The sequence below is a fragment of the Cyprinus carpio genome, chromosome B9 (genome assembly GCF_018340385.1).
Source record: "Cyprinus carpio isolate SPL01 chromosome B9, ASM1834038v1, whole genome shotgun sequence".
NCBI lineage: Eukaryota > Metazoa > Chordata > Actinopteri > Cypriniformes > Cyprinidae > Cyprinus > Cyprinus carpio.
The window spans coordinates 8,098,368-8,386,725 of record NC_056605.1 but is presented as its reverse complement, the minus strand read 5'-3'; the positions used below and the strand labels follow the sequence as shown (position 1 = coordinate 8,386,725).

General features: G+C 36.7%; 13 protein-coding genes and 1 long non-coding RNA gene across 26 annotated transcripts in view; 5 read left to right on the top strand and 9 right to left on the bottom strand.

Moving 5' to 3' along the window:
* The window catches only part of LOC109054986, a 3,289-nt gene extending 1,568 nt beyond the window's left edge, over positions 1-1,721 (top strand). Inside the window, exon 4 of the long non-coding RNA XR_006155566.1 lies at positions 350-1,721. This is a non-coding gene — a long non-coding RNA (uncharacterized LOC109054986). The remainder of the gene's footprint in view (positions 1-349) is intronic.
* Positions 1,722-12,741: 11,020 nt separating this feature from the next.
* Positions 12,742-32,052, bottom strand: cbsb (cystathionine beta-synthase b). Its single transcript, XM_042730871.1, is given in 16 exon segments — positions 12,742-13,752; positions 13,755-13,826; positions 14,596-14,680; positions 14,983-15,091; positions 16,245-16,379; positions 16,635-16,712; positions 19,754-19,859; positions 19,946-20,030; positions 20,701-20,826; positions 21,116-21,207; positions 21,661-21,865; positions 21,977-22,056; positions 22,365-22,499; positions 24,839-24,945; positions 29,547-29,876; positions 31,902-32,052. Coding segments are annotated over 15 exon segments (1,800 nt in total). The 5' UTR covers positions 29,870-29,876; positions 31,902-32,052; the 3' UTR covers positions 12,742-13,690.
* A 981-nt stretch (positions 32,053-33,033) lies between these two features.
* Positions 33,034-37,488, bottom strand: u2af1 (U2 small nuclear RNA auxiliary factor 1). Of its 2 annotated transcripts, none has more exons than XM_019115801.2 (8): positions 37,335-37,488; positions 36,718-36,805; positions 36,570-36,633; positions 36,424-36,473; positions 35,404-35,502; positions 35,049-35,182; positions 34,071-34,163; positions 33,034-33,316 (listed from the first exon to the last, which is right to left on the bottom strand). In XM_019115801.2, exons 1-8 carry the CDS (start codon positions 37,376-37,378, stop codon positions 33,196-33,198), a joined length of 693 nt encoding a protein of 230 aa, XP_018971346.1. In that variant the 5' UTR covers positions 37,379-37,488; the 3' UTR covers positions 33,034-33,195. The 2 variants fall into 2 exon arrangements, with proteins under 2 accessions (XP_018971346.1, XP_018971345.1); XM_019115800.2 differs by having other exon boundaries at positions 33,034-33,319; positions 37,335-37,487.
* A 20,334-nt stretch (positions 37,489-57,822) lies between these two features.
* On the bottom strand, positions 57,823-64,109 carry LOC109102843 (nectin-3-like protein). Of its 3 annotated transcripts, XR_006155565.1 has the most exons (6): positions 63,866-64,109; positions 61,464-61,775; positions 60,351-60,479; positions 59,387-59,495; positions 58,829-58,977; positions 57,823-58,727 (listed from the first exon to the last, which is right to left on the bottom strand). XR_006155565.1 is itself a non-coding variant. In XM_042730870.1 (5 exons), the coding sequence occupies exons 1-5, from the start codon at positions 63,924-63,926 to the stop codon at positions 58,627-58,629; spliced, it is 546 nt and encodes a 181-aa protein (XP_042586804.1). In that variant the 5' UTR covers positions 63,927-64,104; the 3' UTR covers positions 57,823-58,626. The 3 variants fall into 3 exon arrangements, 2 of the variants coding, with proteins under 2 accessions (XP_042586804.1, XP_042586803.1); XM_042730870.1 differs by lacking the exon at positions 60,351-60,479 and having other exon boundaries at positions 61,650-61,775; positions 63,866-64,104; XM_042730869.1 differs by lacking the exon at positions 60,351-60,479 and having other exon boundaries at positions 63,866-64,103.
* A 725-nt stretch (positions 64,110-64,834) lies between these two features.
* LOC122138443 (B- and T-lymphocyte attenuator-like) lies at positions 64,835-69,719 on the top strand. Its single transcript, XM_042730868.1, has 6 exons — positions 64,835-65,099; positions 65,617-65,952; positions 66,066-66,086; positions 66,263-66,397; positions 66,484-66,521; positions 68,283-69,719. Exons 2-6 carry the CDS (start codon positions 65,793-65,795, stop codon positions 68,595-68,597), a joined length of 669 nt encoding a protein of 222 aa, XP_042586802.1. The 5' UTR covers positions 64,835-65,099; positions 65,617-65,792; the 3' UTR covers positions 68,598-69,719.
* A 16,828-nt stretch (positions 69,720-86,547) lies between these two features.
* Positions 86,548-97,189, bottom strand: zgc:113337 (uncharacterized protein LOC503741 homolog). 2 transcript variants are annotated; one of them, XM_042730866.1, is made up of 9 exons: positions 97,023-97,189; positions 96,133-96,245; positions 95,977-96,052; positions 95,580-95,900; positions 93,962-94,291; positions 90,993-91,277; positions 88,467-88,568; positions 87,801-87,861; positions 86,548-87,611 (listed from the first exon to the last, which is right to left on the bottom strand). In XM_042730866.1, exons 3-8 carry the CDS (start codon positions 96,044-96,046, stop codon positions 87,803-87,805), a joined length of 1,167 nt encoding a protein of 388 aa, XP_042586800.1. In that variant the 5' UTR covers positions 96,047-96,052; positions 96,133-96,245; positions 97,023-97,189; the 3' UTR covers positions 86,548-87,611; positions 87,801-87,802. The 2 variants fall into 2 exon arrangements, with proteins under 2 accessions (XP_042586800.1, XP_042586801.1); XM_042730867.1 differs by having other exon boundaries at positions 86,548-87,861.
* Positions 97,190-102,478: 5,289 nt separating this feature from the next.
* Positions 102,479-106,059, top strand: si:ch211-214p13.7. Its single transcript, XM_042730864.1, has 4 exons — positions 102,479-102,837; positions 103,094-103,116; positions 103,385-103,422; positions 105,209-106,059. The coding sequence occupies exons 1-4, from the start codon at positions 102,809-102,811 to the stop codon at positions 105,389-105,391; spliced, it is 273 nt and encodes a 90-aa protein (XP_042586798.1). The 5' UTR covers positions 102,479-102,808; the 3' UTR covers positions 105,392-106,059.
* Positions 106,060-106,842: 783 nt separating this feature from the next.
* On the bottom strand, positions 106,843-114,095 carry si:ch211-214p13.9 (cell surface glycoprotein CD200 receptor 1). 3 transcript variants are annotated; one of them, XM_042730861.1, is made up of 7 exons: positions 113,214-114,095; positions 112,219-112,275; positions 111,003-111,302; positions 110,229-110,501; positions 109,174-109,312; positions 108,988-109,051; positions 106,843-108,857 (listed from the first exon to the last, which is right to left on the bottom strand). In XM_042730861.1, the coding sequence occupies exons 1-7, from the start codon at positions 113,281-113,283 to the stop codon at positions 108,690-108,692; spliced, it is 1,071 nt and encodes a 356-aa protein (XP_042586795.1). In that variant the 5' UTR covers positions 113,284-114,095; the 3' UTR covers positions 106,843-108,689. The 3 variants fall into 3 exon arrangements, with proteins under 3 accessions (XP_042586795.1, XP_042586796.1, XP_042586797.1); XM_042730863.1 differs by having other exon boundaries at positions 106,844-108,837; positions 113,214-114,091; XM_042730862.1 differs by lacking the exon at positions 112,219-112,275.
* Positions 114,096-121,736: 7,641 nt separating this feature from the next.
* On the top strand, positions 121,737-137,050 carry cfap91 (cilia and flagella associated protein 91). The gene is made up of 17 exons (XM_019110218.2): positions 121,737-121,916; positions 122,051-122,127; positions 123,923-124,080; positions 127,159-127,230; positions 127,351-127,407; positions 127,536-127,720; positions 127,872-128,049; positions 128,617-128,774; positions 129,527-129,709; positions 130,435-130,568; positions 130,640-130,753; positions 131,119-131,190; positions 131,275-131,421; positions 132,644-132,865; positions 133,578-133,726; positions 134,648-134,739; positions 136,619-137,050. The coding sequence occupies exons 1-17, from the start codon at positions 121,757-121,759 to the stop codon at positions 136,870-136,872; spliced, it is 2,412 nt and encodes an 803-aa protein (XP_018965763.2). The 5' UTR covers positions 121,737-121,756; the 3' UTR covers positions 136,873-137,050.
* A 1,100-nt stretch (positions 137,051-138,150) lies between these two features.
* On the top strand, positions 138,151-158,299 carry LOC109054821 (nuclear receptor subfamily 1 group I member 2-like). 3 transcript variants are annotated; one of them, XM_042730856.1, is made up of 9 exons: positions 138,151-138,463; positions 146,510-146,700; positions 149,179-149,309; positions 150,463-150,632; positions 150,726-151,009; positions 151,094-151,239; positions 155,927-156,043; positions 156,152-156,257; positions 156,342-158,299. In XM_042730856.1, the coding sequence occupies exons 1-9, from the start codon at positions 138,461-138,463 to the stop codon at positions 156,481-156,483; spliced, it is 1,290 nt and encodes a 429-aa protein (XP_042586790.1). In that variant the 5' UTR covers positions 138,151-138,460; the 3' UTR covers positions 156,484-158,299. The 3 variants fall into 3 exon arrangements, with proteins under 3 accessions (XP_042586790.1, XP_042586792.1, XP_042586791.1); XM_042730858.1 differs by having other exon boundaries at positions 138,153-138,312; XM_042730857.1 differs by lacking the exon at positions 138,151-138,463 and adding an exon at positions 146,041-146,303.
* Positions 158,300-158,946: 647 nt separating this feature from the next.
* Positions 158,947-213,814, bottom strand: gsk3ba (glycogen synthase kinase 3 beta, genome duplicate a). Of its 2 annotated transcripts, none has more exons than XM_042730859.1 (11): positions 212,942-213,814; positions 187,904-188,097; positions 182,392-182,475; positions 173,449-173,559; positions 171,477-171,607; positions 170,721-170,827; positions 169,637-169,734; positions 165,596-165,703; positions 163,019-163,205; positions 162,827-162,925; positions 158,947-161,497 (listed from the first exon to the last, which is right to left on the bottom strand). In XM_042730859.1, the coding sequence occupies exons 1-11, from the start codon at positions 213,027-213,029 to the stop codon at positions 161,427-161,429; spliced, it is 1,278 nt and encodes a 425-aa protein (XP_042586793.1). In that variant the 5' UTR covers positions 213,030-213,814; the 3' UTR covers positions 158,947-161,426. The 2 variants fall into 2 exon arrangements, with proteins under 2 accessions (XP_042586793.1, XP_042586794.1); XM_042730860.1 differs by having other exon boundaries at positions 165,608-165,703; positions 212,942-213,811.
* A 990-nt stretch (positions 213,815-214,804) lies between these two features.
* On the bottom strand, positions 214,805-228,888 carry gpr156 (G protein-coupled receptor 156). Of its 3 annotated transcripts, none has more exons than XM_042730853.1 (10): positions 228,743-228,888; positions 223,338-223,491; positions 222,871-222,998; positions 222,618-222,753; positions 221,902-222,024; positions 221,682-221,807; positions 221,378-221,473; positions 221,060-221,296; positions 220,412-220,573; positions 214,805-219,088 (listed from the first exon to the last, which is right to left on the bottom strand). In XM_042730853.1, exons 2-10 carry the CDS (start codon positions 223,452-223,454, stop codon positions 217,802-217,804), a joined length of 2,412 nt encoding a protein of 803 aa, XP_042586787.1. In that variant the 5' UTR covers positions 223,455-223,491; positions 228,743-228,888; the 3' UTR covers positions 214,805-217,801. The 3 variants fall into 3 exon arrangements, with proteins under 3 accessions (XP_042586787.1, XP_042586789.1, XP_042586788.1); XM_042730855.1 differs by having other exon boundaries at positions 221,902-222,012; XM_042730854.1 differs by having other exon boundaries at positions 222,871-222,995.
* Positions 228,889-237,249: 8,361 nt separating this feature from the next.
* Positions 237,250-245,178, bottom strand: lrrc58b (leucine rich repeat containing 58b). The gene is made up of 4 exons (XM_019110191.2): positions 244,480-245,178; positions 239,730-239,858; positions 239,020-239,297; positions 237,250-238,783 (listed from the first exon to the last, which is right to left on the bottom strand). The coding sequence occupies exons 1-4, from the start codon at positions 244,932-244,934 to the stop codon at positions 238,590-238,592; spliced, it is 1,056 nt and encodes a 351-aa protein (XP_018965736.1). The 5' UTR covers positions 244,935-245,178; the 3' UTR covers positions 237,250-238,589.
* A 2,472-nt stretch (positions 245,179-247,650) lies between these two features.
* Positions 247,651-286,400, bottom strand: fstl1b (follistatin-like 1b). 2 transcript variants are annotated; one of them, XM_042730851.1, is made up of 11 exons: positions 286,241-286,400; positions 286,046-286,102; positions 259,442-259,546; positions 257,863-257,992; positions 256,489-256,521; positions 255,233-255,363; positions 252,910-253,028; positions 252,085-252,197; positions 250,881-250,991; positions 250,604-250,692; positions 247,651-249,227 (listed from the first exon to the last, which is right to left on the bottom strand). In XM_042730851.1, exons 1-11 carry the CDS (start codon positions 286,241-286,243, stop codon positions 249,186-249,188), a joined length of 933 nt encoding a protein of 310 aa, XP_042586785.1. In that variant the 5' UTR covers positions 286,244-286,400; the 3' UTR covers positions 247,651-249,185. The 2 variants fall into 2 exon arrangements, with proteins under 2 accessions (XP_042586785.1, XP_042586786.1); XM_042730852.1 differs by having other exon boundaries at positions 259,442-259,543.
* Between the last annotated feature and the right edge of the window lie 1,958 nt (positions 286,401-288,358).

Here is a 288,358-nt window from a genome sequence, read left to right as displayed (position 1 = left end):
ATGAGCTTTTATTGCATTTTAGTCCTTCACGTATGCTGCGTTCTCAAAACTCTGGAAATTTGATAATACCTAGAATATCAAAACCAACTGTGGGCGGCAGATCCTTTTCCCGTTTAGCGCACAAACTCTGGAATAACCTACCTAACATTGTTCTAGAGGCAGACACACTCTGTCAGTTTAAATCTAGATTAATGACCCACCTATTTAACTTGGCTTACACATAACACACTAACACATTCCTAAAGGTTAAAGGATTGTTAGGCTGCATTAATTAGGACAACCAGAACCGAAAACACTTCCCATAACACAGATGTATCAAGCTCTTACTAGGTATACTTGAAACTTCCAGGCAGGTGTGTTGAGGCAAGTTGGAGCTAAACTCTGCAGGACACCGGCCCTCGAGGATCAAGTTTGATGAACCCTGGTCACTGCAGTCACCCAGATCCAATATGTATCCTGCCCAGATTGTGGATCAGCACCTAGAGATGACCTCTACAGCCCTGAATGTCAGCAGAGATCAGGACAACTAGATGAGCCCCAGAGACAACCTGCTGGTTCGTCTGGCCAGAGGAGAACTAGCCCCCCAACTGAGTCTGGTTTCTCCCAAGGTTTTTCTCCATTCTGTCATCAATGGAGTTTTGGTTCCTTGCCGCTGTCGTCTCTGGCTTGCTTAAGTTGGGGACGCTTAATTTCCAGCGATATCATCAACTTGATTGCACAGATACTATTTAAACTAAACTGGGCTTGCTGATGACATCACTGAATTCTATAAGCTGCCTTTAACTGAATATGTTGTGTTTACTATTGTCCTTTTGCATTATTGACACTATTTTCCTATTTAATACTGTAAAGCTGCTTTAACGCAATCTGTATTGTTAAAAGCACTATGTAAATAAAGGTGACTTGACATGACTTGTTGTATTTGCTATGATTACAAGATTCCAACCTGGAAAAAGCATTCATGTCCTTGTAGAACTCATAATTACCATCTGTAATCTGGGAATTTTCTGAGAGCTTCTACTTGTACTAGGTGACCACTGTTGCAGATTAATTTAGGCGTTGATGGTGTTGCCATAGAAATGCACAGTTCCTGATCCAAGGACCTGAACAGCTCTAAGTAGAACATAGTGTGAACGCAGCATATGAACTTGAATTTTTGACAACAGCATTATCTAACTGACTTGATAATGTCTTTGTCGATCTGTTTCTTCCTCTGTTAGGATGCAGCTAACAAGAAAGACTCCAGTAAGAATCCTCAGCATTGATCAAGAAAGTCCACAGCTAAACCCATCTAGAGTGGGAATCATCTTGGAAGAAAATTTTGTAATGGATGAACTGACCGATCTCAGGCCTTCTATTTTTTTATTTTTTATTTTTTTCAGACTGATTTATGCCCTGCACCTGGACTAGGTGTATGAAAAGCTCTTTATATTTTATTCAGTAGGTAATGCTCAACCTCGGAAAAAGTGAGTTTGCACCTATAATTCAGTACTGCCAATATTGTAAACTCAAGAGTGGAATAAAACCATATAGTTCTGATGCTGTTTGTTGTAATTCTGAGATAGACTGTTTTATGTTAGTTTGTTAAACATTTTTTTTTTCATGTTTTATGGGGAAATGTTTTCAGATGAAAAATGCATTTTTTGTTATGTTTATAAATTAACATTTTTTAATTGAATTAAAATAAAACAGAAAATTGCATAAATGTTCCTTTATTTGTTTGCTTTTTTCCTTAATTTTCTAGTTTAACAAATTGGAAAAATAAAACAACTGATATAGATTTAACTTGGAAATTAGTACATTGAACTTAAATATAGGTGTAACAACTGCAAATTACATGATATTTTAAGTTAAATTAACTGATATATTCATAAACAATAAAGTTTATGAATATATGTATGTAAACCCATGTTATCTCATGAAAAACAAATCAATTAGTTCAGTATTTCAATAAAGCTAGTACACGTAAACATGTAGTAGAGTTTTTGCCTTCATTGCTTTACATATTTTTCATTATGTATCAATCTATAGCCATGCATGTTCCATATTGCAGTATACTGAAAAAAAAAAAAGATATATGCACTAGTTTCCCATATATGGAAGTGTGTGTGTGTGTGTGTGTGTGTGTGTGTGTGCGTGTGTTTTAATATATCTCATTATATTTTAGTATCTTCCAATATATTTTTGTTTCATAAAGGAACAGAATCCAAAACGTCCAAAAAATGATACAAGATAATGCCAATATTTTTGTACATTTGACTGTGAAGTGTCTTGTAAATTTATGGCCTCCTTCTGAGAAACTCTGCCATGGGACACTGGATTTGTAATCGTGCTTCACTGAATGTGTCAAATGGCTTCCTCAGCGGAAAAAAGGAACAGGCCGAAGACACGTCACGTCACGCTCATCTAACTTTGGCAGTGTGTCAAATGTATAGTCCAGATTTTTTACATGAGAGATAAACAACTGTGTAGCCAGTAGAAGGGAAATGACCTCATTGCCTCCAATGATTTTGGGTCAGACAGACATGATAGCACGCGCTGTCTGTTGCTGAGCCCTGGATTTTTATTCTGCCTCGTTTGCACTGGCTGTCACCTCTGTTTGTGCCGCCTGCAGCAAAGCACTGTGGGGACCTGTGATGTCATCCATGTGTGAGTGCATTTAAGGCCTTCCCACACTGAGCTATTAAAATTCAAACGGCTGCGCGAGACAGTGTCATATCTCAGAGGAATGAACTCCTGTCTGTCCATGAGAAACCACAACTTTGATAAACACAACTTGATGAACAGTATCCTGTTACACAGACTGCCTACTGACAATAAACTGCATTTGTTTATGTAATCGAGAAACCCACCGATGACGCAGACAGAAAACCGTTTATTTTCATACTTGTAGATGTTTCCCTTTTTTTAATCAAACTATAAAAACTGACTAAGAGTTCAGAATCAACAAGATGGATTGTTACCGGGTGACTGAATAGAAACGGAAATACACAAAACAGCTTCACTCCAATGAAAAATGTCTGCGATAAAGACTTTTGAATGGCTTTAAAATCTTTTTTAGACAGTTCTAACTACATGGGCATTATCCTGCATCAATTTTCCATATTTAGTCCATATTTTAACTTAAATAATTATGCTGCTGATATAGCTAAGTTATAATGGAAAAAAATTAAATTAGAATTTAACATATTTTAATTAAGTATTCTGTTCTGTTTATTTTCATATTCCTAAACAACTGACATGAGGGTGGTGTTGTACTGATTTATACACCACCGTTTAAAAGTTTAGGGTCGGTGAGATTTCCTAATGTTGTTGAAAGAAGTCTTTTATGGTCAAGATTGCATTTATTTGATCAAAAATACAGTAAACCAGCAACATCGTGAAATCGTTGCAAAGTTGAATTTTCTGCATCATGCTTCAGTGTCACATGATCATCCAGAAATCATTTTAATATGCTGATTGGCTGCTCAAGAAAAAATTATTATTATTGACAATGGTGATCTTTTATTTATTATTATTATTATTATTATTATTTATTATTATTATTATTATTATTATTAAGACTCTTATTAGATTAACAAAAATGTCACAACCACCATCAGTAGGCCTATTTCAGTCTCCAAGTCGATAACAAATAGGTACACAACAGCATACAATTAATTCCAATGGAATAGAGGAATAGAACAGAACATAATGTTGACACTGGCTAGAAAATTAACTTCATGAGTGCTAAACATTACATAAGATGTGTAATTTAGAGAGAGAAACAATTAGGTCCATAAACTGTAGATTTTCAAGTAAACGTTTGAGTTAGGCCTACCCTAATCTCACACGTGACATTGAAAGATTCATGTATCTCTGAGTCATTCCCTATTCTGAACTGCTGTATAGCACTAAAATCCGTCTGCCTCTAACTATAGTCTTGTGTGAAAAAGTTCTGATCTCTGGAGACAGAAAAAAATCCCCAGGGTGTAAAGACATCGAGGCTGTTTTGCCTGAATAACGCCCATCTAATGCAGTTAGCCTCTCCCCGCTGAGAAGAAAAACTCCTAATAATCCATTTGCGTCAGCAACTTCGGAAAAGCGCTTTTGTGTTGATTCATACACATTTCAGTAATGATGAAAGATAGGCCCGCCACTGAATGGAAGGCGCATTGTTAGCCGCTATCGCAATCTGCTTAATTATAAATAATCACCGCAATGAAGGATTCATTAGAAGCCCATTTATCAGCTGCTTTGGCACCTTTTCTCAGCCAGATATCCAGAAGATAATGATGCTTTTAGGCAATGCACCCTCGTGAAATTTACAAATGGTATGTGCTTAAGGAGATTTCAGTGTAGTTATGCATTATTACAAAAATTATGCTTAAAATATGGCGACGTTGACGTATTTTTGAAGTGTTCGCATGAGTCCAAGGTTAAGTGCTTCAGACCTCATGCCAATTCAAGGGCGCCCTCCTCTGGTCCAGACCTCTCTCACACATCTGAGGTCATGTAAAACACAATGATATTAAGAAATACAGATATTTAGTGACATGATTGTTATTAATAGTTCAAGCAAGTAATGCTACAATTGTAAATCTCATTATGATTATGATCTGTTCGTTTATACAATGAAATCAAGTGTGAGGGTCAACAAAGCCAGCTAAGACATTAGCCTTCAGGGGGGCTGATTCACAAATGAGCTCAAACGTTTGTAATACAATAACAGTACGCGTTGGAAGTGCAAGGTTATTAACCGCCTCCCCAGAATGCTCTCTCTTCTCACAGTCACAGGGTCAATTACTCACTCGAATGAGCCACAAACGCTGCTCTGCAGACCTTCAGATCATAGAATAGAGTCAGACTGCTGCTGCTGCTGAAACTTTAAAGAAAACAATGTGCATCCAAATACACTATAGGGAAATGTACCATTACTGACACATGATTCAACCCTTTAGTGTGGATCCTAAAGTTCTTGTGCTCATATAAGTTACTGTAGCTCAACTATAGAGCATAGCATTAGTGATGCCAAGATCACGGGAATGATGAAATACAGATTATTTTTATATGCAGGGTCCAATATTAAAGTGTAGAATCAGTTTTGACATTACCTATAGGGTCATTATTCTACAAGAATAAACACATAATCTGCATTATGAATGTTACGTCTAGGCCTGCTGCTATAATAATTATCAAAATCATCATCACAGTGCATGTTTTATTACAATAAAAATGATTGTTTTTGTAGTATTTATAGTTATTTTTCTTCTTACATATGCCATTATATTTTTACAAAGTTGTTTTGCAATCTAGATTTATTCATTATTCATCTTAAAGGGATACTCCACCCCAAAATGAAAATTTTGTCATTAATCACTTACCCTCATGTCGTTCCAAACCCGTAAAAGCTCCGTTTGTCTTTGGAACACTATTTAAGATATTTTGGATGAAAACCGGGAGGCCTCTGACTGTCCCATAGACTGCCAAATAAATAACAGTGTCAAGGTCCAGAAAAAAGTCGTCAACAGAATACTCCATCTGCCATCAGACATGCAATGAAGCGATGGGGACACTTTTTGTAAGCGAAAAAAACAAAAATAACGACTTTATTCAACAAATCCTTTGTCAACAGTCTCCTCTGTGTCTCTCCATATCACCGTATGCTGTGTATGCTCTTCTGTATCACAAGGATGTGCTGTTTTCTTTCAAATCAAAGCTAAATACACATAAAAAACAGAGCATCCTTGTGGCGTGGATGATACAGAAGAGCATACACAGTATACAGTGATATGGAGAGACACAGAGGAGACTGTTATTTATTTGGCAGTCTATGGGACAGTCACAGGCCTCCCGGTTTTCATCCAAAATGTCTTAAATTGTGTTCCGAAGATGAACAGAGCTTTTACGGGTTTGGAACGACATGGGGGTAAGTGATTAATGAAAAAAAAAAACATTTTTGGGTGGAATATCCCTTTAAATTCATTTTTATTTATAGTTTTTCTCATAGCAAAATCATATTTTATCTCATAGTTTTGGCTTATGGACAAGATATGCATTTCTTTTGAGATGTATCACTATTGATTGAAATGGTGGTGTACACATTGTTGGTTTTTATTTTTATATTAAAACAGGAGTAATTATGCAAACAATATATTTTCAAAGAGGCACATTTTGGTATGCCTTACCGATTTCCAGAGCCAAGCAGCTGACTAACCCAACAGTCCTAGCTTCAGAAAACAGAGGACATAATGCTGCAGCTAAAAACACAGCACTTATAAACACAAAAACAGGCACTTTTAGAATCTAAAAGTGAAAAGGTGAAAAGCCAAACACATGTTTCTCCTCTCTGCCTCAAGCTGTGCTCTGAGCACTGGCTGTGACGTCAGTTCATCATCAAATGCACACAGCTACTCCTCTTCCCTTCTTTTCACTCTGCCATCCAGTTACCCTTACTGTCTAGTTCTCTGACTCTTTCAACAGCCTCTTTTATTCTTCAGTCCTCTGATAACCTTTTCATTTAGACTCTCAGAGCCACTTCTTTCTGCTTTTATAATGCTTTCTTCTCTCTCTTTCTCACTGCACAGTGATATTTCATACCTCGCCATAAGAAGAAGCAGCTGAAGGCTGAGTGGAGGCCGGGGAGGGCGGAAGCCAGGAGTGGGCTAATGGGATGTCATTTCCATGATTTATTATGGCATTCAGTGGAATGACGCAAAAGACTCAAATTGAAACCAAAGCTGTTTTTGCTTACGTCATGTCTACCCAACCATCAACCTTCCCAGCAACTTCCCCATTACGATTTCAAGCACAAGCACAATCACCACTTTCTCCTGCTGTACAGAATCAAATAGCTCCTCTCAATGCCTCGTATTATGTGGCGTTCTGGCCAGAGCGCTCTCTGGAGGGGCCGAGTATGTCTAAAACACATCAGCCTTTATTAAACATTGACTTTGCCAGCTGGAGAATGTGGATGCATTTGTGTTTCTCTGCTAATAAATGTAGGTATGTCTGCGTATTGGACTTGCTTGTTTGTGTACATGTGCATATGTATTTAGGGGCAGACGGACAAACTTGTTTCTCTCCAGTCTCCACGGGTTTGACAGGACCAATATGCTTCTTGTCTGAACAGCTTTGGAATGTCAAAACTTCTGAAGGAAACAGTGTCCAGTGCTTAAAGTAGTTGTGTGTGATTTATTCAAAGTGCCAGTGAAGGGTTGACAGATATCACATATAAAAATAATGAAATAAAAAGGTCTAATAAATAGAGTGACTCCAGTTATTATACTTTGGGTAGGAGGTTGTATTCTCAAAACAAGGCTATTAAAAAATCCAACATAATAAACAGACCACAAGAATTATAAAAGATAAATTATTACCAATATCCTACAAAATTAAAAAGGCAGTTAATGTTAATTTGTCATGAATAAACATTTATAACAATAAAGTGCCACTGAATTATAATGAATCAACATTTTTGTTGTAATTTACTTTTTATTAAAGGGTTAAGCTTTATGTTTAAGTAGTCCTACATCTATAGGTTGTATCTAATATCAATTTGACATTATAAATAACTGTGGGGTCAGGTATTTTCAAGGACAAAAGGTTGGAACCGCTGTCAAATTGTGCCTAGCTATTAGGATTTTTTCTTTACAAATTTAAAGCAAAAAATAAATAAAATAAATGAAGAAAAAAAAAGGACATTAAAATTGACATTGATTAGTTGACTGCATATTGAAGAAGAACTGAAAACCAGCAAGTTTCTGTCCAACATCAGTAATGTTTAAAAACATCGTGCACTTCATGAAGTTGGCTGGATGAATGTCCAGTGTAAGATCTTTCAAATAAAGGAGTTTTGATTTGTTCACAATTTTCTAGTCGCCAAATAATTTCCATAGTTTTAATGACTTTACAATTACAATTAGTATTTACAATTACTTAATTATTCTTAAATGTGTAAATTAGCAATAACAGAGTAATTGTGTCCAAAATGATAATATGTAAAATTCTCTCTCTCTCTCTCTCTCTCTCTCTCTCTCTCTCTCTCTCTCACTCACTCTCCAGTTGTGCTCATAAGTTTACATACCCCTTGCAGAATGTGCATAATATTAATAATTGAAACAAAAGAGGGATCATGAAAATTGCATGTTGCTTTTTATTTAGTACTGTCCTGAATAAGTTTTATTTCACATAACAGAGTTTACATATACTCCACAAGACAAAATAACTAAATTTATAAAAATGACCCCATTCAAAAGTTGAAACTTAATACTTTGTGTCATTTCCTGGATGATCCACAATGTTTTTATATTTTGTAGTTGTTAATGTGTCCCTTGTTTGTCCTGAACAGTTCAACTGCCTGCTGTTCTTCAGAAAAATCCTCCAGCTCCTGCACAAACCTTTTCAAAAGTGACAGGATGATTTTGAGATCCATATTTTCACGCTGAGGACTCCTGAAGGACTCATATACAGATATTACAAAAGGTGAAAACATTTACTAACGCTCAAGAAGGCAACACAATGCATTAAGAGCCGGGGAGTGTAAGTATTTGACTTGCTTTTTTTGTCTTAATAGACTACAAATGTAAAAGTGCATTTCACTTGTTCTCTCCGACCATAAATGAACTGAGATTAGACTGAAAACCCCAATCCCGCACACAGTGTCACAGCCGTCATCATTGGAAATGAGAAGAACAGAAACCAGTAGATTGAAGGATGTTGGCAGGGATGTTTTTGCAATAAAGTTTTGTTGTGCTCTTGGAGGTTGTCCAGCATTCTGGGTTTAAAGAGACTTTTGAACACACACACACACACACACACACACACACACACACACACACATTCCTTAACGCTCTTGTCTGAAGAGCTTGAAAACATAATGATGAGTTTGACTGACCACGGCCTGAGGCTGAAAAACCACTGCATGTTCTTGGCAGTGTAAATCTTGTTATACAAGTGTGTCTTTACAACACCCCAACATACAAATCATGCTGACAGACAAAGCCAAAGCAATGTTTCAATTTCAGGGAGTTGTGTGGCTGAACACTGCAGCCGCAGCAGTGACTGATGGATTGCATGCCGCCAATCACAGTAAACATTTGCATTTGAGTACTGACTCCTTTTAACACATTGTTGGCTCCTTTTTATTCTAGACTAGACTTTAATGTTTTTTGTTGTTGTGTTTAAAGGGATACTCCACCCAAAAATTAAAATTTTGTCATTAATCACTTACCCCCATGTTGTTCCAAATCCTTAAAAGCTCCGTTCATCTTCAGAACACAATTAAAGATATTTTGGATGAAAACCGGGACGATGTCTTTCATTCTTTCCTGGACCTTGACACTGTTATTTATTTGGCAGTCTATGGGACAGTCACAAGCCCCCCGGTTTTCATCGAAAATATCTTCAATTGTGTTCTGAAGACAAACTAAGCTTTTACAGGTTTGGATCGACATGGGGGTAAGTGATTAATGACAAAATTCACAGTAAAAATTTTAATTTTGAGGTGGTGTGTAGACTTTAATGTTTTTGTTGTTGTGTTTTAAAGGGATACTCCACCCTTTAACAAATCCAAATCCGTTAGGGACATCACTCGAAAATATACCTTTATACAAAAAATGTGGTTTTGTCCATTTGGCAGTCTATATAAAAGGGCCATGACAAAAAATTCCACAGAGTTTTTAAGGGCCAAAATCCATTAATGACAAAATTTTAATTTTGAGGTGGTGTGTTCATTTGATATTTATGAATTTATTAAAATCTGACTTTATAAAATCTTCCAAATCTGATTAAAGCAGCATTTCGTTCACTACTCTGATGGGCAATTCTATATCCATTGCTGTAAAATTTTACTAAACAGGTGGAGTAAATGTTTATCTACATTTAAAGGCTCCTTAAAAACTTCACCACCAACAAGTGCACATAAACCCTAACCAAATTTAGCATTTTGTGAATTATGTGCAAAAAAAACACGTGGTTTTGCGTACACTGGCCTAAACCTTCATCAAGCAATACTGTTTGTTTCAATACTGAATACATGGCGCTCACATCAATTGCTGAACTCTCTGTTGACGTTGTTTGAGAGCTAATATAATGAAACATGTTGGGACCTAACATAATGAAATGCAAATGACGAGTTGTTTGTCGCCACCTACTGGAGCAACCATGTAATCAACAGAAAGAGCAGCCTGACTGGAGCGCTTCACTTCAGAGAAGGCTGAAAAGCAGTCATTCGTGAAAGGAGAGTGTTATCTTGGCTCTGGATAATAATCTCAATATGAATGTTCTGATGAATTTCCTCTTGGTGGCGGTGACGGAGAATGACGCAAAAGCCCTCGTGAGTCACTCACAGGAGATACAGGGCTGTGTGAGTGAGCGGAGATCTGCGCAGCACATGTAATGAGGGGAAATGATGCTGTTAAACAGACAGGAGCGCTGGTAATGTTTTTGTTGGAGCAGGGCTTCATTCGCCTCGCAGCTTTCCAGGCACGTCTCCCGCCAGAGCTGTCGGCTCTCTCTGCCTTATTAAGCTGCGCTGCGGTGTGATTGTGTGCTGAGAGGAGAGACTCTGTGTAGGGCTCTTACCAACACTGTGGCAGTGAAATTAATCATTATAAAACTGCAATGAAATGCTGTTCGGTAATGGAAGCCTGAACAAAAACTAATCATCTATGAGGGTAATGCTTAATTTAATTTAATGTGATTTGATTTATTCAGCAATAAACATCTGTAGATAATTTAATAATAATAATAATAATAATAATAATAAACATGATTTAATAATAATTTAATTGTAATATTTTATAATTGTATTTTATGTAGGCTATACATAAGGTACTAATACACACTATATATATGTGTATGTGTGTGTGTGTGTGTGTGTGTGTGTGTGTGTGCTAACTTGCAAATGTTGGTAAGTTTTTTTTTTTTTTAAATAATTTTTTTAAATAAGTCTCTTACGCTCACGGAGTCTTTATTTTTTTTTTAAAAAAAAAAAAAAAAAAAAAAAAACACTGTAGGCTAATATCATGAAATATTATATTTTAAATTAAATGTTAATGAATTAAAAACTGTAACTTATTCCTGTGATGCAAAACTGAATTTCCAGCATCATTATTCCAGTCTTCAGTTCTTCAGGAACCATTCTAATATGTGATATATTTGTGTGGAAACAACTCACATTTTCAGGATTCTTTGATGAATAGAGAGTTAAAAAGAACAGCATTTATTAAAAAAAAAAATCTCCTGTAACAATGTAGAAGACTTTACTGTCATTTTTTAATCAATTTATTACATCCATGCTAAAAAAAAGTATTTTTCACTGTAATTTAACCTTTATTTTCTTCTTTTCCCTTGAAAACCTGTATTGATTCATCTTTTTTCTATTATAGAAATTTGGATATTTTGGAAGCCTGTTTTTATTAAAGGAACCATGCCAACCTTACTGAAACAATCTAATCCAAATCACCTGCAGCTATAACTCACCACAGAGACACAGCTCTGAACCAGCTCTTCCAGCTTGTCCACAATTCATAGCCAGCATCAGTTAATTCAACAGAGCAGCACAAATCAGAATGTGCAAACACAATCCTGTTAAACCACCAACAATTGTTTTTATTTTAGAAACATTTCCTGTCACAGTAAGTTGAAAAAGTGATTTGTTCATCAGAAAATTGAAGTTCAGCTCTAAATGAGCAGTGATGTGCGTTTGTATTATTGACTGAGTGGGGAAGGGTCCTGTACGACAAAAAAGGCAGATTTCCCAAAACAAGCAGAGGCCCAGTGCCAGGAAGCTTCGAAGGAAAAACGAATGACGTTACTGTCAGTAGAGATGGAATGGACACTTGACCAGACGATGAAAAGTTTCCAAAACAACCTCCATGCACTCATGCAGGCCTGTGCAAGTTCACGCAGAGCACATTTCTTTGCCAAGTCTCATGTTAAACTTACTGCTTTCTTGTTCACGCAGACTAATATGTGAGCACATGAGAAGCTTTGCAGTTCATTTTGACAGGACAGTGAGAAATTTAGTTACTAGGAAGGAGGTCAGAGATCCATAAAGAGAAATTAGGATACGTTTTTATTTGTGAGCTAAATATGGGCAAAAAGTGTAAAATACTGCTACTACTGCTATTATTAAGCATCAGTACTTTTCTCTAAAACTGTGTGATTGCTGATTTATTGGGCTGCTAATATCACAAGGCTCTTGAAGATGCAATGCTGCGTAACAGCATATTTATAATTTCATACATTTTAATACCATACTAAATATTCCACTGATAAAAATCGCTGGCAATGAACAGCCAAGACAAATACTGAGTTCTCACACAGTCCAGCAGTCTGAGACCACATTATTACATCTAGATATTACGTGTTAATCTTCATAACCCCAGCAGGCGGCGCTATTGGTCAGGTTTAAATAGTTAACAGAGGCTGTATGGAGACTTTTGTAGTTTCTTTACATAATAAATGTGTACGTGTTGTTAACATATCAGTGCCTTTTATGAAACATGCTGATTTCTTTAAATATGTTCAAATGACTATTTGACTAGTTTTCAACATGCATCCTAAATTAATAATGCCACAACTTTCAACATAAACTAAACTCAAATGTGTAGCAGACATAAATCTGATGTAAAAAAAACTGAGGCAGATACCAGTCATTGTGCTGTAACCTGTACCTGTAATTCACATCAGTCTAAATAAAATGTTCTGTTACGATCTATTGACCTGAGAGACACAACATAATCATTACAACCAGTATTCCTTCTGGAAATAAATCCTTTATTTTTAACTAGTACTTATTACAGCAATAAGATTCAAGAAAAAGCAAATCAAATGACAGAATAAAGACATTCTGAGCCAGAGACTCCAGAAATCATGATCAGGAGTGCAAACTGATGCACCCTCATGCACATTCATTTACTTAACATTAACTCCTGTTCAGTCTTTATTAGTTACAGTTTTGATTTACAAGAGGTCAGACGAAAAGAACACAGAAAAATGAAACAATCACATTTGCTTAACACAGAGTGGTGTGTTTAAAGCAAGTCCAAACTACCATTCTTTATTTACACTCAATATCAGGTCTTGCTTGTATCAACACAAGAAAAATGCCAAGTCACCCCATCTGGGTGCAGTTTGGTTTTGCATACACGATCTGTATTTGCTTTGCCAATTATTCTCAATCAACCTGCAGAACTCTTCACACACTCCAGAGATAACTGTGCCAAGAAGCAGAGCACGACTGATGAAGGTCAAGGTCTCCATGCCTGTCGTAAACCATTGCAGTCACTAGGTGGAGATGTAGTTGTAGCTTAGACAAGAGAGCACCTGAATCCCGCACTTAAACGAAACAAAATCGAACTGCAAGCAGAGCTATTAAAAGAATAAAATACATTCATTTAAATATATACACCATAAAATCAAATCTGCAAAGTAAGCAAATCTACAAATGGTGGTTGACTGATCTGTGATATTACTTCACTATGCTGACTGGCTAACAAAGCAGCTCTCTCTTCTTTAGAGATAAAAGCAGAGCACGCTGTAAACGGAGAAAAAAAAAAATGTACATGTAAATCTATATTGACTGGCTCTTATAAAAGCATAATTCTTCTTTAACATGGAGCATACCACTTGCAGAGAAATAAAAACTTAAAAACTGAAAAAGGAAAAGGACACTCCAGCCTGGTGATTTCACACTCTTGGTTGTTCACTGATCTTCTGACAGCGAGCACTCGGACAGCGAGCGTTCCCTCCTCTCACGAGTGGCCAGTAGTTCAGCAGGTCGATGGCTGTCACCACCCCAAACACCATCTGCCTCATCTTGGGGGATCCATCGCTCATGTCTGTAAGACAGGAACTGCCATTCAGACTGCAGAGTGGACCATCCAATGGCCTGCATTTACTGTACTTCATCTGACTGGGGTCCAGGGTTATTATCATTAACTAAAATTAATAATAATAGTGAATAGCAATAGTGATATTAAAGTCACTATTACTATTCACCGCCAAAGAAGCCAGTAATGTACAAAGAGCAGTGATCCGGAGTTTAGGAAAACACGTGTCCTATATCAGGAATTGGTGCCGTATTGCATTTAGTTCCATGAATAAGACTGTTGTTCCTGAATAGTGCTGCATTTTGTGTGGTAAGACTTTTGTACACTTTGTACAATACCTTTTAATTCGGTCACATGAAGCAGAGGCTTTAAGAATCCTTTATATTCCTTAAACCAATAGTTTTGCTGTAAGTCCCACCCTTTAAATTGTACATCAGGTGTCAACATAAATGCATTACTAAATGTAATCTGTATTAATTGCAGTCTGGGTCAACTTTAGGGCATGTTGGCATCTTTCTAATTTGAAAGCTTCTACCAAGTGGATATAAACTTCAAAAGAACAGCATTTATTTCAAATGGACATCTCTTGTAACAATTTAACTGTTTTCACTAATACTTGACCAATTTAATGCATCAAAAATGAAAAAATGATAAATACATACATACTAACCCCAAACTTGTAATTCATTTATGTATATAGTGTATATAACTAAAATTAAGAAAATGGAGAGCAGCAGATTGCTTAGGAAAAGGTATAACAGAGTCTCAAATGACTTACACTGAATCTGTTCGTGCACAACAAGGGCGAAATGGTCCGTCTCAAGGATACGTGAGAGCTTGCCCAGGTTATCAGTTAGGCGCACCTACAAGCAGAGAAACAAGATGACTATTGAGCGATCACATTACATCTGTCAGTGCAGCTTAAGTATGAGATTGTCTTTGACTTGTACAATTAACATGTTATTATTCAGCTATTATTTGCTTCTCCACCCAAGCCTCACAAATCCAAGCAGCAGGAGTCTTTGTTACAGACCACAACAACATGCACTGGATTATGATGCCTCAAGGTTTATTTGAACATGTCGTGTGCATACTTTTTCTCAGTGCTTCTGCTGAACGTACAGTATGACAGAAAGGGGGTGTGTGTCTGTGTTTGCATGCCCACCTGTTTAAACTGTTTGTAGAGAACTTTGTTTATGGGATCGGATGGTCTGACTCTGCCAGCCAGAACGGACGAGAGCATGTTCCCCAATGTGACCATGCCCAGAATCTGCCTACAGGGAGAAAACCAGACACCAGACTGAGCCACACCTCACACCACTTACCATCTGTTTTATCATTTAGGTATTTTTAGGTTAATGACATGACATTTAATGAGTTGTGCTGTTTCAATACGCTTTTGGCTCATAAACATAATATCGAACATTTATCGAACTCTTCATATCGTTTTATCAAGAAAAATTATAATCACGATAATTATCGTTATCGAATTATCGCCCAGCCCTACGTAGGTGTAGGGAGGGCTTTTTTGTCCCAATAAGGTGGCATCCATTTAATAATTTGAATAAAATTTATAATTTACACTCAACACATTTTTATTGCGTACTGTTTTATATTGTACTACAATACTGAAGTGCAAATAATTGCTACTATTAGCAATAAGTAGTATAAATAGCAGAAAATCTTGCCGTTTTAAAAGTGTAAATAAAATCTATCGCTATTTGCACTTAGTGTAAATAGCATCCATCGCTAAGAAAATATGCTATTTGCACAGTGTAAATATCATCTAATTGCCATTTACACTTAGTGTAAATACCATTTAGGCTATTGCTATTTGCACTTAATGTAAATAGTATCTATCGCTAAGAAAATACGATATTTGCACTTTGTGTAAATATAATCTAATTGTTACTTACACTGTGTAAATAGCATCTATCGCTATTTATATAGCCGCTGCCTAAATAAAATCCAAGTAGTTCAGCATTAGGTTTATATTTTGACTTTACATATTTGTTTTACTATTGTGTGACAATATCAATAATGAACCTAAATTTCAATTATTTCAATCTACAATATATTTTAATGTTTTCTTTAAATATGTACATAAAAAGAAAAATTACCTAGCATATCATTCAGTGTTTTTCAATATATTAAGAACAACTTTTTTTTACACACAACTGCACACACAATTTTTTTAAGACATATTTAAAGGATTTTTCCTCATCATTGTCTGACATCCTTATCAGTGTAGTCCGTAATGTTTCAACTGAACCTATTTTTACATAGCACTGAATATGCAGTAATTGTGACACTGCATTGACTTAAGTGATTAGCACTGATCTCCTCGAGGACATGGGACTAAAATCTTCAGAGGCTTGAGAAAATGGTCAAGTTCTAGTTAAACAGGTTTCTGGATGAATGACCTACCCGGTCTCGTCCACCACTGGGGCTTGGTCAAAAGCCTTCTCTTTCAGGATCTGAATGGTCTTCTTAATGGACACTAAAGGCAGCACAGTGAGTGGGGCGGAGAGCCGGAGCTCCTGTAGAGTCAGATTCCACCACCTACAGAGAGACGAGCGGGCACAGGAGACGGGTGGAGGGGGAGGAGAATAAAAACGCACAGTAAGACGACACACAGACAGAGTCATTCGGGAGAGTGATCACCTCTCTACATTTAGAAGCTGAACTGTAGCTGTAATGCAGACTAGTGTAGTAGTGGATGCATAGAGTGTCTATATTTGCACAGGATATCAGTGTGTAAATAACAAGGGTGCTTTCAAAGAAGGCGTGCGTATGTGGGTATGTATTTACGCTCACCACGGCTTGTTGACAACAAGATCCTCCTCACTCAGGAAGCCCTTTTCACACATCCACTTGTCACTAAGAAATTTAGACCTGAGGGTGAGGAGAACAAAGAATTTGTTTTAAAGGCACATTAACATAAAGCTTAATACATACAATTTTAATATTATTTCATATAGTAAGGAAGGATAGATGTTTGAAATGCATGCTACACTGCCACATGTTTACATTACCAAGTGGCTTTTCAGTGCACTGCGTCCTGGAAAATGGAATTTGCATACCATGTACACATACTCCATTCATTGAGGAATTAGTGTTGGGGTAATCAACTAAAACAAATTTTTTTTTTTTATCTTATACATGTTTAATTTCATTAATTAATTAACTTTTCTTTATATTTTATAGTTCAACGTAAGATGTTAGCTTAACATTTAATATGTTTTATGATAGAAAAGATGACTTTACTGTCAAATGTTGCCATTTTGATTTTTAATTTATGTGATTCCGATTCATTCGTTTAAATGTGATGAGACAAGAAACATTAATGGACTGATTTTTGGCATATAAGGCATATGATTTAGATTGAATGCTTGCCTGTTTTTAACATAAACATTATTTGCAAATAGTTCAGAAGCATTACAATAAATTCTAGTTATTTTACTATCATTATTCTCTAAAATCCCTTTTAAATCCAGGGCCTCTGCTTCCCCCAGCTGCCACTGATCGCAGTGTGAGTATAAATAGGCAGCAGGTGCAAAGCATACTCGGATTTTCCCTTCGGAGCCAAGCGACGTCATCATTCTGCTCCTGCAAAGCTTCAAGTTTTGAATGACGAGTTCAGCGTGTTCAAAGGGAGTTTCTTGTGTTGGCTGACGGCACTAGAGCGGTGGTTGTTCCTGTACCGAGTGGACTGCACACATCAGGCTGCACTACCCCATTTGTGTTGCAGGTGGCCATCTCCCCTGTGCGCTTTAGCACCTAAAAGAGCATTTCCCTAAAAGAGCTTACACGGGTGCATCTTTGTAAAGACAATGGTGCATCTTTCTAAAGATGCTGTTCCAACCGTGTGTTTCTGGATTTCAATCGCTGCACTAGAGGGTGAGCTGGAGCACTCTGGAGATGAAGATTTGGCTTTGCTGTTGCCCTCCAGGACAGTGGCAATGCTTCCCCTGGCCACTGAGATGGTAGGTCTCGAGTGGAAACCTCCACCATGGCCCAAGCCCTTGAGGTTGGATGACTGGTTTCTCGGGGGGCACATGCTGGTTCTTAGCACCCCACCCTGGTGCCATTCTTCCGGGAGGCACATGAGGAGCTGACCCGTGTCCCAGTCAGGCCTCTTTGGCGACGAAGTCCATATGGACAACACTGAGACCATCGCGTACATCAACTGGCAAGGTGGTCTGCACTCCCGTCACATGTCACAACTCCCTCACCACCTCCTCATTTGGAGTCAGAAGTTCCTGAGGTTGCTTCAGGTCATTCACATTCTGGGTCTGCTCAACCGTGCAGCTGACGAGCTGTCAATAGCTGCGCTCCCGGGAGAATGGAGACTCCATCCCCAGATAGTCCAGCTGATTGGGAGACATTTCAGAGCGACTCAGGTAGACCTATTTGCCTCTCTAGAAATGTTGTAATGCCAGCTGTTCTATGCGTTCCCCCCAGTGAGCCTTCTTACACAGACACTGTGCAAAGTCAGAGAATGGACAAGGAGCAGGACTTGCTCGCTGCACCCTACTGACCCAACCGAACCAGGTTCCCAGAATTGATGCTCCTCCTCAAGATTTCTCTGAAGAATGATCTACTGACTCAGAAACGGTGCACCCTGTGGCACCTGCGTCCGGACCTCTGGAATCAACATGTCTGGTCCCTGGATGGGATGCGGAGGTTCTAGGTGACCAACCCCAAGAGGTAGCGGACACCATCAATTCGGCGCAAGCACCGTCTACGAAACACACCTACGCCTTGAAGTGGAACCTGTTCGTCGAGTGGTGTTCTTCTCACCGAGGAGAACCCAAGAGATGCCCAATCAGAGTTGTGCTTTGCTTTCTGCAGCAAGGGCTGGAGTGAAGACTGTTTCCCTCCACCCTTAAAGTCTATGTCACTGCTATTATATGTATAGATATTTATGGTTTTGGTTTGTTTTATGTTGAAAGTGTAAAAAAAAAATTGTATCTCGATATTTTCTGGGATTTTATCAATAACGATAACTAGACGATATTTTGCTGAGTATGTTATTGTGCTGGTACCTTAAGGACTGCTGTGGACAGCTGACTCCTGAAGTTTTTAATATTCTTCGTATTCTGTGTGGTGGTCAGTTCACACTGAGGGAAATTAGTTTTAAACTTATTTTTACAATTTATGGCCAATTTTACCTTTATGAAGCCATTTTTTTCTAAAAGTGTCCATTAACTTTTGAGTGAAATTCTTACATTTAATCAGTGAATTGGAATAATAAGACATCTGGGCTGTTACCAAGCAAATGAAAACAACACAGAAGCTGCATCTGAAGTGGCATTTAGATGTATTTACACACGGTTTAATGCAGGAAATGAATGAATTTAACCTGCAATTACAAATGCATAAATATTGTTTTGATATATTAAACATTAAACGTTGAATACTGATATGTAAAAAATATTTAAATAATAAAAGATACTTTGAATGTGAAATTAAAACCACCCGCAGGTGACCGCAAGTTCATTCAGGAACAAAACACCGTCATGTTGCTCAGAGACGCAAAACAGCGTCTCTAGCAAGATTCCCAATTTCCTCGATCATCGACGTGACGTCTCCGTTACGTAACGGATACTTTATTTTTTGTGCACATTTATCGGTTTAATCTTATTTAACATCAGCGTTAGGCATGATTTTCATTTTTGTATTGAACGTGTATACAACTTCAGTTGTATGATTACCTTAGTTTAGCTACATTTAATATATTGAGAAGCTACACATACAAAAGAGCGTCTCACCACTGGTAGTACGGAAGCATGCAATTCCTAACATACTGGCAGTCTAGTTTAAAGTCTAAAACATCACATAAGTATTGTTGTTGCTTAATCTACCAGGCAACACAAAACACACATTCACAGCACAGCTAAGCACACTACAATGCTGGGAACACAGAAACCTACATGTAGTTGCGGATGGAGTCTGGGAGAATCACCACACAGCGCTGGCCTTCCTCCAGCTCTTTGGCTACATGCAGTGCAGCAGCCATGGCCGTGCCTGAACTACCGCCTACAAAGAGTGACAGACCACACAGTTTAGATGCACACTTAATTTGACACATATGAATTATTAGTGATGTGCTGTGAGTAACATACCACACAGAAGTCCCTCCTCTCTGATGAGCATACGAGACATGGCAAAGGACTCTTCATCACTGGACTTGTACCAACTATCCACCACCTAAGACAGTAAATGTGGTAAAGATTGAACTGATATTGTCTTACGCTGGCTGGAATGAAGTGTGTGACACCTTAAACCATCTATTATTTGCCATTTTTCTTAAAAGAAATTGGTTACGCAGTATCATGATTAAATATAGTGCAGACAGCAAACAAAAACTGGGAAACACTCATGAAAGTCAGTCTAGCAATTACAGCTGATAACATGATGATGCAAATAAACAGAAAACAACAAACATTTATAACCATCTCCCAACAACGGCTCAAACAACAGTTTTTAAGCACTAAAATTATAATAGCATACCAGTGATCATAAAACATCACTGTTCTCAATGCATCTAAAACATTTTCTTTCTCACTGTGGCTCTTTTATTTTTATTAAGGGTGATGCACTTCAAGATCTAAATATCTGGAAAAGACAAGACATGCATCCTCTCTAGGCAGCTTGTGTCACTATAAATGGCATATTTATGAATGATTCTGCTTTAAAACTATGCATACTGGCCTATTTTTAATATGATGATAGAACCAGTACGCTACCATTACAAAAATATGTCAATTACAGGACGTAAAATTTAAGACAGGTCATGGCGATAGGGTCAACTGCCATTAGTAAACATAAAACACTCATTTTAACTGCATAAAAGCCTACTGCGCAAATGCAAACTTACAGATCTGTCCATAACAGTGGGGATGAAGTCATATCCGATGCCTTCAACCTCATACTGAGTCTTATCAGTCTTATTCAGCTCCTCTGGCTCAGCAAGGATAGAGCCCTCGGGATCCACTCCAACTATCTGATGTGGGAACAATGACATAAAAAAAAAAAAAAATGGTGCAGTGTAAAAATGTTTAAAAAAATTAATTCAATGTCTCCAACATAGTAATTATTCAGAATTCAAAATGAACAACAACAACTAAAACACTTTCAAGATTTAAAGTTGTTACTCATAAGAAATAGTCATTAAAAAAAATAATGCCAAACCACTTAAATAATTAGCAAACAAATAGACAGACAGATAGAAAGAAAACAAGTCAACTGACTGGTTTATTAGATTTTATGTACTGATCACAGAGGCTCATCACCTTGATATTAGGGCATTTCTCCTTCAGCTTGCGAGCGACGCCTGTGATGGTGCCACCAGTGCCAGCTCCAGCTACCAGCATGTCTATTTTACCTACAGAGGAAAAAAATAAAAATGGCACCAACATTATTAAGAAGCAGTTATTCTTGACCTTTTGGTCAATATTTAAATGCCTGTTCAACCTGCCCGTTAAAAAAAAAAAAAAAAAACACAACAACAACAACAACAACAACAACAACAACAACAACAACAACAACAACAACAACAACATCACACAACAACAACAACAACAACAACAACAACAACAACAACAACAACAACAACAACAACATTCTAACAAAAAAACAACAACAACAACAACAACAACAACAACAACAACAACAACAAAAACAACAACAACAACAACAACAACATGATAGCAGTTTAATGTTGGACATTTTTGTTTTGCTGGAAGCAACTGATGAGCTTTCACAAAAAGCATCCAAGTAACTGAAAAGAGAGAGTTGAATGTTTAATTTTGACAAAACCACAAAGGTTTTAACTTACCGTCACACTGCTCCAGAATCTCTTCTGCAGTGGTGTCATAGTGGGCAAGGGGGTTGCTGGGATTGCGGTACTGGTCCAGAATATGAGCGTTAGGAATCTCGTTCTTCAAACGCCAAGCCACTCCCACATGAGACTCAGGAGAGTCAAACCGGGCTGAGGTAGGGGTACGAACAATCTCTGCACCAAGAGCACGGAGCACGTCCACCTGGGAGCATGTGAGGACACAAAACACGTGACTATTTAAATGCACATTCATACGCACCACAAATATCAGGTGGAATACACACCCACACCATATTTATCTTTATTATCTCACCTTTTCCATGCTCATCTTCTCAGGCATGACAATGATGCAGCGATAACCTTTGACTGCTGCTGCCAAAGCAAGACCGATCCCTGAAAACACACATGACAGTCACACGGTCGGTACCACTTTCTAATATCAATAATCAACACTTCACTGATCAGTAAATGTTAGATGTTGAATAACACTTAGGTGACTGTATTTGCACAGTCATTCTTTGATTTTGGTGCAAGAATAGTTGGCACATGACAACTGGTCCTCCAGCATTCCAGTGCCTGAATTAAACTAAATGGAGCAAAGGTTCTTCCTCAACACGGCACAGAAACATTCAGTGCTTGCTTTCAAAGGAAATACTAAAATGAGAATAAACATTATAATGGCTAATGGTGCAGACACACACCTGTGTTTCCTGACGTGGGCTCAATGATGGTGTCTCCAGGTTTCAGGATGCCGTCTCTCTCCGCATCCTCTACCATTCGCAGACTGATTCTGTCCTTCACGCTGCCACCGGCGTTGAAGAACTCACATTTAGCCACTAGACAGATAGAAAGACAAAAAAAAAATAAACAAAAGAAAAAACCTTAGAAAACCACCTTTTCCATTTGCGCATGTTGTCAATTACAAAACATCTGGTCAGAAAAAAAAAAAAAAAAACTGTTGAATGAAGTCATTATTTTTGTTTTCTTTGTGCACAAAAAGTATTCTCATAGCTTCGTAACATTACGGTTAAACCACTGATGTCCAGTGTTGGGAAGGTTACTTTGGAAATGTAATAGTTTACAGATTACAAGACACCATATATAAAATATAAAAAGTAGTGTAACGATTTCAATTAAAGTAATGTAACATTATATTTGATTACTTTTCTAAATTTCTAACAAAATGATTTCAACTGTTAATCATTTTCAAACATTTAAACCAGGTACGGTTAATCTTACAGTAGTACTCAATCTAATTAAAAATTAGAATCAAGATTATAATAATGTAATTTTAAACCATAGCAACACAAAGTTAAATACAGATTTAAAATCATAACAAGAAATAGCAAATTCATAAAATAAGTTTTCAGATCTAACCCCTCTAACATTTTCATAAGTAACTAATTTAATTACACTTAATTTACACTTTAATTTCTCAGTAACTGTAACAGATTACAGTTACATTTATTTTGGGTAACACTTTATTATAAGGTGTCCATGTTACTGTTGTAATAACAATAAATTATGTATAAATACATGCAAGAAACCCTAAACCTAATACTAACCCTAACCATATAGTAAGTACATGTAGTTAATTAATAGTACTCGCTATTTAAAATGTATAATTACACCAACAAAAACACCTTAAAATAAAGTGTAACCTTTTACAAGTAACTAATTACTCCCCAACACTGCTGATGTCAAATGGTCTATTTTGTCGATGTCCTTACTACATTTCTTGGCCTTGAAAGTCGTAGTTCCATTGCGGTCTATGCAGGGTCAGAAAACTCTCGGATTTCATCAAAAATATCTTAATTTGTGTTCTAAACATGAACAAAGGTCTTACGGGTTTGGAACGACATTAGGGTGAGTAATTAATTTTTTGGTGAATTATCCCTTTAAATCCATGGAAGCCATATACTGTACAACCAGCCACCCAACTTCATCATAATGGCACAGCCACACATGCAAATATGTGAAATGTACACCTTATCAGATGCAACTAGTCAGCTAATTCCACGTCTGTAATGCCAAAGCTGACCGGCTGAACGGGTCGAAGGGTAATCTTGTTCACATGAAATCGCTAGACGTATTGAATCCCCATTATAAAGCTCATTAATGCATTTCGACTCAAAAGGCTTTGACTTCCACACAATAACACTTTCAAACAATGCTTGTTAAAAGAAAGAGGGGCTTAACTACAGTCCTGCTACACTTTTGACCCATGTGGCTAAACTCGTTCACCTTTGACAAAATGAAAGACTGCAGCCATTTTGTGAGCATGGTTTTGTTGTCGTTTCAGTTTTGGTCTTTGAGTACACCCTGACACAAAAACATAATGCAGCCCAGTAGGTAGCGATATAAATCACCAATAAAACAAAAGCAGCATGTCACGGTTCCTACACAACATGACTTTTAGACAGATTTGCAGGATGAATCTATGAATCAAAATTCCTTCTGCAGATTTTGGCCAGTTGGAGTTGACAAATTTTACAGAAAATGGCATAGTGCATGAGCAAAGTGTGGTTTCATATTTTGATTCTTTCCAGTTGGATATGAAACATTTGATATTTTGAGCTAATTTCAGTAAACATATTGCTTTCATTTGACACGCATCTAGCAATGAGGAGCTTCTGTGAGTCTGTTGTGTTTAGAGCAACTTGAAAGTCTGCTAGTGGTGATCTTTGTTGATGTCTAGTTTATGATGCCCAGTATTTCTCTGTAACCATTCAGTCAGCAAGTACTGTGAATTCAGACATGCTACTCTTTTACAGTTTTTCATCTACTATGTAGTAGGGAAGTAGGCATATTTGGATGCAGCTTATATCTTAAAAATAAAATGGTGCCAACTAAGAAAGTACATGTGAATAAATAAATAAATAAATAAATCACTCAAAATGCCTGAATGAAGTGCGTCTCTGTATGGTCAGTCTGGAGACGCTCAATCCTTCACATCCTCACTCAGCAGAGGAGGAAACCTAACACCTGCATTGCTCATTCCAGAACACAGCCCCTTACTTCCCAACACAGACACACATGCCGACACATGCACTTCACGGGCTGTCCTTAAATGATCATGTGATTTTCATGTCCTCATAGAAAAAAAAAACCTTGGTTCTGCATGAAACCAGGTGTGAAGACACATCCCCCACTCCTATATGGTACATATACTCACAAAGCTCACACTTGAGGCCAAACATTTTAGGAATCTTGTTCATGCGGACCAATGGGGTCTCTCCAATCCTGCTTAAAATGTTGGGAAGGATTCTGGGTGTCTTTGTTCTGTGAGAAAAAGGAGCACATTAAGTGGTTACACACACACACATTCATATATATATATATATATATATATATTAAAGATATATATATATATATATATATATTAGGGTCATATGATGTTGCTATATATATATAGATATGATCATATATTAAAGGGATATATATATATATATTAAAGGGGTCATATGATGTTGAAATGTGTTTATGCGGTTTCAAAAAAAACAACAACATTATTTTCCATATACTTTACTATATTGTTTATTATTGTTTCTCCTCTATGCCCCGCCTTCTGAAATGTGTAGTTTTTTACAAAGCTCATGGTTATGAAAAGCGAGATGTGCTCTGATTGGCCAGTTATCCAGTGCGTTGTGATTGGCCGAAATCCTCAAGTGTGTGACGGAAATGTTACGCCCCTTAACATACTGTGATTTGAGACAAAACCAATAAAACCCATTACAAACCAGGCATTTGTTGCATCCAGTGGGGTCATAATTACTGATTATAATGACTTATACTGTGTTTTTACGCGTTGCATCGCGCTGCGCCACGTAAACATAAAACCATGTCTCCATTTGTGATCAGAGAAATGACAAACAACAAGCGCTACTCTACACTCCTCAAAACTTGCGTTTGAATCATCAGTGGTAAATTCTTTACATATAAAAAAAACGTACTTACAGTCCTCCATAAAATGCGTTGCACACATCTAAATATGTGGGTTAAACTGTTCTGGAACAGTGTTGTAAATACAACTTGACCACTGATTTCTAGTAGTGTCCTCTTTTGGAAGGCCAAACAAAGTATTTTCGCTTTCACAATGAAACACACAGCATCTCCACAACAGCGGCAATAGAGAGAATAAAAGTTACGCCTTCTTTCTTTGCGTGAACATTTGGGCGGCGTTATGCAAATCTTCCCACATAGTGACATAGAGATGTGGGGGCGTGTTAGAATGAGCCGTTTTAGGGGGTTTTGTAGAGATGTGGGGGCGTGTCTAAACTAAGCATTTACATTTGAGACTTTAGTCTTTGCAACTGTACAGATTTTCTTTATGCACAAAGAGCTTGTAACACTCCAAAGAGAAACCACAACGGAACTGAATGAGCTGAATCACAGTGACTCTGCAGACTGTGGCATTGCTTAAAGGGATAGTTCACCCAAAAATCAAAATTATGTCATTAATGACTCACCCTCATGTCGTTCCAAACCCGTGAGACCTCCGTTCATCTTCGGAACAAAGTGTAAGATATTTTAGATTTAGTCCGAGAGCTTTCTGTCCCTCCATTGAGAATGTATGTACGGTATACTGTCCACGTCCAGAAAGGTAATAAAAACATCTTCAAAGTAGTCCATGTGACATCAGAGGGTCCGTTAGAATTTTTTGAAGCATCGAAAATACATTTTGGTCCAAAAATATCAAAAACTACGACTTTATTCAGCATTGACTTCTCTCCCGGGTCTGTTATGAGCCGTTCACAGCACATTCGGTTCGTGAACGAATCACTCGATGTAACCGGATCTTCTTGAACCGGTTGCATCGGTTTTCGGATCACCGGTAGTAATGGGAAGTTCTGTTCTTCTCCGCGAACCGGTTCTTTCGGACAGTTTGATTCAATAAACCGGTTGCCGAAAACGGTTCACCAGTTCTTTTGCGCTCGACGTAATGACTTCATTGGCGATGATTGCCCTTGATTCAAGCCTTCGGTTTACCCGCGCTCATAACATTAGCACAGAATCAGTTCAGAATCAATCACCAAAAGAACCAGTTCGGTTCAGACGCTGAATCACGCATGCGCAGTATCATCAGCTCCTCGGTTCTCGAACCGGACGCGTCCGACAGAAACGGTTCTTGACTCGAGAACGAGTCAATGTTTCGTTCGTTATCTGGCTCGGTTCAGTCAGTGTACTGTTTGAGTAAATGAATTACTCCGGGATATTGATTTATTTGAACTCAGAGGGAGTGTCACCCATTTTAAAAAAGTTAACAGCTTAAGTCATTTGTGGATTAATGCTTATTGTTGACGCGAACCATTTCGAACGATTCAGTTCGATTTGGTGAACTGGTTCAAGAAGATCCGGTTACATCGAGTGATTCGTTCGTGAACCGGATGTGCTGTGAACGGCTCATAACAGACCCGGGAGAGAAGTCAATGCTGAATAAAGTCGTAGTTTTTGATATTTTTGGACCAAAATGTATTTTCGATGCTTCAAAAAATTCTAACGGACCGTCTGATGTCACATGGACTACTTTGAAGATGTTTTTATTACCTTTCTGGACGTGGACAGTATACCGTACATACATTCTCAATGGAGGGACAGAAAGCTCTCGGACTAAATCTAAAATATCTTATAATGTGTTCTGTAGATGAACGGAGGTCTCACGGGTTTGGAACGACATGAGGGTGAGTCATTAATGACATAATTTTGATTTTTGGGTGAACTATCCCTTTAAGTTAAGATAAGGGTGTGGTAACTTTTTCCATTTCTAGAAGAGTCATTATTTCTCAAAGGACACTGTTGTTAAACAGGAGTTACTTGCAAGGTCAGGAAAGTTCCTTTCAAAAAAATAAAAAATAAATTCTGACATTATAATATCAGGAACATAGATTTAAAGGGGTCATATGATGCGATTTCAATTTTTCCTTTCCTTTCTTTTGAGCAGTGTAGAGTAGTGCTTGTTGTTTTTCGTTTCTCCGATCATGCGGACATGGTTTTGTTTCCGCGGCGCGATATGCAACACAACACGTAAAAAGACAGTATGGGTGTATTCACACCAGGAAAGTCCGCTAGTTCACTTGCTTTGGTCCGGACCAAATACAATTACGTTGATTTTTTTTTTTTTTTTTGGTGCGGTTCGCTTTCACACTGCCCTTTTTGCAAGTGAATCAAAAATTGTAAACAAAACCACATGTGTGCCAAGGTCATCCATTCATTGGACAGAAATTCTAAAGCAGGGAAAATCAGGAAGTTCGAAAACAGGCTAATCATGGAGATTTTTCATGGTGCAATTATTATTACTTTACTGATTTTCTGTTATTAGCTACAAACGCAATAGGAAGACACATCAGATGAGACAATGTCATCTTTACGATGTTGTAACAAGGATTTTGCAAAGATGAAGAAGTGCTGCAAGATAGTTCCGGCTGAGAGAGCATGCTCTTATGTGCGCCTACCATAGCATACTGACCATGGCACTGCGCAGAAGACGGATTAGGTATATAAAAAATAAAATAAATAAACAGCGCGCATAGGAAAGCGATGGCAGGCTTTGGCAAGTGGGGCCATTCTAAAACACTTAATGTAGCTTAACATACCTAAACACTGACCAGGGAAAACCAAATTTCTATCAAACCTTATTTGTAATAAACACTAACTACCATCAAAAGAACGAGCCTTTATTCCACAGATAAAGTGAATAATATCACGTTAAGCGTTTTCTCCCCCATAGAAGTCCATTATAAGGAAACAGCTTAATGTGGTGCAAAATGGTGTTTATTATAAGTAAAATCTGACAGAAGTTTGGTTTTCCCCGGTCGTTGTTAATGTACGTTAAACCCCTTTATGTTTCCTTATAAAGTACTAATAAGGGGAAGAAACCGCTCAACGTGATTTGTGGGAGACCGCTCAAATCCTCTCTCCTTTATCCTTTCGCTGAACTTGCTGAGCACATCCACATTTTTATGCGTCTTCTCCAGACTCCAGACTGACTCAAAAGGTGCAGTGCTTTCTGCAGTTGGGTCGGATCGAGGTCGGATCATATTCACACCTTAAACGAACTGTACCAGAGTTCGTTTGAAACCGAACTGAGACCACCTCTTCAGCTGGGACTCGGTTCGGTTGTTTGGTCCACACCAGAGTGCGATTGCTGTATTCACACGTGCCAAAAAGATCCGCACCAAAGGGGGAAACAAACCAGAGTTTGTTTCAATCGAACCAAACAAGACAGGTGTGAATACACCCCATAAGTCATTATAATCAGTAATTATGTCCCCACTGGATGCAACAAATGCTTGGCTTGTAATGGGTTTTATTAGTTTTGTCTGGTCAAGCCGGGAGACGGCATCACAGTATGTTAAGGGGCGTAACATTTCCATCACACGCTTGAGTTATTATCAGCCAATCACAACCAACGCACTGGATAGCTGGCCAATCAGAGCACACCTAGCTTTTCAGAACGATGAGCTTTGTAAAAACCGATGTGTTTCAGAAGGCGGGGCATAGAGGAGCAACAATAATGTACAGCATGTGGAAAATAATGTGTTTTTTGAACCTTAAACCACATAAACACATTGCATTACACCAAATACACAAAATATTGTTCTTTTTAACAACGTCATATGACCCCTTTAAATAATACAGATGGTAAGAAGTGTGTAACAGAGTTAGAGCTTGTTGAATAATATCTACCAATATTTCAAACAAAAGAAAACGGCAATGTAACATATTGCGTTGTTTCTGTCATGGTTTCCTTGTAAATGAATCCATTGTATTTCCTTTTCTGAATTAAAATCATGCTGTCTAGCATAATCAAAGATTTAGACTTTTCACTGACACCCTTTTCATTGACAAATATGAATTCTGAGGAAAGTGTGTCGATATCTTACCTTTGGAAGTGCTGGTGGGGCGACTCTGCATTTGGGTCACCAAGTTTCCAGGTGCATCTGCTGGGCAAATCCGGTCGAATCCACTTCCTCTCCATGCTGCCTTCTGATCCGTTCTCAATGTGCTCTACATTCACACTCTGCACACGGTGACCGTTTGTTTCGCTCACATGGTCTGAGCCATTCACACTTAACTTGTGTGCAGCCTTTCCGTTCAAAACAGCATCTCCATTGATGCCAGGTTCTCCATTTGCAGCATTTGTGAGGACTTTGGCAGCGTGTGGGCAGATGGGGCCAGTCCCAACTGACTCTGAACTAGATGGCATGGTTTACCTGTGAAAAAAAAAAAAAAAAAAATTTTAAGTGTCACTCACCAGGTTTTTCTTTGTATAGTACTGCGATCACCCAGTAAACGGTTATAAACATTGCCAGGAAGAATTACGCAACCCATCCATCATAAATGTGGGCGTATCGCTCTAGATGTTTATTCTGATTTCCAATCTATTATGTTTAAATACTGTTCTCATGTTCTTATGCAACACTGACGGATCACAACATGCCTTAGAGGAAGCCAAACTACCATTTAAAGTACCATGGAAGTCTCAAACGCCACCTAAAAGATAATGTTCCTAGTGCATTCCTTTTTTAAAAAAGGTCAACAACATTTTTGCCAAACAAGGACGTCAAAATACAGTCTTAATGTACGATAACACTGTTTTGTGTGCATTGTCAAAGATAGTGAGAGGAAGAAAACAAAACCGAATCATTCAGAATGTGTGCAAAACCATCCACTTCTCGAAAACAACATTAGATAGGAACTATTAGATTAGACCCATGAAGCTCTCCAATCTCAAACACAAAGATCAAACACGCGCTCTTATCATTAACCCCACTTCATTCAGGTGAAAGCATGAAGAAGCAAAAGTTGATCCCTAATAATAACAAAAAAATAATTTCAAAAACTACTGTCGAAATCTGGGTGGAGGAGATCCATTGGGATCCAGGTGAACTGAAACAGCCAATGACTTTTTTTGTTTCAAATCTAGCAGGAAATGTTTTAGGAGATGGTGTAGGTCTTGCTCAGAACAGAAGGGTTGTACTTGTTCATGTTCATACCTCACACGCTTGTGAATTTGCCAGGAAGTGACTCTAATGCAATGAACAGCAAACTGAAACACAACACCAACAAAGCCTTTCGGCCAGAAGTAAACTTTAGGTTGGAGCATTTTCGAAGAGGAATAAAAACTTTTTAAAAAAATCCAAGCATTTTGCTTCATTTCACTGGCATCTGGGATGTTCTGACTGTAGCTTTTAACACTAACTACATGTTAAACATGAAGAAAAAAGTGCCTAGATTAGCAAAACATCCCTTCTGCTCTCATCTGACAGCATCATTAGTAACATAATAACAGCAGAGTCATCCATACATCGGAAAAAAACAAATGAAAAACCCTTTAGCAATACCAGACAAAGTGGAATAAGACACTTCTGCTTTTTGGTCGCTAGTGACTTTCCAGACAACTGAGATTATGCAAAAATTGTTAGTCTGTACAGAGGAATTCACTCTTTCAAACCCTGTTCAGTCATGATACTGTACACAACAACACTGAAACAGTGTCCCAGAAGCGTACAGCTTCACAAAATATCCTCAAACTGAGGAAAATGTATGACTAAAAATTCTAAAAAAAAAAAAAAAAAAAAAAAAAAAAAAAAATGCTGGTTATAGGTTGCCTCGAGAAATCTCTGCGACTAAAGTCATACCGAGCATTCTAAACGTGTTCTTAATTATTATTGTTTATTACATTTTTGCCTACATTTATATGTTACTCTTCAACAGCCGGCGACGTTTATAATGCCAGACATTTCAGAAAAAGCAAGGACAGCCAGGCATCCGGCCTTTAATAGAGGAGAAATGATAATGATTAATAAATAAATAAATAAATAAATAAATAAATGACTCCACAGCGGGTGTGTGTAGCATGTACGCATGTTAATACTGTATGAGATGTAAGAGCGTCATGTTAACGACGGAACCGAAGTAAGGTAAGATGACGCAATCGCGTGGCTATTGCCTTCATTGTGCTCGCGCTGATCGTGATGCTGTGACGCAGGGGTCGGTTTCATCATGCTCGCGCCGCATTCCCATCACTTAGGAACGACGTAAAAAAATATATAATAAAATATATGTATAAAACTCTCTGACGAAAACCAAGCGATTAGGATGTGTTCCTCATCTAACGTTACCCACATCAGTGTGTATTAGCTGATGCTCGCCTCTCACCGTGTCTTTGTTGTTATTAATAAAAGGGTTTTCTTAAGGGTTTCGCGGTTAAAATACGAAGGACAGTTTTTACTTACCTGACTATGAGATACAGAGGAACTAAGGAGCTGGTGAGGTCCAATTACTCAGATGACCTATCCGTATGTGAGGAGAAGTCGGCTTGCCAGCTGCTCACATGCGTTAAAGAGTCCCGCTGGCGTCCAATCAGGTGTCAGCATACCTTGTTGGGCTTGAGCGCTGATTGGCTGCTGCGGGGGCGTCTGTTCTGTTCTCTGAACTAATAGAACGTCGGCGTTTAGTCGTGCCCTCGTCCACAGCGAGGCCACGCTACGAGCGCGAGGAAGCAGATATCACTCAGGTGCACTAGACCGCTTATGAATATGGTGAACATAGCTTCGGAGCACAGTATTAATTTTATGGTGAGCATAAAACCTAATAAATGTATTATTGTGACCTAATGTTTTAAATGTAATATTGTGACCTAATGTTCCTGTTTAAACGGTGTCTTTTTCTTTCAGAAACTTAAAGTCAATCTACAAATAAGATAATTTCAACAATACCGGTAATATATAAATAGCTTTAATTAAAAGTTTTTCCTTATTGCAAGGCAATAGATAAAATATACGCGTATTTCAGATACATTTTAGTTGTACGTATTTCTACAAGTTCAGTTTAACAATATTCTAATGTTCGCTGACCAAATTAGAAATAATCGTTTTGATTAGTGAGATTTGTAATAAAATAGGTGTTTTGTTACACCTCCTGAGAAAGATGTACTTTAAAAAGCCTAGTACTTAACAAAAATAGTCCTTACATGAGCTTAACACATTTATTTATTTGTAGGACTAAGTTACCAAATAACTGACACCTTAGTTATTGAGTATAATCAACAAAACACAGTTCTGTTACAAACAGTCCTGAATTAACCAGGACATTTGTTGTGGGACCTGATATGTTAGGTGGATACTGCCCTTCCCTGCCGTTAAAATAGCTTTCGCAAAATGCTTAGTCACCTATAGGGATTACATCGAATTTGAGAACAGTACGATCGTTTCTGCAAAATGAAAAACATTTAATCACTAGGTCAGAAAATCCAGAAACTTGATTATTACACGCTGCTTTCATTGTTAGAAGATACATGTGGAAACCATGTAAAAGAACAGCATATAATAGAATATGATGATAATGTAACTACTGAAAGGCAATAAATTGATTAAGGAATCTTTATTGAAAAGCAAACAAATCTGGCATAAAAAGGTCAGAGGACAAAGAAGTCAGGGAGGAAATAAATTCAACATTTATCACATTTCATCAGGAGAGACTAGGGCAGGACTTGGGGTTTGAATGTTGGTTTGAAGAAAGAAGGACATTTTAAAAGCGTCCAGAGCGTTCTCTATCTCTCGACCTCCGTCTCTCTCGGTCTCTTCCACCTCCTCTGTTGCGCTCTCTAGAGCGAGAGCGGCGTTCACGGGAGCGCGAACGCGAGCGATGCCTGCTTTAGAGAGGGAATACATTCACTAACGAGTCCAAAACCAGTCCATCATACAGTACCTTTAAAAAGTTTAAAGTCAGTAAGCTTAGTTTTTGTTTGTTTTTTTTAAGAAAAGAAAAAATCATCAAGTATACAATAAATTGCCCTAAAGCAACAAGGACATTTATGTTTCAAATAAATACAGTTCATCTGCACTGCACTTTCTATTCATCAAAGAATCCACAAAACATTCTCGAGCTGCACATCAACATATTTGAATGATTTCTGAAGGATCAGGATCCTTTATAAAGGATGTGACACTGAAGACTAGAGTAACGATGCTGAAAATTCAGCTTTGCATCATAGGAATAAATAACATTTTAAAATATAGCCAAATAGAAAACAGATCATTATAATATTTCACATTTACTTAATTTAATTGTACTTTTTATTTTATTTCAAATGCAGGCTTGGTGAGCAGAAGATATTTGAGCATAAACCATTTACAATAAACCTTACCAAGCCCAAACCTTTGATGGGTAGTGTATATAAACAATGCTGTCACTTGTTTCACAAAAGAAAGTGCAAAAATTTGTGTAAGATTAAAAATGATCACAAATTTAGTATGCTATTATAATAAGAATCTCTCACCATTATAACAGATATTAATCAAGAACTTATAGAGGCCTCGTGACAGTGATGTGAGAATGACAAGATCTGCTCCAGTGTTCTGTAACAATCTTTACTCTTTTGAGGAGTTTTAAATCAGACAGACCTCTTCCTCCTGCGGCCATACAGTTCTCTTCGGAGTTCCCTTGAGATTGGCTTCAGGTGCATGAAGTTGCAGAAGCCTCCTCGAGTGCACTCTCTGCAGGAACATACAAGTACTGCAGTCAGTCACAGTGAAGCCAGTGGAAGCAGTTTAAAGGAACACGCCTCCGTTTTCCATATTCCACTATGTTCTTCCCTCAACTTAGACGAGTTGATACGTACCTCTCCTGTCTCAGTGCGTGCACTCAATCGCTGTAGCGCGCGGCGCCACTATACTAGAGTTTAGCTTAGCACCATTCATTCTTTAGGATCCAAACAGGGTGAATTTAGAAGCCACCAAACCCTTCCATGTTTTCCCTGTTTAAAGAGTAGTTACACGAGCAAGTATGGTGACAAAATAAACAGTGGCGATTTCCTAAGCGGATAAAAAATGTTAACTATAATGTATGGCGGAAGAGCACTTGGATGCAGTAATTTCATCGCTCTTGAGAGTGGGAGTTTTCAGGAGTGATGATATTACTGCGCCGAGGTTTGTGTCACCATACGTACTCATGTAACTACTCATGTGACCGTCTTTAAACAGGGAAAACATGGAAGTGTTTGGTGGCTTCTAAATTCATCACTGTTTGGATCCTAAGGAATGAATGGTCCTAAGCTAAATGCTTTCATAGTGGCGCCGCGCGATAGCGATTGAGTGCACGCACTGAGACGGGAGAGGTACATATCAATTCGTCTAAGTTGAGGGAAGAACATAGTGGAATATGGAAAAACGATGGCGGTTTCCTTTAAGAAAACACCTTCACCTGAATCAACAAATCATGTGCAATGGGACAGTTGAAGGTTTAGATGCAGGTATCAGTAAACACAGTTTGAAGAGGGGAGGGATGTAAACATTTATCTTTGGGAATGCAGCATTAGAGTGAGCTGTGCGTTCCTGTAGAAGAGAAGATGTGCAGCACTCTCTGATTATTCAGTCCCTTACCCCATTTCATACTGTCGACAACAGGCCTCTCTGAAATCAGTGACAGGTGAGAGCTCAGCATGGATGGGCTGGCCATTAAACCAGCGGTTGTTCAAGTTAATCACCGCTTTCTCTGCATCTTCCTCACGGAGGAACTACACACACAAAAGCAAGAATACAAATCAGTCTTCATGATAATAAAAATATCATCTGGGTATCACTAGCAATAAGAAAACCGCAAGCAAAACAGTAAGAATTAAGAGATACGTTGAACTGTTCACTTCTGAGTTTGAAATTCTAACTTTATTACAAGTTCAACAATGACGGTAAATTAAAATAAATTACTTCAACATAAACGCATCGCAAATTCTCTCACCTTCACATAGACGTTTCCCACCAAGTGATCTCCTAAATTATCACACACATTCATCTCCTCGACCTCTCCATATTTCTCTTCCATTTCAGTGAAGACTTCCTGTAAACAGAATTTAAACCATAAAATCTGCAATCTTTTTTTTTTTTTGCTAAACACAAGTGATGCAACAAACAGGGCCAAACTGTAAGATACAGATCTGCAACATCATTCTGAAATCAACTGTGTCATAAGACATGCAAAAGTTCGGCGTTAGTAAGCGATTTCAATGTTTTTGAAGGAAGGCTCACAAAGGCTGCATTTCATTTGTTAAAAAAATACTGTTAAGTGTTACAATTTAAAAAACACTTGAATATATTTCAAATGCAACTGAATTTTGAATCTGATTTTTCAGCAATCACATTTTCAGTGTCACATGATCCTTCAGAAATCATTCGAATATGAAGATTTGCTGCTCAGGAAACATTTCTTATAGCTATTATCATTGTTGAAATCAGTAGTGCTGCTTCATATCATTGTGGAAGAAACCATGATGCATTTATACATGACAAAGTTTAACAGAACAGCGTTCATTTGAAATAGAAATCTTTTGTAAAAAAAAAAGTAAAAAAAAAAAAAAAAAAAAACATTTAAAATGGAAAAAAAATAAAATACATTTTCAGAGCAATAATTTTTGAGGCCTTCACCAGATTAAAAAAATTCTGAGAAAAATGGTTTGCTTACAAATCAGACATTACAACTGTAAGAAAGAAAATGTATTTCATATAACAGCAATATCTAGGCTATGAAGTAATGTAGAATAGAGCACTAAAGTGAATATTCATAATAGAAATGTCCTTGACTTCGGTTTGAACTTTGAACTCAAGCTTGGAAAAGACTATTTTGAAAACCCTTATTCGTGCCATCGTTTCTGTGATTGTGGGAGCTCTGTACTGGCTGCAATCATAATTAAACTGAGGTTGTTTAAGACGTGACCCGTCATCCTCACCATCTCCCCACAACTTCTGAAAACAGTCCACGTACCTCAAAGAACTCATCATAGTGTTCCTGCATCTCCACATCACTGACAGCATCTGATACAAGAGAGAGGACACACACACACACACGCAGTTACAGTAACTCCTGGACGTTTCTGTGAATGTCAGGCTGTGCATACGAGCGAGACTTACTGATGCCATCCGCAGACTGCGCTGTGTTCTGTGGGTTCCGGTAAATGTTCAACAGAGCAATGGTCTGAAACACAAATCCAAAGCGAATTACACTTCATATCTAATAGAAAGATTACGCATTTGGTAGATTAGAGGATAACTGGTGTACCTGACTGAAGGTGGGCTTGTTATGGAGTCTCGAGCATCGGTCACCATGGCGACACGCTCCAATTTTAAAGTAGAAAGAGCAGTTAACCCTGTGTTGAAGACAAGAGAGGTTCAAAACACACACACACACGCGCACGCACGTGCTAGTTTGTTTGGATTTCTGTTCACACGAATTTTTCTTTCCACGATATTAAAACACAAAATAACGAGACATCAAACGTAGATTATAAAAAAATCAAATAAATAAATAACTTAAATATAAAAACGATGAGCTTTTGTAGTGAACCTTATAAATACAATCGATCAACAAGCAACACAATGAATGAAACTCAACGGAGCCACGGGTGAAGCTGAGGCTAACGATACAAAATAAAAACAAGCATATAATAAGTATTCGGTATATGATAGCTCTGCGGTGTCATGCAAATATTTCGCAGCGTTATTATTGTTTTATTAGTCGCGCGGGTGGCACACAGGTCAGTGTGACCACGCGAGGCGTGAGATACAAACAACTAATACTCTTAAATTCTACCCGTTATCACCGGTTTGTAAAAATGCATACGATTGCTGAGAATAATCGTATGCACACAACATTTCGAGGATATTTCAATTACTTACTTGTCTTTTTCTGTGCCGAAAATCGACGCCAAGTATTCGGCCATTTTGAAAAAAGAAAGACGGAGGGAGGTTTTTCTTCTACTGGAGAATCAAGAGCTGAGAGGAACGCGCAGGGAGCGCGTGTCGCCGCCTAGTGTAGTGACGCGCGAACTCGAGCCTGCAGCTGAAGCCGTGTGTTGTAGTGATGGGAAGTTCGGCTCTTTTCAGAGAGCCGGCTCTTTTGGCTCAGCTCCCAAAGAAGAGCCGGCTCTTTCGACTCCTGAATGGCTCTTAATTTAGGATTTTTTTTGTAGGCCTTTATTTTACCATAACTTTGCAAAAATTAATGGTTTGTGTGTTGAAAACCCTTTCATGTGGTGCAGTGTTTTTTTATGAGAATCCTTATAACTGCCTAATTTTGAGCATTTATTTTGTTACAAAACCATTCTTTTGTTTGTTTTGTTTAATATTTTAATCAAACATTTTATTGCACAAATTAACAACAAAACAAGCAAATAAATCCACAGAACAGAACTAGAACCAAACTCAAGCAAACAGTATTAATGTCCTCAGTGAAGATTGGCATTCAAAAAAAAAAAAAGACAGATGCCTCAACTTTGATTGACTGATCCTATTTCTTCTTTCTGTGATTATCTGCCCTGTTTCACCCCCCCTCTCTGTTTTTTACATAATGGTATGATCCCATATCCTCACATCTGATTGGCCGCGATGCGATTGCTGACCAATCAAAACAAAGTTTCTGCCTTGAGGTAAGCAGCGAAAGGAAAAAAACAATGGGAGCCGGCTCTCACTCGATGCGAGCCGGCTCTTCTGATTCACTACAAAGCATCGGCTCTCAGAGCCGCATCTTTTGCGCATGACACATCACTAGTGTGTTGATGGCAAGAAAATCGCAACGACGCACAAGTTATTACACGTGTCTCAGATATGTGAGAACGTGGAATACAGCCGATGGCATTTAGTTTGTGTGTCTTATACAGTCAAACCAAAATTTAATTCAGACACCTTCAGCTTTTCTCACATTATTTTATTCGCTATGGTTTAGAAAATGGTAATAAAATATGACAAGAGCTCAGAGGTGAACTGTGTCAGAACAAATTCATCTTGATAATGTCAGATAACTTTGATAGAAAGGTAGCCTAAAAATCAACCATAAATTATTCAGCTGTTAAATTTAAGTAGGATACACAATTAGATAATACCAGGTATGTCAAGCAATGCTTAATTTTGTTCAGTCTGTGGTGTAAAAAGGGTGCATTAGCAATTAAAGAAAAAAACACTTAGCCTATTAATCAAAACATGGTCAGGTCAGAGCGTCTAAATAATTTTTGGCTCCAAATTGTATTTCAGTTTACAGGTAGTCCACTGTATGAAGAATTTTTGGGTATAATATGTGACAGTTTTCTTTATCCTCACTTACATAAATGAACTACAGTGTCCTGCACCCAAAAATATATATTAAAAATTGTATCTGGTGTCTGAATAATTTTTGGTTTGACTCTATGTCTATAGGCTATTGAGCAAACTTTTTTGATACTAAATTGTGTTTACTTTTTTTAACATGATTGTTTCTTAAACGGGTACTTTTCAAATTATTGTTCATTTTTAGAAAAAATATATTTACACACATCCACCCTCACCCTCAGGCCATTCAAGATGCAGATGAGTTTGTTTCTTCATCTGAACATATTTTAAAATTTAGTATTATATCACTTGCTCACCCGTGGATCCTCTGCAGTGAATGGGTGCCTTCAGAATGAGAGTTGATAAGAAGCTGATAAAAACATCACAATAATCCACAAGTAATCCACATTACTCCAGTCCATCGATTAACATCTTGTGAAGTGAAAATCTGCATGTTTGTAAACAAAACAAATTTTTAAGATATTTTACATTTTCAAACCATTGCTTCCAGCTAAAATATGAGTCTATGAATCATATTGAAAAAAAAAACCTATTCTCATCTGAATCAGGAATATGCAGAAATCAAACCGTTTACAAGTGAAATCAATACAAAACAGTTCCAAACCAAATATGACGGTGGATTTTGATGTGAGGATAGAATGTCAGGCGATTTCTGACAAAAAAATAAAGAAAAGCACTGAAAATATTTGACAGTGATGCAGAACCCATGTTTTGTATAATTTTATTATTAATATTTTTAAAGAAAACAACCCAAATAAAAGATTGTGAGTAGATTGTGAGTATTATCAATACTGCAGTGTGGATGTGCCCATACCTCAGTGAAACAAGAAGTCTTACTACAAGCTCCGTAACTTGTGTAAACTTAAAAACACACAATATAAATGGGAACATACTTCAGTTACAGTACATTGTACGTTTTGCTCTTTAGGCAAAAACAAAGCAATTAAATGGCATGTTCTAACAAACATAAAGTTTCTGCTTAAGGAGTACCATGGTTTTGGACATGAACCAGAGTACTCTAATATCATGGTCCATGAATTCCAACATCAAACCATCTGATACTGTACTATGGTACTGTGTGGTACCAGCCTTAACATGATGGCTTATCAAATTGTACCTGTGTTGGCCGGGATTCCACCAACTCATATTCTGGAAGCGGAGAGCTGTCAGTAATCTCTTCAATAAATGCATACTTATTAAATAACTTCCTGCTTCTTCTCATGACATGGTGTCAGGAGTGTATTCACAACCAAATTTACCCTTGAAAGTAATCAGTTCAACCTACTAGAGGCCTTTGATTTCTAGTTGAAGTACACAAGGAGCAAAATGATTAGCTTAACTCTAATATTCTCACATTGGCCTCCTTTAAAGTTTAGAAGAAACCGCTCTTACCTAAAGACTGGTGTTCTCACATTTAAGAGACTGCAACAACTTTACTAAGTGTGCACCAATTTAAATGTTTTCAAAATGAACTCAAACATGCCTTCATCAGATTGGTCGTGGCGGCAGTGTTGCAACAATAGTGATATTCTCAATGTTACTCAAAAAACAGGATACAGGTTTAACTCATTCGAAATACTTCTGCTTAATGTTACACTGTCAGATAAACAAAAGAAATCTCTCCTATCTCTTGCTCTGGCTACCGTGTATAGACCGGCAGGGCCATTCTATCAGGGCCAAATATTCCCTCACAGTTTAGTAGTAATGAATTTCTTCACTGATAAAATAGATAGCATCAGAAATACAATAACAAATGTAGAATCGTAGAATTGCTTGTAATTCAGCTTTGCACCTAAAGAAAAACTGCACTGCTTTACAACCATAGGACAGGGAGATCTAAATAAACTTATCACCACTTCTCAATATTATTAACTCGTCATTATCTCTAGTTCACGTCCCAAAACCATTCAAGCTGGCGGTTATTAAGCCTCTTATTAAAAAAAAAACCACAAATAGATCCTGGTGAACTGGCAAATCTTAAGTTTATGTCTAAAATTTTAGAAAAAAAATTGTGCAAAAAAACTGTGTCTGCTCAATTGTGCTGCTTCATGCAAAAAACAAAAAAACAAAAAAAAAGCTCTATGAAGAATTTCAGTCAGGTTTCAGGCCCCATCATAGCACAGAAACTGCACTTGTTAAAATTACAAATGACTTGCTTCTTGTGTCAGAGCAAGGCTGCATCTCATTGATAGTTTTACTTGACCTTCATGCTGCGTTCGACACCATAGATCATGACATACTCATAGATCGATTACAAACTATACAGGTATTCAAGGACGAGCTTTAAGATGGTTTAGATCCTACCTTTCCAATCGCTATCACTTTGTCCATTTAAACTGGGAATCATCTCAATTAAATCCAGTAAAGTATGGAGTGCCACAAGGATCTGTCCTAGGCTCTCTAGTATTTTCAATATACATGTTGCCCCTTGGTAATACTATTAAAAAATACGGGATTAGTTTAAACTGTTATGCTGATGATACTCTACTATATATTTCAACAAGACCAGATGAAACATCTTAATTATCTAAGCTAACAGACTGTGTTGAAAATGACTGGATGACCAATATATTTCTCCTATTAAATTCAGATAAGACAGAGATATTACTTATTGGACCAAAAAAACAGTACACAGAATCTTGTAGATTACAATTTGCAACTAGACAGAGGTACTGTTACTTCATCTACAGTCAAAAATTTGTGTTATATTAGACAGCAACTCATATTTCCCATGTTACAAAAACAGCATTCTTCCATCTTAGAAACATTGCCAAGCTACGAAACATGTTACCTGTTCCTGATGCAGAAAACCTAGTTCATGCATTCATGACCTCTAGACTGGACTATTGTAAGGACTGCTAGGTGGTTTTCCTGCATCTTCAATAAACTACAGGTAGTTCAAAATGCAGCTGCTTAAGTCCTTACCAGGTCAAGAAAATATGATAATATTACCCCAATTTTACGGTCTCTGCATTGGCTACCTGTTAAGTTCTGTATCATTTAGTAAATTTTTTTATTTTTTTTTTGGGGAATAGATGGTTTTGTTTTTGCGTACCTAACTAGTCTTCTAGTCTTCTAGTCACAAAACTCTGGACTCTTGGTAGTTCCTAGGAGAGGAAAGTCCACTAAAGGAGGTAGAGCTTTTTCACATTTGGCTCCCAAACTCTGGAATAGATTTCCTGATAACGTTCGGGGTTCAGACACACTCTGTCTGTGTAAATCTAGATTAAAGACACATCTCTTTAGCCAAGCATTCACATAATGTATCTCAAAACCTTGTACTTCAGTTACATCTGATCAAATGCACATTAACATTCTTTTGCTTCGGTTGAACATATTTTTTGCTTAGTTTGAGCAGCAGCTATGCTAATTTTTCTCTATTTCCTTCTCTGTTTCTGCCACGCGATTGGCATCCCATGGTAACTAGGAATTACACAAGCTTCAGTCTGGATCCATTCCTTACAAAGACCTGAGATGACCGAACACCTGAGAAGAGATAAGACCTCAGATGATGCCAACCCTCAGACAACATACAAAACTACCAAATTTTGCTATAAGTTTGATCGCAACATATAATCATTGCTGTTAATAATGTTCACCGTACACTTCTGCCATGGACATCAACTTGAGATAGTCAGCACTGATGAGCTATTACTAAATATAATGTGAAACTTAAATTTTCTGTAAAGCTGCTTTGCAAAGATTTGCATTGTGAAAAGTGCTATACAAATAAACTTGAACTGAATTGAATTGATAATAATCCACATTCATGTCTTTTCAATCATTAGGAATAACGTAAAAATATCCCTGTTATGCCCACCCAAAAAGATGTGTCTTCAAACGAGATTTGAATATAGGAAGAGAGTCGCCATACAAATGTCTGGTGGAATAATTTTCACAAAGAGCAGCGTAGCTAAAAGCTTGAGAGCCCATTGAAACCAAACGCATACGAGAAAGAACTAAAGATAATGTATGCAATGATCTAAGAGTTCGATAGGTAGTATATGTTAAAACAAGCTCATATAAGAAGGAGCCAGGTTATGTAATGCCTTATAAACAAGAAGCAAAATTTTGAATTTGACACGCTGTTTAACAGGAAGCCAAGTGCAGATGTTGAAGAACAGGAGATGTGTGTTCCATAGGAGTTCTAGTAATTATTCATGCTGCTGAGCTCTGCACTAACTGTAGCCTGTGTAAAAGTTTAACAGGAAGACCATAAAAAGAAAAAAAAATTACATAGTCTATATGTTAAGCGCATGGACCATAATAGCAGTGCTCCTCGTTGAGAGGGCTAGGCAAAGGCTTATCAAGGTCAACACCCACGCTCTTAACCTGCATTGAGGAAGATATCCCTGCTGAAAAATCCAGCATTGCTGGTCACCAGCATAAGGTATGTTTTGCATGCTGGGACCAGCATAGGATGCTGGTTGCTGGTTTGCTGGTCCCCAGCACGGTAAGCAAGTGTGCTGGTGGACCAGCATAAGGTATGTTTTACATTCTAGGACTAGCTTGGGATGCTTGTGTGCTGGTGGAGCAGCATATGTCGTTTTTTAAATGCTGGTATGATCCCAGCAAGACCAAAACAAAACCTGTGTTTATGTTACATGTTTCTTAGTGTGTGTTAGTAGTTAAAGAACAAGACAATATTCCAAATAAAATTTTAATAAATTATTTAATAAAGAAAAACACATGTTGCTGGTCACATGTTTACACAGTAAAATCCCCTAGTGTTAAACAAACACTGCTTAGATTTAATATGGTCCTGATCTATAGAAAGTACACATAACACAGAGACAGTGTATTAATTTAAATAAAGTAGCTTCACTCTACAAGTGATGACTGAGCATTAGTGATGACACCTGCAGTTAACAAGCAGAATCACTGATGATAAGAGGAAGAGCAAGAACAGAAAAAAGTGAAGAGGTGAGCAGAAACTACAACTGACTTACAGCCACACAGAAATCTCACCAGAGGATTATTAAACAACTCCAAAAACAGAATTACCATATTCACTTACTATAAACCAGTTTGACTTTATTTCTTTCATATGGTACATGTACAAATGTTGCTGAAGGCTGTTACCATTATGGTGATTAGTGTTCCAGTTAGTTGGGCACTTGGCCATTGACTTCTCTTCTGTTTCAGCAATTGTTGAAAGTGCACACTATCACTATTTTCAATAATATTTCATAGTCCTGACTGCACAAAGTAAAATCATCCTCTTTATACGTGCCCTTTTTGAAATCAGTGACTGAGAGCAGGGATTTGGACATGCAATATGTGACTTCCCAAATAAGTATGAAAGTGTTTTAAACCAACCACTTTCAGTTTTGAAATTATTGTAAGTTGTAAGTTGTTATTAACTGTCCCTTTGAAAAAGCTCTTCTCAAAACACCTGTTATTGAACAAACTTTTTGTTTTGAAATGTACATTTTTAACTCTTTTTAACTGATTTCAACAGATGTGTACAGATCTTATAAAGCAGGAGACAGTTTCTTTGAAGCTTTTTTGAAACATTTGACCAGTTTACCAGTGACATCGATTAATAATGTCATCATAACTAAAGCAATTAAAATTTTTCAGTTCTACTGTCAGCAGAGGGAGCAAAATAAATTACAAAGTAATCATATAATTCAGTAAATCATGTTTTAACCTTATACCTTATATAGTTTTTTTTTACATCATTAATGTGTAAAACAGAGAAATATGCAAACAAAAACTATGTTTGTCCTCAAAATACTGCTTGCATACAGACAGCTGGCCTACTGACACTTACCCTGTAAGACAATGCTGGTGAACCAGCATCACCGGCTCCATTTTGCTTAAGAACAGCATGCTGGTCCACCAGCTAGACCAGCACTATACCACCATAAACCAGCCTGGAGCAACACTAACTAGCATAAACCAGCCCGGACCATCTTATAATCCATGCTGGATTATGCTGGATTTTTCAACAGGGATTATAGAACTAGATACACATAGACAAACCACTGGTCTATGACAGATATTTTATTTATTTATTTATACCAACAAGAAGTATTACAACTTATATAATGATATCATCCATTCCCATCACCCTTTGCCTGGACTTTAACGCAAGCGTCACCCCCTCACTCGGACTATCCCGCCCGCTCATCAGTGCTGCGCTGGCGCCGGCTCTACTTTAACGTTTGATTGCTTTCACCTGTTTGTAATTTACCCATTTAGCTCTCCCTATATACTGTATATACACATCATGCTCTCATTGCTTTGTGGCTGGGAGACTGCTGTAGTGGCGGGGTGGCTGAGTGTGGGTGCTGATTTTCGAGGCGGGATTGACAACGGCTGAACTGTGACTGGAGGGTGTATGGTAGGAAGTGGCATAGAGTCCGGAAGTGATCCGGAAATGGAGGGTGAAATTTTTGACGCGGATGAAGGCGAAATGGAAATAATGAATGGAGTATAGTAGAAAATCGGTAAAGAAAGAAAAGATGGAGTAATGCATCAGAAACTGACAGTGAAAATGTAACTCATCTGACAAAAAAAAGGAAGGAAGAGTATAAGGTAGTGATGAAACTTGAAACTGGATCCTTCAGTGTCATTAATCGCTGAAGTTATCTAAAACTATTAAGGAAGTGATAGGACTGATTGAAAGTGTTAAGAAGTTGAGGGATGGTAGATTGCTAATATATTGTAAGGAAAGTAGGCAACAAAAAAAGGCTCTAGGAGTTAAATCGATCATGGGACAAAATGTGATGTGTTCAGTACAAGACAAGAAATGGGTGAAAGGAGTAATAACAGGGATCCCCACAGATGTAACAGTTGAAAAGATTAAGAGAGGTATTATGGGGGCCACAGTGATTGATGTGAAAAGACTAAAATGCAATAGGAATAATGAAAGGGGAGCCTCTCTGTGATGATTCATTTTGATGAGGATAAGATGCCTAGTAAAGTCTTTTTGGGATTTATAAGCTTCCCGGTAAGGCCCTATGTACCCCCTCCTCTAAGATGTTACAAATGCCAAAAGTCTGGGCATGTAGCGGCTGTATGCAGAGGCAAACAGAGGTGCACAAGATGCGGCGGAGATCACGAGTATGGCAAGTGCGGGCAAGGAGTTAATCCCAAGTGTTGTAATTGTGGAGGAGATCACAGTGCAGGATATGGAGGATGCATGGTGCGGCTCAAGTTCAAAATGTTAGAACACAGGAAGCATTGTCATACTCTGAAGCTCTAAAAATGGTAGGAAAGAATTTGGAATCAGGAGACAAAAGTAAAGAAATCCTTCCACAAAAGAATGAAATGGCATTAAATTAAGAACAATGTTGCATTTGTTACTTTTATGGCTGAAGTAGTGAACTGTTCAGCGCAAACTGAAAGCAGGACAGAAAGATTCAGAATTATAATCAAAGCAGCGGAAAAGAGATTGAGGGTATTTCGGTGGATATGTTTAATGAGAAGTTAAAGATGCAAACTACATACTCACATCCAGGATGTGGTGGTACATAATGGTGCTTTTAATGTTTCAGTGGAATGCGAGAAGCTTAATAGCTAATGGGCAAGAATTAAAAAAAAAAACATTTCTGATTTAGAAAATATACCTGATATAATATGTGTTCAAGAATCATGGCTCAAACCTCAGTTGAATTTTGTTTTACAAGGAAATGTGGTTATTCAGAAAGACAGAAAACAAGGTAATGGAGGTGGGGAAGCTACATTTATAAAATATAGGAATGTTGAAGTGAGTGTGGACCAAGAGGTGATAGTGACGGAAGTCTGGCAAGGGATTCATAGTATCAAAGTAATTATTTTTTACAATCCATGTGAAAAGCTAACTAAGGAAGTATTGGAAAATATAAGAGGTAGTACAAATCAGAAAGTAATATGGTGTGGTGATTTCAATGCCTATAATACATTATGGGGGAGTAGTAAAACTGAGTTTTAGATATTACACTGGTGTCAGAAAACTTAGCTAGAAAATGTGAATGGAATGTAAGTAAACAAAGTACAATGGGAAGTGATCATCACTATCCAATATGGTGTAAAATTGGTGTGGACATCATCCAAGCTTTGGTGGGGAGAATTCCTAGATGGAAATTTAATGCAGCTAACTGGGAGCTTTTTAAAGAATTGTCATAACAATATGTGTGAAATGGTAGATGATATTAAAGGCATGGAAGAGTTAAGTAAGAAAATAAGTGAAGTGTTAAGAAATACAGCAGAGGAAGTAATTGGCATAAAGAAAACTATAAATAGTAAAAAAGCAGTCCTGTGGTGGAATAAGTGTAGTAAGGCAGTTAGGGAAAGAAATAAAGCGATGAAGAAAGCCAAAAAATCTGTATTGTTCAGTGAGTTCATTAACTATAAGAGAGCACAGGCAGCAGTCAGGAGAGAAGTAAAAAAAACAAAACAAAAAAATTACTGGAGGGAATTCTGTAATAGAATTGGGGAAGAAATTGAAATTAATGAAGTTTGGAATATGATTAGGAAGATGGGAGGGATTCAGAGAAATAACAATATCCCAGTTCTAGTAAATAATGGAAAAATAGCAATAAAAGACAGTGATAAAGCAAAGATGTTAGTGGAAGCATTCGTAAAGGTGCACAGTAATGATAATATTTCAGAAAATGAGGAAATATAGAGAACAGAAAGTTAGGGAGAATGCTCACATATTTGTAAAGAAGAATCCATCAGGAAGTATGCTAGACTCAGAATTTACTTTGTATCAGTTAAAGAGAGCGCTTGCTGTAGTCAAACATATTCTCCGGGCAAGGATGACATATATGAGATGATGAAGCACTTATCAGATTTATCATTTAAGTATGATTTTAAGACTTTTTAACAAAATATGGGAGACAGGGGATTTGCCAGCAGATTGGAAGCATGGGGTCATAATGCCAATAGCTAAACCAGGAAAAGACCACTCTCAGCCAATTAATGCCAGACCTATTGCGCTGACATCAAATTTATGCAAACTTATGGAACGGATGGTTATGAACAGGTTGACTTATGTGATTGAAAGTAGAGGCATTTTTTCATCTTATCAAAGTGGATTTAGAAAAGGGAGGAATCCGATGGATTCAATCTTGTGTTTGGAATCTGAAATTCGAAAAGCTCAAATTAATAAAGAGGTGCTTGTGGGAGTCTTTTCTGATGTAGAAAAAGCTTACGATATATTGTGAAAAGAGGGGCTTTTAATAAAATTGGAAAGCTTGAGATTGGAAAAATGTATAACTGAATTCTGAGTTTCTTGTTTGGAAGAATGATTCAAGTAAGAGTAGGGGCTGCTTTTTCTCAGATTCTCCCAATTGAGAATGGAACTCCCCAGGGAAGTGTAAGCTGTCCTATTCTTTTGAATTTAATGATAAATGACATCTTTCATAATGTTGATACTGGAATAGGAAGATCATTGTATGCGGATGATGGAGCACTATGGAAAGGGGGGCACAATGTTTTATTTGTTGAAAATAAAATGCAAAAAGCAGTGAATGAGGTGGAGAAATGGGCGAATAGTTGGGGTTTTCTGTGGCAAAAACACAAGTAATATGTTTTTCGAAAAAGAAAAATAATCCAAGCTTGAATGTTAAAATGTATGCTTGTCAGCTAGAACAAGTTAATGTAGTAATATTTTTGGGATGGACTCTAAATTAAATTTTAGAACTCATATTTAGAAATTGATAGAAAAATGCAAAAAAGGAATAAATGTCTAAAGGTGCTTGTCAGGAGCTGAGTGGGGGGGGGGGGCTGTCAGTCACTGAAAAGACTGAATGTTTTGTGCTGTGATTAGGTCAAACATAGATTATGGTTGTGTAGTTTACAGTTCTGTGAACAAAACCTTACTTAAAAGGATAGAAGTAATTCAAAATCATGCCACTAATAGATTTACAAATTCACAAAGTAATAAAAAAAAAAACGGAGATGAACTTGCCAACTGAAGTAGTAGTTCAACAATATATAATTCAAGAGTATTATTCTGTGTTACAGGTATTTACAGATGGGTCTAAGGAGCCAGAGTCTGAAAGAGCAGCAGCAGCAGTATATATTCCTACTTTTAAAATAAAATGGCAAAAAGATTATCAGATTATGTGTCAGTTTTTACTACTGAATTATTAGCTATCATCCTAGTGCTACAGTGGATAGAAGAAGTTTAGCCAGAAAGTACTGTGATATGTACTGACTAAATGGGTGCACTAGTCTACTAAGTGGTAAATCTGAAGCTCGGCAAGACTTGGTATTAGGAGTGCTACAAAATTTGTTTAGAATAAGGCAGTTAAGGATTGAGGTAACATTCCTCTGGGTGCCTGCACATGTGGGTGTGAATGGAAATGAGGAAGAAGACTTGCTAGTGTAGCGTGAGGAAGGACGTAATGGTCACCTATTGATTACGTATAGGGGGCCAAATCAGGAAGAGGATATTTAAATGAACGGCTCTTGCTGCGTAATGCGATTGGTTGTAATACCCGCCCTGTTGTTGGCATTTTGTGGGCTCAACGTGCTGCAGGTCAGAGGTATGTCCAAATGATTGTGTTTTATCTGTTGAATGTGTTTGGATTATAAGTATTTGTTATACTGGTACAGACTGGAGGTAACACGCTAACTATTGGACTACTTCAAAACCGAATAGATAGGGATTGGCCTGTAATTCATTTAGGTGAGCGGCGTTCACATTGACTGACTCGTGCTGGGTGTGCGTGTGTTTTATAATGTGTATGGTTTCAGCGATCGGACGCGTTGGCCGCTTAGTGGTGTCGGTGTGAGAGTGTGTGTGTGTGTGTGTGTGTGTGTGTGTTTGTGTGTTCGGCCAGGCAGGACGTGCCGGGATTTCTAAACGAGCTGGGATATTGTGCACCAGGGTGAACCGTGTGTTTAGCGGTCCAGGCGGCTCTGTTGCTTTGGTTCATTTTTTTTTTGTTTTATTTAGTTTTTTTTGGCAGTTATTTTGTTTGTTTTTTGTTGATCTTCAATTAATTTTTAATAATTGTGATTTTGAATTTGTTATTTGTTTATATTGTCTTCCCTTCTTTGTTTGGCTGAGCCCTATTTGGGTTTGGTGCATGTGTGTGTGACTAAGGGAGATTTTTTTTCCCGTGTTGCATTCAGTGAGTTCTTTTGTGTGTGTATTTTTCTTTGGAAGTGTTATGTATGAGACAATGGGAGTCTGTTTCTCCTGTTCTTGAATACTGCTCCTCTGCATTAAATTTTTTGGGGATTCCTGGTCATTTTAGCCAGTAATTCCCCTTCGTTTATTTAGTTTTCTCCTTTTTTTTGTGGATTATTTGGAGTGGGTGTGTGGTAATTGTAATAACCTCTTGTGTGTTGTATTTTCATGCAGGAGCTGAGGGCCATTCACATGGGTGTCCTGGTGCTGTGGTAGTGGGTCTTTGTTCACCTGAGAGTGCTGTGTTTCACTTGTGTTGTGTGGTGGGGTGTAAGTATGGAGTGATTTGGTGCTTTTCCTTTAGGCCACTCTCAGCAGGGGTGTCCGAGGTGGATGTCCTTCAGCCCTGCATGGTTATGTATTTGTTTTTTTGTGTGTATTTGAATGGTGTGACTTATTGATACATTCAACCTTTTTATTGTGAGGTCAATAACCTGTGCTGAACCAAGCATTAAATTCTCTGCTCTATTAAAAGGGTTTTTTTTATGGGCAAATTTTGAAGTTTTATTGAATTAATAAAAGTAATTTTATGGGGAACTCAAGTCTCAGACCATTTCTTTTTATCGATGACGAACCTGTGTGCCTTGAGTTGGTATGGCTTATAGGGAGTTCCTGGGGTGAAAGTCCCTAGGTGGCGTAGTCGACACTGAAAAAAATTCCATTCTTTTTGAAAATAAGCTGACTTTAGAATTGCCGGCAACCGCTTCGCCATACTAGCAAAGAAAGCATTAAATCATCCACAAATAGAAATTAAGTTAGCTTTAAAGGGTTAGTTCAGCCAAAAATGAAAATTATGTCATTAATGACTCACCCTCATGTCGTTCCAAACCCGTAAGACCTCCGTTCATCTTCGGAACACAGTTTAAGATATTTTAAATTTAATCCGAGAGCTTTCTGACCGTCCATTGAAAATGTATGTACGGTATACTGTCCACGTCCAGAAAGGTAATAAAAACATCATCAAAGTAGTCCAATATACATCAGAGGGTCCATTAGAATTTATTGAAGCATTGAAAATACATTTTGCTCCAAAAATAACAAAAATTACGACTTTATTCAGCATTTTCTTCTCTTCCGGCTCTGTTGTGAGCGCGTTCACAACACTGCAGTGACGCTGCTGACGTGTTTTCTTTGTTATTGGGCGCACCAGAGAACACGTCAGCAGCGTCGTACGTCAACAGTCACAGCAGTCGCGTTCACAACAGACCCGGAAGAGAAGAAAATGATGAATAAAGTCGTAATTTTTGTTATTTTTGGAGCAAAATTTATTTTCGATGCTTCAGTAAATTCTAACGGACCCTCTGATGTCACATGGACTACTTTAATGATGTTTTTATTACCTTTCTGGACATGGACAATATACCGTACATACATTTTCAATGGAGGGACAGAAAGCTCTCGGACTAAATCTAAAATATCTTAAACTGTGTTCCAAAGATGAACGGAGGTCTTATGGGTTTGGAACGACATGAGGGTGAGTCATTAATGACATTATTTTCATTTTTGGCTGAACTAACCCTTTAAGTAAAGCTGAATTTAAGAGAGTGATTTCATTTGAAGAAATGGCAAAAGTTATGGAATAGCGAGTTTAAAGGAAGACATCTATTCCAGATTCAGGAGAGAGTTGGAAAGGAGAGGAAAAGATATGGAAATAGGAAGAAAGATGTCATCCTTTCAAGACTGAGAATTGGACAAACAGCATTGAATTATAGTCTGTATAAGATATGTAAGCATGAATCAGGAAAGTGTGACAAATGTGGAGAGTTAGAAACAGTAAAGCATATTCTTTTTGAATGTTCTGCATATGAAAGAGAGAGATTTCAATTAATTCAAGAATTAGGATGGCTGGGAGTTGATAATATTTCTTTAAAACTATTGTTAGGAAATGGTTCAAGGCAATCAACAGTGCATGAAATTTTGTTTAAATACCAGAAAAACACAGGAACAATAGGTAGAATCTAGGGTAAAAAAAAAAAACTTTTTTTTGTTATTTATTTTGGGTTGTTTCTGTCTTCCAAATCTATGCACACTCCTCACTCCAGATCAGTAGGTGGCGGTAATGCACCTTTTCGCTGGTTTCCCAAACCGCCTTAAAACACTAGAAGAAGAAGAAGCAGAAGAAGTATTGTTCCTCTTCAGGAACTCGAGCTGCGTCGGAGATGCTTTGGGGAACGCCTCCAGCGTGACGTCTCTGAATCATGTGTGTAATCAGTCCAATGGATGGGCGAGACGTCATAGGCGGGTGACGTCAGAGACCAGGAAGCATAAAAGCATGAGTGGCGAAGCCGGTATCCAGCCTTCTGTCTTCAGCAAGCGCTCTGTGTGTGTGTACTGTTCAACATTTACGTTTGTGAGTCTTATTTAGTGTTGTTTGTCATCCCCAAAAAAGTATGCCAAAAGCACCCTCCAAGACCAAACACAAAACAGGCAAAGGCAAGCAGCGTTTCAGACTGTGTGTACCTCCCTGTCCTCGCTACATCTCAGGCGACGATACACACAGTTTGTGCGTTTTTTGCCTGGGAGCTGAGCATCCAGAGTCAGCTCTCGAGGGTGCCGACTGCCCGCGTTGCGAGCGGCTTGCCCTGCATGTTCTCTGCTCCCGGAAGGCTCTTCATGGAGGGAGTCTTCGCTAGCGTTCCTCGCGGCGATGTTCCCGCTTCCGCCGAGGCGGAGTGGCGATCTCGCTCATGGGGTTCGCAGTTGGATTTGGCAGAGGGAATGGAGACGGGAGAGTCCCTATCTTCTTCCTCACCTGCCAGATCCAGCGCCCGCTCTCAGGGATCGGAAGCGTGCTCCGGCGCTACTTCTCTCCGGGGAGCGGGCTCGGCGCTTTATCTATCTTCCTCCGAGGAGGTTGATGTGGTTAACATCACTGAGGATTCGCCCCCTCAATCACCCCTGTATGAGGAGTTTTAGAGGTGGTTACTCGTGCCGTGGCCAAGTTAAACATCGATTGGCCCGCCGAGAAAAAGGCTGAACTGCAGAAAAGCAAACTGGATGAGCGTTTTCTGCGAACTAAGCCGCCACCTCCGGGCATAAGCACTCCCGAGATGGGCATGGCACCACGGTACACATCGTGTCACCATCGCACCAATGTGTCACCGCCTATTCAGCCCCTGGTCGGACCTTGCTGAAACGCTTTCAGAGGCTCCTGGGGTATATGGCATCCGCAGCTGCAGTCACGCCGCTCGGGTTGCTTCATATTAGGCCACTTCAGCACTGGTTGCACTCCCGAGTCCCGAGATGGGCATGGCACCACGGTACACATCGTGTCACCATCGCACCGATGTGTCACCGCCTATTACTGGCCCACCCGGACCTGGTTTTTGGAACTCATGCTCCTCGTGACAGCCCCTCCCTGCGCATCCCCCTGAGGAGGGACCTCCTCTCTCAGGGGCTTGGCACCATTTGGCACCCGCGTCCAGATCTTTGGAACCTCCACGTGTGGCTTCTGGACGGGACACGGCAGACCTAAGTGGTCTGCCACTGGCGGTGGTAGACACTATCACTAAGGCTAGAGCCCCCTCTACGAGGCAGGCCTGTGCTCTGAAGTGGAGTCTGTTCACGAATTGGTGTTCTTCTCACCAAGAAGACCCCTGGAGATGCTCGGTCAGAGTCGTGCTTTCTTTCCTGCAAGAAGGTTGGAGCATAGGCTGTCACCCTCCGCCTTGAAAGTGTATGTGGCTGCTATTGCAGCCCATCACGATGCAGTGGACGGCCGGTCCCTGGGGAGGCATGACCTGAACGTTAGGTTCCTGAGGGGTGCCAGAAGGTTAAATCCTCCTAGGACACCCCTGATTCCCTCCTGGGACCTCTCTATTGTTCTGGCTGGACTTCAGAGGGGTCCCTTTGAGCCACTGGATTCAGTCGAGCTTAAGTTCCTGTCTCTCAAGACAGCGCTCCTGGTCGCGCTCACTTCCATCAAGAGGGTCGGGGACCTCCAAGCATTTTCGGTAAGTGAAGAGTGCCTTATTTTCGGGCCCGCCTACTCTCACGTTGTCCTGAGACCCCGGCCTGGATACGTGCCCAAGGTTCCACCACTCCCTTCCGAGACCAGGTGGTGAACCTGCAAGTGCTGCCCCTGGAGGAGGCAGATCCGGCCTTGGCGTTGCTGTGTCCCGTAAGAGCGCTTTGCATATACGTGGACCGTACCCAGAGCTTCAGAATCTCTGAGCAGCTCCTGGTCTGCTTTGGAGGTCAGCAGAAGGGGAAGGCTGTCTCCAAGCAGAGGTTGGCCCACTGGATAGTGGGTGCCATCGCCTTGGCGTACCATTCCCAAGGCGAGCCGTGCCCCCTGGGGGTGAGGGCCCACTCCACACGGAGTGTGGCCTCCTCCTATGCGCTGGCGCACGGCGCCTCTCTGGCAGATATCTCTCGAGCTGTGGGCTGGGTGACACCTAATACCTTTGTGAGGTTTTACAACCTTTGTGTAGAGCCAGTTTCTTCCCGTGTGTTGGGTAACAGGTAATTGGCGGGAAGGGCTGGCTGGGTGTCATGCTTGCTGCGCCATTCCCCCAATACAGGGATGCGAGCGCCTTTCTTCTCCCAGTAGACTTCCCCGGTTGGCATACCCTGGTCGAGCATCCTCCAGCACCCTCGGAGGTCAGACTTGGTGGAGCAGTCTGCCGCCAGGCCCAGCACTGGTGTTAGCATGCCCGGAGTTCCGGTCAGCCCCTGTACTGGGCTAGGTGTCCATATGGCTTGATTCCCTATGGGTAATCCCATATGTGTATTATTCCACGGTAAGGTTTCCCTCTTGGCAAACCCGTGTCTTCCCTTGACAGACCCGCTCTGTCAGTCTCTTCTGGCAGCTGTTCCATCCCTACTCTAAGATAGGACCTGCCTCAGAGACCATTCCATATGTAGTACTGCCCCCTGGGTCAGTCCATATCAGTATCTCCACATGTCACCTCCCTACTGGTAGGATGTGGTCTCCGTAGCGACCTTTTCCTAAGGCTCGCTTTCCCATTGTCTTGCCAAGCTGTAAGAACAAATAGGGAAGATTTGAAGCAATCTTTCTCCGAAGGTTGAAATCCCTTCCATTAACTTTGTGTGGGCGGATCAGCAGCGTGGCCTTCTCCAGCAGCGATGTACTCACCCTTTGGCCCCTACGGTACCAAGGTCAGTGAATTTGCGCTGGGGCTTTGGGAAGGTTACGACCTTAAGCGTAGCTTATGTGACACGCCACGGCTTGTCGACAATTGCAGTGCCACAGCGTTGTGACGGTGTTCAGGTTGTGGCGTTTTCCATAGGAAAATGTCGTTCTACATAACTCGTAGTGACCGACAGATAGGAAACGTCTCGGTTACGTACGTAACCCTCGTTCCCTGATGGAGGGAACGGAGACATTATGTCCCCATGCCACAACCTTGAACCATTCGCTGTTGCCAGGACACGTTCTCGGCTCCTCAGCGTAAAACCTAGTGATCGGATGCACCTGCCGCCTATTTATACCCGTGTGCACGGGGAGTGGCTCAGGTATGTAAAATCCACTAGCCAATTTTCATTGGCGTTTTTTCTTAAACTCAGAGATGATTGGCCTCCCAAGTGAGACCCCATATGTCATTCGACATAATGTCTCCGTTCCCTCCATGAGGGAACGAGGGTTACATACGTAACCAAGACGTTCCTCGAAGGAACGAGATGCTGCGTCGCAGTGCCACACTTCCGGCATCTCTGGCCGGCGCTTGCTTCATCCTTTGAGGCTGGATACCGGCTTCGCCGCTCGTGCTTTTATGCTTCCTGGTTTCTGACATCACCCGCCTATGACGTCTCGCCCATCCATTGGACTGATTACACACATGATTCAGAGATGTCACGCTGGAGGCGTTACCCAAAGCGTCTCCGATGCAGCGTCTCGTTCCTTTGAGGAACCAGGGTTACATACGTAACCTTAGACTTTTTTGTCACACAGTTCTTTTGTCTTTTTGCTGGAGTCTACTTTCTGGATTACCTTGTGTTTGTGTCTTGTTTTTCCCTGTTTTGGATCTTTGGCTTGGATTTTAAACTGCATTTGAATCTTCATTGTTTTTTCCAAGTCATTCCGTGACATTAAGTCAGTGATATTACTTTGAGATGCAGTATTTTTAACACCATCAGCCATCAGAATGGAAAAAAGTAAAAGGCAATCACTGATATGCCAAGCCCATAAATGTGACCAAGCTTAGGCAAACAGTAGGAATTAATAATTATTTAGGCAAATATGTGCCAAATGTAACAAGTTAAAGCTCTGCTGAAGAAGGATGCATTTTGGATTTGAATGGAGGTCCATGAGCAGGCACTGAGCAAAGGGCACAGCTCTTGCATATTACAGTCCTGAGAAACCCACTATGGTTAGTGCAGACACAAGCAGTTTTGGGTTAGGAGCTGCTTTGCTTCAAGTCCATGGGGATGCAGCCATATTCTGCTCCAGAACTTTGACTGAAACAGAGTGCAGTTACTCCAAAATGTAAAAAAAGGTTTGTGTGGCAGACACACTTCCGCAGAAAAAACATGTACAGTATGTGGATACAATTGTTATTCAATGTCAATGAGAGGGAATGTTTTAAGCCAAATTCATAAAGGGCATCTGGGTCTTCCCAAGGTAGTCAGAGGGCAAAGACGTCAGTTTGGTAGTTGGCACTAGTGTCCTTTGCCTGCTGGTCCCTGGTGCAAAATTGCAGTGGATTTATGTGAGTTGGATAGTGAAACTTACTTGCGTGAGATTGAAATAGTTCATCCTAAAGCACCATACAGCTTCCAAGTTTTCATCAGCCTGAAGTGCCTGTTGTATTATCATTGCAACTGACCTATCGGTAAGCCCCGCCCCCCTTAGTTACTGTTGCGAACTCGGACAAACTGAGTTGATAACTGTCTTACGATGACAGCTGTTCACTGTGAAAACCTTGTCACAATATGTTTTTGATACATTTTGGACACAGAAGGACCACCATCCAAGTGGAACTTAAATATGCCATAGAGGGATATATAAAAGATTTTAAAATAAATATTGTGGGTGTTAATTTGGAAGCAAGCGTTTACAGATCATGATTGCAGATGAAAAATCCCGGACCAACACTGTTCACAAGGTAAGTTTAAATGAATGTACATTTAACTAATATGAAGAGACAGTGAAATACAGACATTCATTTATGTGTTTTTGACCTACACTGTACATGACATGAGAACAGTTTGCTATTTAGCTTTATACGTTAGCATTGACTCACCAACTTTAACATTAGCTAGTTTAGCCAGAGATACCTTGCTGAAACACAAAATGACATTTACGTTCTGCTTGAGCAGATGAAAATTGTAACTTAATGAGAGTATGACAACCAGAAAATGAACGTTTTTCTCTTCATTGGGATTGGGATTAAAAGCTTACAGACATTTTGCTTTGTTTTGTTTGGGTTTAGGAAATGTAATTAAATTAATTCTATTGCCTATCCTCTCAGGATAGCTGGAATCAGTAGATGCGTTTACATGGAGCATTGTAATCGGTTTAAAAGTCCAATCCTTAAAAAATGCTCCATATAAACACCATGACCTGAGTGGAAAGCAGATCTGAAATGAAGCACAATTTACTGCTTTTCAGCTTAGAAACAACACGATGATAGCGAATAGCTTAATGGAAATAAACAACTTGACCAAAATTTGCCTTCAACGTCATTTGTATTTATTATTTATTACAGATTCATAATAAAAAACACATTTGGAAATGTCATGTTATATGTGATAGCTCGTTGCGAGCACTCTCCGTGTTCATAAAGCAATGCTCCTTTGAAGTGAGTGAGTGACGTGACATACAGCCAAGTATGGTGACCCATACTCAGAATTCATGCTCTGCATTTAACCCATCCAAAGTGCACACACACAGCAGTGAACACACACACACAGTGAACACACACCCGGAGCAGTGGGCAGCCATTTACGATGCGGTGCCCGCGGAGCAGTTGGGGGTTCGGTGCCTACCTCAAGGGCACCTTAGTCGTGGTATTGAAGGCCCGAGGCTCGAACTCACAACCCTAGGGTTAGGAGTCAAACTCTCTAACCATTAGGCCATGACTTCCCCTAAAAGTCTTCCCCTAAAAGACTTCCCCTTTGATTCATTGTTCAGCAACACTTTGTGAGAAATTGTGTATTTGTTCTATTTAAGTACAGTAAAACTTTTTAGTATCAGAATACAAATTATTTCAAAGCAGCATTACAAAGGGTCGTAGGCTACAGTTAATTCCCTTAATGCTTTAATATTAAGAAATTAGGGTGATATGATGATATAATTATCAGCTGGCTGAGACCTATATTGGTTCTGTGTGTGGTATGACAGAAGACGGACATAATGATATCTGAGTGTGTATGTGATCGTGTTGTGGCCACATGACTGAGTGCTCAAATAAACACTAGAAACGTTTAGTCTAAGCAAGCGCAAGCAGTTATCAAAAATATTAACGCAAATACGGGTGTTTATCCTCTGGTGATTTGTATTTGACGTCACTGTAGGCTACTTAGCATGTCCCAAAATCCTAAGCACCAGCACATGTAAACAGTCCACCGAATCTTTCAACTGGAATGATTTGAATTGGAATGACAAAAAAAAGTGTACATGTAAATGTGGCTAGAGTTACAAGTACCCCAGCGAAGGATACATCTATGTTGCCTTCAAAAATTTCAAACTGAACTTTTTTGCATCTAAATTCTTCATACAGATTTTAGTGTGATTTTAATTTAAGAAGCATAATATAATTTTTGCCAGCTTTAATTCCTGAGTTTCCCTAAAGGGACTTTGATGAAACTGAGAAAATATGAAATTACATCAGGCATAAAGAACTCAGAATGGTCGTCTTCTGTCTTTTCTCCTAGAAAACAGATAACACGTGGTAAATACTGTAGTCTAAACAAACCGCTGTGTCTTCCTTCATCAAAACATGCACACTCAAAAAAAAAAAACCCCTTTCACCTTTTTTCCAGTAGAGTGAGCCGATTCCTGTTCCGTACTCATTTGAAGCCTCACAGGTATACAGGCCATTGAGGTCAGAGGTCAGTTTCAAGAAGTAGAGTTTATTTCCTTGTGTTTTTATGGCATCATTAGGGATAGTCTGGTGCGTGCTACTCCACAAATAAGAGAAAAGAATACAAGCTCAGACTGGCAAAAGACTGACATACTAGGCCCTAAATTAGAAAACAAAACCCAATATGTTTCGCAAACTTTTTCAAGATGCTCTGTACATAAATGTTAATGTCACAACAGTCATTTATTTATTTTGCAGATGCATTCTTCACAAGCTGACTTACATAATGCACATATTCTTTCAGTTTGTGAAGAATGCATCTGCAAATCAAATACATGCAAATGAACCTCAGTGCACTGTTGATAGGTCACTCTCAGCACTGTTTTGAGGAAACAAATTATGCCTAGATAGTAGATGTGCTGCTTTCCATTAGGATGAGAATAATAGTAGCATTTCTTTTCTTATTTATTTATTTATTTGTTTATTGATTGATTGACGTTTCGTACCTGTGCCAGCTGAAGTGTGTAGCTGCAGGATTGGCATCTGCCTCACACTGATACACCTCAGCATTACAGTGATTCTTGAAAGCTTTCACAAAGACCAGCTTAGGTGGATCTTTAAAACACAAAATTACAAACATATGACTGCAAATATATCACTTACATGCAAATCACAATCCATATAAACAAATTCAGATGGCTTACCAAGTCTCCACTAACTGCCAAAAGTAAAATTTGCCACTATACATTAGATCAACTGATCAGTCAATAATCAATTAATAAATCAAATACATGTGTCAACTTGTCTATAGATGGATAAATCAAGACCTATAATAAATATAATAATAATAATTGGTAATACAATACTTGTGAAAAAAAATAAGTGTGCTAACCTGTGTTGAATGTGCACTTGTAATGTAAAAAAAAAAACCTGTACCTGCTTTAAAGTACACTTAATGGGATGGTTTACACAAAAATGAAAATGACCCCATTATTTACTCCATCCTAGGTGTATATGATTTTTTTCTTTCAGACGAATAAAGTTAGTTATATTAAAAAATGTCCTGGCTCTTCCAAGCTTTATAATGGCAGTGAAGATTTGTGAGATTTTGAAGCCCAAAAATGTGCATCCAACCATCATAAAAAAGTGCTCCACACAACTTTGGAGGGTTAGTAAAGGCCTCCTGAAGTAAAGCGATGCTTTTGTATAAAAAAAACATCCATATTTACAACTTTATAAACTGTAATCTCTAGTTGTGCTGTCATACGTGTGTTCATGAAAGAGTGACATTCAGTGGATAACAGATGTAAGTGTTCTCAAGATAGCTAACGCATTTACCAAGCTCTTCATCACAAAAGTTAAATAAGCTAGCCCAATTTGGTTAAAAACTTGCAATTCTTGATCTGCCATCTTCTGTGATCTTTATATCACCTTGTAATGACTGAGAGGAAATTAAATAAAAATTGAAACCCATCATCTAACAAGGACATCCCTACTGACAATGATTACAGTTAGTGTAGTACTGAAGGGGAAGATCTGTAAATGTTGATACTGGATGAGAAGGAATTTCCAGCATTACCAGTGACCCGAGTGAATCACCTGTGGTGAGAAAGAAAACAAGTCCATTAAGACTGCGTATCGTTGCTCTTTTGTTGATTTTGATTGCTTTCATTGTCCTCATTTGTTAGTCGCTTTAGATAAAAGCATATGCCTTCATAAAGCTTGCAAGAACCAGGACATTTTTTAATATAACTCTGATTGTATTCGTCTGAAAGAATAAAGTAATATACACCTAGGATGGCTTTATGGTGAGTAAACCTTGTGGTAATTTTCATTTTTGGGTAAACTATCCCTTTAATTTGATGTGTTGACTAACATACTAAAGCACATATAAAGTATACCTGATTATAATTGTAATTACATTTAAAGTTAATATATTTAAGTGCCCTAATCTGCAAATTCATTTATACAAATGTATTATTACAAATATATTTAAATACATGACCTATAAGTCTAAACAGAAATTATATTAAAATATATTTTAAATTACCGTAAATGCTTACATTTGGCAGTACACTTTAACCATATTTTAAAGACACTAGAATTATTATATTACCTATAAAGATGTAAGTATAATACATTTTATTTAATTGTAAATAAGATGATCTGTCTGCAAATAGTACATTGTTCACACTTTTAAATTATGTTATTTCTGTAATAAGAACTCTTTAACAGTATGCTAAAGTGCACTTCTTTTTTGCAAGGAACTATTAAATGACTAAATAACTGACAATCTTTTGTCACATAAAAAAGTAAGAATTTTTTATTCAATTTAGTTGTCATTTTTATCCAAAGTGCTTCTGTTTGTGGTTATGGATCAGTGGAAAAGGAGTATTGTAATTTTTCTAGCACTTCCCTTTTAATTACCAATTACTGTCAACAAGCTGCAGGAAGTAGCTTTTAAATGACAGAAAACCTGCTGAAACACGATGTCTACCCACACTGTTTAATAACAAGCGTACATGAGAACTCGGTAAGGGTGTGAAATGTTTGGGTTTTCTTATAAAAGCTCTTGCCACTTACAGTGCACAATTATCTTGTGATCAACTTCCAGTTGCTCTTTCATCGCACTATGTCTGATCACACATTGGACAAGTTGTTGATTCATCTGTACAGTTGGAGTGGCAATCAGACTGCTTGTGACTGTGAACGTCCTGTCTAGATGTTTCACAGTGTTGGTTGACACCTTCACAGAATCAGACAAAGTACCCAAATTCCATGACACCTCGGCAGCAGGCTTCGTTCTGTAAGTTGTGCAAGTTGCCAAGATAACCTCGGGACGTCCAGCAACAGGGACGGCATCCACATTCACGCTCACATTCACGGGGCTTGTGGCTGGTGGACATAAATCATCACATCATTTAGAGCATTTTAATTGAAAAAGATTAATACATTAATACAGTTTTAAAAACGATGGGTGTTATGCGGGTCTTATAAGAAGTGATAACCAATTGCAAATGAAAGAGTTTGCTTATATAGAATATTTCTTGAGTGTTTCCTGTCAGATGTTAAATAGACATTTAGAAAATGTTTTTAAGATGTTTATGACTTATGTTTAACTGCTTTTTGAAAAATGTTTGGCATGTTATGTTTCGCAACAATTCTTGGAAGACATAGGCCTACCTGTGTACATATTCCATGATGACAATGCAAGATTCATAATTGTGGAATAGTGGTTCAGTGTAGTGGGGGGCATTTATGTACATATTAATTCCATTTGAACAATTACTAAAGTAAAATTATATATAGCATAGTTATAAAAAATAAAGTACTTTGCTTGTTCTTGAACTTGAACTGTTTACGCTTCACATAATGAGCCTGTTTGGTGGCACTTGGGCTTCATTTAACCAACAATGATAGTTTTATCAAATGCTAAACGATATATCAACATGCATTACGTAAACACTACTGACAATTAATGCAGCATCTTCTACTTTAGCCATTTCAGGTTTATTTAAAAAAAAATAAACATAAAACAGACACTGGCTATTTATAGTTTTCAACTGATTTGTGAATAAGACCGGGAAGATAGCGCACAATCTGTAGTAACGCAATGGCAACAACGTCTCAGACTGACAGATGTGAGTAAAAACAAACAGGTATTTTCAAAGTTTTGAGCCATTCATTACTGTTTTGTACACATTGTCATATTATATTTCAAATGCATTGCGTTTAATTGACCACAATCGTTTTGTTGATAATTGTAGAGTGAGGGGCACATTTGGATAATAATAATAATAATAATTAAAAAAAACAAAAACATATACCTGTCAAAACTAGCGGTGGTCTAACTAAATATTAGCGTGTGCGACTTCTTTGGACAGGCAGAGTAAAAGTCAACTCTCAAAGACTTTCAATGGGGTTAAGATCAGGACTCTGTGGTGGCCAATCTCTCACAAACTGAGCCTGATGAATCTTGGCATCGTCATCTCTAAAGCGTGTAAATAGAAGTGAAAAGCTATCAGTTAGGGTTAAAAGGACTGCTGCCAACATACAGCATGCCAGAAACATGTTAATCTGCAATTTGAATTTTCATGGAAATTTTAGACCATTAGGAAACCTTTGGAATACTGTTTAGAGTGGATAGTATGCAAATTGTGACACAGCAGCTGTTTCTTTTCCTGCTATGCAGAAGGCTATGACAACCACTTACTTTGTGATTTTATGTGTGTACATATGCTTTAATGATGTGCCATTGTATAGGCTAACTGTGAGGGTAAGCAATCATGCAGTCCACTAAAAACTAAAAGCCCTGTTGGTGCAGATCTGATAAGGCAACATAAAGCCTTCAAAAAACTTTCCAACATGTTACTAATGTCCCATTCGTGATGTACCACACTTAAAAAACATGAACAGCTGGGCAAGGATAAATGCAGATACAACAAAGTTTCCTTAAGGAAAATGTAGCCTCTGTTTGCTTGCTTATCTAACCTGAATCTGTCATTAGCTTACTTTTCCCTTTATTTACCTATGGCGTGTTATAAATAAAAGTTTATGCATTTCTACCAATGTTTATCAGTTATAAACCACACTATTAATGCAAATAATTAAATTATCAGATATGCTCTAGAGAGGTCAGCCGTTTACCTTCTGTTCCACTGCTGAGAAGAAAATAAGTTTAGATAATAAAGTGACGAAGAAAACATGTCATAACACATGCCATAACAGGCACCTCATCCACTGTAACTGAGTAAAGGAACTCCGTACAGTAAAAGTCAATCAATCAGTCACCGCATAGAAAGATAACACACACAGCTGAGAATGAACTAAACTAGGACCATGCCTTGTTATGAATAATGTTTAATGAATAATGAATAATGTTAGGAAGAATTTCCTGCATTTCTACCAGTGTTTACCAGTTTTAAACCACAATGGCAAATGAATAGATCATCAAACATGTTAAAGAAGTAGCCTAAATCGCTTACCTTCCGTCCCGCTGCTGAGAAGAAAAGAAACAGTTATCGTGATGAAGTGACGGAAAACCATGTCTATATTAGCTACAGGAAACTCATTCGCGGTCAGAGAGTGTAGAAACTACTGTCATCTTCAAAAGTTAGCTAGTCCAGTAAAGTGCCACTGATTTGAGAAACGGATGCGTGAACGCCCAAAAGACTGGAGGGTCTCGACACGCGCCGCGCGCAGAGTGTGAGAAAGAGAGAGAGAGAGAGAGAGAGAGAGAGAGAAAGAGAGAGAGAGAGAGAGCGAGAGAGAGAGAGAGAGAGAGAGAGAGAGAGAGAAAGAGAGAGAGAGAGAGAGCTCTGAATCAAGTAAACTGAAACCTCCTTCACGTTTCCTCTCAATCACAGCCGGTCAAACTAGTTAAGTAGGCCAACACTGTTTTAAATTCAGCTTTAAACAGAATGTCTTTCAGTATAAACAAACAGAAATTATTATTTTATAGAAGGCTTAATCTGATGATAAACTACTGGGACTTTAGATATTAGGATAGCCTACTCATCTGTTGTTTCCATTTCCCAGAAGTTACATTTATTCCCTTGTTTCAATGGCCCCTGTCAGAAGGTGGGATATATTGGGCAGCAAGTGAACAGTCAGTTATTCAATATCATGTGTTGAATGCAGGAAACATGGACAGGCAAAATGATCTGAGTCACTCTGACAAGAGTCAAATAGCAATACATGGCTGGGTCAGAGCATCTCCAAAAAGGCAATTGTGAGGTTTCCCTGGTATGCAGTGGTTAGTACATACAACATACAAGAAGTGATGCATGGAACGACAACTGAGGGGGGTTTTGGCCCTTGGAAAAGTTTTGACAAGCCTTGACATTTGTGTTTTTTTTTTCTTTTCGTTTTTTTTTCAGATGCTTATAGTATGACTATAGTGTAATTGCATTGCATTCAATAGCACACAGAGCAGGATGAGTGCATGCTGCGTAGGTAAAGGAAATCGAAAACCACAAGTATAAGAATAAACATGATTGAAGACCACAAAGAGAGAGGGACAAATATAAGTGTTCAGTCGAGTGATTTGGATGGCGACTGTAAGGATTAGACTGAATGAATTTATATTTTGAGACTACCTGTGACATACCTGGCTTGTATTTAAGATGGATTCAGCAAACCTGAGAAAGACAGCTTTGATCCTTTACATGTTGGTAGTTTTCATCCTGCATGTGAGCACTGATACACAAGGTGTAAAAGGTGAGTTCATAGCATGTATGATGCCCAAGACAAAATCAACTACTGATTTTGTGATTTGCACGGACTAGTTTTGGTGTAAACAACATTCAATTGAATTTTTTTGTTAGTAAAAGTTAAACAAAATGTGGGGATGTGGAAGGTATTATTGAGTTAAAAGGTGCAAGTGGAACTGCAAACATAATAAATTCAATTATATTTTACGGAACAAAAGGGCATTTTAGGTGACATAACAATGGTTTGTTTTAAACCACATTTTAGTTTAGATTTCCAGTTAAATTTAATTTGCAGACATCACTGCAAAAATGTATTTTATTTGTATCTTTCACTGCAGTGTAAAAATATTTTTAAAGCAAATTCTTTACAGTTGAGCTATTTCAACCTCTGCATGCAGAAAAAAGCTACAGTGAGAACTATTTGCATCCCAACTAGAAAGAAATTATCAGTTCCCTAGCATTTTAATGATGATGTAACTGTTTTTCATTGTGTTCATATATTGCTGCAATGTTATATATTTTAGGTCATGCCCCCAAATGTCCTCTCTTGAAAGTTCCTAGAGGTACTGTCCATAAAGCCTTCATAAACAAGCCTTTCAAGATCTCCTGCAATCTGACACATTGTGATGAACAGACAATCAATGTGACATGGACCAAAGAAAACACGAAATGATGGACTCCAATATCTGGAGCAGATCACATGTCAACATCACAGAACTATTCATCATCTGATCCAAATATGTTGACTTCATATTTAACTTTCACAAATATATCAAAGCATCATGAAGGCTCTTACAGATGTGAACTAATGTTACCACAGTTCTCTATGTATAGCCATCACATAAATGTTTCTGTCTCAGGTAAAAAAAAAAAAAATTATTTCCATGTTAACAAAAAAAGATTATGTAAGGCTGAAGCCGTACCTTTAAAGTTATTTTTAAACCATTTTAACACAATTGTTGAACTTTTACAGATTACATCGTGGAATATGAATGTAAGAGCAGATTCAGTCTAATCAAACACTGACATGCATGTTCTTCTTAAAGATTTCATACTGTATTAAAAAATAACAACAACAAAAAAACCCTACCATATATACATATATTTGGTTGCTGTTCCAGCTTAAAACTGCTTCTCCTTTTTGCAAATTAAACAATTTTTGTTTCTTAGTGACGGTAGAAATAGAAAACACTGACAGCAGCTCTGGTTCATGGTGGCTGCCGTATCTCTTCATCTGTTTGGGTGTGCTGATTCTGATTCTCACAGTAATGCTTATCTCAGTCTTGTGTATTAATGGATTTAAAAGTAAGTCATTGTTTCATTTTATATTATTTTGAGATATTTACATTTCACTATGACCCTAACTTTGTCCTTTAATTGATTATTGTCAGGTTCGAGAAGAAAGAATGCACAGAGATCACAAGTTCAGGTATGTTTTATAAATGACTGACTAGTGTAAAATATATGTACTGTACATTTTTTATTCTTACACTACCTTACACTACACTACTAATGTGACACTCAGAACTGAGTGCCTTTTAAATTATACTTCAGTTTTTGAATTTGAGAGTATTCGAGCTTGATTTATGATTTATGAATGTATGGCATTAAAATTATTTTGAAAGAAGTTTGATTAACTTTAACTTTTGTATAAATTACCCATAACATTTTAACACATTAAAATTGATATACAAATGACAGAAATAATTAGTGTTTGACAGTGGCAGCTGGTGGAAAATTTTCTATTTAGGGCGCCACGTCCAAAAACATCCCAGTATGATTTATTCCAGTATAACAAAGGAAAATAATAAGACTTAAAACATTTGAAATTAAGATCATAGTTTTACCAAGTTAAGATTAAGTTTGGGGATGATTCTAACAAAACCATATTTTCTAAAAACTTTTTCAAGATAAATTGCTTAACATGCTTTAATTTTCATTATTCACACTTTATGTATACAGTGAAACAGCAAAAACTGTTAGGAAAAAATAAATGTCACATTCATTTTCTGTAATTACAAGTCAAGCTGCAATACCAAACAGGTTACCATAGAGTTGCCTGACTGCATATAAATACATACGAATCCATTCAGAATGATTAAACAGAACAAAACACAAATTAAAAAAGCCATATGTTTAAACAGCACTATTGCAAACTGCTATAAAAACAAGCTTCTTCACTTGCCAGACATGCAACCTTACTGAAATCTACATAATATAATTATGTAACAATTATAATTATAATATAGTTATTCTAGACATAATAATTCATAACTGCCATAAGTAGTAACTTACATAAGTAGTCTTTAAAGACCAGTGCACATTCTGCACTACATTCCAAGTCTTCTGTGTAAAAATTATTCTAAATTATTTACTATTGGTCATGTACACCAGGAAAGACAAATTATAATGTAAAGAAGTATGCCAGTCATTCATTAATGTTAATGATATAAGAATAAAAAATAAAAAAATGCCATTTTTATTTCTGTATTGTGTTATATGTTATATGTAGTGGGCTACTCTGTGCCAGAAAGTCCAGGGCCACTTTTAAGCCCCAGTTCGCCCCTGGCGATGACACGAATCATGCGATCAAATTTCCATGTTATGATTTAACCTACTGTAATGTTGCATCTACACATGCGAGCGATGCAATCATGCAATGCGACAAAAGACAATAGAACCCATTAAGAACCTTGTACATTAACGTCACGCCGGATCCCAGTGTGTGTAAAATGCTCTCCTACTTGTCGCTTTGGATGACCCTCACACACACTTTTAAAATGGCTGCTACGACCTTGGTAACTATCCCTCCCTTTCACACTTTTGTGGTGTGATGCCCTACTGCCCTAATGAAGAAACCGCCCATGCTGTTTGTAGATTTTTTACATTTTTTAATTATTTACTAAATTAACTATCATCATCTTGGTCCAAGAGCACATCATTTCCCAGAATGCTCTAATTTACCCAAATAAGAATTAAGCAAGACCATCTAAGGTACCTTAAATAAAACAGCTAAGAAGTTTTCTGTTATATTTTGATGTCTGACTGTTTAATTTCTTCGAATTGAGGTTAGGCACGTTCTGCTTCTCATTCCAATTCTTAAATTGTAAAAAAGCAAAATCTTAAATTCTGGATTTTGCATACCCAAATGTACAGTACTATATTAATGATTATTCTGTTATGTCTGCAGTATACAGCAACATCTGTCTTGTCGTCATCAAGCCCCATTGTTCTGAAGCGTGATGAATTTGTCTGTGTCCAGAACTCAGAAGGACTACAGCAGCACTCTCATAACAGCAAAACATGCAATTTAACATTACAACCCGGACAGTCTACTTCACACGTGTCAGATTGTAGTGATGATCCTTTGTCTAACAGGAAAGATAGCACATCATTTCAGGTTGTATATGCATCTCTGCATCACCTCGCACCAACACCGTCATCTACCAGATCTCATCAGACACAGGAGGAGTTTTCAGAGTATGCATCTATCCGGGTCTCCTGATTTTCTGTCTGCATAACCAGACACAGTTAAACAACATTTTCAAGTCTCCAGACTTAAATAGTGATGCAGTTTTGTGCAACTGTACAATACTGTTAATCTATTCTTTCTAACAGGAAGCAGGATATGTATGCTTGTTTTTCACACTGCTCTGTACAAATCATCACTTGGTTTACTTTCCTCATTACATCACGGAAAATCATTGCTGTGAGTTAAGTGAGGTTTCTATAAGTGAAACTCACACCACTTGTCACATGATGCAACACATCCATATCCTGGAGACTAGTCTAAGTGTTATGCACTAAAACTTAAAAATGAATATTTCCAAGTCTGGAGATAGATTTTTACAGTACAGTTGATGTTACGGTCAAAATAGTTATTGCTAGTAAAGAAGCTGAGAAGATTAACTCATACAAGTATCTTGGTACAGTAATAGATGATAAGTTAAATTGGGTGAAAAATGCAAATCTTGTTTCTCAAACCACACAAGTGATTATATTTACTTATATATTAAGTATTTTTGATGTGGACAAATCTATACTGATAATGTTTTATAGATATTTTATTAAATCTGTTTTAACTTTTTTTTGGTTTTATGGATTAAATGTCAGTTAATAAAGTTAATCACTGGTGCAGGGAGTTAACACAGGGCCAAATATCATAGGCTTTGTACAGTTAAGGTTGTCTACTCTGTGTGAGAAAAAAATGTTCTTAAGAATTTGTTGACCATTTTAGATGCTACTGTACATCTCACATTTTGTACGCAGAGTTTGAAGTTCTTTCTAGATACAGAGCCCCAAGTGGAGGACTGTAAGAGCTTGTAGATCTTTTGTTTAAAATTCAGTTTTGATCATAAACACTTATTTGAAGCACAACCATATGGGTTAATTTAACATTTTTACATCTTAAACACATGAGGAATGGTATTGCTTATGCCTGGGTTTGTGGATGTGTATGTTGTGATGTTTTATATTAAATGTCGGTTTGTTTTGATTCTACAGAAATTGCCCTGTGAAAAAGTTCATAGTTACAATAGTAACAGCTATGTTCATTATACAACGATTATTATACAACCTTACTGATTTTCAGTTTAGGACCTTTTTAGCCATGCATAATTTTTTTAGAGCAGTCAGTGCAATTTGGGAAAGAAATCAATTAAGCTTATTTTAAAATAAATGTTTGTGTGTGTGTGTGTGTGTGTGTGTGTGTGTGTGTGTGTGTGTGTGTGTGTGTGTGTGTGTGTGTGTGTGTGTGTGTGTGTGTGTGTGTGTGTGTGTGTGTGAATGAGAGAGAGAGAGAAAATATTCAGATGTAACTGTCAGACTCTGTTCCGTGTTTTGGTTGTTTTGTTCGACACGTGCTCTATGACCCAGTTTCTGTCTCTCATGCTTTAATTTCATTCCAGGTGTTCCTCGTTTGTTTTGATTGAAACCAGGTGTGTCTAGTCGAGCCATTGTAACATTTAATCTATAAACTGCACTAGTATCTAATTTAACGTTACTAGTACTTATTTTTTAGATACTAGTATCTTTTCCATTAAGTACTAGTACTTATTCATTAACTACTAGTGCTTAATTTTTAGGTACTAGTGCTTATTCTTTAGCTACTAGTGCTTAATTTTTAGGCACTAGTGCTTATTCTTTAGCTACTAGTGTCTTTTGTAAAGTTATTAGTACATTTACATTAATCATTTTGTTATTTTGATGACGCTTTTATCCAAAGCGACTTACAAATGAGGAACAATAGAAGCAATCAGATCAACAAGAGAACAACAACGGTATACAAGTCTCAGTTAGTCTAGTACAGAACACCTAGCCAGGTTTTTTTTTTTTTTTTTTTTTTTTAAAGAATATGATAGACAAGAAAAGAAAAGGTAAGTACTAGTATTAGTTGGTTATGTGCTGGTGAAAAAGATGAGTCTTTAGATGTTTTTTGCGAATTGAATGAGTAATTCCACTCAGCTGTTCCGAATGAGAGTGATTTTTGATCGGGATGGCACCCCCAAGGCGTCGTTCACTTTGCAGAGTGTGCCAGCTGGAGGGCACATAAGATTGCAATAGTTCCAGTTGGTCGTCTTGTGCAAGCAGACCTTGAACAAGCCAGCTTGGAGGAAGAAGTTGGGTGGCTGCTGCTCTGACATGTTGTTATACGGCAAAGTCCAGTCTGGAGAGAACAAGAGCTTGGACAAGAAGTTGGGTGGCTTGCTCTGACATGTTGTTATACGGCAAATCTGCAGGACCGGGTCGTTGTAGCAATATGGTCTGTGAAGCTTAACTGATGATCCATCACAACTCCTAGGTTTCTGGCTGTCCTGGAAGGAGTTATGGTTGACGAACCCAGCTGTATAGAGAAGTTGTGATGAAACGATGGGTTAGCTGGAACCACCAGCAGTTCTGTCTTAGTAAGGTTGAGCTGAAGGTGATGGTCATTCATCCAGCTAGAAATGTCACTCAGACAGGCTGAAATGCGAGCAACTACCGTCGGGTCATCTGGTTGGAATGAGAAGTAGAGTTGAGTGTCATCAGCGTAGCAGTGATAGGAAAAGTCATGCTTCTAAATGACAGATCCTAATGACGTCATGTAGATGGAGAAGAGAAGCGGTCCAAGTACTGAGCCTTGAGGAACCCCAGTAGCAAGTTGTTGTGACTTAGAAACTTCACCCCTCCAAGACACCCTGAAGGATCTATCAGAAAGGTAGGACTTAAACCAATGGAGTGCGGTTCTAGAGATGCCCATCTTTCTGAGGGTGGACAGGAGAATCTGGTAATTAATGGTGTCAAAAGCAGCAGACAGGTCCAGCAAAATGAGTACTGAGGATTTTGAAGCTGCTCTTGCCAGTCGCAGGGCTTCAGTAACCGAGAGCAGGGCAGTCTCAGTTGAGTGGCCGCTTTTGAAGCCAGATTGGGTGCTGTCCAGGAGGTTGTTCTGTACAAGAAACATAGAGAGCTGGTTGAACACAGCTCGTTCAAGTGTCTTTGCAATGAATGGAAGGGATTCCGGTCTGTATTTTTCTAGAAGTGCTGGATTTAGAGATGGTTTCTTCAGCAGTGGGCTTACCCGAGCCTGCTTAAATGCTGAGGGAAATGTTCCAAAGTGAAGAGAGGAGTTGATAATGTGAGTAAGTTAAGGTATGACTGAAGAAGAAATCCCTTGAAGGAGGTGAGTGGGGATCGGATCAAGTGGACAAGTAGTAGGATGACTGGACAGGATAAGTTTGGAAACGTCCGTCTCTTAGAGTGGAGAGAAGGAGGAGAGAGAGTGTGCATTAGTCGTTTTGAAGTTATCCTCAGTCTGCGCTGTGGAGAATTGGTCACTGATGGTTCTTGTCTTATTTGTGAAGAAAACTGCAAAATCGTCGGCTGTTAGAGTTGATGTGCAACCTTTAAAGTGCGAGACTAATGAGGTGATGAGAGACAGGTGATTGCAATTGATGAGGAGTCCTGGCAAAGGATTATGGGAAATGGAGTCCAGGGTGAAGTGGCAAGAGTCTGGAATGGAGTGCCCTCTAATGAAGCTCACGGGCACTCCAGCTAGAGATCTTGACACTAGTACTTATTTATTAGGTACTAGTACTTATTCATTAGATACTAGTACTTATTGATTAGATACAAATACACATTTATTAGATACTAGTACTTATTTATTAGATACTAGTACTTAATTCAATAGTGACTAGTAACTTTTATATTGTTACAAGTAACAAATTTAACATTTTTGCTATTGACTTCTATGGGGATCCGTCATTGAGATATCAACTATTCAGTTTTGACTGATATGTATTCCACTAGTGACTAGTACTTTATTTTTATGTACTAATAGTTATTCATTGGGTACTAGTATTATTAGATACTAGTACTTGTCCATTAGATACTAGTACTTATTTATTAGATACTAGTACTTATTCATTAGGTACTAGTGCTTATTTATTAAAAACTAGTACCTATTAAATAGATACTAGTACTTATTTAATAGATACTAGTACACATTTATTAGATACTAGTACTTATTCGAAATGTTACTAGTATGATTTTTTATTTTACTAGTAAAAAATTTTTAAACTCTACTGTAGCCATTTGGACTAGTCAACATAAGACGAGTAAAAAAGCAGATCTGACTAGTAAGATAAGAATAGTTACTAGTAGAAATTACAAAAGGTACTAGTGTCTAATAAATAAGAACTAGTACCTAATGAATAACTACTAGTATCTATTAAATAAGCACTAGTATCTAAAGAATAAGTACTAGTATCTAATGAATGCTTACTAGTAATATTTAAATAGATATTAGTTACTATTGCAATTATTACTAGTCAGAAATGAAAAGATGATATCAAAAACAGAATAACTAACCTAATAAAGAACTAGTGAGAATGTATTTGGAGATATCGTCATTTAAACAGATCATTACATAAACATGAGTACCTCTCCACCGTCCAATCAGAGTCCACATGGTAATACAATACGCAGAATGAATTTGATTGTTAAGTAAGGCTTACTGGATTTGTATGTTAGCCACATATATATATATATATATATATATATATATATATATATAATATATATATATATATATATATATATATATATATATATGACAGTATAATGATATGTTTAAGCCCAAATTCATTGCATTTTAAACTTTATTCTTATAAAAATACGCGAGATGGCTTGAAGAGCAGAGATAAAACCATATATTGTCGCAGTCATTGTTTATTTTCATCATGTTTCATCAGTAAAACGTCTATCTGCATGTTATTCAGCTACTACATCTACAGCGAAATCTGAATTTCCTGAACGTCATCAGTGAGTCTCACTTGTGGAGTTTCTGCGCGAGGGCTCCCTCTGGCGACGAATATGAATGAAAAATAAATTGAGTACTCACTATTGCTCACAAAACCCTAATTTGAGTAAAAATAGATAAAAAAATTACGAACTTTGAGGTAAACATTTGCAATTCCTTACGTTCTTCTCCAGGTTAAAGAAGTGTGCATTTTTTATTTATTTTTTTATTGCAGCTATATTTATTATTATATTTATTCTTAAATACTCAGTTTTGTATATTATAGTGAAATAGTGTTATTACAAAAGTAATAATCCTTATTTTGATTAATGTTTTTATTTAGAAATGATAACCATAATCATTATTAGTTTTATTGATATATAAAAAACAAAATTGTTGGCCAAATTGTGCAGCCCTGCCCTGTACAGAGCATTAATGTAAGTCTCTGCAACACCAGCGTGTCATGTTCAGGACATTAATGTGTTTGCAGCACCAGTGTGCCCTGTACAGGACATTAATGTGTTTGCAGCACCAGTGTGCCTTTTACAGGACATTAATGTGTTTGCAGCACCAGTGTGCCCTTTACAGGACATTAATGTGTTTGCAGCACCAGTGTGCCCTTTACAGGACATTAATGTGTTTGCAGCAGTGTGCCTTTTACCAGTGTGCAGCACTCCTACAGGACATTAATGTGTTTGCAGCACCAGTGTGCCCTTTACAGGACATTAATGTGTTTGCAGCATCAGTGTGCCCTTTACAGGACATTAATGTGTTTGCAGCACCAGTGTGCCCTTTACAGGACATTAATGTGTTTGCAGCACCAGTGTGCCCTGTACAGGACATTAATGTGTTTGCAGCACCAGTGTGCCCTGTACAGGACATTAATGTGTTTGCAGAACCAGTGTGTCCTGTACAGGACATTAATGTGTTTGCAGCACCAGTGTGCCCTGTACAGGACATTAATTGTGTCTGCAGCACCAGTGTGCCCTGTACAGGACATTAATGTGTTTGCAGGATCAGTGTGCCTTGTACAGGACATTAATGTGTTTTGCAGCACCAGTGTGCCCTGTACAGGACATTAAATGTGTTTGCAGCAGCACCAGTGTGCCCTTTTACAGGACATTAATGTGTTTGCAGCACCAGTGTGCCTACAGGACATTAATGTGTTTGCAGCACCAGTGTGCCTTTTACAGGACATGTGTGCAGCACCAGTGTGCCCTGTACAGGACATTAATGTGTTTGCAGCCCCTTTACAGGACATTAATGTGTTTGCAGCACCAGTGTCCTGTACAGGACATTAATGTGTTTGCAGCACCAGTGTGCCCTTTATAGGACATTAATGTTTTTGAGGAAATTGTGAGTGTCCTGTACAGGACATTAATGTGTCTGCAGCACCAGTGTGCCCTGTACAGGACATTAATGTGTTTGCAGCACCAGTGTGCCCTTTACAGGACATTAATGTGTTTGCAGCACCAGTGTGCCCTTTACAGGACATTAATGTGTTTGCAGCATCAGTGTGTCCTGTACAGGACATTAATGTGTTTGCAGCACCAGTGTGCCCTGTACAGGACATTAATGTGTTTGCAGCACCAGTGTGCCCTGTACAGGATTAATTAAGTGTGTTTGCAGCACCAGTGGCCCCCGTTGTACAGGACATTAATGTGTGTCTGCAGCACCAGTGTGCCCTGTACAGGACATTAATGTGTTTGCAGGATCAGTGTGCCTTTTACAGGACATTAATGTGTTTGCAGCACCAGTGTCCTGTACAGGACATTATGTGTCTGCAGCACCAGTGTCCTGTACAGGACATTAATGTGTCTGCAGCACCAGTGTGCCTTTTATAGGACATTAATGTGTTTGCAGCACCAGTGTGCCCTTTTACAGGACATTAATGTGTTTTGCAGAACCAGTGTGCCCTGTACAGGACATTAATGTGTTTGCAGCACCAGTGTGCCCTTTACAGGACATTCATGTGTTTTGCAGCACCAGTGTGCCCTGTACAGGACATCAATGTGTTTGCAGAACCAGTGTGCCCTGTACAGGACATTAATGTGTTTGCAGCACCATGTGCCTGTACAGGACATTAATGTTTGCAGCACCAGTGTGGCCTGTACAGACATTAATGTGTTTGCAGCACCAGTGTGCCCTTTACAGGACATTAATGTGTTTGCAGCACCAGTGTGCCCTTTACAGGACATCAATGTGTCTGCAGCACCTGTGTGCCCTTTACAGGACATTAATGTGTTTGCAGCACCAGTGTGCCCTTTATAGGACATTAATGTGTTGCAGCAACAGTGTGCCCTGTACAGGACATTAATGTGTTTGCAGCACCAGTGTGCCCTGTACCGGACAGGACATTACAGGACATTAATGTGTGTGTGCTGCAGCACCAGTGTGCCCTGTACAGGACATTAATGTGTTTGCAGAACCAGTGTGCCCTGTACATGGACATTAATGTGTTTGCAGCACCAGTGTGTCCCTTTACAGGACAGTAATGTGTGTCTGCAGCACCAGTGTGTGCCCTGTACAGGACATTAATGTGTTTGCAGCACCAGTGTGCCGTTCAGGACATTAATGTGTTTGCAGCACCAGTGTGCCTTGTACAGGACATTAATGTGTTTGCAGCACCAGTGTGCCCTTTACAGGACATTAATGTGTTTGCAGCACCAGTGTGCCCTTTATAGGACATTAATGTAAAAAAATTCAGTGTCTGCAGCACCAGTGTGCCCTGTACAGGACATTAATGTGTTTGCAGCACCAGTGTGCCCTGTTCAGGACATTAATGTGTCTGCAGCAACAGTGTGCCCTGTACAGGACATTAATGTGTTTGCAGAACCAGTGTGCCCTGTACAGGACATTAATGTGTTTGCAGCACCAGTGTGCCCTTTACAGGACATTAATGTGTCTGCAGCACCAGTGTGCCCTGTACAGGACATTAAATGTGTTTGCAGAACCAGTGTGTCCTGTACAGGACATTAATGTGTCTGCAGCACCAGTGTGCCCTTTACAGGACATTAATGTGTTTGCAGCACCAGTGTCCTGTACAGGACATTAATGTGTTTGCAGCACCTGTGTGCCCTGTACAGGACATTAATGTGTCCTGAGATTTGTCAGTGTGCACTGCATGTGTGCCCTGTTCAGGACATTAATGTGTCTGCAGCAACAGTGTGCCCTGTACAGTGTATTGGTGTTTAATGTGTCTGCAGCACCAGCCTGTACAGGACATTAATGTGTTTGCAGCATCAGTGTGCCTTTTACAGGACATTAATGTGTGTTTGCAGGATCAGTGTGCCTTGTACAGGACATTAATGTGTCTGCAGCACCAGTGTCCTGTACAGGACATTAATGTGTTCTGCAGCACCAGTGTGCCCTGTACAGGACATTAATGTGTCTGCAGCACCAGTGTGTGTACCCTGTACAGGACATTAATGTGTCTGCAGCACCAGTGTGCCCTGTACAGGGACATTAATGTGTCTGCAGCAACACCAGTGTGCCCTGTACAGGACATTAATGTGTTTTGCAGCACCAGTGTGTGCCCTTTACAGGACATTAATGTGTTTAATGTGTTTGCAGCACCAGTGTGCCCTGTACAGGACATTAATTAAAAAAATTGTGTCCTTGCAGCACCAGTGTGCCCTTGTTGCCTGTACAGGACATTAATGTGTTTGCAGCACCAGTGTGCCCTGTACAGGACATTAATGTGTTTGCAGCACCAGTGTGCCCTGTACAGGACATTAATGTGTCTGCAGCACCAGTGTGCCCTGTACAGGACATTAATGTGTTTGCAGCACCAGTGTGCCAGTGTACAGGACATTAATGTGTGCCTGCAGCACCAGTGTGCCCTGTACAGGACATTAATGTGTCTGCAGCACCAGTGTGCCCTGTACAGGACATGAATGTGTCTGCAGCACCAGTGTCCTGTACAGGACATTAATGTGTCTGCAGCACCAGTGTGCCCTGTACAGGACATTAATGTGTCTGCAGCACCAGTGTGCCCTGTACAGGACATTAATGTGTTTGCAGCACCAGTGTGCCCTGTACAGGACATTAATGTGTCTGCAGCACCAGTGTCCTGTACAGGACATTAATGTGTCTGCAGCACCAGTGTGCCCTGTACAGGACATTAATGTGTCTGCAGCACCAGTGTGCCCTGTACAGGGGACATTAATGTCTGCAGCACCAGTGTGCCTTGTGCACAAGGTGTGCTGCAGCACAGTGTGCCTGTACAGGACATTAAATGTGTCCTGCAGCACCAGTGTGATTAATGTGTTTGCAGCACCAGTGTGCCTTTTACAGGACATTAATGTGTTTGCAGCATCAGTGTGTCCTGTACAGGACATTAATGTGTTTGCAGCACCAGTGTGTCCTGTACAGGACATTAATGTGTTTGCAGCATCAGTGTGCCTTGTACAGGACATTGATGTCCAGCCCCATTCAGTGTGCAACAAACAGTGCTGTCCTGCAGCACCAAAAAAAAAAAAAAAAAAAATTTAGTATACAGCCCTGGTATGATACTTATTGTTTTTACTAGAGGAAAAATAGGAAAATAACATATAATAAAATTGGTATCTTATCTTCATCCTGCCACCAGAGGTCACTCGATGACCAACAAACACTTTAGGCTACTATGTTTACGAAAATACAGAGTTTACAAAACTGACAAAATATGTTTTCTATGTGCTTGTGTACAAATAATTGTTTCTTTTCTAATTTTTTTTTTTTTAAATATGTACATCCATCTCCTTGTTTTAGTTTCCTGTCTAATCTCTCTCTTATATGTTGCTGGCTCATTAATATTCAACAAACGATTACCATACTGGGCAGAAATGCAAATTTAAAAAGTGCTAGTATCTATTAAGTTCAGGATATCTCTGGTCTAAAAAGTTACTAGTAACTAAAAAATAAGTACGAGTTCTATTTTTTCTTAACAAGAAGAGAATAATTAAATACTAGTCACTATTGGAATAAGTACTAGTATCTAATGAATAAGTACTAGTATCTAATGATTAAGTACTAGTAACTTTACAAAAGACCAACATCATACCTAAGCTCATTAGTTCAATCTTATGTGCCCTCCAGAAGTTTGCACTCTGCAAGTGAACGACGCCTTGTGGTGCCATCCCAAAGAGGTTCAAAATCACTCTCACGGACCTTTTCCTGGACCGCGCCCAGCTGGTGGAATGACCTCCCGATCTCAATTCGAACAGCTGAGTCTTTACTCATTTTCAAAAAACGTCTAAAGAATCATCTTTTTCGCCAGCACTTAACCAACTAAGTACTTACCGTTTCTTTTTCTTATCTATCATATTCTTTAAAAAAAAAAAAAAACCTGGCTAGGTGTTCTGTACTAGACTAACTGAGACTTGTATACCGTTGTTGTTCTCTTGTTGATCTGATTGCTTCTATTGTTCTCATTTGTAAGTCGCTTTGGATAAAAGCGTCTGCTAAATGATTAAATGATTAATGTAAATGTACTAATAACTTTACAAAAGACACTAGTAGCTAAAGAATAAGCACTAGTGCCTAAAAATTAAGCACTAGTAGCTAAAGAATAAGCACTAGTACCTAAAAATTAAGCACTAGTAGCTAAAGAATAAGCACTAGTAGCTAAAGAAAAAGTACTAGTACTTAATGGAAAAGATACTAGTATCTAAAAAATAAGTACTAGTACTAGATTGAATGTTACAATGGCTTTCCATACATTCCATACAAACTTAAAGTAAGCAGCCCACTTTCTCCTCGGTTTTTGTTTCCGGTTTTGAAAGGTGTGTTATGTGTTTGTTTCCTCTTTTTTTCTTTTCTTTTTTTCTTTTCTTTTTTCCCACTCGTTTCTCCCGGTCTCCAAATGGAGGAATGAGCAATGTTCATCACAATGGCTCAGGCAAGCCCAGACCCAATCATCTTCGCGAGGGTGTTTGTGCCGCTCGCCCTCGCCAGCTCCCTTGAGGGGGAAACCCTTGCGGCTGTTCCAGATTGGGATGACATACCATCAGACCGCAGAGCTCCCAGACACACCGACCATGACTGGAAGGAAACAGTCGTCCGGTGTCTGGAGAGTCCCCGATCTGGAACCCCTCAGCCAGCCGTTCCTGAGTCAAGTTCACTGTCAGATCATGTGGCAAGCCCGTGTCAGCTCTAGCCCCAGAGCTCACTCCAGTGCCAGCTCCTCGTAAGCATGTCCCTGATTCTCCCGTCCAGCCCAGGGAGGACTCCTGTTCCCCCGCTAAGCCCTGTAAGTTCCCCCAAGTGTTTATTTTTTTTTTAATTTAAATATTTTTTTTTTTTTTTTTAGATTTTAAAATTGTGGTTTTGCTCCAGCCATAGAGGCTGGGGCCACGGCCTTGGAGGCTGCTCTGCTATGGCCTCCTGAACTACCTGCTCTGTCATGGCCTCCTGAGTCTCCTGATCCACTAATGCGCCCCGAATGGGTACTGCTCTGGAGGCTCACTGTCCTGTGTCTGTGCTGAGGGACCTCCAGAGCACCCTCTCCCCGTTGGATGTTATGTGGCGTGTGGACATGGCTTCCAGACATGGCTTCCAGAGGGGGGTGTGTTTTGGTTGTTTTGTTCCCCATGTGCTCTGTGACCCAGTTTGTTTCCTGTGCTTTGATTTCATTCCAGGTGTGCCTAGTCGGTAGTCTCTATTGTCTGTGTATTTAGAGGGTGTTCAGTTCAAAGTTTCTTTGTCCGGTATCATTGATGTCTACTTCCTGTGCTACGTGTGATTCTCTGAAAGATAATTAAACTCCTTGGTTTTTGTACTTCTGGTCTTCTTGTTACTCGCTCCGTGCTCCTGCACCGTAGTAGCCCATGACAGTAGCCCCTTTTGTGATTGGTAGCCTTTTTTTTCCTCCTCAGTAACTACCGATTGCAGTTACATTTATTTTGTAATGTCATTACATATAGCTACTCCACAACACTGAGGGATTATGGACCATGGCAAGGGGAGTCAAGGTAGTGACAAGCCACAGTGAAGCCGATAAGTCAAAGATGCAAGGTGGAGCTATGGGCTTTGAAGACCGCTGTGGAGCTTCAAACACTGATGCTGGGGTGGAACTCTATGTTTATAGGAGTTCCTCTGTGGGCCCAGGTTATGGCTTTGTTTTTGGAGGGGCTCATGCTCGTGTGTATGGCATTGATTATGCTCCTCCACCTCACCCACAGTGAAACAGAAACCACTCTGTGGGAGCAATAGCTTAGCAAAATCCCAAAACCTCCCTCCAGCACCATCAACAGGAAACAAGTTGTTTTAAATATTCTTCAAATCCAACCCCAAAATAAATCAAATGCAATTGATCGTGTAACTTATTTGTCCCATTTAACTGGATGCCCCACTTTTGTTGAGCCCTAAAAACAATCTAACAATTTCAGCACATCCCTTGATCGAAAAAACCCCCCACCTAAAACCATTGACACATAAACTACTTAGACTACTTTTTAAAGTTAATCTAATTTTCTACTTTTAGACTTTTTTTATTTTTTGTTTTAATGTCAGTTACATAATGTATATTGCTCTTAATTAATTTCGTCTAATTGGCTAACTGTTTTAATATAATGGCTGTGTTTATGCAGCTGGCCCCAGGAGATGGAGCTATTGCTCTAAATATTGCTTCAGTCTACTAAGAGTAACCAGTTTGAAGTCCTTCACAACATATTGACATGATACTGAAGGTTTACAGAATACTTTCATTGTTTAACAAAACTGTTCATATATGACTAAAATGTTCACAGAGGTTGACTGTATCTTTGAATAAATAACATTCTATTTGCACTATGTGAAATTATTGAAAATCAGTCTTACATATAATATCAGGCCTGCTTACAGCTATGCATACTCTTAGAAATAAAGGTGTTGCTGATGCAGTACCTTTTCTTTTAGGTACTATTATGCACTTTTAAGTTATCAATATCCACCCTTTAGGTACAAGGATGTATCTTTTGAAAAGGTTAAATGTCTACTAAATTCATATAAATGCAAATATAGAAATAAATGTGAAATGCTTTACTTGTGTACCTCCTTGAAAGGACACCTTAAAATATAGCTAATAAATAAATCATGACCAAACAGCAAATAAGTCAGTTTAATAAATACAGTACGTAATGTAGCCTATAATGAAAAAGGCTGCAATAGCTAGACCACTGGCCCTTTACAGCAGCGTGGAAAAGGCCTTGGTTATGCTGGTTATGAAAAAAAAAGTCAGGACAGAAAATGTGCATGTCAAGTTAGAATTATCAGAGTTATTAATGTTTTAAGAATTTAGACATTCATGCAATGGGGGAAAAAAAGTGAGATCTGAGATGGCTGGGCCAGACATGGCAGGTATACAGTGTTAGATTTAGGGGTGGACAAATGTCTCATTAGAAATCACCAGCACATTAAATACTTACATATTCTTGTTTTGCTTTGTGTATTCCTCAAATGTAATATAATTGCATGAAGTACACATACCAGTCCCTATTTTGAACAGTAATAATTGTAATGTTTTTTGAAGAATTCTCTTCTGCTCACCAAGCTTGCATTTATTTGATTCAAAATACAGTAATATTGTGAAATTCTTTTATTATTTAAAATAACTGCTTTCTATTTGAATATATTTTAAAATGTAATTTGTTCCAAAAAATGAAAAAAGAAGACAATCATGTCCAAAATCACCTGAAGCTCACTACATGTGCAAAAGCAGACACTGGTGCATGTTGCGAACATAAAGGAAATAGAAACCACAACTATAAGACTGAAGAGCACATTGTTCAGTCAAGTGATTTGGATGGTGACTGTAAGGATTAGACTGGATTCATTTATATTTTGAGAACATCTGTTGTGTCCCTGGCTTGTATTTAAGATGAACTGGCTATATTTGAGGAAGACGACTTTGTTCCTGGCTTTCATCCTGCATGTGAGCACTGATGCACAAGGTGAGTTCATAGCATGTACGATGTCTAAGACAAAATCAACTACTGATGTTGTGATTTTCATTCACTTGTTCTGGCATGATCAACTGAATTTGACTTTATATATTTTATTTTATTTTAGTTAAAGTTTATACTGAACCAAAATGGTTCAGTTCCATAGCATTGTCTCATTTAAACATAATAATTATTTATTATTTAAAAAAATATTACTGTTTACCATTATTGTTGTGTTCATACATTTGTTGCAATGTTATATATTTTAGGTCATGCCCCCAAATGTCCTCTCTTGAAAGTTCCTAGAGGTACTGTCCATAAAGCCTTCATAAACAAGCCTTTCAAGATCTCCTGCAATCTGACATATTGTGATGAACAGACAATCAATGTGACATGGACCAAAGAAAACACGAAAAGATGGATTCCAATATCTGGAGCAGATCACATGTCAACATCACAGAACTATTCATCATCTGATCCAAATATGTTGACTTCATATTTAACTTTCACAAATATATCAAAGCATCATGAAGGCTCTTACAGATGTGAACTAATGTTTCCACGCTTCTCTGTGTATAGCCATCACATAAATGTTTCTGTCTCAGGTAAAAAAAAAAATTTCTTTCCATGTTAACAAAAAAGACTTGTTTTATTTAAATTGATAATTGATCATTTAAATACAAATGTTTAAAATAATTTTTGAACACTTCTAAATGTTTTTTTTTATGTATTTTTTTCTCACAGATGACAGCAGAGAAGATGAAACGTCTTTGACCGATAGTAAGAGCTGGTTTAATCTAATCACTTGCATGTCAATCAATGATTTAATATTTAATTGAAAATTTACAACATGTAATTGTATTGTGTGAACTGGTTGATTCTCCTTCTATATCAAAATACAAAATAAAATAATGTGGATGACACTTTTCCTTTTCTTAGTGATGGCAGAAAGAGAAAACACTGACAGCAGCTCTGGTTCATGGTGGCTGCCGTATCTCTTCATCTGTTTTGGTGCGCTGATTCTGATTCTCACAGTAATCCTCATCTCAATTCTGTGTATTAATGAATTTAAAAGTAAGTCATTGTGTCATTTTCCATTGAGATGTTTACATTTTGGCATGATCCTGACTTGTATTTAATTATCATTGTTAGATTCAAGAAGAACGCACGCACAGAGATCACAGGTTCAGGTATGTTTTTATCCCTTACACTCTTCCATTCCCAACTGAACTGAATGCCTTGTCAGCAATGTCAGTAAACACAGTACATTAAAATCATATTAAAATGTTAATAATAAATTAATGAATAATTCATTTAAAAAAGTGAATGAAAATGGAATGAAATTGAAATGTTACAAGGTCCAAGGTTATGTAGAGATGTTAAAAAAAATATTATATAAATATATGAGTGTGTAACCCTCCAGAAGCAATGGGGAAAGAAGGGCAGCAACCACAGTGTGTTTCCTCGCAAGTACAACAAAATTTATTGAACACAAATTGTAATAAGAAGTTGCAAAGAAACAAAAGGAACAAAACAAACCAAGTTTAACCCACTACAGACCCGAGGGTTCACCCAATCATATACGATGGCAATTCCACTGCAAAAAAACAAATAACACTACAAGTGTAAAAAACCAACACTCGCTTGACTCAAACCACTACAATTATTTTTTTTCTCCATATATTGTTATATTAACTTTGATTAAACTATCACAGATATCAGTTCTGCCTCATCTTCTAACAGCTTCAGTTTAAAGGCCATCTCATTCACAAACCTATGAATGACAGAATAAAAATATTCTATAGTGCTAAGAGTGTTGTAAGGGCTGTAAGAGTAGTTATTACTAACATACACACATTATAAGAAATGTTAATACAATCAAAATCAGTAACTTATTATATTGACTATACAATACAGATCTGAAGGGTGATGAATGTCTGTGCGCAGTACTACTGTGTTTCATGACCACACATCCAGCTTTAAATTAGCACCTGAACAGTCTGCGCTGCATGTGTCAGATGATGATCTTTATCCTGCATGAGACATGACTGCTTAAGCCAGGTTGTATATGCTAGACTGTAGCCAATATTTCATTAAGATTTTCAATATCATAGATCAAAAATGACTCAAAGATTAGACAAGATCAAACTAATCTTATGCGGATTTAAACTCGCATTAGTAAAGATACTAAAAACCATGGCAGTGACAGCCAGTCTTACCAGAGTTTTTTTTTGTTGTTGTTGTTTATAGCATACAGATCTTCTGAAGCGTGATGAATATGTCTGTGTGCAGTACTCTGTGGCCCTATCTTGACCACACATCCGGCTGAACATTAGCACCTGAACAGTCTGCAATGCATGTGTTAGGTGGGGGTGATGATCGAATGATACTTTATCCTGCACGAGAGATGACTGCTTTAGCTGTGTTGTATATGCATCTCTGCATTGCTTCACACCAACACCAATGTCCCCATTGACCTGAAGCTTTATGTAATTTTGCAACAATATATACTTTTCTTGTAGTTGATCATCCATTGATGTTTTAAAGAAATGTACAATAAAAGTTTTTCAAAGGCTTATATTTAAGAGGGACTCATTTTCCATATGCTTGGAGCTTGATCACATCTATTATGAGTTCAGACAAACGAAAACACATAAAAACAATGTGTGTAATGACTGTTGCATTTGATATTCTCCAGATATGCTATATACCAGGATAATTAATTATGAAATGCAATGACATTCCGCATAATGATGTTTCACTTTGCCTTGATTCACCCTAATTATAACCTAACACTTGATAAAAACCACTAGATGGAGCCATGCCTCTAAATGCTGATCGTCTACCAAGAATGACCACTTGACTAGAATTTGAATATAAATGCATTGTAACTTTGAATAAATAGAGTTATATTTAGTTTTTGTCCATGTTTCTGAGCACTTTATAAGATAAGCCTTAGGGGAACATAGGGAAGTGACTTTTTGTGTGAATGTACTTTTATGGTTACAATTGTATCACCACATCCTTTTGTATTGATTGCAAAATTCTAGCCAATGTTTTATTAAGACTTTGAATATCATGACTCAAAAATTACTCACAGATTAGATCTAATTAAATTAATTCTTATGCACATTATGACTTACATTAATAAAAATACTTCTATATAATAGTAACAGCCAGTTATTATTTGATTAATTCTTATGCACATTATGACTTACATTAATAAAAATTTTTTTTTTTTTTTTTTTTTTTTTTTTTTTTTTTTTTTTTTTTTTTTTTTTTTTTTTTTTTTTTTTTTTTTTTTTTTTTTTATAGAAATACTTCTATATAATAGTAACAGCCAGCCTTATCAAGCTTTTCTAAATTTATCTGCTCATGGTTTAGATATGAAAGTCAAAAACTAGAAGATAGAACTTCATTTCCTAACAATGAGGCATATTTTTCTGTGAGTTTGTTGATTTCGGAAGTCTCAGTCATTTAGTGTCGCCCAGTTTCTCTGAAACCCTTTACAAATGCTGGTAAGTGTATGATGCATAGTGTTTAAAGATCTGTTCAGGTTTTAAAAATTGTGCAGTGTTTTTTGACCTTAAACCTGGCATTTGTCACACTGGAGGAGGCCGGCAGAGTCACAAGGACAAAACAAATGCATATCAAATAAGTGTCAAATGAAGCTAAACAGAATATAGGCTGTTAGTCACAGCCACACGCAATCTTAGCCTCTCTCTGTTATCACATGAACAAACTGCTGACTGTTTTCACGACGGAACAAAGCAGTTGTATCAGCCATCTGACAGGAGAACAGGTTTAGATCTATTAATCTGGAATTCTTCAGTGCAAAATGAGTTCGATTTGGCAAGTGCTGAAACACATTTTTCCTGGAACACAGATACAAAAATGTTCTTGTCAATGTTCTTCTCAGAATGTATGAAGCACTGTGAGGAACCGAAATAATGTGTTCATTAAACTGACATCATATTTACACTTACGCATTCAGAGACTTTTATGTGAAGCAAGGACATAAAAGAAAAATAAGTTTCCCTGTCAGTAAATTTAATTAATCCCTCATGTATCAAGAAAGTGGAAAAAAGAATATTCCACAAATAAAACCAAATTTGCATCACATTAAATGGGTTCTGCATGTGACGAAATGCTCGTTTTGTAAAATATTAAAAAAATGAATACCATGACATCTATTCTTTTTTCTTTGCCCTTAACATTTCAGTAAAAAAGCAGCAATAAACCATTGGAATAAACTTCTACATGACAAAGTGCATGTTGTACAAACCATGCCATGTCATTTAATTGAACAGAATGTGATATGTTTTATAATAGATTCAATAATGAAAAAAAAAAAATTAGAAATGCATTTCTATAGTGCAGAAATGCACTATATACTTGTATACAAGTCAACATCATTTACAATTTCCAGCTTGAAGCACAGCAAAACAAAACAACTTTATTTCATACTTTACTGAATAGAAAGAACAAATTCATTCAAGTGTGGCCTATGCTCTCACATCCTCATATGACGAATCATTTAACATGCATAGGACAAAAAATCTTTGACTTATCAGTTGTTATCATTACACTGGACTGCACATGTGCATCAATACAAAAATCAAAGCAACATGATTTCCCAGTGATGAAAGCAGCTGATATACAGTATCTATCAGCATTTAATTCCACACCAGACTGCATATAATGCATTTCCACTGATATAGTGAACGCTTTGACAAGCTGCTCTTTTCCCACCATTGCTCTGGGACTGAAGAACTTAAACTAAAATGTTCTAGTTAGTCTCTACAACTCTAGTTCAGTCTGCTTAATTCTAGTCTAGAGTGAAAAACAACTGTGTAGTGCTCAGTCTACCTCAATGGACACCTTAAAAATGAAGGGAGAGAGCAAGATCAAGATTATAAATTATAAAGGAATATATTTGATCACAATATAAGTATCAGAAATCCAAAAACATATGATAGAATGTTTTTTCTTCAATAGATTTAATTTTTCACAATGATTATTAAATAGTGACGTTTTCCTATACTTTCTTTGAGTGAACAGCTACTTTTTTTTTTAGATAGAATTCAAGAAATTAAGAAATTTTGAGATGTTTTATTGTCCTTTTACATTTAGGGCTTCAAATGGGTATTAAAACATACAAAGACTATGTTTAATCTCCCCTCTGTACCGAGATAAAATGCCTTTTGCAACCTTCATATTAGTGATGGATTTACAAATTCTTCCAAATGTAGCATCTTTCTTCATGTAAAGAAGACGTGTCACTGGTTTCTTTGGCTGGAAAAGCAGGGACAGGAGATTTTCATCTTCAGCATATCTGTATTGTAAAGAGAACTGAAGCTTGTCATCTGCCTCAGTCAAAAGGATTGAGACCGAGCACAGACGTAACTTTAACATCAAGTATTTAAACACACAACAAATAAAAACTTGAATGATTTCTAATATCAGTAGGTCAGATCTGAAGAATAAGTAGAAATAGGTCACAGGAAGAGGCTTAGATGCCTACATTTAACTGTCTGTCTCTCTCTCTGCTCGGCCTCTTCTCTGTACCTGATGCTCTTCAGGCTCTGCTCATGTAGAACAACACAAACATACACAAAATATCATGATTCATTTACTGCAGATCATGCATACATATATGATACAAAGACACTTTTTCTGCAATGATGTATTGAGTGGTTTTAAGTAAAGCTGAAAAAACATTGTTTTCTTCTAAATTAGCAGTTTTGTTTTAAAATTACAACATGAAAGAGGTAATTTTGTTGCAGTCCATTACGAAAGTCATAGAAAAGGAAAATATATCACAGAAAAAACCTCTAGTCTCTCATGAATGTATGTCAGGGTCAATTTGACCATTTTAGGACATCACTAAAGAATTATAATTTTTTTAAATAGGCCACTTAAGAACAGTATAGCTGCTTATTTCCTTTCAGCTATTCTCACGGTCTATGAGAACAAGTTAATTATTATGCTTATCGAAACTGTACCTCTTTTTTAGAGCACAAGTTGGGAAATTAAATGAACTGTGTGAATGTTTCATGACAGCTGCCTGAGAGAGCTAAGATGTCAAACTTTGCATGGTGAGGCTCAAATATTATATTATTACTTTGTGTGATCTTGGCTGTTCTGGATTGTTCTTGTTAATCTTTTGGATTGCTTTCTAAATACTCACCATCTTTACGGAGGACACACTTCCACAAACAGAAACAGAGGCAGAGGACTAGAAGAAATGCTACAGTAGTCACAGAGATCAGGATAGCGAGTGCAGTGCCAACTGGTGAGAGAAACAGAGAAAACCATTAATCGGAACAATAATTTAAGGGCATTTGTTACCTTTTCACTTTGGAATGTCTTCCGAATTTTTTATCATTGGATTTTTATTCAACTTTGGTCACAGATGACATGATTTTTTATATTTTTTTTTTATTCTTCATGTTATTTGGAGGTGTTGGGGTCATATAAATAATTGAATCATATTTGTAGCATGCTTGCATCATTTATTCTTTGAAAACCATATAATTTTTATTCATTTTGATTTCAGTTTTGTTATTTTAGTCAAGTTAAACTAAATTAAAATGAGAAATGGGAATTTTACTTTATTTATGTCAGGACTGTCTGTGTTGTGTTTTTACTCCCCATGTGCTCTGTGATCTACTGTAGTTTCCCTAGTGTGTTTAATTGTTCGTTGTTTCCAGGTATGATTCATTATTAATTTATACTCCTCACCTGTCTGCCCCTCGTTATCCTGTGTTCATAAGCCCCAGTCTGTTCTGTTTGTCGGGTCTACCAGTGATGTATGAGTCAACCTCCTGTTCCCTGTGTTGGATTTACCCTCTGTGTTGGAAACTATTAAAATTGATTTCAATTACCCACGGCCCCATGTTCCTTCCGGCAGCATAATGTGATGATTAAAGTAACTTTAAACTTTTTTTTTTTTTTTTTTTTTTTGGGTTTAGATTTAGTTTTAGGTAACTATAATAACCATGGTCCCAAACTCAACCAATTTTAAAATATGTAAATATGAAGACTTTTACTACATTATAAAAATAAAATAAAAAATATTAACATAATTCTAAAAAAGAAAATACACTATATTGTGCATAGTTTCCAATCAATTTTGTCAAACTGTAAAAGTATTAAAATATTTACTAGTTTTGTGTATTTAAGGTGTAGTGCATGCTAACTATGATATTAGCCTAAGCAAGACAAAGTCTGCCAGTTTATTCAAAAAACAGTGATTTTGAGATAGTGGAAAATGACTCCATTCTCCATGATTCATGCTTGTCAAATAAACTAGCCTGTGAAGAAAGTGTAAAAAGTTCACCCTACAACTGGGTTTATTTTCTAAGATTCCACTGGGCCAAAGTGCCCCATAGTTGAAGAAACACTGTTACTGCTATGACAATTTCTCTAGATTCAAATAGAGATAAGGACAAATTAAACAGGGAACATACAGTATGTGCAAGTGACTATACATACAGAGACAAATAAAAACCAAGGAATGCATTTAATGCATTTAAACACTGCTTTGTAATATCAGGCCGCAAAGCTCTTTGTGATCACAATCTCTCTGCTCCCTTTGCATTCTTTACAAAAACTATATTTGGCTTTAAAGATTAGTTTTCCTGAGCATCAGTCTGCTTTCTGTTAGAGAATGTAGAGATGAACATGGAGCGAGGGCCAGGAAAAACACTGAATGATGAGCCCAAAATCCTGACATACCAGAGCTGCCCTGCATGTAACGCTGTAAACCACAGTTCATACATAACACTGAAATTACAACCATACAAGTATTAGACATGCAATGTGAGAAGTATGAGATGCGGTGCCAGGATTTATCCAAATTTCATATTTCACTGTAACTTGGTTTGGGTTTACCAAGCATTGCAATGATAATTACTGTATGACATATAATATCACACCTAGGACAAGAAGATCACATTTCATACATTTTGTAAATCATTATAATTTTCTCCCTTTGGTCCACTTGTAATGTTAGTAAAGGGCTTCCTGAAACACAAAAATTTTTCAATCTCTCTGATAATTCAGATGAAACATGTTTCTTGCTGTGCCTTTAAGACTCTCTATAATTGACCTTATCATTTCTCATTCTGGTGTCAGAAAAATAAAAATTAGTTTAAAATTAGTGTTGAGGAAAGTTACTTCTAAAAGTAATACAATGAAATTGTGTGTTACTCCATCTAATTGTGTTACTTACTAAATCTTTATGGAAAGTAATGCATTACGTTGCTTTAGCGTTACTTTTTATCACATGGGCTTGGCTTGCTTAATTGTTTTTTTTAATAACAAAAAGCCAAAAGTTATTTACCTCTGCCCCTTACTACAAATTTCTCTCAACATGGGGACAGTAGAGGTTTCATTGAAGAAATGGGTAAGTAACTGATATTTCATTGTAAAGTTAAAAGTAATGTGTTACTTTACTAGTTACTTGGAAAAAGTAATCTGATTACATAACCAGCATTAGTTATAACGTGTTACCCCCAACACTGTTTAAATTTGTATTACCTACTTTAGAACAAGCCATTGGTTTCACAGGATGGTATTTTTTTAAGCTACAGTAGGTTTTCACAATGCACAGTGAACCTATTTACCTCAAACCCATCAAGGAAAAATTACATTATTTTATTCAATATAAACCTTCGTAATCAAAGTGCATAATAAAAAAGTTCAAACTTACTTTTAGTGTTCATGGAAACAGCAATGGCGGTCTCCAGTCCTTTATGATGAACAAGACATTTGACAGAGACATCCTTCAGGAGTCCAGCCTGGATGGTCAAGGTGCTGATGACCAGAGTCGTCCCGTCACTCTGCTGGACAGAGGTGGTCACAGGTGGACCAATGGTCCGGTTATTCCCTTCCACGTTCCACACTATTTCAGCCTGTGGCCGGGCCACGGCAGTACAGTTAGCCTCGATCACTCCCGGAGACGTGGTCTTGTAGCTTACTTGAGGTTTGGGCAGGACTGTAAATGATACAGTATTTAGGTTGTTTGGGTGTGGAACATTTTATTTAGTCAGAAAACACAGCTATATGTGAATGTCCATCAGTGGAGGCATATTGATTTGGCCAGAGTGTCAGGGTCATAGCTAACAAAGACAATAATTAGAAATGTAGAAAAGTTGTTCCCCCAGTATATGCTATTCTAGTGCTGCTTTGTTTGTTATAGAATGACAAAAAGTTTTAAACCTTACATTTTTATGCTTGTCTGCCTCAGCAGCCTAAAAGTGATCATTAACGTCAAAATGATTGAGACCAATCAAAAATGTGGGATTTACTGTTTACAGAAGTCAAGCATGAATTCTTGTGCTGCACTTCAGTTGAAAGGATTGAATAAGTGTGAGATAAGATTTAAGAGTCTAAACATTTAATATTCGACAACCGTTTTATAATAGAAATGTTAAAAGACCAACAGTAATATTCAGTCATACTCAACTTCATTGTCAAATTTGGCTGTTTTGAATTGTATGATTCATGTAATTTATAACTGAATGTGATGAGAGCAGAAACATTTTGCCGTTTCATGTTTTTGATGAAAAAGAGTGAATGTGTGCATGTTTTAAAATAAAAATGTTATTTGCAAAGTGATTACTTCTTATGGTCCTCTTCATTACATTAAATCCATTATTATTTAATTCCTTTAGATACAAGTTATAACTCCCCTCCCTGTCCTTCAAAAAAAAAAAACTGTCCCCCTCAGCCCCTGATGTTAAAAACATGGCCCTGACAGCTTTTACCAGCAAGGGCCATTGATTGGAGCCATGCTAACCAGCCAAACTTTGACCTCTTGATCCCAACACATAATCATGCATTGACTCTACTGAATGATATTGTGTTGGCTTGAAAAGCAAGAGTTGGCTTTGTAAATGCCATGCCATCTCTGAGTGTTTGCAGCCCACATATTTTCATCAGTAGTTCAAAGCTACAGAGATGCCCATTCAAACCACAGCACTGGCCCAAAAAAGAGGTATACACTTGGCATTCCAACAGAGGACAAGCATTTCACATTCTTACAAAACCATGACCCCTACAGAACAATTCAAGATTGCTATGAATAACAGATGAGTGAATATGATTAAACAAAATGCAGACCTAAAAACTGTCTTTTTTGGACCCCACTGATTTCCTTGTATAAACAAATCATTCAAAATATAGTGATACAGGTCTGGAATGACATAATGACAGAATTTTTGAGCTATATTATCCCTTTAGGTATCTGTTGGTGGCTGCATCCTAGTTTGGACAAATGCAACAGTACAGAACAACGAGGCACGAAGTGAACATCAATCTGAGAGAGACAAGGCAGGAGAACGAGAGCAGCACATAGAGAGAAGCACTGTGTTAGTGGAACAGTGACACAGTCATTCACTTTGGCCACAGTCTGAATAAATCATAGATCTCACAGTCTCACCCTCCTACAATCAGTTTCTTTCATATCACCCTCTCTCTGTCTGTTGTCCTCATTTTCTCCAGGCCTGTGTGTGTTTAGCCTTGTCCTGCCCTCTCTACCACTCTCTGCTACAGCCCTACCAGCTGCATACACTGAACTGGATTTATGTTTCACTCTAGAGTCTAAAAATCAGCAATCACTATATAAAATATCAACAAGGTCAGTCTTGACCATTAGAGTGGGGACTGTTTTCTGGGATGGGTTTTAATGGTCCTTTTATTTGAACAATTTAAAAAGAACAAATTAACAAGAACAAATTCAAAAGTATTTAAATGGATTTAAAGTAATAAACATAAATAAGGGCAATGATTCAGGGTAACACTTTATTTTGATAGTCTACTTTAGACATTCTGACACATCACTTTAATTTATAGTATGTGTACTTATATGTACATACTCTGTAAGAAAGTACTGGATAATACAAGGTAACTACATGGTTTAAGGCTAGGTTTAGGGGTCGGTTAAGGGTTATTAGTCAGTTATTGTAATCAATTATTATAATAAGTACATAGTACATGCGGAACAGATATTCTACTAACTTTAAGTAACTTTGCATACTACATGTCAACTAACATTCATTAGAGTATCAGTAGACTGTTAGGTCAGGTTTAGGGTTAGGGTTGGTAGAATAAGTTGATATATATTTACAAACTTACTTATAGTCGGTTAAATGTCTGTTGGGGGCCATCAAATAAAGTGTTAGCAGATATTACGCAAAGAGTCTACTAATATTCTAATGGCTGCTAGTTGACATGTAATCGCAAAGTTGCTTATGTCTAAAGTTTTGATTCAGCATATATTCGATTCAAAACAGTGAAATTTGGCAAAGCAGTTGAGTAGTTGGCAGGGAACTGTTGGTTGTTTAACACTGCTATCATAAAACTTTCATACCATCAAAACTTAAGTGTCGAATTCTTCGATTTCATTGAATTCTTGTTTTATGTGTAAACAGTAAATGTTACTTTCTTTTTCTTTGGTTAGTTTCAATCATTCAACAAGCCACTGACAACTGAGGCAGACCAACCTAAAAATGTAACTTAAAACTGTACATCATCCTAACAACAAACAGAGCAAGCAGCAGGTACTGTATATCAAATATTGGCCCTGAATATCATCATCAGCCAACTTGACAAATATCAGAATTATCCATCTTATCAAGATTTCACTGCATCTGTGGACTAAAGCCACGAGGGACTTACCAAATATAGTGAGGCAGCTTATGGCGCTCTTCATGCCGTCTGGATATGTGTGGAACTCACAGGTGTAGCAGGCCTCATCTTCAGCTCGGACCGGCCATAACGTGAGCTGTGTGTCAGACAGGGAAGGGCTCAGGCTCGCGCGGTCCACAAACTCTTCTTCAATTACTGGGTCACTCTGCTTTGCAAAAGATGCAACTTCACGGGATTCTACTTTATTCACAATCTTCTTCCATAGCACCTGCTTGACTTTCTCCGGCAGACCGTACCGACAGGCCAGAGAGGCTTGTTTACCACCCACTGCAGTCTTATTGCCCTCTGAGATCACCGATGCTGTAAATCAATGAAAATAAGTCACTACTATACTAACAGTAGCATGATAACACTTATATGTAACGTATATACATAATTATAATTGGATTATGTACAGTGTAGTGTATTTTAAACTAAATACATGTAATCTGTTACATATACATACTTATAAATACATTATATACAGTATAGTGTATTTTAAACTATATATACATAATTTGTAACTTAATAGCATACTACTATACACTCTTTAAAAAAGTTGTTTTTTTTTTTTTGCAGCAATGCCATAGAAGAACCACTTGGGTTTGCCAAAGAACCTTTCAGTGAATAGATTTTAAAATAAAAATTTTTTCCTAGTGTGAAGAACATTTTTAAAAATCTGAAGAACTTTTTTCCACTATAAAGAACTTTTTGTTCATTTGAAAAATTCCATGGATGTTAAATATTCTTCGTGGAACAATAGAAACCAATGAAGAATCTTCATTTTTAAGGGTGTATGTCACTAGACAAAACCATCCAAAACCACAGCTATGCTGATGTGTTTTATTGTTCCCACAGCCTTATCTTATAAGAGCCAAAGAACAGAATCTGATGATATGGGAGTTGTTATCGGTGTTATCAGTTATTATCAGTGTTTCAAAGCATAGCTAAAAAAAATTAAGTATTCATTAAAGTACGACTTGTCTTTCTAACGCAGGTTCATTTAGAATATCACATAAGATAGAGTGCAGCTGCTGAATATCCTCCTGCATGCAGCCTTGTGCTCTAGCAGATCACAGGTGTGCTGATATTCCCCAAGTATAAATCACTGCAGCTCTGAGACCTCCAAGCTGGAGAAGCTTATGCCACAATAGGTGGAGACCCTTAAGTTAGTGAGGTTAAGCTCTCGGATTTCATCAAAAATATCTTACTTTGTGTTCTGAAGATGAACAAAGGTCTTATGGGTTTGGAACGACATGAGGACGAGTAATTAATGACAGAACTTTCATTTTGGGGTGAACTATGCTTTTAAATTGTAACACGGATACTGATTTATTCTTGAGTGAATCAGCATTTTTAATGAATCAGTCGTGTGACTGATTCAGTGACGTACTCATGACGACTTGTCAAAACCTACCATAAACTGCAAAAGGCAGTTAATTAGTGCAGTTAGTTAATTAACCATTAATGCAGACGGACAGCATGGAACAAAAACGTGATATAAGCAATTAAAAATTCCCAGTGTTTCTGGAAAGCACGGATGCTCACTGTCAAATGGAAGTCTTGTAGATACTGTACATCCTCTAAATACATGTTGTCCAAGACTGACCTGTGACAGTAAGGCAGGTTTGTCCTTCCCTTGAGCCTTTGGGATAAAGATCAAAGATGCAAGTGTAGCAGCCCTCATCCCTGTAGCTGACCCGTTTGATGTTGATGGCACTGGCATCTCGTGGTGAAGGAGCTAGCTCCACATGCTGCTGTCCGCTCACACTGTCTTTTTCACCAGGCTGGTAAGTGATTAATGTCTGGTTCTGCACATCCAGCCAGCGGATCTGATGAACCGATTCTCCTCTGGCCTTGACAAGCGTGCAGCTCAGAATGAAGGGCTGCTCAACCGGGGCCTCCACGCGCATCGGAGCTGAAACCCTGCCTGAGACACAGAAATACTGAAACCAACCGAAACGCACCACTTACACACAGAACAAGAGATTATTACAATCACACACCTTGTAGTCTGGACACCATTACCAGAGACACACAGATCTGTAGACAGCTTGGCAAGGAGACCACAAACATTTTAGCCTAGTGGAAAGGAAATAAAGCATTTCAGTAACTATTGCACCAAATTATAAGATATAGCTGTAAAATATTAAAGTTTGTACCCTTTATATTGAGAGGGCATTTAACGGTCCAGCTCAGTCTTGTGGGATGAAAATTAAGACAATGATTTCTGTCAGTTAGGGATGTTTCCAACATCTCACTGAAGGGCTGCCATCTGTGTTCACATATTATAGACACAAAGACATTATAGAAAACATGTATATAGACACTGAAATGCTTAAAATGAGTTTGTAAAGATTATAAATTGTGCTTTTATATAAATTTCTTTACCAAACTAAATTTTTAATTGTAATCTGGATTGGACAGAAAGAAAAGCAGTCAACAAGTGTCCAGTATCAAGCTAAATACAAAATAAAATTTCTCCATTTGTGTTATTTCAGTTTTGATGGCTTCACTATTTTTCCAAATGAATAAAGAATATTTGTGTTTAGATTTAACATCAATAGTGAATAATTACATATTTCAGAGAACATCATTAATTTGTGTTTGAGCAGTTTAATCCATAACTACACCACAACAATGATATTAAATTCATTTAAACGAATATCTTTGTATTTTAAAATTGATTCATTTGTTTTAAGTGGCCAAATACATTCTACAAATAATATATAAATATAGTTTATAAATCTTTTGTAGAGAGGATTTGCTGAAAACAGTTAAAATATAAGACAATGATTCTGTATAACATATTTTTCTGTAATAGCATATGCAAAATATCATTTATATACTAAAATAAAACTTAAAGATAGTAAATATTAGACCTTGATAAATTGATCATTAATAAACTGACCATTTATAAATGCTCAAACAGTAGAATTATCAGTTCATCTGAGAGCGGCAAATGACATACAAATGAGTCTAAAGTTTAGGATGAAAGTAATAAGATGTGCTACAGATAAGTATAAGAAATGAATAGTATATTTTGACATACCTTCCTGTGGTGTAGATGCCCTCTGCCCTCAGCTGTACATGCACAACACACTCTTCAACACACTGAACCAACTGGACTGTAAACAGCCCTTTCTCCACCCATCACTGAAACACTGCATATGCGAGTCAAGCACATGGTGGCTCCGTCTCACAACTCACTCAGCTGCCTACTTAGACAGCATTGTCAGATATCATATGCCTCTCAGCTCACACACACACACACACACACACACACACACACACACACACACACAGAGAGAGAGAGAGAGAGAGAGAGAGAGAGAGAGAGAGAGAGAGAGAGAGAGAGAGCTCTGACTCAAATGGCAACAATGGCCAAACATGAAACTAAAAATTCTAATTATCTGTATATAATTATCTGTATATAATAGTACATTATATTATTAAGATTAAAAAAAGATGGAAAAGAGACCCCCTGTTTTTTAGTGTACAATATTATATTTTAGCTTGTGCTGCACTTCACATTTAAGCTTGGCCTAAACTACCATATTCATGTATTAAATTACAAACTTTTCTGCCCAATACATAAATACAAACTTAAGAAGTGTTTCGGTAAAGACCCTCACAGCTACAGGAATGTTCTCAGTCTGACCTCTAGTGTTCAAAATGGGACTCACAAACCTATCCTCACTTACATAAATGAACTATAGTGTGCTGCACCTACAAGTAAAAGAAAAATCACAAATTGTATCTGGTGTCTGAATAATATTTGCTTTGACTGTATATAGCCTAACTATATATATATATATATATATATATATATATATATATATATATATATATATATATATATATATATATATACGTGTATATATATATATATATATATATATATATATATATATATATACAGTATATTTGTCAAGAAATAAGTTGCATCTGTTAAATACGATATCGTACAATTATGATAGAATATACTATTCAATTTACCGTACCTTCATAAATTTAATAAAAACATAAAAGTAAACACACTGACACCTATTCTTCTTAAGTGATTACTGTTAGTGAGATCAAAACTAAAAAGCACGTGCCAAATTTCCTGCATAGTGGCAGCCTTGACCCCAACACACCACAGATGTCACAAACTTTTGGGGCTCATCTATCACATTCACCTTAAAGGAAAACAAATTGACATTTATTTCTCACTCTGTTTATTTATTATTCAGTTTGTTGGTTTAAGCAATAATTTAACCATCCACACATTTAGTAAAGCACATATTTTTAATGGTTAGAAAGAGGTCAGTAAACCACTGTTGCTACAGCAACTTTTTAGCAATAGATAGACCACCACAGAACCGCTGCTGCAAGCTGATTGGCAGATTAGAGACTTTTCAGACTACTACATTTACTTTTGTGACAGTGAGAGGAAACCTTGACCTTGGGTCTTCAAAGATTATTTGTAACTTTACTCTCAGTGGTGAGCAAAGATTGAATTAGGCCAATGTACAATAACCACACTTAACAAATAAGAACAACCCTAGAGATATAATCACTAAATCATAAACTACCATTCCAGGAAAAAGTGTTATCATTAAAGAATAGAGTTATATACACTATATTTATGTCTATAACACATAACGTCACACCTAAATAGAACATTAATAGAGCACAGCAGGGATGATGCATTTTTGTAGGCCAAAATCCATTGTTATGAAGTTTTTTGAATGGGTTTTTGGTTGAATGCCTGAAACTAGGTCTGTGGTTATAACAGAAGCCCAAGATATGTTATATTCGACAACATAAAATACATCAGTAATACCCCACACATGATTTTTTTAAAGCTTTGAAGTGTCTTGAAAAAGCCTAAAAGCCTAAACGGGACCACAGAGGTCATTCGGGACATTGCCACGCCGAACAGGAAAGCTCATCTACTCACTAGTTTACTTTTACAGCCTCACTGTGTTGATAATCACACTCTTGCAAAGTATTCCAACTCAAAATTTCAAATATTTTTTTTTTTAAATAAAAAATGGAAAGAGTTGTCAGCTATGTTTAGCTTTTAACTTCTTCTGATTGTATTTAGCCTTCAAAAATTATAATAGTTGTTTGCAATTGTGAAGATTATCTTTTCTGCGATCATCCAAAAGCCATTGAAAAAAAATCCTGCTGGCCTTTCGTCTACAGAATCAGGGTGATGAAAACTTCCAGATTGGCCAACAAAACCATGTCAACATCAATGTAGCACCCTATACATTTGTTTCTAAGGAAACAGAGGTAGTTGTTTATTTGCTGTAGCAGCATCCTGTGTTTTTTCCTCCTTGCTAATTAAGGGGTCTTTATCAGGTTTTATTATCTGGCATCTTTCTGCCCACCTGTGACCTTTTATTTCCTTGAATTATGACTTACCTTATTGACATAGATGGGATCAACTGCAAAACAGAGCATATGCAAAGTACAGTATGAGTAGGTAGTAGTATGAAAAATTATTCTGTTTTCATTTTTTACTTATTTAAATTAAATAAAAAGGCAACACAGTAACTACACCAACTGTAGTGAATGACTTTGAGTTTTAGTTTTTAGAACAATCACTATGAGTTTCAGAAGTTCTGATGGAGTCATTCAGTTTTGATTCGGTTTCTAACCCCATTTTCACCGAGTGTCTTGAATTTTGAGCCAACCTCATCCATCACTTGACAGATCAGAGTTTTAGACCCAATTTCAGTCAGCTCAAAATGTGTACGATTTTGGTGAACACAATGTTACATTTTAGTCTATTCCTAACACAAAGCTTTAGCCAGACAAAACTATTGCTATAGCACATGATGGTCAAGTAGAGTCTTTTTTCTTGTTGTTCTTTTTTTCTGTGAGGGTCATATAATAAGGAAACTTATTTTATTTTTTGTGTGGTAAAATAGAAGAGAAATGTATGAAGATAAATCTGCTTTATCCACATCTTTCGATCAAGGGAAATGACGGTGAAAGAGTAGTTCCCAGAGTCTTCTTCTTTTACATCTTCAGTGTTAAGAGTACCATTCTCCATTATTTGCATTCCAGTCCTCTTGCTGTAAATTCTTGACCCCTGTTCCCTTGTGTGGTATTTCCATTCGATTGAATTAATGGAAGTCCCCAGTGGAAGTTCAGGGAGAGGAAACATTACAGTCCATCCCTTCAATATAGCTACTGTATGTGTGCACCTATACACAAGACAGAATCAAATTCAAGAATCAATCACTTAAAGTAGACAGTTAATGGAACATTTTGCAGCTGAGCCATCAGTTTTAGAACAACTCATGAAGATGCTTTATGTTTAAACACATTTAACAAAGGCAATGATGTTGAAGTGATTAGAGATCACTTGGATAGAATGCATCAGGATGGTGTTTAAGGAGCGTTTGAAGCTGTACATGTAAATACTCATCAAAGCATCATGTGACAGTACTTGAGTGATCGTTCAAACAGACACATTTCTGTGGGAAATTAAAACTGTAGGATGGAACTTGGATGCTTGCAAGACTGAATATTGTTAAATGGTTATATTTGATTAAAGGTGCTGTATGTAGGATTGACACCGAGTGGTTGAACTAGGTATTGCATTCCAAATTCAAAATATTGGAGAGGGTTTTTTCACCCGGCCCCTCCTCCTCAGACTTGATTGACGACACAAACAGGAACAAATGCACGACGATGAATGAAATGAAATATGCTGTGTTTTCCGCCAACTAGCAATCCCGGGTGCCGAAATACAATTGGGTAAACTGGCGGTGGTCGAGTTTCTCAAACCAAAACAGAGCCTGACATTCCGGCCCGGGACACACATTTTCAAAGGAGAATAAATGACTGTAGCATTGTTTTTCATACAAATAAGTATGTTTACTTAGCATGTTTCTAAAATATCTGCAAACATATTATGGTAGCCTACTTTTATGCTTTAGTAGAGTCAAAAACTTACAGCACCTTTAAGCGTTTAATATATCTTGTATATTTGCGTACAATAAATGTTTCTATTAAACTAGAGCTGTCGCAACACATGCTTAACTACTTCCTTTATATATATATATATATATATATATATATATATACACACACACACATATACATACACACATATATATATATATATATATATATATATATATATATATATATATATATATATATATATATATATATATATATACACATATATATATAATCTCAGGACTATTAAAAGCAGCTTTGATGTGTCATAGTTACGTATCAAAATCAGTAAATCAATAATTAGCTACCAAATATTTGTTTTCATTTTAAACGTAGGCAGTCAGTGATCCTCCCCAACTAGTGATGATCATTGCCTTCCCTAAAAGCACAATATTAGGTTATTATTAGATTGGAGGCTTAGATGAATCCTGCATCCTCTCACATACACTCTTAAAAATGCAGGTTCCAGACGGGAGTTTCAATGTCACTGAAGCACCATTTTTGGTTCCCTAAAAAGAACCTGTAAGTAAACAGATCTTAAAAGAACTATTTTTGTTAGTGTGAAGAACATTTTAATAATCAGAAGAATCTTTTTCCACTATAAAGAACCTTTTGTGCAATGGAAAGATTCCATGGATATTAAGGTTCTTTATGGAACTATCAGTGCCAATAAAGAACTTTTTTTTTTATTTTTAAGAGTGTAAATGTGTCTGACATCAAGGCTAAGTTTTCAAATGCTTCCTGTCTTTAGAAAAGTGTGCTTTATCAGCTCTATAACTTCCTGCTGGCAGACAGTGCAACAAAATTGGAGTGGAATTTCTGTATACACCTTCTCTGAGTGTTTATTTTTCCCCAACATCAAGGTACTGTAGGTGTTTTTGGCCTTGAAGTGTTGTCATACTGACCTCTACAGAGCTGATGGTAAAAGTAAGTTAATTGCTTTAATCTGCTCAAAGATGTCAAAGATGTTTTTTTTTTTTTTTTTTTTAAAATTTTGTTTGCTATACAAGCTAAAGGCATAAACGTATAGGCAGCTTACAAACGTAAGTCAATTGTAATTATAAAAAGTTATACAGCCAGGCCAATGTCCTTTTAATAACAACAAAGTTTACAGCTCGAGAGTATTAATTTCTACCTTGTGGTCTTGAAGGAAATGCACAACTTCCTGTGCCTAAGCAGTGCATCAACTGTCAGACACCGAACATGTACAGTATCATATCTTTAAAGATATGGGTAGCCTACATTTGTTTTCACCCATTTGAAACCGAAATGATATAACAGACACAGTATTTGTTTTCTTATGTCACAGCTATTTGCATACCTGTATAAGATATTAGTGAAAATGAAGCGCAGATCTGTCACAGAAAAGCTGTCACGGAATAGCAAATCACACAAACACACACACACACACATCATTTAGAATGATCTATATGTTTTCCCTGAGCGGCACAACAACATTGCGCCACAATCTCAAATTTTTCATGTTTTGCTTACTAACTTGACTTGACATTTGGTCCTCACAATGTGTAAACAAGTACACACACACACACACACACACATTATAAGGACAAGAGAAAGCAGAATGACCACTGTGTGAACACACACACATGAAAATGAGCATGTCTTTATGTCATGCACTCGAAGGCAAATAAAAACCACAAAACACAGGAAATACAACTGAAATACAAGCAGTCTGTTGTTTGACCGCTTTACACGGAATCACTCTCTCCATCCCTCTCTCTTATATCTTATTCTGTCTGACTGGCAGGTTAGAAACTCTGGGTACAGACCGCACTGTTTCAGCAGCTTGCAGTTTGTGGTTGTAGCTTCAGTATTTATACCGCGGCAAACCATATTGAGCTTGTTGGAACAATGGGAAGTTTTTTATGTTGTAACCGAAGGTAGGTCATCTGAATAGCTTGATATTAGCCTAATGTACTAAGACCAAGTAATAGCAGTCTATTTAACTTGTATTTTTGTATTGGGACATAAAAACTAGCCTAATCTAAAATATCTACATTGCTTATTATTGCAGTGATATAAAGTTTACCGGCTGATCGCTATTTTTTTTTTTTTGTTGTTTTTTTTTTTACAAAAGTTTCTGAAATGGAAAATTTTATTAGACTTTATATACTTTACATATTTTTTTATCCTCAGAAAGAAGAAACCTGAAAACACTGGTAAGCAAATTCTTCAGCTGATATATTCTAAAATTCTTCTTACATGTTTTAGTAGACTTTTGACAGAGAACTCAAGCATGCGTTCAGTTTTATGTCAAAGTTCATGTGGTTCACACTAAATGCTTCTCTGTGTGCACTTCTGTATAAGTTAAATTGCTTCAGTTTTGTGATGATGTAGGCCTATATTTAAGTAAAGATATGATAATCATTGTATACAGTGAATAGATACACTGTTCAGTGACATTTACATTTATGTTTCATTGAGCAGATAATGACAATCAGACAGAAACAGCAGCAGACACAAAGGTAGGAATACAAACCAGTCATAATGTTTTATAGGCGTTTATTAGATTATTTGACTATGAAATATTGACTATGAAATATGTGTTTTCTGTCTTTGCTCTTTAAATAAAGGCAGTTAGACTAAAAAAAAATACAATTAAACAGTATGAATGTTGTTTTAGTGTCACGTGGCTCTTGTTTTTCTAGTACTGATGTTCAGGTTCACACTCCTGATAACATCATGCTAAAACAGGAAGGCGTTAGTTAAGATCTAATGACAGTTTCATCACAGGTATTTTTGGCTTTCAAAGTTGTTCCGTCTTGAAAAAAAAAAACGGTTGATGTGTTTGCTTGTTTTGCATTTTGGGGCTTCATAATGTCTGCTCTGAATGAGTCTCTTTACTGTAATATTCAAATGATAAACATTAAGTCACACTGGTTTTTCCTGTTTCTCCAAATGATGCCCTCAATGAGACAGAAATAGAATCCAGGTAGGAAAGTGTGTCAAAGAAAATGACCTTGAACTTTAAGATGCTGGTACAAGGACAACTGGATTAACCAATTATTTTTTTTTTAAGTGTAATCTCATTCAAATTCATCAGTTAACTAATACTTTAGAAAAATGTAATTTTTGCAGTTACTTGCAAGTCTTGCCTCATTAAAGAAGGCCTCTGACCTCAAGACATAGTCATGCAGGATGTGTTGTTCACTTACGTAAAGTAATGATTCATTCATTGTGCTGATCATTTTGTGCTGTAATTTTAGGCTATGTATGAATGTATATGAACACTCTTCTTGGAAAGTTTAAATGGTTATTTTATTTTTCAAAAGCTTTTTCCATTCAAGCATTATATTGTCATTCAGCACTGAAATTAGACGTGCTTTACTGTTCAGACAGTCACTTACAGTAACTGACGATGTTTTGTTTGAAGGCACTTCCAAAGGAAAGTGGTTTTGACCAGCCTTCAGGGCACAATAACGTCATTTCTAATGGTCTAAAATAAAGTGCATTTACAGATAACCAAGCAATGTCTATAATACTTATTTCTTGGTTTAAAATAATGAAGAGAGGAAAAACTATGCCCATTTTATCATTTTATATATTATTAGTAATCTAATTGTTTTTTTCTTCAAGACTGGTCATAACTTTTTAAAAGTAATTTACCTAAAATTGTATATTTGATGTTTATGTCTTGGTTTTAAATAATTCAATTGTGTAGCAGTTACAGCAAAAGCTATTTTATTATTTTTATTACTTTATATATTTTTTTATTATTAGTCATTTTCATTTTAGTCATAACTTTTAAAGTCAGTTTCATAAAGACATAGATTCAATGCTTATTTCTTTTTTTAAATGAAGAAGCCATTTTTATTTGTATCATTGTGTTATTTTATTTCCTGTTAGTTATCTCAGTTCTTCTTTAAGACTGAGCTCTTTTTTAAGACACTTACATAAAAAACAAAGATTGATCTAATTTGAATCTAAATTGTAAGACTGATCGCCCATTTTTTAATAATTAGTTGTTTTTTTTTAAAACGGTGTTATTAACATGATGGCCGTGTTTACGCAAACAGCCCTGAATCTATAACCACAAGGCTACACCACCTTGATTTAATCTGCCTGACACACAGCATGATGAAAAATACGTACAACAGCAACACAAAGAAAGAAAGAAAGAATTTCATGCATTGAAATAATAATAATAATAATAATATGCTTGTTTGATTCAGTTTGATTCTTGCAGTACTCCATTGTTACACACACAAGCCAGTTTAAAGACTTCCTCTGTGTTGTCTCTCTGACCCACAGACAGAAGATGTGCTCTATGCCTCCATTGACCACGGTAACATCAGTCCAAACAGACCTGTTCGAGACAACGTGGAGGACAACGACTGTGATTATGCTGTTGTAAAGCTCCCTCAAATCACAACAGACACGTCCAAGCACAAAATCATCGAGGACAGTTCAGATGATTATGTGCTCATGGGCTGAGCGCTGAGACGCTCCTGTGGCTGAAATCTGCACATTCAGCTAGAATGGAGACCTGAGATACTCAAGCACAACTTAAATGGCTTGTCAACTTTGTATAGGATGCAGTGATATTCAGCTTTTTAGAATTTTATTTATTTTTTATTTTTTAAATAATTAGTTTATTTCCGGTCTGTTTTTGGCACACCATGAAGTAAAATATGTTAAAGACTTTTGATGCAATTTAAGTAATTACTACCTTCATCTACATGCACAGTGAATAAAAGTGCATATTATGTCTGTCTTCATGTATGTATGTGTGCTATATAACTGATAATAGTGGTTTCTATAATGAAAGTCAAGAGAGATTTACATTTTTCCCGTGATGAGATGGAAACTAAAACCCAGAAGAATAGTAATCAGTAAGTGACAAAGTACAACGTCATTAAAGAAGAGTTACATGTATTTGATATGAGGAATCACAAATTTACATTGCTGTGTGAAACAGAGAAATTGTAATCATATTTTACTCACTTCAAAGATGCATTTAGTATCTTAAAGTATTTTTGTCTTTCTGTCCTCCAAAATAAAATTCCAATATCATCATATTGGATAACAAGTGAAAACAATAAAACCATATACATTCAGACAAAAGTCAATTATATAATTATGTAAAATAAATAAATATTATATATACAAGGAAAAGGTGTAATTTTTTTGTTGAGGCAGGTATTCACATACAGCTCATATGTGGTAATTTTATAATAGTAATGCATTTTTATTGCAGTTACATTAATAATCTGTACATAAGTCATGGCCTAGTGGTTCGAGAGTTTGACTCCTAAGGTTGTGGGTTTGAGTCTCGGCCGGCAATACCACGACTGAGGTGCCCTTGAGCAAAGCACCGAACCCCCAACTGCTCCCCGGGCACCACAGCATAAATGGCTGCTCACTACTCCGGGTGTGTGTTCACGGTGTGTGTGTGTGCACTTTGGATGGGTTAAATGCAGAGCACGAATTCTGAGTATGGGTCACCATACTTGGCTGTATGTCACTTTCACTTTCATAATTTTTTCATAATTTTCAAAAAAGAAAAAAAAAGAAAAAAAAGAAAAAAAAACTGAGGAAACTTGTCCCACTATTCTTGTTATTATTTTTATTTATTTATTTAACTTTTTACATGCTTTACACCCCTGTTAAAGGAATACTTCTCACAAAAATGAAAATTTGCTGAAAATTTAGCTTGTTTCTTCACCAGAACAGAGAGATGTAGCATTACATTACATCATCAATAGATCCTCTGCAGTGAATGGGTGCCGTCAGAATGAGAGTCCAAACATCTGAAAAAACAACGCAATAATCCACAAGTAATCCACACCACTCCAGTCCATCAGTTAACATCCTGTGAAGCGAAAAGCTGTGTGTTTGTAATAAACACATCAAGATGTTTTTAACTTGAAACCATCACTTCTGGCTAAAATAAGAGTCCTCTATCCATTACTTTCTCCAGTGAAAAAGTCACCTCTCCTGAATCAGAAGAGAATCACGCACAGATCAAGTACTGTTTACAAGCAAAATCAGTACAAAACAGTTGTGAACAAACATGTGGGTGGATTTTTTATGTTATTTTGGATGATGGACTCATATTTTAGAAGCAACGGTTTAAAGTTAAAAACACATTAGATTTGTTTTATTTTTAACATGCAGTTTTTCAATCCATAAGATGTTGATTGCTGAACTGGAGTCCATCAATGTTTTTATCAGCTGTTTGAACTCTAATTCTGAGGGCATCATTAATACGGTGTTTCGATGAGATTATGCTACCAAAAAACACCACTAGATGGAGCAATATGCTTTTCGTGTTGAATGCTATGTAGAGTGTGATGGCAGAGGTTGAGAACAAAGGTACAAAACTTTAAGATCTAAATTTGGATTGAATGAAAATTTACACTGTCATAGTTCTTGGGGATTCCCACAGCCCCAAAAGAAAAATTGATGACATCCCACCAGTTTCAGTTTCTGCAGGAGTATCTGTGCGATATCTGAGGGCGTACCTGATCTTTCCTTTCCAGTGACAAGAATTCAGCTACCCCTAAGTTTCCACATCGTTCCCCTAAACACTGAATCACACTGAATGAAGGGGACGTTGTGAGATTTCATCTCAGGAGGACAAATGACTAAGATTAATAGGGTCTGTATCTCCACCGCTTGACCACAAATCTAACACACACACAAAAAATACCCAGCACAGTCTCCTCGAGGAGGCATCCGTTTGAACCAGGTACAAGTCACATACTCCTTATTTAACACTGACCATTTGAGAAGGGCCTGTTTGTACAAATACAATCAACACTGCTGTTATCAAACACTACTAATATGTGAGAAGGCTGAAAGTAGTTGATTTAACCCTCTGCTACTGTTAAGTCATTTTGGACTGAAAAAAAAAAAAATCTCACTTGTGTTATTGGCACTTACAACTGATTGGATACCATGATTATATTGTAATTTATGAAATCATTTGTGAAATGAATGTACTATTTTAATTTCAATAATGTTTTTCTTTAAAGTTCCCCTATTATGGATTATTCATGCAGGGTGTAACACAGCTCTAAGTGAATGAAAACATCCTGCAAAGTTTTAAATCTGAAAGTGCACCGTGTATAAAAGTATTGTCTCTCAAAAGAAAGAGTCGACTTTTTAAAACGAATCCCAAGCCGTTTCATGGTGACTTCAACATGAAACATTAGCATACTGCCCGCCCACTTTGTTGGTCTTTTGGCGTTGGTCTGAATATAAATGCAAATTATTTCTATGTCACTAGGTGCCGCTTTTGTATTTTTGTATTAGGTGCCGATTATGTATTAAACTCAAAAGATCAAACTATAAGGACATACAATACCGAAAAGTACAATAATAAAGTTTATTTACATACTTTTAAGTATGTGCAATGCAAAATAGGTTCTCTAAATTTGGCCTGGTTAGTATTTATCAAGGAAAAAAATAGTTTGCGGCTGATTTTTGTTTCCTTTAACACTCTGATATAAATAATTATGTACAAATTTGATTAGTTCAGATGATTAATATCTAACCAGGCTCGTTTTCTACAAATCTACATATTAGTGATATCGCTGACGCTGAAGTTGTCCCAGTTATTCCTCATCACACATAAGAGAAATGTTCCTTTGTCATCACCTTTCATCTTTTGAGTCAGTGCTACTTTTGCTCCTCATTCAGGCGCTGTTTGCTTCGGGGATGCTCTCTTGAGATGACTATTTTTCCACTAGCATTGTTTTTCATGTGTAATTTCTGACCACAGACATATCTATGCCCTCCGCTCTCTTCTGGTATCCTGTTTCATCATGAAAAGCGCGTGTGTCTCAGGCGTTGAAGAGCTCAGCTGAGGAGTTGTAGATGGAGTTGACTCTCTGTATGTAGCTTGCATAGGGTTCCACCTCTTCAACATCAGCGGGTTCATACACACAGACGTATGCTTCAGTGAGCCACACAAAACACTTTTACAATGCATGCACACAGTATCATTGAAAAATACACCCTATATAGTGTAATAATAATGGAGTTTGGTGTAGTTTTAAAAACAGGGCTTGATAAAGACTTCTTACTTGGGGTGGTTTGTCTTCAGATGGTGTTGAGATTTTAGATTTGCAGCAAAGCATCTTCAGTGCACTACAAAGACAATGCAAAGATGAACAGACATTGATAAGATATTTGTTAATTAATTAGTCATCATACGCTATGCAAAGTAATTCAGTTCAACAGCGGTGAATCAGTGCAATAAAACATCCAACCTTAAGTTGTAAAGCTTTCTGCGGAGTATGTAAACCACGGCCAGAGATACAACAAAAAAAAAAATACATGTAGAACCAACTGATATGGCAATGATTTTCACTGGAAAAGAGGAAGTTTCTTGTGTTCCGCTGTGTGAAACTGAAAAGAGAGGATTTGTTTACTATGTAATATAATACATTTAACAATGCAATAAAATACATTAAAATAGTTAGAAAGAATATGAAGAAAGTCTGTAATATTGTCAAAACCAACTGCTTTTAATACAAACCACTGTACTTAATGTGTTAGTTAAAGTTTGCTTCATATTTCATCTATGTGTGTTTCTTAAAATACTGGCAATTTGAACCTTGTGGACATTTGGAAATGAACTCTTTTAAAACACTTTTCACACTCTGACTAGTTTATTTGTCTGTTATAATGTCAACAGTGTCTATACATGCATATAATTCTGTCCTTTCCCCCCGATGATCAGGATAATTTCCATCACTTCTCAAATGTATTGTGTAAAATACCTTGATTTTTATTTTATATTATATTTACATTTGTTTTCTTTACACATTGCATTGTCTCACACATCATCTCAAACCCTTCACTGACAGCTGTCTCCTTAAATAAATACAGTGACTTTTGATAAAACTTTTTAGGGGAGAACTGTTGGTCATTGTGAAAGTGAACATTTGTATAAATAATTTGTAAATAATAAATATGGAAGCGGTTTATCGTTATCTCTCTCTTTAGTTAAGATCATCAGCTGCAATAATTGCAATCAAATGCAATAATTAATATTTTTATGATGTATATTCATAGTATAAGACCCAGGTGGAAAACCATAAAATCTATAAATATAATGTATTAGAAAAACAACAAAAGTAAATAACAACATTATGGTTTTAAAAATAGAAATAATAAAAGAGTCTCATATGAATTCTTTTTTTTTTTTTAAATCAGCCCCTATAGGACATAAAAGTGCCTGTAGCTAAATAAACAGCCACACAGAATGTACTTGCACTTATGAAATCAATTCTCAATTTCTTTTCATATACTGTATACTCACTTTTAAGATGAAGTGTGCTCTTGTGCTGAACAGAGCCGGACTCGGAGGAGTATGTGGCCACACAGATGAGCTCACTGATGTTGACATTGTCCGGCAGATATACTTGATTCTCCATCGTAAAAAACCTGCCATGCTTCTTTACAGAACTGTTACTGGAGGAAAAGTTCAAGGCAGGTTCCCAGTGAAGAGTGGGTGCTGTCTTTTGTGTGTAATTGGCCTGACAGACAGCGATCCTTTGATTGTTTTCACTCTGCTTGGTGAAAAGTTGGGTAACTAAAAACAAAAAACTTTATCAGTATGATATCATTATAACAGAGTATGTATGGTTTCATTGTCAGTTCTAAATACTATTTGTGTGTGTGTGTACCTGGTATTAACATGTTATGGGGACCAAATGTCCTCACAAGGATAGTAATACAAGTACATTTTGACCTTGTGGGGGCATTTTTTAGGTCCCCATGTGGAAACAAGCTTATAAATCATACAGAATGAAGTTTTTTGAAAATCTAAAAATGCAGAAAGTTTCCTGTGAGGGGTAAGTTTAGGTGTAAGATGATAGAAAATACAGTTTGTACAGTATAAAACCCATTACGCCTATGAATGTCCCCATAAATCATGAAACGAACTGAAGAGATATAACACTGAGAGACATAGCTAGTCTATAACAGAATGAAAGTAACACCAGATTGTGTAATTATACCTCACTTGTGATTTAAACTACAAAGATTTTAACAGTTTTGCAATAGCTTTAAAATAAATTATGTTTGTACTCACCGCTTACAGACACATTTACAGCATAGCTTCCTGCTTTATATGATACATCACACGAATAAAATCCTTCATCTCTTGTTGAAATCTTGGGAATGACTAAAGAAACTCCATCTGAGGTGTTTAACAGCCTCTTTCTATCTTTACATGTGTCGTCCAGCTTGGGTGACAAACCCAGCCAACATTTTCTGCCTTCCAGGCTGATGTTCCAGACAATATAAATTAATTCATTCCATCTGATAACAGTGGCATTGCCACACTGTAAAATCACATCACTGCCTGGAATAAAGTTCTGCTCTTTGAAATCTGCAGGAAAAAAATTAATCAATAAATGTACACAATTAGATTAAATATTGGATTAGTGTTTTTTTTTCTTTTGAGACTCTGAGGTAAATTATTAAAATATAATTCAAATAAAATAAAATGTGGCTGTTATATTAATAGGTGTGAGATATTTTGTAGCTTTTTCTCTATACACTATAATTATCTCTCGCTGCCATGCCAGACTAGTTTTATCCTTCCGTGTGTCATTTCCTTCTTTAACCCTAAAAAAGTTTCAACATACAGCACACAGCAGCTCTATTCTGACAATAGATGTACTTTTCATCAATACAGTTTACTCAAAAATGTAAATGTTATTCTGGTAAGACTTTAAAATAAGGTTCATTAGTTAATGTTAATTAATGCATGAACTAACATTAACCAACAATGAGCAATACATTTGTTACAGTATTTATTATATTAATCTTTGTTAATAGTAAATTAATAAAAGTACAACTGTTTATTGTTAGTTCATGTAAGCTCAGGTCCATTAATTAATATTAGCAGAGACAACTTCGGATTTCATTAATGTACAACATTAGTAGCCTAAACTTTGAAATTAATATGAACTGAGATTAATAAATGCTTTACAAGTATTTTTTATTGTTAGTTCATGTTAACTAATATAGTTAAGTATTGTTAGCAAATAGAAAATTATTATAAAGTGTTACTGTTATTTTTTAAAAGCATTAGAAGCACAAATTCCTTTATATATATATGTAAAACCCTGAATAAATAAAACGCTACACAGTAAAATAATGATTTCACAAGATCAAGTGCTTGCTTTCAGTGACTACTGGTTAAAAATGGATTTTATAATAGTTTTTGTTCTTATTTTGTACTCTATTCATGAAAAATGGCTGTGTATTTACATAAACAAATAAAGTGTATGTTGTCTGACCTGTCAGCTGTTTAATGGCAGAATCTTTATTCTGTTGAGATGCAGGGTCTTGATCTCCTAGGACAGTTAGTGGCACAGCGTGTTAGTGACAGGTTAATGTGAGGCTCAGCACAATGAAACACAATCATTCACTTGAGTGAGATTTCCAGTTAACTTCTGTTACTCAAAAGTGTGAGATATTAAAGTTTTAGTAGTAGCTTCTAGTACATTTACTGGTCAAAATGTCTTGTGAATGTTAGTCAAAGGTATACAGTTTTGCCCAAAGGTTAGACAATGATTTATTTTCATTATTGTAGCACAAGATGAATGCACCCTGATTCTGAAGAAAATGGAGTTTGAACACCTGGCCTAAAGCAACGGCTTCCACACCACACCACATTAAACAGCATTACTGTCAGCACTCACAACACAAATGTCATTTAGTTCCATGCCAACTTCTCTAAGGTCTTGTTCTAGATTTACAGTTTCTTTTCAGATGCATCTGTCAGCCTCAGAAACCTCAACAACTCATCTGCCCCCTAAGAATCCCCCCAGAGAGGAAGAGCGCTTCGTCATGGCATGTCCTCTCAAAATAGCAACAAACACAGACAGAAACAAACACAAAACAAATCACATGCACGTGAAAGAAGAGATTTCTCATCCACCATAAATATCCTTACAGACTAAGTGGAAAAGTATAAAAATAAATTTTCCACACATGAGCGACAGTTACTAGGCCATAAAGATTTACTTGACACTTTCAATATACTATAACTGACTGATTTAAACAATGGCAAGGATTTAACCATAAAGCTAATACCCCCCAAAAAAGTACTTTTTAGGCATTTTAGGACACTATGAAATTCCATTAGAAATAGACAGTAGACAAAAAGTATCGATACCAGACAAAGATGATGTTAAATCAGAAGGCCAAATCATCCATGTACAAAGAGTAGCACTAAAGACTATCTTAGAATACTAATGAGAATACAATATTAAAAAGTATGTAAACTCACCTCTTGTCTGACTTCTCGCCATAAAGATGCTTAGGAGGACAATCACCGTCAAAGTCCAACTATTCGCCATTGCTACAAATCTTCGGTCAGACTTCTCTTCTCTGACCTTTAAATGTCCTTTATCTCTGTACTCACAGGTTATTCGCCCTTCTATGCACTTGAAGTAGAAGTATTTTCAAAGCATCATTTTCAAAAGCGATTCTGAAATGTCATGTTTTCTTTTTCCTTACTATCAATTTAGATTTAGACCGACTTGATTCAAGTCTTGAGGATAAAGTAACGCATGCTGACTTGTGGAGTTTCAAATGTTTTTCACATCTGCTTATCTCACTATCAAACTTCACTCATTGTCTCTTTCACTTGTCTGAGTTCTCCTCCTTTTGTTTCCTTCAGCAGTGTGACGCTGTTGTACACTCCTCCATTTTTTTTTTTTTTATAATTTCATATCTTCTCCCACATGAAAATGCTGACTTCCTGTCTTGGTAACCACGACTGTCATGTGAGAGAGCTTTCTTAGTGTAAGAAGACTGCAGTTTAGCAGTGCGTGATGTGTTGATGGCTGTATTTACTGGTTCATTTTGTTGTTTTATTTAGATGGTACAATGATGAGAGTATTGTGACCTTATAACCCTAATCTCCAAATCTATGAATAAGGCTGTTTTGATAATTTTTGTCAATTCTTTACTATGTTAGAAAAACATCAAGTAGGGGATCACCAGAAAGTCACTCGCACAAAATAAAAGTTGATCAACACATTTTTACCCTGAAGTGGTTAATTTTTGAAAATAACAGTCTGGTTATACAGTACATTATTAGGCTAATTACACAGCTACAGCTTAAGAAATATATAACCAAATACCTATGTGGACATTTAATACTGATCTGAGTTTAAATTATTTTATTGTCATAGTCACCTTCACTATGTCCACTAACCGACAGACCAAAATTTCCAATAACAGCATGGGAGCTGAGTGGAGTTCTGATCATTTGTGTACATTACGCAGAATTTTTGGAACCAGTGTGAACTTTTGGAAATGTTGAAATATTTGTGATCACCTGACCAATTATGAACTGTATTCTAAAAAAAAAAAAAAATTAAATAAATTAATAAAATTATCAATATTTCTCCACTAAATCATTAACCATTAAATACTACTTCTGTAAAACGGGCAGTTATGAATTATTATGTCTAGAATAATTATTTCATAACTGTTAAATAATTATTCACATGGATTAGCCACAGAAAACCTACTGTTTTTTCCTTCAGACATACAGGCGGTCAATTGTTTTGTGTGGATATATGCATACATTCATTATTCATTCGTGATGATTAAGTGGAGGGCAACGGCTGTTTCATTACCGATTTGAACGTTTTGTTCGACGACTCATGAGATGGGGGGGGGGGGGGGTGAACGTCGCACAGTCGTATGTAAATGTCAGAGAAAGCATAAAGACGCTTTAGTTTATCTTACAGATTTCAGTAAGAAAAACAGCCCATTTCAACAAAGAAAACAAATGGTTTAGCAATGACAGTATTAAAAATGGGGCTGTGTGCATTTGTGTCTCTCACCATTTCTTGTTCTTTATTAGCCATCCAAGGTTTTATGTTTATGATAAAATGAGTATACAAGCCCTCCAAGGCCATTTTTATAACTATCTGTACAAGCTTTTGAGATGTATAAGATGGCACCAATTTGTGTTAAAATAACAGAGTGAGAATATCTAGTGATGCAAGAGATATTAAAATAGTGCTGGTATGTTGCAGTGGCCAGCATTAAAATATCCAGTGTAATTTGCACAAAACTCTTCTTCTTCTTTTTTTTTCTCAATAAAATCAAATTCCAGTATTTCAGAGACCAGTGTGATAAATTAAGAAAAACAATCCAAAAGCTATTGGAAGGGTATTAAAGACATAGTTCACAAAAAAAAAAAAAAAAAAAAAAAAAAAAAAAAGGATAAAAGTATTGTGTCATCATTTATTCACCCCCATGTTGCTCCAAACCCGTCATTGTGTGGAACACAACAGCAGATATTTTGGCTGTTTATGCCCATACAATTAAAGTGAAAGGTGTCCAAAACAACATTGAAAAAATACATTTTTCAAAATTATTATTATTTTTTTTTCACAATGAAAAAAATTAATAGATTTTTTAATTTAACATACTGTGGAGTAAACAAATAAGGAACTTTACTCATTTCAGTATTTTTTATATATCAGCAGGCTGAATTTTGCCAATTCCCAAGTTTAGGCATACAGTTATGTAAGTGAATTTCAGTTGCTGGACAATTTTTGCATGATAAATGGGTTATAAAAAACAGCACAGTCAGTTCATTCTTGCGCAGATGTTGTGCATAGTTCAGACAGATGCAGTCACATAGGATGTGGTTAGTCATGGCCCCCTCCAATCACATATGGATGTTAGCCGTTGTCAGATCAAATGTGTGTTGGTGTGGTGAGATGTCTGATGAAGTGCTACAGATTAGAAAAGATAGAGCACATTTTCTTTGCAATCTGCAATGCAACCAGAAATGACCTTTTTCTGCTGACATATAACAAAACCTTCATTAGCAACACCTTCCCCCCACATTAACACTTTACAGTTCTTGATAGCTCTTTGTTTACCTGTTTACTGCATTAACTTTAAAAAGAACTTGAAACAAACCATCTGAAGATCTTGTGAGGCCAGTATGCCCTATCTTTAAACAATGAAATAAAAAAATCCACTTATTATTAGTTTGAGAATAAGTTGGCAGCAGCTGGCTGAGGGAGTTCAAATGGGAATCATTTTAAAGAAAAATTATGTGAGGCCAATAGGCCTTTATGCACTTTAATGTGGTTTCCCTCATCTCTGACCTGAATGAACAACTGTGGTCTTCTAGGGTCTTCTATGTGTCAGTGTGGTGGTTTGTAGTTTGAACTTGGTTTTGATTGCCACACAAGATACAATGAAATATTATTTGTATAATCCAAACAATATCAGTGTTGGAGATGTATTAGGTTGTGAACATGTACTGAGAATACTTTATAAAACATAAAATATTTTGTCTGACTGCCATTATACCATACTGGAGGGAGCAACTCACATCTGTACAGTCTGAGGAACTTTCCCAGAAATCACCTGTGCTAAAGTGGGCCAGAGGAAAAATGCATTGCTCAGAGGCTGCTCTCGCATAGTTCACATCCATATTTAAATACCCTTGTCCAAAGCTTCCAAATGGGGATTTTCACAGTGATTCAACAGAAGAACATTTTTTTAGGTTCCCCAATTAAGCTTTTAGTGATTAGTTACTAAAAGAACCGTTTCCTAAGGCTTTTCAAACTGCACTTACTCCAAGTTATGGTTGCTCTAACCCCCTCTTTATAAAACAGATAGTGATTCTGATTGGTTGAGCTGTGTTTGAAGTTGTTGTAAATTACTCAACAAATGCATGCCTTTGACCTCATTACATCAGTATTGCTGCAGCTCCATGTATTATGTATTTCAGAAAAATAAACTGTTCGTAAAATGGTGTGTATTGACATCTTTCTGCAGTTGAAACAAGATACCTTCTGATGTTCATTCATGTTTATTTAGTAAAGTGGAAGATATGATTGGTTCACATGCTGCTTGAACTGAGGTGCTACAGAGATCTGTCACATTAAAGGGTATTACCAAAGCCATAGCTGGGGTTTGTGGGGCCCTTGTGCAGGTTGTACCCATGGGCCCTGTTTGAAATAATGTAAATAGCACAAAAAATAAATAGAACAAAGATAAATCAAACAATCTTTAAGTTTTTCAAGTTTGTAGGTGCTCAGGTACAGAAACCAAATAATCAAATGTAAAATAGCATTGCATAGTCCTCACTTAATAAATTAAATAAAGATTTAGTCTTGTTAAAACTACAAAGTAATTCAGTCAAGAGCAGTTAGTGATATTCTCTCTATTATTTTCTTGGATTAACAGTAAAGACTCTGACAGCAGCAGTGGCGGTGTCTTCATTGGGGTGATGGGGTAACGCACCACCAAAGTGTGAAAGGAAGGGATTTTTCTATCACATTCAACCACAGTGTTACGTTTTGATGGATGACAATTGGAATGGAGGTGAAGACGATTAGGCTATAGTGACATACAGCAGTCGTCCATTATTAGACATGTCTGAGTCTGTTATTATTAGTGTGCAAACAAACAGACTGTGTATGTGCACTCTCTAATAGCTCTTTGCCAAGCACATTTCAGTATGGTTACATGTCTGGCAAGTGTTTTATAATGGACACTCACTCTGAGAGGAACTGTTCAATGATTATGTTGAGCTGCCTTCAGATCACCACATTCGGCAAATTCTGAATGTTTTTATTTGCTTTTTTAATTTGTGCTTTGCTCTGTTTAATAATTCTGAATGGATCCGTATGTATTTATACATACAGCCAGGCAACTCCGTGTGGTGCTGTTTGGTATTGCAGCTTGACTTGTAGTTATAGAAAATGATCTAAAAAATTTACATTTTTTTCCTCACAGTTTTTTGCTGTTGTACTGTATACATAAATTGTGAATTATGAAAATTATTATTTTTTTTTTTTATCTTGAAAAATTATTGCAGAAAAAAAACATTTATGTAAGAAGCATACTCAAACTTAATCTTGAACTTGGTAAAACAATTATCTTTATTTAAAATGTTTTAATCAAATTATTTTTCCTTTTGATATACTGGAATAAATCATACTGGGATGTACGCTAAAATTGTTAGACATGGTGCACTACCTAGAATATTTTTCTTTTATGCTAGCCTCTGGCAGTAGGTTGAAACTGGTGGGGGTGGCCCCCACATTGTCGTAGGCCCCTATAATTATCACCACGTTTCACCCCACTATCGACAGCCCTGGGTATTACACACTAAAGAGGCTAAAAAAGGGTAAAAACTAATTCTGGAAAATCACTGTTGATGTGTGCAAAGTGTAGAGGGAATATTATTTAAAAGTTTTCTGTTTCAGGTATGTTTAAGTATGTTCATCTAGTCATGCTGTTTAATGTTGTTTCTTATATAATCAAACTCCCGCTTTGCCACAAACCGTTGTGGTTTAAACTATTAGAGTACCCTACTGAAAGATAAGATGATGTATGAACATGAGGAAATATCAAATATATAAAAAAGAATAAATAAAATGAAATATAACACAGCTCATGAGAACAGTTCTCTCTAGTTTGATTTGTACACAGCAAAAGCAGAATGGTCTGACTTTAGCTCTGTGAAATTAAGCTACATACTGAAAAAAAATTAAAAATAAATAAAACCTCACACAGACTGATTGAGAACGCAATTTCACTCTATGACAGTAGGTGGCTCTTATGGACCAGCAGCAATTTAGCGTTTTCTTGGTCATTGCTGAAAAAAAGCAGCGCTGCACTTATTAACGCTAGGCCTACTTTTATATGCAATATATAGAGGCAAGATGAAAAGAAAATCCATCTAAACTTTTCTGAAGACAGTCAGTTCCCCCCAGAGATTCACATAAACTGCACCCCCAAATCTATGGCAATTTGTTTAAAATTGCAAAATTTTATCATCATCATCATCATCATATTTTTAACCAGCTCAGGGTGCATCGTTACATCCCTAGCGGTAATATACAGTAGGTGCAAACAACTGCGTTCAGCTGGTCTAAATTAACTGTAATCCACAACTTCTTGGGAAAGATTGCTTCAGCAGTGGCGAAGGAATACTGATGTGAGCTCAAAGATGTATGTGTATAGAGTAATTTACAAAGGCTTTGAACGTGGCTCAACCGATCAGACTCAAGGACCGGAACTATCTATAATATAAGAAATGACACACTTGTGATTTAGAAGCAGGGTTATGAAACCTGCTCTGAAGCCGGGTTAGAACCGTGTTTGCAATGTTTACCCTGCATTACGGTTCCCAATGTGTACAGGCTGTGAAAATAAGAGGATGCACAAGTCATTATATAAACAGGGTGTGCTGCATTCGTCAAATCAATGACACTGACACTGCAAATATGCAAATAAGAATGTTAACCCGGGATTTAAGAAAGTACAGTGTGAAACATCAGTTTATGAATACCCAAGATTGATTGTTAACCATGGAGAAATTATGAGCAGTGTGAAACGAGAAGATAGATAACACCGGATTCTGTTTATCTAGGTTTTAGAATTTCACATGATGAAAATGTGAAGAACATTTAAATAATCTGAAACACCATTTTTCTCTTCCTTTTGTCCAATATAATGATTCCATGAATGTTAAATGGAAATTCTTCATGGATCCACAGAGGCCAATAAAGATCCAATGTTTTAAAACTGTATTAACTTATAGTTTTAAAATCAACAGTACAGTAAATGAACATAGCAATGAAATTAATATGGACAGCAGCTGTGATCAGTTGGTTCTGGAAGAATTTGATGAGAATTTTTTGAGCTCATATTTCAATAAACACTTTTAAATGCAGACTTTGATATCTTGGCAACTCCCATACCAATAATTTTTGGAAACATGGGAAATATTCTGAAGCAGGAGTTTGAATTCTCAAACATGAGGCATTGATATGCTTTATTATATTTAATGTAATATGTTAAATAAATGTTTGTTGGCAACTGCTGTGTTTCTCTCTGAACACCCACACAAACACATTTAATGTGTGCAAACTTAAGAACGCAAGCCACAAATAAACAATCCACTAAAATGTTACTGTGAAGGCTGTCATTTACGGCAAATCAGATCATCTGCGGCGAAATGCAGTGTAATGGAGGAGCAAGAGGTACTTTCGGTTGTTGTGCGAATGTGTGAGCATGTATCTCACCACCTCTTTTCTTCTCTGCTTAGCACGAGAACAGACAAGAGCCGCCATTAGAGTTAACACTTCGCTGCCACCAGCGGTTGGAAGCAGTTGCAGGCTAACCTAACCACATGCTGTTGAAAAAAAACGACCGCAAGTTTATTGTTCTCACACCAGTGATTAATCTGAAATTGTGTCATTATAATAAGTCATTGATCTCACTATGTTTGAGAATGTGTTAGAAAATTGAAGGTGTTCCAATAAAAACACAAAGGAGATCAATGCAGTATCTCAGCTACGGATATTATATACTACAGTATTACTGTAGTATTAAAAGAGATCTCAACAATGTCACAAACTGTACTCTGCTATAAACATTTTAACATTCTAACACATTACTATTACAGTAAACAGAAGGTTCAAGTCTCCTGAACTATATGACAAACAATCTGAGGATGAAAAGTTTCCTCTGAAACAAGATATACAGTATAGCCTACAAATGTTAGCAACTTCAGTATGATTCAGACAGCATGGTTTAAGACTCATATGCAGAGAGTTTAACTTCACATTAACAAAAATAGTACAGTAGGATGTCACAAAAACACAGTCACATCCAGAGAACAGGACAGATTGGAAACCACTAGCAAAAGTCAATAGTAATAAAAACAACAGTGAAAGAAAGTAAGACCACAATTTCATAGATCGTCAAAACTTCACAAAGCTACATGATACACGAGCTATTTTGCAAAGCGGAAGTAAGCTATTTTCTGTGAATGTGCAAGAATTCTCATTCATTAGCATCTGCAGGTAAAACCAAATTACGGGCTCAATATGATTTGGTGTCCTCTGTTGACTAGAAACGTGCACTGCAAGCTCTGTCTTTTTTTTTTTAAACTGAGATATCACACCTTAGGGTGAAAGAATCATATCTAAAACTGAGAGTTTGGAGTGTCATTTTGTAACATAATTAGACTATATGTCATATTTAAGCAATATGACACAAGTAAAAGTGCTGTTGTAGCTAATAAGAGCATGATTTCAGCCACCGGCACAAGGCTGCTGATGTTCACTGCACGAATATGAAGCTGCTAATAACATCTAATGTTAATTATATTAAAAAATAACATTCTGAACACTCTTTGTAGTTTATTGATGTTCATAAACTCCCATGTGACCCTCCTTAAATGCAGATGTTCAATAACTGAAAAAAGTTTGTCCTCACTTAGTGTTATATTCACTAATATTCAATAATTTAGTACCTTATTCCAATTGGTACTGCCACACCATGCCATTGCTGTTTAATAAGACTTTGTTTTAAAAAAATCTAATGAAATACTACACAATAATATAACTTAAAATACATTTTATGTATACTTAGACGTACAAAGCTATCATGAAAATAGGATTTAAACAATCCAGAGGACATGCGGTAATATTGACATTATGGTTTAAAATGTTAAATGTTTTACGATAAAACAGCTTTAAATGAGATATGTTAAGATAATTTTAAGGTTATGCTCGGGGACTCAAAAGGCACTCTAACCAGAATTTAACCGACTGATCAACACAAAGTGGGATATTCAGTTTACCTCAGAAATATCTCTGCAAGTTCGTGACACGTTGGGCTCCAAGCGTCTGTGTACGTCCACGTGTTGTGAAAACAAAGTTTTAGACCGGAAAACAACTATTTTTGGAAATGTATGTCGGTTTGGGGGATGCCATGGGTTTGTTTTGAACGCCCCCTGGCGGTGTGATAGTGTAGTGACGTGGTCGGATGTTTACGATCTCCATGGTAACCACTGTCCCAATCGCTCACAAATTAAACACACACCTGTTACACGCAGACATGAGCGTCTCTCTGACACACACATTTCAGAAGAAACATGAGGGCAGGAGGGGATTCAGACAACAGAGGACATATGATTATTTGTACGGTGAGTTACAGCTGCAAATCGATGGCCTGTTTGACCGTATATTCGGATATTATAAGAAAGTAACGTTACGTATTGTGTCATGTATTATTTAAAAAGTCTGTTGTGTTCAATTGTGGATGTTGGTGCTGCTTTAGACCCTGTATACACATTGTCAGCTGATGTGGATCACGCCAGGGAAAACTTTCGAGCTCAAGCCTCGATGGATCGAGTGGTAAGTTGACAAACACTAGCACAGCTCATCGTGTGCTGATAATGTTTCAGATTTTGCAGATTTATGTACAGTAACGTTAGCTGTTGAGTCCTTGAACTTTGTGCTGCTGCTCCTGTGTAAACACTGGAGACGGGAAAACACAAACACAGGGTCGTTTTCCACTGCGAACTGAAGTTCAACTTTGATGAACTCTGACTTTTGGGCAGAGAGAAAACACATTTACCCAAAACAGGACTTACAGTAGCCTATAAGCAACACATTTAGGCTGAATTGAAATAAGATGCATGTTTTGCAGTGTTGAAATAGTCTCATTAAAGCCTGTCCTTGTGAAAAAGACGATTTAGCATACTTTTAATAAAGTACTTGGAAATGATTAAAAAAAAACATATTTACTTCTATTGTCTTTGAAATTGCCAGATTTACTGGCAAAATTTTATGTTAAACTAAAATATACTTCCATATTTTAAATCACACACTTGTATGTCATTTATTTGAATATATCTATTATTTCATGATTTTGCAATTTAGTATATTTAAAATATATAACTTTAAATAAAAACACACAACAGTTAAAATTATAATCAAGTACTTAACATGCTTAAGTACATTAGTCTACACATAAAAAATAGTAAAGCATGACAAAAGATTATTAAAACATAATAAATTAATATAAACATAATGCACAGTTTTCAGTCCACATGTAGCATAAGTGAGAAAAAATGGATTTGGACACTACAAAAGGATTGCACACAGAGATATTGAACACTTCATTTTGGCACATGAAATAAAAAAAAAGAAAATTGCGAATATCTCAGCAATTTTATCTCAGCATCTTTTTTTTTTTTTTTTTTTTTTTTTTTTTAGGATTTACAGAAAATAAACGGCAAGTTGGCTATTGAGTTTTTACTTTCTTGGAAGAATTGATAAATATTACAGATAAAAAGTCTCATGCTGGTTAAATAGGTCTGTAACTGTTTAGTTGGCATTTAATGGCTAAAATGCTGCAGGTCTGAAGTGCTAAATTGCTTTAGGTAATTGAAACAAATAGAGTACCCTTCTGACACTGAAGTGGTTATTTTGAGTTATTACAGGTCTCTCTGAAATACTGGATTCTGATTGGTCAGTCACCGCATTCTGACCACTAAACAGTGAGCTATATTGTCCCTGGAAGCCTGTATCCTACTCTGTGCTGGTTTCATGTCTCTTGAATCACAACAGTCTCACACTATTTCAACTCAAATCAAAATTTCAGGTGCATTTATTTATTAATCTTGTTTGTTAATCTCTCAGGACAATGTACAGCCAGCTATTATCACATCATGAATTCTCTCTTGTGCAGGACAGTCTGGCCATCAGTGAGGAATACAATTAGAGTAATTTAGAGCTGAACAAATTCCTCCATGACTCTGTCATTTAGCTCATGGCCAGCGCAATACCCTTTGTATCCTCAGGGTAGTGCTAGTGAACACACACACACACACACACACACACACACACACACACACACACACACACACACACACACACACACACACACACACACAAACAATAATTAATGGCACAGAAGAAATGACAAGGCTGAAATTTTTTGTCATTCTGAAATTTTGAATGACGGTGCTGTAATGTAATTCAATTATTTAAAAAAATATGAAATAACCATTACCATTTTTGTTTCATTCTTAACACATCAGAAGCCTTAAAAGTCTCATATTGTGAGGAATGGAAATGTAAAGTGAAGTGAAAAAAAAAGTGAAAAAAGTAAAAATCAGTATGTTATGTGTTTTGTCTCTATCAGCGGAAGGTTCCAGAATTTAACTCCATGTTTAGTAATCTGCCACATCACCCTCGTTTCACCTTACGTCTCGAGGCCACTGAGCCTGTGCCTGTGTTCATTGATCGACGTTGGCGAGGCTTGGCCGAGCAGAAGAGACAGGCCCTGCAGCAACTGACGGGGTAAGATTCACCCACTCTCTACACAAGACAATAATCCTTTAGAAATATGATATCAGATCGGTGAATCTCACAAAAACATGTCCAGGACAATTTTCACTCTAAACTCAAAAGAAAAAGAAAAAAGAAGAAATTATTTGCAATTAGAAAAAAAATCTATTTTTATTACTATCTTTTTTGCATTGTGACTTTTTGTGATGTTTGCATTATATAAACACATTTCCCACACATACTATTATCCACCGAACGATTGAGCTGGTTTGTTTCTTCGAGTTATTTTATTTTTTGTGGATTCTTTTGGGATATTTTAATGTTTTTTTAATGTTCTTTTGCAGTGCACACAATTTATATTTATATTTATATTAAATATATATATATATATTGTAAGGGAAACAGGTCAATTTAGCTCAAAGGGAATCATTTTATAGATTTTAAAGGGAATTTGAACAGAATCACTGTTTCACGGCTGATCACTGAAACGGCCAGCGATTCACTGAACGAGCCGTTTAACATCAAATCTGCGCTGGATATTAATATCCAAAGTATAGTGAAAACACTATTAATTAGCACAGTAACAAGATCGGCAGTTTAAGACATTAACTTGTGAGCACAAAAACACAAGATACTTCTCTTTTCAATATAAATAAGGCTTTATTAGATAAATCTAAGACATATAAACTAATCTAACACATAAGCACACGCACTCACACATTCACACCAAGTTGCAGGAGGATAGAACGTTAGGAAAGAGTGAGTTTAAGAGAATGAAAATGTGAAATCCCAAGTTTACAGCAATACGTGAAATTGCATAGACATGAGCAACCATTAATCACTTAATTAACCCTCGCGCTGAGTTCTTCAATGAGGTTAAAATTATATTAGATAACACCAGTACAGATGTGAGTCTGGAGGTTACTTGCGTTGCCTGTGTAACGGGGTTCCCTTTGTCGTCGCTGAAAACGGGGTTTCCCGAGGTTGCTGATTGGCTGGAAGTTCAGTAGTCGTTGAAGTGACGTCTTGGGAAGCCCGTGGTTTGGGCGTTGGCTGAAGATGCGGAGTTGTGGGCTGGTTGAAGTTTCAGATGGGCACGCGAGGTCAGACTCGGAGACACGGCGTTACAAAACTTAACTCAGAACACGAAACTCTCAAACGGAAAAGAACAGAAGTAAAGTTTGACGAGACTAGGTGGTGTTTCTTCTCATCGTGGCTAAGTAGCAGCAGGCAGGTGCAGGCCGAAGCACGCTGGAACGGCGCTCGAAGAACGCTAAAAGTGATGACAAAGCATGACTAAAAGCATGTAAACTACAAGCAAAGCAAAAAGCCGGCATGACTGATAGCAAAAGCTTGACAAAAGCTAAAAGCTAAAAGCAAAATTTGATGGTGTCCTGAGTATTTAAACTGGCCTTTTGGCCACACCTCAAATGTTGTCTTGACCAATTAGATACTGTCTTTTCTCAGGGTGTTGCAATTGTCTGTCCCACCCATTCATAAATCAAATGTTATCTTATCAAGCTTGTGGTCCGAATTTTCCCGCTCTTGCAGGGTATAATTTGGACATGATTCCTATAACAAGAATATGATACATTTGACAAATAACTAATGGTCAGAAACGTTTTTCAAGCAAGAATATTCGAACACACACATACTAAACATGAATATGATCCCTTAAGCTATTCAAGAGTTATTTAAAAAGACATACACAATAAGTGATTAGAAACATTAAAATCAAATGTGTGGCTTCATGTATGATATGGAGTTGAGCAATGGACTGATATCCATTTAGAAGTCTTTTTTGAGTTCATTTTGGTGCATATATGCATTGGAAGGCATTGTCTGTGCCATTCTGGGGAGTAAGGATATCTCCTGTGAAGACCAGAGGGGTTAACAGGTCTCCTTAGGAATTTCAGTCTGGTTTTGCTAGGTGGGGGGGGAAGTCAATCCAACGATCTTGTTTTCTCTGTCATGGCTTTACATGTGAGTTTCAGACTGTCCATTTCTTCGATTACTTGCCCCAAATTAGACAATCTCTTCTTTGAATTGAAATTGTCAATAATTGTTCTAATGGTGTTAATGTTGAAAAGCTGTTCTGTGAAAGAGTTGGTTATCAGACTGTGGTGCTGGGAGTTGATTTACAACATCCTGCCTTTCTGTGGAATTCGGCTCATGTTTCAACCAGGCTCCCGATCGAATCTTTAATTTGTCTGGTTCACGCTACAATATATTTTCAAATGTAATTTATTCCTGTGATGCAAAGCTGAATTTTTTGCATCATTACTCCAGTCTTCAGTATTAAATAATTAAAATATGTGACCCTGAGCACAAAACCAGTCTTAAGTCGCTGGGGTATATTTTTAGCGATAACCAAAAAAACATAGTATGGGTCAAAATTATAGATTTTTCTTTTATGCCAAAAATCTTTAGGATATTAGGAAAAGATCATGTTCCATGAATATATTTTGTAAATTTATTACCGTAAATATATCAAAACTTAATTTTTGATTATTAATGTGCATTGCTAAGAACTTCATTTGGACAACTTTAAAGGCGATTTTCTCAATATTTAGATTTTTTTGCAGCTTCAGATTCCAGATTTTTTAATAGTTATCTCAGTTATTTCAGCCAAATATCCTATCCTAACAAACCGTACATCAACAGAAAGCTTATTTATTCAGCTTTCATATGATGTATAAATCGCAAATTTAAAAAAAATGACTTTTACGGTCCAGGGTCAAAATTATGCTGATTTGGTGCTCAAGAAACATTTCTTCTTATGATGAATATTGAAAACATTTGAGCTGTTTAATATTTTTGTGGAAACAGTGAAATGTTTTTTTTTTGTTGTTGTTGTTTTCAGGATTCTTTGATGAATAGAAAAAAAAAAACATTTATTTAAAATAGTTTTTTTGTACCATAAATGTCCATACTGTCACTTTAGATCAATGCAGAGCATCCTTGCTGAATAAATGTATTCATTTCTTTAAAAAAAAATAAAAAAAAAATATTGATGCCAAACTGTTGAGTGATAGTGTATGCTGTATATGCCAATAGTATTAATCCTTAATAATTTTGTGTCTGTGAAAGTGTTGTGTCTCAGATGCATAGACCAAACCACACAGATGTGACAGGAATGGACCGCTGGAAGTTTTTCAAATGGTAGGATATAGAGAAAAATGAATGTGAATGACAATAGCTAAACAAAAGTGTACAAATAAGAATAATGTTTTCCCCTTGCACTTTCTTTCCCTCTTTTTTCTGCCATTTCCTTTCTCTCAGTCCTCTTATTCCTTTCGCTCAACAGATTCCTCCTGATGTTGTATTTGCTTTGCCAAAGTAAGTCCGGTGGTGTTTGTCACTTCACCCTTGCTCTGTTAATAGAGTTAACAACTCTATTAGAGTTAAAAACTGGACTTTCTTACTATCTTTCTATACATCTGTCTTGCCACTAATTTTTCTCACAGATCTGACCTCCTTTCTGCTTCGGATGGAGATGAAAAACGGTCCCCTACTCCATTCCAGCGGAGCGTGGGAGTTCAGACTGATTATCGGGAGAGTGAGACACAGACAGACCCCTTCACTCCAGACTATGCGGTTCGTCCTGGGACAGCCCCCCCTGAGCTGCTCACACTGGCCACACTCACATGGGGTAAACAGCACATAATAAAATAATCATAAATAGTACATGTCTCTCACCAGTCCCTAATCAATAAGAGAATGTTGCACAAACCTTTGCATGTGTAGCTTCAAGCATTTGTGTTTACAAAAGATGCTTCAGGACTAACAGTGGTTGTTTTCAGGCCGTGGGCTGCCTGCAGGGCTGGCAGAAGTAGAGATGATTGAGAGGGCAAGAATGAAGAGAGCTTGGGAGGCAACTCTGCCACCGCTGAATGACCTCTCTCAGCTGGACAAGAGGAGAAGGATGATGGAGGAGATGGAGAGGAAGGAGTGGGCATTCAGAGAGAAGGAGATAGAGAAGTGAGCACTGCTTAGAGGAATAGTTTTCCAAGTTTGATTAATTTGGACACTTCACTCACACATTATTTGTAGTGGTTTCTCTGGATAAGGTGGATATTTGCCAAAAAAAAAAAATTCTAGACTCTAAGGAGCTGTTCACATTGAAAACGTGAGACGTAACGTGTTTCTCCTCTACCATGTTGCCGTCAAATTAAACAAGTTTACTTGCTAATGTAAACAAAAGCTTGTAACACTTGCCCCGCCTCCAAGGTCTTCCGATTGGTCCACTGTTTTAGAACTGGCATTGATGAGCGGCGCTGCGCATAAAAGTTGAAATTCTTTTAACTTGACAAGGCGTCATGTACGAGATGTTGAGAAAGACGGGAGACGCAAGCATAACAGACATACATGTCCATCTAGTGCATGTTTACATAGAAAACAATGGAAAAGTAGTGCACTGGAATGGATGAACGCATTCTGTGTGAACAGCCCCTTAAGAGTCTAGTGAAGTAGGCTACTCTTAAATTTACTGCTACAAGCACAAACACATTCATGTTGACTGTTGTTGTTTGTCATGTGTTTTCTTAGGCTGCAGGAGGCACGGCTGACCCTGCTGGTGCAGCTTCTGCGTCAGAGGGAGGAGAAGCAGGAGGAGGTCAAGATGGATCGACTGGATGTGAGCTTTTCCCAGCACCAGCAAGAGAAGGAGGCGCAGATTAAGAAGATACGCAATGACTACATCATTTGTGAGGCCACAGTCAGATAAATCATATTTAAGTTGCACTTAAAAGGACCCATTCTGTTTATGGCAGTAATCGTGAAATCAGAATTGACTTTTTATGGCTTTTAGAAAATGTGTGTTTGCTTTTAGACCATATACTGTACGATTTTACTGTATTTGTACAAATTTTTCTGTGCTTTGACCTGAAGCATGACCCACATTAATTGGGTAAATCAGAAAAAAAAAAATGTTTCATGCATAAATACCATAGCTGCTGACAGCGCTGCATGAGTTAGCAGTGCCATCTAGTGATTGTGTGGTACACATAATATATTTCTTATTTTTTATAATGTAAATAATAAAATTATTATTATTGCATGGTCATATTGAATGGGGAAAAATAAGTTTATTTAGTTGATCATATGCTAGTATAATATGAAACATTGACAGAATAACCTTTAGCATATATATACATTTTAAATGTTTCTCTTCAGACCAAAAATGTTGATGAATCACTTTACCACATTTACATACACACAGAAACGAAAACCATGCTTACAGCCTTCCATTCTATTTTTTTGTGAGGCATGATAAAAAGACATCATTCGTACAAAATTACTTATTCAAATCTTCAACTAAATGAAGCATAGAATGTATTAAGAGCTGTCAGGACATTTGTGTTTAAACCAGATTTCAAGTCGGATTATTCTGATTTATGAAATAATAAGCATGCACAAACTGACATAATTTTATTGATACCTTTCCTGTTTCTCCCAGCAATGCGGAAGCTGCTGGCTAAACGGAGGAATGTTGAGGGAAAGCTGAAGAGACGTGATATTATAAAGGATTACTCAGATTATGGGTTTCAGACATACGCACCTCGGTCGCGGATTGGACAGATCTCTGACCGAAATTCCAACCGCAACGTGGTCAAGAGTCACTTTCTCAGCACGTATGAAGGTCTGCTTCTGTTTACAGAGGATGTTTTCCTTGTGACTATTCAGGATACAGTAAAGTTTATAGTAAATTATTTTTTTTATTTTAGAAATATTTACTTAATGCACATAACATTTTTATTCTAATGTCTTTCTTTGTTCAATATATTCTGATGTTCTTTATTTGCTTATTTAATTTTTTTAAATGTTATCCATAAAAATCAATTACCCTATTCTACTTCTTCTAAAATCATATCATGGATTTTGAGGAGATGTATACTATGTGAATAACATTTTTGTTCTCATACCACTTAAAAAAAAAAAAAAAAGAAAAAAAAAAAAGATTTATAAATGCACACAAATCCAATGTTTATATAGTACTTTTTAGTCTGTCCTGAAAACAAAAAACTAAACTTTTTTAACTTTTAAAATAAAAATAAACTTTCGACACCAAATTGCATTAAATATTTGAATTTATTTGAATTCTTATTATTTTTATTATATATTATATTTCAAATGTTTCCCTTCTAAATCAAATCATTCTGCTAATTAATCAAATATTTGCCTTGGTTTTTCTAAGCAATTACAATTATATCTAAAACCTGGTGATCAAAGAACTGGGGTTGCTTCAGATCAGAATATTATAGAGATTTATATATTTTTTTCAGAAAATATATTTTATTTCGTTTAAAATAAGTTATTTTACAATTTGAATCACTACGGATGTGGTAAAGGCTCTGTGTTTCTCAGGTCTGTTAGAACTGGAGGCAGGTCTTTCTCCATCTGTCATGGAGCCTCAAATCAAAGTGCCAAGACCTAAAGTGACAAAAGGCTTCATCACACGCTCAGCCCGCAGAGAACTAGAGCTCATGAAGACTCATCAGGTAATGAGCAGCTGGGTGGGAGGAGGTGTGTGAAGTGACAGATATCCCCCTGAGCTCTCCTTTCCCACTAGGCTCTGAGGGAGGAAAAGGGCCATGTGGTGGAAAAGAAGCCTTTGCGGTTCCTCTTTAAGAGGGAAAAACCTGCTCCACGACCTCCGACCCCTGCGGTGGAAGATCCCCCAGAGGTACAACCCGAATTCACGCTGTAGATAATTGTGGGGATAATTAAGTAGGTCAAAAAGCACTCTGAAGTTCAGCTAACTGCCTTAAATTTAAACTGTAATGCATTTTTATGTAATTGCACTAAGCATGCAATTTCTCAAATATTATTTTAAATCATACTATTTCTGTAATAATTACTCTTTTCCAAAGTGCATTCCTTTTCACAACAGTAAGACTGTGCTCAGAAGTCCTAAAAGAACCACTGCTCTAAAGTGATCTGAGGATACTACAGTATATGATGCATGCATTTCGTTGAATCATTTATTTTGTAATTCTTTTTGTATGATGCGTCTATGATTGTGAGATATTGATGTAATGTCTATAACAGGGAGATGAGGAAAGGGAACTGGCCGTTATCTTTCTGCAGAAAGTGCTGAGAGGAAGATCCACACAGAATCAGGTAAGGCTCAGGGAGCGTGGTTTTCTAACTGATGGCTCATATAGTCGTCGATGTGAATAGATAATGATGTCTGATGGTTGGCAGGTGTTCGAGGGAAAAGAGAAACGGTTGGAACTGATCCAAGAACTGCGCACCACCCACGCATTGCAGAAGGAGGAGCAGAACAAGAAGGAGGCGGAAAAACAGGTCACACTCGCCCTGCAGAGACAGAGAGACACCCAGTCTGAAACAGTAAGACATAATGTATATGTTTAAGATATGAAAATGAACACCTGCAGTAGCATGTGAACTTTGACTGATAAAACTACATACTTATCTCAGTACTATCAAAATGCAGTTTTTTTAGGCATTCACAACATCTGCTCTGCTTTGGCATGTACCGCGGATCTTTTCTGGGCTTCTCAGCATGGGTCACATTTTCCTGTTTTGAAATGAAACAGTTCAATGAACTATGAAAACATTTTCATATTTTTTCCCCTGTAATTTTCAGAATTCAAAACCTTCTCCCAGTGAAAAAAAAATAATGTAAGCTATTTTTAACAAAGTCACTGATCATTACATTCTGATCGTAAAGGTTTGTGGAGCATATTTTATTATTAAAGGAATAGTTCAGATTTTAAATGAAAATGTGCTGAAAATGTACTCACCCTCAGGCCATCCAAGATGTAGATGAGTTTGATTCTTCATTCGAACAGATGCAGAGAAATTTGGCATTAAGTCACTTATGCAGTGAATGGGTGCCGTCAGAATGAGAGTTCAAACATCTGATAAAAACATCACAGTAATCCACACGATTCCAGTCCTTCAATTAACATCTTTTGAATTGAAAAGCTGTGTTTCTATAAAAAAAAAAAAAATCCATCAAGACATTTTTTACTGTAGACAGAAAAAGGGTTTTCACTTCTAAACAGTGATTGTTCTCTGAATATTTATCTTGTGAGACGAGATGCCTTTTTAACTTGAGAAAGCAATATTATGGACAGAAGACTCAAATTTTAGCCAGAACCAATGGTTTGAAGTTTTGATTCTTTTTAAGATTTGTTTCTTACAAACACATGGGTTTCCACCTCAGAAGACATTAATTGATGGAATGGAGTCTTGTGGATTATTGTGATGTTTTTATCAGCTGTTTGCACTCTAATTCTGATGGCACCCATTCACTGCAGAGGATCCTCTGGTGAGCAAGTGATATTACTTACACCAAAGTCTTTAAGGAAGATACTTAAATGTAAAACAAAAAAAATCTAATTAACATAACATTACAAACATTATTGCCTTAGGACAAAATCAAAATACTACTTAAAATATGGTATGAGCCTATTTGTGGTCTAAAAAAAAAATCTTAAAGTCACTGAACAAACCAATGTAAGAATGAACTATAATGAGCTAGGATAACTCATGTACTAAACTGATTACATTCTTTTTATTCCTTATCCCACTGTCTTTCTCTCAGGTGTCTCAGATTGAGTCCTATATATCTGGCCTGTCTGGAGGAGTGATAGTGGACATGCTGGACTTCCTATCTAAAGAGTTGCTCCGGCTGCAGGAGGAAAGGCGAATCCATGCCTTCTCCCTATTGGCTGAGAGAGACCGGCGTATTCGTGAGGCTGAGGAGAGTGGAAGGCGGCAGATCGAGGAAAGGAGACGCAGAGAGGAGGATGAGATATTTAAACAGGTCACTAGAACATCCACTCACAATAAATAGGCTCTTAGCTCTACCTAACAAAATCCTACACTATCATTCAAAAGTTTGTAAAAATGAGTCATTTTATGCAGCAAGGAATGTGTTAAATTGACCAAAAGTGACAGTAAAGACATTTTTCATATTACAAAAGATTTTTATTTTAAATAAACGCTGTTTTTTTTAATTTCTGTTCATCAAAGAATCATGAAAAATGTGTCTGTTTCCATAAAAATATTAGGCAGCACAAGTGTTTTCAGCATCGATAATAATAAGAAATGTTTCTTGAGCAGCAGATCAGCATATTAGAATGATTTCTGAAGGATCATGTGACTGAAAATTCAACTTTGTCATATCGGGAATATTACATTTTTAAACAATCATTCAGGAACCCTTATTTTAAATTGTAATAATAGTTCACAGATTCATAGTTCACATAGATGCAGCCTTGGTTAGCATAACCCACTTTTCAAATTCTTTACAAAATTAAAAAGTTACCTCTAACTTCTCCACGTTAGTGTAAGTAAATAGTTTATTTTCTTTGGTAAAGCACATTGCCATAGAATTCTTCAATAATGCCACGGGGCTATCAAAATTCACCTTTTTTTTTTTTTTTTTTTTTTTTTAAATGTGTACGCTAGGCATATTGTGTAATTGCAATCTTCCTTTTCTATCTCTTGTCTATCTGTATATGATTTGGTATCAGGTGGTCAAGATGCATCAGGACACAGTTGACATGTACCTGGAGGATGTCATCCTGGGCTGTATTAATCAGACAGCTGATGCTCAGGCCAGAGAGGAGGTTCACCGCAAGGCTGAGGAGCTGAACAACGTCACCTATGCCATGGAGGAGACGTACGTTCTTGGTCTCGAATGCTGTGACATCCAGTTGAACCAGTTTGAAGATCTCTCTACTAGATTGCTTATTGTTGACAATGAACCACAAACTCTTAAAATCATGCTACTGTAGATATTTCAGCAAGGTCAAAATATTTTAAATGATCAAAATAAAACACTTCACTGAATGTTCTTGTGCAAAAGGGATAAAATATAGAAATGCACCTTTAGATTTCAGTATGTAGAAACGATTCTCTCCGTCCTGTTCTGTCATCCAAAGGCTGCAAGACATGTTTGTCACTGACAGCTGCTTATGTCAGAGGTTTTATTAGATTCAAGATAATTGTTTAGGGACCAGGCATGAATCACATGTGAATAGACCCAAACATTGTGAATGCATTCTGTTATTATAACCTTGAACTCTCAGTACATTCGTAATGCCCTTGAATAATTTGTATAAAGACAGGCCCATAAGGTGCACATAGGACAACTCTCTTTCGCTTTCAGGAGGTCTTGAAAATAAAGTCATGCTTAGATTTGTCTACAGGACGACTTCCACCCATTGTGCTCTGCCTGTTAAAAAAATCTGCGACATTTGAACTTTCTTATCCTGCAAGGCAAAATGCAGAGAAGCACAGTTAAAGCCTGGGAAATATAAGATATGTATGAAATCTGTGTCTATATATTCTTTCCCTCAATAAATAATAAATAATGGATGTCAGATGTGGCAGCACATCCATATGAAGTCACTAGAATCAGATACTGTGTATTTACAGGCATATCACTAATCTAATAAACATTGTATGACCAAGTTACAAAGATCATCGTTACTGTATGTGTCCTTTAGCCAGGCTGCCAGCATTGGCTGTTTTAGAGCATTTCATTTATCACAAACAGAATCAATCTGTTAAGTCTTTTTTGCTCTGTGTATACGTGCAGGATGAACAGTCAGCAGTCTGAAGAGATCGTGGCAGAACTCGTCTACAGATTCCTCATTCCTGAGGTCCAGAAGATTGCTGTCAGAGAAAGAGGTGAGTTATTCAATCAGGCAGATAATCAGTAAAATACCAAGCTATTACAGGTCAAGCCAAGTTAGACCTTAATGTTATTATCTACTTAACCATGTGCCATTTAAAAGAAGTACACTGTTGTTTTTCTTTGGAGCACGAAGGGATATAAGAAGCAGAATTTACCATGTTGCTCTTCTAGATACAATGAAAGGAGATGTGTACTAAGATCGTCAAGCTCTAAAGGACAAAAAAACTAAACTCAAACAGCAAACAGAGCAGTTTGGAGAAGTCAACCTACAAATAATTTAATTAAAAAAATAAAAAATAAACACACACACACACACACACACACACACATACATATATATATATATATATATATATATATATATATATATATATATATATATATATATATAATTATTATACTATAATATGAATATGAAACTATTAATTGAATAACAAATGTAAAAAAATTTACACGTTTAAAATGGAAAACAATATATATGATTCATTAATTTAAAAAGTGAAAAATTGGAGGGTGAGTAGAACTGGACAAGCAGGAAAAAAAAAACATTAGTCTTGGGTTTAAGTCTTTAAACTAGTATTGAAATATTACATTTAGCATTTCACCTTTAAGTGACATGAGGATAAGCAGATGATAACACTGTTTTTTCTATTACTGAGACATATAAGAGTGTCATAAAAGCTGGTCGTGCATAAAAGCATGCCGTTTCTGAGGTTACAATCAGACCACACAAACATAGTGAACAAAGCCATATTTAAAAATGAGCAGTTTTTTAAGCCTAGTTCAATATTCAGTTTTTATATGTAGTGACATTGCACACGTCTTAATAGATTTGAAAAGCCTCATGCAGGTCTTTTCACTGCTCAAAATTGTCACATTACCAGTATGGCCTATTAAGCTTGACTTTTTAATGACCTGTGAGTTTGACGTGTGTATGTATCACAGGGAGTCATGTGGCTTGTGTTGTATATTTAATGAATTATCCTCACTATTAGCCACAGTCTGCTTTTAATTCCCCATTTCCACATTACTTGCCTCTGTGTAATAAATACCCCGTTCATAAAAATGCAGTATATGCACACACAACTCTGTCTCAACTCTACAGCTTGCTCAGGTGACTGTAACCACATGACTTTCTACATACAACAAAACTGAAATGAATGATTTGTTGGGGATAAAAAATGACAGGTCACCAAAAATGAACTTTCTGTTATTCATTTACTCACTGCATGTCCTACAATGCTGTATGATGGTATTTCTTCTGTGGAACACAAAAGCAGAAGAAAGTTACACAATGCTTTCCATACATTAAAAGTGGATCGTGACCCTTGACTGTCAACCTCCATAAAGAACAAAAAGCAGCATAAATGATCAGAAATGAACAAGTGTTCTTCTAAATAATTGTGGATCATTGTGGACAAATTAATTTGATGAATGGTGATGATGAAAGTTAGACTTTTGATAATATTGTTTCCCATGTGGCATTTCTTTGTTCAACAGAAAAGACTAGTGCCATTATCAAAAATAAAAATAAAAAAAATAAATAAAATTGATTAATAAAGTTGGCTAATTTGGCACCTTTTATCAAGTGACAACTATAACTGACCTCTAGGTGGCACTATATTAAGTATCTTTTTGTTTTTGCCAACAACCTTACTGTGTAGCTTTGAAACAAATCAGATTTTTCTCTGAATCCTTAAGTGCCCCAAGTCTCCATGCATATCAATTTCCATAAAGATTTATTTCATTTTTCCATTCGGAAGAGTTTTTTTTTTCGGGTCGTCTTGCCTCTCAGAACAGACATATGACCCAACATCGTCCCACCAATTGAAAAGCACTTTAAAAATGTACTGTTCGCTCATTCTCTTTTAGTTCACCAGAGCCAGAGAAGGCATCTGCAAGCAGCTCGTTCAATCATCAGAAGCAGTCCCGGATCTTCTGCGGTGTCCCAGCCACCATCTCCCTCAGACAGAGCCTCCTCATTAGTCCTGAATGACATACTCAGCCAAGTAGAGGACGCTGTTCCCAGAACTGTGACCCCAAGAGACCCTGGACCAGCACGAAACAATCAGACCAGTGATCCAACAGCAGACGCTTCCAACGGGAATGGAAAACATGCAGATTAAGCCCATGAGCAGTAATACAAAACATTAAATTCTCGACCTTTACAATATTAACTGTTTGTATTTGTTGTCATAATAGCTGACTTGATTTGTCCTACCGTACTTACAGAGACAGAAAGAGTGAATGAACTTTGAAAGAACAGTCCAATGTTAATGGTTATGTAATAAAAACAGCATTTAAGTGCCACCTTTTCTCATTAATAATGGAACAAAGTCTGTCGATTACTCGAAAAGTAAAGCATAGCCTAAAATCAAAGACTTTCAGACATCTTCATTTTCATTTGTAAGGTAAAAACTCCTAAATGACCATCATCAGAAACAATTTCCAGTATAGGCCTATGTTAGGCACTAACATAGGTCCGGGTGGCTTTTTTTTCCGACCATTAGGTCTATTAGATCCTGTCTGAGAAATGGGCTGTATCTCCTAAAAAAGATAGACAGAATGATAAGGGAGATTTAGTAGGCCTATTACCCTGTTTTTCCACAGCTCAGCTGACGATCTGCTCTTATGTTGCTTATTAAATCACTTACATTCAAGTGTTTGTGAACCTAACCAAAACTCATTAACATTTACATCAGAACTCAAATTTCAATCCTACAGACTTGTCTTTTGAATCATCCATAGGCTATAATCCGCTTTGCATAACACCCTGCATATAACTGAACAGGCACACATCATTTTAGCATTCTTCAGTGTGAGTTGAAGGCTGTTTCACTTTTCTTTTCTTTTTTTTGGCAGTAAGACTAGCATGCTTTTCTAAATTCAGCCATTGTCTAAATGTAGTGTGAAGATGACTATAAATGGCAAAAGTGGAAATGTGTACTTAATGTGAATAAAGGTGTTCAGTTTGTGGCCATAAATCTCAGAAGACAATTAGAATTTTCGAGAATGAGGATTGTAGCTCATTAGCAAGCTGCAGTCACATTTACCATTGCTCTGCGAAATTATGCGAAACACTGATTTCGCAGAATAAGTTAGTAGCCTAATTTTTGGCCACAGTTTTAAAACACAGCGGTTTGCCTTCTTTTGATGTATTTACTTTTGGTGTATGACTGTGTGATTTATGTTGTAGAGCTAAATCTAATGATCAACTAAGTTATAAGTAGTTTGTATTTTAATTAGTTAAGGGTTAATTACCGGTGGGCTTTAACAATGTGAGGTGTATTTGATCAGAACATCGCTGGCTTACAAACACTGCAAGCTACCCATAGCCTACAGTTGCAGCAGTAGTTGCATAATTTTCTATAAACAAATTGCATAATGCTCCATTTAGTTTGCCCCGCCTGTGATTGGTTCCCTTCCCTCTCGACTTCGACGGTCTGCTGTTTTGACTGATCAGGAAATTCGGAAAACAAGCAACGGCATTCGCGTCTATACCGAGAACACATGTTTTCTCGCTTTTGCGTCAAGCGTGTCCTTCTCAGGACAAATGTAACCAGGAAGTAAGTCTCTGGGGCGGCTGTGTCTGAACTCACAATGCGTTCTTTAGAAGCAGGACTGTAAATGCAAAAGGATCGTGTCATGATTGACGTCGGAGCTTAGTGTACTTGGTCATGTTGAGGCATTACGTGAATGTCGTGCTGATATGACATGGTAAGTGCGTTTGTTTTCATTTAGCTACTGAAGTAAAGTAGATCGCGAGACGTGACAACAAATGTTGAACGTGCGATACAAATAAATAACGCCGCTTGCAAACTGTAGGAATGAATGTCAGTCAGCACGGTGTGTTTGTCGGGACTTAAATATACTGTACTGTCTCGAAGGTCAGACTGCTAAAGCGATTAATAAACTTCTGCTGTCGGTTTAACATGCTATAAACAGTCATCCAGCAGCTGTATGTGTTCAGCGCGATGCATACATTCAGGAGGCTGTGAAGTCTGTGCAGAACTTGACTGTTGTAGATAAAATCAGTCCGGTCGTCTGTGCAGTTGCTTAACTTTAACCCAGTGCCAATTCACTGTTGTTTTATTATCTATTCTGAGACATTAGTAATAAACCATAATCAGTTAACAAGGCATTTTTTGGAGCTCATTCAGTCACAGCAGTTGACCCTTATATATTATGCTCATAATGTAAAGCTTCTGAGATGTTAATGAAGTTACTCTTTGCCTGAAAGTTGTGTTGTGTTTTAGAATAGAATTTCAGGATGTATAGCTCTTTATTTTCTGCAGAAGCATGTGCACTGTACTTTGTTTTATTTTCCTCATTTAATAAGAATACAAATGCATTGGCTTAATGTCTTTATAACCCATTGTCCAGGGTCTTAAAATAAAACTAATCTATTATGACTGCCCCTATTAAAGTGAAATGATAGATTGCTGCATTAGATATATACAAATTGAATCATATATACTGCCCCTATTAAAGTGAAATGATAGATTGCTGCATTAGATATATACAAATTGAATCATATATTTTTTTGTTGTTGTTTGTTAGTGTTGAGCATTATAACCTCACAAATTTATGTTAAGCTTATGAATGCAGTGTCCAATCAGAGGCGTTTGGATTAGACACTGCTAAAATTGCCAGAGTTTAGTTCAGTGAGCCTGCCAGAGGAGGCCTTCGCAATTTGCCTTAAAAAGGAATAATAATAATGATGATAATTGCCACTGGAAATTGATTCCTGAAGGCAAATAATGGAAAAGTTTATTTCTAACCCTGACCTTTTGTTGGCAGAAAAACTTTGCAGTACACTGATTAATGTAATGCATTTTACATTCAATACAATACAGATTGAACACAAGTACATTTAACATGAATTCTTTATTTTATTTTATTTTATTTTTGAAGACTTTCCTTCTCTTAAATTTAAGTTCACCAGGTGTGGGTATTCTCCATTATTTCTTGTGAAACCTGCATCACAGCAGGTTTAATTAAACAGAAAGTCAATATTGGCTGGTTTGTTTCAGTAAGTCTAAATATCCGAGGGTACTGCTGGCCTGTTTCTAATGTGTTGACCTAGTTGCAGCTAGCTAAACATGAGCTGCTGCTCAAATGCAGCACTGTGTTGTTTGGACATTCAGTAAAGTTGCTTTTTCCGTAGGGAAATATATCATTACTGGAATTAAGTTTAAAAAATATATATAATTATGGTAACCTAGAGATAAATAGTCTCTTAATAAATGCAAATAACAATACACAATAAATACACAACATGAAGGACAAACTTCAAACTGTTGCTTCTGGCCAAAATATGAGTCCATAATACATAATAATGCATGTAGTGCTAAATTTCTCCAAATCTGTACCTTTGTGCTAAATTTCTCCAAATCTGTACCTTTTCTTGGTATTTCTTTAAGGAAACCCTAGTTATTTTTAAATTTTTAAGTTTTAAGTTTACATTAACTTTTAATAAATCTATCACTAGATCAATAGTTTACAATAACTTTTGAAAAATGTATCACTACAGATCAATGTATTGAGCCAAATTATGCCTGATAAGTGTATAAACAGCTGCATGTCACTTTTAATGGACCTTTAAGGACGAGTGTTATCTGTCCTCTCTCTCTCTCTCTCTCTCTCTCTCTCTCATATTCTCTCTTCCTGTCCTTCTCCCCCTTCTTCTCGCCAACAAAAATTTCAATAGGTTTGACTGCTGGTTATATAATTGCACTTAGTTATTTTTGAACTTCCTGGTAATTTTACAGTATCCCAGGTAGCATTTTTAACTCCAAAGTCTTCGAATGAGCATATTATGCACTTAAATATAACAATTCATATTCCCTTGAATGATTTTTCCTAAACCCCAGATTTACTTTTTTTGTTTGTAATTACAGTTATTAAAGCCTGTTGAAGCTTTTGTCCTCAGGTGTACAGTATGACGTCATCATAGAGAGCAGAGGAAATGTTCAATGAAATTCACTGTGTGGGACTCCAATCAGTGAATTAGTGCACAGAGTGTCTCTGGGAATAATGAACACTTAAATATGCCTGGTCAGCCAGCAATTAAAATTATACACAAGGAAGCACACTTAACGAGCTTATTAAAGATTAAGATATGTGCATAAGAGGACTGTCTTCTAGATGTGCAAATGAACAGTCCTAGATCTAGATGAAGTGCTATACGAGTGATATAACAAAGTGGTTTATGAGTTGTTTACTTACTTTATTCAGTTAGTCTTTTGTCTTTATATTGTTCATTCAGACTGATTGACGAACGCGCATGAACACGAGGTGGGATTTATTGTCTGGACCAATCACAGCCGAACATAAGCAGTCATACCCATCATATCATGATGGAGGCATTGCCTCCTCTCATGTGACGTTCCCCCATTCATTCTCAGTTACCCGCATCAAACTTAGGGGGTCTGTTAAAACTCAAAGGGCTCAGGGGAAGCGAGAGAGACACGGACTCCCGCTGTAACTTTAACTGCTGGTGTTGCTGGACAGTGTTTCTTTTAAAAAATGAGTCATTTATACACTTTTTAATGTTATATTTTGTAATATTGGTGTTGTTTTATTTTTTTTTACTACAGTTTTTTTTCCCATCCAATATTTTGAGGAGACACTGCCTCCCTTTCTTTCTCAGAGGAAATGCCCCTGAACACACACACACACACACACACACACACACGTAAACTTTCATCTTCTCAACCTCGTAGTTAAAAGGTCATGTGCACAACCTCAGGAAATACTGGATGTCTGCAGAAAATCCGATTTGATCCACATTCAGCTGAGGTGTGAATGTAGCCAGAGACATGTATGTAATGTAATTTTTATGACAACAATTAGCATTGAGCACTGAGCACTGAGTGATATTTTCCAGTGACGTAATAAGAAGAAGGATCAATAGAGCATTAGCAAAAATATATGTACACAGCTGAGGAGAAGATACGCTAACATCCCAGTTTCATCATGTGTTCATTAATTGTTAGTTAAGCACAGAAATTTGTATATACTGACCTAAAAGGTGAACCCAGGGTATACCTATGACCATAAATTAGCTTACAACTTCATGTAGGACAGGTGTACTTTTTTTAACCCCGTTACCCATTACCTTGATGAATGTAGGATTTGGAGAAGAATAGCAGGTTTTCAGAGCTGTTGTTCAAAAATTGAATTTCACAATGCAAATCCTAAACAGTCCAGAGGGTAGTGGGTTCACAGTGTTGTTAATCACAATGGGACCCGTGTGAACCGTGAAAGCTAGAGGCGTTGCTAATGCAGAGATTGAGTGGATAAGAGGCAGGGTAATTGGAGTAGTTGGGGGAGAAATCAGCACTTGAGAGCTTTCTCTCGTTTCTGACAAACCTGTACTCAGACTGTATGTAGACAATAGATAACACTCTCAGAAAATAGCGCATTACTTAACCAGAAGGTTATTGCTCTTTGGACCCAGAGAGTGAACTCGGTCTGACCTTGCAGAGTTCATCTGCGTCAACTGTCAGCAATAAGGTCCTTAAACACTTTAATCTGCACCAGTCTCTGTAAAATAGGTCACTATTCTGTCTAGTGCCCTTGCTTTGGTCATGTACCAGAGTGTGGAAGCAAATATATGTGCAGGTCAATTAAAAATGAACCCTGAGGTGCTGTAGTCAAGGCTGAATGGATGGCAGTTAAGCTGTGTGATATCAGTAAGATGTTAGTGAAGGATTAATAATTGTAGTTACAGTTTTACAGATGATAGCTGAAGTGAAGGAAAAAGGCATCAAGTAATTATAAACATGCATGGAACAGAAAAGTAGATGTTTAGAAGAATGTTAAAGCTGCTCTTTTTTAAGTATCCTGTGCAACTTATTGCACTATATTGCAAGTCTTCTGAAGCCATAACATTGCTTTGAGTGCTGAAAAAATTGAAGTATTTTCGTTATTCACTTCATTTGTATTTTACCGCTCTCAAATCTCAATGTTTTAAATTTTTGAGTGAACTGTCCCTTTAAAATTGTGTTGGTAGATGGGAATTTATTTTATGAAACTCCTTTTAGGAATTTTATTTATTCAGCACAACATGATTTTTTTTTTTCTGTCACGCAAAGCTGAATTATCAGCCTCATCACTCCGGTCTTCAGTGTCACATGATCCTTTATAAGTCATAATAATATTCTGATTTACTGCTCAAAAAACATCATTTAGGCTATTTGAAACAGACATTTTTGTAAAATTATTATTAAAAGTTGCTAAGACAAAATCATGTGCTAAATGAATAAATATAAATGTTAAGTGATTACACAAAAGTTTTGGACTTAATATTTAAAATAAAAAACAATCATTCAAATTAAATTTAAATAATAAAATAAGCCATTTGTAGCAATAAATGGCTATTTCATTCATAATGATAAAAAAGCATTTTATACAGTATGATAAAAATATAGGAAGAAGATGGAATAAGTGGTTTTTGTTATTGAACGTCAATTATGTTTCCTTAAAGGGTTTTTCCCCTCATGCACAGGGAGAAAAAAATCATAAAGGGACCTTTTTCTGACACTGAATAGCCATATAGACTATTATGCTTCAGGTACTTCAGTATTATGGCTTAGAGCGGGAGTCTGACTTGACCAATGCTTAGTGGTCCCACGTGGATACCATGGCAACACGTAATTTCAGCTTTGCTTGGCATTGCTGTGTGTGTTCGCCGTGTTCTCTCAATAGCTTATTTAGGATAAAGGTCTTGCCCTGGAGGACATGCTCTAGATTTCTGCGCTACACGGATCATGCAAAGGGTATGTTTCCTGAACACCAAACACCTGCTCTGCTTAGAATTCCATTCACAGCCAGGAGTGATTCAGCCTGCTCATAAATAACTGTCTGATGGTTATGTGATGATTTATACATGATTTATTGACTGTGATTTTATTACTGGAGCTTTCAGACAGTTTGGTAGTAAAGGTGGTTTAGATGTAGTCATTTGTGTGAACCATAGATGTGATTTTGGTAAGTTTAATACACTGTTGAAATTGTCTCATTGTATTGTTTTTTTTTTCACAAGATTTTTTTTTTCCCCAAAATCATCTGAGTATTTAACATAACTGTATTTCTTCTCTCAAATTAAAAGATAATTCATTAAATTTGTATTGCTGTGCCTTTGTTAAATAGATTATGTAGGATTGCAATCAGCCGCACTCTTGCTTTCTGTGCTTGTTTTCCTTTTAGAATCCAGTTCAGATAGAGTATACATATATATTTAAATAATGCATGCTGATATTAAATATTTTTATAAATTATGATAATTTAAAGATTAAAATTGAATGAAGATGATGCACAGGTTATGTAAGTGTGTGTGTTTGTGTGTATTATATTCTGTGCTCTAGAGGTTGTGTGTGTGTGTGTGTGTGTTTGTGTGTATTATAGTCTGTACTCTGGAGGTTGTGTGTTTGTGTGTGTTTGTGTGTGTGTGTTTGTGTGTATTATATTATGTACTCTAGAGGTTGTGTTTGTCTGTTTGTGTGTGTGTGTTTGTGTGTATTATATTCTGTACTCTAGAGGTTGTGTTTGTGTGTGTGTTTTTTTTTTGTTTGTGTGTGTGTGTGTTTGTGTGTATTATATTCTGTACTCTAGAGGTTGTGTTTGTGTGTTTGTGTGTGTGTATTATATTCTGTACTCTAGAGGTTGTGTTTGTGTGTTTGTGTGTGTGTGTTTGTGTGTATTATATTCTGTACTCTAAGGTGTGTGTGTGTGTGTGTGTGTGTGTGTGTGTGTGTTTGTGTGTATTATATTCTGTACTCTAGAGGTTGTGTGTGTGTGTGTGTGTGTGTGTATGTGTGTGTGTGGTGTGTGTGTATTATAGTTTGTGTGTATTATATTCTGTTCTCTAGAGGTTGTGTGTGTGTATGTGTGTGTATGTGTGTGTATTATATTCTTCACTCTAGAGGTTGTGTGTGTGTGGTGTGTGTGTGTGTGGTTATGTAGGTTATTCTGTACTCTAGAGGTTGTGTTTGTGTGTTTGTGTGTGTGTGTTTGTGTGTATTATATTATGTACTCTAGAGGTTGTGTTTGTCTGTTTGTGTGTGTTTGTGTGTATTATATTCTGTACTCTAGAGGTTGTGTGTGTGTGTGTTTGTGTGTATTATAGTCTGTACTCTGGAGGTTGTGTGTGTGTGTGTGTGTTTGTGTGTATTATATTCTGTTCTCTAGAGGTTGTGTGTGTGTGTGTATGTGTGTGTGTTCGTGTGTATTATATTCTGTTCTCTAGAGGTTGTGTGTGTGTGTATTATATTCTGTACTCTAGAGGTTGTGTGTGTGTGTTTGTGTGTATTATATTCTGTACTCTAGAGGTTGTGTGTGTGGGTGTTTGTGTGTATTATATTCTGTACTCTAGAGGTTGTGTTTGTGTGTTTGTGTGTGTGTATTATATTCTGTACTCTAGAGGTTGTGTGTGTATGTGTGTGTGTTATATTGTGTTCGCTAGAGGTTGTGTGTGTGTATGTGTGTGTGTGTGTGTGTGTGTGTGTGTGTGTGTGTGTGTGTGTGTGTGTGTGTTATTAGAGATTGTGTGTATATTATATTCTGTACTATAGACGTTGTGTGTGTGTGTGTGTGTTATATTCTGTTCGCTAGAGGTTGTGTGTGTGTGTGTGTGTTATATTCTGTTCGCTAGAGGTAGTGTGTGTGTGTGTGTGTGTGTTATATTCTGTACTCTAGAGGTTGTGTGTGTATGTGTGTGTGTTATATTCTGTTCGCTAGAGGTAGTGTGTGTGTGTGTGTGTTATATTCTGTACTCTAGAGGCTGTGTCAGTCCTGTGTTCCCGTGTCTTGTGTTTTTCCCCCCACTGTGCCTTCCCTGCCCAGGTTTTCTCCCTCTGTGTCCTTATTTGGTGTTCCTGTTCCCATTTGAGTTCCATTAGTTTCAGCTGTGTCCCATTAATCTCCTTGTTAATTCCTTGATTAGTCCCATCATTTTAGTCGTGTGTGTTTCCATGTCCAGCGTCCGGAATTGTTCATCTTACCCCAGTGCTACGTGTGCGTAACTGGTGTTCTGTTTAATAAAGTTCTGTAATTATTGGTGTCTCCGCATCTCCTCGATCCAGCACAGTAGGCACACATGACAGTGTGTGTGTATTATATTCTGTACTCTAGAGGGTGTGTGTATGTGGAGTACATTTACATATATATATATATATATGTATTTTTGCATATATATCTTATATATACATTTACATATATATATACACACACACACACACACATACATATATGTGTGTATATAAAGTGATACAAAAATAAAATATGCAAAGGTATAACAAATGCTAAATGGACAAAAGGGTGCTTCGTGTGAAATGAGGCAAGACAAGGCAATTCAAAATATTACCTTTCTGTACTGAGCCAGTGCAAATATTATGTCTGTGGCTATTGCGTGCCGGAGGCAGATGCTGCAGTTGTGCAAATAATATGAGGATGTGCAAAAGGTTAAGATTAAAGCAGAAGCCGGTATTAACAGCAGAGCAGTACAGTATGAGGTAGTGATAGTGATTGTGGTCATAGTGCTGCATGTTTAATGGTAATTATCCATCCAACTATTTCTTCTTTGGTGTCATAGTAAATTAATCTGTGGTAGTTTAGTGAATGCAGCCTAATTTTGGATGTTCAGCAGCTTTTGCTTTTCAGTTTTATGAAGTCATCTCTACTTGAGCTCATTATTAGGAGAGACGTCATTGGTGGTAATGAGAGGATATGTGTGATATAGTGACGTGCCTTTTGTTGCAGTGCTTGCTTCAGCTCAGGATGAGTAAAGAATTGGAGGAGCTTTCTCCCCTGGATGACTCGGGACATGGTGATGGGTCTGAGGAAGAAACAGAGGAGGATGATGAGCCCAAAATTTGTCAAGTATGTGGCGACAAATCCACAGGCTACCACTTTAATGCCATGACCTGTGAGGGCTGCAAGGGCTTCTTCAGGTGAGTGAGCAAACTGATTTTTCCCAGCTGCTGCTCCTTCAACAGATGTGTGGAGGAATTGTATTTGAGGATTATTTTCCTTCCAAACCTGTATAGCTTTCTTTCTACTGAGATGTTTTGCAGAAAGTCCAAGCTGAGAGGGGGAGTAAATGACTAAATGATTACAGAATTTTCTTCTTTTTTTTATGAACTGTACTTTTAATAATTGATCCAGTTGACCCAACTGTCCCAGTACACTCTTAAAAATGAAGGTTCTTTATAACTGGCATTGATGGTTCCATGAAGAAACTTTAAGATGTATGCAATCTTTCAAATGCAGAAACTGTTGACTGAAAGGTCCTTTGAGGAACCTTTTGGGTAGGAACAAAACTTGACAAAGGACATCGAGGATATGTATGTTAAAATATATTTGCAGAGTGTGTCCAATAGTTTTTACAACAAACCTTGGAGAAATGGTTCTCTTACTGAGCTGAAATTGTGAAATATGACATTTAGGATGTACACAGAGCTTTAAAAACGGCTAAATGATTCAATTTTTGACTGTTATGATTTGCATATTTTTTCTGAAAGCAACCTGTGAAAAAGAAAGTAATTATAGAGTACAGTAGCATGTTTCAATTTGTGACCAGCCCACACGCTTCACAACACACTGTGTGTCCAACTGCAGTCGCATGGTAATTGTTTGTTTCCCAGGGTGCTTTCAGCATTTTTAAAAACATGGGAATTATACTGGTTAATGTACAAAAGATGTGAATATTCAAACAGGTTTTTAAGAAAGCAATAATAGCCACTGTTGACATTGCTGCTCTTTTGGATCATCGTTGTCACATACAGACAAATATTATAATTAATAGACAGCAGGGTCTGGTTTTAAATCGATAGCTCACACAAAAATATAAAAAAAATGTTTTATTATTTATTAACCCTCATGTCTTTGCAAACTGGTATGATGTTTTTTTTCCTCCTGTGGAACACAAAAGATATTTTTTAAGTGTTGTTTTGGACCCCATCGACTTTCATTGTGTTGACTACAATAGCCAAAACGTTCTTTAAAATATTTTTATTAGCTCTTTAAAACAACGTCATACAGGTTTGTAAAGATACGAGGGTAAGTAAATAATGACAGACATTTCATTTTTGGGTGAACTAACACCTTAAACAGGGCTTGGGACAAAACGGATGTTTAAAATGAGGGGGTCCAAAAATGCCTTCCTAGTGCATTCCTCTGATTATATGTGATCAAACATTTGACCTGTTCTATTCTGTTCTATTATATTTATTCTGTTCTATTCTATGGTAGGCTAGATAACCCTAGTAAAAAAAAGTAATATATTTAAAGTACATTTATTTCATACTAAGTATAGTTCTAATCTATTACCATATATTTACTGACATATTGCTGAGACTTACTGATATAAAAAAAAATACAGTAATTAAACTTTATCAGAGTGTCTGTTTACACTAAGTGCAAATAGCCTGCCTTGTTGGCAGAAGCTATTTACAGTAACTCCACCCACAAATGTGTGATAGGGCTAGTCAACAATATAAAAGACGGCTGTTAATCGTACCCTTCAGTGGCGTAGATGGTACCATAGCCTTTCGTCCTGTGTTTGAATCCGCCTTTTGCAGAACTTTCTTTCCCTCCCTTTTCAAATCTTATATCACATCGGAAAGGCATTTATTTTTAATAAAAATCAAAAAGTTTAAAATAATGTATCGGGTAGGGTTAGGTTGGGTGTAGGGAGGGCTTTATTGTCCCAATAAGGTGGCATCCATTGAATAATTTGAATTAAAATGATAATTTACACTCAGTATGTTATTATTGCATAATGTATAGTATAATGTACTATAATACTTTGTGTAAATAGCATATTGATAAAAATACTGCTATTTTCACTTAGTGTAAATAGAATACATTGCTATTTGCACTTAGTGTAGACAGCATCTTTTGCTAAGAAAATATGCTATTTTCGCTTAGTGTAAATAGCATCTAATTGCTATTTACACTTATTGTACATAGCCTCTGTAGCTATTTACACTTAGTGCAAATAGCCACTGCCAAACCTTATTTGGAGTATCACTTGTGCACACAGTTAACATTTCTTAAAATGTGTTTAATGTCACTGTTGATGAGGATTGTTTGATCTTTCAATAATGTCGGTCTTCAAATGCAAGACATTTAAGGTGTACCTATGCAGTAGTTTCACTTTAGCACAATCAGATATACTTCTATAGTTGGACTGCAGCACTACTTCCTCACAATTAAAGTGCATTAAGTACAAAATTAGTTGTTACAATTTAGCAGACTTTAAATATAGTATACTTAAAGTACAATTGTCAGGTATTTTTATAAAGTACATAAATATGTAAATATATCTGTAGTATACTTTGCATGGTAGACAGTCATGCTTGTGTCTTGCGGTGTCTTACTTTTCTGCACTCAGTAAGATTGACTCTATACCTGTGTGTTTGTTTGTAGCGCGCCATGAAGCGACCAGCACAGCTCTGTTGCCCGTTTCAGAACGCCTGTGTCATCACTAAGAGCAACAGGAGACAGTGCCAATCCTGCAGACTCCAGAAATGCCTCTCAATCGGCATGAAGAGGGAATGTAAGTTTGATTGAGCTTTACTTTCCGTGTTCCCGAATCCTTAAGAAAGCAGAGCTCAAGGCAGTGTGATATAAGATGTTTGATTAATGGTTACGTTTATTAGCCTAATAATAGTAATCAGAGTGATGAACGGTTCTTCCACCAAGTAATTTGTTTGTTGATGAATTGGTTTGTTGTGTGTGTTTTGTTTTGTTGTAAGGTGAGGTGTTGCATGTGTGGCATGTACTTTTTTTTTTTATCCCACTTAATTATGTCTTAATAACGAGATGTTATGTTGTTTTAATGACATCTTTTCTCATTAAAAAACATCTTTTCTCATAATAACGAGATGTTTTCCCGTTAAAACGTCATTTTATGTCGTAAAAACGATATAATTATCTATTTAAAGCAATATCTTTTTTTCTCGTTAAAATGACATATTTTTCTTGTAATAACGACATTATGTCATAAAAACAGTATGTTTTCCCGTTATAATATATATATGGTACATTTTTTTAAGGTGTTAATTGTTTGTGTGAGCTGGTTAAGTGACTGTCTGAGATAATGTAGGATCTGCACGCTGCTGAAATTATTGAAATACACTGTTTTAAATGTATTTTAATTTAATGGTTTTAATTGTAGCGGCATGTTTATTAGGATTAATCTCTGATCTGTCTACAATATAGTGCTATCCAATAACTGCACTCAGACCCATGACTCGTTTCGCTATTATGATATGATAAAAGTTGTTTTTTTTTAATAGTTTATTGTCTTAATATTTCTTTATTTGAATGACTGAAGTTTGATTTAACAATGCTCTTCTTTTAGGCTTTCTATTCATCAAAGAATCACGGTTTCCACAAAAAATATTAAGCAGCACAACTATTTTCAACATTGATAATAAAAAGAAATGTTTTTTTGAGAATCAAATCATTATATTAGAATGATTTCTGAAGGATCATGTGACACTGAAAACTGAAGTAATGATGCTGAAAATTCAGCTTTGCATCAAAGGAATAAATTGCGTATTAAAAGATATTCAAATAGAAAACAGTTTGTTTAAATTGTAATACAATTTCGTAATACAATTTTTATTGTATTTTTTTATACCTAATTGTATATAAAAATTTGATAGTGTAACCTTCACTTCAGTTAACGCGGTTCTTTTCATCAGTGATCATGTCGGATGAGGCCGTGGAGAAGCGGAGGATGCAGATCAGGAGGAAGAGGATGCAGGAGGAGCCTGTGACGCTCTCTCCTCAACAGGAAACTGTCATACAGGAGCTGCTCACTGCACATCACAAGACCTTCGACATGACTTGCACCAACTTTATTCAGTTCCGGGTAACATAATTATCTTATTATGAGTGTCCGATTGAGATTCAGACAAATGTGTCTACTGAAATATGTTTTTAAGCACTGTCTTAATGTCGGAAGCCTTTAGATGGGGATCAGGAATCCATGTCTGAGCAAGGTCTAAAAACAAACAGCGGCAGTGTCTTTCACGCAGCCATGCACAAAACACTGTCTGAAGATGCAGTGCTACAGAACGACAGCTTTTCCTCGCCCTCGTCCCCATCCTCCAGCTTTCATAGTCCTGAGAATAAAGAGCGGAAGCAACGTAAAAGTGTCATTTTCACTACTCTGCCACATTTTACAGACCTCACCACGCACATGATCAAGAATATAATCAACTTCAGCAAAACGCTTGCAATGTTCAGGTGAATACTGGCTCTTAAATCTGAAATAAAGATTTATCACTGGTGGTTTATAAGATGATAATGAAGTTGTGTTTTGAATGGCAGGGATCTAATCATAGAGGACCAGATTGCACTGCTGAAAGGTGCCACCTTTGAGATCATTCTGATCCACTTCAACATGTTCTTTAATGAGGAGACAGGCATCTGGGAGTGTGGCCCACTGCAGTACTGCCTGGACGACGCCATGAGAGGTGAGGGGCTTCATAGATCTCCATTTACCTCAAGGTCACTATTCTAAAGATTTTTTTTTTTTTATCAATAAATACTATAATTCAACAGTGTTGCATTAATTAATCATAAGTGACATTTATAATGTTAAAATTGCAACAAAATAATTTAATTCAAATAAATGTTCTCTTGATTCCTCATCTTGACTTGTTTGAGATGAATCCTGTTCAGTATGTTCACATTACTCCATATTTCTGCATTGATCTTGTGTGTAAATATATATATATATATATATATATATATATATATATATATATATATATAGATATATATATATATATATATTAGGGGTGTAACGGTTCATAAAATTCATGGTTTGGTTCGATACGACACAGTGGTGTCATGGTTCGGTTCAGTGCGTTCGGTTCGGGGGGTAATTGGTTACGTCGCAATGTTGGAAATATTTCTGCTTTTTACCATGAAGGCAAGCCAGTGGTTATGACACAAGCAACGTGCAAACTTTGCGCAAGAGTAAGCGATAGTTTTTTTTTCCCCTTTATTCAGTTCCATCACACAAAAACTCAAGGCAAAACATATGGCAACGCTGCACATCTCAATATTAGAAAGGGTTTCAAAATATATTTTAAGGTCAGTGTTACAAAATGTTATATATGATGGTGTCTTTTGAATTACTTTTGACTTGTGAATATAAAACTTTGCTAAAATAATTAATAATGTAAATCTGTTTATCAGAAAAAGATGGTTTTTGAAAACAAAGTAAAATATCACGAGGTTCTAAGTTAAGGGTTTTGTTTAATTTTTTTGTTATGTCTATTTTAAAGTCAACCCAAAATGTAGCCTTGAGATGGTCCTCACCGCAGAACACAAGATCCAGGGGCCGTGGTTGGATCCAAGTCTACTAGATTATATAGCCTAAGGCAAGCATATGTTTCTACCATCACACAGCACTAGGGCTTACTACTAACCAAACGTTTCCATGGTGTCCCAGGCTATTGTGTTCCTGTAAATAAGTGGTGTGTCATTCTGGAGTCTTATTATATCAGGTATAAGTGTAGACTTTTGTCATGCGCATTGGCATTTTATGATTCAATGCACTCAGTGAACATTGCAAGTACGATACATTGTAATGTTCAAGAGGAAGCTAGCCATGTGACCATGACTAAACAAAGCGGTAAATATAACAAGACCACTTTGATGACGGACTGAAAAGGTGTCTGCCATAGACATAATGCTCCAGCTAAATGGAGGAAGGGGAAGAGGAGAACACTGGAGGAGAAACCCCCCTATAGCGCTAGAGAGGTGTTGGGAGCACAGCAGGACAGGATCTGAAGATAATGAGGGAGATGCAGGCAGAGCAAAAAACAGCTCAGGGAAAAAGTGAACAGAGTAGCTGGGATTTCTTTAAAATGATTCTGTGAAGCTGCCTCAGGAAGCACTTCCTGTCTTAGTACATGTGTCAGTCTGCGTTTTTTTGTCATCTTCATTACTTCAATGGGATTGTGTCAGTTAAACTTTCATGCTTATTTTTGACTTCAAATATCAGACCTATTTTAAAGGATATATACAGTATATATATATATATATATATATATATATATATATATATATATATATATATATATATATATGTATGATAGAGAGAGAGAGACAGAGAGAAAGAGAGAGAGAGAGAGAGAGAGAGAGAGAGAGAGAGAGAGAGAGAGAGACTATAGAAGCTTGTTTCTACCAAGAAATGAAAAATAAAATAAAATTTAATTGCATCTTTTTTTCTTGAAATTTAACATTTATTTATTAGTTCTGAGTTTACTTCTCGTAATCTAGGATTTTGTTGTTGTGTTTTTGTTTTTTTCAGTAGAATAAAAAAAAAAAGATTTTATTATAAATAATTATAAAATAATTATCTCTTTTTTTCTTTTATTCTCACAATTGCGAGTTTACATCTCACAATTCTGCCTTTTCTCTGAAAATTAAGAGTTTACTTTTCAAAAAAAAATTTCAAAAGCAAAAATAAAAAAGGTAATTGCGACCTTTTTATCTCACAGTTTGGACTATTTTTCATGCAATTGCAAGTTTATATTTCCTAATTCTGACTTTTCTTCTTAGAATTTTGAGGTTTTATCTTAAATTCTGCATTTATATCTTGCTAATTCCAGGTTTATGTCTCACAATTTTGACTTTTGTGCAAAAAAAGTTAGAACTGCGAGATTAAAAAGTCGCAATTACTTTTTTTTTATTCCATGCAGCTAGCACCAAATAAAAACAAAGATTTCCGTAACACTACAAAGACTCTATGGTGTTTCGAGCATCACAAAAGCAACATCAGCAGTATGTTTTTTTACTATCTGGCCCTTGTCCAAGTGCAGACGGAAAAGTGGAAAACCAATTCGAAAACAGTCATGACCTTTGCTGCTAGTGGAAATGACACACTTCAGCATTAATCCTTTCACACATAAGTTCGAAATGTTTAAGTGCCACGCTGGAAAAATGTGTCCGTGAACAGAGAGAGTTCAGGCAGATGAAATGCAGTGAAACTGGTTAAAGTAACCCATGTGTAAAGATGTCACTTATTTGTGTGACAATGACTCGCTGGAAGACATTAAAGGAGTAATTGATGTAAAGCTGAATTTTCAGCATCATTACTCCAGTCCTCTGTGTCACACGATCCTTCAGAAATCATTCTAATGTGATGATTTGCTGCTCAGGAAATATTTATTGTAATTATTATTAATGTTGAAAATAATTCATATGTCCTTCCTGAACAAAAGTACACATTTTATTGGAAAAATGCATATTATTTTAACACCATGTGAGCTGATGATAAACTAATTGAGAAAATCTGTCAAACCGTGTGCTGTTCCTTGCTATGTGTGAAGTTTATTTTAAATAAGGTTTGTTCATGTCAGTCTTATTTTCAAGTACTATAAATAAAAAAACTAATAAATAAATAAAATTAGTTTTTTCCTCCTGCTGTACTGAAACCACACCGAACTGTGAAGTCAAAATTGAGGTATGTAACGAAACGTCATGTTTGTGTACCGTTACACCCTTACTTAACAGTATAAAATTGCATTTTTAAAGCTTACAGTGTTTGCTTACTGTATTATGAGGATGGCCTTTCAATAAGAACCTGTATGTGGCATAATTAAAGCCTGTGGTGGCATTATTAAAAGCTTCAATCCATCCTTGATTTTTTTCTATTTATCTGCTTTTCAAGACTAAGTTTCCATAGCAGCTGGAGAAGTGTCATTTTATTATATATTAACTAATTACTCTCTATCTCCAGTCTCTGAGAGGCAGCTGTACAGGCCTTAAACTGAATGCTGAATTGAATGTTATATTGTATGTCATCCCCCTGACAACTAATTTCATACAGCTGTCATTCACAATAGCTCTTCTAGTTAATGAACCCTTGCATTGTTGTAAAGCAGATATGACTGCTTTACCGTGTCGACGAGTGGCAGCCAGAGCCAGAGAGCGTCACAGACAAAATCCCTGTAATATCTCCAGTGATTCTAGTCTTCAATCAGATTAAATGGAGATCAAATGAAAACATCTTATTAACAATATTAACAGTTCTCATATGTGACTTTTCTTTTGTTTTTCAAATTATGCAAATAAGTGCCCTTATTATGGGTAATGAAAGGTTCATATTTTGGTTTTGGGAGTCCCCAACAACAGGTTGACATGCATGCAAGGTCAAAAACACTTTCATTGTCTTATAATATGCATTTATTTTTACCTCAAGGACTCCCGAATGACTTGTTCAGTGATTAATTTTTCCAGACCCCTCCTTTGCGTGACGCTAATCTGCGGTGATTGGTCGATTGTTCTCATTTTCATCATGCCTGACTAATAAAGCAGTGCTGCATTGTTTACAGCGTTACTGAGGAAACCGCTATTTTTACCGCTCCAAAAGGGCACCTAGTGTCATGTTCTGGCTGTTTTTGAAGGAGTTATGGTTGATGAGCCTTACTGGATGGTGAAATTGTGATGAAACGATGGGTTTGCTGGAACCACAAGCAGTTCTGTCTTAGCGAGGTTGAGTTGATGCTGATGGTCCTTCATCCAGCAAGAAATGTCTGTTAGACAAGCTGAGATGCAAATTTAAGTTTTAAATTAAATTTTTCTTATGTGATTTTTGTTTGAAAATATTTCTATTTATCTTTAGTAATTGTAGTTATTTAATCAATTTATGTTTGCGTTTTAAACTACAGTTTGATATGGGATTTTGTTTTAGTTTTTAATGTTTCAATTTACTACTGAATCAGTTTTTTATTCAAATTCAAGTTGAATTTTTAAACCAAATTTTGTTTTGTGATCAATTTATTTATTTATTTTTTTAAATAGTTGTATTTAGCTATTTAAGTTTTAGTTTTAGGAATTTCAATTTATTTATTTATTTTTTTAAATAGTTGTATTTAGCTATTTAAGTTTTAGTTTATCTATGTTTACTAATTTCAATCCTAATAATATTTTCTTTGATTTCATAGCTATTTAAGTTTTAGTTTTAGGAATTCATTTGTATCAACGCAAACGATACTCCTGTTAAAATCGAAAAACTTGAAGTGTGTGGTGGGGTTGTTTTTAAGGTTTTTGGATGTAGTCATCTTTTTTTTTTTTTTTTTTTTTTACACTTAATGCTTTCCCATGTTTTGACATTTTTCCCTTCATTCCTCCCTCCTTTGCCAGCTGGCTTCCAGCGCCATCTGTTGGACCATATGATGAATTTCCATTACGCTCTGCGCAAGCTGCACTTACATGAAGAGGAGTATGTGCTGATGCAGGCCATCTCGCTCTTCTCACCAGGTACTTCAGATGAACTTCAACATACACATCGAACACACACAGCCAGCTGTTTCACCTCTCACGTGTGTGTGTGTGTGTGTGTGTGTGTGTGTGTGTTTTCATCCCCAGATCGCCCCGGTGTGACACATCACAGCATGATTGACCGCAACCAGGAAATAGTAGCACTCACCCTGAAGACCTACATTGAGGCAAAGCGGTCCGAGCCAAATAAACAGTAAGAATGCTTTATATCTGTCTCACTATATGAGAAAAAAAAATCTTTGATTGCACTTTCATTTGAACCTTCTCCTCCTGCCAGTCTGCTGTACCCAAAGATCATGGCGTGCCTGACTGAGATGAGGAGCATGAATGAAGAGTATACAAAACAAGTGCTGAAAATCCAGGACATTCAGCCTGATGTGTCTCCACTTTTACTGGAAATAATAAGCAAAGACAGCTGAGCCTTCACAGAGCAGATGAGACTCGCTATCAGCCGCCGCGCTGACCTTCACCTGAGGACTGAAATACAGTCAAAACCAGCGAGGACAACGACTGTGCCTACTGATAATGAACTACTGAACTGTCTGCAGCACACAGGAATTTGGAAATTGTATTTTTATAATTGTGCTACTAAATGTATTTGTGTTCCAGCAATCTTTTTTCGGGATCTTTTCACAAAAGAACAATTTCTATGGTTCATAACCAGATGTAGGACGGCTCGTATTATCTCTGACATTCACTGCATGAATGAAGCTTGAAATGTGGGGTTAGATTGAGATTCGATTCACTTTTCCCCCAGTCTGCAGTATGTGTAGAGGAGATGCTGGAAGAGAACACTATTATGGCTGCAAACGGATAAAATGACAATATGATGCATATTAGTCATTTGTGTTAATAGTCTGTCTTGACAAATCTGTTTATTTATTGTTTGTTTTTAAATGCAAAACAGTTTTATTAGTTAACTGCTTCTAGGTAGGCTATGGTGTGTTCAGGTTATGTAAAAAAATATGCATATATAATATCAGTGCCAATGTCAGATGTGAGTAGCTGTATTTGATTCAAACATTTTTCCAGACTAGAATGTAAACAGAGTTATGAATCTCATAAAGTACATGTTCAGGTCTTAATGTACCTATTTAAAAACATGTTTTGCATAATAAAAGAAGCCTATTTTTTTAGCACAATCATTTAGCCATTATGATTGCCATCACAAATAATTTATACTTATGCTAATTTAATTTATACTAATGAGAATGTGCTTTTACTCTTTTTGTTGTTTTTCCATTATGGAAATGAGAAAAACAGGGTTATCTTATGCAAAACGTTTTTTTTTTTGCATTTTTTTGTTGCATTTTTACAATTTCATCACAATTATTTTGCGTTACAGTAATGAGAATGGGATTGTTTTGAAATTTCAGAAATGCAAAAATAGTCTTTTTATGCAAAATATCTTTTTTGTTTTGTTTTGTTCATTTTCATAATTATTTTTCATTACAGTAATGAGAATCGGGGTTTTTTTTACAGTAATGAAAAAATAGGCTTACTTTTATGCAAAATAGGCATTTTATGTTTGGATCTGTTTAAGATCTTGTCAAATTTTGTGAGATTGACTGATGTTTCACTGTGTATGTGCTAGCTAGTCATGTCTGCTGTGAATGTTTTATATTAGTAACAAAGCTTACAGAATTTTGCGCAACATACAGTATGAATGTCTACAATTCTGAAGAATCAGAAAGGCTGCAAAAGTTCATCACACAGACACTTTCTTGAGAAGCGATTGCCTTTTAAAATGCTTCACTCAGCAGTGAGCGTAACCTTTTTCATTTAGTACATTCATGGTTTAAAGCAAATTTACTGAACAGACTTTTAAAGGTCATTTTTACCTTTTCTGGTTCGTTTTGTCAATAAAGCTAAAAAGGTTAACTGGGACAGTCAATGTAAAGATTGTGAGCTAGTGTCGTATGTGGATGTGACCTGACAATGTAAAGCAGATGTTGAGGGTTCAAACTAGGAGTGCAGTATTTTTTGGAAAGGACTCTTTCACATATTTGACTCAAATACAAGCAGAGTATTCAGATTTCAGGTGTCTCTATAAAGCACAGACTCGTTTAAAATGCCTTCATGTTGGCATGCTGTGTAGATTAAGCACTTATTTCATCCTGTCTGCAATATGATGAGGAAACTTGTCACAATACGAGTAATTTCTACACAACACACTCAGGTTTATGAGTAGTATATGACCCTCTCAGGAAAATAAAATGTAATATTGAATGAGAATGTGTGCAGAATCTTTTACTGTGTAACTGTGTCTATTTTCTAAAAGTGTAGCTTAATAGTTTTTAAATAGAAAGCTGCATTTATTTGATCACAATTCACAAATATAGTAATATTGTGAAATAATATTACAATTTAAGACTTTTCTTTCATGTTTTAAGAAATTGAAACCTCAGTTCAAGCGGCACTTGAAGCGATCATCTCCTCTTTACTAGTTATAACATGAAATAAACATGAATGAACATCAGAAGGTATCTTGTTTCAACTGTGGCAATGCACACAATTTTTTAAGTTCAAGTCCACCCGCGTTAATCTACTCTCCAGTCTGGTTTGTTTGTTGGACGAAATGGCAGATTCAGCGTTATGATTGGTCAGATCGCCTGTCAATCAAACTCCTTGCAAAGGGTCAATTAACCCTAAAGTTGACTCAAACTTTCGAACAGTAGTGCAACACAAATGCTTTTATCCCAAAGCAACTTTAAAGTGTTTTACTTGAACCCAGGCACTTAGCGAGAATCACCTTTAAACATCTTAGGAATGAAGAGTGATGAAAAAAAGAGACATTTAATCGACTTTGATTCTAAAAGGACTGAATTTGAGATTAAGGACATTTGAAGTTGGGAAAAGAAAGACGCGTGGCAAATGCAGGGTCATTTCCAAGCTATCCTACTCTTTATTTAATGCAAATTACAGTACCAGTTAACTAGTCTCTGAATCCAAGTCACACCAAGGACCAAAACGGACATATTTACAAGGAGAGGAGACATTTAGCATACCGTCACAGAAAAAGAATATATTTAAAATAAAATAAAAATTTCAGTCACAAACAGAGGCATTCAAGTAATATTAATGTTATACAGGTTGTATTTTTTTTTTTCGTTTTAAACCAAGACAACTTTTTTCCCAATAAATGTACGTAATGCGATAGTCTGTATTTAGCCCACAGTCCTTAAAACAATTTTTTTTATTTTATTTTTTTTAAACCCTTGTGTCTTTACATTTTTACTCTAACTTGAGTCACGAGAATCAGAGTCACACCATTCGTGGAAAGCAACACATCTATGAACGCGTATCTTACAAGCAAGCTTTACACTGAGGGTCCGGCGGGTGCTACGTGACATCTCTACTGCGTACTGCCAGCTGGCCAACGAGCGGAAACACAAAGAAATCATTATTATTGCCCCTGGGATGTCGCAGTTACATCACAACACGCTCATAGTTGGTTCACTTTGGTAGTGGAACGAGTGTAAGAACACACATTGTGATTGGCTCCACAGGAACGGGACTTCCTCCACACGCAAAAACACATTAGTGCCAAAAAAATGAGGAAAAACATTTACAGCCAATGTGGTTTTGGACAGGAAATGAAGTCGGCTGTCAGTCATTCAGACAGCACCTGCAGAGGAAGGGGGTGTGTGTGTGTGTGGACAGGGACAGGAAGGATATGGAAGCAAAGGCACTCCAAACTATAGATACACTATACATTACTAGTTATAGTTACAATAATATAGCTGGCACCTAGTGTACAGATAAGATTGAACTATATGGCTGGAGAAAGCTCCTTGTCTACAGTATCCAACAAACAGGTCATGTTTGCCCTGATCTTTTAAATCTGCTTTTCAGTTTTTACTTTGATCCGTTTTCATGTAATCCCTCGTCTTTGTTTTCGCTCATTTACAGTTCTCAGGTCAGCATATTTATGTACATAGCAGAACACTCACTCACTCACACGCGCTCACAAATGATACAAAAATCAAAACATAAAAAGTAAAAGTAAAAGCCAGAATTTGGTGAGGAGCAACTTTGCTGTACTGTATATACACATCTGTCGGTTTTCTTATACTGCTTGCGTATTAAGACATTTTGGAAAAGAAAAAGAGTACTTTTTTTTTTTTTGCAAGTTACACGGAGACAGTAGTGGTTAAAACAACACAGCATTGCGAATGGAGCGCAAACACAGTCTCTGTGAAGTCTGCGCCACATCGATGCATTTCTTCATGTGTTCCTTACGCTTAGCTGTGTGGATAAGAACAATGAATCTGAGCGCTACGACACTGACGCGCACGCGACAATAAATAACGAGAGCAAATCAGGACAGAAGGTGATCTCTAATTCTACCAGGCTAAAAGAAAACAGCAGAGAAGAGCGAAAGGCTTGCTCCAGCAGACTCCTAGTCTTACACATACTGTATCATATCGATTCTGAACCCATGATGCTAGATATAGATCTATATATAACTATATATATATATTTATTTTACATAATGCAAAGTAATACATAAACTGTGTATGTATATATCATACAAGAACACAGAGATGGAGACGCACGTCTCACCTGTCAATCAAAATGTCTGCCCCTCCCCTACAGCCCGCCCATTTTATAAAACAAGATAAAATAGATACCACAGACTTAAAACTCCTGTAACAGAGTATTCCTCTGTTGTCTTTGTGGTTGGAACATGCGGTTTTTATATTTATACCTCTTGTACGGTGCCTTGTGTTTGTTAGATACGATTAGATACGGTATTTCTTGTAGTTTTGAATGCTTGCATCGTTTTCACCCAATACATATATGTATATACACGCTATATGTATATATATATATATATATATATGTGGGTGTACTGTTTACAAGGGGTGCTCCCAACCAAATTCAAGCCATGCACTATTAAAGGCCCAGGACAGTATAAAGGGACAGAACGTGTAGCTAGAGACGGTCCAGGTGAGAGAAGGGGTGCCCAAATGCGAACGGAAGTGGATGGATCTGGCTACCGGATTGCTTACATAACAAGATTGTCCTCTGAGAATGAAAAAAAAGTTGTGGCTGGTCATGGACCAGGTTTTATGGTTAAACAACCCCTCCCCCCCTTACCGACCCGTTTCCTCACTGCTCTCTCTTTTTCTCGGTCTCTGTCGTTCTCGTGAATTACACCCGACGAGAAATTTCCACACGGGTCATTTTGATCTTTTTCTGAACTTCATAAAAAAACAAAAACGATGTAAATGAAGGTTGTCTCTTGCAGTCTGAAGAAGAGTGGTGGTTACGTGACTCAATTCCTGCTCATTAAGCTGGTGAGCAGTGGGGTGGGCGTGGCCTCGGAGGCAGGGTCAGGTCTGATTGGCTGGGACTCTCAGGTTGAGGTGTTGGAGGCGGAGGCAGAGGCTGCAGTTGTGGTCTGACTGCGATCTCCAATATTGGCATCTGGACACGAAGAGAAAACATTTTTATTTGTATATATTGCATGTTATAAGGGTCAGTGATGTTCATTTTCCTGTCATATCTATTAAATTCGTCAAAAATACATTCAAAATGCAATTCATCTATGATTTGAATGCAGTTCCTGTATGATGAACATGCTTTTAATTTCTAAATTAAAATTCATTTTGATTATTTTTTGTGGCATAAAGTAAAAAATGCCAGCGTGATACAACTGTCTTGATACCATAATAAAATACTGAAGATATGTTAAAAGAATAATTGTTTTTATTAAATAAAAAAAATTAAAATTAAATTAAATTAAAAAATAATAAAATAAAAATCTTTAATAAGCAGTTTGGCATTTTATTTTAATGCACAAAACCAGAAATTATATCACACAGAAATTACATAATTTTTAAAATTTCTGTTAAAATTAATTTTCATCATTTTTGTGGCGTAAAGTAAAAAATGCATGCATGCTATAACTGTACTGATACCATAATAAAATGATAAAAGATTAAAGGTATATTAAAAGATTAACATTTAATTAAATTGTTATTAAAAAAAGCTTTAATATGTAGTTTGGCATTATATTTTAATGCAAAAAAACAAACAAACAGAAATGATCATATAGAGAACCCATGAAGACCCTCATGACTGTGTGTAAAGTTCAATAAGTGTATTAAAATATCAAATAATTTCGCAAGGTTAGCAAGGTAATTTTTTTTATTTTGTTTGTTTGTTATATTATATAACAGTAGTATTTTAGTATTATGTAAATACTAATATAGTTTTTATTATTTTTTATTAGATGTTTTATTATTTAAATTTTAGTTTGTGTATTTCTATTTAGCTATAATTCAGTTTTAGTAATTTTAGTACTTTAACTTATTCAACTTTATTCACAAACTTATTCATTATATTAGAGTAAGTTTCCAACATTTCTATTTTTTTAAGTTACATTTTTAGTCTTATATTTACATTTTATTTAATATTAACTATATATATATATATATATATGGGTTTTTTTTTATATATATATTTTTAATCATTGTACTTAGTTACAACACTGTAATATGTCATGTGGTGCTACTCCAATATTTCCCTTAAAACTTTTTAAATTTCCCTGTAAAAATACTTTAAAACCTTTTTTAATAATGAAGATAAAGATAGATTAGGAAAATATGTTATTACTTTTGATGGATAGTTAACCCACGTGACTTTTGGTTGGTCAATTCAGTTTCAGCTTTGACACAAAATCAGAGTGTATCAGAGTGAGCTACATCCAAAATATAAAGATGAGCAGAAAAAGGGTCTGAAACAAAGGCTGACCTGAAGTGGCAGAGGCGTTGGTGGGGGTAGAAGCTCCTGCCTGGTTACGTGCATGAGCAGGAATTAGGATAGAGGCCAGGGATGGGTTACTGGACAGCTCTGAGTCAAGTCAAACAAACAACACCAAAAGCTGACTACCTTGCATTTGATAGAAAGTTTCTTCATAAGAGCACATGCAAAACAAGGCCTTACCTTGAGTTGTGAAGTTAAATAAGGATGGTTTCTCACGCCCGTTAGGAAGTTTAACATTGGGATCCCTCAGTTCATCAAAGAAGGAGTGAGCGCAGGCCTCTAGCGGGGTCAGCCGAGCAGTCGGTGTGTACTCCAACAGCCGCGAGCACAACGCAATGGCTTCAGGAGGCGTGCGTGGCCGAAACACCTGCCCAGACAATTCACAAGTTTACCAGGAGTCTATTAGTGAGGTGTATATCTTTCATATTAATAAACTTTAACACTTGATATTCATTGACCTTGTTAAATGTATTATAACATGTAAGGGTAACACTTTATTTGAAGGTGTTCTTGTTACACGTTACATGTACTTACTATTATCACAACAATAAATTATGCAGAATTACATGCAAGTAACCCTAAGCCAAACCCTAACCATAATCATACAGCAAGTATATAATAGTCAAATAAAGTGCAACCAAATTATACATAACTACATAATTAAAAAGTGTGCATTCAAACTTTTTTTTGAATGAATAACCACATGTTATGACATTGTAACTTTTGCATAAGCTTTCTTCATCCTATCTGAATGATTGGTTCATATGCACATGATTTGCGCTTAATAAAGCCACGACATGTCTGTAGCTAGCTATGGATGTTTTTTGAATCATTCATAGGAAACTGAGTCATTTATGAAGGATTTTTATGTTTTTTGTGTTTTTTATGCACTTTTTTAAATTTTATGACATTTAGGGTGATTTTATGCACGTTTTTTGTAATGGGTGACATGGTTTACATTTATGTGCTATTAAAGGAACTGTATACTTTTTCCTGGTTATTAAGGATGAAATGCTCATATGGTTTTTGTAGCCAAGTCTTTAAGGTGTTTGTCTTCAAAAGAGCAAGAAGTGCAGTAATTGAAATAAGACTTGTTTATATCTGACTTATATCTGGCTCAAGCACTGGCTTACAGGAAGCGGAAGAAAAGGAAGGTTTGAGTCATAGGCATTGGGGCATATCCTGTGCAGAAGGTAAGACTGTGTTGAAGGGAGGGGTCTGATTGGAGGATAAGACTAAACACACCCTGCAGCTCAGCTGTATACTACATACAATGACCACCAGGGGGCACGTGAGAGATCCTGCTATTAAACTTCATGTGGACTACAGTGTTAGGTAAATTTGCTTACAAAAATATCAATTTGAGATCTGCATCACAGTTTTCAAGAATTATTTTTTTTAAAGCAATAAATAAAATTACATTTTGTTTGTGTACACTTTCCTTTCTAAGCATACCAAAGAAAAGTACCAAGACTCATTACCAGTTATAACATGTCCATCTGTAACAGTTCATCTGTCCTTCAAGCGTGATTTCAAACGACTCAGCAAGTTCAGTTTGATGTACATGGCAACATTTTTAATTGCAAGGCATAACATACACAACTCTTCAAGGGTTTGGGGTCTGTAGGATTTTGTAATATTTTTGAAAGAAGTCTTTCATGCTCACAGAAGCGGCATTTATTTGAGCAAAAATACAGCAATTATTGTGAAACATTACAATTTAAAATAACTGTTATCTATTTAAATATATTTTAAAATGTAATTTATTCCTGTGATGTTAATGCTGAATTAGCATCATTACTCCAGTCTTCAGTGTCACATCTAATATGCTGATCAAGAAACATTTCAGATTATTATAAATGTTCCAACAGCTGCTTAAATGCTGATCAAGAAACATTTCAGATTATTATAAATGTTCCAACAGCTGCTTAATGCTTAATATTTTGTAGAAACAATGCTATATTTTTTTTTTTCAGGATTGGATAAATAAAAAGTTGAAAATAGAAATCTTTTACAACTATTAACTGCTTTTAAAAATATCTTACTGACCCAAACTTTTGAAAAGTACTGGATACCACAATCCAAAAACCTAAACCACAGAGTAAACAACAAAGGTGTTGAAGTGAGCAAGCAATGTAGAGCATGTCTGGTGAGGTCATTCAATTCAAATGGACATGAGGATGTGACATCACTGGCTGACATCAGCTCTGTTCCAAAACCTAAACATGCAGCCGCCTTCTTATAATACAATGCACACAAATACAGAGTAATATATGCAGTTTCCAAACTATTTTTATTGATCAGTTTAATTTAGTATTGAATGAATCACAATAGTATTTATACTACACATAACATTTACAATTCCTCTTTCCATTTCAGAATAGTTTTTCGCCTTCTCGTTTCTAAATCAAGCTATCTTGGGAGGCAGCATAATTATTGCGCCTACCTTTTCTGAACAAGGCTTCCTACGTAGGCAGCTCACTAGGATTAGGAACAGACTGTAAGGTCACTTGGCTAAGCCTTACAACAGAGCTCAGAAAGAGGACGTCTACATACAGACAATCCTGATTGAAATGTTCCTTCTTTCATAGTTGAGAAGTAGGTGTCAAAGAACACTAAATGAAATGCAGGGGGCGAGGCCTGTGTGGTGCAGACGTCTGGGTGATGTGAATGGAATGGAGTCAGGACAATGAGTCGAGCTGATGGCTGGAGGTGGAGGGCGGCTGTGCTAGAAGTAGAAAAACAGTTGTCCTGTACCTGTTTACTCACCTTAGTCCATGGGTGGGCCTTAATCTGCGGGAATTTGAACTCTGTGTAGTTTGGGTTCATTTCCCGAATCTGCTCCCGTGTGGGAGTGCCCAGCACCTGAGACCACAAACACACACAAACACCACTCAACATACAGTACCAGCAGACTTCAACATTACTTCAGCACTTCAGAAAAGATTCTTCTTTAAAGGTTCTTTACATGTAGTAACAGTTTTATTCAGAACCATATCAGCCTTCTGTTTAATACCATTTTTCTTAAGGGTGATGCACTGATTTTATTCAAACAAATTTTTTAATTTGTTTTTTTTTTTTATACATAAATATTTGAAGGTTACATTGAAACACCTGAATTTCTTTTCAAACCAAAGTTTCCAAACTCAAGTTTTCACATATCTTTTTATTGACAAAGCTTGTTTTAATCTTTTAATCAAATACTTTTAACTTTAAATCTAAGTGAAACGGTCCTAAACCATTTCAAAATTTATTTCTTGAAAATAATAATATTTATCTAATAAATTATGACTGTCCCTCAGATGTAGTGTCATTCCTATTAATCAATTTGGCAGCTAATAAAGTTATTATTGTAACTTAGTGTGCTTGTCTACTTACCGGTTAAATGTCACGAGTGACTGAAGTATTTTTCTGTGCTCATTACTGGTCAAGATGCAATTTTGTCAAATTATGCCAAAAGTGTGAAAGTATTATTTAATTGTGTGCATTTAGAATACATAAACTATTCTAAAATGACATTTCTATCACTATCAAAGAATAATATACAAAAACAACATATTATTTGAAGTGATAAAATAGTGAAATTGCTGTTTGTGAAATGAAGTTTCTGAAAAGTGACTGAAATACTGTGTGATGCATGTTTGTTAAAAAGAAGTATACTTTTAAAAAGAGCATTTATCATGGTAATAATATACTTCAAAAAATATAATTCAAATGAAAAATAAAACTAACATTTTTCAGACACTTAATTGCATGTTAATTGCAATTAAATAAAATGTGTTTTAGTTTATTTATTTGAAATACAATTAGCTAAACTTAACAGTGCTTTTTTGAGTGCTTAAAGGGATAGTTCACCCAAAAATGAAAGTTACCCCGTAATTTACTCTCCCTCAAGCCATCCTAGGTGTATACAGCCTTCTTCTTTCAGACAAATACAATCAGAGTTATATTAAAAATGTCCTGGCTCTTCCAAGCTTTATAATGGCAGTAAATGGGTGTCGAGATTTTGAAACCCAAAACAGTGCATTCATCTATCATCAAAAGTGCTCCACACAGCTAGGGGAGTTAATAAAGGCCTTCTGAAGCAAAACAAAGCGCTTGAGTACGAATTAGGGATGTCCCGATCTGTTTTTTTGTGCCCCTGATCCAATCCAAGTCACTGAATATTGAGTATCTGCCGATACCGAGTCCCGATCTGATACTTGCATGGAATGTATGCTTGGTGCACCCTTCCAGTGCATTACAATTATTTAAATTAATCCAATGTATACAGAGTTGTGCAGACAGTAAAAGAAATATATGTATGATGTATGTTTATGTATGTTACAAGATACACTCTCTCTCTTTGTATATACGTATATGCACACACTGTATACAGACATCGGCAGATGTAAACATGTTACAGTGGTAGACATAGTAAACAGACTTTGTGGTCATAATTATGAATATTGGACTACTGATATAAACGTCTTGTATTTTAATATGTACAATAAGCAGAATAATTGCAACATAAAGTGGAGATATGGTCAGAAAGCTAGAAGCTCGCACTGTCAACAAGACGTAACGCGTTATAACAATGACGTCTCTGAAAGTCTGAAGGCAGATAAAAGTAAACAATAAATGAATGAGTGATCGTTACAAAAGTGCACATAAAATACACTGAACACGGAAGCTCAAACAGGTGTGACACGTTAGAACAGACCTTAACATTTCTCGTGTGTCACACACAGACATTTGAGCATCTTCTTTTGCATTTAATGGCGGCTGGCAAACCCACTTAATGGCACATACCAGAAAGACAGCTGACGTAAAATAAGGATCGGGCTGAGGAGAGCCGATTGAGATCAGTTAAAAAATGTTTGATCGGCCCCCATCCTTGATATTGGCTTGAGACATCCGTAGTAAGAATAATATCCATATTTAAAACTTTATTAACCATACTCTTTATATAAAATCCTTATGTAATTGTAATATAATTATATAATCATAATTAGCTTCCGCTAACTGTTGTACATGTATTCACGAGAGAGTGGCGTTCCACCACAAGACTTTGGACGTTGGTAAGAGCAAAACAAAACACTGGTCACGAAACAGAAGAACAAACACAAGGATTTGTAATGAAAAATGTCAGAAGATTTTGATATAAGATGAAACTGGTAAAACTGGTTCGTGTAAACAAAACTTGGTTCTCACAAGGCTAGCGTATTCTCACCAGGGCTTACGCTACGCCTACGTCCTGTCGTCAGCTGGAACACCACTCTCTCGTGAATACACTGCTTCACTTCAGAAGGCCTTTATTAACCCACCGGAGCCGTGTGGAGCACTTTTTATGATGGGTGGATGCAGTTTTTTTGGCTTCAAAACCTCAACCCTCATTTACTGCCATTATAAAACTTGGAAGAGCCAGGACAGTTTTTAATATGACTCCGATTGTATTCATCTGACAGAAGAAAGTCATATACACCTAGGATGAGAGTGATTAAATCATGGGGTAATTTTCATTTTTGGGTGAACTACCCCTTTCAGTATATCTTTATGTATAAGTTCATATTTACTTCCAGTGTCTTTAAAATTTGGTTAAAATGTACTGATGAATATACTAACAAGCATTTTTGGTAAACTAAAATACAATTTGATGTCATTTCCCCTGAAACTCGGATTAAATGTATTTCAATATATTTGTAATTACACAAACTAGTAAGAGTGTGAAAAGTTTTAAGATAGTTCACCTTACAAAACTGTTACAAAACTGTTACAAAAAACCCGTAAATCATGTTAACAGTCTTGTATAAAACTCTCAATCTAAATCAACCGACTGTTATGCAGCAATTGTAACTCTTCCTACTAGTGGTCGACCGATATATCGGCTGATATTTGGATTTTTTTTAAATATCGGCATCGGCCGATAAGTTTTTCTGCTTGTGTTCGAGGCAGGACTTTTATTTTGATGGTGCTGAGAGCGGCCTCTTGTTCGCTGTTGTTGTTAACAGTTCTGTCTAATATGGATAGAAGTCTGTCTAATAATCAGATAGAACGGTTAAACAAAGGAATTAATGTATTCAAAAAGTATTATAACAATGGCTTTTATATGATTAGTAATAGAAAGGCAAACATTATAATACTTTCTCATTTGCCGTCAGCATTAAGCAAATACGCATTTATTTAATTTATACAAATCTTTGAATGACTAATGAACATTTATTTTCACAAACCTTGCAAACTTACTCGAATCCAGCTGTGAGATCTTGTGAAGTGTGCATTTTTATCCAGCATGAATTTCTGTGTGACGGTCGGTCCGTGTATTGAATGCTTTAAACTTTAAACTCGTGATTTCAAATTATGCTGCACTTTATGCATTTGCTAACTGTCATATTCATGTCATTTTCTCTGTGTGCTGTATGTAAATGAGTGTTACCCTGAATTTATTTGAAAAATATGATTCCCAATGAACATAAACTTCCCAGAATACCGACTGCCCTGTTGGTTACAGTGTTTACTTCCTTTTTAATTATATTTTTATTAAATATTTTTTTGTGAAAAATACTTTGTCATCCAAAGTATGTTTATTTTACACGTTTATTTTTTAATCCATTGTCAACCGATTTAAAATTTCTTAAATATTAATTAAAATTTTGTAAAAATTATATCAGCTTTATATCGGCTATCGGCCACCTGCTTTCCAAGATATCGGCATCGGCTGTCAAAAAACCAATTTCAGTCTACCACTACTTCCTACAGACTCATGCAAACACTGAGATTAAATCACAGACAGAAGTGGTGGTGTGGTGGCGGCAGTACCTTGATGATTTCCACCAGCTGATCCACTCCGCTGTCGCCGGGGAAAATTGGTTGTCCTAGCAACAGTTCTGCCAGCACGCAGCCAGCTGACCACACGTCTGCAGTGAAAGCGGGTCAGAGAGATGCTTATTAGCCAGAGGTCAAGGACTCATACACAGAGCACATCCTAAACTCACTGTACAGCCTTGCAAAATCACCAACAACACGTCAAACAATAAAAGCACAAAACATATGAGTGAAAAAATTCATGAAAGTTCATGAAAGATCCTTCAACTTCATAATCTTTTTATAGGGCCTATTTTCTGAAAGAATGGTCAAATGATTTGACTTTTCAATGGCTGATACAATATTTAGAGATCAAGGTGGCCACTATCATGTAAAACCAATTGAATCACATTCAATAAAAATGTGAAAGAAAATAAATAAGTATAACTAAAATCAGCCTAATATTTGGCCTAGCTGATATATCAGTGCATTTTCTTGTGAAAAAGAAGCACAATTAATTGTTTTGAACGTGTACTTCACATTGTTAAAGTATATTTAAAAAAAAACAGTATTTGCAGATAATATAAATTAATAAATCCAAAGGCCCAATCAAAAGTGTACTTAAAGAGTTCCCTTTCATGAATATGTTTTTTTAAAATACTTTAAAAATTTACTTTTTTAAATCATTGTTTTAATATTTTGTTGAGTTTGATGTGTTGACTAATATACTGAACATGTGCACATGTAAAATACTCAGTTTAATAATTTTAGTTCATAAACATGTATCACTAATTGTGAAATCATTGTTATTATGATAATTCAAAAACTAAAGATATACTTGAGTCCTGATTAAGTGTGCCAAAAAATAAATAAAAAAAAAAAAATTAAACTAACTAACTAATGTTCAGCTAACTGCATTTATTATAAATCAAACTATAATACCTTTGTATTTAATTGCAAATAACATGCAATTAAGTGTCCGGAAATACTTAAAAATGCTACAGTATTTATCATGATAAGAGGTGATAGCAACATAATGGAGCAGTAGTTTTTTGAAGCAGAAATGATTTGCATAGTAGTATGTTTAAAGCTCGTGTACCTATGCTGGAGGTGTAGTCGGTTGCTCCAAAGATGAGTTCGGGGGCTCTGTAGTACCGTGAGCATATGTAGGAAACATTGGGCTCCCCACGTACTAACTGCTTAGCACTGTGAACAAAAAGACAGATTGAACAATCTCTGATCACACACATCACCATTTCATTCAAATATTCCGTCTTGTGGAGCTTATTGGCAGATAAACCCCTAAAAGTAACTGTAAATGGCAAATGAGCTAAGAGATCTAAAGTGACCTGAAAGCTAAAGACGGTTTCTTTGTTTAGATGTTAAGTCAGTTGCTAACATTTTAAAAGCATCCCCAGGCCGCTTGAAGTGTACATGAAGACTGCTGCTAATCTGTGTCCTCATTCAAGGAAAATTTACATTATTTTTGTCAAAGTCCTCAGTATAAGGTATTCATTAACAAAATAGGGAAAATCGCACGCCCTAGTTTTCAGACGCAAGGCAAAGGAGAAATGGATACCCGAATATCACTTCACCTAAAATCTTCTTTAGTATTCTTAGGCAGAAAAATGTGAAAAGCAGGCTAAATGAAAAGGCTGAGGTCAGCACAGATATCTCTGAGCATAGCGAGACCATCTGGAGGCCTCTGGTGAGGAGTAATATGGGATTATCAGGTTAAATGCAGTAAAGTGTTGCTTTCAGTTCATAGATCCACTGGGGCCACATTAGACCTTTGAAAGGTTATCAGAAAACCATTGTCTCCTCTGAATTGGCTATCAAGAGATTACCAACTGACCTGCCAAAGTCACAGAGTTTGAGCACAGCTGTGTCTGGGTCCAGCAAAAGATTCTGCGGTTTGATGTCCCGATGGCAGATCCCAAAGGAATGGATGTAGGCCAGACTCCTGAAGAGCTGGTACATGTACAACTGTGAAGTAAATATACACAAGTCATGAGGTCAGTAAAGCAGTCATAAAAACAGGTCACAAAAAGGTACCCTAAAAAAGCATAATATATATATATTTCTTTTATATTGCTTGTAATATCAAATGATTTACTGAAATTCTAATGATAACTCTCCAGATCTGTTGTTTCAAATTACTTTCTTTTGTCCATGGAACACAAAAGGAGAATTTCTGAACAATATAACGGCTGCTTTGTTCCATATAATGAAAGTAAATGGGGACTGGTGCTGTCAAGATCGAAAATGATTTAAAAAGCACCACAGTACTTTTTAAGGGTCATAAAAGTGGTCTATTTGAGTATTCTGAAGTAATATGGCAAATATGGCAACACTGACATTTGGGAGCTTTGACAGAGGGGAAGATTATCAGAGAATAATGATTTTTGATTTGTTCATTACCAAGACAATATAGTTCATGAGTCATATGGAGTATTTTTATGCTTCTCTTATGGTGGTTTTATGGTGGACAGCCCCTAGTTCACATTCACATTCATTATATGCAAAGAAGTGGCCACAAAATCCTTCAAAAATAAAAAAAATTTGTTCCACAAATAAAAGAATGTAAATAGGTTGTGTAAAGGTATGTAATGGTATTTCCCTTAACATTATGTTTTTCCTTACATAATGACAAGAAAATAATGACACTTGTTTAATGAAATATCCATTTAGAGTTTTTTTGTTTTTTTTTTTGGAATAACTAGAATATTGTATTTCTTCATAAAAATTCCCATGGAGTTACAAAATCCAATTAATTTACATGACGTTTTCAGGTTTAGAAATCACACTTTAATGCGATAGTTTTAAAAAATTCTGTCATTAATTACTCACCCTCATGTCGTTCCAAACCCATAAGACCTTTGTTAATCTTCAGAACACAAATTAAGATATTTTTGATGAAATCCGAGAGTTTTCTGACCCTACATAGAGGGCAATGCAAATAAACATGTTCAAGATCCAGAAATGTAGTAAGGACTTTGTTAAAATAGTCCATGTGATATCAGTAGTTCAACTGTAATTTTATGAAGCTACGAGAATACATTTTGTGCACAAAGAAAAAAAAAAATAACAACTTTATTCAACAATGTATTTTATTCTGTGTCAGTCTTCGAGGAGCCGGCGTTCTGACGTAGAATCTGCATGTTTCGTGGTACTCTTGTGGTGGTACTCTTTTTTTTTTTTGCTTTCTTTCTGCATAAAAAGTAATCTTGTAGCTTTATAAAATTAAGGTTGAACCCCTGACGTCACATGGACTATTTTAACGATGCCTTTACTACCTTTCTGTTCCTTGAATGTGTCAGTTGCATTGCTGTCTATGCAGGGTCAGAAAACTCTCGGATTTCATCAAACATATCTTCATTTGTGTTCCGAAGATGAACAGAAGTCTCACAGGTTTGGAACGACATGAGGTTGAGTAATTAATGTTTGTTTTGTCCTTAATAAATTTAAGTTATCCTGATGTCCTCTTTAATGTGAGCTGAGACCCCCTGGTTGAGAACCACTAATTTAACTTCTAAGTGGAAAGTTTTCACATATAAATTTATCTTTACATATGTTTAGTTATGTGTGTGTTTGACTATTTATATCGCATCCTGCCAATAGCAGGAAGGATATAGCTCAGGACACGGCACAAAGCAGTGATGATGTCATCACACTGATGACGCAAAAGCGCACAGGAGGAGGGGGAAGAAATGCCAGCACACACTCGGCTGACCCGTATACTCACCAGCCGGAACAAAACCTAAAGTTTTCATTCAGGATGTACACATCACACACACACATTAGGAAGCATTAGGAACGATCCGCACCTTCACATAAACCATGGGAAGGGTCTGCTTAGCGCGGCTGTAGTGTCTCGCCACTCTGTAGACAGTTTCAGGGACGTAGTCCAGAACCAAATTCAGATACACCTCATCCTTCTGTGGACAGAGAACAAGAAAGCAAATACTTTAAGTCACACAGTTAAAAGTGTCAGGCTTTACAGCACATACGTATATAACTTCAGTGAATCTATATATAAAACCAGCTCGGTATGAAAAAGGATAATGACTCTGAGTCAATGCCTACACTAAAAATGTCCCATATGCCCCATCCCTCCATATATCTCCATGACTGAACAACCAGCTTGCGAACCGTAAAAAAAAAGCTGCGACACAAAAACAGCCAATTCTCTGGCATGATGTCATTGTGGACGTTGACTGTCATGCATTGTGTGGAACCGTGCCTGAAAGCGAGCGATGAATGTGCCCATCATCTTTACATAACATACACACTCAGACATTGAAGTCATATCCTCCTGAACAAGTAAAGAAAAGGAAGAGTTCAATAGGGTGGCCTACAGGGCCACTCTTACCCCACGTCTGATGTCACATCCTGTCTATTATGCCCTTCTTCCTTCCTCCACAAGTTCAGCTGTGAGAGAGTCTATTTCTGCTGGATCTGACATTCTTGAGCTCATTTACTTGAGTCAAACCAACCAACTCCTACACTTGTCAAGATACTTAAATATAAGAATAAGATATCCAAATATAAAAGATATAAAGAAAGATACATAATATAAAGGGATTATTTCACCCAAAAACTACATTTCTGACATAATCTTTCTGGTTTTATGCATATAACTTTTTAATTTTGTTGAATAAATGAAAAATAAATCATAAAAGTACCGTGATTTGGTCATTGTACTCATTCTAGCTTGCCTTTTTTGTGTTCGTGTTTGTTTTGTGTTTCACGACAGCATGAAAATAATGTTTGGAGCAACACGAGGGTGAGTAAATGATGACAAGCTTTAGTTTTTGTAAACTATTCCTTTATCAAAATCTGCATTAAATCTGAAAAATAATTACAAGTATCAATAAATAAATAAAATATAAGTATATATACTTATACAAGTTATAAGCAACAAACTGTTCAGTGATTGCTGTTGTTCACGAATCTGTCAGTGCCACTGTTTCTCTCAAACCGAGTCGTTTTTCTTTCTCCGCTCTGACTCTGATTGATAAGTAGTCTCTAAAAACAGATGTTTGATTTTCAAAAAAAAAAAAAAAAAAAAAAAATGTGGGGGAAAAAAACCCCAAACCAACCCCTGACTGTGCTGTGCAGCTAAAATTGGTCGTAGCGATGACTCACTCTCCACCTCACTACAGCAACAGCATCACTTCCTCAATTACAGCCGATCGGAGAGGCTCTGAGGCGACTGGCTCCTGAGATGCTCCCATCAGATTACAGAGCCATGTGATTGGCTGCTGCTCTGTGGCCACATGACTCAGTGAGGGAGCCACAGGTAGAGACTCATCTGTCCCCAGGCCCTGCTATTACAGTCTCTTCCACAAACAGCTCCTGTCAGAGCCAAACGCACAGGGAGGTGACGCTATCTGCACTAACCTCAGGGTGTAAAATTCCAGTAAAACTAGTAAAACTGAAGATAAATTCTAACTGAAGATAAATTCTAGTGCGTCTAGTGAAACTCCAGAGCGGTTTGGAAAACAGAGTCGCCTTTTTGGAATGAAAAGAAATTATTCTGGATCTGAATCTGATTCCACTTAACGATTCTGTTTCCTTAGTGAGTCAACTAACGCTTCTTTTAGTCCTTAAGAAGTGAGTTGTAAAGACTAAACATACCTACTAAACAGTGCTATTATTGTTAACTTATTCTATAGCTATTTTTATTACCTTTTCTCACCAATTGGTTCATTAGACTGATCAAACCCGAAAATTCAGTAAACAGGAAATCAAGACAGCTTCGTCTGATTGAATACATGTTCATAGGAGTAATTTGTTCAAGAATCAAACCACAAACAAATGTAACCCTGGACCACAAATATTTATATTTGTAGCAGTAGCCAAAAATACATTGTATGGGTCAAAATGTTCGATTTTTCTTTTATGCCAAAAATCAGGATATTAAGTAAAGATCATGTTCCATGAAGATATTTTGTAAATTTCCTACCGTAAAAATATCAAAACTTAATTTCTGATTAGTAATATACATTGCTAGGGTCTTCATTTGGACAACTTTAAATGTGATTTTCTCAATATTTTTTGCACAAAAATAGGAAGAGAGAGATTACAGATTTTCAAATAGTTGCATCTCAGCCAAATATTGTCCTGTCCTAACAAACCATACATCAATCAGATGATATATAGATCTCAATTTCGAAAAATTTACCCTTATGAAAGTTTTTGAGGTCCAGGGTCAAAAAATGTCATGAAAATCAGTGTCTTATGTTCACCAAGGCTGCATTTAATTGAATACAAATACAACAAAAAACACTACTTTGAAATATTATTACAATTTAAAATAACATTTTTCTATTTGATTATATTTTAAAATGTAGGCCTAATTTATTTCTGTGATGCAAAGCTGAATTTTCAGCATCATTAGTCCAGTCTTCAGTGTCACATGATCCTTCAGAAATCATTCTAAGATGCTGATTTGCTGCTGAAGATACATTCAATGTTGAATACATTTGTGCTGCTTATTTTAGTGGAAACTGATACTTTTGTCAGAATTCTTTAATAAATGCAAATAACAAAGATGATTTATTTAAATTGAATTTTTTGTAATATTATAAATGTCTTTACTATAAATGTCTTTTAATCAATTCAATGCATCCTCTGTGATTATCAGAAAAAAAAATCTTTCAGACAGCAAGTTCGAAGAAATGCTAAAATTTTCATAACTGTAGTTCGCGAATAAATCTATTTATTTCACAGAAATACAGAAGTCCATGTATCATATTCAGGAGCCCCTCTCTCTCTAACACTCTCTCTCTTCCTATTTTTGTCTGAGTCGTCTATGTAGATGTATTTTTTGACTCATCCGTGCCGGTCTTGTGTGGCTCCACTGTGAGGAAAAATCAGCGGGCACTAAGTATGGCAGAGAGATCACGGGTAACAACGGCGGGTGGTTGTCAAGGCCCAGCAATCTCCTCATGTGTCAGTACCTCTCTGAAGACTCTGTAACACCATTCATAAATAGGTGGTTTTAATATGTTCTGTCGGTTAAGCTCAAAGTCTCCAGCTCAATCAGCTGAACATGGTAACATATACACACTAATACCACACACACACATTTCCATTTGAAAACCTAGTGACCTGCTATGTAGGCGGCATTTTAAAGCATACAACAGACATAAAGCACTCCAGACATAAAGGCACAAATGTTGCCTTCTGAGATGCATTCTTTTTTTTCAAAATGCATGTTAATATGGTACATAAACTGAGATAAATGTTGACATTTCAAAAAAATTAATTACATTTAATAAAAATTTGACTTTTACCAAATATTTTTGTTGTTCATGTTTGTTACAGAATTTCATAAAACTGATTAATTTCTTAAACGTCTCACATGATCATTTGTTTGATGCATCGTTTCTGATCACTCAATTTCAAGTCATTTCTGCACAGTCCAAAATATTTGGCAAATGTGAGTAAACATGTGAGTAAAAATCCCATTTAAAATGGTTTCAAATTCAAACCATCTATATTATATTAAAAAACGGTCACTATCATATTGTATAATATGAGGTTTATCTAGGAAGTGTATTTTCTCTCCAGAACTTCACTTCAGCAAACTTTTAAAAATAGTACTTATTACAGAAAAAAAAAATACTTTAAAAGAATAAACTTAGGTTTGAACAATGTAATATTTTCAGACACTCAGTTACATGTTAAGTGCAACTATGCAAATGAAAATGTATTACGTTTAAAATTTATATTAAATACAATTAAATTTAGAGTTAATTTCTTTCTTTTTTTGTGCCAGTTAAATAGGACGTAAGTGCATCTTTACAAGAAATTTCTGAATTAGGGTTCAAATGTACTGACAAGCATTTATAGTAAACTAATATATACAGTACTTTAAAATCATTTCTGTGTAAACTTGAAGGTTTAAACTTAAACTTGAGTTTAAAAATATTTCTAATTATTTGTAATGATGAAGCTGCAATTTAGTACATTTAAAATATATTAACTTTACATTTATAAATAGCACACTAAAGTTCAAATTATATAAGTACTTCACATATGCTTTAGCATGTTAGTCAACACACCAAAGTAAGTCTATTTCCTTATAGCATGACAAAAGTTTATTAAACAATGTTTGAAATGTACTTTAATGTACATTTAAATTGACATTATCACAAAGTATGCAAAAGTGTACTTAAGTGTGTCAAGAAACACTTGAAAGTGAACTCTAAGCACATTTAAGTAACTTTTTATTTCATTAATATTATATTATCTGCAAGTACAGTTTTTTTTTCTTAAAATAGACTTTAAAGTTTTCAAGTACACAAGTGCACATTAAGCACAATTATACACTTCGTATTTACAAGGGAAGGACTTTTTCACTAATAATACATCTTGCAAGGAGAACACAGCTCAGGGATCAGTTTTGGGCCCTTTACTTTTTAGTATTTATATTTTTCCATTTGGCCAACTTTTAAGAACTCTTGGTCTTAACTTTCACTTTTATGCAGATGACACTCAGATCTATATACATTCAAAACCTGGTGTCAATATGCCTGTGTCTCTTCTTTCTCAATGTTTTACTGAGATTAAAAAATGGATGTCTGAAAATTTTCTTTGTCTAAACAGTGACGAGACTGAAGTGATGCTTATTGGTTCCCCTCATCAGTTGCGTAAAGCAGAGTCCATAACCTTAAGTGTGGATGGCTCTGCTTTACAATTCCAAACTAAACTAAAAAATCTGGGGGTGATATTTAAACCCAATTTAACATTTGACCATCATGTTCGTAACACAGTCAAAGCATTTTTTTTTTAATCTCAGAAACATTGCCAAATTACGTCCCATGTTGACTTTCTCTGTGGCTGAAATGTTAATCAACACTTTGTTTTTTTCACGCATTGATTATTGTAATGCATTGCTGGCTGGAGTTTCTAAAGCTACCCTAAGTAAATTACAGTTGGTACAAAATTCAGCTGCTAGAATTCTGGCTAGGACCAGTGCGAGGGAGCACATCACACCTATCCTGGAAAAATTGCACTGGCTTCCTGTTAGTTTTCGTATTGATTTTAAAATTTTCATGCTCACTTATAAGGCCTTGAATAATTTGGGCCCCTCAATATTTGTGTGAGCTTTTAACTCCCTACACTCCTACACGTGCTCTACGCTCTTCTGAAGCTGGTCTTTTAACTGTCCAAACAACACGGCTAAAATCTATGGGTGATCGGGTTTTCTCTTCTTTGGCTCCTAAGTTGTGGAATTCCCTTCCCTCTGAGATTAGGAATGCAGAATCCCTTAGTGTTTTTAAATCGTCCCTTAAAACATACTATTTTAGGATAGCTTTTATGTGATTCATGTGATTACTTTGTTTGTTATTATATTGGCTTTCTATTTTATTTAATTTTTTGTATTTTTGTTTGATTAGTTTTTACTGCCTGCTCTGTTATGTGTATCTTTTAATTTAATTTTTTATGTGAAGTGCTTTGAGTGCTTTTAAAGGCGCTATATAAAATAAAGTTTATTATTATTATTATTATTATATAATCTCATTGTCATTGAGACAAAAATATATTATTAATAAAAAATCCTGCTAGATAAGCTGTAATGGTCTTACTTATGACTGACTTTGGCAGGTGTGACAACAAGCAAACTGTCAGACCCTGCAAATGAGGTGCTAATTCACTAAGGATGCTGCTTTCAAAGCCTACAGTGTGTAGTCTGAACAGCAAGTCTGCTCACTATGTTTTGGAACGGAGCCTGTGACTGTAGTGAGAGTCATCTGAAGGGGTCTGAAGTCAGGCTCCAGAGCTGAGTACTGTCCACATTGTACAACAACACTTCTACTAATCGTGCCACTTAGCAGAAGTGGAAGTTGTTTGGAGAGAGAGCAGACCACGTCCAGACATGACGCCACCTCATCTTCTTTTTTCAAGCCTGATTTTAATCTCTTTCTCTCTCTCCAGGCCTACGTCATCTTCCTCTCTCTATCTTTGTGTTTTATCTCCTCCATGAGATGCTCTGGGCTCTGATTTCATGGTGGTTTACACTAGACAAAAAACACAGAGCAGCTGCTAAAATTACAGTATAGGGAGAAGCTAACCAGTCTACAGACTGACTGCTGGGCGCTGTGATGGTAGAAATGTGTCACTGGTGGAGACTGTGCTGTGCAGCATATACAGCTTTTATTGATCACCATGGCAGTGATTTAGCTGCATTGCTTCAGTTTTGTCTGGTGTAGATGCTTTGTAAAGTTTGTTTACACTAAGAATGATGACTTTATTAGTGTCCACACCAACAAATGATAATGTTTTCTTTATTATAACCACATGCTGCAATTTTGTCCTCTGAAAGACGCGATTTGAGAGAATCGCAGATGTGTCGCCAACGCCCGTGAAATATTTGGCGAGCTGTCTGAGATCCAAAATCCTGTGTGAAATGAGTTCAGGCTCAAACATACATCGGCGATGACCTACAGCCAATAAGAGAGCAAGATACAGGGCAGCAGGAAATTCGGGAAGGACTTTTTTGTTTTTATTATTATTATTATTAAGCAATTAGCCATGTACAAACAACGTGGCAATATCAGTACAGTTTTGCATTAAAAATTTTGATATACAGAACAGGTGCATGAAGAAATATATATATATATATATATATATATATATATATATATATATATATATATAAATTAAACATAAAAGGAGGCTAGGGTGTTTCCTGTAAATCATATTCTTCTATAAAGGACAAAAGATTTATTGCAATAATGAGTTTTTGTAGACAAGCTCATTATAAAAGGTGCAAAACGTTGGTTTCACTTTCAAGTAGGTTTGTGTATATAAAATCTTCCCAGCAGAAGTAGGCTGTGTTGTTTTTTATGTAATATTTGTTATTGTTTGTTCGGGGAGGACTTATAGACCACAATATCAGAGTGATCTTGCGTTATTTCCTTATCACTTCTTGCATGCGTTTTGTTATGAAACATAGTTTGCGGATCAGACAGAGATGTCGCGATTCTTCCTATTGTGAGTCAACGCTGTGTATAACCTCCTGACGTCGATCTATCGTGCAATGTGAACACAGCAGCAACTGAATGCTAGGGTTGGCTAACGATGCATTTGATAAAACACAGAATTTCAGCACAGCTAGTGGCACAGAAATTACACACTTCACCTTTAAGCTCAGAAAAGAGAAAGCATTTAACAATAAAAAATGATACCCTTCACCTTTAATAAATGGTCAAATGTCAAGGGTTTGTTCTCAGTGAGTGGACTGTTGCCATATCATTAGCATCATAGACACGGCCGTCTGTCTGCACCATTCTTCATCTCTCTCTCTCTTCTCTCCTGTTCAGCCTTTTTTTTTTTTTTTTTTATAGACCTGTTCTCCATGCACTCCCTGTCAGCCTTTACCCTAGTGCTCTGTGATTCTGGGTTACAGAGGGGCCGGGTGTGTGTGAGCGGAAACCAGCTACTGAAATTTCGAAAGCGTGTTTCTCAGAGAAGAAAAAAACGGTGGTCAGGCATTTTTGCAAAGTCACAGCGTGTGGGCGAGAGGTCGAGAGGGTATATGTGATAAAATCGAGACCAAGAAAGACAGAGAGGTAGATGTGTGGTTGGCGGTCAGGCCATGCTGCAGCGTTGACAGTATTTATGTGTGTGCATGTCTTAATATCTCAGTCAGAGTGTATCAGGTCTATATGCCTAGCAGATAAAGCAGATAATCACATGGGCACAAGTTCTCAGAGTGGATTTCTCTCAGGTCAGCATCTGGACACCATTAGACTCCATTAGAGATTAACAAACACAGAGAGGCATGGGCGAAATAGTTAATAAATCTCTTAATATTATTAATGATTTTCTTTCCTTCTTTCTTATTTTTTAAAGCTAATTGATTATATTAAATATATAATCCTTACCATTAAAAAGTTTGGAGTCAATTATTATTATTATTATTTCTTAAAAAAATACTTTTATTCAGCAATATTTAACTAATTAAAAGTCACAGAGAAAAAAATATATAATTAACAGATTTATATTTTTAATAAATAATGTTCTTTTGAACAAGGATCAAAGGATCCTGAAAAAAGGGTTTCATGGTTTCCACAAAAAATATTTTATCTGTTTTCAACACTGATAATAATCTGAAATGTTTCTTGAGCAGCATATCTGCATCTCAGAATTATTTTTGAAGGATCATGTGACACTGAAGACTGGAGTATTGATGTTGCAGCTTTGGCATCACAGAATAAATTACATTTTAAAATACATTATTTTACTAATATTTCTCAATATTGCTGTTCTTACTGTATTTTTGATCAAATAATTGTCTGAGACTTCTTTCAAAACATTTAAAAATCTTACTGAACCCAAACTTTTGAACGGTAGTGTTTGTTTTGATATTTATGAATCTATATTTCTTATGTATTTTTATGTATATATTTAGTAACATAGCCATACATGCTGATAAATCAACACATATTTTTACAAAAATAAATACAGTTTAAACTGAATAGAACTTACCAACTTAAACAGCATTTTGTTAGTTTAAATCAGAATTGGAGTTTTGATTTTGGAATATCTCTGAACATTCTAATGCATAGCCAATTAAAAACCACTGTAAATTATTGCAACATGATGTTGCTTAATTTATATCAACAGCAAAATAATTGCAAGTTCACTGAATATTTACTGTATATTCACAGCGCCTCAGTTCTGAGAAATGGTGCTGAAAACGGCTGCAAAAAACACACAGTGAGATAAAACATAAGATGAAGTGATACACTTGCCTTATCTCCACTGGAGTAGAAGAAGTAACGCAGACGCACAATGTTGCAGTGGTCCAGTTTTCTCATGATCTGAAGCTCACGGTTCTGCAAGAAAACACAAACAAAAACAGTTTGATTTAAGCAAACAATATTTTCAGCTGCGCACAGAGTACATTTGGAAGTAAACTCATTTTATTCATTCATTTTCTCCAACACTAAACTGCTGAAACAGAACTGTGATAATGGCTGATACATGTTAAGTGCAATTCAAAGAAAACACACAGACAGCAACAAATAAAGTCCTCGAGAGTTCCCCGCTTAGAGGATTTGGTTAGTTTCTGACCCACATCTGACCAGAATAATAGACCAAAATAGAGCAACTGGAATGGCCTGTAACCATAACAACCAGAGTCATCTGGCAGCTTCCATGAGAGAAACTGGCTAATCGACGATTTTATTTAAAGCACCACCCACACGGTGTGCGTCTGAGAGAGATGCTTCCTCTATTTACAATGAGAGCAGCAGAAGGTGACGGCAGGGCATTAAATACATGAAAACTTCATATCTGATACAACTTCAAGGCCTTTGAGGATTTGTTTAGTCAAGGCCATGGTCACTTTGGAAAATAGCAGGGCAAATACATTAAATGTCTTTTTGGTTTGTTTGGTTGCATGGTGTGAAGCGGTTTGATAAAACTATGTCCACTTCTGGGTTAAAGTGGTCACTTTGGTATGGTTCGCAATTAGTATGAAAGGAATCTGTACAGAGTGCTACATATGACACTATTTGAATCAATGTTTGGTCACAATAATTATAAAATATTGCATTTATTATAGTTCTTTCTCTTTTCTCTCTTGCAATGCATTTATCAGATAAATTCATGCACAGTTTAAGAGCATTATTGTGTGAAACAAATGCTTTAGTCTTACAGAATAAATGCAGCCTATTTGACCTGCGTCTGTGTATTACTGACAAGAAAAAGAGCGCTTCGTATAATTATTTCATTTATTTTAGTTCTTCAATATTGTTTCCTTTAATAATCACTTGAGAAAACTGAAGCAATATGTATATGATTAGGAAATATATGAAAGCACGTTCTAATTAAACTGTAAATTTATATTAATATTATATTTACTACAAAAAAGTTCTAAAATTAAAGTTGTGCATTAAGGATTGTTTTTTTTTCTGTAGTATAATAATTGTGAAATTACTGGGGTGCTGAAGTTTTGGTATCCTGACAATGAAGTTGTGAAAAGTAACCTGCGGGGACAGAGGGAGGGGTGTGGAATCAAACTTGGGTTTGTGTGTGTGTGTGAGAGAGAGACTCTGTTAGCCTGTAACTCCATCACAATCACATGGTGGGTGGTAATTTGTGAACACACTAGTCTCTGCCAACTCTGCATACAGTCACTCTCATCAGGCCGCATTACACAAATACATCGCTTTGCTTCAGACTTTATTAACTCCCAGAGCCATATGGAGCACTTTTAATGATGGATGGATGCACTTTTTTGGGCTTCAAAAGCTGAACACCCATTCATTGCCATTATAAAGCTTGGAAGAGCCGGAACATTTTTTAATATAACTCTGATTGTATTTATCTGAAAGAAGAAAGTCATATACACCTCGGATGGCTAGAGGTTGAGTAAATCATAGAGTAATTTAAATTTTGGGGTGAACTATCACTTTAACATTCATTCTTTCTTGAGATAATTTAGTGAAAATCTGGTCTCAAACATTTATCAGACTGAATGTTCTTGCTTACAATGGCTGTTAGCTTAAAGTGATGGTTTTTCTCATTAAAATGAAACCATTTTAAGTTATTTTACAGAATATACATGAATACTGAACAAAATTTGTTCAAAAGGCTGAAAAATATCATGCTTAGAATTAGAAAAAATATGTTTATTGGTTAGAACTGGTATATATTTATAGTTATAATTGGTAAGGAGAAAGCAAACAGTACCTTTGCTTCATGCACATGGCCAAGTACACAATCACTTCATGGAAAATGATCGATTCCTCTGAAAAGCCCCCATTACATCACTTCAGCTGCACTATTACATCACACAAGCATTTGCATAACCTAAAAGCAGCAGTGCTGATTACTGGCTTCTGCTGACAAAATCAGTATATGGATGTATACATATAACACTTATCTAGGGTTCTCTTTATTTTTTATACATACTAAATAATAATATACGTATCCACTGACGTCAAAGTAAGAAGCTTGTGGGACAATGAATACTGGGACTGTTCTTGCATGCTAATATCATGTATATACAGTATGTGTGTTTGTTCCAGGGTAAAGGTCATACAGATAAACACTCCTACAGATACCGACACACTTCACACGTACAGATCCTCTCTCGGACGAGCAAGAGAGGGAGCAAACTCCACTGAAAAGAATGCTTTTCTCTACATGCTTTGAGGCTCATGAGGTCTCACGCTCTCACTCTGCCCATGTAAATCTCACGCCAAACTGGCAACCCTGCTTGCGATATGAAACAAAATCACAGCTTTCAAATTTTGTACGTTGTAATACTAAATTCGAACAATAAATACCGTTTTGGCGCACCTAATGTGGCGTAAATCGTAAAATGTAGCGCTTCAGTTAAAGCCAGAGCTATTGAAAAACAAGTTCAAAAACAAGAGTTGCGACAAGCTTTGATCTCGGTCACGTGGTTCACGGATCTCTCCAAACAAACCGGCATTGACAATTTGAACATTTGAATGGGTTTGAGTAGGATAGACGACAGATTCATTATAGAGGTATTTGCAGCAATTTTTTGTTAAAAATTAAAGCATATTATGTATTGATTATTACGTCGATGACATTTACACTATCATTTTATTCTGGAGAGTGATGGAAAGGCAACGTTATGGTTTTCTAAACCCTCAGGTATTGCTCACTTATAATGTGACCATACAGCTTAACTATTTTTCAGTTAAATCAGTGTTGTATATTTTCGTTCAATAATATTTATTTAATATTTTGAGGAGATCTTTTGGTACTAAATACTATTTGTGCCATAATTATGGTCCATTAATGACTTTAAATATTTATATTACTTATATTACAATTAGTGTAGTATTTAAGGTTAAAATTGAGAAAACGGTTTTAAATTCCAATGCAAAGAGGCAAATTAGAGTCATTTTGTTGTCAGAAAAAAAGAAGAAGTTAATTTTCATTTTTAACCACTAGGTACCTGTATGGCTCTTTACTAAATATAGCTAGAATATTGCTGTTTTTATCTTTTTTAAATATATTTTGAGTTTTTAATTTTATTAAATATTTTGATTTTATTAAACACTAGATTTTTAAATGAGAAATTAAAAAAAAGGTAATAACTTAGGTCTACATCCTTTTTTAATGATACTCGCATAATTACACACAATGAACGCAAGCAAATACTGAATTTAAACCAAGTTTAAAATGGTGCTAAAAATGCATTCAACTGCATTCAACAAAAGATCTAAATCCCCTTATCTTTACAGGATATACACATGAACTGATATACATATTGAAACGAGACTGAAAGTGATGTTTAAGTGACGTATTTCTGAGTACAATGGAATACTGAATGAGGAAAAAAAACATGTGAAAACATGTGACTTGTGAGGCGGGTGGGATTTTAGCACACATCTTAATAAAGATTACAACAAAACGCTAACATTTTAATGTGCACTTACAAAGTAAATTGGGTCAATTTTCACTTCATGCAATCTTAAAAGGGTTAATCTGCCCAAAAATGAAAATTCTGTCATTAATTACTCACACTTATGTCGTTCCAAACCCATAAGACCTTCGTTAAAATAAAGTGTGACCCACTGGCCTTTTACTTCAAAATACATTTAATTTGCCCAGAAGGTATAATCATGCCTGTACCTTTTGGAACAGCCTTCCTGTTGGAAATGTGCCAGTGATGACTTAAAATGCTGCCTATACAGACAGCAGCACTATCACCCTAGAAGACCCGACAAAGTGTTAATGGAAAGGGCGCACAGCTTCACAGACAAAACACACACACACACACACACACACCCACACCAGTGTGTCAGTATCTCTGTCAGGTCACTGTACACACACTGTCCTTCATATATGACTCGTTCTGTCTTACACATGCCACATGGATGCACTGCAGCTCTCTGATGGACATGGCTCATACACGCTGGTCACTGTCCCAATGAGATGAAGTCAACTTTTTCACACTAGCAGAAATCGCTCATGACACGATTGACCTAAATTTGATTTACACCACCATCTGCTATTACAGTCACTCTCAGCACAACATTTATGTGTCGCTGCACAGGAAAGGTGACATCCTTCTCCTGTCAATCATACTTTTTTGCAGCAATATACGAAAGAGATGATGCCTTTCATCTGTCAGAACAAAATCCCCTTCCTTCTTACTTAAGTGTGCTTCTACTCCAGATTAAACAGAAAAGTCTACACTCACTGGTTCCAGGACTACTGTCACTAATATGGTGTTTAGGGGCTTTCAGGTCTAGAGGGGCCAAAACAATTTCAGTAGCAGGCAAGCAAAGACAACTAGGTTTACTGCTTAATTTTTTTTTTCTCGAGTCATCACCAAGAAATGATTTGGAAAAATACCTATGTTACAATTACCTTTACTTAAAAACGTTTTTTACTTTGATGGACAAAGACACTTTTATTACACTACAGATGCTAAAAAAATAAAATAAAATAAAAATTTTAATCAGAAAATGTATTCAAGCAGCTCAAATAGTAAACCATGATGCTAACAATACCATAAGTTTAAAATTAACTATAAATGCACTGTAGTGTAAAATAATATTATTTATCTTAAATATTCCAAAAACTTTTACAGTGAAATATTACAAGAGTAATATTTATTTTGTTTAAAATAGTTATTAATTAATATTAATACTAATATTTATTATTATTATTATAATTTCACAGCCATATGTTTGTTTGTTTGTTTTTGTTTTTTTGTGCAATCCAATGCCAAGGTTGTGGGTTCAACTTATAAGAAAGCGTGACAAGTTGCAGGACATTTTGTTGATTGCCTGGTATCTGTTTTTCCCCCACCAACTGTGAAATTTGATTCAAAACACTGCTTCTCATAACTGTATATTGAACACTGGATATCTTCTGAATGACTGTTATTGTGTTTTGTCAAGCAGCAGTTTAATGTTCAGAGTGGATGGGCAGACTGCTTGTTGCTGAAACTTGTAGCATTGTATCTGGTTAGGAAACAGTATTATACTTATTACACCTGTATGATCACATCAGTATGGCATTCAGCTAAAATGGATTTTAGAGTTGTTTTTATTTATGAGAAGTGTTATAATTTATACAGATGTAAGAGATGAAAGATAAAAGGATAGCAGTAACACTGAAGAACAGAAATAAGGGAACTGAGCAAAGAACAGACGTACAAAAAAAAACTTTGATGAGAGAGTCTGAGCTGTTCTTATGAAAAGCTTTGAGCTCCAAAGCATTATATTCAGTAAAGAGACCGAGAAGGGATGAATGTCTCAGTCTTACCTTAAATCGCTTGTCCTGAAGGACCTTCTTAATGGCCACCAGTTCTCCTGAGTCACAGAGCTTGGCCTGATAGACCACGCCAAAAGAGCCATTCCCGATGACCTTGGTGTCGGTGTAGCTGACCTCCTGCGGCCGGTCAGGTCCCTGTCCAGGGGTTGCCACCACTGTGGTCACTTTACTGCCATCTTTATCTCCTGCAGACAGATAAAAAGAGAGTTGGGGGTTAGAGACTGACTGATGTTACAGTACAAAAAGGCAATCGGAAAACACAACAAGGTCTCAGCAGTAACAAGTTCCCAACCTAAGTACTAAGGTTGACAATTGTGAACCATTTTTTACAAATATATATATATGAATGATTATTATAACATTCAGTTCCATTCGAGCTCTTGAATTTTTTAATGTCAAGGAATGTCTAGGAATTTAAAGATTTATAGTTTGTTTTATGCATTTGGCAGATACTTTTATCCAAAGCATATTGCAAAGTATACTTGATATTTATGAGTTCATGCATTCCATGGGAATTGAACCCATGACCTTGACATTGAATTACTTGTATTACATTTGAATAGACAGCGAAACGTACCGTATCAGTGCAATGAAAGCATCGAAAACATACACCTGCAGGTGAACAAGTTCTGTACTACTCTATATTTTTCCCTTCTAATAAGCTGTTAATCACTGTGTTTGGATCACTCATTTGAACTGCATCAGTTCAATTCATGAATGAATCATTCACCAAACTTCACCAATCCTCATTCACTTTTATTATGCTATAGAGAGTGATCAAGGTATTCTTCAAGATCTCCTTTTGTATTCCACGGAAGAATGAAAGTCACACTTCTTTGGAGTAAATGCTGACAACATTTTCCATCCTGTGAACCATTCCTTTAATTGAAAAAACAAGGCAGCTTATCTAAATGGCTAACAGGACTGTTGTGTAAATTAGGACCAAAGTAGGACAAAAATGGAAAGAAAATCTACCTTGAGCTTATGCATTTTACATTACTTTTCTTGGCAGATGTGTTCTCACCAAAGCGGCATAAAAGAAAGTGCATATTTGGCGCTTGGGAGGATTACTTCAGCAGGTGACTTAGGATGAAAGTGATTAAATTGCTTACAATGCAAACATAGCACGTGAAATATAATCCTCAGCATGATGTGGAGAGGTTTTCAGAGTGACTATTCTTTCTTTCAGAGCTGTGAGGGGTAATAAACCCAAGAAATTAGTGCACTGGGCCAAAGCATAATGCCTTTAGTTTATCTTTGTCTAGAACATTAGGGACAGATTTAAAGAAGTCATAAAAATATTTACTATACACATTACCTCTTACAATACAACTTGAGCTCCAAGGACTTGGCTGAATATACTATGCAATGGTAAAATGCATCAACAGATTCTGCTACATAAAAAATATTTAATGAATAATATAAAGTGACTAATACCATGATTAAATTTAGGTCCCCAGGACAAAATCAAATCATGTGCGTACAGTGATATATGTATGTGATTGAGGGATCTGGTCCAGTATTTGTGACTACTTGGATCAGCTTCTTTGAGTTCCAGTTCAAAGTCCCAGTTAGCTCTGTTAAAGGTTAACCACATAGCCTCCAATTGTCTTGTGCCTCTTCAACCCACTCACACCCACAGAAGCCCCACACAACAGATTCTCCAACGAGCCTCAAATCATGCCTCCGGATCAACTGTTTCCCAAATCTGCAGTTAGTGGCTGATTGTGTTGCAGCAGTGTGTTTTTAAAAAACAGAATCAGGCCTAGTGTGCAGCTCATGCCACATTTCCCCCCTCACCACCTGAGACTCTTGACAGCCAATGCCAACCGCATTGATATGCCGCTAGGGCTGGGCAAAATCATTGATTTTCCGATTAAATTTGATCTTCGTTTGAACGTTCTGATATCAAGTTTTAAAATCACAAGATTGATTTTTAAATCAATTGCTTTTTTCAGCAGATTCTCATTAATCATTATTTGTAGCATGCCTCTCAATCTGCAGCTTTAGCTGAGTCAGTAAATCTTGACTGCCGGCCCATGCACAAAGAACAAAGACCTAAATACTGTGAATGTCAGCTCGTCACATTAGTATGTATATATACATAGTTCAGCCATGAAACTCTACTTGCATTCTTGTTGGTTCTTTCACTTTAATGTAGGGCTGGGCGATATATCGCATTGTGATTTTCACGCGCATTTCGTCAGTAAAGCCGGTTCCCTGATTACCGCTAAATCGCCATCACCTGCATTCAAATGGAGTGGCATTTAATATACAGAGCCGTAGATCACTGACAAGCTACGCAATATCGCGTTCATTATCGCAGATGAATCGCCTTCGATAATGAACGTGATATATAGCGTAGCTTGTCAGTGATCTACGGCGATTACTGACGAAATGCACATGACAATCACCCGGCAGCCCTACTTCAATGTTCCCAGACAATCAGATAATACTCATAACTGGATTCCTATATAACCAGCACGTACTCAGTAAATGTTATGTCTGCACGATATGTATGTATTAATATAAGTGAATTATGTTCAAAAGAACAGGAACAACATTTATTTGAAGTAGAAATCTTTTGTAACATTATATATGCCTTTATTGTAAATTTTAAACTAATGCATGCTTGGTGTATAAAAGTATAAATTTCTTTGGAGAAAAAAAAAAAAATACTGACCCCAAACTTTAATACTGACCCCAACTTAATCAATTCAACATACTTCCATGATGTGATTTAAGTCAATGTTGATTGACAGGTCAACAGGTTATTTTATTTTGTAGTTTTTTTTAACTGGTATAAAGAAGAATCTTTGAGTTTCTGTGTAAAGCGATAAACTGTAATGGCCAAAATTATTTAGATATTCCTGAAAGTGAAAATAAAGTGAATCCCGAGTGTGTTGCAGTAGTGTAATCATGCAGTTAATATCATATTGACATGAAATTTAACTTAACTAAAATATATTCCCAAGTGATTACATATAAAGGATAGCTTGTATTTCGAGTCGAACCAGTGCCGATACCCAGACCCTTTCTCACCATCTCCATGGCAACTGAGACGTCTCTGAGGCTGAGAGATGTTGTGGCCCACTTGCTAAAAACTCACCCACTCATCTGCACGAATACACACATGCACACGGAGAGTGTGTCAAGGGTGACATTCACACACTCCAAAAATAACACCATAAAATGGCAATGAGCGAATTCCAGCACAAGTGGAAATGAAGATCTGCTGGAATGTTTAACGTAGAATTAGATTTCTTGAAGTATGACGATCTTGATTACAATGTGAAACAATTTGCATGCTATCCATTCAACGTTCTGACGTGAAGTGTTTGCTAAAGTTGAACGTGATCTCAGGACAAACATCTCGTCAAACTGGTTCATGGGGCTTTCCTTTATTCAAGACAAGAAACCACTTCAAATATCCATTGCTCTGTTTGAATACAGAGGAAACTAGATTCACTATGGATAACTATGACCCATTCAGTCAGTGTTTTGACACACCAGTAATTATTACTCCTGTCAAACAGATGATTTCAATTTCTTGCAGTTACCAAAAAGCATCTAGACTGTACTAAGAATAAGTATAAGAGAATGATTTCTGAAAGATCATGTGACACTGAACCCTGGAGTAATGATGCTGAAAATTCAGCTTGGCGTCACTTGAACAAATTACATTTTAAAATATAAATCAGTTATTCTAATTGTACAGTTTTTTTGTTAAAAAGCAGTGGTGAGCATAAGATTTATTTAAACAACATCAAAGTCATTATACATCTTTTGACTGGTATAGATCATGTACTGCAAATTCGTCCTAGCTAAGCAAATGTATATATGAATTTTACCAACTGAATGTCTTTTAAATCACAAAATCTATGAAAATATACACTTTAGTCTTGGTCAAGACTGTAACCAATGAAAGACTATTTCAGCTGGTCAATTAAACCCAACAGAAAGTTGTAAAAAAGTAACGAAAATGGACTGAAATGACATGATAAGCCAAGATCAAGGTTTTTGCTTTGTTTCATTTATGCCACATTTAAGGCTGGAAATGCAACGATGTGATTAACTTAAAATAACACGCTTTAAAATAAACACAATAAATGACTACATGTAAATAAAACAGTCCATATACTGATTTTTCATGTAAGAATGTTCACATGAAATCAACATAGTCTGCACTTTTATATATAATTGATGAAATACATCAATATCTCTTCATATACCCTTTCTGGTGACAAATGGTACCACCGATGGGTTAAACATCAGTGGCTGTAAAATGATCTGTTCAGTCACTTCTCCTCTCCTGTTTTCCACTGACGTAAACTCTTTATCACTTCTGGCTGTGGTGAGGCATGTTTAGATGTTACCTCAGAGGTATGTGATGTTCAGTGCGCAAGAGAAGTGAAACTATTTGACACACAGAGAGAGAGGAAGGCCCTAACGTGAGTGAACCTGAGTGAACACACACCCAGAGATTAATTCACATGTGTGCACACATACCAGATAACAAAAACACAGCAGTCGTGGGCAGGAGCGTAATGTCTGTGAGGAATTGTGGATTATATATATTTCTGCTTTGCTCTGAGCATCGTGACCCGCGTCTTGACCTGTGCTCATTGTGCTCTCACTCAGTGTTCAAATACTTTATCAAGCAGTCTGTTTGATCACTATATATCCAGCACACCACAATATCTCCAAGTGTTGTCAGATATGAGTAGAATTGTTCTGAGGCCAGATGTGAAGTGAAAAACTTTTTTTTATATTAAAGCTTATTGCTCCATTTTAAAGTGTTTGTGTATAATTTCAGTAAAGTTGCTAACATGATTTTTTTTTTTTAGATTTCATTGCTATGAAATTTAAAATAAGTAAAGGATGCAGTGTGCAGAGGTTAAATCTGCAGTTTTAATTTCAACGGCCCACAGGCAGTCAGTTTTTAACCCCAGTTACAGAGAGGGTCAGCATGACATGCCTTAGCGCAGGTAGAAATCTCGTTCTTTCACTCATACACTCTGCTGATGTGTGGGAACGACTGTGGTTTGATAAAGGACTGGTGACAATAAACTACACACACACACACACACACACACACACACAAAATACTTTGCATTTAATATAAGACTTGAGTGTGGTACAAACCTCAGAAGAACACTTCGCCGCAAACCATCATGTGCTAATTTTTAAATGAACTCTTGGATACCAAACAAACCCCTTCAGGATGACACAAGACTCTATGCTTCACATTAAGGGTGTTGATCACCCTGTGTCAGTTTATTTGGTGATAATGAGCGGCTCACTGTACATTATCCCTTACATAACTCCTTCAATTGACGTTTTCAGTGAATTCAGCAGTAGTCTGTTGGCCTTTGTCATCACTCATGACTTCACTACCACTAAGCCAATCAGAGCTCAGCATCTCTCACTGAGGGTGCTGGCATGTCTGCATCACTCCACTGCAGCTAATGTTTAATCCTGCTCTATAAATAAACTCAGATCGGGCAGAGAGTGGAAGACAGTGTCTGCGTATGGCATGTGGGTGAATTCATGATCATGCGTGTCTTTGTGTCTGTGAATTAATGTACTGTTATGTGTTTGAGTTCTCCACCTGTTTGCCAGATGACCCAAATCTCACTCTCAGGATGATCAATTTTACTATCAGTCTCATTCACACAGCTAGATTCGTGGGCTACCCTGGTTCTTGCATTCCTAGATCTGGTTTCCCAGGTAATCAAAATGTCATGTTGTTGTATTTCAGTAACTCTTTATTTGTATGTTCTTTCTTTGTCATCTTATTTAGTTTTCTGATGGAAATTGATTTTGCCAATCATGGCACTTTTAGTAGTTTTTGGATGTTAGTGCCTTTAAAACACCTCTTCCACTTGACAGAAGTGAGCTGTTGTGACTTCAAGTCTTCAAGCATGTGACTTTCAGACCAAAAGATTCCTGAGTTTCTGTTTCAATCTGTCAATGTTGTCAAACAGATCAAGATGTGTTCAAATGTAGGAGACTTGGCATTTTATTTAAAGCTTTTCTCTCTGTTTTCGTTAAAAGCACTTTTATTTTCAAAATGGATTATTTTTTTTATTTTTTTTTTGTTATTTGGGCAGTCAACGAAAGTAAATCCTTAAGTTTTTTATTTTTCCTTAATTTATTTTTGATCTGGCGCCTTAAGTATTTATCTTATGTTTTTTATTGCATCTCACCCCTATCAGACAAAAAAACTATGTTCATCATAAAACTGAAAAAAAAAAAAAAATAAAAAAAAAATACAACACAGCAGAAAAAGACATCCGTCCATTTGTTGCTTATGCAAACATACCAAGAGTTGAGAAAAAAAAATGTAGATAGAAAGCAAGAGAACTAAACGGTTCCTAGGATCTAGTTGAACATGTGCTCCGACACCAAAAACATACAACCTCTGTGTATTACTTTTGATTAAGTATTTAATTTGCGGCCATTAAAAAAAAGCATGTTACATATAGTATGACTGTAACTGGGACATGTTACTTTTGTCATGTTTTTATGTGTCAGTTGCATAACTTGACTGTCACTCTTAAATCCTTTCCTTTGGACTAATGGGATAGTAAAGTGTCCATAAGACGTGCACTTCAAAACACAGTAGGTCAACCTGGAACTTTTCAGCGAATGTTTTATGAATACTGTAAATACTACTCACTTCACACATTGTTTTTCACCTACTATATAGTAGAGAAGTATTCATATTTGGATGCAGCCGTTAATTGGATTCAAGGTACATTAGTTCATGAATTCACTGGGATTCGAACCCATGACCTGTTTGAGCTTCAGGAACAACACTGCTCAGTTGCATAAAGTTAAACTGCCACAATCATTGAAAATCAATGACTTCCTCTGCTTTGTTGCTACAGAGCACTGTATGTGTTGAAGGCCCCTTTATGGCTCTGGTCTGATGTGAGATTTTTGGTTGATGTTTAACAGACAGCCGGTGTCTAACTGCAGGGCAATGACACACGGAGAACCAGCGGGATACAGGACAAACACACACACAAATGCACGCAAAACTTTGATCTGTACCAGCTCACTACTGCCATGCTCCAGAGTGTGCGTGACAAGTATCTGTATGAACCACACGCACAGTATTCAACCCTCTGGCCACCCTGTCTGTCCAGACACCGGCAGATTATTCTTGAACTGTAATATGTCAGTCTCTTTCTTTCTTTCTTTCTTACATGAAACGCGCACTACAAACTACAGAATTCAAATTGGCTGTCTCAGCTACCAGGGTCATCCAATGGTCAAATATCAACACGTGAGAAAAGACAAAGACACAAGAATGAGACAGGAAACTGCAGCGGTTCAGGGAAGAGGTCCAGGACACTCCACTTCCTCCGTGAGCCAAAATCACCATAAAGAACACAAAGCAAAACAGCAGAACCCACAATCAGAGCTAAAGGGGAGATATATTATTACAGTGTTTGTAAGAGTCTCTTATTCCCTATTTGGTTCTAAAAGTCTAAAGCACCTACTACTGTTAATTTAACCAAATTTTGTTAGTTAACCCAAAAATTCTGCAATCAATTGCTCACTCTCATGTGTCTTTTGTCCATCTATGAAAAAAGGAAAATATTTCTGAAAATTAAATTCCATTCCTCCAAAACTTTCAAGTTTCAAAAAGTTCATAAAGACATAGTAAAAGTAATCCATGAAGGATGCAATTTAATCAAAGTGAAGATATAAAATTTTTATTTAGGCTTTTAGTATCATATAAACATTGATCAATGATGCCTATATATGGAACACATCAAACATGTGCAAGAACAAACTTCATTGTCTGAAATGTGCTTGAGTGAAACACGAGGAAAAACCTCATTGGATCCCACCCACACTGAAATCTCATTGGTCCGAAATCTAGCTCAACTTAAAGGGATACTCCACTCAGCACACTTAGCTGGAAACAGTTCAGGAGTTTCAAAGTCATCATCTGATTGGTTGAATTATACAGGATTTCCGGGAGACATGTGTGTCACGTTCTTTAATGTTCCGCCTGGAAACAAAGATGTCGTGGCTCCAAAGCCCCTCATGAAAGAAGAAAGCCATCGTGTTTACAACTGTAATGACGAGAGCTTATCAGGATCAACTAAATGCTGGATTTTCAAAAGTATGTGAAAAATTAGCGGCATAGAATCTTTCAAATATATCTGAGTGTTTTACACACCGGTCTGTTATTGTGGCGACGTTTCCACGCCCCTTAACATAACGCAGCACAAAACGTGATTGGTTGTTTTACCTGTCAGTCATATGGTCTCTTGGGTGGGCCTTGGCCATTCAAAGCGACCACCATCCTCTACTGTTTGAGCTACAGGAACACGCTACCATCTAATTGGCTGTCATTATGCCCTATCACATGCTCCTTTCTCTTTCAGAATAAACTAAATACTTGATGTTGAAAACATTTCACAGAACTGACCTAAAACTTTAATACAATTGTTATACCATCTGGCATTGCAAATCTAGTTATTGTTATTATTATTGAATATTATTCTTAGTAATAGTGTCACTTTGTATGCTAGTGTTGTTTATATATTTGAGAAAGTCAATGTGTAAAGGAATGAAAAATATGGAAGGCTTTACGCATGAAGAGTGCAGCTTTGATTGGCAACTCAATCGGAATTTCTCTCAAGCACAAGTAAACATTCCTTCAAGGTGTGATAAACTAAATGGCAGCAATCACCTTTTTATCCCTGCTGAAGTGTGTAGTAATGTGTGTTTGCATGCATTTGTGTGTGTATGTAAAAATCAGCTCTGAGCAGATAAGAGAGAAACATGTCAGAATGGAAATGATCAGGTAAGTGGAACGCAGACTCTGCTCTTTAATAACACACCGATAAAGTAACACACTGCTGTACCTCCAACATAAGACATGCAAATCGAGAGCTGTAATGCAGGTAAACATCAAAAAATGTTCTTACCATCAGTAAACTTTGGGGGAAGCTACTTTTTATGTGTAAAGCTAAAAGCAACTAAAATAGTAGCTAAACTCCATTTAAGCTACTGAAAAAGCAGAGAGCTTCACTAAAAGCTACTAATAATAGCAGCCAACTACACTGAAGTTATGCAAGCAGGCGGTATCTTTAGAAATACATAACTATCAGATGAATCAGATGATATAATTTATTTTTGCAATTAGCGCAGCATTTATCTGGCACATAAACTGAAGATCTCAGTTACCGTGGTGAAATGATTAATGATATAACTGATTAAATATAGACCACTGTTTGCAATGGAAACAATGACATCTGCGATGCTTAATGTTGCATAATTACAATACCAACAACCAGAATGTAACGAGATTAATGTAATAGGCCAATGCAGGCAGCCATAGCCAATGTGTATTGTGAAGACAGACCAACATTTCAATTGTACTTTTGAATAAATTCCATACTGTGAGCATCACTATGACATTACTTTCATATGACGTTCTCAAAACTCTGGCAGTTGATGACCTAGAATATCAAAATCAACTGTGGGCAGCAGATCCTTTTCCTATTTAGTGCACAAACTCTGGAATAATCTCCCAAACATTGTTTGGGAGGCAGACACTCTCTGTCAGTTTAAATCTAGATTAAAGACCCATCACTTTAACCTGGCTTACACATAACACACTAACACATTTCTAATATTCAAATCCATTAAAGGATTGTTAGACTGTATTAATTAGATTAACTGGAACCGGGAACACTTCCCACAACACCCAATGACTTACATCGATAGAAGAATGGCATCTACGCTAATATTATTCTGTTTCTTTCTTATTCTGAGATCACCATAGCAACCAGATCAAGTCTGTATCCAGATCAGATGGTCACTGCAGTCACCCGGATCCAGAAAGTATCCAGCCCAGATAGTTGATCAGCACCTAGAGATGACCTCGACAGCCCTGAATGTAAGCGGAGACCAGGACTATCAAGATGAGCCCCAGAGACAGATCCCCTGTGAAGACCTTGTCTCCTAGACAGCCATCGGGACAAGACCACAGGAACCAGATGAGTCCTCTGCACAATCTGACTTTGCTGCAGTATGGAACAACCTGCTGGTTCGTCTGGCCAGAGGAGAACCGGCCCCCCAACTGAGTCTGGTTTCTCCCAAGGTTTTTTCCTCCATTCTGTCATCGATGGAGTTTTGGTTTCCTTGCCGCTGATGCCTCTGGCTTGCTTAGTTGGGGACACTTCATTTCCAGCGATATCGCTGACTTGATTGCACAAAAACTATTTAAACTGAACTGAGCTGGATGATGACATCACTGAATTCAATGATGAATTGCCTTTAACTGAAAATTGAGTGTTTACTATTGTCCTTTTGCATTATTGACACTATTTTCTGATTTATACTGTATAGATGATACTGTAAAGATGTTTTGACACAATCTGTATTGTTAAAAGCGATATATAAATAAAGGTGACTTGACATGACTTGACTTGATAATGTCATAGAACAATTCATTAAGCCCAAAGTATAGGCTACTCAGTTATTTTTACATATACGCTATGTGTACAATTAGTGTGCTGTAAATTTCAACCTCAGCATAATACGCGCATACCGTACACAGCCTGGTTTTTCTAATCGACATTGTCTAAAGACATTTTAACCAACTGTAATTTCTGAGAAGAAGTAGTGCAAACACTCGACAAGGAAGACACTTTCTAGTGTGCATACACTAAAAATTTACGTCAAACCTGAGATGAACTACTTTGGGCACTTCATAGTACTTCATAGCTGCTTTAGCATCAGATATTGCCTTTATGAATTTATCTCAAATTAATTTAAATTTGAGTAATGCAGCATTTGGAAGAATAAAGAAACAAGCATGATTTGGTTTTGGAGGGAAAGTAAATGATGGCTTGATTTGTGGTGAACAATCTCTTAAAAAAAAAAAAACAAGGATAAAACTTCTTATCATATAGAATTGATTTAAGAACCATATATTACATTTATATTTTGAGAATTATATATTATGTAAACATTTTAAATATAAGTGAAAGCTACAATCTCATCACTTAAAAAAAGCATCTATTCCTTGTTTTTCCATTCATCTTTTTATGTTTGTCCAGTGTTTTATAAGAGAAAAACGTATTCAACCTCCTACACAGTCTTTTTTCATTTTACAAAGAAAATTGCAGAGATCTCAAAATGGGTACTAAGGTTTTCAAGTCATTCAGGGAATTGTGGATGGGGGAAGTGAGAGAGATAGAGAAAATGTGTGGAATGTACCAGCCCATAATATGGGTTGCTGCAGAAAATCTTAGCTGGAAATGCAGATTTTATCAACTGGTCCATCTCAGTGAGACAAACCGCTCTACCCTCCATTTTAACATGGCTCTTCATATACCCAACATAATTAGGCCAATGTGAAGAGACATCTCAGCTAAACATGAAGATGTTCCTATGACCCCATACCAAATGTTAAGAGTTACGGTGTGTACAGAGATAACTAAGGCTAAACAGACAACATACAAGTTCTCAAGTGTCAAGCACTTCCAAATGCTTTCCGTGTAGCTTCTCAGACCAAGTAGACAATAACTGAAGTGCCACTTCTCCAACAATTTGGATTTCACAGAGTCAAGAAGTACGGCCAGTTACAGAACAAGCCAAAATTCTGATGTGAGGTTAGCAAAATGTAAATCAATAACCTGCTTCTCTATACTGAGGCATGTAACACTGGCCTGTTGAAAGTCAGTAACATTCAGCTTACAGCAATCTATGCAATAATTAGGTTTCTAAATGCAACAGATGTTTCTCTATGATTTCATTCCTCTATAGAGCCCTGAAGCACTCACAGTTTATTGACATTTGGGGAAACACATTCTGTGATAAGACTAAAACATCAATGATAAGAACATCAATGATGAGAAAAAACATCTCACTTCTCTTTAACCAGAAATCTATGATCAAAGACAGATCATTTCCTGACGTCACTTTTTATCTCTAGGCAGCAGTAGGAGCCGTTTCATCTTCTTATGTACATGACAGTCAACATTACTGAAAACCTGGACTTGCACAAAGACTTTATCTTCCCAGAAAATTCACTGACATCTCCCTGGCATAGTAACTTGCTCTTAGTGCATTCAACTCTCTTCCAATTCTATTCCATCACCAGCCATTCATGCGTGACATACATTAGTGTCATCTCCGACGATAAACAGCTCTGTTGGGATCCAACCCACACTACACACTTATTGCAGACCCCAAACCTGAACTGGACATGCTTTGGCCACATTTTTACCAAGGCAACCTATTGTTTAAACGGATAGTACTTACAAAAAAAGAACATTCTGTCATCATTTACTGACCCTCATGTCATTCTAATCCTGTATTATTTTCTTTTTTCAATGAAAAACAAAACTGGAGATGCTCACTACCATTCTTAAGTGTAGGGTTAGTAAGATTTTTTTAAATGAGTTTGTCAAGTCACACCAAGGTTGCATTTAGCCAATTTGATAAAAATACAATAAAACAGTAATATTGTGAAGTATTATTACAACAACTGAAATCATTCTATTTATATTTCACATTTTTGAACTTAAGACATGTCATCTTCATATGGCCTTATCAGTGAATGCATACAACTGCCTTGAAATGAAGGCTATCTATATTCATATAGGCTATCTGGAAATGAAGGCTATCCATTTTCTATCACTTGCATAGATCTCAAAAAAGCTACAATTTCAAGCTTGAATGGCATTTAAAAAAAAATAAATAAAAAATACCTTTGCAGAAAGAGAACGGAAATAATTAAGGTGGAGTACATACTGTATATGTAAAGCTTAGTCAGCCACACCCTGGAACTGCTTATGGCTCCCTCTTCCCGTTTTTCCTTCTCAGCTCCCATCCCCCAACTCTCTCTGAATTCATGTATAGGAAAGGAGTGAGGGGCCCCTGGATGAAGATTTCACCTGAAAAGGCTGTGATCCTAAGCAGGTGGCTTAAACTTTGGCTAAAAGTGCACACTGCCGGAGTAAAGCTGAAACTACAGCCATATATTAACAGTATTGATATACTGATTATACAATATAAATTCCCAAAGATTTTAATGCATTTTTATTGACCTACTACATTTCTTAAAGATGGGCATTTTGCATCAGAGATCCTTTAAAATGTTTTTGAGTGGCAAAAACCTATTAGGAGTTGATCGTTCAATTTATTTCTGCCAATTCCTATCAAGCAGGCACAAAACGCAAAGCGACAACACCGTCGGCTTTCGTTGCTGCTAGTTCATTAAAGTCAGCTTGGTGTGTCCCGGCCTTTAGAATCAACTTGACTACAATGGCTCTTTGGGTAGATAATGGGTTATCTGAAAAAAAATCATCAGTTAAAGCCATTTCAGAGAAAATGCATAAAATTATTCAGATATTACTTTTATTTTCGCTATATTAGCCAACCCTATCTGTGAAGAATAAACAACGCCAACTGAAACCATATGTCTTCTGAGGCCTTTACTAGTTTTAAAGTATTCTTTACAAGAGGCCACTATGTTCTTGCAATTGAACAAAACCATCAATCACTAACATGATAAAAAGAGACACCCAAGAAGACAATGACCAAACACTAGGCTTTATGCGTGGCGTCTATTAACACAATAATATGGTCGGTCCGCTGGCTTTTAAATGCTAAACAAGGATCTTATTGTCCCTGGACAGCTGCCTTTTCCGGAAAACAAACTAAGAAGAGGGGGTTGGGGAGGTGGTCTGAAGAATTGCACGTCCCACTTCAGAACCAGCTGCTACGGCCGACCACTAATGCAGTCTCCTCAGATCAGCTGCCAAGTCACACACATGTGTGCACGCTTGTAAACGAGACAAGCCGTGAGCAAATCCCTTCATGTGCAAAAGAAAAGAACACAACACATACTAAACAGAATTCCTTCAAAGTTTTGCAAAAGGGTGGCTTCATTGGAAATACAAAAATTAAGAAGTCACTTAGTCACAGTGCGTCTTAAGTATTTTTGTGTGTGTGTGTGTGTGTAGAAAGGGATTTAACTTGAAGATATCAAACTGTGAGTTCTGGTCTGAACCTACCTTGAAATATATCCTACCATGTCGTCATCACAGCCTGAAGTACTGCCACGTCCATCTTTTTGAAGAACACACCCTTCTCCTCTCCCTAGGTAATATCTGACTCATGGGTTCCCTCTTCCAAACCTACTACAACCACAATTTATTGTCAATGAGAGAACCATTTGGTTTCACTATATCTGTCCAAACAGAAACCCTGTGTAAAACCTGTTGGAGCACGTCTGTTGAGACTGACAACAGATGTATGACGACATCATTGCTGGCATGTGGTGCCTGGCTTTTCTCGTCTTTAAGATCACTGCACTAAATATCTGTTACTAAGGTGACAACGTCACACATCAATAGACTTTCTCAGATAAGACCTTAACAAGAAAACAGAACATGGATCTGCAGCACCTGCTAAGCTTTTTAGTTGAGCCACTTACCTAAACAGGAATTAACAGAATACTAATAACATCATGAGCAGCCTTTGTACTATTAGCATGAGCATTAATAGAAGAGATCAAAATAAGACCTCAGATGAACAGATTACTGTATATGAAAGCAGTGTCAGAGCCTGTGTATCTATAACTAGGGCCCTATGATTTACGCAATGCATAAAACGCGGACGGAATCGCGGAATCCAGTCATAAAAATTTAATTTACAGTTTAACGCGGAATGTCACGATATTTGTCAAATTTTGAATGAATCAATCATAGGAAAAGTCGATTTAAATATGAATCCTGCATGTTCTGCATGTCTCTGTTAATGAATGGTGCAGAAGCGCTTTTCGTTTATTACACACACACTGAAGCGCGCCTGAAGATTGCGGTGATTTCAGCATCTGCCGTCTCACTAAATGAGGACGTAAACACATGAACAACATCCCCAGAACTGCTCTGAGAGTCACTACATGAGCATTTGACCATTTGATTTGAGTAAAACTAGCGTCATATCACATACACAGAACTGTACAGGCATTTCAAAATAAAAGTCCGGTTTAATTTAAAGACAAGTATTTGCCAGAAATGTATTACTATTGTTCAGCAGAATGTACTTGGTCTACTACTACTAAAAAGAAACACACATTATTTTTTAAGGAATAATCACACAACATTTCTTCCATGTTTTAATTTTAATAGTAAATTCCAAAATAAAGTTTGCTTAATTTTCAATAATTAAAAGAAAATTAATATTTTATGCCTTCATTTGATAACCAGAAAAATGTAAATACACAACAGAATTTCTGAGGAAAAAAAAAATCATAAGGCTATTTTAAGAAAAAAACTGAATAAATAAAGTTGTTTTTATGCATTCAAATAAGCATACATGCTAAAACACAGAATTAGGTAACAATAAAACATATGGTGAAGAAAAATTTAATTTCAAAGGGCCCTAAACATGTAATTTTTGTTAAACTTTTAATAAGTTGATGTGAAAATTTTAAGTTTTATGATTTTAATTAATTAGACATGATTTTTGATTTCTACTATTAAATTTAACCATTAAAAAGGAGTTGAGAAAAATTTTAACAGAAAAAAAAAAACGGAATCCAAAAAAATTTAAACTGAAAAAATGGAATTTGGAAAAAAATAAGACGGAATTTGGGGAAAAAAAATAAAACGGATTTCATAGGGCCCTATATAATGTAGCATTTACACTCAGCATTTTCCCCTTTTACCTTTGAGCAGTCTGTAATATGGTCCTGTGGGAGCTTGGTATTTCTTGCAGCAGGCGCAATGATATTACGCAGCACCTGAAAATAGTCCCCAGCTAGTTTGTGTTGTTGCAGAGTTGCAGCCAGCAAATTTCAGGCACTGCGTAATATCATTGCGCCTGCTATACCCATGGTACGACAGTTCCTTGATTATTACGCCAGATTAAGAGTATAGTTCCTAGCCATATGGGCCTAAAAAAATGACATCTTTTCATTTTCTATCGGTTTTAGTACACGAGTACAAGTTTTAAATAGGGAAAATATCAAAACTCTTTGGTCATTTTTGAGCAAGATGCTAACGGTCTAATCCAGGGTTCCTCAAATCTTACCCTGGAGGGCCAGTGCGCTGCAGTGTTTAGCTCCAACCCTGATCAAACTCACCTACCTGTGATTTTCTAATGATTCTGAAGACATTGATTAGCATGCTCAAGTGTGTTTGATTAGGGTTACAGCAGGAAAGTGGATCTCGTGGGCCAGATTTGAGGATCCCTGGTCTAATCTGATTCAATGATCTATGCTAAGCTAAGATAATAGTGCTACTGCCAGACCCGGAGATCGGCTGAATGGATTAAAAAATGGTAAAACTCAATTGTTTAACTCTAGGGGAGTTGGAAAATGAGCCTATTTTCAAAAATAGTGGCATGTTCCTTTAAGCCCTGCTTACACTGTGCAATTCTGGCCACGATTTGGTTGTCTGAAGACCGGCTCACACTGTGCAATTTTGGCCACGATTTGGGCATCTGAGACAATTTTTATAATCTATAATCCTAAAATCTGTAGTCTATGATCGTTAGTTTGACCAACATCCGATTAATGGCCATTGCGATCAAATTTTACTTTTGTCAGAAGATTTGGCGCACAGTCCTGCAGTTTGACATCTCCTACAACGAACGCCAAACTGTCTTTGTTTTTCAAGACAAACAATGATCAGAATTACTGCTAGATATTTCTTCTAAGTGCATAAACTCCAGTGCTCTCATCCTCCACTCACGGAATACATATGATACGTTGACTTGACATGATAAACACCACCACTGTTTTCATGTGGGTGTGTAGTGCTAATTGCACTATTCTTCTTAATTACGCCGGTATTGCAGCCATTCATATACTTTTAATGATAGCCAACATTACAGCCCCCCATGCAATGCAGCTCGCAGTCACTGAACGTGTATGCGTTGATAAGGTAAAACTCGGGACAAGTTTTCTTGAGTGCACCCATTTTTAACCCGTCTTGACTGTAGTACATTCAGACATTAAGGACAACTGAGATCCCACAGTGTGACAAGATTATCATGTTCGTACAGTCTGAAAAGTACAATCCTAAAGGACTTTTAAAAAAAGTCTGACGGCCATTATCCTGGCTGGTTCATCATCAAAGAAAAAGTGTAAGATTAAGTGACGTCAAAAGGGAGTGCTAATGCAATTTATTTTTGCTTATAAGTGTTGCCAAGGCTGCAGTTTTTGTGCTGAATTGGTTGCTTTCACACTGTTGCCGGGGGTTGCTTTTCATGTCCGCGGGTTGAAAAACAACCTCAATAATGTGATATTTAGCCCCTGAAAATGCTGTTTTTACTCCTAGTCCGTCCCTGTCCCACAGTGTGACATGATCATCATGTTCGTACAGTCTGACAGGCAACAATCGTAAAGGACTATTAAAAAAAAATGTGCATTGTGAGCCCGGCTTAAGACAAATTAGAATGTACAAAAGAAAGAAATTTCTACGAATTCACTGGGTTCTTATCATGTAGTAATTTGCAGAATAGGGATCAACTCCATTTCAGACCATCCAGTCAATTGAAAGATAAACTCAGTTATGTTGGGACTAAGAATCCTTTACCCCTTATCAAATGTTAATTTTGTAAAAAAAAAAAAAAAAGGGTTAGTAATTTGATAACACTGTTTAATGTTAAATCCAAGTGTGCCCACATAACCTGAAAAGTGAAGCGAAAACATTTTTATCGCCATCTGGTGGCTGTCATAAAGTCATACCCCCCACCCCCTCCATGTAAATGAATGGGACATGAGCCAAACTAAATAATCAAATTTCACTTCAAATAAATTTTCCCAAAGATGGTTTCCATCATTTTCGGGAGTTATTGCCACACTTGCATATGTTTAAGTGTTTGCTTTTAGTGAATTATTTAATGCTATAAAAACGGGGTGTGGCATCATGATTGTGAGCTTGCGATTGGGTCTGGGTTTGGGCGGGACTTTGAGACTCTGGCTCCAAATGAATCATTACTGCACAGGCTCCGGCTCCAAATAACGTCATTTTTGCAAGATGAAAGCAGCCATACCGAGACGTTTTGGTTTCACTTTTCTATAAAGGAAGGAAGTAGAAGTGCGTCATCCATCTCCCCCCCCACCCTTTTTTTTTTTATACAGTCTATGGTTAAATCATTTTAAAGCTCAAAATTAACATGAACTTCTCATTTATAAATAATGTTTATAACGTTGATCCTTAATTCACTTGTAGATTTTAACTGATTTTAGTTTGATTCATTTTTAACTTTGGACAAAACAAAACAGAATATAATTTTTATCATTTAGCAATTGTTGGCCATAACACGAAAATTATTATCTGCATATCAGCACTGTTCGCATCCTTAAACAAAATCATGAAGACAGAAACTATCCTCTTTCATAATCAGGTGTTTAACACAAGACTTAGAGTTCTCAAAGGAGATGGAGTTAACTTTTAATTAAAGTACAGAACTGCACAGCAGCTTGTTCTTAAGACCATTTGCTTTGGATTGTGTTACAGTTCATCTTTGTTTTTTGATATCTGCACTTTAAACAGCTTTCTTGCATCATACTTGGCAGTAAGGCACAGTTACTTCCTGTTGATGGTTTCATGAGACTGAGAGACAAGATCTCCTGTGATGTGTGAGACAAAGGCTAAGCTAATCATATAAGCTGTGAGAACTTTTGTGGCTTTTCTGAATGAATGCCGTGTCATCAAAGGGACCTGCAGTAAACTTCCTGAAGCATACTGTCAATCAACCGAAAATAGCGCATTTCACTAGTTTACTGCCTCTGAAAAACAAAGAGCTATCATTAGATCCAGCATAAGTGCTCCATACATTGTGGCAAGAACTCAACAATGTACATGAATTTCCTGTTGAAACAAGTCACGTACTGTAAAAACTTAATTTAGGATTTCTACTTCACGATTTCTAAATTCTGAAGTCCACATTATTTCCAGTTTTCACCGTTTCAAGGTACTGTATGCATTACTACAAACATAAATGGAATATTGCTTGTTACAATGTAAAAATGAAGTCAATAAGCACAATGTAAGGGTTACATTTATAGAGGTTTGGCATACACAATTTTCTTTACAGTGATAACTACTTTACTATTTCCTTTTGAAACAGGAAGACAGAAAAAATAAAGTCCTCTCCTGTTTCAGTAATGTCTAAGCTTCATGTGTGACTTTTAACATCCTGTATTAATAATCATTCAATACCAATAGAAACACCAACCACGAAAAAAAAAAACAAAAAAAAAAAAAAAACATGCCAATACTGCCTTCCAAAAGCTGTTATGAGCACTGGAAAAAAAAACTGATCAACCTCTAAGGTATGAAGCTAACTGACCTGGACTAGAATTTTTTATTTTGTTGAGTCTTTAAATCCATACATCTCTGAAGTTATTTTATAACGCAATATTCTGCAAACTTGTTTAAGGGGGGAAAATACTCAACTTACTTAACCGCCGCTGAAGCAATGATGCCTCCAGTCTGTAAGTTACTGCTGAATGCTACTTGTGACAGTATGGATGTACACATGCAAAGATACAAGGAGTTGTGCTGAGGGTGCAGGAAAGATTCCACACACCCACAGAAGCTGACAGAGCCAGATGATAATGGAGTGGGGTGAAAGGTGACACCCACCTTACCAAATCCACAGAGAGAGATACAAGAGAGAGCGTTTAATACTGCTGCAGAATGCCACTTTGGACAGCTAAAAATCAGCTCAGATTGAGGCGCACAAATCAGATCAATTGGGTGAATAAAGATCAATGAAGAACTAAATGTGTCAGCACACAATGAGATTGACAAATAAAGATGACAATTGAGTCATAAAAATAAGCAGCCTCTGCTAAAAGTCTGACTAAATTTGTTCCTTGAACTTTGTGACGTAGTCTATTATTTGATCTCATACCTTAAAGTCAACATGAAATGTTGTTTCCAATAATAATTTTACATAATGACCCCAAGACAGAATTTTCTCAAAAAAAAAAAAAAAAAAAAAAGTTTAATCCACTGGGAGTTGATTGGATCAAAAAGGGGAGGGGTTAGGAAGAGGGACGTCAGCCGAGAGGTAAAGATGTTTTATGGGCAGAGCACATAATTACATTTTGATAAAAGATTGCCAAGACAAATGGATTATGGAATATTATTTATCAAATGACTCTTTTACAATAAGATCAGGAACATGCATTTAGAAAGTGAATAGGGATGATTTTGACTTCATGTTGACACTAAAGCTGAAGTACGTAACTTTTTTTAGTTAAAATTCATCTGAAATCAATATTTGAGCAAGTACATAACCAGCCAGTGTTCGAAACTATCGCCTTTCTTTATTTAGCCTGATTCACAGCAGTTAGCTTATAATAATGTTTTCTAATTTGAGTGGTACGGGTAGGTTTTCACAGGAAATTCGAGCATGGCACTGAGTCATTACGTCACGTCTGTGAACATGAAGTTGTCTCGGCTAGTAGGCTATCGTATGTGAGGATCCTGTAGGTGGAGGATCATTTATAGCCTTTTCTCACAGCAGCTGGAATAATTAAATGTATCATCTTGATGGCGGATTGTAATCCAGAAAGGATTATGTGTATGAAACACATGTGAATGTACCTAAATTATATTCCAGTTTTAAATGTGCTTCTGATTACAGATAGCATGGGATTACACAAGATTTGTATTTTGAAGACAACCAGTTCAAAGGGAGAATTTGGTCCTCAAAACATTAGATTCATCCACACTGGAGCCGTGACGCCGCACAACCCACACAGGGAAGATAATTCTGCACACAGCTGCAATTGCAGGTTTTCCAACAGGGATGGCGACAAAGAGACAAAACGTATGGACTACAGCTTTAAAGGTATACTCCACCTCAAAAGGAAAATTGTCATTAATCACTTATGCTGCATTCCAGGCAGGTTTTTGAGCCCTTTAAGGCCCCATTTACACTGCATGGTTCAAGTGACCCAATTCCGATTTTTTCCTCTCATTTGGCATAGATCGGATATGACCGGTGAACGTGTAAGCAGGAAAAAACCGCATGGATTCCGATTTTCTCAGATCGGATTTAGGCCTCATTCATATGTGGTAATAAATTGGATATGAATTGGATACGTGCATTTGCGTGTGCCATGTAAGCAGACAAATCGGATATTCCCCAGTAAATGCGAGTCGTACGTCATTAAAAAAGTGACGTCAACTCAGGTGGACACCCCACCAACTGAGATCACATGACTTATTATAGGCACGATGGAGGACGAAGGATACACACAGTGGAGCAATGCCAAGGTTTCATGTCTTTTAAGTCTTTGGGGCGAAGAGACAGTGCAGGCAAAAATGCAGGGTTGTTACAGAAATAAATCCGTGTTTGAAGACATTTCACGAGATATGGGGAGGCACGGTTTAAGCGCTTTTTTCTCCGCCGCGCCGTACGAGACCAATGTTTTGCTGATTTTTTTTGTTGACTTTTCAAAATATTGTGGAAAGCAAAACACTGTATAATATTATTTGCATCTGCATCCATTGTATTTCGTGCTGTTTTACTTCCTTTTCCGGGTCAGAACGTCTAAGTTGGTAGTTTCAGCAGTGTATAGTGTAAATGCAAAAATCGGATACTGGTCACTTTTAAAAGATGATGAAAGCGGGTCGTCAAAAAAAATAGGATATAGTCAGAAAATCGGATTTGGGCATCAAGACCTGCAGTGTAAATGCAGCCTAAGTCACGACTTCAAACCATGACTCACGACTTCGTGGTGTTGCAGGCAAGTCACACCAAACAGCCTGAACGCAAGGAACTATAGCTAGATTATTAATTTTATTACAATGTTATATTGTCCTAAAGTCTATTTCTCACCGTGTACCAATTGCATAAACACCGCATCCGTAAGCAATATTATCCATAGGGGTTCCCATTGTTGTTTCTCGGGCTATGTGACGCCAGAGTTCGGAACTGGGAGTACATCGATCTAGTACGAGTTCACGGGTGGGAAGTGACGGGTTTGACTGCCGTTCTGGTGCACTTTCACGGGTAGAAGGTTGGAAAACAACTTAGACAAAACAACAAAGACAACTTTACGCAAATAGTGTATAATTAATATCTAAATGAATTCTATTTTATACTATAAAAATAAAACGTATTTCAAATAAGAAGCCTTGGACAAACCATGCAAAAAGAAAAAAAAATTCCCCTTCACCTTATGGAGTTTGAACTTCATGTTAAACTGCTTCTGTTTCACACAAACTGAACTCGTGCATGTTCGGATGCGGAGCTATGCAGAAAGTTGCAAAAAATGTCGTGCACTCCGCCACAAGAAATTAGTTAGCGTGCACTCAAAGCGGACTTCTGGCAACACCGCAATGACGTAATTTTTTCCGCGCTCACCCAAGCGAACTTGCGGACGCGTCGAGTATAACTCAGCCTTGACACAGAGAAAGGGACCAATGGCTGGCCAGCCGGGGTTCGTCTTTGGGAGAAAAATTAGCAGATTTTATTTCATTTTATTTATTGTTTTTATTTATTTAAATTTTTATGTGTGTTTACTTCCAACATGTTTGGTTGGTAAAATAAATGTTGTAAATTCAAATCAGAGCGTCTTCCGTGTCTGGAATGGATGTATTCTTGAGTCTATAAGGTAACAATAATATAATCAGATAACCTTGTTTGAAATGGTTTTGGCCAAAAGAAAATGCTAGTTTCATCTATACAACTAGGTACTTTTATTATATTGACTGGGTTAAATAGAATGGCATTACTAAAAAGTCATCAGTTTTCGTCAACTAAAACTAGAGTAAAATGTCATCAGTCTTTGTCGACTAAAACTAGACTCAAATGTCATCTGCTTTCGTTGACTAAAACTAGACTAAAGAGTATGAACGTGACTAAAACACAAAGACTAGACTAAAACTAAAATTAAAACAGGCCGCCAAAAACAGCACTACTTGAGACTGTCCCATAGACTGCCACGTAAATAACAGTGTCAAGGTGCAGAAAATCATATCCATATCACCGTATGCTGCGTATGCTCTTCTGTGTCATCCGCGCCACAAGGATGCAGTGTTTGTATGTGTATTTAGCTTTGATTTAAATTAAAACGCGCATCCTTGTCGCTGCTAATTACTTGGAAGTCTATGGGACAGTCTCAAGCCTCCAGGTTTTCATCCAAAATATCTTAAATTGTGTTCCGAAGACGAACTGAGCTTTTACAGGTTTGGAACAACATGGGGGTAAGTGATTAATGACAAAATTCTCATTTTGGGGTGGAGTATCCCTATAAGTGAACAATACTACATTATATCTCAAAATAACTCACTATTGTTGCACTGTGAATGCACAAAATTGTAATGCTGGACATACAGCAATAAGGTCTGAGAAAATACATCTGAATGGGCACATGCCCATCTCTATTACTATGACAGAAGAGGGGACAAAAAGACATCTGTCTGAAAACAGATGGCACAGCTGTAGGACCATAACAACAACATCCATCATATTAAGGCTGCAATGGTGGCTGAGGTAAACTAAAATTAGCTATTTTTATGTTACTGATGATTCCTGCTTGTGAACCTTTTTGGTTCAAGTGTGTAGTTTTAGAAGGTTGGCTGAACAACCACTACTTAATTCAACCCGATTTAAAAAGGAAACTTCCAGTGCTTTCATTCTGGACACTTAAAAGCACTTTTATTAAAACATTATATGTATTTTATATAATAACTGGTACTTATGTACTGTTAGTTTAAATAAATAAATAGATATAAATCAATTAAAAATTTCAAGCACTGTACAAAGTAAGGTAATGAAACCGAGAATCGGTTAAGGGTGTGCAGGAGTGTGCTAGGTATGCACATCTAAATAAATACTCTTTAAAATCATATTATAATGATTAATACAGACATATGATGTGACCATGTGATTTCTTTTGTTACAAAGTTGTGTCCAGATCACTGCTTGCTATAGCTAATAGGGTGAAAGGTATGAACCCTTCTAAAGGGCCACAGGATCAGGAAAGCAACAATTTGAATCTTATATTCAAAAAGGTTAGAGGCCTAGATAACAAGATGTGTACGGAAAGCCATTTCAAAATTATTCTTTTAAAATAACTTATTTTACTGCTACTTTTTTAATTACAAGAACGAAATGAAATAATGACTAAATAAGATACTACTACTAATTACAATTATGGCTAGTATATTTTTAATTAGTAACTGATACATATTCATTAGTATTTTTTTCTTTGCTAATTATGACAATCCCAAATATTTTCCGGTGAATTGTATCAGGATCTGTGTGTCACATATCAACTAGTTGCTTCCGACTAGTGTGTATTTATATTTCAGATTTACTAATAACTCTTTGAGGTGGACAATACACCACTACACATCACAGACTTGGTGAAATTTGTCAGATTATCGTCAATGTCAAGGTTACGTTCATGTGAAGCTGCAATGTAGTCATTACTGGATTGCTTAATTTTGAAAAATTTATACTAGAAAACATCAAAACATGTTAATAAATACTGAAGTACTTAAAAATAAGCTGTTGTAGGCTACCATATTGGATGACTAGGAATGAGAAAAGTACCAAATATAAAACAGATGCTAATTTAAAAAAAGAAAAGGGTATCATGGCAAGCTGCTGTCAGAGGGCTATCTACAGCCTTAACTCCGTGGCTCTTCATCTCCAGACTGATTCAGTCTCCTTTAGACCTTCTTAACATTAAAAGGCACAGAAAAAAAAAAAGTTCCCTCGCCACCAACCCTGCCCTGAACCAGTGCCAGTCATATGCCCGTTTAACCCACGGCGGGGCCCCGGTCTCGGCTCAGCTGGGGGATAAAGCACCGATTTAAAATGGGGCACGTCGTATTTCACCCAAAGGTGACACTCGGAGGCACTCAAATCTCAGCTCATGTGCCCGACTCGCTCGATGCGCCACTCTCGCGTATTAAAGCGACCAGGCTCGGTCAACAGCACGAGCGGCCTCGCCAAAGCACTTAAAAAGCAGATTTCCCGGTGTCCAAAAATCATACTTACTGCTGACTTTCATGCTGCCGAAAGCCGACGGCTGCGGCACTGGCTTGCAGCTCTCTGCGAAGGAGGTGGTTCTGGGCCGACCAGACATTTTCCAATCCGAAGTCCCACGCGTCTCTCAGAGTAAAATACGCTCGGTTGTCTTGAACGAATCCGTTTCGACTCGCGGCAAGCAGTTTGCCTCCGACTTAAATAATAAGGAAAATGGTGCGAAAGCAACCCGGCTGTCCGCGATCGTTTTCTTCAGTGAGCTCTCAAGCGCTTTCAGATCATTTTCCTCGGGGTCGCTTTTCTGTGACTGTTAGTATCGTCTTCAGGGATGAAACCTCGGATAAATTAAGGCGCTCATGAAATTGGCCTTTTACCAGTTTCCCTCGAAACAAAACCCACCGATTCTCTCTGACTGGAACAGAGATTTACACAAACAACACAGTCCGTGTCTAAAATACCCTCACGACGCTGAGACGCTGAAGGGGTTTTTCATCACCAGTCAGTATTTTTCATATACTGAGGTGGAGACTCAGCGATCCTGGGGCACCAGCCATGGCGGCTTCCTTGCTCTAACCAACGATACTGAGAATTTTCCAATTGCCCAATTTCAAGACTGCTATCCTCCTCGACCCACTTAACTCCATGCACACGGATGAACAAATAAGAAATCCCAAACACACACGGGTAATGTAAGAAACGAGCCAAACGTGCGGTTCCGAAAAGAATACGGTGTTCAGAATCCCCACGGTAATTCAGAAATGTCCTTTTTTATTTCTTCTCCGTCGGTCTGTGTGCTCGTTCTCTTTGTCACTCCGAGCGATGAACGTACACTGCGCTGTTTGCGCGAGAGCTGTAATGGAGTTGAACGGGAGCACAGACGGGGTTACGCCACACCGCTGCGTCAAGAATCGGAAAAATGTGAACGCGCAGGAAGGCCTCGGGAGTCCGGGCCAGCCAATCCGGCGGCGTTTCTTGCAAATGGGCGGCGCGTCGGCGAGACACTCAGCCAATCGAATGCTTCGGTCCGCAGAACACATGGCGTAATTTGCCAATCTGTCAGGGTTCTGCAGCCGAGGATGACGCGCTGAAATCGAACGTGGGCGGGGCGTGGAATGACTGATCGTAAAATCGCCCAATAAGCGTAACCGAGGAAAATAAACTGACCAATCGTGAAGAAGCATCAACGGCGCAAAAGTAACCAAGCTGCACTGTTGCTAGTCAGCTGAGCTCATGTAATCTATTCCGTCCTATTGCTACAATGTCATTTTCAAATCACTCACATCTAATTTTTGATTATAGTTACTTAATTAGCGTGTCAGCGTAGTGTAATGTGTCCACGCACATGAAAAAATACAAAGTAATTTATAGTATAGTGTTTTTTTTAACTATACTATACTTGAATTAATTTGTTGTGGTAATACTATAGTTGTTGTGGTAATATAACAACAGTAGTAATATAAACAAATTACTAAGATTTCTACAACTATAGAGTATGTTGTACTACAATACACTACAGTTTATTCTAGTAAAAACCATAGTATACAGCATTTCGTTTATCAGTTCATTATAGTTAATACTACAGTATGCTGTTAACAAAGTGTTGTACTGTAAATACTTTAATATATACAGTATACACTTTACTACATATGGTTCAAAAACACTATAGTATTTACTACAAATTATTATAGTTTTTTTTTTTTCATGTGGGGTCTTTTTAGCTATAAAAATGCATTTTTCTTAGTTAAATATTTTATTGAAAGAGTATAGTGTTAAATTAGATTCAAGCTCAGCCACTTGAACTTTATAAATTTTAACTTGTATATTTACAGAGGAGTTTTAACAAGATGGATACAATCAAAACAAAAGTCGTTGCAGTTTCCGGTTCATGTAGAATTTAATGTGTATATTCAAAGGAAGAACCTTAATAGACTTTCTTTTGCAGCAATATTTTACAGTCCTACAAAATAATTTTCAAACCCAAAAGACAAAATTATTTTTGTCCAAATTATACTCCTTTTTGTCCAATATAGGTATTCTTAGGTCAGCAAGACTGTTATTTGGCAGTGAATGTGAATCTTGTGCTGAAAAGAGAGGTGATGCTGTAACGTCATAATGCTAAGACAGCAGAATTACTGTGATCTTTTACTGCTCTGGTTAAAAAACTGCTATGTCATTTGCAAGTCTGTCTGGCTTTTACTTACAAGCAGTTCCATTTTCATATTCATGGGACACCTAAAACATGTTCCGTTCACACTGTGTCTGTTATTACAGATGTGGGGCAGTTTTAAAGGCTTAAATGAAGGGTTTATCAGTAGTTGAGTTTTGAGTATGAGTATGAGTTTGTTCATTTCATTATACTTTTATAGTAAACACTGAATTTGATCAATGACGATCATACCATGTTGGCTTTGTCCTTTGAACAGTGTATTCTTTGACCTGTGACGTATTAAGAACAATCAGGAAAACTATTTACTGGGGTGTTATTAAATAAGTTCTCTGCCATTTTTTTCTTCTTGAATCTGATGGCTTATGCATTAGCAAAGTGTTAGAAGGTTGTTATTTAACTTTTTGCCTTTTACAGCAGGGAAGTATAAATATCCAAGTGCAAGGATGATGCACATAACACAGGCATGTTTCAGCTAAGAATGATTGCACATTCCTGCAGTGGGCTTGCATAACATTGCATCCAACATAATTGCTTATTTACATTTTGTAGATGGGCAGATTCTCTCTTTCCCACGGACATCAACATTATTGTGGTTTAGATCTACAGTGCGATGTTTCATTTGCAACTATTGTACTGTATACATCTGAATGTTTCACAATGTCTGTGCTACTTTTCTGCTACCACTCTTTTCTGTGATGTGATCTTGCTGCTTTGAGCACATTTTACAATGATATTTCACAAACAGCCCTACATCTGCAATAGAACAAGTGATGCAAGTAATGCAAGTTGCGTTTTTTTCCCCTTAATGCAAATACTTCCTTGGGCAAGTGTGGATGTGTGTTTGCACAGATGTATATACTGTTGTACACACTTTTATTCACATGCACAAACGATGATAAACACATCTCATCACTTACATTCAGTCTCGGTATGCTTATGCAATCATGTTCATGTATTTGTAGATGCTCATTCCTTTCAAAGAGAGATTAAATAACAAACTTAGGTTCATAGACAAAAACACATTTACAAGAGGGGCACAGAGATATAAACACATTCACACACACTAAAATATTTACATAAATGCAATATATGCAAAAATAATTCTGTTTCAAAAACACTGTTTGAAGAAATAACATGATGCATGCTGCTCAGGTTCTTCAGTCACATTTCCTCCTTAGTGTTTAAATTAGATATATAAGGAGATGAACAAATATATAACAGCCTTGGTAAACATAAAACATTATCGTTTATAAAAAATTCCACACACACACAAAGACAAACCAAAAATAAATACTATAAACAGACTGACTAAACCAAAGCACGACTGTGTAAAGATGTATATAGCACAAAATAAAGCATTTTAATGTTGCAAGAGAAAGATTTATCAATTAGAAAGATTTGATTTATATGATAGCCTTTTTTAATAACACAGGACTGCAAGAGCCATTTTAAATGATCAAGGAACATAATAATTCAAAAGCAATATGGAACACAATAAAAGCTAACTTCACAGCGGTTTGTTTTTATTTTGATTATTTACATTTTGACAGTATTTGCATTGGAGTATTTCCTCCTTATTTAATCTCTCTTTTAAGCTGCACAGTGTTTCTAAATAAATTAACGTAAATAGGATTGTAAAAATTAGTCATATAACCTACAATTTTGAATTACATTTTTGAAAGGTTTAAAAAGAGTAAGGATATTCCTGAAACTGAATAATAATAGCTTTCTTGAAGAAATAAAGTGTAAACAAATATTTTTTTTAACAGACACAGGAAAGACCAAAGTTGGTATTGGCTCACTTTCCCTCTCCATGGCTCATTTTCATTAGTTATGTTAATCAGCGAAGAGGTAAGCAAGACCACCAAACTATTTTTTTATGACCTAGTACTTTATATTCAGTTTAGGTTTTTCCTTTACATTATATAAATTTTATGACTAAAAATCTCAAATAAATTGTTGTGATCATCAAGTAAATGGAATGTCTATACATCTTCACAATTTTAAAACATATTTTTCAATAAAAATAAACTAAAAAATAAACATTATTCCAGATTCAATTTGACATCTGAAAACCTGAACTAAAAAAGTTAAAAAAAAAAATAAATGAATACTGACATTGTCAGAGTTGTCTCTGTCATATCCTTTCCTATTTTTATGATTTAGTTAAGTAATAATAAAAAATTATTCTAAAAGAATATAGCCATTAATGAGACCTTTATTATACTATTGGATATTTTTTACTTTAGAGACCACCAAAAATATCTAATTACATTTTATTAAACATAAGTTTTACATAGAAGATGTGTATTTAAGTGCATTTTTAATGTACAATATTGGTCAAAAGTTTGGAATAGTTACATTTTTTTATTAACTTTTTTTTAAATAACTGTTATTTATTTTAAAATGTAATTTATCATTGTGTTGGCAAAGTTGAATTATCAGAAGCCATTACTCCAGTCTTCAGTCTCACATGATACTTCAGAAATCATTCTAATATGCTGATTACAGTAGTACTGTTTTAACTCTATTTCTGATAAAATAAGTTTTAAAATATTTTTCAAATGAATGCAGCCCTGCTGAGCATAAGAGATGTCTTTCAAAATAAAAAAATACAGATAGTCTATATCTGAATAATTTAATTAGGTCTAAACAAAACAAAAAAGAGCATCATGTCAAATACAACTTGTGGATGTGCAGTCTGTTCAGACAAACGTTGGTTTAACGTCCACTTTAAAGTTCACAACAGGATGTGCTGAGTGGTAGAAGTCTTCATCCTCGCTGTCAGAGGTCCCTGAGGTGAGGCTGTCTGTGGAGTCGTAGGGGTGATGACAGGCCCCGCAGTAGGGCCGCTGGTAGTAATAGTCCTCCGAGCTGCTGGAGTCTGAGTCTGAGTAGTCATATGGCTCCTCAGAGTGTTCAACCCCGTCTATCAGTCCAGCAGAGGCAGGCTGAGGAACCTGTCCCGTGAAAGGCATTATGGAGCATTTGTGAGAAGAACATTCCCAACTCTCCTGTCCCGAGCCACGTCGTGCCTGTGCCTTTTCATCCCTTCTCCTCCTCCTTCCCTCGTGCCACAAGTCAGGTCTTTGAGAGCCATCGTCCCTCAACTTTTCATGGTCCATTAGTGCTGATGCCCTACTGCGCCCTGGAGGAACCGAGCCTGGGAAATAGTAAGGGGGAGGTCCACCTCTTGAGGAGTAAAAAGGAGGTCTGCGTTTACGCATGAGATAGGGTGAGATGGTGGGGAAGAAGAACTGTAGAGGAGATCGACGAGAAAGTGCCGTGTTCAGTTCATCCGGATTGAGGTCAGGTGATTTGACGGAGCTGCTTACGGCATCCACGCTCAGGTCCTGCAAGATCTCCACTAGCTGCTCATTGGTTACAAAACCTAGTCGTCCTGTTGGTGACATGGCGGGAAGCTCAACAGAGGCTGATGGCATTGGAGACTCTACCTGAGGTGAACTACATTGAGCGGGACCTAGTGGAGAGGAACCATGGGCTAAATTGTCCTGATCTAAAGGTACATCTAGTGGCTTCTCCGAAATCTCTTTTCCAAGACCTGAGTTTCTGAGATTGTTCATGGTTGGAACTGGATCTTCTGTGCTTCCATTCAGACTCACAACCTGAGAGACCTCATCGGAAGAGTCATCTTGAGGAGGTGAGTACCTCAGGTGTGATGAAGACAGAGGAATTTCTACAGCTACTGGACCTTCAGAGGATGTTTGCTGTGAGGTAGTGTGAGCATGAAGCGGTGGAGGAGGTTCATAGGGAGGTGGAGAGAGAACTCTGGTGGGAGCAACTTCTGAGTATTTCATTAGCGTTGGAGAATCAGGAGATACCACTGTGGTTTGGGTGGAGGTGGAGTTGAGGTTCGTGTTGGAGGAGTCCATTTCTCCTTCGTCCAAGGGGTGGCTAGCAGTCATCAGTTTGAGCAGCTTGTCCTTGGCATTGTTCACTTGTTCCTGTAGGCTATCAATAATGGCATTCTTCTGCAAATATGGAGGACACATGGGAAAAATGGTTTAAAACCTCATGATTATCTAGAACGACTAAGTAGGTGCATGGTTTAGGTGGCAGTTTTACAGGATGTGAGATCACAAAGGCATGCCTTGAGGAAATGTAAAACAAAGGATCCAGCTTCACTCGTGGGGTAGTGACGCAAAACACACTGCTATCCACACCCAACGCTGGAATTCATCATCACTCGTTCACACAAACCAGTAATCGCACTGTGGACAAAACTAGATCCATCGCTTTACTCCGAGCAGTGTAATCAAATGAACTCAGAGATTTTGTGTTGGCTTGAAAAAAAAAATCCTTTAAACCAAGACCTAAATCTCTAAATGCAAGTCCTGCTGTCTATCTATCTATCTATCTATCTATCTATCTATCTATCTATCTATCTATCTATCTATCTATCTATCTATCTATCTATCTATCTATCTATCTATCTATCTGTCTGTCTGTCTGTCTGTCTGTCTGTCTGTCTGTCTGTCTCTACCCACTTACCTTTCAAACAGTCTAGCTAGAAACCATTCAGAACACCTTAGCAACCAACAAGGAACACCAAAGTAACCATCTAGTAATTCTATAGCATAATAATACACACAATATTATGTATTCAAAATGCTCTACACAATCCCAGTCGAGGAATAAGGGTCTTATCTGGCGAAACGATCTGTCATTTTGTAAAAAAAAAAAAATATATATATATATATATATATATAATATATATACTTTTTAACCACAAATGCTCAACTACATAATGCATGAAGTCGCGGAAGCGCATTGCAGAGCTAGTGCAAGATGAGCATTTGTGGTTAAAAAGTATATAATTTTTTTTTTTTTTTGGAAAGTGAACAATCATTTCGCTAAATAAGCCCCTTAATGCTCGGCTGGGATTGTGTAGCTCTTTTAATCTGCATTGAAACGGCAATTTTGACGTTCAACCCGTTGGCTCCAATTGAAGTCCACTATATGGAGAAAAATCCTGGAAGGTTTTCCTAAAAAAAATCCTTAATTTCTTTTCGACTGAAGAAAGAAAGACGTAAACATCTTGGATGACATAGGGGTGAGTAAATTATTAGTAAATTTTTATTCCGGAAGTGAACTAATCCTTTAAAGTGAAAATAACACCACACGTACTGTCCATCTGAGACGGCACAGAGGATGTGAATGAGCAAAGTTTACTTTGGGCTTCAGGATAGCACATGTCCCTCTAGGTTTTCTGGTGTGTAGGCTATAAATGCTAAAAGGAACAAAAGTGAAGTGAAAAGATTTGCTTTGAATAATAAAGACGTAATAATTGTTACCTCATTGATGAGTCTTTTCATGGAGTCATTTTCTCCAAGTAGATAATAGATTTCATCCTCACTGTACATGGAGTTTGTGGTCTTGCTGGGACTACTGAAGTATTTGGCCATTTGACTGGGGTGAGAGTTTGTCTCCTCTTCAAACTGTCTCCACTGGGTCAGCTAGAGGGAGGAATAATAATGATGAAGATGTAGTTACAGCAAGAGTATTAAATTATATACATTATCGAAAATTCAGTTACTGAATTATTTAATTATTGTGCTTTTTTGGGGGGGTTGATCAGGCATTATCAGGTCTCATTGAGCCAATGTTTCCCCTTTTTTCCAGCCTTTTTACCTTAACCACACACAAGCTCTTTGGTTCTGATCGATCCACAATGAACTAGTGTAATATTACCCAAAATCCACACAGTCATAAAGAGCCAACATTAGCAGTGTCCTCTCCAAATGTACAGGACACATTGTGTAAACACATTTGATGTTTGATGCTGACTCATCACCTGGATCTGCCTCTCCTGTGCTAGATTTATCGATTGGTTGTGCCTCAACATAAGCCTCTTGATTAAGTTAGAAACTCCAGAAACAAAGACTGACTCAGAGTTTGATTGAAAATCACAAGACATGGGCAGTGAATTTACCGGGACGTACTTGAGGGACAAACAGTAGACAGTTAATGGCCATTGTGCAGATGAAGATGGCTCCAGACACTACACTGTAGACCACATTGGGCCAGGCGTACAGGTAAAGAGAGACGGGTACGGCCACAGCGCTTGATATGGTGACCAGGCAGACAGCACCTATGATGGTCATAGACTGGTTTACTGGAGGTAAGCTCACATTGCTTGTCAGACCAGCAAGATACGTGCCGTACAGGAGGAGACTGCCCTGCAAAAGAGCAAAGAGAGTCAGTGTAAGCATACAAACTGTAAATTTATTCATTTTTATGAAGGCCAAGCTGAATTTTACCTTAAACACAGAGAGCAGGATTACCCACAGGTCCGAGTAGAGAGAAGAACATGAGTCTAACTGGGACAGAGAGTAGGACGCGTCCCTTTCTACAACCTGACAAACAAAGAAACAACACAAAATACTTTACATGCCATAAATGATTTGAGCTTGCATCGGTCATCCATTTTATGGCTCTTTATATCCCTCTATACTGAAATAATGGCTGTGAAGCTTCAAAAATGAAGTATGACTTCCCAGCTTAAAGACTGCAGATAGAATTTGGAGTAAATGAGGCTCTAAGTTCTATAGAAAGTGGATGTACCTTCACCATAGCACTGATAGAGCGAGAGCACTTGATCGGATCCGTCAGACCCCATGCTGCTAGAACAACTACATCCACTAGGACCAGCAGAGCAACCAAACCCATCAGCTGGATGTCTCTAATAATCTGAAACACAAGAGAACAAAGTACTGTGGTGAAGCCAGAGATATCAAGCAATGATTCATATCCTGTTCATGCACAAACATATATTACAGCTCACCACTCTCTTGTCGGGCACACGCTGAGTGAACACTCTGTAAAGCCGCCATGTTTTTCCAAGAATGGGGCCAAACACCAGAGAGCTGCCTATACACAGTGTCCACATCCGTGCCTGAGATGGAAACTGAGATGGTACAGAAGAATGATTCACACCATTTAACACGAGAACAGCTTTTAACTATACAAATCATGACCGTGTTTGTTAAACTGAACTTGGAACCTGTTTAAATCCACAGTGAAGACAAAAAAGGGCTCAACAATAGGGATGACCCGCTGGAAGCATCTCAGATGCCACTGAAAATGATCATGATTTTGCAAAACCATTTTAATGCCTTGTGAACTCAAACATTTGTTCATCTCTCATGTATTCTACACAGCTGTTGAAAATTCTGATTATTTGTCACCAAGACAAAAATGTTTTGTGTAGATTTGTAGAAAAACCTTTTGTGTGAATTTATATAGTTATAATATGGCTGTATAATTTCTTGATTAATGCAAATTTCTTTTTTTGTAATGGGAAAAATAAGAAAATGACAAAATACACATTGTATAATACAATAATATTGTAAAATATTATTACAATTTAAAATAACTTTCTATTTGAATATATTCTGCTTTAGTTATAGGCAGCTACATAGAGAAGAAAGTCTTAGTTTTTGTACGTCAACTCCATCAGACTACCTAAATAACTCTGTGTCTGTGTGTGTGTGATTGTACCTGTAAGACAGTTCTTGATCCTGCTCCTGACAGCGACGCTCTCTCCTCCACGGCGAATAAGAAGCCGCTGCTGTATGTGAGTACACTGCCACACAGAGTCAACACATTCAGATTGGGACTGGACATCTTCACTATCCTGCGACAGAGGTACACAATAAAAATTCATGTTGGCGGCTATACTTGATGGACAAAATACCACCTGTAAAGTAAGAAATGAGCCCTAAGTCTTGTTTGAGATCCAGAGATCATGTACCTGTTGTTTTTGAAGCGCAGTGTGAAAATGAGGAAGAAGAGTGCCAGCAGAATCCCACAAGAGAGCAGCGTCCAGACTACAGCACGGAGAGCAGGAGACAGCGATCGACTCGGTGCATCCACACCCTGCTACACACAAACAAACAGCACAATATACTGAATGTATACACTACTGTATGTTTTTTCAAGTATCTTATGCTTACCAAGGCTGGATTTATTTGATCAAAAATACAATAATAACAGTACTATGGTCAAATATTATTACAATTTAAAAACACTTGTAAATATATATTTAAAATGTAATTTATTTCTGTGATCAAAGCTGAATTTTCAGCATCGTTAGTATTTATTTCTGTGATCAAAGCTGATTTTTTGTTTTAGTTTGTGTTTATTGTTTGTTGATGTTTTTGTGATTGTTTATGAGGATTATTTTATATGGTTGTTGTTGTGGTGAGTGTGTGAATGTACCGCTGCGAGCGCACACAGTCTCTGCAGGACGTCCCAGCCCTGCTGGATGTTCACTCCGGGGTAGATGAAGCAGACGCCAGACTCACAGTGAGAGCTGCAGTTCAGTCCTGCCTCCATCACTGGCCTGAGCTCTATCTCAACTCATACACACATCCTAAAGGACAGAAAACAGACAACTGTTCAACAAACAAGTCACTGATCTTGTCCAGAAATAGCAGTGGCATTTAATATTTTGTCACTGCAAATACAGGAAAAAAGTTAAGATGCATTTATATTTGAAAAATACATTAAACACTCAATGTTGTCTAGTCATAAGTATCAAACACAATGGTTGGTTACACAATGATGTGGAATACTTGATTCTGATTGGTCAAATATGCCATTCTGTGCTCACTGTGCAAAAATGATTTTTTAGAATTTTTTTAGAATTTTTCTAAAATCACTGTTTTTAAATATGTTATAAAAAACATACAATATTTTTGAAAATACTTTAAGAAGATGTATTTATAATATACTATGCATTAAAAATATGCAAATATCAATTTTAAGTACACTGTAGAAGACACATGATGGCGCTGTTATTCATAGTGTCTTAAGTCTGTAATACAGTCAGAATGAAACAGAATAAAATAGAGTTACTCTCGGTTTAGCCAGTCTTGGCAATCTGTCTTTATAAAACTGTTAAAATAATATGAAACGATCTGTAGTAATTTATGACTGCTACACAGACAGTACAGATACAATCCTCATATAATAATGACTGAATTGGACTGAACTATATTCCAGAGAGCCAGTTGATTTATGTGTAAATAGTAATGATAATAATCACAGTAATTCTTCAGTTCACCTTCAGATTTTTGGGATTTGTTCTACAACCAAATAAAAAGGCAAATAAAAAGACATATTGAAGCTTTTACACTTTGCTGAAAAACAAAATACATACATTTAGTATATACATTTGACAGATATTTGGTCAGTCCATCCAAAGTTTGGGATTATTTGACAAATCTAGAAAAACAACTGTTTGTATACTCCACAGTGTTTACACAAATGAGAAAACTGTTGATTTTTCTTATGTTTTTAATACCAGGCATCTCTGAGTTCCAAAAAGAAGCTGCATAACATTTTTTAAAAGCATGTTATTCAAGCACAAATTGTGCCTAGATTCAGTTCTGAGCACATTTTTGACATATCAAATGGCCTTTTCTCAGACTTAAACATAAGATAAGAGATCAGTAAACCGAGCACAGAGACAGACGTCCTTCCTGCGTGACGGTTAACATTAGAACATAAAAAGTACAGGCTCATTCTCCTCTTCATTACATAATTATACCTCTGATGTTTAAAAACTGTAATCATGTTGATACTCAGTCCATAATGAAAAAGGAGGGAAAAGCTCAGGCTTGCCTCCACAACACAAAGTTTAAAGAGCTGCAAGCAAGACATTAAATCCCACATGGATGCACAGATTACCACTCACAATGCAGCGATGTGCGTCACATCAGCAAAATAACCGCATGTATGAGCCTGAAAGGGCAAAGCGCATTACCTGTGCTGTGATCTTCACAAAGTCTGATATGTTTGAATGTCTACAGCAACGCGTCCTATGTGCCAGTCTGTCTGACTGTTTGAATTATTATGCAGCTGATGTTCAATGCTGTGCTCACCTGTTATTGTATTTACGGTGATATTTTTAAAGCCTGCGTTTGAAATGTTTTAAATGTGGGTGTGTGGATCCTCTGTCTTGTGTTTATGAGCAGGGCATGTGTGTAATTGACATGAAATGCATTTGGGAAGTTGACACATCCTTGCTGATTCTTTATAAGTATTCTTCATTTAAAAGTTAGGCCCAATAACTAACTAACTAAATTTATATATGTATTTATTTGTTCATTAATTTATTAATACGTCTATACAGTAAGGCACACTTATTTGAATAGAAATAACAATAAGACATTTAAATGTTACAAAATATTTATATTTAAGATAAATGCTGTTCTTTTGAACTTTCGATTCATCAAAGAATCTTTAAACAAAAATGTATTTATTTTATAGAAAGTCATTAATATTTCTATTCAGCAGGTTCAGTAGGTACTTTTAAATTGATTAAAATTAACAATAAGACATTTAAAATTTAACAAAATATTTATATTTCAAATAAATTTTAACTTTTTAATTATAACTGGAGTAATGATGCTGAAAATTCAGCTTTGCATCACAGGAATAAATTACATTTTAAAATTAAAATAGAGAACAGTTATTTTACATTGTAAGAATTTTACACAATACTACAGTTTTTACTGTATTTTTAGTCAGAAACATGCAGCCTTAGTAAGCAAGAGACTTCTTTCAAAACATTTACAAAAAATTTCTGACCCCAAACTTTTGAATCATACAGTATATGTTGAATAATTGTAATTCAAATGTGAAAACATCATTTGTTACACAACAGGACCTGTTAAAATGAACTGGTGAAGGTAAAAGGTGTTTCAAATAGTGAAAACACAGAGATGGTGACAGTTTACAGAACCTAAGATATACACTTATGAATCTAAGAGACTGTATTTGTGTCAGTATGTTTAAAGTCTGACCTGAAGCCCCACATGAAAGTGTGACTAAGCATCAGAGTGAATGTAGCAGTGACTACATGAGCTCTGTGAGTCTGTCAGAGAGTGACAGCGTCTGGAGCGACATGTGATTGAGACTGTCTGTTCAGGGGGTTACACAGCTCCAAGCGCCTCACAGACACACGGTTACTAACAAACAAACGTCTCAGGAAGCAGACAGATACAAATCCTGTGCTGTAACACAGCAGGACTGAAGAATGAAGTCAAAGTAGAACTTTTAAAAGAGAAAAATTTGTCATCCAAGAGTTGCCCAACACTCATCACTTTCATATACTGATGCAAACCTATGATATGCCGACTATATATCCAACACAATACATAAATTTGACATAATAAGATACAAGAGCTGTAACGTTAGTTTGTTACAGCTGTGTATTTTAATAGAGAGGCATCTGTCGAGCAACTACATGTGCAATTTAACATGTGATGCAGGTCTAGGCTAGTCTCAGAAGATATGTGAGACTGAGACGTGAGTCTAAGAGGAAATAATTCTTACAAATTCTAGTTGCAACTTTACAGACTTTGAACTAATGAGTCAAGATGAGTCACAGACTGAGCCTCAACCTAGCTGCTGTTTTATACAGAGGCAGCGTGCACTGATTTATATGGAAAAATATAAATGTCAACATATCATAAATTTAATTTGCCATCTACTTGTCTTGTCATAGATGTAATATCACACCAAGTTTATCACATCTGTCTGTGAGACTGTGAGAAGAACAGCCTAAACTGTGTGTGGAGCCAATTTATTATCAATCTGTCATTCCACAATTAGATATCCAATCTTTAAATATTTAATAAATATAAGCAAGTATTATAGACATGGACTTAGCTGAAAATATATCAGACTTTAGAAAATATATATTTGGAAATTCTAGTAGTTAATTCAGTTTGACTATAGTGTGTTTTCTTCATTACATGGACTTTAATAGAAAAATTAGCCTGCATATTAAATGATAATTAATAGACTTAAAAACTTAACTAATTTATAGCTCCACTAAGGACCTGTGACTGTGATAAGTCGTATGCAGGATTAATTGATTTGGCACTTATTGTATTGTAAGCATGGTTGAAAATCAGCATGAACTTTAATTAAACATCTCTAGACTCCTGATATCTGCAACAGAAATTAAGAAATCTGATGTACAAATGCATCAACTAATTTGTATGTTGAGGTATAAGATATTAAAATCATTTTTATTTAACATTTCAATCAGGAGCATTTTTTTTTTTGAGACATTTCATGATAATTTTTGACTGTAATTAATGTTTTCAAAATGATGTGGCTATATTGAATAAAATAAAATACATATTTTAACTTAGATGTTACCATATGAAGCATGTTTTCAAGCTGTCTGCCAAAGCACTTTTACAACGCAGTTTCCTGGCGCTTTAGATTGTGTCTTTAGGTGATTAAGATCATCAAAGCATTAGTTCAGCCATTCCAGTGTTACTACAATTAAATCTTCTGAGCTAAAACTTGAATTTATGTGTCAACGACATTGGAAAAGGCTATGCATTATAAAGTCAGCTGACATTATAACACTTTAATTCCTTCTGCAAATGCACCAGGCAAACCAACTCTGGCGTTCACATTAAATCCACATATTGTTTTAACATCAGATGAGTTTAAACATGCAAGCATTACGCGATCAGATTCATGTGACATCTCTTGTCAGGGTGGTTTGGAAATTCCTGTAGTTCCTTCCTAAACTTGTATTGTCATCTGTCCCAATATAGATCTGTAGTTTACAGTTTCCTGCAGGCACGACAGGCACAGAGAGGCATTTCCGACCATTTTTCACTCCTCCGTGCAGAATGGGGAGATGGTGTAAAGACAGAGCAGAGCAGGCCTATATAACTAGCTCACGACTGGTCAGCTAAGACAGGATAACCAGCACAAAGAGTTCATGTGCAAGCTACACATGGATCCTGCTGTCTTATAAAACACTCTTCTAGGAGTGTGTCAGATTTGTTCCCCTTTGAAGTACACTTATCTCTCATAAAGGATTAAACACTGTAGTTAGCTGTTTTGTATTTGAGATAAATGCAGATTCTCGTTTATTTAGTCATCCCAGTAGGCCTAGGATTTATAGGTAGGCTAGCCTAAATAACTAGGCTACTGTTTAATGCTTTTTTTTTTTTTGTCTCATGCTCTGGAATAAAGTACAGACTTCAGAGAAGTGAATGAGACATTGATGACTGCAGAAAAGCACAACTAGTGTGTTTGAGGATCATATATGAACAATCCCCCTCACTTTCTCTCGTTTAATCCGTTTAGTGATTAAATCTAAGCAGATCAAGCAGTATAAGCATGCCAGTTATTATTGGTTTACCCCCCTCGACTCAACGCCCCCTGAGAAGACGACAATAAACCGCGAAATGAAAGTCAAACGGAGAAAAAAATAGTATTAACTGCGTTCGTTTTTATAAGGAAACTTAAATTTATTTAGCTTTCCTTGTTTTGTTTTTCTTAAGCATGCGACTAGGAACGTTTAAATGCATAGGCTAACTTAATAAATAAAATAGGCTACTAATATTAATAGCCTACAATATTAATAGCCTACAAAGTAACAATATAATCACTTCAGTAATAATATTTAATGCAATTGTTTTATTATTATGTAATAATAATAATAATAATAAAAATCTATATAAATAGGCCTATATCGTTTATGTGGCCTACAACCATATTTTTGTAAAAAAGGAAATTTCCAGTTGAATTTAGGTGCAGTATCTGCAACATTAAATTGTCTTAAAAAAACAGATTGCGCAAACCTGTGATCCATGTGAAGGAAAGGTGCCCCTGTCCCGACATCCTCGAGCGATCCGATACAAACATCACAAACGACATCAGCGCGGAAAGAGCAGTCAGGGGTGAGTTTCTATTGTCTGTTCCATGTATGATGAACAGCAAACAGTGAATAAACTCCAGAAACACTGAGAGTGAGAGCAGAGGACTGAGTCAGAAACAGAAAGAGGAGGAGGCTGTGAGGGAGGGAGACACAGAAAAACTCGTTTTGGAAGTGCACTATAAAAATTGGATAGGCTGTGCCTAATTACTTTCACTTTGGAATCGGTGTATTCTAATGAATTCAGGTTAACCTATTTTTAAATAGGCTATTTTTGACATTAAAGTGGCACTGATTTTGTTTCTAGCTATTTGTGCAATGCAATGTTTATAGTAGATTTTAATGTTTGAAAACGAGATTACTACTTACTCAATTAGCCTGCTACTTTTGCACTTTATCCAGCTTGAAAGAAGATAGCAGCTGCAGATTTGATTGTTTTCTGACTTCTCATAACGTGTGTTGATTTTAGTTGATTTAACTGAGAGGTCTCGCGGGACAGGGTGGACTCTGTAATGCATGGGAGTAATTATAAAAACAAAAAATATCATACACTTCAGTGGAAAGAAATACACTCCTGTTTATCACACCTGCTCCATTACGCAGTTGTGAGCTCATGTATGGTAACAAAGCAGACTTTTTTTGTTTTTTTTTTAGATGGCTGATTGATTTTTTTTGTTGTTGGTTAGTTGGTGTCGTCTTGTTGCTAGAGGGGAGATAATAAATAAGGGAGTGGATATGGATTGTATTTATTTTTTCTCTTAGACTTACAAATAACCAAAAGAGTGGTACATTTTTGATGTAGGCTATTATCACAACCTTTCTAAAAGAATGTAAGTTTATTTTTGCACTTTTATGCACTATCGTTAATACTATAATTTAACATGCAAATCCAGACTATTTGTTTTCTGTTCTTATTTTTATGATTGCTTTTGGTTGGAATATATTTATGTCTCGATTCCCTGTTTCTGTATGTTTTTACAAGTTTTGCAATAAAAAAAAAAACGCAGAACATAGAAACTCAATACGCAATCAGAACCATAAAGGGTTATTAAAACTTCACAGGTTTATTGTGTAAGTCAAGTCATGCGGTTAGCTTAGCTTTTCCTTGGAAAGGAACGAAAAAAAAAAGTTGGGTGCTTTTTTGTTTCTTTAGTCAAACTACAGTAGGCTACAGTATAAAATAGTCCTTTTAGTTCCGTTATCATATTTCATGAGCCAGTTTTGCTGCCAAATATCACGTGCAATGCAATTGTCTGTTATGCTTTTATTTCTTTTCTTTTCTTTATTTATTATTTTTAAATATAATCATTATTAAATATTATTATTTTAGAAAATGTAGAAGCACCTCGTTGCCTATGTTTCTCTCAGCGTAAGTTGTGATTTTCACCAGCAGATGTCGCTGTCGGACTCATACACAGTCAAATTCATACAGACGCCTGAAATGATGTTAAAAGCAATCTCAAATTGGGCACAATATTTAAACTGTACCTCTTATTTAAATAATATTAATGTAAACTTAATTTGCAATCCAACTGTATTAAGGGAAATGGATTTTGTGGGGGTGGAGGTTGTAGACTTTGTGGAAAATACGGTTGAATTATTGGGTAGAATTTGAATTCTTGATGTGTAGGTTGGCATCATATATTAAATGGTTTAAAGATTGTTATCTCTTTTCTACTACTGGAGGTTCTTGGACTGTTAAGTTCCTTCTTGAGTCTGAACCTGGTTAACCTCAGGGCAGATGCAGGGCTTCCAGGCTCATGTTGCAAAGACCTGCTAAATTTTTCATCCGCATGAGGCAACAGTAGATGGCTGTCTACTCAGTTACAAAGTAAGGAAAGAGGAGATGGTGTACAACCAGTATGCCCAATAACAACAGCATATGGCCAATGATGGCTGCACAAATTTACCAGAAATTTGCGATATAAAACAGCATACAAAGCTACATAGCCAGATGATCACTTTCAAGATTTTCTTCAGAAAAAGAATATACATGCATTTAATAGCTGGATTTACATGATTCCCACTGTCATAGAAAACCTGGAAAAATAATTCAGAGATTTAAAAAAATAATATAGACATAATAGCCTATAGAAAATGAATGGGATGCATTTTCTATATTGTGCTCTATAAGATGTGAAAGCAACTAAAACCATATATTTAATTGGCTAGATATTGATTTTGTGTTGTGTAAAAGTTCCTTATAAGCCATAGCAAATTGCTCTTTTCAAACTAAGCATTCAAAATGATTAATCTGTAAAATTATGTAAAATAATTATTAAGGGAAACATCATGTAATTGAAATTCATTGGTAAAAAATAGGAACCTATAGCCTAGCATTTGTTTTTCTTGAAAAAATCTGTATACAAAGCTTGGCATTGACCTAATTCGCAGTCTATGTTTGATATCTCCATCTGTGAAGGTTACTTTATATATTAGAAAATATGATTCCACTTGACCTGGTTAAAAGTCATTACACAGCACTGCTTTTATCTTAACGGCTGAGCTGGATTTCAAGATGTAACTTGTATACACAAATAAATCACCGGTGACTGTACACACGATGACAACACTCACCTTGGTAAGTCATGAAAGTCAATATTGTAATAGAAAAAAAAAAACACAGAATAATCCTAAGAACACAGTTCCTCGTTCCACCCACCCACTCTAGTAATGGCCCAGCTATTACTCACCTCCTGTGGCAGGCAGTCCTGCCCAAAATGACAGGGTATGGATGCTCATATGCTGCTGTGTGAATATGGCTCATATTCCAACATGTTTAAAGACTGTTATTCCAGAATGAGGATCTGTCATGTGTGCTGGACAACAGCACATTCTCTGTAGAGTGAGCGCTGGACATTGTACAACACTAAACTTTGTTCATAGCTCTCAGCTTACAACCATTTAAATGTGAATGCTTCGATTTCATCCTGGAGTCTTTCATGCATCTCAAGTTGCAAGTAATTGCAGCTATACAGGTACATGCACACATGCTAAGTGCAACTACTAACTCATCCCCAGCCATTGCTTAATTAACCTTACACATACAATATTTTCTCATGCTTTCTGTTTTTAAATCAGTCATGGGACTTGTTTTTAAGCATGAATTGGTATGAGGAAGATTTTGAATTATTTAATTATAAGGTTTAGTTGATCTTTCCTCAGAAAGATGCATTATCCCTCATGATGTGAAGACTAAACCTCAGACACCCACACAGCTGTCAGCTTGCACATTCCTGTGGTCAGTTAGCTACTACACACATACAGTATATGGAGTGTTCAATGTGTTGTGCATGTATTGCGAAGCTCATTGAATGTTTCATTTTTTTTTTTTTTTTACCTTTGACTTTTAACAAATTTTAGTATTAAGCAAATGTGCATGATATGAGAAAGCTACATCTCAGAACTCACAACAGTATATATTGAGGTGCAGTGAAGTGAGGAGAGACCCTTTCAGTGTGCTGTCAGTAGGGTGCCATGGGGCTTTGAGCTCCTAACAAGTGTTTAAAAAGTGGTCAAACAAGCTGCAGGACAAATAACACATCTGTCCCTCAAAACCCATCAAGGATTAGACAATCCTCACAGAGAGTGAAAGCAAGACCAAATAAAGTGGGAAAAGAGTGGCATCAGTTTGTGTTACCATGCAGGTCTTTCTCCTTCAAAGAAAGAGTGTCCTGTATAGAATAAAACTTTGAATTTGGAAGGTGAAAAGAAAGTCCCTCTGTATTCAGTAGCAGTGTTGAGATGGCATTTTCATATGCAAATGCAGGAACTCAGTCCTGTATGTTCACTGGCCAAATCCCCGACCCTCTGAACTGACAAGTGTTTGGCTAACGGATTCTGAGGGGAATCAATCTTGCCAACTAAAACACATTTAAATTTCAATGATACCTTTAATGCAACATTTTTTTTTTTTTTTTTAATTTACACAGAAGTTACAGAAGCAACAGGTAATCACACTGAATATGTTCAGAATTTCATGCATTTACAAAATGTTATCCAGAAGCATCGGGACCCCATTATCACAAATGAAAAGTATTTATTAAGAGATTGGAAGATGATACTGTACATAACATGCAGAAGGAGAAATAGGTGTCTTGGCAATGAATTAATTCTAATGATTTATTAATGTATGCCCGCATTTTATTAAAATAATCCCTTGTTTCAGTTAAATGGTGGCTATGTTGTACAAACTTGCTCCTTTGCTTTAGTGTAATTAAATCATGCTCACTATTTAACAAAAATTAGGGTACAAATTAATAGGGTTTTCACACCATGCCTAACCCTGGGTTATTGTCTTTCTAAACCCAGTTTTTAACTCAGGCTAAAGGTATGTTTCACACTTGTAATTTAGAAGTGGGGTTAACACCACCTCTTAACTGGGATTATGAAACCCCACATTGCTGTGCCAAACTTGTACAGTGTGAAACAATGCAATGTTAAGGCTAAAAGCATTGCAGAAACCGTAATTTCAGCAGTTAAGTGGAAATAATATCTTTCTAAACTTGTTAGTCCTGACGGTATTATATAATATGAGAATGTGCAACTCTAGAGCCTTTGTAAACACGTTGTGGGTTTAGCAATATAGAGTGTAACCTTGGTTCTCTGCTGGATGTAATGAGACACTGTTCCAATCCTCTGAACACCTCTGATCTTGAGGGCAGGATCAGGCTCCGACTGTGCCCACCAGTGGCTTGCTCTGGGAGATGTGCTGATTCTTAGACATGATACTTTTTGAGCATGGCTGCCCATATCCAGGCTTACCGCTATATAAAGCAGAAAGTCACCTCACAAACTGAATTGTGTAGCCCAGTCTGATACAGGGGCCCAGGGGCCACACCATAGAACATGAGGAAGCAGGAGTAAGCAAGTGGGCATAAACTGCAGCACAGAGGAGAAGCGTTTGCATTCGTACATATTGTGTAACAGATTAGCTCAAAGTGAGATGTACATAATTAATCATAACGGAATATTATTAACTACATTCATCTTCAGGAATTACTTGTAGCATTATATCATTAATAGTACAATAAAATGATTTGTTCGTCCGCAGGGCAGACAGTGTTAATCGTTTATTTACTCTAAGTAAAATTATTTTACTACTAATACATTGCTCCCAGAGCATGTAACGAAACCGGAACGTTAAAGTGACCTCGTCCTGTGAGCAGCAAACACAGACAACCAAGTGTGAATACATATGGATGTTTATTAAACTACACTACAGGTAACATCTGACTAAACACAAACATACACACATTAAACATAGATGCCAACGCAAGGAAGGCATGGATAGAGAGAGAGAGAGAGAGAGAGTGAGAGAGCGAGCGAGCACTCACACGCAAGAGAGTGGAGAGTCATGGCAGTATTTACTCATAAACTAAATCACAACCTGTTAAGAACCATCAAAGAATCTCATCGCCTTAATTAAAAGGGGTCAAAGCCTAGAAGTATGGAAGCAGATTAGTCTCAAATAGAATTCACCCAAAAAACATGATTCACACATGCGTAGACAATTTCACATGCATGAAACCTAATTCACGTACACACAAAAAAAATTCACGTGCGTGAAAAAAAAATATATTCACAAAAGGCAATTCACATGCGCAAAATAAAATTATATATTCATAAAATACATTTCACAAATGGAAAACACAATTCGTAGATATACAACTGTGCACAAAAACCAATTTTTTTTTAATTTGCGTGAATTATATTTGAGACTAATCTGCTTCCATATTTGAAGCGCATCTAAATAGTTTACAAGCGGTTACTTGCATTGGTTCTGTAGTTGCTGAGTAAAGTGTACTGGTGCATGTATAATGTGTAGATTCCTGTTGAATCCTGTTAGGAGTGAAACCTTTGTCATTTCATCCATGGGTTGACTGCTCCGAAGTGAATCAACAAAGTTGCTGAAATCTGCCAGAAGATCGGACTCCCCGGAAGGGGAGTCGCGAGGTGTCCAAGGTGATGGGTGTCTCCAGGGAACGGCAAGTTAAGAGAAGAGATCACTTTTTGGGTGTGGAAGAGGTTTTATCTGGTTTCCCAGTAACACCCCTTTTGGTTGGATTGACTAAGAACAAGGCATATAGTTTCAGCGGGAAAGACACCTAATTTGCATATTTTATGGATGGAGTGATGAACTGGTTATCTGGTAACCCAAACTATGGTACAAATAGTATGATGCATTTTAGGCTCACATAGTAGAGATATTTAGCTAAGGCAAACCGGAAGGTTTCATTAGGTACCAAGAAAGATATGCAAGACAGATAAAGATACATTCTTAAGGGCCGTACACACCGGGACGAATATCGGCGCGCGTTATTCGCCAGCGTTTTTCAACGCGTTTTTTGTGTTCACACCCAAGCGATTTTCGCTGACGATGAGCCGAGTGAACATGCAAATTCATTCCCTGACATTAGATGGCGCTTAATGTAAAACAGAAATACTAGAAATACTAGTTCTCTTTTATCAAGATTTTTGTAATCGCTGTCGCGTTTGTCATATAGTTCTTTGTGTTCCGACACCAACGAGACCAGCAACTCTACATTCATCTTGCCTTGCATCTTCTTCGTCTTATTTCTTCCCGGCAGTGTAGACGCTACTTGGCGTATATCTTCTTCGCCGTTACGTATGTGTGCTCAGCAAGACAGTTTTGTGTTTGAGCGCCCCCAAGTTGTGTTTTACTGTAACTTCAGAAGCTCCAGACACGTGTGCAAAAGCGCCATTCTCATTGGTCGTATAGTTTTTGACGCGGTGCGTCAAACCAAAAAAACGAACCCGAGGCGTTTTTTAAAAAATGACGCTTTTACGCGTGGCGTTTTTCGCGTCGGTGTGCACCATTACATTGGCGCCCTTTGTTTAGTCACGAGGCGTTAAACGTCGGCGAATATCGCGCGCGAAATTCGTCCCGGTGTGAACAGGCCTTTATGCTTGAACATAAAGATACATTCTTATGCTTGAATATAGGCACTTAGAGGTCAACTAATACGACTAGAGAATCATAACTATGCTAATATGAGCTGGGAAACATACAAACACACAGGAATATATCGTATACATTTGGAATGGCTTATATCCTGAGTTAAATGCTAGAAGGTTTGAGTGTGTGTGTGTGTGTGTGTGTGTGTGTGTATGTATGTGCGAGCGGCATGGTGAGGTCTTTTCCTCTGAATGCTTTGGCCATTGAAGCTGATTAAGATCTCTTTGAAGCTTATGAGTCTGAGCTAGGAATGTAGAGGCGTTCCTGGTGATGCTCAAACAGGCCCCTAAAGGTGTCAATGGCACTGTTTGATGCAGACTCATTGGCTCTAAGCTGTGATTTACATGAGGTCAGTCAGTAGATTTAAAATCTTTCTGAATATTAGAATGAATGTGTTATCATGATCTAGTCCATACGCTACAATTGCATCACTGTTGGTCAATGCATGGCCATCATGTCCATGAGAACCAGACATCATTAAAGGTGTAATATGCAGTGGATTAGAATTTATTTATTTTTTTTTCATAAATGACTCCCTTCAGTGCCTGACATCGCCTTCAAAATTAAACCAACATTTTTAACTGAAGTCGCTCCAACTCAATCCTCCTCTGGGAAAATGAACATGGTCTGTGCCATCTATTGGGCTGCACTGCAGGCATTTGAGCAAATGTCCATTCACTGGACCACCAACCTCAGGGACCAGTTAGAATCCTTGGGAAGGTAGTTCATCGTGGGCTGGCAGGAGGAAGACCCTGTTTTCATCTGCAGTCTCTGGCACTGAGATCACACTGGGGGCTTGGTTCGTGTTGGAGCTGGGACAGCAGAAGGGGCTGACGATGACCTCAGTGGCCGAGGTTTGGTGAAGCAGGATGTGTTTTACGGCACTGCCATGAAATACTAGGTAAAGGCCTCCACCTCTCCATCAAACAGTCCTGCTTGGGAGATTGGATGTCAAGAAATTTGACCTTCTTGGCTTCCTTCATCACAAGCTCCAATCACAGGTCATGCTTCTGCACCACCATTGTGGCATTCACCAGACTAAGGGCTTGTTGCTGTGACTTTGGTCACCCAGAGGGAGAGTATGATCACCGTGCACAACTCTCTAAGGTCCTTCAACACTGTGGCTAAGTGTACCTGCCAAGACATGAAGGCCAGAAGCATCTTGCCTAGATAAGCATAAGCTCACACCGCTATTAATGATTGCAAAATAAGCAGATCTCATCAGAAAACAAGGCCAGCAGTAGAGGGAGAAGAGATGGCTCAGAAATGAGCATTAATGCGGTCTTAACAATCCTAATGAAAAGTTTAGCTGGCTATTACTACTGATTTTCCTAGAAATTGTACTTTAATTCTAGATTTGAATAGAAGAGGACTGTAGAAAAGTTTTTGAAAGCTCTGTCTTTATTCCATAAAAACATGCAATATTCATAAAAAAAAAGACCTACACTTTGACCTAAATTATTATAATTTTTTATTATTATAGTACTCTACATAAGAAGTGCAAATACACATTTATAAACCATTAGAGGAGTGAATGTTATTCAAATCTGCCTTCATCATCTTAAAATACATTCTATCTTGTCACTGACATATAGAAAATATAATAAAAGATTATTTAGTAACTCTGAAATAATGACTGCAATAGTTATTTGCATAGTCAATATTGGGTAAGCCTAAGAGTATAAGACACACATGAAGAAACTAAAGAAATTGAGTTTATAAAACACACAGAAAGAAAGAGGTTTCAAATTTTACCTTTTGGGGCACAACAGCTGGTCCCTGGAGCAGTACCCTTAAAAGGACATTTTTTTTTTTTTTTTTTTTTTTACTTTACTTTTCTTTTTTTTACCCCTAATAGGTACATTTTAGTAGTAATACATACCCCTAAGGTACTAATATGTACCTATTAGGGGTAAAAAAAAAAAAAATGTTCCAAGATGTCCTTTTAAGGGTATTGCTCCAGGGACAACCTGTTGTACCCCAAAAGTTACAATTCTGGCTCCTTATTATTCTGTGTGCAGGAAGTGTTCGAAGAACAAAGTTCAGTTTAAAAATGCCAGAAACACATCACAAATTTGTCTATTGGCTCTGTAACAATATCATATATTTTATATTAATGTAGAGTGAAGAATTAACATTCAAAACAAAGTCACTGGTAACCTTTGTCACTGTTTATCTCAAGATTTTACATGCTGCCCCGGTTTTTGAATGCAACCGCAAAGTTTTAGTAAATTCAATACTAACACAAAAGCTTAATAAAGATATTTTAAAGACACAAGCACAAGGTTTTGAAGATGTAGCACTGTTTTATAGTGCTGCAGGCCACGCATTTACAAACATGAAGAAAACTTTATTCTAAATCTCTCACAAACCCAAAAAGCAAGTGTCCTCAATGTTTATTTCACAGTAAATCTTTGTGCGTAAGGTGAAAAAATTAAGTTAGCGCTCTCCTGTGAGAGACAAAGCAACCTATTGCCAAGCAAAAGATATGCATGTACCTAAACTGCGTCTTCTAACACATTACAAAAGTGCAAGGGCTAAACAGATTGATGACCAAAGGCAACGTAGTTAATATAACTAACAACTATTCTGAACCGCCAGTGTTTTTGATTTTGCCTTTGTAAGAGAAACTATCTGCAGATGTCTTTCTCAGAATGCCACTTGCTCAATCACTTGGCAATAAGATTTGGCTTCAGCTGAGAGGTTTTCAAGCCAGCTGGCTGTAAAGTTCAAAGTTCCTGCAGATAACACTGTAAGTTAGAGAGAGGAGACGACGTGTGCGGGGTGAGCGAGGTTATCCCAGCAGCACTCTTTGAAGGCGATCGGCAGGCACGCTGTTGTCTTCGTCTGAGTCAGCGTCGCTCTGAGGGTTGGAGCTGCAGGGAGAGGTGCATTCTGGGGAGCACAGGTAGTGCATCAAGGGCAGGCGATACTTCCCACAGAAATCCACAAACTTGATGTGACGAACGCATGAGTCAAAGTAAACACCTGGGAATGAGGTGGTGAGATAAGCTGTTGTTAGAAAAGGCCTATTCACACCAAGGATGATTTAAACACTAAAACAAACACTTTCTGTAAAGCTGGAACAACATGTATTGTGAAAAGCATTGTAATAATAAACTTGAATATATTGAAATGAATATATAATTGACTTGGGTTTCAACCTCTTTGGATACTCTTAGCTTAAATTTATTAAAACTTTTATATCATGTTTCTCCTCCCACCTGCACACTTGGGGTTGGGGCACTTGCTGGCCATGTCTAGGTAGTTGACTAGATGACTCGGGAGGTCTTTATGTGAGTATGGGAGGTTCTTGCTTTTGACGGCTCGGCCAGCCAGCTCCAGCAGCGACGGGGGGTCGTAGGTCATGTCCTTGATGAAGCGTACCACCAAAGGATTGCCTCTGAGACTGAGCTCCTGAAGGTGCACCAGGCTCAGGATCTCTCTCGGAAGATACGTCAGCAGGTTATTATGCAGACTAAGAGAGCGCAGGGAATGGAGCCTGGGAGGGTGGAAAGAACATATTTGTATTATTTGAACATATTGATAATATTTGTCTTATTTTTGTTCATATATTTTATGTTTTGTTATTATTATTTCTGTCATTTTGTATTTTAAGGTGCAAATATAAATAAACAAACAAAAATATAAATAAACAAACAGCAGGGCAGGCCAAAAACATTTTGAATATTTCTTTCATTATTAATACTACTACTACAATTACTACTATTAAGTACTGGAATATATCAGAGCATATATAGCATGCAGAAGAAGTGATGACGGCACGCTTTGATCTTCTGCAGACCAATCAGCAGAAAGGGGCGTTTAATTCCCGCCCACGTGTAGAAATCAAATATTCAGGCTGTTTATTCATTTTTCTTCCCCTGAATGAAAAATGAAAAATTAAGCTGAATTCTTGACATCTCAGACTTACCTGTTGAGTTGAGGTGGGACGCTCTGGATGCGATTATCACAAAGAACTAGGTAACCGAGGCAGGGTAAGTTAGCTAGCTCAGCAGGGATGGAGGAGATCTGATTACCGCCCAGATACAACAGCTCTAAGCTAGAGAGAGAAAGAAGGGTTTTCACAAAATGTAATAAAAATAACAATGTCAAAATAGTGACAGAACCCCACAGTAAGAACACGGCTGTACATTAATGTACTGTATACTGTAACTAAATTTAAATAATTGTACTTATTTGGGCATCACTGGAAGTTTGTCAATGTCCCCTATGGGCCCTGACTTCCTAATAAGAACCACTGTATTAAAGTACATTTAAAATCAATAGTAATTCTGCCCTATGGTTACTGCCACTGATGAAGGATAAGTGGAGCTTTCTTATCCTTGTAGGAAGCCTTCCAGTGAGGAAATGCAGACATGAAAAAAAAATATCACCACTAACACGCAAAGGCGATGAGGAAATCGCTCACCTTCAGCTGTTTTTAAGCCAATACAGATCAATGTTTCATGATAACGAAGACAACTTCTGCAAACATCCTGTTTGTTGTCTCACAAACACTTCTGTCCTAGACAACTCACGTCCAGTACTTTATGAGATGACTAGATTAAGTACATAGTTTTGTACCTTTGTCTTTTTTTTCTGCCTCAAATCAAAGTCTGTAACATTGTGATCCATCTCAAGAGTTGGTTTAGTTCATTGCCGAGAATCTTTTTTTTTAAACTCCCATGGAAATGAAAGGAATTCTTCCTCTACAAAAGAATGAGGCACTGAGAGCAAAGGAGCGAGTGAGAGATCTTCTAGCATTTTACCCTACTGGCCACTTTGTCCATTTGTTGTCCTCCCTGAAGAGAGGCATTCATTTTTGCTTCAATACCTCGTTCCTTTCACCAGCCCATCTCAGCTTAGTCTCTACGATTACCACAGCAGGCAGAGATGGTAGAGGGAAAGGGACCAACTCTGTGTGTAATGTGGGCCAACAGGCACATCTCTTTATGATGGGATGGCCCGCAGCCAAGTGGGCCTCAGCAGACTCACGGTTCCAGCACGGCTCTACTGAGGCCACATGGCAAACTGATCCTGCAGCTCTGAGAGCTTCCTTTTCACTCTCACTGTCAGTGATCATAATATTAAAAAATTTAAATTATAATTTCAAATAACTGTTTTATAATTTAATATACTTTAAAATGTCATTTACTCTAAGCTGATTTTTCAGCATCATTACTCGGAGTCACATGACCCTTCAGATTGTACAGCTGCAGACTACATGCTGTTTCCCATATCAGTCATTGCCACAATCAGTTAATAACGTACCGTAATCATCAACCACTGGGCTGGTAGACCATGAGTCACGCTCTGGGAGCTCCATTTCCTTGACCTTGCGAAAGGAGTTTATTATTATGCACGTGACTAATAAATAAGACGATACTGATAAGGTTTAGAATGAACTTGCCAGCATAAGGAAGCAAGTATTTGGTAAATAAAGGTTAGCAGAGAAATGCAACTGCTAACTAGAAAAGACTTTCGAGCTTTGAACCAAACTAACCAACTTTGAGATAAATTACAACATTACAAATTGTTTTGTAAGTGGAAAAAAAAAATATATAAAAACATAAAACAAGACAAACCTATAAGACTTAATTGGCTAATTTTTTTTTACTCTATTCACAGCCTGAATAAAAAAATACAACTACAAATTTGACTTATATGTTGATTAGTGCTGTGAAACGATTAATTGCATCCAAAATAAAAGTTTTTGTTTACATAATATATTTGTGTGCACTGTGTATATTTATTATGTATATATAAATACACACACATGCACGTATATTTTTGAAAATATTTACATGTATTTACATGAATATATTTATATAATTGATATTATATATAAATTTATTTAATATATAAACAACATATTCTTCTAAAATGTATATGTGCATGTGTGTGTATTTATATATACACTATAAATATACACAGTACACACAAATATATTATGTATTTTATTTTGGATGCGATTAATCATTTGACAGCACTAATGTTGATATATGTCATAGAACACTGATAGTATACAAGCTACACTTAAAATGGATATATCCCCTGGATCCTAATGCAGATTCGTTTTATGTGGGGGTCCTAACTGTTCAGGACACTGTTCAATTGGCCCTGTGACAGAACTACTAAGAAAGAGCTCGGGAACACTTTAAATAAGCTGACATATGAAGCGAACAAGGGAAGATATTCAACATGACCACTTTTTTGCACACACTGCACTTTGTTCAGAGCACAAGGTGTAGACAGGGAAAAAGGCAGCCTTGTCTTTTGGGTCATACAGCCGGAACCATAATGATTTATTTTGCAACAGAAGGACAGCATGTTACATTCCCAGGTATTTACTGATTAAAATGGTTTGCCATGTCATTGTATCAGGCCTATTTCACATCCCTCTTGTACTTCTGTGGTTCAGCATAAAAAGCATACATATTAGTATGGGACAGACATCCAGAATAGATTAGAGTACCTAATAAATTAAAGGGATACTCCACCCCAAAATGAAAATTTTGTCATTAATCACTTACCCCCATGTCGTTCCAAACTCGTAAAAGCTTTGTTCGTCTTCGGTAGTCTTTTTAAGATTTTTTGGATGAAAACCGGGAGGCTTGAGACTGTCCCATAGACTGCCAAGTAAATACGACTGTCAAGGTCCAGAAAAGTATGAAAAGCATCGTCAGAATACTCCATCTGCCATCAGTGGTTCAACCGTAATGTTATGAAGCGACGAGAATACTTTTTGCAAGCGAAGAAAACAAAAATAACGACTTTATGATGACACAGGATGACACAGAAGAGCACACACAGCATACGGTGATATGGAGAGATACAGAGGAGACTGTTGACAAAGGAATCGTTGAATAAAGTCGTTATTTTTGTTTTCTTCGCTTACAAAAAATATTCTTGTCGCTTCTTAACGTTACGGTTGAATCACTGATGGCAGATGGAGTATTCTGATGACGACTTTCATACTTTCCTGAACCTTGACAGTGGTATTTACTTGGCAGTCTATGGGACAGTCACAAGCCTCCCGGTTTTCATCCAAAATATCTTAAATTGTGTTCCAAAGACGAACGAAGCTTTTAAGGGTTTGGAACGACATGGGGGTAAGTGATTAATGACAAAATTTTCATTTTGGGGTGGAGTATCCTTTTAAGATGAAAAATTAGTCCTTTCTCTGGTTTAATATGAGAGTATGACCTATAAATTATCAGTGACTGATCAAAGGTCATATTATTTCAAAAGATTCATTACTAGTCATTCTTCCGGACAAGTTGGGTAACTTGGGTACATAGTACCTCTCAAAATCCCTGCTGTTGTGACATCAGGACACAGTCAGAACAACTGCTTTCACACAACACATTTGCCCCTCATCTTTTGTCAAATAACTAATAATCACCATTTTCAACACTGAGGCATCCATATAATCAGTCAACCTACACGTCAGAGAGACCATATTTTTTACAGTATCTTTTGAACTCTGTAACTTTAGATATATGCTCAGACCCAACTCAGACACTTAAATTATAAGCGTCTCAGACCCAGACAATTATAACTTGATTATGTACATAAGACAATAAAACTGAAATAAAGAGTTCAAGTAATTTGATCAGTGAGAGAGTTGCTACATAAATGCTAACACATTAGGTATTTACATTCAGGTAACAAAACTTCACAAATATGCAGCCCACCGTGATAGTAGTCACTTTTGCCTTGATGACTTATGTGACCCTGGACCTTAAATTTCCTACCTTAAGTGTATTAAAACATAATTTTTGATTAGTAATATGCATTGCTAAGGACTTCATTTGGGGAACTTTAATGTATGTGATGCGTATATGTCAGAAGATGTGTTTTTTTTTTTTTTTTTTTTTTTTAGCAAATATCTAGTAATAATTGTTATTTATGTGAACATTTGCACCGTGGCGCTGCACATGCATGCAAGATATATTTTTTTATATATATATAAAAAAAAAAAAAAAGGTTGGATTCATTTCAAATGTTTGCATGATTATTTTTTTCTTCTGTTTATCAAACTACACCACCTCTTCCAATCCATTCTAAATTTAATTTGGATCAAGCTCAACTGGATTTGATTTTCAGTCCGATTTAGCCATCAATCCAACATTACCATTACATTATTTGGTCGCGTGTAAACGTAGCTGTTGTTAAATATAACAACTACATCAACAAGGATGTGAGTTTATGCATGTGCCAAACAAATAACCATTGTAGTCATTACAGCAATTTACATTTTACACTTACTGATATTTACTTTCCCACCTAAAATGACGTCACTTCCTGCAGCATGACGTCATTGTGTGACTAGGAAGTTGGCACTTGGGTACATTACAAAAATAACATATGGTTGTGAAATTATTTGAAATTAATATTACGATATAATTTATATATGTATAAAACACTTAGTTTGTTATTTTTTTCAACAAATTAGGACATATAAGATTGGTGGCACTGAACTACTTAACGGGAATGACCTAGAAAGTAAGGCGATTTAATCATTAAACTTTAATTACACCGAGCAAATCTGGTGTAATTGGTGTGATTTACTCTTTGGGTTCAGTTGAGTTAGCGGCCTCGACGTGAGATCCGTGCCTAGTCTGTGCGGTGTTGTGATAAAGTCAAGGCGCGTGCAGATGTCTGTGCATTAACGTTACCTGGTGAGACTCTCTATCTCTGCTGGGATGCTCTTCAGTCTGTTTCCTCCCAGAGACAGAGACTGGAGCCGCAGCAGCTGCAGACACTGGCTCGGCATCTCCTCAAACCTGTTCCCACTCAAATTCAGCACTTCCAGCTGCAGAGAGCCAAAGTGCTTGGGCAGAGAAAACTCATTCAGCCGATTGTTCTTGGCTATGAGGGTTCTGAGTTTGGTCAGTCGGGTGATGTCTTCGCAGATGACCGACAGCGTGTTGTTACTGATGTCGAGAAACTCCAGGTTGGAGAATAGAGAGATGGACTCGGGTAAAAGCGTCATGCGGTTGTAGCACAGGTACAGTTGCTTCGTGTCTTTCCGTCGTTTCTCGCTGACCGTGTCCAAACTGTTATTGTTCAGATTCAGACGGGACAGATCTAACAGACTCTCGCTGCTGCTGGCTCCTTCAAAACCCTCCATTTTAGTAGCCGATAACGGGAAAAAAGACCCCTTTCTTCTGGTTCAAGCTGTTTCCCAACACTATGTCGGAGTTTACTTCCAACGCCAAGCGTCCCGATCTTCCATGTGTAACCTAAATAACTCGGCCTAATGGTTGCATTTATACATTACAGGCATTATCAAAGACGGTCTGTCTGTCAAGCGTTCACAATTTAACATTCATGTGTCGGGGCTCCACTGGCGTTTGGCTCCGCCCGACTGTTTTAACCCTTTGCTACAACTATGGCAAGCGGTTTTAGCCATAGTTATACACACTACCAGTCAAAAGTTTGGGATCAGAACAATTTTTAATGTTTTTTACAGGAGTTTCTTATGCTCATCAAGGCCGCATTTATTAGATCAAAAATACAGGAAAAAAATGTAATATTGTGAAATATTATTGTGATGTAAAATAGCGTTTTTCTATTTTAATATACATTAAAATCTAATTTATTCCTTTGATAATAAAGCTGAATTTTCAGCATCATTACTCCAGTCTTCAGTGTCACATGATCCTTCAGAAATCATTCTAATATTCTGATTTATTATCAGTGCTGCAAACTGTTGTGCTGCTTAATATTTTTTTGGAACCTGTGATACTTTTTTTCAGGATTCTTTGATGAATAAAAAGTTAAAAAGAAGAGCATTTATTTAAAATAGAAATCTTTTCTAACAATGTACACTACAGTTCAAAAGTTTGGGGTCAGTAAATTTTATTCTTTATTTTTTTGAAAGAAATTTAAACTTTTATTCAGCAAGGATGTGTTAAATTGTTAAGAAGTGATAGCAAAGATCTGTATTGTTAGAAAAGATTTATATTTTGAATAAATGTTGTTCTTTTTTTACTTTTTATTCATCAAAGAATCCTGAAAAAAGTATCGCAGTTTACAAAAAAATATTTGGCAGCACAACTGTTGCCAAGATTGATAATTCTAATAATAAATCTGCATATTAGAATGATTTCTCAAGGATCTGGAGTAATGGCTGATGGAAATTCAGCTTTGCATCACAGAAATAAAGGATTAAAGGATATTAAAATAGAAACCATTATTTTATATTGTAATAACATTTAGCAAGATTACTGTTTTTTTTTTAATCAAATAAATGCAGCATTGATAAGCATAAAATACTTTTTTTTTTTAAATACATTACATGTCTTACTGATCCCAAACTTTTGACCGGTAGTGTATGTACATATACAGTATATAGCACTTTTCTAAGCACTCAAAGCACTTTACATTGTGTGGGAGGAGTCTCCTCATTCACCACCAATGTGCAGCATCCACCTGGATGATGCGACGACAGCCATAATGCGCCAGAACGCCCACCACACACCAGCTTATTAGTGGAGAGGAGACAGAGTGATGAAGCCAATCAACAGATATGGGGATTGTTCAAAGACCATGATGGTCAGAGGCCAATGGGCAAATTTGGCCAGGATGCCGAGGTCACACCTCTACTCTTTTTGAAAGATATCCTGGGACTCTTAATGACCACAGATAGTCAGGACCTCGGTTTAACGTCTCATCTGAAAGACAGTGCTTGTTGACAGTATAGTGTCCCCGTCACTACACTGGGGAGTTAGGACCCACACAGACCACAGGGTGAGCACCCCCTGCTGGCCTCACAAACACCTCTTCCAGCAGCAACCTAGTTTTCCCAGGAGGTCTCCCATCCAGGTACTGACCAGGCTCAACCCTGTTTTGGTTAGGTGGGCAACCAGTCTTGGGCTACAGGGTTCTATGGATGACGATTATTGGTGTACGGTTTATTGTGTGCATTTGTCATGCGTGTCTCATCAGTAAAGCTGGTTCCGTGATTAGCGGTAAATATCCGTCACCTGTTTTCAAATGCACCGGGAGTTCATACACAGAGCCGTAGTTCACTGACAAGCTACACAATATCGTGTTCATAATCGAATGCGATTAATCTCAATTATGAACAGAATATTGCGTAGCTTGTCAGTGAAGTACGGCTCTGTGTATTAACTGCCGCTCCCGTTTGAAAACAGGTGACAGACATTTACCGCTAATCACGGAACCGGCTTTACTGATGAGACACGCATGACAAATGCATGCGATTAATCGTGCAGCCCTACTGCCGATACAACTGTTGTATAACAATTATAATTAGAGTGCTTTCTATTTCAATCATTACTAATAAGGATTCTAATCACAGAGCTCTCTAATTAAGTTAGAGATAAAAGTAAATATTTTAAGCTAAAACGGCTTGCCATACTAGAACTCTTGAGTTGCCTAACATATTTTATACTACAAATAACTCAAACAAACTTTCCTTTCTTCTCTTCTAGAACGACATATCCAGTTTCTTATCTTTAAAATCCATGAAATTAATCAAAACCATTTATTGTCTTTAGTTTTTAGGGCCCTTTTGCTGGTTATGCAAGCACAGCTTATTTCATTATGCAAGAAGTCAGCGAGTTTCTTTTCGTAACCCATCCATCTTCTGTTTTATCTATAGGGTCAGTTCGAGGTGGCAGAGTTTTCATAACTTTGACTGTTTATTTTTTTTAACAGATAGTACATTAATTAGGATATTTACCAAACTAGTCATATTTTGTATTTGAATTGTAACATGTTTTGTTTATCAAAGGGTCGTACCTTTTTTTTATCATTACATTATTATTAGCACAAATAACATTTCAAATAATAATCAGATAAGTAAAACAAAACAAGAGTTTTTACAATAAAGTGTTTTAATACTGCCCCATTGAATAAGACAATCATACAGACATATAAAAGGCAATTGCTAGTTGTCTACCGTAATACTGGAAAATTCATGTGCACTGTGTCCTATATTAGGTGGTTTATACCTACAGAAGAAGCCACTTCATCCATGGCACACGGTTTGTTTGTGTATATAAGGCACTCATTACCACAAAGGATCCGTATACTGCTAGTGGAATTTAGTGGAAATTAAACGATCTAACACACACACACAGACACACAAATGCATTTTGCATACATACACACAAATTCTCTAGAGTGGGTAAGAATGCAGCTACACTACAGAGGCAATAGCGAATCTAATCCTTATTCTGACAGTTTTTTTACGTAAAAGGTATAAAGTAGTTGCTGGGTCCAGAGTAGTGGTACACCTGGAGGTTTTCGTACAACAATTTAAACATCCTAAACATCAGGCTTTGGTTTCAGATCACTCCATCTGTACTCAGTCCCAACAGCTTTATTTCTTATAAATCTGGTTTGTTAGTTCGTTTTTGGTGGGACTGAGCACAGCGTGAGAGTTTCAGCATGAACTGCCTCTAGCAACTAATATAAATACAAGCTCAAGCGTAGCCAATGCATCTGTGCAGCAGGTTTCTACTAATGGAGGTGATCTACTCTAATCGAAGCCGCTAATGGCAGAAAAAGAATGTTAGCCAAGTAATAATAACATGGTGGGTTTGTTTTCCCAAAATGATATTAAATTCAAAGGTATTGCCTGCTCTCTCCACTGAGCCACGCTGTCTCTGCTTCTAGTGTTGTATATCCTACCGAGCGTTATCTACCGTCTAAAGCAAGAGAGCAAAGCAGCAAACAGAGGAATACTAACATTAGCACCTTTACGAAAGGTCTCAAGACTATGACTGCCTTCAAGATGAGAGTGAAAGAGAGAGCGGCCACGATTAGCTTCATTTAGTTTGCATTTACATCCATCAAGCTCCTACTAGCATGAGTATCTACCATCTGACTAAAGGATATCTCTCGTTCTGAAGCTCTAAAAACATAGTTTGATGGATGAACCCGTGTTGTTTCGCTCTCTCAGCATCACTCTCGAACCATATCCTGTTCTTTTTTCATTGCCATTGTCTCAATAAAAATAAAAAAATAACATATGTCCACATATAACTGTAGATAGACAAACAAATAAATGGTATAAAGAATGATATATAAAATCAAACAATAGTGAATAAAACAAGGGCCCCCATTATAAAGTGCCAAGGCCTGTTTGGAGTGACACAATCAATTTACAGCACTCAAAGACACACAAATGAACCAACAAAGCTAATGAAATACGTAGAAAAGTAAACCGTAACATAAAACACATTAACCAGAGAATAGATGCAGTATGGATAGCAATAAAAGTAATAACCTATCTATAGAAAATGGTGTGATTCTTCCATTAACAGTACATAATCTCAGGAATCCTGATTGTGATCAGTAGGAGCGGAATTCGTCCACGTCATCTCCCTCCTTGTGTCTCTGTTCTAGTTTAGACCTCCTTTGTGCTGGTCTTCATCTTCTCCACAGTCTCCTGAAGGAAGGAAAACGTTAAGTCTGCCTCAGGCAATCAAACTGACTGCATCAGCTTATATTTCACTCTAAAAAAATCAAAAAGCATTTAGTAAAATGACATGTAACAGCCCACAAGGAAGGTCACCACCTGCAGTTTACAGCCCTCTAAAAAGTGTATTAGTCAGTTGAAATGACAAACTAAGTCCTGCCTCAGGCTCAGGGAAACCTGCCTGGACTTGAACTAGCCAGTTCTGGATTTTTGTGTCATAATATCTACACATCAAAACACCACTTACTAGGCAAGTCCCATGATTTTGGGGTTAATGTTACTTCACTTTACTTATTTTAAGAGCATAAGTGTGAGAGCATTAAATTCTCCTTAAATCGGCAAGCTCCAGTTTGACTGAGTGATTCAGTGTCTGTGTGCCTGCATCACATTATGTGAAGTGATAAACACTAAGTAAAAACACATTTTCTGAATGCTGTCTTGTAAGGCATAACTGTAATGTTTAAAATGGAAGCCCACAAGTGACCAGTTTTGAAGATTACGGGGATACTCCACCCCAAAATGAAAATTTTGTCATTAATCACTTACCCCCATGTTGTTCCAAACCCGTAAAAGCTCCGTTTGTCTTTGGAACAGAATTTAAGATATTTTGGATGAAAACCTGGAGGCCTGTGACTGTCCCATAGACTGCCAAATAAATAACAGCGTCAAGGTCCAGGAAAGTATGAAAGTCGTCGTCAGAATACTCCATCTGCCATTAGACGTGATTACTGAATAAAGTCGTTATTTTTGTTTTCTTCGCTTACAAAAAGTGTTCCCGTCGCTTATATAACCCAGATTGCATGTCTTTTGTCTGTTGAAGTATTCTGTGTACTACTTTCATACTTTCCTGGACCTTGACACTGTTATTTACTTGGCAGTCTATGGGACAGTCACAGGCCTCCTGGTTTTCATCCAAAATATCTTATATTGTGTTCCGAAGACGAGCGAAGCTTTTATGTGTTTGGAACGACATGGGGGTAAGTGATTAATGACAAAATTTCATTTTGGGGTGGAGTATCCCTTTAAACACAGGCAGCACCACACAGAGAAACTTAGCTTACTTAATGTTTAAAATGTTGGCTTACTTAAAATATTTGGTAAGTTGTTTTTCATTTGATTAAATTACACTTCTGTATTAAATATTAATTTCTTCTTCTTTTTTTTTGGTAGTGTATGTTTTATTAAATTTTTCCAGGGCTAAATTAAATATTAATGTATTTATTTATTTATTTATGGCATTTTTAGAATTTATTACCCAGGACATTCAAGGATAGATAGGAAACAATTTGACATTTAATTTATAATGAATGAGATTGATTTGGTGTGAATGAAGTCAGTCAGCTGACCTGATGCTTGTTGAGCTCAGCCACACGGCGGGTCCATTCCTCTTCAGTCATCTCCTGATCCCCATCAGTGTCAATAACTGGGCTTTTCTCTGTGGAGAGAGTCCGTCTCATTATCTGTTTATTATAAAGTGGGATCAGTACTGCTCATGCGGAGTTGACAAGTCATATTTCTATGGCCTGTATTATTGATGCTTCTTTCGCTTTGACTAGAGAGCAAACTGGCACAGCTTACCCCACTCTCTCCTTTTCTATCCTGAATTCGGTGATTTAAACTCACCATCACAAGTCATGGCAGTGCAGACCCAGTTTCCACATGCGCAGACGCAGCGGTTGCACTCCACCTGCGTCTCAGCTCCATCCTCATAGGTCTCATCTTCCAGAGCACACTCTGTGATAACACAAACCATGTTACCACAATCATTTTCGAAATAAGGCTACAAAAATTAAATCTTGATCACCAACACAAAATCAGAAAAAGCAGTCTTGCATTGCATGGCTGTGTCTGCAACTAAATAACTGTATGTCTGTGTCCCAGATTCCCAAATACAAAACAGGAAATCACTGTGGAATGACTACACTGCTACAACCATCCAGGAGAAACTAGGGTAAATGAATATGACTGAAGAGTGCTGTTCTCAACCATCATGGCAGTCCAAGAAGCCAGGACATCTGCTTTTGATTCTGATCTCATATGACATGCTATAGTTTACTGTGTCAACTGAATTTATAAATGTCATATATCCTTCTTTTGATCTTTATATTCTTCTCTAGTATGTCTTTTTATTTCCTGAGCAGTGTTATTTTTGTATCGTTTATATATTATTATAGTATTCATATTTTGTATTAGTTTTAGTGTCATTTATATAAGTTGTTGTTTTTAATATCTCTATTTAACTTTAATTTATTTTTATATTGTAGTTTTATTTGATTTCAGATTTATTTTAATTACCAAAAACAATTTTTTATTTGTTTTAGTTTCATTTATCAACATCAGCAGTGGTTTTGAGTTTGCATGTGTAAAAGTTGCTTCATATGATGCCAGAGAAGGCAGCTCCTCCCACTGAACTTTCACCTAGTTCTGCATGTGGAGCCTGAGGAACCTTCAGTGGAAGAGCGGAAAACCCCGTGCGCTCCCTCTCTGCCTCACAGAACTACAATTCTGGGAAAACATCAATAAGGAAGCAAAATGTCCAACTCTGAAAGAATTAAAATTGCTCCCAGACAGTAAAAAAAAAAAAAAAAAAAAAAAAGCACCATGGCTTTATTTACACTGCTACTAAATCTTGACTGTCCGCATTGTCATTATGCAAGTGATGGAATTGTTTGTTCGCATATGTGGCTTGAATTTCAGCTGTCATGTGTTTTTGTGCTGCTCTGAGTTTCTGGATGCAACAACATTTCGGACTTTTGCCTGCTGCCTCAACAAAGACTTTGTAAACTCCATGCTGGTGCAGACTGATGCGAGACAGACGGAGACTCACTCTTCTCAGGAGGGTTGAAGCCTGGTTTCAGGCAGTTGAGGAACTCATCAAAGCTCAGTTTCCAGTCTGCGTTCTCATCTGAGAGCTCAATAAGAGCGTCCACACAAAGACTCCTGAGAGATACATGTAGGGATCGTTTATACATTCCTTTCAGAAAAACACATTTTATTCAGATGTGATCACAAAAATACAAGACTTGTTTGTGTTTTCAATACACTATCTAGCTAACCAGATATGCAGTAGTGAACAGTTGTGCAGTGAAATGTTTGCTTGGCTTTATCAGTGTTTGTAGATGGAGTTTTTCCCCTCTGGCTCATCCTGACAGACGGATGGACACAGACTCACATAACCTCTACTGTGAGAGAAACAGGAAGAAGTTCAGTGTGACAGAGATGATTAGAACGATGGTGTAGGCTAGGGATTGTTCACTCAAAAATGTAAATTCATTCCTCATTTAGAAAAGAGGATATTTTGAACTATATCATAGCCTCTCTTTTGCATTCCAATGAACAGTTGTGTTTAAATATTGTAGACAATATGTGCAAATATGTCACAACAGACTGCATTTTGTAAACTACTGTTTAAAAGTTTGAGTTTGGTCAAATCAAAAAGTTATACTAAAATCAGTAATACTGTGAAATATTATTACAATTTAAAATAACTATATTTCTATTTTAATATATATATATATATATATATATATATATATATATTTTTTATTAAATTCTTACTGACCCCATCTTTTTGAACGGTAGTGTACATGTGCACACTAGTTCTGTGTGGTTATGTGACTGTGTGTATGTGTGTTTGTGTGTGTGTTTTCACCTGAGCAGGCGGTTGTTCTCCTCTTCAGCGTAAGAGTTCATCTGAACCGCGGTTTCATTGTGCTGAATGAACTTGAGCAGCTCTGCAGAATCCAGCTGAGAGTCTCCGCTATCATAATTCTATAAGAGACAAAAAATTATTTTTGCACACTTCAGTTTCAGTCAGGTAGCAGTTTCAGCAGGGTTATCATCTGTGTGTTATTTGAAGAGAGGAACAGGAAATGAGACTGAAAGGGGATTGGGACTCTGAGCGCTCTCTGTGCAGTTTGCTCTGATAACTGATGTGTCTGATGATCTGATCATTTCAGCTATCTATTGAGTCATCTGCAAATGTGTGTATGGCAGCAGGTCTAGATGAGAGAAGAAGCCAGATTGTGTGCTACAATATATGGACCCTTTTCACATTTCCAGGGCTCGCAAAAGAAAAAAAGTCATCATATTTGGGGAAACTACAACAAATAATATTGTGTTCACTTTTGCTCCAATAGCAAAAATAAATAAATAAATAAATCTGTGTTTCTATGACTTTACAAAAGAGGTAAAACATTCGAGAGATTGATTACACTGTTCAGAAAAGAGAAAGATGTCAAATTTGCCATCAATCTCTAAGCGTTTGTGTTTGAAACATATATATTTCCAGTGTTAATAACTGTGGAAACACGTCATTCCATTCTGTAAAAAAGATCTATAGTGATAAACATGCACGGACACCTAAAACAGCCATAGAAAAGTCTTCAGGTTATACAGACACATAGACCCGTGATCATACATCAGCTACTTTGAAACTTACACATCATGCTGTCATTTTAATCTTATCTCAGCAGTTTGTCAGGAGAATGTACTCTGCCTGCTTCAGCTGATTTTGACACGTTCACCAATAAACAAGAGGTAAAGGTTTATGACTGAGTCAAACTTAAACAAATTGGAGGAATAGTTCACCTAAAAATGACAATGTTGGCATCATTTATTCACCCTCATGTTGTTACAAAACTCTGTTTCTTCTGTGGAAGACAAAAGATTATATTGTGTGTAAAGTTTCTGCTCTTTTTGTCTATACAATTAAAGTCAGTGGGGTCCAAATCAACATTTGACCCCACTGACTTCCACTGTATGGGAAAAAAATAAATATATTTTTGTGTTCCGCAGGAGAAAGAAAGTCATACAGATAATAACAGAAATTCATTTCTGGGTGAACTGTCCCTTTAATTATTTTAGAGAAAGATGTCTAACAGATAAAGCTGATTTGATAAGCATATGGATTATTGGATTGGTGATAGTGTTCAGTCAGATGTATGGATTGTGCTGACAGTTTTACAGGCTTGTTCATCAGCTCTCTGAGTGCAAAGGTGGGCTAATATTGAAACAGACTGATTCATCAAAAAAGCATGAACTGCAGCTATGCAAACAGAAGTGGTTTTAGGTGTATTTTACACGCCTTAGGAGGCTGTCAAAGAAATGATGTGGTGCGTCCTGAATGCACTTTGAAGAGCGGCAGGAGGGCACAGAGATTGCCTGCTGGAGGGTAATATACACAAAGCCTTGATGATGAAGGGACCAATACAAATGGCTGCTTTTATGCTGCAAAAAAAATCTCTTTTCTTTAAATACACTGAATATGCTTCCGTCAGTCATCAAACATTTGTGTTTGTACATTTATAGACATTTGGAAACCAAACTGTTCACATATAATGTTCTGCTTCTGTTATGATGTTAATAATTCTGCATGTTGCTTTATATGTTATTTTGAGAATATGTTTGAAATGTTAAGCCAAGACACCCAAATAAATAGGGTAAAAATTGGCTAAAAAAAACAACAACTAATAAAAACAACCATACTTCACTAGTTGATTGATTACATTAAGAATTGCATAATTATTTTTTTTGTAATGAAATGGCATAAATATGCAAATAAGTCATATAAACTGTCTAATTAAATATACACTAATTTGCATAATGCTCAAGAACACTTGAAATCCAGATTCAAAACAGCAAGAAAATAAACACATTTGCACCATGTTTTTAGGAATAAAATGTTAATGTCAGGTGAATGATACATGAACCCCCTTGTAAAAAAAAGTTTGGTGTAAGTGCTACTGAAGTGGCTTTTCACTTTGAGAAAACGACCTTTGAAATTATGTATTGTAACTGAACTCTACAGATAAAAATAGATGTTAAACAACACATTATAAGACACAAATAGCCCAAAATCTCAAAACTGACCAGTGCATGAAAAACTATGTTGTTGCCTGAAGGGTTGTGACCTAAAATACTTCTCTATACAAATTCTTGCTGGTTTAATGTTGTAAATGACTGTCTGCACACACCTTGAAGTACTTGAGGAGGATATCAGTGAAGTTGGAGCCCTTCGTGAACCAGCCGTCTGGAACAACCTCGGTCTGCAGCCAGTCGATCACACGTCTGCGCAGCTCATTACGGTCAGCAACATAACACACAACTCAGACAGCACACACACACCACCAGACGAGAGGATAATAAATAGTTAGAAAGAAATACAGATACACGAGTCTACATATATCAGTCATGTTAATGGATGTGTCAGATTTAGTTTATCCTCTTAGGATCCAGCAACCCGTTTCTGTCCTCACCAGAGAACATTTGATTAATGAGATCCACTCGTACATCTTGAAGAGGACTTCTTAGAAATGTTTGGGAGTTTGGCGATTATGCCAACTTCCTATCCTCGGATTTTAAGATTTGTGTGATATATCATGTTGGATTTCATAATGTCTGATATTTGAATTAAAACAATTTTAAGAGAAAAAAACTGGAAAAGTACTGGTAATTCTCTGCCAGGACATTATCTGTTAAGTTTATGGACCCTAAAACACAAAACAATATAATTTCAAATTCAAAATACAGGTAAAACACCTGTGAGAAATCAATACAGGAAATTCCATGATGGTAAGTATGTTGTGCCTTATTTTATAAACTTTCTTGTATAAACTTATGTTAAATAAGATCAATAGATATACTGTAACAAATGTATTGTTCATTATTAGTTAAAGTTAGCTTATGGATTAACTGACTTTAACTAATCAAACCTTATTTTAAAGTGTTACCAAATTATGTAAACAAATCATTCTGTAACATTGGGTTTTGAATTCTGGTTAGTAAATGAACTATGAACCTATGACGTGTAAGCAATGCTATGTCATGCGTGTATACTAGTGTGCATACAAAAATACAACATATAAAGATCTTAATAAACATTTGTTTCAATATTTCATCCATCAATTGTTACATCAATAAGTTAAAATCGGTCTTCATTTTTCTCAGTAGAGAACTTACAATAAACTACAAATACTATAACAACATAAAAACGGCAAAGACTAAATAGTAAAAACTGGGTCCTAAGAGGTTAAATACATTTTCTACATCTAAGCAGTGCACAAGTAATTCCACTGTAGCCACGTCAGAGAGGTTATGTCTGCTCTCAGTATCTACGAGCTCATAATAAGTTGCTAATTAATGGTAATCTGTGCAGCAGGCGGATAAGTAGAGTCATCACAGAGCCCTCCAGCTTGGCTCTGAGCCCACGCGGGGTCATAATACAACTCACCTGGGCTGGCCGCGGCTTTCTCCTGCTTCTTCTCTGTAGGAGACAAGATAAACAAGATAACCGTGAGTGGAGCGATGCCTCACCCCGAACAATCTGCATGTAGTTACAGCTGAATCTTCCCTTGGTTATCACTTGAGCAGCTGCTTGCATCAAATATAGGTAAGAGGTCACAGCGTCACCTCAAACATGTCATAATGCAAGAATATAAGGGTCAGAATAACATGATATCAGAATGAGACCTGGATTTCACCGTATGTCCAACGTCCAATGAGCCAACGCTCTCTGCTGAGATGGTAATAAGTCTAAGAGGTCGACTGACGAGAACTAGAGAGAATGTCCTGTTCCAGTCAGATAAACTGTTCCCAATGGATCTTAGCAGGTGGATAAGTCTAATTACATGATGTTAATACATGATGTTCCTTCAGCAGAAATGTGTGATGAAGCTTATGCTTTATTTATTAGAATGATTTCTGAAAGATCATGTGACACTGAAGACAGGAGTAATGATGCTGAAATGCCAGCTTTGCATCATAGAAATAAATGATATTTTTTTTTAAAGCATATTCAAACAGTTATTTTAAATTGTAATACTTTACAATATTACAGATTTATTGTATTTTTTATCAAATATACACAGCCTTGCTGGGCACAAGATACTGCTTTCAAAAACATTAAAAACTTTTGAACAGTAGTGTGTATATGACTATTATAATGTAAGAAAAAAGAAAACCATTATTGCCAGTTACAATTGATATTTACTTTAATGCATTTACACCAATAAATGATATGGTTTCCACAACATCGCTTCGAAACCATGAGCATTTCCAGACTTTAAAGAGGGCTCTCTTTTAAACATGTATGTAAATATATGTATAATTATAGATTAACTTTAATATTGTCCATAGAACTATGTTGCTTCTCAGGTTAAATTATGGTGCATTTTGTCCTAATTGGTTTATTTTGTAGTCATTTTTTTCATAGATACACTTTTTTAACTAAAATAATGCTCACTGCTGGTGAGTTTTGTTTGCTAAGTGATGATATTTGTGCATGCATGTTTAACAACTGGTGCTAAAATTTCTCCAGGGATATGAACTACCACTGCAAACACCCTGCAGATTAATTGTTTTCTAAAGATTAAATCTTTATTATAATGTGATGATAACAAGTTATGATTAGACTTGAGTCACTCACAAATCTTAGCTTAGTTCTTAAGCTAAGAGTAATATTTCTATCTTATGCATCTTTGCAAGTTCATGCAAAATCAGTGCACATGTAATAATTTTCACAGAAAGCAGAAAGGTATTTCCAGTCTATATTAGGTTGCATGTCTGGAGTTCATTCCTGTTTTCCTCCATGTTTATCTCCACACACCTTTGCAGTGTCCGTCATGGGCTACTTGGATCTTGAGACCAGTAAGGCAGGCGTCACGGTGCAGCTCGCAGTGGTTACGGTATGTTTTTCCATTACTGCCACACACTGAGCGCTTATGAGGCTTGCATTGCTGCAGGAGAACACAACATACTGTTAACAACACAACAATTTAAACTTATTTTCTGTTAACTGCCACATCAAAATCTGATCCTTGTAAAAAAAAAAAAAATGTATATGTAATGTAATTAAATGTTTCTCTCACACCTCTGGCTGGAAGCTGACATTAAGCCTATAATAATATGAAAGCATGGGGCCTGCTGGTGGCGGGACAATAGGGTGATTGTCTGTGTGTTACATGGAATATTTTTTGCTGTATAATCTGCTGAGCTGAGTAGACACACGACATGGTATATACATCACACATGACCCCAATCCCACACACACTTCTGTTATTGTGTGAAACTGTTTGACACTTTGTTGTTCAGAGCAACTTTGACTTAAAGTCTAATAAGCCTAATAATAAAGCATCAGCAATGCAGATCAACTTAATATTTGCTCTGTTGGTGGAAAAACATCAGGAAAGGGAAAAGTTTCTAATGGTGAGGATTTATTGATGGTGAAAGAAGTGTACTTCAAATCTTAAAAGTACAGTATATTAAAGAAAGATATTATATATTATATCTTAAAGAGGGCACACTTTCATGAATGTTTCCTAAAAGATTTAAGTGCACTTTGTAATAATGTTAAATTTAAAGTTTTACTTTAAACAATATTTGTTTCAATAATCTATTGTCATTTTAACGTACACTTTTCTGATGTGTTGATTAACATACTAAAACACATATAAAGTACTTTAAATTATAATTTTACTTAAGAATGTTAATTGCTAATGCAATAAACTGCAATTTCATAATTAAAAACGTGTAAAAAATATTTAAATACATGACACAAGTTTCAACAGAAATAGCATAAAATTATATTTTAGTTTAGTACACTTTAACCAAATTTCAGAGACATAAAATAGAAGCAATTATGAAATTACATATAAAGATGTACACGTAAGACCTACTTAAGTATGCCAAAAAGCACTCTTAATTTCAGCTAGGTGCATTTAATATAGATTGAAACTATAATGCATTTTAATTTATTTGCTATTAACATGCAATTAAATGTCTGTAAATATTACATTCAGTTTGTACTTAAGTATATATTTTTTTAATTATTTTATTTCCACCATGAGTATAAGTGTTTTTAGGAGTAGGCTAAAATGTACTTCTTTTCACAATCCAGTGTTTCCCCAGTCATCGAAAACCAAAAATGTCAGAGAATTTTAAAACCCTGGAAAGTCACGAGGCGGAACTTATTGAAAGTCATTCAAATTTCCATCATCAATATACTTTTTTACTTTAGATTTACTCAGCTTTAAATATTTCATCAGCTATAAATTGCTTTGTAGTAAGCGCATTGACTGCAGTCTCTCTAAAATGTTTAAAATTCCTCATCCAGTCATCCAAAGGAATAAAAGTCAAGGAAGTTGACTAGCCAAAAGCCTGCATATTTCTTCCAGAAGGTTTCTTACCTCAATGCACAGACAGCTGGGCTCTCCTTTCTCATTCACGGCACACTCTCTCCCAGCACCACAGAACACATTAGCACACACCTTTGATTTGCTCTGAGTCTCCTGCTGAAACACAGAAATAAACACCATCAATAAAACACACAGCTGCAAACTCTAATTTAGTACTGGGCAGAAATAAAATGAGTTTGTACACATAAAGATTCTCACCACCAGAGGGCAACTGCTGCAAACCTTAATATTTTTAAACGTGCAGTTATCACCTAATAATATACAAACGCGAACTTGCATCTCTATATTCAGTATACATAAAGTTCACTTCTTCTTTGTAAAGGATGTTTTGTGGTTTGATATCTCATGAAACTAGCCACTAAACTAGAAGCTTTCGAAACAGAAACTCGCACTGGTACAGGACCACAAATTCATGTTCACCACAAACATAGGCAAACACACGTCTACTTGCTGTTTCTCTCTCACACACAGTGTTTGTCGGTGTCCAGGGACAGAAGATTGATAACTATCTCCGAAAATGGCCGAACTCTCTCCTCAACAAACACTCTGACACCAGTTTCCCTGACAACTAACATTAGCGGTTCTCCTTCAAAACTAGGACAACTACAGAAGTGGAACAGCAACCTCTCATGCTATAACAGATGTGTGCCCCACAAGGTGCAAATGCATACCTAATATACAGTGTTGGGGAGTAACTAGTTACATGTAACGGCGTTACATAATTTAATTACAAAATAAATGACACTGTTACAGTTACTGAGAAGAAGAAAAAAATGTAATTACGTTACAGTTAGCCTACTTCTGAAACTGCTAATAATTACATATATATGATTGATTTCTTTCCCAAATTGCATTGACTGCTTAAAAATAGGAGACACCAATGTTTTCAGTGATAGCTATGCAAAGATTTGATTTCAAAAACAGTACTGTAGCTATTAAACGATATCTTGTTATTATTTTAAATCTGTATTTAACCTCAGAACGATCTTAAACTAAAACGAGGTGCTAAAGTCTGATTTTGTGGAGGCTGTCCTTTAAAAGTAAATTATTATAATCTTTAATTCAAGTTATGAAGGATTTTGAAAGTCTGACAGTAATCAGAGTTGAGCACTACTTTAAGGTTAACTCTGCCTGCCATAAAAGTTTGAAAATGATTAACAGTTTAGAAAAAATTAGATTTTTTATTTTTTATTTTAGAAATGTAATTTTAGAAAAGTAATCAAAAAGTAATCAAATGTAATCAGGTACATTACTTTATTAAAGTAATTAAAATATTTAAACTTCTTATTACATTTTAAATAAGGTAATTTGTAATCTGTAAACGATTACATTTCCAAAGTAACCTTCCTAGCACTGCTAATATTAACCATTTATAACAGTTAATAAATGCATTTTAACGATAATTTATATTATATACTAATATCTGCTAAATGAAAACTAGTTTTTGTTGCTATTTAAACTGCTATTTAATTTATTATACAATTAAGAACAAACGATTAAGAACAAACTAAATCTAAAACATTATTACAAATATACATTTGAACATAAACAAGATGTTTAATATGCCAACATGAACAAATGGACTAAATTATAATAAAAACTTTCTATTCTATTCTATTTCTTTCTATTTAAGCTTTCTATTCATCAAAAAATGCTGAAATGCATCACAATTTCCACAAAAATATTAAGCAGCTGTTTTCAACATTGATGATAATAACAGTTTCTTCAGCAGCAAATCAGCATATTAGAATGATTTCTGAAGGATCATGTGACACTGAAGACTGGAGTCATGATGCTGAAAATTCAGCTTTCCTCTCATAGGAAGGAATTAATTACATTTTAAAATAAAATTGCAGTATTTCACAATATTACCATTTTACTAGAAAAACCTTTTCAACAATCATACAGACCCCAAACTTTTAAAAGGTATTCAATGCATTTTAGGGTTAAATCATCATTATCAATAAAACATAATTGAGCAAAAAGGCTATCAAAAGTGAGTTACACTCTTCGACCAGCAGATGGAGCTCTTGATACACAGCATCTTAAAACACAACGAAATGGAAGAAGGCATCCTGTATAAACGCCACAGAAAGTGTTCAAGTGCATGTTTAAAACAGACACTGGATCCCAGTCCGTAACTAGATTAGACATCTTTGGTGTTTTTACACTGTTCTTGTTACACTCCTTTGTCCTACTGAACTTTCTCTCCGGTCATACCTCTGAAATGTTTGATTTATGTGCAAGGTCACTGAATCTGCCACAAATTCCCTTGTCTTTCCTCTTTCTCTGCCTTTTTTCTTTGTGTTCCCAGCCACAGGACCCCAGTCTCCACATCACAGCAAAGTCATGTGAATACAGTGCTAGCCAATCACGTGCTGCCAAGTTGTGCCTGGAGTAACGATTTAAGAGTTTCCTGAAATACCCCTCCTGCTTTCCAAAACCTCCCTAGCGTCCAACTATAATCAAATGCAGTCTGTTGTGTGTGTGTGTGTGTGTGTGTGTGTGTGTTTTCAAGAAGGGTGTCGTCACATCTGAAATCTGGCCTGTTCTTTCCATTCCCATGAACTGTGATTGCTGGTTCCACCCTGACTAACTAATACACACACTTACACACTTACACACACTTTACACACACACACGGACGAACCCTTCCCCCCTTCCAGCTCATGCATGAGTCATACAATGTAAGCAAACTTTCCAGGGGAGATTTTCTACATTCATGTCGGCAGTTTCAGAGGAATATGGTCAGAGGGAGTCTAAAGCAGATCAACAATCATTTCTAATCACAATCTGCTCCATATGAGGTCATCAGAGGACTTTCAGACACAGCGCTGGCATATTAAAAGTTTATGGGATATTCATTTGAGAGAGTTTTGTCCCGACAATAAAGGTAGATAATATTGCGGACCAGCGGTAACAGAGGTACATTAAAGGAGATAGAACAAAACCGAGCCTCATGCATAAATGAATCTCCTTCTCTACAGGGAAGCCATGCTGACATTTAAACGAATGAACGTTGTAGCGTGCTTTAGCTAAATCAAATCAAAAAGCAGATATGTTTCCATGACAACCAGGCAGGAGGGCTTGAAAAGAGCCATAAAATTTACTGTAGGAGAGAGTCAATGAGAGATGGGGTACAAGATGCCCGCAGCTGAACTATGACCTCCAAAATAACATCGCAAGCATGATGCTGTTTCACTGTCTCTGATGATTCTTATCCAGCTTATGATATCTCGGTCTTTCTGAAAGTTGTTTCATTTATTGATAGTATATTGCTTTTACAAATATGTATAATCATGCTTACACATTGCACAAATTTTTAATGCAATAAAAATATCGAAAATGGTGTAAGACTTTTCAGAGGAAATACACTAGCATTAAAATTTTGGGGTAAGTAAGAGTGATTTTTCATTTTTTCAAAAGAAATTGAGCAAGGATACATTTAATTAATCATAAGTGACAGTAAAGACATTTATAATGTTAGGCAGCACAATTTTTTCAACATTAATAATAAAAATATGTTTTTGAGCAGCAAATCAGTTTATTAGAATGATTTCTGAAGGTTGACTGGAGTAATGATGCTGAAAATTAAACTTTGCATTATAATACATAAATTATATTTTAAAATATACTCAAATAGAAAAACTTTCTTTATAATATTTCACAGTATTGCTGTTTTTGCTGTATTTTTGATCAAATAAATGCAGCCTAGGTAAGCATGAAAGACTTAAAAAACCTTTTAAGTTTAAACCTCATTAAACTGTATTAGATTTATGTCAATAATCCATTTTTTAAATCAATTTAGGGAAGAAATAGCAAGAAAACTTAACAACCCTTTTCCCCCCTCAAATAAATTCACCCTTTTTTAGGAATGTTAAGGTATTTTTACTGGAAAACAAAAAAGAAAAACAAAAACTGATTTAAAGTTTTTTTGCAGTCAAAATGCAATCAAGCTCAGGTGCTCAGGAGTTGTGGTTGAAATGAAGTGGGTACAGATGAGTAGTTGAGTGGGAAACGAGTCTTTTCCCCTAAACACATCTGAGCTGTGTTGCTGTTGTTTATCCAGAGGGCTGTTCTGGCAGACCGAGGGGCCGCTGTGATTGCCACGGAGAGAAGACAGAGAGCAAACATTCCTGGTGCAGAAGAGTCGAGGAATGTGCGGTTGTGTCTGACTCATGAATCATGACCAAACAGAAATGTGTCCCGCTCAACCGGATCACATTTAATATAGCTAACACATACACTAATGCATTGCTATATGACAAACGACAGTGTCGGCAGAGGTCACGGTGCCATAGTGAGAGTTAAAATGCAAATCAGTTCACGTTCATATTAAAATATGAAATCAATCTCCTCACTCATTACTTATAATGACATGAATTACTCTCTGTCCCCCTTTGACCCAGTGGTGTAGAATTGGGTTTAACACTGGTAAAGACATTTAAAAAAAACAAACAAAAAAACAGCTACTGTATATAAAGTATGCAGGTGTGTATTCAGATGCAACACACACGAGCTACATAATTGCTAGAGTAATATTAAATCAGCCTGACCGCTAGACATTCTCAGCGCAGATGTTGGTCAGTGGCTGTTAACCAAATGCTTGCAGTGTTAATATAAGTTTAATATAGTGAAAAACTGTCATGTGGGTTTGTGCCTCAGGCAAGGAAGAGGCAACTCAGTTGAAGCAGCTCCGAGCGTGTGCATGTGCATGTGTCTGAAATGGTGTTCACAGTGTCTCTGTGCAATCAGTTTAAACTTGACTGCCATTGTATTGTATTGGTAACTGTATTGATAGGTGCTTCTCATTTGCATATTACTGAACTACGCCTCACTGTCAAAAGTCTGTGCTGCTAATGTTGCCTGAAATTGCAAACTCTCATTGAAAATGAATGACTGAATGTGTGAACTACTTAAAATTTAAATTCTGTCATGTACTCCTTCTCATGGTTTCAAACCTATACGATTTTCTTCTGTGGAACACAAAAAGGAGACACAAAATATTTTGAAGAATGTTGGTAACCAAACAGTTTCAGTTCCCGCTGACTTCCATATGTAAAAAAAATAAAAAATAACAAAATAAATAAATGCAATGGAAGTCAATAGGAACTGATCCTTTTTGGTTTCCAACATTCTTTAAAGTGTCATGAACTGAGAAATCAAAATTCTCTTACACTTTTGATCTGTAAGAGGTTATTGTACTATAAAAACATCCTGTAAGTTTTAGAACTCAAAACATTCTCATTAGTCTAAAAACAGCTTATTTTAAAGCCAGTCTGCCAAAACAACAGCTTGTGGAGTGTTCCACTCTATGATTTAATAGTGTGGCTAAATTCCACCTCCGCAGAAGAAGATCAACGCCTGCTTCTACATCACTGCCTGATTAGCCCCACCCACCAATTCTACATCACGGCCTGTTTAGCCCCGCCTACTGATTCACGCACATAGTAGGTAAATGACAAGAGCAGCAAATCCAGGTCTGTGCAGAAACCAAATGATAAACTTTATTTGAATTTATTTTTTAATGAAGATCCAGACCACGTCAATAAGACCTTGGTCCTTTGTTCAATAAATTTTACCGTGGAATCGTTTACAAACAAGGCACAGTTAGACGCAGAAGGAGAACACCAGGCTGTGTAGCGCTAGTGAGACTTGTACACTTATTTTGATTTGTAAAATGTCTTAATGCCAAGTGTAAACGCAGCCTAACAGACGATGCTGTCCTGACTATTTTGGATCTGAATGTCGCAACACACAAGTGTGAGTGTGAGTTTTTATTACGTGATCACTATTGCTTTGTCTGTTATTATAAATCGTTTGATATGTACTGAGTATTCATGTGTTTTTAACCTAAATCAAAGCAGCATCTACTTGTGAAGGACATATAGTATCAAACATACACAAGCCAATCATAGCAGTGGGCGTTTACTTCCGAGTCTATAAGCCACACTATTGACGAGTGGCAGAGAATAGCTGAAATCTCTCTGGACCGGACGACAGCTGTTCATTACGACTCTGAAAACGGTTGAGACAGTGGTACTGTGGGACTAACAAACATTGAAACTAAAAGGTCAGATTATACAGATGTACAGTGTGAGATAATCAGCAAACTGCAAGGCAGTTATTACACTAATTTTAATTATTTCATTGCTTTAATTAAAATGACCGATTTAGGCCACAACAAGCTGTTGATGATCAGCCCAGAAGTTTAGTGGGTACATCCTACGCTTGTTCAAATGCATCTATGAGGAAAGTGTGGAGAAGACATAATCAGGAAATAATAGAAATGTAGAAGAGACAAGAAAGATGGAAAGTGTTGAGGACAGCTAGAGGGAAAAGACCCAGTGTCTTGGGAGGGAAGAGAGCTCCAATTAAATAGCAATGCCTGAGAGAAAGAGTCTTCAGCTACACGCTTCACCCTTACAAAGTTCTGCATTTATAACCTTTTCTTTTTGAAGTGCAAATATAAAAATACAATTAATCTCATATGTGCATGCAATACTGTTCAAAATGTTGGTGTCGGTAAGAATTTTTAAATGTTTGTTTTTCTGTTCTCACCAAAGCTGTGTTTATTTAATCAGAGTAAAAAATTAATTGGGAAAAATTATTATAATTTGACATAACTGTTTTCTATTTCAATATATTTGAAAATGTAATTTATTCCTGTGATCAAAGCTGAATTTTCAGCATCATTACTGTGTCACATGATTCTACAGAAATCATTATAATATGCTGATTTGCTGCTCAAGAAACATTTTTTTTTTAGTATTGCCAATGTTGAAAACAGGTTTTTTTTTTTTTTTTTTAATGGTGATACAGGATTATTTTATGAATAGACAGTTCAAAACAACTGCCCTTTTGATCAATTTAATGCATCACTGCTAAAGGCAAGTATTTAATTATTTTTTTTTTTATAAAAAAAAAAAGCTTACGAACCCCAAACTTTTGCATGGCAAACCTTTTTTCCTATAGAATTCCTATAACTAAAATATGTGTCCTACACAAGCTAAAACAACTCTAAAACTCTAAAATATGGATGCTGAATTATAAGTTGGTGACTTCTAGTGTTCCAAAGAGAATTTTTAAAGCAAGAACATATAAAGCTTTCAAGACTTCCTGAGTTCTGAGGTTTGTGAAGAGATGGTATATGCCTCTTGCAGAAGCAGTAACTCACAGAAACTTCATTTTTAATAGCTGAATTCCTGATGTAGTACTACACTTCCCAAATTCCTGAAGCGAGATCCACCAATCAAAAATTCACTGTTACCATAGAAACAGGAATGGTGGTCACAGCCGTGAGTTCTTGCAGGCTAGCTGAGCTTGCTTGCCACATACCATTGAAGAGATAACTCTCATAAAAAAATACATCTGTCATCACTCACTCACCCTCATGTCACTCCACACTGACAGCTGAGCTTTCCTTGCTCAGTGGAACACAAAAGTAGAAATTCGGAAGCATGTGAGCAACAAAACCATTGACGGTAGCCACCGACATCCATAATATTTTTTCCCATACTATGGATGTCAATGGGTACCAGCAACTGATTGGTTACCAACATTCTTCAAAACATCTTCTTTTGTGTTCAGCAGAATAAACAAACTCAAAAAAGTTTGGAACAATTTGAGAGTGCAAATAATGACAGAATACATTTTGGGGTGATGTACAGATATACATTTCACTATGGGGATTTTATATACGTTATATCTCCATCTACCCAGAGAATGTATGTCTTCTATATATGAATGCAACCTTACAGTAAGAATTGGGGTGGGTTAATCAGAATAAATTATTTGAAAAGACTCGAATACGTTACCAGAAGGAAGACCGTCATTTCACCTAAAGATACATTATATATAATTTGAAGGGGTTAAAATGAATAAATAACTAAACATGCATGGATGAATCGTTTACTATAAGATCAAAAACCTGAATTTAGAAAATAGATAGGGTGAATGCCTTTTCATTTTCATGCCTACTCAAATTTTATATTGGTTTGGTTCTTTGAATGCTAAAGCATTTTATGGAATGGCCACATATGGAGAAAATGAACAGGAAAGATGCTTCCCAAGGGCGCTGAAAAAATCATTTTTCCTGTCCTTGTCTAGTCCACGGAGATATGTTTGTCACATCTCTGTCATCCAGCTATCTGTTCTCATTTGTTCCTATGGACCTTGGGACCTATGGAAGAACAGTACAGAGCACCTTAAAACACCTCTCTTTCATAATAGTCCAGATAACATGTTACATTGCAACCGAAGATAACAGTCACCCATTTTCTCTTACAATAAAAGCAGAATCATGTCCTGTCTCAGTGAAAGAGTCTCACATGGCTTCAATCTTTCATTTACTTTACTCTTTCCTTTTATTTCTCCTCTACTTGTTTTCGTCTCTTTCTTTATCACACTTTACTGAATTTCATAAATTAGGCTTCCAGGAGCAGAGCATTATGCAGTGCTGACTACAAGTGTATAGAGGGCAAATGCAGACTCTCAGCAGAGAAAGGAATAAATTGCAGAATGAATAGGCTGAGAGAATGACAACAGGAGAAGAAGGAATATTAGTTTCAGGGGAAGAATTAACAGGCACATACAGAGAGCAGTGACTGATAGATTGAGGAAAGACTGAACCCAGGGCTGCAGGTTAACTGACTTCACGATGCAAGGAGGAAAATGTAGATGACAGCTTTTTATTTCTCCCCTTGATATTTCCCCCATCATACAATCTCCACTCCATGTTGGATCTCTATTCACCCAGAGAAAAGCACATTTCTGGACTTTCTCACTCCACAAACTGATTTAAAGAGTGTGTGACTATCTGTGGCTTCATAATGGAGATCGTCGTCAGAGCAGAGAGAATCATGACCTGCTCGTCTCACCACAAAAATGACTAAACATCACATTTCCCTTCACAGTGTTTGCACATATGCAGTGCAAAAAAAATCTTATTAAATATTTCAGGATATTTTTGTGCCTGCATATTTTACATTTATAACATGTATTAAATTAACTGATATAATAATCCCTTAAAATACCTGCACAGTGCTGAACACACAAATACAATGCATTTGAAATGTAGCATAAACCCCCTCTGTACATAATAACTGTTAAATATAATAAAAATAACTGATAAATCACTATAGTAATAGAAATCTGGGAAGACTTTTTTCTACCTTAACATATATGACTCATATTTTTGCATTAAAAAAGCAATATTATAAAGTGTAAGGCAATTTATAATTTTTATTTTATTTTAGAAAATGTTTGTTTTACACTACCATTACATGTATTGAAATCCAAATAAATCTAATATAATTTTAAACATACAAAATCATCAGAAATGTTTTGAACGATTTTAAAACTTTAATTTCATATTACATTGATCAAAAGTGACAGTAAAATAATTTATAATGTTACAAAAGAATACCGTCCTTCTGAACTTTCTATTCATCAAAGAATCCTGAAAAAAAAAAGTTCCATAAAAATGTTAAGCAGCTCAAGGTTTTTTTTTTTTATATTGATAATAAGAAATGTTTCTCGAGCAGCAAATCAGCTTGTTAGAATGATTTCTAATGACTGAAAACCAGCTTTGCAATACAGGAACAAATTACATTTTAAAATATATTATAATAGAAAATACTGCAGCCTTGGTGAGCATATGAGCCTCAACCTACTGTTAACCAAATAGCAGGTGGTTTTTACTGTATGTAAGCATAATTGAGTATAATTATGCAATGTATTATGCAACGTGAGCATAATCATGCCATAAGTGACATTTGAATTGCATCTCATTCTGATCTGTGTTCAGGTTTACGTGATTCTTCCACATCATTGTTTGCTTCCAGCTCTTAGTTAATGACATCTGAATAATTAGCAAACATCTTTTAGTTACCAGTTGCTGAACCACCACGTTTTCAATTACCTTTTGCCAACACAAAAGCAACTCAAACTAAACATACATATTAAAATATTTCATTAATAATTCTAACATTATATTTTAAATTTCAATGTATATATAAACTGTAACCAGTGGAGCTTTGCTAATGGATAAAATTGATGTACCAGCACTAACATTATGGCAGCACACCATGCGTGAGTCATTTCACTTGTGAAAATGTACTTGTAAGTTGAATCTTTAATTACTGAAAAAGCTGCATGCTAAAAAGGCTGACGTTTACTGATGAATTTGCTGGAACCAGATAATATGCTGTCCAGACCGCATCACAAAAGCGGGGTGCACTTCAACAGAAGACCTGCGTCAGTGCAAAAACATCATCTGACATGCACAGCTAGTCCACAGCTAGTGGTGCCACTTATCTTAAGACAGCTTTCACTGTCTTTGCTTTTAAAAGCAGTTTAGTAAGAATCCCGTCTGAAACAACCCAAAAGGCATGAGGTTGTTGGGTTCCTTTCAACACAGTGGTAAGAGTTTGGAGAACTGAATATAAACAGAAGCACTGAGGAAGGGAAGGGAGTTTGTGTTGGAGCGCCGAAGACAATCTGAAAACAAAGAGATACAGCAGATACTGTACTACCGGTAAAACATGACGGCTGTACTGGACAAGAAAACTAAGAGCGCAGGAAAATGATTACAGTGAATGCAAGAAAAAAAAGTACATGTACGGGTTTTGTGTAGCTAGTCTTTTGACTTGCAGCCATCAGGAAGCAGCCAAATTTTGTTTTAACATGCTGGAGAGAGAATGTAAACTCTGTAACATCACAACAATAAACTGCCATGGAAAAGAACTCATGCAAATTTAAATAAGTGTATTAGAGTCGCTTCATGAACGGTGTTGACCTTGTAATTAGAATTTCTGTCAATCCAAAAGTAAAATGACAGATTTTTTGACAGAAATGAGTCAGAAAACCAAATGCAGTTTATGAATATCTAATAAGGGAACATCTAGTTGACTTGCCAATAAGTGCTTCAAATAAAACTCCAAACATCTTTCGAAAATTCAATGCCAATGGAAAATTCAAGATAATGCACCAAGAAAACCCCTCCAGGAAACTATTTCCAGAGTCCATTGACTACAACTCATTGCCCCTGCTTGTTTAGCTAAAGGGTTCATTGTTTTCTATGTATACCAATAAGTTTTGCTGATTAGAATCAGCTGTTTTATCATAACTGAGTCAGCAGCTGGGTGGGCTTGATTAGACTCACAGATGGATGCGACCCAAACCCCTGTCGATGCGCTGAGGAAACCCCAAAGGAGCCTGTTTGTTTGTTTTTGAACATTATTTCAGAGTCAATACTGCCAGAGTGAATGTCACCAGCCCGATAAAACCTGCACTGATCTCCCTCCAGGAGCATCAACATCTCCATAACTCAAGCATAAATGTCACCCTGCGAGGAAACAGCAACACGCTGACTTCAGCTGTTCTGAATGCTGCTGGGCGTAACTGTAAATGTGTGAAGCAGAGGATGTACAGATGAAAACGAGAGGGGAAAAACATTGTAATGATCGTAAAACATACAAGGGTGGTGTACACAGACGTAAGTATTATGGGACAGCATCAAATTTAACCACAACAGATGTTCACTAGTCATCAAGCTATTTCACAGAGGTCAGTGTAAATGGTTTCTTTTTTGTTGGTGTTCGTACAGTATATAGGTCAATAACAAGATGTCAGAGATTATAGAAATCACAGATTGTGACTTTAAAATATCCTAATACCTTTTAAAAATGTCCTGGCTCTTCCAAGATTTATAATGTCAGTGAATGGGAGTTGAGATTTTGAAGCCCAAAAAACTGCATTCATCTATCATAAAAAGTGCTCCACACAGCTCCGGGGGGTTAATAAAGACTTTCTTAAGTAAATCGATGCATTTGTGTAAAAAAAACTCCATATTCAAAACTTTATACCGTAATCTCTAGCTTCCGCTAACTGTCGTACAAGAGAAAGATTCGGTCAAAAACCCCCGTCAATTTATCCAGTTCTATTTTGCACACAAACAGCTCTTAAAGAGTCCAGTTTTTATGTAGCCTGTTGATTGTTGTTCATGGTATTCAGCTCCAATAAATGGTTTGCAAAAAAGAGACACAGGATAAATGTTTGATATCATTATTTAATCACTTGGAATCGAAACTGGGAACCGAAAAGAATCGGAATCGATAAGCAGAATCGGAATTGGAATTGATAAAATTCAAACAATACCCAACCCTATGCGTTCATCAATTCTCACCGGAGAGTACGCTAGATCTATGTCCTATGTCATCCGCTGGATTCCCATTCTCTCGTAAATGTGCGTGTGACAGTTAGCAGAAGCTAGAGATTACAGTTTATAAGGTTTTAAAAAATTATATTTCTCTTACACAAACACATTGATTCACTTCAGGAGGCCTTTATTCTCCCCTTGGAGCCGTGTGGAGCACTATTTATGATGGATGGATACACTTTTTTGGGCTTCAAAATCTCGACACCCTTTCACTGCCATTATAAATCTTGGAAGAGGACATTTTCTAATATAACTCTGATTTTATTTGTCTGAAAGAAGAAAGTCATATACACCTAGGATGGCTTGAGCATGAGTACATCATGAGCTAATTTAAATTTTTTGGTGAACTATCCCTTTAACTAAAAAAAACAACATGTCTTTATAGAATTCCAAGCTTTTAATAAGCTTAAATAGGAATTTTTCTTCCCATTTACAATCTCCAGACAATGTTTACGCATCCAAGGCCAGCACCACAAAAAAATAATTGTAATTCAGAAATTAAAAACATGTTCATCATAAAAGGTGTATTCATAAATCATAGTCATAGTCTGTATAATTTTTTTTATGCATTTTTGAATAACTTAATCAAAGAGAGTGTCATTCTACTGACCCATATGTATTCGACAACCCCAAGAGTCAGAGAGGATAATTAAAATTTCTAGCTGAAGGCTTATTTTATAAACATCATTAACTCTGTCCCCAGGATGCATAAACACATTGATCTTACAATGCAAACAACCTGAGAGGATCATACATTAACTCCTGAATCACTATAAAAATGTGCGCTTTCACAGGCACACAATGCTTGTTTTAGTGGTTTGCATGGTGAATAGATGTTATCAAAAACATAAACTACTGTGGGAATGTGCCACCATGATGACTAATCCCACACGTTATCGTTAATGTGTCATTTTCAACTGGGAGATAATGTTTAAAAAAAAAAAAACAATTGTTCTTGTGTGTCCACATAGCATACTTCAGCCTTGCTCTATAAGGAAGATAAATGGTTGCACATGGCAGGCTGGGAATTCGAATTGAGATTTTTGCAAAAAAGCAATCCTTCTCTAGACAAAGCCATGCTTTCACTTCCTGACCTTCCCCCACACAGACACACTAAACCCAAGCAGAGTCTGCAGATACAGTGCTGCTGGAGCTCACACATTCTCTGCATGGAGAGGGACATGCTGGGAAATGGTGGACTGGAAATGAGCAGGGATGAGAGGATGTGGGTAAAAAGATAGCAACCAAGCTAAAAAAGCATAAGAGACTACAAACCACACTCAAGGCCTCCTTCTAGCATCACTGTAAGCTGATTATGTTAGATGAAAGGCATGTCAAACAGCATCTCTATTACCATGGCAATCTAGCAAAGCCACGGCTGAGCAAGAATTCAAGACACTCGAATGCAAAGCTGTGCACCAGGATACACTTACATGGTCAAAGAGCACTGGAGACACAAGATGGCTATGATACCACAAAAATATGATTGTTCTGGCCACTTTGCGCTTAAGCTGTCGTGGAGAAATGAGACAGCTGTAAAATGAATGCATCAAATTTTATTTCATTATGTCTGCTTTTAACCTAAAATTACAAGATCTACAACACAGGGTTATGGAGATATGATTTTTCACAAAAAAAATGGTCCCACATTAAGGGAATTCTGAATTATTTGAGAAACTTTTCAAAAAATATATGCTCACAAATTAGTTGCATACTGTATATACAATAAACAGCTAAGATATAATTATAATGAAGACATTATACTACCTTATTCCAAATAATCTACATCATTCACATTTTCCTGCAACCAAGATTTGCATAAACCAGCCTAAAAACATTTTTAATATTCAGAAGATTTTTTGTTTTCTGATTTTTTAGAGATGTTGTGTTTTGCTGAATAATTTGTGGTTAACTGTCAGTCAAATAATTTACATGGTTTCATGCAATTCAACATCATCATACAATATATACAGTATTTAAGACTTCCAAATGTTTGCTTTTTAGTTAAACTACATTTTATTTGCCATGTGCAAAATTAGCTTTTTGCAAAATAGCTTTAACATAACTGCTTTACAATGTGAATTTTTCAGTCACAGACAACTGAATATGATGTTTTGTCACATGCATGCAACTATAACGTTTTCTAGAGTTAATTGGAAGCTGTGGCACATCTTACCCCGCTCTTCACTGTAGAGTGTTTTACACTATGATGGAGAAACTTGCTTTGCAAATGGTAAGCAACAATGTGTAGAATGCATGCATTTATAAATACAGTATAAACACTAGCAGCAAAACCATTGTGTAATACAGCTCTAAATGACAAGCAAATTATAGCACATCCTAATGAGGCAGAGCGTTTAGGTTTGTAATCAATGGCCTTGTTAGATGCTGATTGTTGTACTGCTGACCCAGCGCCGTTACACAACTCTGAGAAACACTGGGCTGTGGAACGCTATTTTCCAAAGAGCCAAGTGAAAATGTTGGATTATCAAAGTCAGCAAAACATGTATTTTGGTGTATCATAATACGAAGAATTCAGATTAGATACATTTTTCACTGGTTTACACAGGTTTGAAGTTACAATGTCTTGATTGTTTTGTTTGTTACAAACAAATAGCTTTTCACTTCACAAGACATTAAGTGGTGGACTGGAGTGGTGTGGATTATTTGTAGATTATTGTGATGACTTGTAGATTATTATCAGATGTTTGTTTGGACTCTGATTCTAATGGCACCCATTCAGTGTAGATCAAGTGATGTGATGCTACATTTCTCCAAATCTGTTCCAATGAAGAAGCTAATTCATCTACACCTTGGAAACCCTGAGGGTGAGTACATTTACATTTTGGGGTAAACCATTCCTTTTATTTCTTCATTTTAAGAAAAGTAAATTCAAAAATAAGCCTTGCCCTAAAATCTTGTGCATTTTGGGTGTGTATTTTATTTGTTTAAAAGATGATGTCACAGCTAATGAGCTCAAGTTCTCTCTAAAGTAGGCAATGGTATGATGTCATTTCTTTTCTCTTCCCTCATTCATCTTTAATTTTCTTTCCTCTTTTCTTTCCTATACACAAGCTTGCAGAGCTCAAAGTCTGAATTTTCCCACAAACAACAGCGTTAGTTATTTCCACTCAATAGAAATGCCTCCTAAAGAGAGAGCAGGGAGGACAGAGAGGAATTCCTCTTCTCTGAATTCTCTCATGGGTCTTTCCAGTAGAGTCTGTCCCATTTCAAAACTCTCACTTATATAGGTCAGAGGAGCTGTCACAAATATGCAGCTGAAATCCCAGTGCACTTAAAATGCTCTTAAACTACATGCTTTTTGTTATGAAAAACAAAAACAACAACAAAACTCTTCTGACTGTTGCATCAAAACTCCCAACACATCAATCAGAGAAAAAGGTATGCGTGCCGTCCCATCTGTGCATTCTTGACCATTTTTTCTCCTTTATTGAAATGGAATGCCAGTGATGTCATTCTACTTTAGTGCATCACATTCCAGGTTGTATGGAGCTCTTAGTAATCGGCAGCGCTGAGGCCTCAGGAGCGTGCTCTCAATGACACACACAAAGGAACCGAGTGTGTAAATGTGGCAGAGCTGTTAAAAGTTCAAATGAGCCATGCAGATTCTTCTGTAGCAGTGGGATAGAGACAAGATGAACCACAAATGTTCATTATGAGGGGGTGTACACAGCACTCAAGAAAGATAACAGCATTCTTTTCTCATTTCAATTGTCCATAAGAACTAAATAGGCTTTAAAAAAAAAACAAAAAACATCTAGAAATAGACTTGCTCTTTCTGAAGGATTTAAATACCAGTTCTTGCAGACAACTGGAAATGATATTGTATGGAATGTTGGCCAAAGATTTTCAACACACACAACACAACAAGACCATTGTTAAAGTTCATAGAACCCTAATCTTTGTGAGGGAAAATTTCAAATGCAATGCATTGCAATAAAATAAAACTAGTACTGTTTCCAAGATCAAACTGGATTTTAATAAAGCAAGCTGTTAAATATTATAATATAATATTAATATCTATAAATTTGCAACAGTCATTAAAAAAAAATTCTTGGTTATCAAAGATTGCATTACAAACAAAATAAAAATAAGCAGTCCTGGCTGAATTATCTGCAAAAATGAAAAATATGATGTATGAGGTATCGATAAGTGCTTGTACTGCACTAAGTATGAATTCTCATAAACCTCTATGATTGAATGAATCCACAAAACGATCCTATCACCGAAGTGACACAATTTTAATGTCCATTCAGCAGTCTCCAAATCTGGTCTTGGCAATAAGACAGTGAATGGATGCCAGCGCACTGCGGGCAGCATGGGACAGTCTTTTTCCTTTTTATTTCCTACATTTCGACTGCTGTAATTGCATTCTCTTTCTATTTCTCTTCTCCATCTCTCTTTAAAGCTTCCCTTCAAGTGGCACCATCTCTCGCTGCACCTCAGTGAATCGATCCATTTTACTCCTTTCTGGCCTCTAGTCTTTTGTCTCATTTTGGCTGTCGCTCAGGATTACAGCCAGTCTTCTGCTTTTTGTAGAGCCCGCCAACTTCTCTCTTTCACCCAAGTTACTTTTCTCAATCTATGTCCCGCCTTCCATCTGTATCTAGGCTCTGTTCCAGCCGTCCAGGCCTGTCTGCTGCGGTTCTCTGTGAAGGGTCATGGACTGGGAGAGTTACGTTAATGGCTGACATGTGTTTGCAGAAGGAAGTGTGCTTGTTTTCAGTCCCGCATTCTTCACAATGGCCTTGTTCTTTGCACAAGGCACCATAGTATGGTGAAGGACCATGTCTGCAAGTAGATGGATGTTGTATTCTCAATCAGAAATGGCCACGCACTGCTGTTTTCTTAGCTTTCATTAAAACCTCTTTAGCTGTGCATTATGGTAATTTATTCAAACGAGACAGAGTGTTTTATGGTCCTGTGAGTCCCGAGGCACCACCCTCTTGTCCCCCACTAGACATTTGACGCAAGTCTGTTGTATCTTAAATAGTCATCAACTGCACAGTCAACCTACTTTTTGTTGCCTGTAAATAGCGCATGCTGTATTTACTGAATAACCCTCTGAATAGTTTAGCATGGTAATGAATATGACAATGTTGATGTATTTGGTGTTAGAGGAATCGATTTGCTATGCTGCTGCTGTTGATGCAGAGCAAGTGCAGAGATTTGTTACTGCCAATACATCCACAGGCAAGCTGCTGTGAACATCTACTGCTGCCACACAACATACAGGATGCATATGTACACATACATAAATTACCCGGAGCAGATCTATACAGGTGGAGCTGGAGGAGGTGGAGGGTTTCTGACTTGCATAAAGGAAACACTGAACCAAACTATTTAAATGATGATTAGCAAGCTTATTGGCTGAAGATCCAACAGAGACCAATCAACTTGTGCCATGTAGTAAATTATGTCATAGCTATCAAATTGCATTAAGGGCATATCAGTCTGTGCCATCTATACTTAATGAATGAACTACATATTCATTGTCTGAAATGTTTGTATTTACTGGACAAAGCATTATGGTAGATTGTTTCGAATGGAAATCGAGTAGGAAAGAATAAGGAGAAATGGTAACATTTCAAAACACTGTTCTGTCATTAATGAATAACTACACAGGAACAAATGAGTAGTGCACTATTACCATTCTAGTAACTACTATTAACTAACAAAGAAACTGTGATTAACAAATTAGTAAGTAACAGCACTCAGTGGAAAGTGGTAGTTCACTATTAGCTAATCAGTACTGTTTTTCATACCTCTCAGAGAACTAGTCAGAACTACGATATTCAGGTTCATAATTAATGTAAATAATGCAAAATGTATAATTAATTCTAAAGTGAAGGTCATGGTAACCCACTAGTAATAACTCAAGTATTACCAAATCCTTTAGAAGGGATTACTAATTATTTGGATCAGTATTCTAAAGTGAAAAGCATAGTAACTCCCTAAAATTAATTCCTTCTGAAGGATGTAGTAACACTTGAGTTATTATTATCCAGTACTTAACAAAACACTCATTTCTAGAGTTATAATTCACTTTAGAATACTTATCCAAATAATTAGTAATCCCTTCTGAAGTATTTGTTTCTTGTTAGTTAAAAATAGTTACTAGAGTGATAGTATTGCTCATTTTTTCCTGTGTAGTTATTAGGGCCTTTCGCACCGCTTTAGTTCCAGAACTAAATGAACAGTACTAAAATACTGGGATGATTTTGCACATACTATTTTCCAGTACTATTTAAAGGGTTGCATTCGCACCGACAGTGTGTACTAGTAAGTGAAGTAAGCCAGTCGACAGCAACATCATTTGTGCACGGTGTTCAATAATGGAAACAAAGAACAACAACGTTAACAACAGAACGCTGTGATCGGAGCTGTGTTTTTGTTGTGTCTCGTGGGTTTCACAATAATGGTCATGGAATGTCGACATATACGTAAAGTGATTGAAAGAACGGAAATGAGAACTAAGAATCTCCAATGACAACTGGCAGTGCTACATTCGCTACAAGTGCCTGCACTTCAGCATCCGTCCATCTATCGCTGTTCTCCAAACTTGCGAAATAATTTGACACAATGTTTACAGTATGTTACACAGCATTTTAAATCATGGTGGTTGAGGGCGTTTTAGTATGCGTTTGGCCAATAAATGTATACTTACGTCACGGGAAGTACCAGTTGTGCTGGTTAGACCCTGCTCCGGAGTAGGAGCTAATTTGGTTCTCGAAAAGGGCAGTCGGGTACTAAAATCACACTCAGTTCCAGCAGTGCAAAAACGCCAAAAAGTGGGTAGTTCCACAATTAGTTCTGGTACTATGAAAAGGTTCCTGCGGTGTGAAAGGCCCTATTCATTAATGACAGAACAGTATTCTAAATACTGTTACCAGAGAAATTAATAGAGCAAGATCATATAGAACATTTTTTTAGTTTGTCACCCAAAAAAAAATTTAATTGAAGTTCTCCCTCAGTTTTAAAGTAAATATTTGAATAATTCAACATTTCCGTGTTCACAGTTCTCTGATGTTGGTTAAGGATCTCATGACATGCAAGTAAAAAAAAAAATCATATGTACTTATTTTGATTGTGGTTGTTTTATTTACTTTCATTTCATGCTTTAATTAATTATAAGCTTTTCATCAACTCACCAACCCCCTGCAGTTCCTTCAAGAGACCCCAAGGTTTTTAAGTTTTAAGTATTTATATAAATATTAATGGTGCTTTAAAGGGGATGAAATAAGAGATCCTGAAAGCTAAGCTAAAATCTCTCAGAGAAACTGCATGCAAAAAGTTTCTTTCAGCTAAAACGTTCTTTGTCTCCTTTAAATTTAAAGCAAAACTTTCAACAATTTCTCCATCTACAGAAAAAAAAATCTTATGGTAGTAAAAAGTCTGATCAGTTTTTTTATGTGTATCAGCGTACACATGCAAATGGGTGTTTTTGGCTGTTGTCACATATTATTCTAAGGAAGAAAAAAAATGAAAAAAGTGTTCAACTTTTAAAACTGCTGCTCTCTGTCTGTCTAGCTGTTGAACAAAAGAACACCCCTGAGAAATGTGTCAGGGTCTGATGGACTCTAATTACACAGGGCTTTCTTGAGACCGTCGTTTACACATCCCATTATCAACATGTAATTTTGTGGAGAACAACTACAAGCACCATAAAAATTTGTTTATTTCGGTTATTACCCAGAAAATAGTCTTTTTATTACATCTTCTTTGACTCTCCTTGTCCCTGTATTACCTCATGCACCAGTATCAGAATGAGCAGAGCTAAATTTCTAGATCCCTTGTGTAATTTCCCTCATCACCTCATCCTTCCCACTGTCTGTTCCTCCTTCTCATTACAAGGCTCTTTCAAGCTCTGCCAGCAGTGATGGCTATACAAAACAGGGCCATAAAACACCAGCACAAAGCCAGTGACAAGACACTGCTCGTTCATAGAGAGACATGGGGGAGGGAATAGTCGAAGGAAAACGGGTGAGAGAAAACAGATGGTAAACAATGCAAACTACAGATCGGTGATGAAGGAGATATGAAAGAAAAGAAAGAAAGAGAGAAGAATCGAGATAAGAGTGAAAGCTTATCAAACGTGAGATAACAGTGACAGAGATTAAAAAAAAAGTAAAATAACAAAAGAGTGGATATGGATAGTGTGTTTTTTTTTTCTTCTCAATGTTAATATGCAGCAGATGGTTTCCAGTCAATATATTACAGCTCTCAAGCAACACTGAGCAACACAAAAACCATAGCAAGTTTGCATCAGCCCTGTTCTTCAAACAAAAGACTTTTGTGTCTGCACTAAAGTACAGTTTAAGCATTCAGCTGTTTTTGTCAGTTTCAGTCAAAGCATGACCAGGTCCAGTCAAAACCTGCAGATTTTTTACATTTCTGTTCTTCTTTTGGGTAATAAACTGAAGATTGGTTTCAATGTGAAATGGAACTAACTATACTATACTTTTATTGGTAGCACACATACTATGTAGTATTCAGAGATTGAGATTAACAGCTTAAAATATCTGCTCTCATTTTAACCCTGTGTCGCACTGGTGTAACCAGGTGAGCAGTGTTTATATCCTCTTTATGAAAGACTGACCAGCTGTTTGTGGACATTAGACTCCCACCCTGAGGGAGAAAGAATTCCTTCTGCCAGAGCCTCGTTGCAAGAGATTACTGAAAGCATTTTAGTGAAGCTTATAAATACTGATAGTGCTGACAGGAAAAATGCTGTGTATCATTATATGGGGCCTTGAAGACATCAAGTCCAAATCCAATGTGTGAGTAACATCCTGTTTACTAAAGGCTGGAATACACTACACGACTTTTCAAAACTGAACAGGCTTTAAAACACTAAGGCATCATTTGTTTGTCGACTTGGCATCATACAGCTAAGAATCATTCACTACAAGACTTTAAAGTCACTCCGAACACAAACTCACACGGAAAAAAAACATGTGCCACATAACTAACAATTTGTGTTCTAAAAAGCGTTCAAAATAAGAAATATGTTTGATAGCCTCCAAATTGGATAGAATCAATCTGAAGCTGAAAAAAATAGAGTCTGCACTATGTGATATTCAATGAAATCTGTAAATTCAAACCTGCATTTGACTGGCTCTAACGTTCAGCAACTAGTGTCGACTCGTCCAGACTGTAAATTGGGGCAAAAAATCTGGGAAGTCATGTAGTGTAATCTAGCTTTCATGTGCTTTGCTGCCTATGAAAACCCAAAATCATTTGTATGCTTTTTGGCGGTTGGTGGAAACAAAAATTTTGATATACCAAAAATGGTGCACTCCTATTACTTATGAATGGGAGAATGTGTCACGCACACTTCTCAATAAAAGAGGCAATCGCCAATTGATAAAGTCATCACATCACTGTTGCTGCCATTCGAAGCGCTAGTTGCTCTCCACATTATTTTTAAATGTGGAAGTAAGCCGTTTTCTGTAAATGTGCAAGACTTCCGGTTCATTAGACCCTGTAGGGAAATCATGAGAAGAATAACAACGTGCAGTTAACGGTAAAACTGTTTGCACTTCAAACCAGTGTGTTCATAATTAAGATAATACATTAAAATAATATGGTAAGACACACCAATTTGCAATTTCAAGCATCAAAACAAGCTGTTTTGTACAGCTAAAAATAGCTGGAAGCAGATGAGACCAGAAGCCAGACCCATAAAATTTACAAATGGCTGTGCCCACAAAAATAAGGTGGATAGAAAGAGTAAGTGTTCTAAGATGTGTGCTAGGATTGTGCATGTGCATTTGCTGATCTAACCTGAAAAATAAGCTTTTTTTAGTTAGTTGTTGTCAGATTTCATTGGTGATTTCAAATTTGAAATTCAATTATAAGCTTGGTGAACAGTTTTAGAGAATTTGACGTTTCCCCATTTAAAGAGATAGGAGCTGTACTTGAATGCCCAAGTGCTGGTCTATAAAAGAGGTGTGTTCAGGCACATTGGTGATGCATTGCTATTTTGAGGAACTGAAAATAGACTGCGCCATAGACCAACACAAACCTGGTCTAAAGTCTAGCGCAATATGTTTTCTTTGTTATTCAAAGAGTGCGTTAGTAGTATGCACCTATAGGCGGGTGCACAACGTGTGTACACTTTATTATTACACACACAGGGATACACAGCAGCACACAAACATTTTTAAAAATGAAAAATTACATTCCACCATGTAAATAGTGAACCTGTCTTGGCGCGAGCACAACTGGCTTTTAAAGGGGATGGGAGATGAGACTCCGATTGGTTTTTTGCACATTACGCCCAAAAAACACCCATTACTCATTAAGAGAATAGGGACAACCCATTAAGACCATGCGCCTGGGCACGCCAATCGTTTTCCCATCATTAAACTAGCAAAAGTGGATTCGGACATGCCCTGAGTGCACCTGCACTGTGTGCTTTAGACCATGCGCTTAGATTGTTAAAATAGGGCCAAGTGTCTGAAATTCTCGTCCAAAATTTTTGCACCTTAAAAAAATCAGGTTCTATTTTCTGCTTTTCACACCCATAGCAAGCTTTTTGATAGGAAAGGATGACGAATATGAAAAAAACTGAAAAAGAATACAAAAATTTCGGACTCAAGGACCTGTGTGCAAGGACCTTTAAAGGGACTTTGGTGGAAATAATAAAAATGGTGTTCCGATAGAGCTAATGAATAAATATACACTGTACACTTCCTTGTCTACTGAGAAGCACGTACTGTTGTCACTGAAAATTGTTTGGTTATTGCCTAAATTATTTAGAGTTTAGCTTACTAGCTTTAACAGTTAGCCCCTGCTGGTAGATGTAAAAATCCTCTTTCTACTTTAACAGCCATTCAAAGTTAGCTGTGTATTCCGCCTAATCAGTTTTGGCTAGTAACATTTACATTGATTATAATGGCTCCAAGCTCCATTGAGATGGAACGCTCACAGACTTACTGACCTCCTTGGTAATTTCTCAGCTTACGTGAATGTGTTCTGGATCATTAGACGTGACGTTATGCTGCATTGGAAGCCTGACTGCAACCAGTTTCCATATGAGGGGCCTTCATACAGAAACACTAAGTCATTGAATGACTGGGCTGTGAGGCAGCTGGCTTTTCTGGCATAACCACTAACATGTATTAGGAACAAATTAATATACATTTCTTTCGTTATAACACCACAAAAAGACAAAGGCATTACATCGGGAAAAATCAAAACAACAATTTCACTATGGTCTGATTTGTATTTCCTTAAATACACCATTATTAGTTGAAATCACAGCAGGCTCTCATTAAAGCCTAGTTACTCTTTTAGTAAAGCCCACTTATCTCCAGGAGACGGGGCATTGTGACCCTGACAGTGTTCTCTTTCACTACACCTCTCTTTTCCCTACCTCACGCTCTCTTTCTCCCTCATTTTCTTTTTTCCCTCGGTAACTTCTATTTTTATCAGGGCTTGAAGCACAGTTGATTCACCTGCTGTAATGCAGCAGTGAAATGCAGGTAGAAACAACTCAAAACTCTGCGAGCACTCTTTTTGATCGTAGGATGGGATTTAGGTAACTGCATTATCCTGCCTCTGCTATTACATTTAGTCATGTTAGAAAAAACCCAGTGCCATGAGAAGAGCTAAATTTCATTCTCCTCCGCAGTTTGTGATAATTGGTTTGTTTGTGAGTGTGTGTGTGATATTGTTTCACATTCTGGACTGTCTTCTTCTGTTTTCTTTGTACACTAATGTATACTGTAAACAGCAAAGAGAGACTGAAGGAGAAGACTGAAAGGGAAAGAAAAAAGGACTCTTAAGTTTTTGTTTCTGTATTGCATGTACCAGAGTTTTTCTTTAGAGTTTGATCTTTAGGCATGCCGATTTTTGTGCATAAAGTTCACAGAAAAATTTAACTTCTCTCATCATGTACTTGCCTTCACATTGCTCCAAACCTGTATGACTCTCTTTCTGAGGAAGATTAAATATCTTTCAGAGTTTTATTTTCTCCATACGATGGATGTTTGGTTACCAACATTCTTTCAAACATGTTCTTTTATGTTCCACGGAAGAAAGAAAATCATACAGGTTTGGAACAACATGTAAGTGAGTACTGTAAATGATGACAGACCCTTTAATGGTTTAAAGTTTCGTGCTGACTACCAATTGTAAAACCTGCAATAAAGCGCAAAACAGTAACATTCTTAACTTAAAAACCCATTGACTTTCTCCATAGAGAATTGCTTGGCAATAATGTGCAAACCTTATACCACAAAAGATTGTTGAGCAATGATATTTGTTACAGTTTTACATAGCAACCTTGTTCATTTGTTCAATTATATCATTCACAGTATACTTTACTGGATAAGTTTATGATTATTAAACAACTGATCTATACAGTCTTTTTTTTCGCCCTTAATTTTCAAATACATTTATGCTTAAAGTTTATGATTCCTATTGGAGCTGGTTTGGTTCTCTTTACAACTTCTCTTTAAATCCATATGGAGAAAATGAATGGCGAAAATACGTCTTTATATGTGCTTTATATGAAAAGACAAATCCACTTAAACTTACAGTATGCATACTCTACCAACCAACTACAAAATCATCCCAGCACAAATTGTATTGTCGGAAATTCAGTGTTTTAATTTGGGGTGACACTCTTTAAGAGCTTGTCTATGTAAGCAGCACATCATGCCTTTAGGGAACACAAGCTCTGACAGCTCCAAAGCCCCCACTGAGTGAGATACAAGATACACATCATGCGGGTTGCATGACACCCATTATGAGTTGCTGTTCTTTTAGCTTAAGTGTTTTCTTATCAAGCCTGATAATTCTAGAGCAGAGACCATACAATATTGTGCATGTTGTAATACAATAGCATGCTCTAACAACAATTACTTTTCATTTAAATAAAAAATAATGCTTGGGAACATGTTATCTCATGTCATACATTTTTAAAGCTAAAGCCACTTTGTTTTTTGTATAATTGTGCTTGTTTCAGAATCTGCAGATGTTTTACACAGGAAGTGCATTCTTGATGCATGTGTCACTGACACAAGAGACAACTTTTCACCAAAATGCATGTTGTTTCTTTAAATACATAAAAGTAGAAGGCATTCTCTTGGATTTCATGAAAATTGAATGCATAGGTCATTTCCACAACACAGTGTAAGAATGCTTTCATTTATAAGTGTTGAGGTCCTCTTCTTGTGTGGCTTAAACGCAGCTCACCTGGCAGGTTATTACATTAGAGAGCGAAAGAACACAATTAACTCAACACTAAAAAACACAACATATGGTCGCCATCAGCAGCTGCGTCTGAGCATTGAAATCAGTGTAAACTCACTGGACAAACACCTCCTAACAGTTGTTATCTGATTGGTTTTAACAGGTGTCTGTTTACAGCTCTTTTGAATTTCCAATGCAAAGACCACCAACCTCTCACCACACACAGACAACAACAAACACAAACCAGGTGATGTAAATGTGCGTTTTGTGACAGATGGATATTGACAACTCAGCTGGTCCACCATTCTTTATAAATTAGGTAAAACGGTTAGTATTTCAAAATACTACTTTTCTACTAAAAAACTCCATTTTTTTTTTTCAATGTACCATTTCTTTGTATTTGTGAATTTTACTAGTTATTTCTGAGTGAAAAATGTTTCACCACCAACTTTTGTTTTTCAATGCAAATGGGATTTTTTTGTTATTATTTTTTAAAAAGTGTTTTTTTTTTATTATTATTATTATTATTACAAAAAAGTGTGAAAATCTGGTTTCAATGACTTTCAAACAATGTGGTAGCCTAGTACAGAGTATTGTTTACAATAGAAATGACCCAAAGACAATCAAAGCAAAACTCTTCATGTTTATGTTTACCTATGGGTCTTATTTATAGTTCCAGGGGTTTTGGATGTTATACTGCCATCTAGCTGCCTGGATGCATTACATTTGTTTACTCATGCCACTTCACATTAAATATATAAAATAAACATTTTAGTAATTAAGTACACAGTCAATTACACGACTGATCACGTGACTTCAACATGACGGCGCCCATGAAGTTGCGACCCGCTCCATGCAGAAAAGCATTTTTTTTTTCAAGTCATCTAATGTGACTTAATGTCATCAAAACTGCTTTTCATTATGTGTAAAACTTTTCCAATGAGCAAAAAGAAGCAAATACTGAGTTCAGCTTTAAAATAAGAATCATTACCCCTTATTTTGTTCTAAGTTAACAGTTGCCCGGACTCGTTTGTTTTACAGTTCATTAAGTGCAAGTTGGATTCCAGAAAGAATGTAATCCGGATCCTCATAAACATTTTTAAAAAAGACGAGCTCTTCTCCTTAATGAATGCAGGTTTGATATAACTTACCTCGGCATGACAGCAGACTACAGCCAGGAGGAAAAACACGGGTACACAGCGAAACATCTGTAACGGGCGGAGCGGGCGGAGAGAAGAGAAGAAAGAGAAGGATAAGACATTACACACAGAGAAAGCGTTCCAGGCAATACGACACAAGTTGTTTAGACGCTGTAAAAAATTGCAAATAGTGTTCAGGATTCTGACCATTTTTGTAAAAAGAGCCGATTGAGTGAGCTGGAGGAGGAAAGCGCGGCGTCTCGCTCCGCTGTGGATGTGGATCTGAGGATGTGATCGCAGGAACTCGAGCAGCGCTCAGGAATCCGATCTGCCCCCTCCGTGACGTGACGTGGCCCGTGAAAAGCCGTGGAGCAGATCCAGATAAAGAGCACACACTCACATTCACACACTCCTCAGTGAGCGAGGGACCGACTCAAACTGCTGGAGGTTACAGACGCCAGTCCAGCGTATAGGCTACTGCATGCTTGTGAGGATACAAAACAATAGAATATTATTTCAGATCCAAGGTAGAAAAGTTGTAAGCTCAAATAAAGACAAAACGTAGACAGAGAAATACACTGAGATTGATAATAAAGTGATATAGATTAATCAATAAACACAGCTGCGTCCAGTATATGAAAGAATAGACCCATCACAATTCCAGTTACAGTTTTAATATGAAAATGAATGGAAATATATTTTGTATAATCGCTGTTGGTTATCGTTGAATGAAGAGCGCTTTATTTATGGGCGAGATTTTAATTTTCTTCAGTCATTCTTATGTTCCAAGGACTGAATTGTATTAAAAAGAAACGTTTTTTATTTATTTACTTATTTTAAGTAAATGACGATCACATTGTTTTTGTCATGCTACGTTTAAACTGCCTAGGTGTAGATTTTATTGATATAAAATATTTAAAAAATCATAATAATGATCATAAACAATGTAATATATGTTTTTATCACACACACACACACACACACACACACACACACACACACACACACACACACACACACATATATATATATATATATATATATATATATATATATATATATATATATATATATATATATATATATATATATATATATAAATTTCAGTAATTATAAATGAATGCCTCACAGTTGTTGCACCACTTCCATTACAACGTTGCTACTAACAGAGCTTTATTAGAAGTTGGAGAACTTGTTTACCAGGGAGATAACAGAATCGTTTGAGATGAAATGTGATGTGAAAGAAAACATAGAAAAAATAAGGTAAATATCAAGTAAATAGGAAAATTTTGTATTAAAGTTGAGATCTGAACATTGATGGAGAGTTCCATCCAGTGTTGTTTTTTATTATTATTCTTTTTCCACCTTTTTGAAAAAAGGTCAACACATCTGAAAGTTTGTGGAATAAATTAAATTAACAATATTCCTAACAAAGCAAAAATGCTGACTGTATTATGGTAGCCTTAATCAAAATTCTGTCATGATTTACTCACCCTAATGAGCTTATCTATTGTGGTGGCAGGGAGCCACTGCCATCCTAAGATAAAACCTCACCAAACTGTCACTTTAGCATCCCATTCGATAAAATGTAAGCAGTGGTTCCTAGATTTCTTTTCAGCAGCTGTGCTTCCTCACGAGATGAAAGCCTGTGTACCATGAAATAATGGCAAGACAACAGCAGCTCCTTCTATTAAGTTCTCCTCGCAGGCTGCACACGCATGAACCACCAGTGTAGTCTGATTCACGAACAAATGGCTCTTACGAACTAGTTCTTTTTATTGTATCAAAAACATACAGCACCAGTGTAGTTTAATAGTATTGTACTGTAGCATCATAAATAAAATACTAAAAAAAACTACTGAACAAATGACTATTTCGGCTAACTCAGAGGTCCTCATATAAATCATATCTCAACTGAACAGGAATGTACGTGGCTTCAGTCAAATAAATGTTATTATTATTTTTTTTATAATGCTGCTATTTTTTGACCTTTATGTTCTAAAGATGAGATTTTTAGGGAGAAGAAGACTCTCAGCAAATAAAACTGAATTTCAGGTTATTATAATGTGGCTTCAGAGTGAGTCGATGATGACAGAATTTTCATTTTGGGTGAACTATCACTTCAACCTAACAATTCATTAGCTGCTTCTTATAGCAACAAGTCTCTCTTGTGGTTAGTAAAGTTGAAATGCAGAATTTCGATGAAATGCGGGTTTGCCAAATGACTGATCAAATTGAAATGATATCCATGGCAATTCCACATAGGGCCCTCTTCTTTTTAAAAAGAGAAAATGAGCTTTGATGTATAAAAAATGGTGGGGGTGC

Bases quoted from the DNA above. Each gene is read 5' to 3' on its own strand.
- gpr156 (XM_042730853.1), bottom strand. From the start codon at position 223,454: ATGGAGGCAGGACTGAACTGCAGCTCTCACTGTGAGTCTGGCGTCTGC. The intron at 222,754-222,870 runs GTACATGATCTC...CCTCTGTCGCAG, and splicing joins CTGCGCTTCAAAAACAACAG to GATAGTGAAGATGTCCAGTC. The intron at 221,474-221,681 runs GTACATCCACTT...TTTGTTTGTCAG, and splicing joins CTATCAGTGCTATGGTGAAG to GTTGTAGAAAGGGACGCGTC.
- gsk3ba (XM_042730859.1), bottom strand. From the start codon at position 213,029: ATGTCTGGTCGGCCCAGAACCACCTCCTTCGCAGAGAGCTGCAAGCCA. The intron at 169,735-170,720 runs GTACACGAGCTT...CTTTCACTGCAG, and splicing joins CGACTACACCTCCAGCATAG to ACGTGTGGTCAGCTGGCTGC. The intron at 162,926-163,018 runs GTAAGGCCTTGT...GACTTGACTCAG, and splicing joins ATTTAACTTCACAACTCAAG to AGCTGTCCAGTAACCCATCC.
- si:ch211-214p13.7 (XM_042730864.1), top strand. From the start codon at position 102,809: ATGGGAAGTTTTTTATGTTGTAACCGAAG. The intron at 102,838-103,093 runs GTAGGTCATCTG...TTTTATCCTCAG, and splicing joins TTTTTATGTTGTAACCGAAG to AAAGAAGAAACCTGAAAACA. The intron at 103,423-105,208 runs GTAGGAATACAA...TCTGACCCACAG, and splicing joins AAACAGCAGCAGACACAAAG to ACAGAAGATGTGCTCTATGC.
- fstl1b (XM_042730851.1), bottom strand. The intron at 256,522-257,862 runs GTGTGTGGAGAT...TGTCTCCTACAG, and splicing joins CCATGACGGACACTGCAAAG to AGAAGAAGCAGGAGAAAGCC. The intron at 255,364-256,488 runs GTGAGTTGTATT...GTGCTGTCTGAG, and splicing joins GAAAGCCGCGGCCAGCCCAG to TTGTGTGTTATGTTGCTGAC.
- LOC109054821 (XM_042730856.1), top strand. The intron at 150,633-150,725 runs GTAACATAATTA...TAATGTCGGAAG, and splicing joins CCAACTTTATTCAGTTCCGG to CCTTTAGATGGGGATCAGGA. The intron at 151,240-155,926 runs GTGAGGGGCTTC...CTCCTTTGCCAG, and splicing joins CCTGGACGACGCCATGAGAG to CTGGCTTCCAGCGCCATCTG.
- LOC109102843 (XM_042730869.1), bottom strand. From the start codon at position 63,926: ATGGTTTTCCGTCACTTCATCACGATAACTGTTTCTTTTCTTCTCAGC. The intron at 59,496-61,463 runs GTAAGTGGCAAG...TGTGTTTTAAAG, and splicing joins TCACAAGATAATTGTGCACT to ATCCACCTAAGCTGGTCTTT. The intron at 58,978-59,386 runs GTACGAAACGTC...TTTGTGGAGTAG, and splicing joins ACACACTTCAGCTGGCACAG to CACGCACCAGACTATCCCTA.
- cfap91 (XM_019110218.2), top strand. From the start codon at position 121,757: ATGTTTACGATCTCCATGGTAACCACTGTCCCAATCGCTCACAAATTA. The intron at 127,721-127,871 runs GTAAACAGCACA...GGTTGTTTTCAG, and splicing joins ACTGGCCACACTCACATGGG to GCCGTGGGCTGCCTGCAGGG. The intron at 130,569-130,639 runs GTAATGAGCAGC...CTTTCCCACTAG, and splicing joins AGCTCATGAAGACTCATCAG to GCTCTGAGGGAGGAAAAGGG.
- u2af1 (XM_019115800.2), bottom strand. From the start codon at position 37,378: ATGGCCGAATACTTGGCGTCGATTTTCGGCACAGAAAAAGACAA. The intron at 36,806-37,334 runs GTAAGTAATTGA...TCTTCAACACAG, and splicing joins TTCGGCACAGAAAAAGACAA to GGTTAACTGCTCTTTCTACT. The intron at 35,183-35,403 runs GTGAGAGAATTT...TTGTGTGTGTAG, and splicing joins TGGGAAACGTCTATGTGAAG to TTCCTCCGTGAGGAAGATGC.
- si:ch211-214p13.9 (XM_042730861.1), bottom strand. From the start codon at position 113,283: ATGGCGAATAGTTGGACTTTGACGGTGATTGTCCTCCTAAGCATCTTT. The intron at 112,276-113,213 runs GTGAGTTTACAT...TAACTGTCCTAG, and splicing joins GGCGAGAAGTCAGACAAGAG to GAGATCAAGACCCTGCATCT. The intron at 109,052-109,173 runs GTTGGATGTTTT...TTGTCTTTGTAG, and splicing joins AGAAAGCTTTACAACTTAAG to TGCACTGAAGATGCTTTGCT.
- lrrc58b (XM_019110191.2), bottom strand. From the start codon at position 244,934: ATGGAGGGTTTTGAAGGAGCCAGCAGCAGCGAGAGTCTGTTAGATCTG. The intron at 239,859-244,479 runs GTAACGTTAATG...TTCTCTCTCTAG, and splicing joins GAGATAGAGAGTCTCACCAG to CTTAGAGCTGTTGTATCTGG. The intron at 238,784-239,019 runs GTGGGAGGAGAA...CCTCATTCCCAG, and splicing joins CCCCAACCCCAAGTGTGCAG to GTGTTTACTTTGACTCATGC.
- zgc:113337 (XM_042730867.1), bottom strand. From the start codon at position 96,046: ATGTTTGTGGTCTCCTTGCCAAGCTGTCTACAGATCTGTGTGTCTCTG. The intron at 94,292-95,579 runs GTCAGTCTTGGA...ATTGATTTACAG, and splicing joins AACCTGCCTTACTGTCACAG to CATCGGTGATCTCAGAGGGC. The intron at 87,862-88,466 runs GTGAGTATTTAG...CTACATGAGCAG, and splicing joins GTGTGTCCTCCGTAAAGATG to AGCCTGAAGAGCATCAGGTA.
- LOC122138443 (XM_042730868.1), top strand. From the start codon at position 65,793: ATGTCAACATCACAGAACTATTCATCATCTGATCCAAATATGTTGACT. The intron at 66,398-66,483 runs GTAAGTCATTGT...GATTATTGTCAG, and splicing joins GTGTATTAATGGATTTAAAA to GTTCGAGAAGAAAGAATGCA. The intron at 66,522-68,282 runs GTATGTTTTATA...TTATGTCTGCAG, and splicing joins CACAGAGATCACAAGTTCAG to TATACAGCAACATCTGTCTT.